This window comes from Crocodylus siamensis, chromosome 12 (assembly GCF_052110815.1).
Source record: "Crocodylus siamensis isolate JL-2025a chromosome 12, ASM5211081v1, whole genome shotgun sequence".
In the NCBI taxonomy this organism is placed as follows: domain Eukaryota; kingdom Metazoa; phylum Chordata; order Crocodylia; family Crocodylidae; genus Crocodylus; species Crocodylus siamensis.
The window spans coordinates 50,715,365-50,949,788 of NC_143406.1; the positions used below are offsets into that span (position 1 = coordinate 50,715,365).

Sequence of the window (234,424 nt, forward strand, 5' to 3'; positions counted from 1 at the left end):
TGTTAGTGATGCAAATTTAACTGCATGGATTTTAAGAAAGAATTTGATGCTTCCATGCAAATGCCAGGACTATCTGTCACTCACAGGAGGGCAGAATGAAACGGGCCAACCATGCCTGTCCTGGAGGGTGATCACCACCTGCAGCTATGAAGCACTTTTCCATTCCTACTTGTAAACATCAGCTGGATTCTATTTGAGTGAGCTTTTGGTGCTTTCTCTTGCATGGTCCTCAATGAGTGAAGGAAATGCAGATTAGATGAAAGTGCTGTAAGGTGGATACATAACTAGTTGGATTATCACGCTGGAAGTGTAGTCACCATTAGTTCCATATCTAGTTGGAAGGAGGCATTGAATGGGTTCCCTGGGATCTCCCTTGGGTCCAGAGCTGTTTGCATATCTTTGTGAACTTTTTGGAGGATGAGACTGAGTGCACAGTTAGCAAATTTGCAGATGAAACCAAGTTGGATTTCATAGACATCAGGGCTGGAAGGGACCTCAGGAGATCGAGTCCAGCCCCCTTCCCAAAGGGCAGGAAGTCAGCTGGGGTCATAGGATCCCAGCAAGATAAGCATCCAATTTACTCGTGAAGGTGGATGGAGCTGCAGACACTGCAGGGTGAGGCTAGGATCCAGAACGGGTGAGCAAAATATGGCCTGAAAGCCGGATGCAGCCTGCCAACTGATTGGACCTGGCCATGAGCAGATGCCCACCAACTGACTGTATCAGCTTGCAGCTGCCCCTGCACCACACTGCATGGGGCTGAGTCCGCTCTGCTCCTGCACCAGGACCACCAGAGAGCACCCCAGCCAAGTCACACAGCTTCTCAGCGGGACTACTCAGTTACCCTGCCTCCAGTGGCTCTTCCTCCTTCTGCCCCCGCTGTGCCACTCAGTGCAGCAGGCACCATGGGGAAGCCATGGGGATGCATGCGAGGCAGCAGATACCCAGCATGCAGGGCTCTGGCTCCAGCTCTTGGCTGTCTTCTACCCATTCCTGATTCCCAGTGTAATAAGCAGCCACCTGTGGGCAGCTGAACAGGTGGAAGGTGTCCAGGACCTGGAGCCCTGCACACTGAGGCAGGAACTGCCTGGCTACAGCTTCTCCCTGGCCTGTCTGGGTACCTGGCTCCCAGCAAGGGTCCTTACGGCTTCCCTGCACTACTGCTGCCCAGAGAGGCACAGGAGGAGCCACTGGAGGCAGGGGGAGCTAAGCAGTACCTGGCCAGCTGCGAGAGCAGCCCCGCTGGGAAGCTGTGCCGGCCACAGCTGAGGTGGTGCTGTCTGGTGGGCTTGGCCCCATGTGGAGCACTGTGGAGTGGATGGGGGTGGGATGAATTCTGCTGCACACACCCCATGCCCCCCTTCCTTCCCCACCACTGGTCAGCTCCCAGGACCCAGTACACAAGTGCTGCCCCCCCAAAACATACAAGAATAGGACTTTATTTCAAACTATTAAAATACATTACAGTAGATGTTTGCAGCCCTCAACAGCTCATCAAAACTCATTAAGTGGTCCCAGCCAAAATAATTGCCCACCCCTGATCCAGAATGATCTTGACAAGCTGGTCCAAAATGAACTGAATGAAATTCAATAAGGACAAGTGCAAAAGTCCTAAAGGTAGGATGGAGCAATCACAGGTACAAGTACAGGCTAGGAATGTGTGGTCAGGCTGCAGTGCTGCAGAGACAGACCCGGGGGCTAGAGTGAACTGTAACTTGAAAATGAGTCTTGCTCCAAACCAAACCAAACCAAGGAACCCCACATCCTGGGCTGTATTAATACCACTTAGGCGCTTAGCCAGTGACTTCCCTAGTTCAGGTGTTTAAACTGTCTTTAAACTTGGATAGAAAGCATGTACTGAATGAATATTATTTAAATACAAATTAAGGGAAGGGATTCTTGTACCCTTTACAGCACTGGTGAAGCCTTGTCTGAAATGCTCAGTTCTGAGCATCACGCTGAGAGAAATGTGAACAGATTAGATTTTCATGGACAGGCACAAAAATTATTAGAGATCTGGGAATCTTGATTTAGGAAGAAAAGCTGAAAGAAGCGGGATTATTTAGTGTAGAAAAGACTGAGAGGGATTTGATAAGTCTTCAAATACCTGAAGGGAAGTTATAAAGAGGGGTTAGTCTCTGTGGGCACAGGAGACAAGACAAAGAGAAATGGTCTTAAATTGCAGCCACAGACATTTATGCTTAATTTTAGGAAGAAGTGTTTCACTGTGAGGGTGGTTAAGCATCCGACCGGCGCTGGAACCTCCATCCTTCGCTGTCTAAGAGCAGGTTCGAGGATCACTTGAACTAGATCGGTTGAGTCAGGAGAGATCTTCCCTTGAGCAAGGGATTGGACAATGTGACCTTCAGAGTCCCTTCCAGCCCTACTTTTCTTTGGCTCTTTAATAGGCTTTAAAAAAAAATCTAGTCATTGATTTGCCAGGTACGTTGAAAAGAAGTTGATTACAGAGGGCAGGGCATACAGTGCAAGGGGGCCCAGAGTCTCTCGCAATGCTGCCGACACAGGTAAGACCTAATGTGACATTAAGTGACCAGACACCTAAGAGGACAGCTGCCCACAGTCAACCCAAAAGTCCACTGGGAAGAGTGGGATCCGCACAGGTTGGCGTTTCCTGCCAAGACTGTGGGTGCTTGGGGGCTGCAGTGCTGCGATGCCAGTGGCCAGAAGCAAGCACTTGCTGGGACGCCAGCTGAACGGCCGAGCCTGTGATGCCCACCTCCCTCTCGTGCCGCAGACATGTGCATCCCCTGGCACGGCGGCTCCAGCACCAAGCAGCGGAGCCCGAGCTGTGGCGGGCAGCCCTACGGGGGCGCAGGCTCAGCGTGACGGGGACGCCTTTCTGTCCATCTCGTGCCAGTTCGGGCGTGGCAGCAGGGCCCTGGGCCCGCTCTGCAATGCAGGACATGTATTGTACTGGGCAAGCACGGCCCCAGGTCGATACCAGACGTCGGTACCTGCTGCAACACAGGTGCGGGTGCCTGGGCCGGAGGAGAGTGTGTGGGGCAGAGACAGGCCCCGCGGAGCTCAGCGCTGCCCAGGACAGGACGGAGCAGCGGCTGGCGCCGGCCACTGCGGGACGGGCCCCGAGACAGCGCCTCCCCCAAAAGCTGGCCCGCGGCGATGGCGATCGCAAGGCTCTTTCCGGGCTGAGCCCCACAGACACGACACCCGCGCGGGCAGCGGCCCCTGCCCCGGGGCTGCCCAGACCTGAAGCAGCGGCGGCGGTGGCGGCGCAACCGGCCGGTGCAGCCTTGTCTCGGCGAGCCCCGGCCTCTCCGGCCCGCCCGCTCCCCCGGGGTCCGCTCGGCCCTTCCCTGCGGCCGCGGACTCGTCTTCGCGCGTGCCAGAGCAGGGGCTGCCTGCTCGGACGCGACACACGAGTTGCCCGAACGACGCCCGCGGCCGGGGCCGAACAGCGCCGCCGCACCCCGTACAGCACCTCCCCGCCCCGGGTCCTGAGTACCCGAGGCCGCAGGTAGCCTCCTCGGTGCCTGCAGGAAAAGGCCGGCATGGCCGCGGGCTGAGCACAGCGCGCAGCGGAGAGGACCGGAGCTGGGCCGAGCCGAACCGGGCCGCGCCGCCGACACTTGCGGGAGCCGCGCGCCTCAGGCACCATCCTGGCCATCTGCGGGTCCTACGTGCTGCGGGGGTGGCCGGCGTGGCGGACGGGTCGGGGCGAGGGTCAGAGCGCGCCGGCGCAGCGGGACGGACGGGTCGGGCGGAGGGACACGCCGCGCTGCGCCGCCGCGCTCCGCGCCGAGCAGGAGGGAGGGAAAGTCCGGAGCAGAGACAAAGGGGGGGAGCGGCCGGGAACATCCGGGTCACTCGCCGCCGCCTCAATCCGGGACACGCGCGGGTGCTGCGGCCGCTCACGGTGAGGCCCGGCCGGGAAGCGGGGGAAGGGAAGGGAATGGCCGGGCCGGGCCGGGCCGGGCCGGCCCGGGGGAAGGGCGGCCGCGCCGGCTCCTCCGGGCCACGCGGGGCGGCTCCGGCTGGGGCGGGCCGCGGTGCTGGCAGCCGGACCGCCCCCTCCCTCTCCTCGGCCCCCTCCCCGGGCCGCGCGGCCTCCCCCGGGCCTCGTCTCCCGGCGCGGGGAGGCCGCGGGCCCTGTCCCAGGCGCGGGTGGCGCTGATGCCCGGCGCGGAGGGAGCGGAGCGCTGCGCTATGCTACGCTGTGCGAGGGCCGCAGCAAACTTCCCGCCGGCCCGGCCCTGTGCGGCACGAGGGGCGGCCCCGGTGCTGCCTTGGGGCCGGGGCCGGGCCCGCGCGCAGCAGGCGGCTCCTCCGAGGTGGGGCACTTCCCCGCGGGCTAGCGGCCCGGGGACTGGGACCGGGACCCGGGTGTTGCTGGGCTGGCTGGGCTGGAAGTGTTTTCTAAGACTGGGGAGGACCTTGCACAACTGCGGCAACAGGCCCTGCAGTCTTCTGTGCTTTTTGCCTGTTCCGCTCGGGGGCAGCGAACAACCCACTTTAAGAAGGAAAACACCCTTCTTTATGTAAGGGGGAGTCGGCAGGAGTCACTACTCCAGATTTAAATAAATAGTTTGGTACCTGGAGCCACCGCGCGGTGCAAGAGTTGAAGTTAAACCGAGGCGCAAGGATTGCGGTCCTGTTTGACGGACAAGATGCGGGTTGGAGCAGAGTGGCAGTGAATGAGCACGGTGCTGCAGGGCCATTCCTGGTGAACGGGTTAATGGAGAAGCGGGAAGGATGGACTGGAATGAGCTCCTTCATCCTTGCGCTGTGCTGAGGGGCTTGGTGCATGTTCCTCCTTTCTCGAGCAGGGCTGCTCTGAGCAGCAGGTGTGGCCAGGCACTTTCCTTGGGCAGATACTACCGAAGGCCTGGCTAACTTACTCTGTGCCTTGTTTCCCCTCCAAGTGATCATGACCTGGCACAGTGGGACCAGCCTTTTTGGCAGATGTGCCACGAATTAAACCTCCCTGAGTACTGCTCCAATCTCTTTCCTCGTACCACCTGCTGCTCTGTTTTCTGCTCCCTGCCCACCCCCCATCTCTTGCGTGCCACTTGTTGGCCCTGTATGACCTAGGTCTTCTCTCTTAGTAGCAGGTGTTTGTGTCCTCTTAGAAGAATAATTAGAATAATGATTCTGCAGGATATGGCAAACTTTAGATATTTGCATTTGATTTTTTTAGGAGTGAGTGGAACCTGGGGTATAATCCATATGAGGACTCTTCACCAGCGATTAAAAGAGCTACCGAGGGCCTAGCTCATAGCAGTGTACAGAACATACCCGTGCTTCTGAACACGCTGAGGAAGAAAACAGTGTTTATATTCCTGCTCTGTCACACAGCGTGGTTAGACGTTGCTGCATGCCAGCAGGCAGGGTACCGGAGCAGAAGCATTGAAATTGTCCCTGGAGTTCTTGGTTTGCTTCTGAGTCTGGAATGAGAAAGGTTTAAAGTTTAACATAGATCTTCTGGCAGTGCCCGTAAGAAGTCCGTGGTACTTTCTGCCTGAGGATTTTGATGTGTTCACAGTTCATTTTGCATGGCTGCACATGTTGCAAGGTGTATGATCTCCCACCTCCACAGATGAATAAGCAGACACTAAAATGAAACGGCCAGCTTTGAATTGTATTACTTACAAATTACATTACTAAAAGAAAGTTAAACTGGCTGTCTGTAAAATTTGTATCTGCAACTGTCTGTCCAGAAAAAAAAATACACGAGGTGCATAAATCTGGGGAATCACAATGTTGATCATACTTTTCTCTGCTAAGGGCCTAGTATTTGGAATCCTGCAATATAAACACTTTGAGGGAATCTTTTCAAAACTCTTGAAATTGAGAGAGAACCTAGAAATGTTTCTTCAGCTAGGGGGAGCTTCAGAAAATGTGAGAGTCTGTGTAAACTGGTCCAAATCTAGGTTGAGTCCCTCGAAGTGATTTGCCGATGGTTACCCATGTAGCCTGTGGCACCTGTGGGAATAAAATGTAGTCCAAAGAGACCAGACCTGTACCTTACCCTCTAGACCAAGACCATGATTCTTCACATTGCTGCTCTGTTCGTTTACGGTTTGGTGCAGAGGAAATATGAACTTGGCTAAAATCGTGTTTGGCCAGTTCTTGGGGTGGGGGGTTCTTAAGGGGTTTTTTTCCCCATTAACATCTCTTTCTTTGTCAAATCTTTTGTTTCAAGCCTCTTTCCTGGCTAGTTGCTTGGAAAGTCATAAGCTTTAGAAAAAGGCTCTGAAAATCAATTTAATTTTGTATTTAGGTTTGTATTATAGTGTCCAATTCTTTGTTCTGTTGCAGCCCCCATTTGTATTTTTTTAATTTCAGGGATAACATTTTAGTTTCTATTGTACAGTCAGTTAACTCAGACACTATATGCAGTGAAATCCGTATCCAGGTCTTCAAGCTTGAGCTCAGATGATAGATGCAAGTTAAATTATAAAAAAACAAATTTTGAAAATAAATTCATAACATGAAAGATCTTGTGATTTTTGGATTTATATATTAATTATCATGTGACTAGTCCAATGTTATCCATTTGTATGGCTCTAGTAAGAAATTAAAATATTTCTAAGTAATTCTAAAAATGGAATTTAAGTCTAAAGTTACTCTTCTTTTTGAAAATATTCTCCTTGTCTATTAAACTAACTTGCTAAATGAAATAAGCTGGTGAAAATGTCATGCTGTCTAATTACTATGATTATTTGTTTTGAAATATATAAAAATCATAGTAATATTTAGCAGTGACCGCTTTAAAAATGTTTCCTTAATTTTCCCATTCATATTAGTGAAGCTAACTAGGTCCATTTTACATTGAGTGGAGAGTAGGTAGAAGTAGGAAATCAGATTTATTAGGTGAGAGGAAAAATATTTATGTAATAGAGTGTTACGGTCCTTTTAAAATTTTAGTTCAACTTACTCTTGAGACATAACTGTGTAAAACCATTGATGCAGATGTAGTCCTGCATATAATCTCTTTCATGATGGACACAAAAATACTTCACTGTCTGCAGATCACTTTGAGAATAGTTTAACTTGAAATCGGATGGATGTGTTAAGCTGAATCTAATGCTTCTACTGAACTATGAGGGAAACTTTATGCTGTGTAATAAGAAAGTCGCAGGCTTGTTAGTCCACAGCACGGTGCATACCTGCTAGAGCAGGCAAGAAGGCTAGATAAAGAAGTATAACATTTTACTCTAATAAAATAGAAGGTGAAGGTGCAGCATGTCACTTTTTGGAAAACAGTGTTTGTTGGTGGTTTTTTGGTATAATATGGGTCACAGACCACATGGGTTAATTAAACTTGCTCTGATATAACTGTTCATTAATCTTGTGGAATTTGCATTTGTACATCAGCAAACAAAGCTTGATCCTTAATATTTTTCTTATGAGTAGCTGTTACCTTTTTTTTTGCCTTTAAAAATTAGGGATCAAGCCATAAGCATAACTGATTTTCATGGTTTTTTAGCCGATGGTTGTAGTGTAGCCCAAAGGACCACCAATTACTTTAACAGATCTGTTGTCTCATGCTGTGATTGTCAGCGGGTAGGGAGAAACTGAGGATAAATTACTGAGTATATTATGATGGTAGGGCTTACTGCATATTTACTTTTATTCTGCTGGGGCTGACCTTGGTTCACTAAATTAAATTAATTATTTTATAATTTGACACAATGAGAATATTTTGAAAGAAGTATTAGTATCAAAGTATCTTGTGTTTATTTTTCTATTAAATCTAGTTTTGCCGCAGCCAGTCTTCATCCCTGCAGTGGCGTGGGGAGTGGCCACAGGCCATAGATTGCAGACCACTGCTAGAAACTGATTTACAGGTGCATGAGCTTTCAAGATCAAGAGCTCACTTTTTCAGGTGCTGTAGAAGAACACAGCTAGCTCTGCGCATGTCCTTTCAAGCCATCTGGTGAAATGAACTCTTGCTTATGAAAGCTTATACATCTCTGAATTGAGTAGACCACTGATTCTCAACCACGGTGCTATGGCACCCTGGAATGCCGTCAGATCCTTGCAAGGGTGCCGTGGAGTACCATGCAATGTTAGCACTATTAGGGTTGCAAACATGATGATAAACTCAGAGATTTCAAATAGGAAGCATGTTGTTAAAAACATTCTGACCTGTTGTGGTCTTGCAGTTAAAACTGAGGGAAAATGAAGAACTGACATTTTCCAAGGAGTGCACGAGTCTAAAAAGTTTGGGAACCAGCAAGTTAGACTGTAAGGTGCATGTCCACACTGCCTTTAGTCAGTATGGCTGGTTAGTGTATGCTATTGTAGACCAATCAGAGAATTATAGAAGCAGAATTGTTGGTCTGTATATTTGCCCTATCCCAGTCTCTCTGCCTGGCTTCAGTGTACCATAGCTACCGACAAATATGGTAAGGTAGCATGAACAGTCAGTTCCAATGTAAATCTGTAAATGCATATTTGTATAAAGCAGCATTAAATGCTTTGCTGCAATAAGACAAGCAAGCTAAAACATTCACACTGATTTTTACAGTACTGACCTAGGTATTTTAATTCATGTCTGTTTTATCCTTTAACCTTAAAAGGAGAGCTTTGATCCTCACACATGGAAACTTTCATATTTATAAATGGAATGAAGACATGTTGGTCTGACTCTTCAAATAGGGGGAAGGTCTTAGGAATTTTTTGTGACTGCCTGTTTGAAAAGCTCCTGAGTATGCTGGTACCCACATTACTTTTTTAAATAATTCACTTTTTCCTCCTGTTGTTGTTGCAAGATGGAAGAAAAAAGGAAAAGCATTTTGTGCAGAGTGCTTTCCTTCCCATTCTTGATCCATTTCCCTCCTCATAATGAGGATTCTTTGTTTTTGTTCTGGTCTGGAGGTTTTTGCTGCAGTTCGTAATGATGACCCTCCCTCCACATGTTCTGCTTGCTGCTCCAGTGCCGTAGGTACTGGGCACGTCTACACGAGACGCTCACCGTGCAGTAGCTGAATAATACTGTGCAGTAGCATGTCAGCACCAACACTGCTAATATGCTACTGCATAGTATTATTAGGCTACTGCACAGTAGCATTGCTATAAATGCAGTTACTGCGCATTTATTTGGTACTTGTATAATCGAGTACTAAATAACTGCACAGTAATTGCTGGACAGTAGCATTTTGTGTAGATACTCCTACTGTTCTCAACCTTTTTAGACTCGCACCCCAGAATTGCCACTTCCTTGCCCCCCACCCCCCAAAAAAAGCCAGCTCTTGGTTTTCACAACAGAAAAAGAATAGAGCAACTCTTTTGCAAAGAACTCAGAAAGACCACCACAGTATAGAGTGTTTTTGAGAGGTAGTTAGCTGTGTTAGTCTGAAGTTAAACAGAAGGCAAGATAGAGATGCACTTACAGACTGACTAAATCAGAGATTCGTAAGCTTTTGTGAGCCCAGTCTCAGTTCATTAGGTATGACAGCATCTTTTGATGCTGTTGCTTCCTGTTTGAAATCTTTGGGTTTATCTTGTGAATCATTTGCCCACCTGATAGTGCTAATACTGTGCAGCACCCTTGAAAGCATCTCAAAGTATCCCAGAGTGCCATGGCACCCAGGCTTAGAATTACTGGCCTTGACGGTCAGCAGAGATTCTGCATCCTTCTCTTTTCCATTGGACAGTACAGCCTCTAATAAGACAGGACCAAGCTTTGTCCTAAAATCAAATGAATTGAAATGATGGCAGGAGCCAACAGTGTCTCCCTGCCTGCCTCTTCCTCTTTTGGTCCACACTCAAACCTAAGTTTCTGTCTTTTTTTTTTTCCCCGCCCCCAGTGGTTGCTGTAGCCGCCTTAGTGAAACTGAAGTGATTCTAATAAGTTTTCAGGTCTGTCTTTCCTGCACACGATAATTTCTGTCTCTAGTAGGAACCTACAGGCTGACTAAATTTGACTGTCATTTTCCTGCTTGTTGGTAGGGAAGTCTTGTATCCAGCAACAGCAACACAGAGGAGAATGCTATGTTGTCCTGGTGTGTTAGAGCAGAGAAGTATAATGTTTACGATCACAAAATTTAACTCTTTATTATTCCTGAGCACTTATCGTAAGCATTGTAGTGTTGCTGCTAAGCTGCTAGTGAATTCCGTTTTAATCACGTATAACGTAATGCAAATAAGAAACACAAGATGGGGCTAGTATTTAAGAACTGACCAAAGTCAATAAACTAGGGGATTGTCAAGATGGGGATCCTCACTAGCATCGCAAAATATCGTACTGTTAAATGGCCCAGTGTAGACAAACACTTAGTACACAGTTGAAGATTAGATGCTCTATTTCTAAGATACCATGTGGTAGATGGAGACTAAAAAAGTGATCTGCCAGTCAACCGAATAGTAAAAAGCAAATGTGAGAGATGTGTGAAATGTTTCATAGCATTGCATGACTAATTTAAGGGGTTGTGTTTACCTTATCAGTGGTTATTTGTATTTTAGAGGGACTTTGAATATGTCTGGGATAGCCCTCAGCAGACTTGCACAGGAGAGGAAAGCTTGGAGAAAAGACCATCCCTTCGTAAGTACAGTAGAACTCCCTAATATCCTGCTTCTGCCACTATACTGAATTTGAATTTTTATGGTGATCACCTTTCCTAACTGAAGTGGAACTATAAAGTAGCTGCTGAAATCTGTTCCTCTATTGCATAAAGAAGTTGTAGCCAAGTTGGTGTATGTATAGTAATTACACTGTTCAGGTATGTTAAATGTATCTCTGAAGTCTCACTCTGTTTGGTTTTTTTGTTTTAATGTAGGGATTTGTTGCAGTGCCCACAAAAAATCCAGATGGCACAATGAATCTCATGAATTGGGAATGTGCTATTCCAGGAAAGAAAGGGGTAAGACTCTTACTGTCAACTTAATTGTCAGTGTGGGGGATAGGTGTTAAGCTGTTGTCAGAGATAAAAAAGCAAACAACTGTGGAGTGTGTTGTATTAAATAAAGCTTAACTGATGTTTCCTGCTTTAACTTAACTCCAACTTTTTTGGAACCACATGGCAGTTCTTCTCTTCTGATCCATGCTGCAGCAGACCTAGGGTTCACCTTGATACCTAGTCTGTGTCTGATGTAGTGAATGTTTGACACTCGTAGAAAGCAGGCAAGGAATAGTCTGTCCTTCCACATTAGGATTTCATCATCATGGTCTCTAAAGGTCAAATATTTGGCTTAACCTTAAAGCATGAAGATTAATATTTTTTTAAAACTGTTGTTATTAATTAAAACCATGAATATTTTTTGTGCTTCTTGAATAGCCAGATCCTTCTGGAATCTTGCTAAAAATTTTGACCTGTGTGTCCCATGGCGCAAGATCCTGCAGCCTGTTTATATGCTGTGAGGAAACAGAATTTCCTCTCCATCAGTGTGACATTTCTGTAATGCAGGTAGAGCAGAAACTACTGCCGCCTTCATTTAATTCCTTTGTATCCCTTTTTATACCTCAATTATGTGTAATTCCAGTCTCTTTTTTTATGAGACATTTCTCTTTCTTTTTGCTGATTTTCATCATATTTCTCTGTGCTGCCTCTGAAGCATATTTTTGGCAAGAGTTATCTATGCAGCTGTTGATCTTTCTTGCATTTTTTGACTGAGGTTACACATCAAGTAGAGGTTGTCCTGGATTTTTTGACAGTGATATACTGGTCCCTTTCCTGATTTGGTACAGTTCTTTAGAATCTTTTAAGATGTAAGGGTCATTTGCACACTGGAGAATACGAGTTTATTGCTCCAGATTTAATTGACACTGAACTTCTTTTACCATTGTGTTATCCATTTGCCATTTGTTATCTTTTCACCTGTCTTGCTTGGCTCTCTGAAGTCTTTCACTCCTCTAGTCCACATGGACCAAAGTACATGTCACTTACACAATTTGCTGTGTCACTTCTTGACCTAATTTTAGATGATGCTAAAATATATTAACAATGGATTTAGTAGAAAACCTTGCTGTTGGTATCCAAAATCTGAAGTCTCTCTCTCTCTCTCTCTCTCTCTCTCCATTCATGGATAAACTACTTGACTTTTTGTAATCAAATTAGTATTTGGTTGGTCTTGATATGAATTCTCAAACTTGAATACCTCAGTCATGTTACTTTTAGAGACCTCAACACTGGATGCTAATTTAAGTCTCACATCAGTCTGACAAAATAAGAGAGCTGTCCATAACAACAGACTAAGCACCTCCTCAGGTTTTATGTCCTAACCACTACTGTCCAAGTGTCCAAGAAATAAGGGTGTCTTGAAGCCTAGAAAAAAATCATAAATCCTATGCTTTGGTTGGAGGAAGTCAAAGAAAATGTCTTGTGCATAAAGGAGGTGTTTGCAGACCTGTGGGGTTTAAGACTGTTGAGACGAACACTTTCCCCCCAATCACAGTTGTAGCAATATCTTGTTGGGAGAGGATTATCTCTCAGGTAGATGGTGGCTTCCTTTTTTGACCAAGGGTGGACATTAAGTTAAGGTTGGGTTATGTCCTTTTTGATATCAGGGTAGTAGTAAGAAGTCATCTGGGGAACTGTAAGACTCTTTATCTGTGAAATCAGTAAAAATGTTAGATATAGCACATGAAAGGTTAGAGAATAGGACTTCTAAAGAGTAGTAGCTTATGGTTCAGGAAATTGTAGTGTTAAAAAGAAGCCAAGTAGGCAGGTACAAGAGTTAAGCAAAAGACAAAGAACTAGCAAGACTTGCACAGAACAGCCTGGCTTCTCTTTCTCTCCCCTTTTAACTAAAAGCCTTCCCTCTTTTTAAAAAATGCTTGGCATACTTTGCATGATACTGTAACCTAAATATTTCAACTGTAATTTTCTGACAGACACCATGGGAAGGAGGCTTATTTAAGCTACGGATGCTTTTCAAGGATGATTATCCTTCCTCGCCCCCCAAATGTAAGTAAAACAGCATAATTACGCATTTTTAATAGAATGGGATCAGGTCAGTTAGTGTTTCAGGGCTGTACAATGAACTATCTAGCTACTGGCTACTGATGATAGGGTGATTATTTTGTAACCCTTCAAAACAAATCTGGGCTCTCAGTGAGGCATGCTGTAATTTAAAAATGTCATAACCTATCTTTTTCTCCCCCCCAGATGCAGTCATATGTTCTTTATGATTTAATTTCTTTATTTTTTGGTGATTGGTTTCTCAAGAAAATTTGAGATGAGTTGTTTGGCTACTTGAATTCAGCATGACTGAATGCTTGTAAAAAGACCATTGTCTTTCTTTGGGTCAGTAAAAATAGCTCAGATTTGAAACTTGGTATTTCTCAGAAGAGAATTGCCTTGCCTTGGCTTTGGTTTAGCAAATGACCGAACATTGCACCAAATGCATTTTGTAGAAAGGGGCTGAAAATCACCAGGACTGGAGTTAATCAGATTCCCTGTTCATGTGTACGTAGCAAAGTAAGCATCTAATGCTTTTTTCCAAAAACTTCAAATTGAACAGATCTTTAGCACCAGTTCACGAGCCAAGTAGACTACTTAGCTTCAGAATTTTCTTTATTCTGTCTTTCGTGAAATGTTCAAAAGTCATTAAATTTTCAAAGACTGACATCGTTCCACCTGTTAACCCGCCTATGTAAAGCCATGGGGGCCAACCTTTTCAGTTGCATGCCATAATTAAACCCTGTGCCCTCCCCAGTGCCACTCTGATCTCCTTTCCCTGCCTGATCTGCTGCCTGCCCCACCCCCCAATCTGCTGCACAGCTGTGCCTGCACACAGGCTGCGCCTGACCTTTGTGTCACCCATGCTGCAGGTTGCCCACCCCTGTTGTAAAGAACCGAAACATTCAGCGAGGTTTCTTAAATGTAAACTGTATTGTAACTTTTAACTATATACTGTGAGAGAGATGGGATATTGCCATGTTGCATATTCGGGATTGTATAATAACAATTTCTGCAATTATTTAATATTTGATAACCAAACAACACTAATCCACTAACTGAGGAAATCTTGAAGGAATAGTCTTTCAAATTAATGGATTTTTCTCTGCCACTGGATTTCTAGTCTCCCAGCCAATTACTTGAACATATGTTTTTAAATTAGCATATAGTTTCTAAAACATTCGGTTGCTCCTTGGTGTCCTTAAGCAGCTTCTGAGGTAGAAGTCTTCTCTTTGATGCCAAGACTTAAGTTCTTCTGAGAGCAGTATTTCTTTAGAGCAGACCATTATATGGTACAATTTCTTTAGCCTCTTCTGAAATGTATGGTGCGTCTCAGCTCTTTAGGTAGGTTTTGTTTGCCAGAGGCATGTGGTAGGTCTCCAGCCAAGTGCTTATAACATAACAAGATGTCAGCCTTTTGATCTGCAAATGCTGACATGGGACATCCTAGAAAACTTCAGCTGGTTTGAGAGATGTGGTACTAAAAGAATTCTGTTTCAAAGTAGGAAATATTTCAAACTATTAAGAGTACCAGTGGTATGAGGGGCCCGCGTTCCTGTCGGGTCTCATTAGGGTTGACCATTTGACCAGTCAAGTATTTTAAGCATTACTTTATTATAACAGTGAAGAGAGGAATGTCTAATCTTTAGCAGGTAGATACTTCATCTAGATTTTAAAAAAAAGTAACATAATTTATTGTGAATTGAGACGATTACATTGTAAAAAATTAAGTTTTTATACCTATCAATGTTAGATAAGTATAAATGTTATTGGTATTCAAGAGTGAAGAGTTCTTCTTTTTCATAGCTTTTATCCTGAAACCCTAAATTAAGCTGAACTGTTAGGAAAAAAAAACCCAGCTGTTTTAAAAATTGATTTTTTGTCTTTTCTGTTTGCTATATTTAGTGTCTGAGTATGCAGCAGGCCAACTCTTCAAGCATTTTGCTGGTCACATTTTATAGAATCAGAGAGAGAGGACTAGAAGGGATGCCCAGAGGTCTTCTAGAGTCCAACCCCCTGCCTGAGGCAGGCTCATCCCTATCTAAACCACCCTATATGATGGTCACAGAAGCATTGGATGCAGGTGTTGCTGTGGATGTAGTCTTTCTGGACTTCAGCAAGGCCTTTGACACCGTCTCCCACCCCATCCTCATTAAAAAACTAGGCGACGGTGGCATTGATGCCTACACAGTCAGATGGATTGCAGATTGGCTGAAGGGTTGTACTCAGAGGGTAGTGGTGTATGGGTCATATTTGACCTGGGGAAAAGTGGGCAGCAGAGTCCCCCAGGGCTCGATTCTTGGGCACGCGCTGTTCAATTTCTTTATCAGTGATTTGGACGATGGGGTGAAAAGCAATCTGTTTAAATTAGCTGATGATACCAAAATGTGGGGTGAGGTGAGCACGCTAGTAGGGAGGGAAAGACTGCAGCAAGACCTGGATAGGTTACAGGGGTCGGTTAACAAAAACAGGATGCGTTTCAATACTGACAAGTGCAGGGTGCTCCAGTTGGGCAGTAGTAACCAGCAGCACACTTACAAGATGGGGAAACTCCCTTCTTGAGAACACGGAGGCAGAAAGGGATCTTGGAGTCATTATTGACTCCAAGATGAACATGGGCCGACAATCCGAGGCAACAGTTGGCAAGGTTAACCGGACCTTGTTGTGCATCCACAGGTGCATCTCAAGCAGGGCCAAGGAGGTGATCCTCCCTCTCTATGCAACACTGGTCAGGCTGCAGCTGGAGTACTGTGTCCAGTTCTGTGTGCCGCACTTCATGAGGGATGTGGACAACATGGAGAGGGTCCAGAGGAGGGCCACCCGCATGATCCGGGGGCAACAGGGCAGACTCTACAGTGAGAGCCTGCGGGACCTGAACCTGTTCAGCCTTCACAAGAGAAGGCTGAGGGGGGACCTGGTGACCGTCTGTAAACTCACTAGGGGAGACCAGAAGGGTTTGGGAGAGATCTTGTTTCCCTGAGCACCCCCCCGCATAACAAGGAATAACGGACACAAGTTGTTGGAGAGGAGGTTTAGATTAGACAGCCATAAGAACTACTTCACAGTGAGGGTGACTAGGATCTGGAACCAGCTTCCAAGGGAAGTGGTGCTGGCTCCTACCCTGGGGGTCTTTAAGAGGAGGCTTGATGCCTACCTAGCTGGGATCATTTGAGCCCAGTTTTTTCTCCTGCCCAGGCAGGGGGTCAGACTTGAAGATCTACAAGGTCCCTTCGACCCAACTTCTATGATTCTGTGATCTGAATCCACTGTCTAATGGAAGTAAAACTGTAGTCGTCCCCAACACAGCCACGAGACTTAACACCCTAATCTGCCACAGGTACAGCAGGAGGACAGTGGCCCCCACTGTCACACTGCTGCAAGTGTGACATAAAAATATGCTAGAGAAATCTAAGGAAAAGGGTCCCACACCCTGCTACAAAGGAAAGAAAACCCCCACAGTCCATACCAGTCTGACCATGGGGTAAAATTCCTTCCTGACCCCAAATATGGCAATTGATCTGACTGTAAGCAGAGGGGAAAGACCCTTTAGCCAGGAATCTCTCCAGGTTTAAGTCCCAGCAAGAGCATCAGCACATCCCAGTCAAAATCCCCAGCCTTGGCTGCAGTCAATACCCAATGTCTCTGATGGAGGCTTAAAAAACTTTCCCGATGCATGTAGCAGCAGGAGGGGAAAAAATTCCCTCAACCCTATGTGGCCATCGGCAAAGTCCAGAAGCATGGAAATTCTCATAGTAAAAAGTAGGCATAACTACCCCTACATCATCCCTGACTAATGTCTGTCCAACCTCTTTTTGAACACCTCCAGTGGTGGACTCTACAGCTTCCTTAGGCAGTCTGTTCCACTGCCCCACTGTCCTAACAGTGAAAACCGTTTTTCCTGGTACCTAATCTAAACCAAGTTGGCTACAACTTCAAGCTGGTGGTCTGTGTCCAACTCTCAGCAGCAAGAGAGAAAAGATGTTTTCCTCCTTCTTTATGGCTGACCTTCAGGTATTTGAAGGCTGCTGCCATGTCTCCTCTTAAATGCCTCTGAACTTGTCTGTTTCCTTCAACCTCTCCTTGTATGACTTGCCTACCAAGTGCTTTATCATTTTTTGTTGCCTGCGTCTGGACCCTTTCTAACTTCGCCAGATCCTTCTTTAAAAATGTACAGCCCAAAACTGCACACACTACTCTAGATGAAGCGTAACTAAAGTTGAGGCACTGTCGTGTCCTATATCTTGCATGTAATGCTTCTATTGATGTGTACCACAGTGGCATTCACATTTTGTGTAGCTGCATCTCACTGCAGACTTGTACCAAGTCTGATCTACTAAGATGCTTAGATCTTTCTCTGAAGTGCTACCATCCAGTCAGGTCTCGCCCATTCTGTATTTATATTGTTGATCGTTCTTCCCCAGGAGTACCATGTTGCTTTTGGAAATGTCTGCATTCATAGCAGCTGGCCATTAGGAGAACCCTTTTTTATGTAGCTGGCTTTGGTTCTTCCCTGACCAGAGAGCATCTCCTGCAGCCGCGTGTGGCTCAGGAGAGAGGAGTTCTAAATGGAGAATGTGTCTATGTGCAGGACCGAGGGGCAAGAAGTCCTTGCTTCTGCCCTTGCTAACAGATGACACTGATGCAATAAAAAAGATACCACCTATGCCAGTGCACTCTTGGCTTCAGAGTACATTTGACAATTTTTGACTTTGGTCAAATTGTAGTGGTCAGTTGACCAGTCAATTGACATTATTTGACTGGTCAACTGACCAACTTGTTAACCATAAATTTTATTATAGGTTAAATCTTGCTTAAAGCCATGGTGCAGTGCAGAAAAAAGTATATTCAGCGTTCGCTTATTAGTGTTTTGCTTCAAGGTAGGTTATCTGTTGCTTTGCATTTAAGCCTAGTACAGACTGTGGGGCTATTAAGGAAACAAAATTTGATTTTAGGACCAAAATTCATTCATGTTTCTTTGTGTTTTTTAAAAAATGCGGTGGGGTTGGGAGGGTGGCAGGAGGGGAGAGAGAGGCAGGTATACAACTGAACTGTGTGAAGATGTTTGAAATAACAGGGAAGATTCTCTTCCAGTGTGACGGCTGGTGCATGCAGCTACTTGTTTTGGGACCTGTTTTTTGCCTTCAAAATGTCAGTGCCTATTGATGCTAATACCTACTGTCTATCCATACCAGAACTTCTCTGTATCCTAGCCTAGACTACCTGTCCTGTTCATCTGGGACCAAAGTAGCCTGGGGTGAATTCTAATGTTTTTATCCAAGAAGTGTGGAAGGACTAATAGTAACTGCACTGCAGAAATCCAACAAATACTGTAACTGGGGTGTTTTGCAGTAGGGGATTGTGATAGGGAAAAGTGTCCACCATTAATAGATGCCAGTTTTTTAAATATTTTGACTTAAGAATTGATCCAAGAATCTTAAGTTTTTTTCACATAAAGAACTGTCATCCATCTTCTGTCTTAGGTAAATTTGAACCTCCGTTATTCCATCCAAATGTGTATCCTTCAGGCACAGTGTGCCTCTCTATCTTAGAGGAGGACAAGGATTGGAGGCCAGCAATCACAATTAAACAGGTCATAAACTTTTTCTGTTTTAAACTTCAGACATATGTACCGTTGCTTGCTTTGTCATGTTGTGAGAATTCAAGATGTGATATGGATGCTTCATCATGCTTTTTTATAAAAAGTTCTGAATTGCATGTTTCATAGTATTACTTATACAAATGACTCTTTGTACTCCATCTCTCAAACAGATCTTGTTAGGAATACAAGAACTTCTAAATGAACCAAATATTCAAGACCCAGCTCAAGCAGAGGCTTACACAATTTACTGGTTAGTACTTTTTTCACATGCATATAAATCAGCCCCTAGACGGTAATTTCTTGGTCTGTTCAATGGCCTGAATTTCTGAGGTGTTTTCTTATGCTGCAGCTTCAAGTGAAAGTTTATATTGAAGGTCCCTTATCTTGTGCTGCTGTTATAACAGCACGGTGGCCTCAGTCAGGAATCAAGTTCCCATTGTGTTGGGTGTTGCATAGATATGTCTAGAGTTACCGCTTCTAAACAGCTGACAGGCTGGGCTAAGGACAAAGCATGGCAATTAAATGAAACAATGATAGAGGCAAAAAAAAAGGAAATACAAGGTAGCAAGTCATGGATACTAGTTGTTTGTACAGTTGTAGTTTACCACCTGACAAACTGGTATTTAATGGCAGGCTCTGTGGGCATTTTAGTCTCCAGGAAAGATTTAATTAGTGAGCTTAAAACTGTTTTGATCTTGTGATAAAGGGAGCCATTGGAAGGACTTGAAACATATGTAATAAAACATATGTAATATATTTGAAGGGAAAAATAATGGAAGTAACTTTTGGGTCTGTATTTTGCACAGGCTTAAATGGTGCAAAGTCCCAGTAATCAAGGCTGGAAATGAGGAAATAAAAGGTTCAAATGAAAGCTGTGGGATTCCAAGCTAACCCTCTTCCTCCCCTCCCCCCTCCCCGATCTTGGACAGTAACAATTGAAAAGTGCCAAGTTCTGAAAACACTTGGATCTGCTGACCCTAGAGGGCAGAGTTAGTCTCATGGGGCCATCAGGATCGAGGAAGGATAAGGGTGGAGGACTGGGCTTTAAAGTTGAGAGAACCTCAGTAGATTCTTCAATATCAGTGAATGCAGGCACAGGGTGGGAGATGATCCTGCATACAGCTAGGGACAGGAGTTCGAGGCAAGAGTCTAGACTGTGCATTCCTTGATTTTTAAAGGTAAAGGAATACGAGGCAGGTTATACTTAAAAGTAAGCTGCTGGGAGATGATGCATATGGAGTAAAATTTGTTTTAAAATCATACCACCAAATGGGAATCTGAATTTTACTCATCAGCTGGAGCACATCATACCAACTTTGAGCAAAAACAAGTCCTTTGTTTGTCCCAGCTCTACCCCCAACTCACCTCCCATTCATAGTGAACTACAGAGAGCAGGTTCTAGGCAAGTACCACCACAAAAGGAAAACCGGACTCTTGTATATAAAGTCAAGCTCCTTTTGTCTGCAGTCTCTTGTTGACATTAACATAATAAGAATCAAGTTTCCAGCTAAGAACCTAGTTACAAGAGATGAAAGTAGTAGTTTCTATGTGCTTAGTTCTTAGCAAAAATAAAATAAACTCTGAGGAACTTGCATGCTCTCTTACAAGTCCCTTGTATAGAACTGGGCTATAGAAGACCTGGAGCAGGGCTTGTTAAAGCTTTTCTACAGCTGTATAAAGGCTCTTCAGCTATATCCATCCAATTTTCCCTTCCTCATAACTGCATCAGTTCCAGCAGTCGTCATCTCCAGAACAAGGGACACCTACTGAATTGCAATACCTCTTGTATGTGTAAAGCCAAAACTTGATTTTTAACTTGAGATTAAAACCCAGAACACTCAAAGTGAGGTGCATGGATGCTGGCTCACAAGTCTTCCCACATCTAGAGGGATTTCATCAGATGGAAATGTATCTTAAAAGTAGACTGACCCAAGTGTATCATATCTTCATAGGCTGCAGAGTAGCTAAAAGGATGTCTAACTTGTGTGTGCACCGTGGTGATAGTCCAGGTCACTGTTACTCTTAATGAATAATTGGGGTTGTGAGAAATTACCCAGAGAGCAAGAGGTCACATGCATTTGCAACTTGATCTGGTAAATAAATACATAGGAAGATGTGATACTGTTTAAACAGGTCTTTTCAATTGAACTGTTATATTTGTATTCAAGAAAATAAATTGTTCAGATTTGTACTGGTGGCTTACTGTCTTAACTGCTGATCTGTTGCTCTGTAAGACTAATGGAATTTTAAGCACTATTACTAGAATATTCCTGTCTTTCCTTGTTAGATGGGAGAAACTAAGTTCAAGTACACACCTATACAGACCTGCTAAGGCAAGAGATGATAGCTGGCAGGCTTCTGTGGCAGGAAAAGATTGTGAGATTTTGAGGAGAAAGCACATCATTTAACTTGCCAGTTAAATTGTTCCATGTGCAATCTAGGAAGCTTTAGAAGAAAACTATTATGACTCCAGTGTGTGAAGAGAACTTAATGAGATGTCATGTTTCCTGCCTGCCAGTTTTGCTAAGCAGGCGTGAGCTGAACATCTATCTACCAGTGTGATGCGTCCACAAAGTTGTGGTCATGTCCCACTTCTCAAAATAATCTGTTTCCTTTTTCCTGCAACAAATACACCTTTTGCCCAAATACTAGTGATCTGTCTTACCCAAACTGCCAGGTTGTAAGATTTGATGGCCCCTTCTAATCAAAGTGGATTCCAAATGACCTTTTTAAAGGAATTGTGTAGTTTTGGACACATGAGCTGTTACTCTGTAGCAGAGATCTTTCTCATTTAACCCTTTGATTGTTTAGTCATGAGCTGGCATTTATTTACTGCTGATGCAGAATGTGGTGGCAAAAAAGAAGCTCTGGAATTCTGCCGCCTACTTATTCAGGTTGGCCATTTGTCTGCCTTTCCTTTTGGAACATGTAATTAGAACTTGTATGGTCATTTGCAGAAGATTTTAAGGGCAGTTCTCATAGTTGTTCCTCTTTACCTAGAAGCAGCACCTGCTTTTGTAATAAGCTTCAGGGTGCTTGCCACGTGTACTGAACTTAGTACTTATCTGTGGTGCAAAGCATTGTCAAATAGAGGCTAGGATGAAATTCTGAGTTGTGGATGTAGGTGTCTAGTGATAAAAGCTAGTACTGACACCCTTCTGTGGAAATTCTTTACCTTTTAAACACCTTAATTTTATCTTTTTCATCAAGTTTTTCTCCTGGCCTCAAATTAACAAGGATTCTTTTAGAGAATTCTCACTGACAACCTGTCACACTTTTAGCTTCTCTCATTCCTTGGAGTCTCAGTACACCAGAGACTTTTTATGGCTGAAGCAGGATGACTGCGCCCAAAAGCTTGCAAAGAACTTTTTTCCAGCTACTCAGTTGATCTGATAAAAGATATCACATCTACCCAAAGAGCCTTGCCTGCTATGTCCTTAGACCAACCCAGCTCCAACCAAAAACCCAGCAAGGATTCTTCTTGCATGCATGGGAAAGTCAGCATTAAAAAAAGGCAACCAGATTGTGTCTTTTTTGGTAGAACTTTTTTACAGTTTCATTTTTGCATTTCCTGGTTCTGAAAAGAAACAATAATCCCATTACAAGAGGGAAGCACAGTACACCAGCACCTCCTTCTTGGCAAGGAAGCAAAGTATGTGAACTGTACCCTGACTAGTTCACTGCCATGTACTGTGTTTCCGCGAGTCCCTGCTCCTCTAAGTGTATAGGGAAACTTCTCTGTCTAATCTTCTGCCTTCAGAAATAATTTAGTCTCATACATAAGAACTCCTAGAACTCATTGTGCAGATTGACATCTGCTGTATCTGATATCTGTGTGTTCCCCCCAAAAGTAATTGCTTTCTTTTTTTACTCTCCAGCCAAAACAGAGTGGAATATGAAAAGAGGGTTCGAGCACAAGCCAAGAAGTTTGCGCCATCATAAGCACCTGTCATGCAGCATCTTAAAAGGAAGGGATTGGTTTGGCAAGAACTTGTTTACAAAATTTTTGCAAAATCTAATGTTGCTATGTACAATTAATATCCACTTAGGGGAGGGGGTTGTATGTGTGCCATTTTCCATATTCGCCACTTGTATACAGTTCTAAATTCGCTGAATTGCCCCAGTTTTTTCATACAGGGTCTCTTCCTTCAGTCTTTTGTATTTTTGATTGTTATGTAAAACTTGCTTTTATTTTAATATTGATGTCAGTATTTCAACTGCTGTAAAATTATAAACTTTTATACTTCTATAAATTCACTAGTATCTCTAGTTACTTTGCTATCTGATGCAGGCATGCTTTAAAATGTTTAGAACTATATTTAGCCTCTAGCTGGCTGTATGAAAAAATCATGCCCTCCACCCCCTTCCCTCCCCTTAATTTGTTTTTCTATCTTTCAGAAACTAGGTTGTTATTGCTTAAGAGCCTCTGAGATCCAAAGTCAGCCAGCATCTTGATTCTGCATCACTTCCTTTGTGTTTATATGGCGTTTTTGTCTGTGTTGCTGTTTAGAGTAAATAAACTGTTTATATAAAGGTTTTTGTTTCATTATCTTCATTAAAACAATTAAAAGGAGGAAGGGCTTCCTGTTAAACAGTCTCAGACAAAATTTAGTAAATACCACCCCTCTCTCCTTTTGTCCCTTTGTAGAAGCCGTTGATAACATTCCATCTCTCTCATTGTCATCTGTTGTAGAAGTTGCCCCCTTTTAACTCTATCCTGTGGAGTAAAGGTTATACAACCTTAAGTACTTTTAAATCCATTCCTGAAATCTTTTAAGAAGAGTAAGCTCCAACTAGCGTATTGTTAGCTAGATTGGTTAAAGTGGTCAGTACTGTAACTAGGTTATAAATATAACAATAGACTGATAGCAAGATGCACTACTATTATGTATATTAATCCTATAGATTCAGTTATTGATATAACCAGTTTGGAGTGAGGGTTTACAAATTGGAATGTTTTAAAACAAAATATGTAGGTATTGAACCTAAAGAATAGTAAGCTAGATTGAACTGTATATAATAAAGACTATTTTGCTGGAAGTGTTGAGGTAATTTTTAGAATCTACAGTTTTTAAATGACTGCTTTAAAAAAAAAAGAGAGAGAGAACCATTATCTGAAAGTCAATGAAGGTAACATTGGGAGAAGGGGCAAAGTTCTTGCCTATGTTTATAACTTAACTCTTATGACTAAGAGAAGAGTTTTTAAATTTAAAGAGACCCTTCTTTTCCTTGCCCCAACCAAGTCTGAAATGTAACAGCATTTATAGACTTATTTCCCACACTTCCTTTTTTGCAAAGGTAATTCTACCAAACTGGTGATGAAATGACAAAAGCTTCACTCTATCTAAAATGTAACGCCGCAGCTGGACTGGCTTTGAAATATAACTCTATTTCCCTATTACATTTATAGTCCCATTTTTACCAAGAGATAGTAGGTTTGTAAATTTTTGGGAATGTTTTTAGATTAACTGTCATAACCAAAGACAGAACTCAGCTTTCAACCTTATCTCCCTTGCTTTCATCTTTCCACTTTCTGTGAGTAGTGTGTAATATCATTTTTGGTAATTGGGTATTCATATATATCAGTTAACAAAAAGTTGAATTGATTGATCAATGCAGAATAAGTTAAGGAAATTATTTTTATCATGAATGAGGAAGAGATTTACTACCCACAGTCCCTGATCCAGTTTGCCTAAAAAAGGTATGAAATGTTGGCCCCATGGAAGTAACTGACTTTCCTTCTGCTGATTTACTAATTGAAAGTACAGTTCAGGCAAAAGAAGCTGTCAAATGTTCTGTTTGACCTTCCCTTTAACCACATAGACTAGTGTCTTATGTGCTCCTATACAAAGTGGTGGTTAGGAAGATGTTGTCTAACTTTTGGGATCTTTGAAAAATGGATCAATAAACGTATTTTCAAGTATGTACGGCTGATACTTTCTGAGGCAAAAATGCTTTCTTTACTCAGCAGCATGTTCAGTGTAGCTGTTATACTACAAAAACAATAACGTGATTGAACCAGTTTGCATACATGTAGGATGCTTCTCAAAAGGCCATTCTTGTAATTGGTGTGCTGCACTTATAGGCATACTGGATAAGTTAATAATTCTAACTGTATACATTATAACATGATGTTTATCTCAATTTCTTTGCCTTTGCTTTCATTGTAACCTGTTGGTTAAGTGCATAAACCACTTAAGTGCATATGAACTTCAGTCCTAATGTCTACTTTGTAACGTAATCTTACTCTGTCCAACTGCTTACCTGGAAAAATGGCCAAGGATATAGACAGATGTAACAAGCTGAATAATGAGCCAACAGTGTGCTCTTGTTGCCAAAAGTGTCAATGGTATTTTGGTTTGTATCAACAGGAGGGTCACTTGCAGATTAAGGGGAGTTGATTCTTTCCCTCTGTTCAGTGGTGGTGAGGCCTCATCTGGAGACTGGGTCCAGTTTTGGGCCCCATACTTCAAGAAGGATGTGGATGGATTGGAGAGAGTCCAGTGCAGTGACAAAAATGGTTAGGGGCCTGGGAAGCGGGACTTACAAGGAAAGGCTGAAAGAGGTAGGGTTATTTAATCGAGAAGAGAAGACGGAAGGGGGGGTAAGGGATTTGATAACTGTCTTCAAATACCCGAAGGACAATTAGAGAGAGGATGGTGATGGGTTTTTCCCTATGGCTGTAGGGGACAGAACTAGGAGCGATGGATTTGAACTGCAGCAGAGGAAATGCAGGCTGGAGATGGGGAGGAATTTTCTGATTTTGAGGGTGGTCAAACATTGGAACAGGCTGCCTGCAGAAACTTGTGGAATCTCCATCCTTGGAAATTTTCAAGAGCTGATTGGACAGATATGTGGCTGGGACCGTTCAGTCTGGGACAATCCTGCCTTAACCAGGGGGCCTGGACTAGATGATCTTGAGTTCCCTTCCAGCCCTACTTTCCTATGATCTTAATGTCAAAGGATACCGATACAAGCTATTGGGATGCCACTACTACATCTGCATGATCTATAATCTTACAAGTGTGGCAAATCTGCTCCAGTTTTAATTCTGCTTCTTTCAGAATAAAGGGTAGGGTGGTATAGCTAAGGGTTCTGCAGACTTAACAGGTAACAGCTGATGCACAAGCTGTGGCATGCTCTAAAATATATGTCCATACCTGAAAAGTCTTCATTTCAAGGCTGTTGTTAGTCATAGGATGTGAGAAAAAGGTAACTAATGAGGGGTTAAACCAGAGCACAGGCTGTTCCTATTCTTAATGAGCACTTACATTGAGTGCTAGTAAATACACACTCTGGGGTAAATAGTTGTTTGTTTCCCAATCCTGGAATTGTGCATTTAAGCAGGGCTCACTGCATACTGGTTAGACTAATAATACACAACTAGCATATAAAACAAGATGAATTATTCAGTTAGAATATTAGCATTAATATCTAACAAACAGTAACTGTTTAAGACCAAAGATAGGATTCTTCTAGCATAACACTTGGCTTTATTAGAAGATTTTTGTAGTGGAAGAGTGAGGTTGTAGCCATGATGGTCCAGAAATTGTGAGAGATGAGGACTTCTTAGGATATCTCCTATTGGACTAATTGTATAGTTGGGATAGAGCTAGACAATCTTTTGAATGCAAGATATTCTTCATCAGGTCTATCCCAGTTTGTTACTGACTTTCATTTTAGTATTTTAACATTTATATTTAAAGTTATGCTTCCCTTGAAATCTGTGAAAAAGTGGCTTATGTCCCCAAGAGTTTTATCTGAAGAATCCACTGATTTTAAGCATCTTCCATAACTTAATATAGGATTTTTTTCTTTTCATGTATTGCTTTAGTTGCAATTTTGTTGCTTTCTGTTGGGTTATATTGTGTAGAAAAGGAGTGATATGTGTTTCTTTCCAAGGAGTACACCAAGACTCCCCTCCCCTTGGAAGCATCTGTCAGTTTTCTTACCTTACTGCTCCAAGCAGGTGACTGAAGCAATTCTGTCAACTTGGAAAAATCTAACATTTCACAGTTCTTAACAGTTTTATGGTAGGTGACTACATCCCAACCCTTCTGGTTTTAGGTTAATCTAAATGGCCGGCTCTTGTAGCATTTAAGTCTTTTGGGACCAGATTCCTGCACTGGATCACAGGTGCTCAGGAGCTGGAGAAGGAAATAACTTGAAGGCTCTCCCAGTACATTTCAGACATGATGCACCTACTTTGTCTGGGCCTCTGGCTGTAGTGTCAGTGCCACCTAGTATTTGAAAACAGAATGACACATTCTTGCTTTTCAGGTCTTTCTGCATGCTAATGGAACATAATGGGAGTGGGAGGTTGTGGTTACAGAGAGGTTCTTGGGGCTAATCCTATTAAGAGCTTTCTGTCTGTGAGGACTGAAACCTTGTCTTGGGTTCTTTGCACTGGCTTCCCAGTGAACAGAAGTTTAAAGCATTAGAGGGGTTAAATCCTGGGTGCACCAAAGTCATCGGGACTATGATCACATCCAGTATCTCTAAGATTTCATAACAGCTAAGCTTTAAATGAGATTATATAGTGTTAATAAGATTGGTGTTAATTTTATCAAATGCTTAAAGAGCTCTTAAAATTACAAAGTTTAATTTTAGGGGGAGATTTTCAAAATGAAAAAGTTGAAAGAATTGCAGCTGCTGAGAGCAAGGCATTTTGACAAGCAGCAGTCAAATGTGAGTTGCACACCTGAAAGTAGTTTCATTTGAGTTGTGAACCATGGCATAAGCTGTGAGTGGACCAAGGGACATGGAGGTTAAAAGATTTGCTCAGGGTCACTATGCTAGCTAGTGGCAGCACCAGGAGGAAAATACTGGTGTCTTGTACCCCATCCATTAGGTGAGTGGTTTTCAAGCTGTTCTTCAGAGCCCTGGGGATCTGTGAGAAGTCATCAGGGGTTCCACAAAGAGATAGGTAATGGCAGTGTGCTGCCATTGTCAAGCCAGCCCACCTGGCTCTGTGGCAGTTCACAGTGTTCACAGAGCCAGGGGTAATGGTGCCACAGCAGGAGGAGTGACTGGAACTTTTAGGAGGTTTGAAAATCCCTGCACTAGGCTGCGCTGCTTTGGTTTACATTGGAGCAGTCCTCCTGTGCTAGTGCCCCAAGTAGCAGACTGTTGTGGGCTAGGACATGCACTTGTGCAGGCTGCACTGGGCACTCCTGAGGAATGACTATTATGAGTATCCCTGTTCAAGGTTTCTGGGGCTTGTGCTGTGGGGTAAGGTCAACAATTAGGTGGCTCCGTACTGTCCATCAGGAGGCATTTAAGCACTTACAGGTGTAGGCAACAACAGAGCTGCAATATGAAGATGGCGGTGGTGGCTGAATGGCAGATTTGGGTGCCAAAGTACTTCTGAGGATCTGCCCTGGAATAGTTCACTTTTAAATGCTTCTGGAAAATCTGAACTGAAGGGACTGCAGTTCGATTCATTCTGTGGCAGTGAGGTGAGTAGACTCCTAGCTTACTCTGCAAGCCCTTAGGTTGAAAAAAAAAGTTCTAATATCTACAAAATAGCCTTGATAAATCAGTTTCTTATTACGTTCCCTAGATGTATGTTGATAAGATGAGCTGTAGTTCAGCTTGACTGGGTAAGTGAATGCTACTGTTGGTGCTTATGGATATGGCTTTAAGAATCAAGGACAATGATGCCGTTCTTTAGTCAAATAGTTTGTGCATGCAAAAGTCTGTACATGAATAAGATCACTAGGATAAGTTATGCTATTATGGCTAATTAGTTTGAGTAGGGACACTTAAAACTGGCCAGTGCCTCGTATACCTGTGTCAAGTAACTTGTGCCCACTGTATAAAGTTGCACATTATAATGTCAGAAGGGGCCATGTAGGTCAGTCTCCTGCAGAGGTCACTAAGACTGTCCTGGATTAATTCCAGTTTGACCTAGGGCATATATACTGAAACTTCTTGAATTTTGAATTTGAAAATGAAGAGTTGCCCTTGGGTAAATTGTTCCAGTGGTTAATTATTTCATTGTTAAAAATCTGGGTCTGATGTTTAGTCTGAATTTTAATTTAATTTTCAAGCCATTGATTTGTTTCACTTCTGTCTGCTAGACAACTATCTATCATCAAATGTCTGCATCCTATGTAGGCAATTATTGAGAACAACCAAATTGCCCCTTGAACTAATTTTTGGGTTAAACAGTTTGAGCTTCTGGAGTCCCTTACTGTAAGGTAGGTTTCCAACCTGTGGATCTCTGCAAAACTTTAGTTTATCAATACCATTGGATTTTGGACTGCAGAACTGGATACAGCATTCCAGTAGTATTGTCAGTGCCAAATACAGAGTTAATATACTCCCTCCTCCAGGTTCAATTCTTATAGATCCAAGGATTATGCAAGTCCTTTGACTCTATCTCACAGGGAGCTCATGCTCTGCTGATTTATCCATCACAGCCCCAAGTCCTTTTTTTCTTTTTGAGTCACTCCTTTTTAAGATGAAGTTCCTTAGCTGTTATCAGTTATGATTTTATATCTTCCTCCAGGTCATTGAAAAGTTCAATACTGTAGAGCCAAGAACTGACCTCAGCAGGACCTCTGTAGAAACACACCCACTTTAATTTACAATTATGTTTTGAGACTTGACAGATAACCAGATTTTAATCCATTTAATCTGTTCCAGGTTGTAGAACTAGTGGTACAAAATTCAGTGTTATATAACACTAAGTCAAATAATGCACAGAGTTCTAGGTGTATTACATCGGCACTATTAGTTTTAGCAGTCAAACTTGTAATCTCATTAGAAAGAGATATTGAATTAATTTGATCAGATCTATTTTCCATAAATCTATATTCCTTCCTTTATGCTTTTTCAATTCAGTCCCATATCAGCCACCCCATTATTTTACCTAGGACTGATGTGAGGATGACAGGGTCTGTAATTATTCTGGTCATCTCATTTATCCTTTTAAAACATTGGTACAATGTTAACTTTCTTCCTGTCCTTTGGAACTTCTTTTGTGTTTCAAAAGCTATAATAGAAACTTAATGGTCCACGGAGCTTCTTGTTCATCTTTTTTAAACTCCTAAATCTAGGTTAGTAGTAGATGCTTACCACTTTCCTTCATTATAGTTAAATGAGAAGTGTCTTGTCACTTCACAGAATGATGATATAATGTGGCTTTTTCTTAAATGCTGAACAAAAATATTTATTAAATGTTTCTGCCTTTTCTGAATTACTGTTGAAGTCATCTCCCAATAATGGGACACTATCATTATTAAGGTTCTTTTATTATTGATATTTGAAAAAAATCCCTTTTCGTTGTGCTTAACTCAGTTCCTCTTTATTAAGGTGAGGTCTAATATAGATTTCATCTGTCTCAGACACAGCAGTTTTTGAGTTAGGAAATTGCACTGCATGATATTTAGAAACTCTGAGGATGCTTTACTATCGGCGGCATGAGATTTGCACCATATATTACTTTAACATACTGGTTTGTACATGCTTTTTCCTCTGATGTATGAAATAAAAATCACTAAACTGTGCATCATAGATCCTAAAGAGCTAAAAATCAAAAGGGAACTTCCTTGTAGGCGTGAGAAGCCAACACTCCTGGAGCAATAGAAGCTTTCTATCCATTCTGTCATGGTTAAGTTCCAAATGTCCCTAGTGACAGATGCAAAGCTTATTGCCACATCCTCCCAACAAGCCACAGCATCAGGAGCCATATAGCCTTCCCTCCCTCTCCTTGGCTGCACGCTGCATGCATGTGTGGGTGCTCCTGACCTGCTCCGCTGTGCCGAATGTGTGGGCAGGTTCCCCGTCCTGCTGCACCCTGCATGGTGCCCTGCCTTGCCTTTAGCTGCCTGGGTGCAGGCTTTCCCTCTGCACTGCATGGCACTGCATGGGTGTTCCAGGCCCCTGGCTCTCCCTACAGTGTGCTTCCTCACTGCCTGGGGCAGGGTCATGCAGCAGAAGCTGGAGGAGGGAGGGGAAGCCCCCAGATGCTGCTGCAGTCAGAATAATAAGGGTAGCAGCAGTAAGGTGAGAGCCAGAGGCCACATGCTAACCTCTTGTGGTCTGCCCCTTGGTCAGTCCTGGTTTATACTACAACAGAAGCCTGTATTTTCAGTGGGAGTTTCTTTCTGCCCAGATGTCACAGTGATCGTTGCTCTAGAAATACCTTTGAAACATGGGGACAATAATTGCAAAACTACCAAGAGAGGCAGCAAATGTTACAGACTTCTGATCTTTGTGGTACTCCTTTATCACAGACAATCTGTGTCTTCAATTTCAGAGACTTCTCATTTTGGAAAAAAATATCTCTGAATTAAGTATCAAACCCCCAAGGCCTGTCCTTTTTCTGTAGCTCATTTTCTGCCAGAAAGGGCCAGGGGAGGTGGGGAATTCTGCCAATGACAATCTCTCAAACCAATTTGTGCAAAAAGATATTAAAAAACAATATAGGCTGTGCAGAAATTATTTAAAATATCAATCATAAAATGCTTCAGGCTTCAAACATTCTTTCTACAGAAATAATCATAAGGTGATGTATATCTGTCTAAAATACTTAGAAAGTGCCTGAAGTTTCTAGGTACTGATTCTTCAGCATGAAATTCCTGGGATATGGGAAATGTTACACAAGTCCTGAAGGTATCAAGGTAAATGGTCTTGTGGACAGATGTTGGTAAGGCTGTCGCACATTCAGCATGTAATAATGCAAGCTGCAAAAAGCCACTCAGAGTTGCATCTAACCTTAGGTATTTATAAGCTGTCCACTTCTTATCTAAGGAATGGGAAAATCTGTAGTGACATTAGAAAGGGTTAAACAATATTACATGGTCTATATATTATGTCCTTTAGATTTGGTACAGTAATTTGAGGGGGGGGAAGAAAAAATTGTTCCAATTGTCCACCTGAGTTTCTGGCACCTTCCCCCAAAATACCTGGTCCCAGCCACTGCCATAAATAGGTTATGAACTTTAAATAGTTTACTGATCTGATCCTGTTGTTCAAGTCCTTTGCATCAGTGGCATTTCTTGGCTGGGAAAGTACTTGCCTGGTATCCTCTTTAAAGATATGCTATGGTGAACAGATTCTTCCTTCCTGGAGCCCCTGCTCTGGAGGAGGAATTCTATTATTGTTTGATGTACTGGACCTGGCTTGTCCGCAAAAGACATCTACACGTAAAACCGACCGAAACCAGGGAAAAGAAAAGAGAATGTAAGCCATGTATAGTAAGCAGTAGTTTCCAAAATGCCAGTGAGCTTGCCTATAGCAACTAAGACTTTCCATATTTTAATTATATTTATGATAGAAAATGATTGTGAATCTCATTTTTAAGGGGAGAACTTTTGTTATCTTTCTTTTTAATATGATTTTGAATTGCTAACAACAAGTTTCAGGCTGTGCTGCTAGTATTAAAGGTAAAGAAATCCAGTCTCTGTGGAAATCTGCTTCCTGAGAGATCACCTTCTATGTTCCAAATAAATAGTGCAAAATGTCAGTAATGTATTGCTTAGAAACAAGCTGCCTGTATTTAAAACGATGGTTCCTTTTTCCCGATAATTCAATTTAATTGCTTACGTCAGTTGCTCCCATTAGTTTTTCATTATAAACTGAATGTAGCAATCCTGGGCACTTCAAAAGAGCAGGGCTCATTAAGACAACCAGAAGTGACAGCCAGTGAGGGAATATGCACGAGTATCTACGTGCCATAGGCAGGAAGGGCTTGGCTTGGCTTTTCCCTCTTTCTTTCTAAGATGGAGCTTCTGTGGAAGTTTGCATATTCCTGTAATCTGCCATTTTTACCTATTTTGGACACTTGTACCTCATTTACTATTTCTGCCTCCTTTTTCATAAAGAAAGGTTGTTGGGGGGGGGTTGGTATATCTGACTTTCGGGGATTACTGAGTTACTGGCATCCCATCAGTTACATTGTTGGTACTGGTTATTTATCAAGTACTGTACCTGATTTTGTGCCAAATGTCTTGTAAGCACGTAGTTGGCTTACAATATAATCAAGCAACATGCACGCACTGGGGTTTGGAAAATCACCTAGCCCTTGAAACCAACAACAAAACCCCGCCATTGTAATTTGTTCAAATATTATCCAACTTTCGCCTGTTCTTGATGTCATTTAAAAATTATTCCTTTTTCTTTTTTATTCTTGACTATCCGCCTCGGGACTTTGCTGTTCACTCAGTCTCTGTTCAGCTGCATCAGACATCTAAATCTGCCAACAGCAAGGATGTTTGGAGTGGTGGTGCTCAGGTGGAATTCAACTGAAGCCATTAAAGTTGTAAGAAGTGACACTGAGTAAAATGAGCAGACTATTTGATAGTTATAGTGATCTGATCATATGCTAAGGACCCAAAAGCCACTGCCATATTCTTACATTTTGCTGTGCAGTCACTTCTGGTCAAATTCCTTATACTAATTTTTTAGCCCAGCATTGCCAGATTTTAAATCCACAAAGGGATTGTGGGGCATCACAGGTGAGCACTGCAAAAGCTAATTTATAGGGACCCTGTTGTCTACTAGAGCTCAAGCCTGTCATGTTCTTTTCTATAAACTGTCAAGAGAGCTAAACACCTACAACTGGGATTTACAGAAGCAAGCAAACTGAGCAGATGCTGCTGCCTGACTTAGCCAGTCTGAAATGCTGTGGGGAAGCGTGTAGATTAAACTGTCCCTCTCGGGGAGTTAGGTCAGCTAACTCCGGGCTGCACTGGGGTACCTCTCCCATGAAAACCAGCGGTGGTGCTTCTAGTGCTGCCCTTTTACTGGTTAGAGCATTGTTGGAATGTGATGGTTCCTGGCTCAGATATCCCTTTTCCTCCTTCGGAGCAGCTAAAGAGTCATGCTTACTTTCTGGCCCGTGGAACAGTTAATTATTTCATATTGAGTGGAAGAGCTTTAATATATGAAACTGAGAGATCCAGCCTAGACTAGCAAGTAGCCTAGTGGTCTTTGTGCTCTCAATAAGGTCCCTGCTCTAAACTGGGCAGAAAGGGAAGATGAACAGAATTGTTTTTGTGTGTCCCATGTGAATACTCCAACTGCTTGACTACTGGGCATAAGGGGGCTTCTTCTCATGGTTGTCTTTCATGGCAATTAGATGCATCCTGAGAGTAATCACTGGATTGTGCCCCGCTTAAAGTGTCAGGAGAATGCCCGCTTTGTGAATTCCAAAGTGGCTTTAGTGCTGAATTGTCAGCATCTCAGGATTTAGGTTTTGACAAGCATGCCCTCAGACACGTAGGTGCCTGGGAGTTTTCCGGGAAAAATACTATGTGCTGAGCTAATTTAGATGGCCTTGGTGCTAAATGGCAACCAAGCAGAATTCTTAAGGATCTGTAAATGTTGGACTTAGGCACAGGATCAGAGGGAAATAGGGATGGAAGGGACCTCTTGGGGTAATCTTGTGCAGCCAGCCCCCTGTTCATCCCTGACCATCCCTACCAAGCGTCTATCCAACTTGCTCTTGAAAATGTCCAGGGATGGCGATTCTCTAACTTCCCTAGGCAGCCTGCTCCAATGCGTGACCACCCTCAGAGTCAGAAATCTCCACCCTAAATTTCCTCTGCTACAGCTCAGGGCCATTGCTCCTGGTCCTGTCCCCTATGGTCACAGAGCAAAGCCCATCTCCATGCTTGCTATTATCACCCTTTGGGTATTTAAGTCCCTCTTTGAATTTGGCCTTTAATATCAATGAAAATCAGTCTGTGAAGGCAGAGTGAACCTGTTTGTTTTACACAACAGATTTCCCCCCGCCACCATTGCTGTGTGTGAGCTGAACCTCAGTGTTAGCCCAGATCTGCCCTGTAGCTGTGCTAATGCAGACATGTCCAGCACAGTAACTTAAACAGTCCTGTAACGTGCATGGCTGGCACCTGAAGAATAACGGCAGTGCTTTTTCTGTGCTTCTCCTTGAATAAGTACAGTTCAGTGAAAACTTTTTCTCAGATGTTTCATCACAAAATACAGATTTGACTCGGTCAAAATGTCTTGAATGTGCATCAAATTGTTGTGACATGAAAAAGAGTATTTAAAAAATAAGTTTTGTTTTAATGCATTTTAAATCAAGCATTTTTAGTTTTTCATTTTGAAGCTCACATAAATTTAATTAAAATGGCAACTGTCCCCTAAAAATTAACCAGAACCTGTGACCTGACATTGGATTTGTTTGTGGCTTGCTGGGAGAATGATAGCTGTGCATTTTTGGTTTATCTGCATTATTAAGTCTGAGTGTTCCTGTACATCTTCAGTAATTGTAAGTGAATGTTTCACTTCCCTGAATTCAGCTATATTAAGAAACAGCTGGGCAGGCCAGATTTCATCTAGGGTTAATTACATTTCAATTAAGCAAAATGTTTAGTGATGGTTCTGGATCTCTGATGTGAGTAGCTAGGGGAAGTTGGCCCAACACTGCCTGGAAGCTGCATGTAGATGATTGGGTGGAAGCTATCAGGAATCTTCTGGCCTCAAGGGAAGGTCACATCGCCTTGGATTACCTTTGAATTCAGATCAGTCTCGCTGAAGTTGCATTTATTATTCCATTACCAGTCATTTATAATTGATGCCACCGCCATCCATTTATTAAAGACAGCTAATGATAGCAGATGGCCTCGTTGTCCTTCGAGAGAGAAGGCAACATCAGAAATTGCCAGCTATTGCTTTGATGATCTGTTTTTTTCCCCCCATAATGTTGAAATTTAGGCGACTAAACGCTTTGAGTATGTTTGGAGAATGCGCAGCTCCTGCATCTGCCCTCCTCCTCCCCCCGCGCTTTCTCCTCGCCGCCTGGGCGGGTCCGGGGAAGGGGGGGGGGGTGCTGCGGCGACGTCGCTCCCCTCTCCTTTGCCAACCCAGGTTGTGGAGATGCCCAGGTGCTGCTAGGCGCTGGCACGGACGGTCCGCCGCCGCCTGAGGTGCGGGCGAGGCCGAGGGCGGCCCCGCGCAACCCCCGCGGCGCAGACCGGCAAGGAGCTGCGGGCCGGCGAGGTGAGGGCGGGGCGCGGGCGGCCTGGCTCTAGGCCTGGGTCCTGCGAGCCGAGCCGAGGGCTCCCCACTAGCGGGCCCGGCCGCCGGGCTCTGGAGCCGCGAAGGACCCGCGGGCGGAGCGTCCTCCTGCCGCCGCCGCCCCCCCGCCCCGTCTGCAGCTGAGGCGACAGGTAGGGCCGGGCCGGGCCTGGTGCGGGCGCTGCCGCAGCGCGGGGACGAGGTGTGCGAGCGGGCGGGCGGGAAGCGGCTCTGAGGGGCGGGGCGGGGCGGGGGTGTCGTGTCCGCTGTGCCCGGCCCGTGTCGGCGCCGCGGGGTCTTGCCCCGGCCCGCCGTGTTCCTGGGCCGGGCTGGGGAACGAGGCGCGCCCAAATCTGCGACCCGTAGTCCAGACACGACCCCTTGTATTACACCAGCTGGGAAATCAAAACCGCCAGGTCCTTTCCTGCAGGCGCTCGGGCTCGGAGCCCGTCCTTCGGCTCCGGGGCAACGAACCCCGGGGAGCGGTCCCCACAGGTGGGCACCAAACCCGGGCAGGGCTCGCCGCGCGCTCCCGGGAGGTGAGGGGCCCCGCGGGCCGAGTGAGGAGCGCGCCCCGGGCCGGGCACAGCCGCCGGGGCTTGCCGGGACGGCTGCAGACACCGCCCCGGTGAGGGCTTCTTTCCGTGCGGGGGCGAGCCGGGCGCCGGGCAGGAGCCGCCTCCCCAGCTGCAGCCTGCCCCTGAGGGAGAGGTTTTACATCCTTGCTTGGCGTAGGATCTGCTGGTGCCTTGGGGGCAGACGAGAGGTTTAAGGCAACCTCTTGCCCCAGCCTGCGGACACCTCTCTGTGGCTCAGGGCACCGCACACCTGGGACGCCTCAGCTTCCACCCTTGGCTCCAGACGCTCAGAGCAGCCTGGCTTTAGTACAAATGCCAGTCTAATATATTATTTATTTCTTACAAGTGAGTTTAAAAGACCGGTACTGTATTAAGGTTGCAGAGTTAAACACTCAAACATTAGAAAATGCCAGAATCAAGAGGATGTCTGTACTCTTTAATTGAAACCCATTCTGTGCCTCAGGGTTGTGATGCATGTGTTTTTATCTAGGTCTGGTTGTTTTCTTTACAGGATACCTGCCTCACTTGCTGTGTAGGACGGGTGGTGGGTTGTTGTACAGAGTAACAAATGAGGCTGTTTCTTATACAGCTGCTGCCTTGTGAAACCCAAAGATTCAAGTTGTTCAAAACTTACTGCCGCAGCCTCAAAGTTCACTAGATTCGAGGCTTCTGACAGCTGCTCTGAGTGTTTGAAGCCTTGGAAGTGATAGGGACGGTCCATTTCAGGGCTTACTACCACTGATATCATTCTGCACTTAATGAGTGTTGCTATGTTAAGTTTGGATAATGCATACTCCAGGTAAACGCATTAATTTTTTTTCAATCCCAAGGCTTTGCACTAAGCAGAATATATAATCTTTATATACAGCTAATTTGATTAAGTGACAGTAGCCTCTTATTAATTGATTACTCTAGTTGCTTTTATTTAAAAATCTGATTTTCCAATTCTGGTTTCCCAATTCCAGTGCCAGTAGGGAGACAATGTGACCCAGCTCCCCATTGCAGGCTGCATTTCACATTTCCTACAAATATTAAGATGATGGGATCCCTGTGCTTATGTTTGTTTTGTGTGTATTAGAGAGAATACAGAAAGAAAGATGTGCCGTGCATCTGCAATGCAGAGGAGACAAAACACAAACAGTCTGATACAATTCTGGGAGAAAATCTTACCTTTTTTTTTAACAAGGGGGAGTGTGGGATCTTATTTTTAGAAGAATTATTTTATTTTCCTTGGGGTAAATTCTTGTGTTTTACTGTCTCATACCAGTTTGCATGATTTGTTTAGTGCATGATGATATACAGTTAGAAGACTATTTTGAAAGCTTTACTGTTTCGAAATGAGCATCAATAGCTTATTTCAGTCGTACATTAAGAATTAACCAAGACTTTCTGTGGATTTCTGAAATAATTTCTGGAATGTAGTTAGGTAATACATATAAAAAGATAAATGTTGAATGTCTTTAGATGATTTTGTTAAGAAGCTAAACCATAAAGGATACATTTTGGGTAATACAAAAGCTTGGTTTAGGAAATTTACTACCAGGAGTGACTAGAAATAACGGTCACAGGGTGGCAGAGGGGAGATTCAGACTAGACATCAGGAGGTGCAACGTCACGGTCAGGGCTGCTAGGATCTGGAACCAACTTCCGAGAGAAGTAGTGCTGGCTTCTACCCTGGGGGTCTTTAAGAGGAGCCTAGCTGTATACCTTGCTGGCGTCGTTTAACCCCAGTACTCTTTCCTGCCAACTATGAAACTGTTATTACCTGGTGAGGTGCTGTAATGTAGCCATGTTTGAGTCCATTCATAGCATTGGATGAAGTATGTTGTTGCCTACAAAAGCTCGTGCCTCTCAAAATCAGTTAATCTCTAAAGTGCCATCCTGCCCTACCTTATATGGTGTATGGAATTACAACAAGAAGATCTTTAATTCTGATCTTTAGGGCTAGGTCTTTAGGAGCTTTTGATCTAATTTTTTTCAGAGACAATTATAGAGTACTCTATAAGCAGCAAGGGTTTTTAGTTGTAGACATGGTGATCTAAGGACATGGGCAGGCAAGGGCTGGGCTTTTGGTTGTAGCTGTGTCTACCTATAAGCAGCAAAGTATTGCTTGTGAATGTCAGTATAGCATGATGTTAATGCAGCATGAGTTTGGGTTACAGAAGAGAGCCCAAAGCTTGGTGCAGATTTTTGTTGTTTTTCCGGCTGTCTGTCCTTGAATCCTTTGGAAGATTCAAAGCTTTAAGAACCTCTGAAAATCCTAGAAAGAGCTTGGAGACTCTGGAGGTCCTAAGATAGAAACATTTAACCAAGAATGTATTCTTTTGATATCTCCTCAGAACAGGGACGGGCAATTATTTTGGGTGGAGGGCTGCTTACTGAGTTTTGGCAAGCCATTGAGGGCTGCATGACAGGCAGCCCAGGGCAGATTAATATTCACTTTTTAAAATTTTTTAGGGGCCCTGCTGGCTGGATAGAATGGCCTAGCAGGCTGCATCTGGCCCCTGGGCCGCACTTTACCCACCCCTGCCTCAGAACTACTGTACAAATTAGGCTGTCAGGTGGTGTTTTACTTTAATCTGAGGTGTCTAGTAGCTCTGTGTTAAAGTATCAGATCAGAATTCTCTGTCTTTTCTTGGCTTGAAACATAGCATGGATGATGGAAGGCAGGCTGTCAGCGGGGTCCTCTCTCTCTTTTGCTGATTCTGGTTCTGTCCCCTCTAGAGGCATGTTTTATGCATCTTTGCTAGTCTCTCAGATTCATTTTGATTCTCAGGGTCTCATATCTGGGGAATCCAGTCTCTGAACATTGTAAATCACTAAATGCAGTACTCCTCTTTTATATACTTAAACATCATCATTAATTTAGTATAAATTATTCTTGGGTAAAGTTATTCAAGATGTATCCTACATAGAATTATTATAATTATTCCTAGTTTTTCTTGGGTATAAAAATGTAGCAACACCTTCAAACACTTCTCTCTGTAAATTATAGCTGCTGTACCTTGCTGCATCCATTTGGAAACAGCAAGCTTATTGGTCCTCAAAACTATTTTTTTCCTTTCCCCCACTTCCAATATGGTGTCTGATAAATGATAGTGCCAGTAAAGACCCACGAGGCACAATATTGTTACATTTCGAACTGAGGCAGCACCTGGGAATGTCTACCTCTCTTGTTTTAGGACAGCCCTTAGCCAGTCTTTGCTTGGGGTTTGTGTCATGAACTTTGCCACTCAGAGGCTATGTAACCCTCTTTTCTTTGAGGGGAACTCTGAAAACAAAATCCCAAAACAATTTAAAATATCTCACTGAAGTGGCTGAAATTCTTCATATTAGTGACTTGTTTCATTACCATGTAAGGGTAGCCTGAGGATTTAGTGCACGGGTTTTGTTCCTCTTAACTCCATCAGATTCGATCTGCTGGCTGGGAAATTGGCTCTGTGGTCGGACACAGAGGGTAGTAATTGATGGAAGTCAATCATCATGGTGCCCTGTGACCAGTGGGGTCCCCCAAGGCTCTGTCCTTGTGCCCAGATTTTTCGACATCTTCATTAATGATGTGGACGTTTGAGTCAGAAGTGGACTGGCCAGGTTCGCCGATGACACCAAACTCTGGGGCAAAGCGTCCACACCTGAAGACAGGCGGGCGATCCAGGCTGACCTGGACAAGCTCAGCAAATGGGCGGACAAGAACCTGATGGTGTTTAACTCTGAAAAATGCAAGGTTCTCCACCTTGGGAGGCAAAACCTGCAGCACCCTTATAGGCTCGGCAGTGCTACGCTGGCTAGCACTACGGAAGAAAGAGATTTGGGGGCCATCATTGACCACAAGATGAACATGAGCCTGCAATGCGATGCTGCGGCTAGTAAAGCGAGCAAAATGCTGGCTTGCATCCATAGATGCTTCTCAAGCAAATCCCGGGGCATCATTCTCCTCTTGTACTTGGCCTTGGTGAGGCCACAGCTGGAGTACTGCATCCAGTTTTGGGCTGCACGATTCAAAAAGGATGTGGAGAAACTTGAGAGAGTCCAGAGAAGAGCCACGCTCATCTGCCAGCCTGCCACTTACTCCTTAATATCCCTGCCTACCTAGTGGGTCCTCTTTTACCATTGCTTTTTCTGGTCCCTTCCTGTTACTCCTCAGTAAGAGAGAGTGATGTATATTCCTAATCTGTAAGTGCTGGTAGACATTCTGCTTTCTGTCTTCCCTCCCTTAGATCATTGTGGTCTGTTTATTTGCCATTTTTTAAATGAGTGCAGCAGGGCCACCAAGTTCATACTACCAGCAGATGTCCAGAATAACTGACTTGAATACACAGGTAGAGGTGCAATTAATATTTCATCTTCTCAGTTTTCCTTTATGAATACCGGCTCAGATCTCAACAGCAGCAACTTGTGTGCCCTCCACTGCTCTGTGCTCAAAGCCAGCAGTTGTCACTTCATTTAAATGTTAGCACGGAGCCAGGTTCTTCTTTGTGCTTAGATACCACAGTCATCAACATCTTAGTGGCTCCTCCTGTCTGTGTGCCACGTTGTTGCTCCCGCTGCTGCCCTGTGCTGGGGTCTAAGGCTGCCTATACACATGCCTGAAGGTGGGGCTAGGGTGTTTTAATTACAGTGGTTCCCAGGCAGCCACTCTAATTAAGACACCTCACTGTCACATGTATTAAACCCCCACATATTTAAAAATGGCCATGGGACACTTTAATGAAACCTTGTTGAATGAGGTTTAGATAGGGTCCCATGGCCATTTTAAAACATGCAAGGGCTTAATACATGTGATGCTGTGGCGACTCTGCCGCATTCTAATTGGAACACTAACGAGCATATAGGCACCCTAAGATGCTCGTAGTGTGTGGTGAAATAAAGATGCCATAAGCTCTCACTTGCAACTACTGCAACCTGGAGATATTTGAGGCTGTAGCCAAGAAAATGGGAACACAGGGCCACCAGTAGTGCCATGCAGTGGTGCAACATCACTGAGGACTTGAAGTTGGAGTACAAACAGGCAAGGGAGAGAAACAGCATCCCCTGTGATAGGTTACCCACGTGTTTGTACTCTGAGAAAATTAACAGGATTTTAGGATGAGATGCCGGCAACTAGCCATGGGTTTTGTGGCAGATGCGGGAGGGGCTGGATTACCCTGAGGGCAGGGAGGCTGACCGGCAGAACCTAACTAGGATACCCAGGTCCTCTGTGAGTGGGAGTGCTGTTGGGAGCATGGTAACCAAGAGAACAGTAAGTGTGCTTATATTTTTGTTAACTGCTAGCATATGCTGAGACTTTGACAGTTGGCATTTATTTTTATTCCTGGCACTGGGTGCTGATAACATGAGTAGATGTGGGTGAATACCCTTTTTGAGTTCTCTTCCTCCTCCCCCCATGGTCTAGCCTCCTTCTGCATGCCCATGGTGGTGGCCATAAACAAAGATGAGCAAATGTGTACTCATCTCTTAGTTAAGCCACCCCTTACACTCCACACCCATGTCACAAGCTCTGGAATTCCCTACCCTCTCATCTGCTGAACCAGCTACCCTTTATTTCTGAAGTACCCAGATAAATAGGTCTCCATAATACATTAGAAAAATGATCTAAAAGAAAATGTTGTTTGTTGAGCAATGAGCCTTGATCAATGAGTAAAGTATACGTTGCTGATTTAGAGGCCTAATATAGTTCAGGGCTGTTTTGGCAGCTGTTTCGCTTGGTACCATATTTGCCAGAAGATTCCCCAGCCATGCCCATCTTCCTGGGGACAGGAAGAGTAGTGTACTGCTGGAGCACAGCTCCTTTAACTTGTCAAACCCTCATACCAGTCTACTGCAATGACACTAGCCCCCAGTGACCCTGGCTGCAGGGATGAGAGGCTACACACCATGATAACCGGGAACACTGGCAACTGAGCTCTAACCTCAGACATAACTATGTTTACCTCCTAGCTTATCCCTCTACCCAGCTGGTATTGTAACTTTTATTCTGAACCTCTTTTATTGTGAGCTTTATATGCGTTCGCTTTGTCTGTGACAGGAAGGTACGACTGGAAGGAATCTCCTGGGTTGTTGAGTACAGCCCTCTGTTCTTGCAGGCACAGAGTCATGCAATCCCTTTCCTAACTTGGCCAAAATCTATGTACAGAGCAGTTAGGCTCCCTTCCTTGCCTTCTACCTCCCATAGGAAGCTATTTCGTAACCTCGCTATCTTTAAAAACTTTCTAACTTCCAGCAAAAATGTGTTAATAGTTAGTTTATTCCCATGTACTTATCCCTATTTGTTCTTGTGCCAGGATTGTCCTTTTCCCTCCCTGGAGCTTTTCTGTGGTGTATTTGTAGATGGCAGTTGCATTCCTTCTCGGTGTGTTTGCAATGTCAGATGGCTCCATAAGGAGGGTAGGTCCAATGCCTTGTACAGTGGCAATGATCTTTCCCTCTCTCTGCTAGAAATACTTAACCTAATACAGGGCATTAGCCTTTATCGCAGCTGTGTCACACACATCATAGTCATCCCGTGATCACCTAATACTTACAGGCCCTTCTGTCCTCAGGTGCTTTTAATGGGTGAGTTATTAGCGTGTAGAAGAAATTCTTATTAGTCACTATGTGGATGAACTTGCCGACTGTACTGTTGAATATCATGCCATTTCTGCTATTCTAGTACTCTAGGTCATCCAGTTCTTCCTGCATGATAGCTTGAATCTTACTTGTATTGATGACAACTGCTCTCTTTTCATCAGCAGGTTTCATCAGCACATTCTCAGGGTCATAAAGAAAAATATGAAGCAAATCAGTCCTGAACCAATCTTTGAGGAAATCTACTAGTAACATTTATGTAGGCTGGTACTTCCTCTTGCAACATTGCCTGGTCTCTTCCCTTTAGTACGTCTTCTTATCTGTCTTACATTTCTTCTTCTCTACTAATCCTCATCTTCTCTATCTTAACTAATAATATCCCATGTGGCATAGTGGCAGATGCTGTACTCAGGTCCAGATAGGTGAGGTTCATTGCTTATTATCTTAAAAATAAATAAATAAATAAATCAGTTCTCTTATCAGAGAAATGTATAAGGTTTGTCTGCCACTATCTTCCATGCTGTACTTTGTTCTATTTTTCATTTACCTCCTGTCTCCAGTTCTTTTTCCCTTTATGATGTCTACCCGCATATTGCTGCATATTGGTCCTACTACTCTTATTCTCTTGGTATTTATATGGCTGAAAAAATGCTATTTTTTAAAATATCTTTTCATAAGATCTTGATCCAGATTGACTTCAAGTAATTCTACTTTTATCCTTGCACTTCTTGACCTCTAAAACCAGGATGTCCAACTACAAGCCTTTGAGGGGTTACTGTACTGCCTTTGAGCTTTCACTGGCTGCCAGTCTCCCCATCCCTCTGGCTATAATAGCAGCGGAAGTCTGCAGACTTCCCCTCCCTCCTCTGTGCCCAGAGGAAGAAATGGATGGGAGGGGCAGAGGGGATTTGTGGCCTCTGGGGCTTTGAAGTTGGATAGCCATATTCTAAAACATATCTTTCTTTACTGATCAGCTACTTTTTTCTCTTATTCTTCTAGGTTCTCTTCCTATTGAAAAATATGGCCATTAAGTGGAGCAGGGAATTTAATTCTTCCACTCATTGAAAAATCATTTTCTCAAATGATTTGGTTTGCAGGTTGCCTTTCTTGGTTTACACCCCTTGCTGCTTGTGTCAAAGTGGGTGCATCTACACAGGCAGTTAACTCAGTGCCAGAAACTTGGGAGCTGTTTGAGCCAGAGTACACTGCTTCTGGGCACAGTGTCTACATGTGCGCCTGGGACAGCAGCAACTTCAGCTGGGACAGAGCAGGAGGCACTGGGTGTCAGCCCCAAGTTCCAGGTGGTGGAGGGGCTGGCAAGAGCTGTGTGTCTGACCCTTGGCTGGCTGGGTTAACTGGGCACAATTTGCATCTGATTGTCACTGTCTACACGTGCATTTAATCACGATAAATGACATGAAGATGCACCAAGTAAGACAAAACTGAACATATACATATCTTAATTTGTGACGGATTCCCAGATCTGAGTTCTTCCAAAATGTTCAGCAGTTATGCAAGTTTAAAGGGAATGAGAGAATCCCAGAGGGAGCTCTGTGTGAAGTTGATGTTAAACCAAAATACCTTAAGTAGCAGGGTGACCTGCTTTGCCTTCATATACTGTATTCTTTACCCAGGGTATCTGGTCAAACAATACCCTGGAATATTAGCTGACAGATTCAGGTACCCTTACATGTTCTGCCTTCCTAGTGGTAGAAGTGATTTTCCTCTTTCCCAGTGTCATTCAGCACAACATGGACAAATACCTAGAGTATAGGGAAATTAGTATAGGGAAATATTTTGATGCAGTTTAAAATTTGAAGGGAAAGTGAACTTCTTGTTTCTTTTTGGTGGATAACTGGCTTTCTATCTAATGCCCCTATACCAGGTTAGAGAAGAATTCCTTGTTCTCCCTTTAATAATTACTACCCACTATAAAATGATCTGCTTGTGATCAGTATTCTAAAATGTCTGAGGGAACTACAGTACCTTGTAGCATATCTTACTTTCTCAAGAGACCTTTATTTGTTTGAATAGCAAAGCTGAAACTGTCAAGTCTATTGGGTTTTTTTTTAAGACTGACTTTGGCCTCTTCCTTTTTGCATTTTTACTCCCCAGAGGTGAAAATTCATCCTCCCCAGATCAATTGATTTGAGTCCAGTTTTTCTGAAGCCTAGGAATAACTGAACTTTTTGTCAAAGTCTTTATTTGTTTTTGAGTCCCAGGAATGTCATATTACATTTAGATTTAAGATAGTAGGTAGTTTGGTCTACAGTTTGGTAGGCGAATGTGAGGCATGTTATAATGATGTTATAATGATAATGAGGCATGCAGGTGTTGCCGGCACAAGGTGCCTGAGGGAGGCAACGATTGGGTTCGTTGCCCGGTGTGTGTTGCGCCAAATAAACACACTGGGGGAGAAGCAGACAGAGTTTATTTGAGCTCAAGTAAAAGGCACAGGGAGACTGTATGGTCTTAAATCCTGCGCACCTAACCCTGCAACAGCGGGATCTTTATACCCCGGTCAGGTTCACTGTCAGTGATTTTGCACCAGCTGGCTCCCCTCTTTCTCCCCTTTCCCTCCTCCTTTCTCTCTCCGAGTGGTGCCCTTGCATTCCACAGATAAGTTTTAGCTCGCCTGCTTTCCAGAAGGACAGGAGATTGCAGGCGCCAAAGAAAGGGTTACAAAGGTTGGGCAAGGGGGCGTTTTGGCTCTTCTGAGCCTGGAGCAGAAGGACTTCCTCGACACTCATGGTCTTCCATCCCTCTGAGTTACCCAGGGTTATGCCCAGTGACACCAACACAGGGGACTGCAGGCTTAGGGGCAACCAACATGGGTTCACCAGTGGCAGGTCCTGTCAGACCAACCTGGTGGCCTTTTACGATCAGATCACCAGATCATTAGACGCAGGGGTAGCAGTGGATATAATCTTCCTGGACTTCCGGAAGGCTTTTGACACTGTCTCTCACCCTGTTTTCATTAAGAAACTGGGGGGCTGTGGTGTAGACAGCCACACAGTCAAATGGGTCACCAACTGGCTGGAGGGCTGCACCCAGAGGGTGGTAGTGGATGGGTCCTTCTCAACCTGGAAGGATGTGGCCAGTGGGGCTCCGCAGGGCTCGGTCCTCGGGCCCACACTGTTCAACATCTTCATCAGTGATTTGGACAAGGGGGTAAAAAGCACCCTGTTCAAATTTGCTGATGACACTAAGATGTGGGGGGATGTGGGTACATTGGAAGGATGCAACAGGCTACAATCAGACCTAGATAGGTTACAAGGGTGGGTGGACGAGAATAGGATGGGTTTCAACACAGACAAGTGCAAGGTGATGCACCTGGGGAGGAACAACCGGCACCATACCTACAGGTTTGGGAACTCCCCTCTTGTCAGCACGGAGGCGGAAAGGGATCTGGGGGTCATCATTGACTCCAAGATGAACATGGGCCGGCAGTGTGGGGACGCAGTCAGGAAGGCCAACCGCACCTTGTCATGCATCCACAGATGCATCTCGAGCAGGTCCAAGGAGGTGATCCTCCTCTATGCGGCACTGGTCAGGCCACAGCTGGAGTACTGCATCCAGTTCTGGGCGCCACACTTCAGGAGGGATGTGGACAGCATGGAGAGGGTCCAGAGGAGGCCACTCATATGATCAGGGGACAGCAGAGCAGGCCCTATGAGGACAGGCTGAGGGACCTGAACCTGTTCAGCCTCCAAAAGAGAAGGCTGAGGGGGGGATCTTGTGGCCTGTTATAAACTAGTCAGGGGGGATCAGCAGGCATTGGGGGAGTCACTGTTTCCCCAAGCACCACCAGGAGTGACCAGGAATAACGGTCACAAGCTAGCAGAGGGTAGGTTTAGGTTAGATATCAGGAGGCGCTACTTCATGGTCAGGGCGGCTAGGGTCTGGAACCAGCTTCCAAGAGAAGTGGTGCAGGCTCCTAGCCTGGGGGTGTTTAAGAGGAGGTTAGATGAACATCTTGCTGGGGTCATTTGACCCCAGTACTCTTTCCTGCCATGGCAGGGGGTCGGACTAGATGATCTGCTCAGGTCCCTTCCGACCCTAGAAACTATGAAACTATGTGTTGTAGTTCAGCGCTACTAAAAAGTGTCATCTGTAATAGCATCGGCTTCAAATTAGCATATAGTTTTCTACCTACCTCAAAAAGCTGTGATTGTGCCCCTTGGTAAAGTGCCAAGCTTGCTTGCAGTGCTATACATGTATACATCTAATAAATACTCATTTCTTAAGGTAGTTTTGTGTAAATATGCTGGAGTCTATAGAGAAAAACAGCAGCACGGCCGGAACCAATTTGCGCTCAGTAGGTATTTTGAAGAGTGATCACTGCAGCTGGAAAAGAGACTCCTCTAGTACCAAATTCATTCTGAATAAGTGCTATCATTGATCAGTTGCTACAGTGATGTATATTGAATACAACTGGAGTTTTTCTTCTCTAACAAAATACATATTTAATAAAAATATATTTAATAAATATTTTCAGCCTCTCTAATTAATTATTTTTTCATAAATTCAGGTCTACTGAAGGAAAGTTTAAAAGATGGAACTTTTAAATGTGCTTCCAACAAAATTGTTGTTGTTATTCATATTAAGTAAATAATATTTCTTCCTGCCCTTCAGGTCAGTAGGTGGCTTACTATAGTAGATAAGCTGAGGTGGCGAAGCTTATTATCAGTTTGCCTTTTTGCTTTGCTCTGCTGCAGGCTAACAGCCATGTCGACACTGCTGGACATAAAAAGCAGCATGCTGAAGCAGGTGCAGAATCGACAGTCCTTTCATCATAAAACCACAGTGGCAACAGCCAGCATCTCTGCACAGGAGATCAGTGAAATGACAAGTGCTGTCAGGTAGGTGTGGAGGAATTGGTCACTGGAGAATATGCTGCTGCTTTTTTAAATCTGATCTGTGCCTTTAATTGAAGAAGTTGCCTACCGGCATTAAGCCCATGTTTGTATTTATGCTTTCCATTGACTGGCTACATTATGCAATTTCTAGACATGGAAAATGGTAAGTCTGTCAGTGTAGGATGTTTGAGCTGACAACTGGGAAAACTCACTCTAAGAAGGGAAAACCTACTCTAGGAAGAATTTAAAGTGACCAAATCAAAATTTCATTTGACTCTAAAGTAAATTTCTTAAGGAACTAGTGGAGTTTGTTCTTTTTACTCAAGAGGAAAAGGTCAGCATCATTTTGATACAAGCCTTATTTTTGTAAATTATTTCTTATCCGTGTATTAAAACAATGATCTTATGTGCTGTAAGGGGATATTGCACACTGCTTTTATTATTCCTTAAGATGCATACACTTTTGCTAGGAGTGTAATTGTCTTATTAATTTTCTTTTCACTATTCTTTCCCTCAGTTTGTCCATTTTAACTAATTTGTTGGATTTTCTTATAAATTGGCTTTATTTCGGGAAATCTATGTGTTTTTTAATTTTCATCTGTTACGACAAGCATAAGATAGGAAAAGCAGTATTTTGTGTTCTTAAGGAAAATGCAGGCACCTAACAGTAAATTCTGTTTGTACAATGCAATAAGTAACAACTGTCTTCCTAAAAGTAATGTATGTGAATAGTAATTGCTGTATTAGTAACTATCTCAAAATACTCCAAATTGTCTTAACAGCAAAACCAGCTGAATACCTAACCTGCTTTATTTTGTTATCTATTCATCTAAAAATGGAGACTGCAGAAAAAGGATAGTGCTGAATGAGACTAGTATGAAATATGTGTTGCAACACTGACAAGTGCAAGGTGATGCACCTGGGGAGGAACAATCAGCACCATACCTACAGGCTGGGGAACTCCCTTCTCATCAGTGCAGAGGCAGAAAAGGATCTTGGAGTAGTCATTGATGCCAAGATGAACATGGGCCAGCAGTGTGGGGAGGCAGTCAGGAAGGCCGACCGCACCTTGTCATGCATCCAGAGATGCATCTCAAGCAGGTCCAAGGAGGTGATCCTCCCCCTCTATGCGGCACTGGTCAGGCCGCAGCTGGAGTACTGTGTCCAATTCTGGGCACCGCACTTCAGGAGGGATGTGGACAGCAGGGAGAGGGTCCAGAGGAGGCCACTCTCATGATCAGGGGGCAGCAGGGCAGGCCCTACGAGGAGAGGCTACGGGACCTGAACCTATTCAGCCTCGACAAGAGAAGGCTGAGGGGGGATCTAGTGGCCTGTTACAAAGTAGTCAGGGGGGACCAGCAGGCATTGGGGGAGTCCCTGTTCCCCCGAGCGCTGCCGGGGGTGACTAGAAATAACAGTCACGAGCTGGCAGAGGGTAGATTCAGACTAGACATCCGGAGGCGCTATTTCACGGTCAGGGCGGCTAGGATCTGGAACCAACTTCCAAGCGAAGTGATGCTGGCTCCTACCCTGGGGGTCTTTAAGACAAGGCTAGACAAACACCTTGCTGAGGTCGTTTGACCCCAGTACTCTTTCCCGCCATGGCAGGGGGTCAGACTTGATGATCTGCTCAGATCCCTTCCGACTCTACTAACTATGAAACTATGAAACTGTCTTGAGTTATTACAGAAGTACAGTGAGAAAGCAATTTAGAGAGAGCATAACTAATTATTATAGCCTTATTTTTAAAATTCCTTACCGACTTGTTGTGAAGAAAAAGTCAAAAGTTCATGGAAATTCTAGCCAATTAAATATAAGACCCATCCAGCCTCTTCTTATGTTACATCCCAGGTATAAGAGCTGAAGAACCCAAAAGGCAGAAAACCAGTTGTAACATCAAGATTGAAATTTCACGTGAATAAATTGTTAGTAATTTTTCATGTAAGATTCTCGCAACAACTTTAATTTTGTCCCATGTGCAAAAAATGTTAGCACAGCACTGTTACTACTAGGATTCTTTTTGCCAAAGCCCTCCAAGTATTGACATAGCAACTCATCTGATGTGGTATCAAGCAAACTTTAATAGTAACCTGTAGACAATATTACAGGTTTTCTCCCCATAATTTTTTTAGGGGGCCACAATTGAGAGAGGGTTGAAAATCACTGCTCTATTAAAATGAGGTGCATGCTGTTAACATTTAAAAAAAAACCCTGTTGTACAGGGTCATGCAGACCCTCAGAGCTTTATTTAACTCTCACTTGTCAGTCATGGAAAGAGCCATGCAATGTAAATGTTGCTTTTTCAAGTTTTCCTTTGGTGGTTCTTATTTCTTGTGTTCTTTTTGTAATTTTGGAGCAGAGTCTCACTGGCCTGTATGGGTATGCATTGTGACAAAGGCAGGGATCCATTCTTTTGCTTGTGTGCAAGGCCAGTCAGAATTATAGAGCATAGTTTCTATATTCTTAAATGCCTCTCTCTGAATGAGACTCATGAAAGAGGGGAAGGCAGTTGAATCTTTCCTTTCCCAGCTTTGAGCAGCTAGTGAAACTTACTGGGCATGAAGGATGGAGTGCGCGACTGCTGTGATTTAGCACAAAATGTCCTGACTTGGAACCTGGCGTCTTCTGTCTGCTGATGTACTTTGTACCCTGTGACTTGCCTAATGATGATGTAAATCCAGAATGAAAGGATGATAGTTAATCATTTTTGCATGCCTTCCTCTATTTGTGATAAATTTCATTGGTACAAGCAGACCTGATGCTCTTCTTGGGTGACCCACTATTCTAAATCCTGTAGCTGGGCAGTTTCCTCTTAACCTCTTCTTTATTTGTATTTCTCTGGATTACTGGTGACTAAAGCAGTAGGCACCCCGCACAGAGCTGAAATAAGTTCAGAATTGCTCTGAAACACTGTTGTCAGGGAAACTAGGGTTCATCATGCTGTGAACCGACAAGACATCACACTGCTGCAAAGTGACTGTTCTGAGGGATGGGAGCATTTCCTTGTGTTCATATTTAAATATGAGAGCTGCACTCTTTTGAACTGAAGGTCATAGCTTCTCTGGTAGCAGCAGTATCTTTCTCTAATGTTGGTAGTAGAGTTTTGAGGGGCATTTGAGGGATTTGAATTCTTCTGGACCTTTAGCTAGCTGACTGTTTGAATGTGTTTGTGTGGTTTAGGTGCCAGGGATGGCAAGGGGAAATCCAAAAAACAGGAAATGCACAGCTAAGTAAAATGTTGCATCTCGAAAGATGGGCAGGCTTGTGAGTTCTTGCTTTCATGTCTTTTTGGCTGTCTAATGATGACAATGTGTGGAATCCCAAGATGGGGAAGATGGCAGATCTGAATCTCAGATCATTTCAAATGGACTTGGGATATTTAACCATCTAAGTGCTAAGGGAGCTAAGGCCAATGTTTGCTACAGTTGCTGTTGAAAATGTTAAATTTCTCAGACTTGCACTGAAGGGAATTAGGTTAGTTACATGTGGCAAGAAATGCAGTTTGGAAGTAAGGAGGGACTAGCTTTGATTCCAGGGCGAACTAAGTAACTTCCTTTTAGAAATCCTTACTACGTTGTGAATATTGGATAAGATTTTTATGATGAGTATATTACTCACATATTTATGATGTAGCTCCTATTGCTTCAGTTGTCTAATATCAAAAGGAGGTTAACTGCTTCTTGCATTTATCCTGAATGAAGGATGGATATTATGCTTATAAGCTGCCAGCCTGCTTTCACGTAACCACCAGTAAAATGTTCATAAAGAAACCTATACAGAGAGAATCCCTTCCACAAATTGCAAGTCAGAAACACAAGGGAGGCACAACATGGGGAATGGTCACAGTAAAGGACTAAGGCAAATTGGTCATGAGGTTATTTAGGAAAGTAATAGGTATATTTTGTTATGGAGAAGGATTAGGATTTTTTTTTTCTTTTAGGAAGGATACAGAAGATGAAGATTTTTTTGAAAGACTGAAAAGAGTCCTGAAAAAAGAATCTAGGCTGCATTCTGGACAATTTGAGGTAAGTTCTGCCTTGTTGTCTTACTGAAAATATGAGTGATTCATTAGGAAAAATGGCACTAGCTAAAAAAAACAAACAAACCTTCTTCCCAAGGTCCATACAACAATATACAATTAAGCATATTCAGGCAGCTGGACTGCTCTAACTGCCAACACTAGCCTTTGGTCAAATGTTTCAGTAAACAGCAAATTATTTCTCTGCGAGTTTGTAGGAAACACTTAGAAGGTTTCACCATATAGATACTGTTTTGCTCCAAGAAAAAGGATGGATTCTGATTTTTTTGGTGGTTGCGACCTGCACTGGATAGTTCTGTTTTCTGCTTTTTGCTTGGGTAGAAAGGAGATATAATTTGAATGAAGTACAAGTAGAGCAGATGGAGAAGAAGATTCATGCTCTTGAGAAACTGGAGAATCATTATGAAGGATTCCCTGGTTACCTTGGTCTGGTCAATCCACACTGATCCAACGTGCAGGCAACAGAATTAAGTGATGGGGGTAGAAAAGAGAATGGAGAAGAGTGGAAATGTATCAGCACCTGAAATAGAAGAACCTGAGGGGTATCTTCACAACTGGAAGTATAAAATGGCTACAAGTGCCAACTAGAAATATGAGGAGAGCAACCTGAATACAAGCAACTGAAGGAAATGATCTATGGGGTGTTATATTTAAACACCTTAGCTATTCCTCCCTAGCCCCTATACAGATGCTCTTATTCTGCACCAAGTGCCATTGGGTGGTTTAGATATTTTCTCTAAATAAAGCTAAACTGTGCAAAAGCACTCTTAGAGCAGAATGATACGGTTCACATGGAGGTAAGTGAGAAATGACAGTTTTGCTTAAATATAACACACGTTTATTTCACAATAGCTTCCCCATGCAGACAGGTCCTTTGTGGCCTTATTGATATTGATTGAGTCTTATTGTGTTTTCTTTCTCTTAGCCAGCTTTCTAACCATGGTAGAACTTTACCTTTGGCTTTCCTTAGTAGTCTCTCTGAGGGGCTTTGACAGAGGCATTTGAAAGTCCCTATCATATGATTAACTTCCTTCTGTCTTGTCTGTGGCTGTTACTGAGCAATGAATATAGGGAGTTGCCTACCTGTGAATTGTCAGGGTGACCCCATGTTTCTCTGACTCTTTCCTCTTTTGCTTACTTGGAAATTGCTTGCCTTTTTCATTTGTGCTGTTTCTCCCTCCTCTTTTGTTAAATAATTTGTTGGAAGTGACATATTATGTTAAATGTTTGTTTTTTGTAGGGTGTTTTGAACAGCAGCACTCCACCTCCTCCTGAGACTGTTAGACAAAGTCATGCCGGGGAGGAGATGAAGCCAACAAAGGAGGAGGTAATGAGAGTGGAAACATTTAAACACGGACCCCCCTTTTGTCACTTGCTTGGGATTTTTAATTTTATTTATACATAAAAGTATAAATGTATTGGTGACAGGGCATTAGGTCTCCTGTTTTTTGTTTTAGTTTAAATCCTTAATGCATGGCCCCAAAGCGTATGTTATGAAAATTAACTTATTAGACCAAAACCCCTTCCAAAGCCAAAAATGGAAAATATCATCTCAAACTATGTTCAAGTTCATTAACTTGAGGGCAGGGAAGAACTCCCATTGTCCCTAGTTTTGTGTTGTGATTTAATTAGTGACTGCTCAGCCTCTCTTTAAAAATTTACTTTAGTATTGCCCAACTGAAGGTTAACATATATTCACTTTTTGCACTTGGTAGCTCACTGCTGTCTCTAACAAATTCATTGTTAGAGAGTTGTCTAAGTAGGCTTATAAACTTTGGTGTCTGAGAGCTGCCATTGTACAGTTTCTTTCTGCTGGGATACCTGTTCTGTAGAAATGCCTGATCCAGTTAACATGGATGCATATGAATAACTAGTTATGAGTAGTCTCACTGATTTCAGCAGGAATATATTCAAGTATGTTTGCAGGGGCCTTTATTTGGTAATAAGGAGAAATGGGATGTCTGAGGTCCAATTTAAAGTTAATAAAAGTATTTTAAATCATTGTTTGCTATTACAGTGTTAGATAGTTGTGTTTGGTTTGGGTTTTTCATTAGCATTGGCTTATTCTCATTGCAAGAACCACCATTAAAGCACTCCAATATTTCATTGAACACACAACCAAAGGAAAGAGAATTAAAGAATTTAAACCTTAAACACAGAATCCTAAGATTGGAAAGGCTGTCTAGGACCATGTTGTTCAGCATCGTTCACAGACTCGAGATTAATTGCTCCAGAACTGTACTTGAGATTCCTATCCAACCTTTTCTTTAAAACTTCCAATCAAGGAGATTCAACAACTTACCTGGACAGTTTGTTTCATTTACCAACTGTTTTTGACATTTTGAATTTTGTCCTCAGGCTTGGTCTCAATATGCCTTTCTTGTAGTTTAAGCCCATGGCCTGTTATCTTGCCCTCTGGTATAAGGGAGGATGATTTTTCTCCTCCTTTTGGGCAGCATTTAAAATATTTGAAAGCTGCTGTCAGGTTCCCCCTTATTTTTCTTTTCTATGAGCAAAACATACTAAGTTCTTTTAAATTTTAATCTTACAGGTTGTTTTCAACCACTTTATCATCCTTGTTGCTTGCCTCTGGATCTGCTCCATTTTCTCTGTTCTTCTTAAAATACTGTACCTGAAATGGGAGACGGTACTCCAGCTCAGGTCTAACCAGAAGTCACAGAATCATAGATAAAATCCTGTCTTGCATACAGTGCTTTCATTAATGCTATCCAAAATTGCATTTTGTTGTGTGTTTTTGAGTTTTTTTCTTCTTTGCAGCAGCATCTCTTGCTAATTTGACTTGAGTTTGTAACCCTCAGATTCATCACGGCAATGTTACTGCACAGCTGGTTATCTCCTATTCTGCAATCTCTTAGGATTAGAGTTAACGTATGACTAGTCTGTATCAAGGGGCCTGTACCAAATCCAAAAACCAGAAGACTTGGGCCCTGTGGGGTTTGAGCTGTCTGTCTGCGAGTTAATAATCTCTGTGCTGGGTCTGTTGGAGAACCCAGGCTTGCCACTCCTTACATACTAGCTGGGAGGCTCTTTGGGAAGCATTTTGCACCAGATTTACCTGATTCCTTTCTGCTTTCAACCTTGCAAGCAAGTTTCATCATATACAACTGTTAAATATCATTCCCATCTTCCTGGGCAACAACCTTGATGGAAAGTGTCCAATCGCGTCACCTCTGTGAGCTTTTTTCTCTCTCTGATCTGCAGTCTACTTGGTCTTGCAATGGCTGGAGTGTAACAGTAAGCTCCCCAAAAGGTGGGGGAAATAATCTCATTTTTAACCCTTTAGCTGCTGAAATACCTTGGAGAGTATATACTCCATGGAAAACTGCTCAGGGTTTCTTATTGCTGGACTACAAATTACTCCTAATTTGAAAACGATACAAATATTTTTCCCCGCAGTGATTGAAGTTTGTTTGGTTTTTTTTATAAATATTGTACATACTTACTTTCTAGGTAGAAATGCTGTATGAAGAAGCTTTATACACTGTGGTTTATAGATCGGGAGTAGTATCATCAGAACATACTGCCAACGAAGATAAACTCTTTGAGTATCTGCAAAAGGTAAGGCAATATTCCTGACTCGTTCCTGTCAAAAAATAAGGGGGGGTTTCTGTCAATAAAATAAGTAAGACTTCAGGTTCACCACCTGGGCATGAGTGAGAATAATTACCCCAACATCATCTTAACATAATTGCTCATCTAATGAATGAGCGGGCACTTGAGTTTCCAGTATTGTAGAATGTGTCTATGACATTCAACATTAAATATTTAGTGACAGGTGCAGTTCTGAGAAGGTGTCCTGGAGTAATTCTGTTGACAGAGGCAGTACTCATGAAAATTAGGGCAGATATGAAGTATCAGATGCATTTTGCAAAATCCTTTTGTGAAATCAGTTTTCTTATGAACTACCATGTCGTTTGTGATATTTCTAGTCCACCTTGCCCTTTCTTGTAGTTTGACTGATTTAGTTGCTCCTTCTCTTCTATCTCCTGACTCTCAACATGCTAGTGTACAGCTTTAGGTTGCAGTTTGCCACTACCTTTTTCTTATTTTTGTTTCCCATGACTTGCCTTCGTCTCTTGTTCTTCAGTAGAAAATTCAAATGAGTGGTTGCATCTTTTGGTTTCCTACATACATTGTTTCTCTGAACTCTAGTGATTTCTCCACAGTTCAGTGGACATTTATTCATTAGAATATTCATCCATGCACCAGCTTGGCTCTTTACCTACCAATTCATTTGCACTTGTTGCCACCCCACCCCCCTTATTTGTCTGTTCACTTGCCAAAATCCTCAGAATTCATATGGCATGGACATTTAAAATAATTTTTTAGAGTCTTAGACTTGAAATATTAATTATAATTAAAAAACCCCCTAATGTTGTGTTGTTGGTGTGCACTGTTTCTCTGAATGCCGGAGACAATTTTAGTATAACTGAATAATGATGATAGTTGTTAATAATAATAATAATAATATTTAGTTCAGTAATCTTATGATAAACTCACATTTTGGATTTTACAGACCCCGTTCCTTCCAAGTGTCCATAGCAGTAGGTACAGTTTTAACCTTTCTGAGAATGAGTCTATGTCCAATGTTCCCTCTGGGGCAGCTGGAATTGTTTCAGCAGAATACTGTTCAGGATTTATTTCTGATTCTGTGAGTAGTTCTCCATGGACAGATGGAAGTGAGTGGGACATGGCATCTCACTTTTACTACCTGAAAATGTGCCACAGTTACTCAAATCCATTCAACCGGGGTTGGGGGGGAAGCCCCTTGTCTTACATGCAGGTAAGGGGGCAGGGGCAGGAGACGGTTGTCTTAAATTCAAAGTTTTCCGGTATTCAGGTAAATATAGTAATTCTGCACCACTGGTGTGTTCTAATTGATGTCAGTTCTGTGAGAAGAGAGAAAAAGAGATGCGGGCCCGTTTTCCTAGGACTCGAAAGAACACTGCTAGGTCCTAGAAATCAACCGTTGAAAACAGCTTTTTCTTGTGTTGTGCATTGTTTTGAGAGTAATTTTCTGTTGCTACCTCCAGAGAGTTCTGTAGACAAGCAACTGGGCTAAGGTTCCAGGCACATTTAAGAAAACATCTTAGCGAAAGTTACATGTGGAAGGGAGGCTAGGCTACTCTTCCATGAATTTTACAGGCTAGGCAGGAGCATAGTAAAGCCCTATTGACAGTAGTTTTTTTGAGTGAGGTATACACTTTGGAGACACAGATATGCCTCCATCCTCCATAACCAGTCACAACACTGAAAGTCTTTGGACAGAAGCAGCTTCAAATATACTAGAAATCAAACTTCCTAATAGTCTCTTCCACTGTGGGTGAAAAGTGTTCACTGCTCTTTTTGATGGTAAAGATCTGAATAAATTCATCAGTGGCTGTTGAACATGATAGGGCTGCAGACTCCAGATTAGGACTTCCAAGACCTCTAAATGCTGGAAACTGGATATAAAGGGGCTGGTGACAGATTAGTCGGGCTGGGTCTTGCATAAATACTTAACATTCACTCTTGGTTTCTCTGAGATACAGGATACTGGAATAGGTGGGCCTGTGGTCTGACCCAGTCTGGCATATTTGCAGATTTAACCAGACTGGTTAATCTGTAAATCTTAGTTTCTTTTCTTCAGGCTTGTCATTTTATATTTCACCTTCCTTTACTGCTGTGATAACTGTTACCTTAAGAAACTGCTTTTCATTGTGGCTAGTTCAGATTTCATTTCCTCATATGTACTTGTGTGTTAAGTTTAAGTCTTGTAAATGTTTAGTTGTTTAAAATTGTCTGCTGTCTTTTTGCTGTTTTTATTAACAATTGCTGTACACCAGGATCTATCATGGTAAGTAGCTTTCCATGTCTTTTAGTGTTTGTCTTTCAACGTTAAACATTATTTTAAAATTGTAATCAAATCTCATATAATGATTATGTGCTTGCTTCCTAAAATTATAAACTGATATGCTCTGAATTGCCTTTTCTGAAATACAGTGCAAGTATATTAATAAAGAGTTGGTTAATGTTAACTCTGTTGCAGAGAGGATTGGGGAAAAATGACAAAATACGGGAAGTTTTATTTTTTTTGTTTTATTTTTATTATATGACTCTGCAACCAACTAGCTATATTTGGACATTCATTAAAATTCTGGTTTTATCTAAGGATGGAAAAAGTGATTCAGAGAGTGTGATAAAACTGTATCTTCTATTTATCAAACTGAACCAAAATAAGCCTATCTGATGGTGTGGGGAAAGCTAATCTGGTTGCTTCTACATGTGTATGTGTAAAGATAGAGCTAATGCAGTTTTTTTTTCCAGTTTTGCTTATCTTTGCATTTTGTATTGCCTGGAAGCAGAAGTAGTGGTATACCATGGAGGGGAAAAAAGGCCATTTACTTGGTATTTCTCCCAACAAGAATTAAAAAAAAAAGATACTGGAGCTCTTATCAGACAGCTCATTCTTGTGAAATTTCCAGCTTGATTCTTGAATCCACACAAGTTCAAAGTTTCACATAGAACAAATTTGTGTGGGTTGCACAAACAGCTAATGGGACAATTAGGAGAAGACATGAGATGATCGTCACACCTTATTACCAGATTTTTTCTGAACAGATGCAGTGATTGATACAAGTGGCATGTAGCAACCTGCTTGAGTTCCTTGGGACTTCCTCTGACCTTCTTGTCATATTAGCAGTAAATCGGAAAATAAGTAATAAACTGCCCCTTATGTCCAGGCTATTGTAGTGGGTCCCTGGAACCCACTTCACATTCTGTGGCAGACTCGCTGCTTACTAAAACGATGGGATTTTTGTAGTATCTCACATAACAGATATATTCCCCTTCCCCTACTAAACACCTGCTTTTCAAGTTATTTCTATTCTTATTAAATAGAATAATACGATACAATTAGAGAGTGGCCCTGGAAAGCAGCAAGTAAGTTGATAGCATAAAATAACTGATTTATGTTTTATGTTTTAGGTCTTTGGAGTGAGTGTGAATGAGCATGAGGTTATCCTGCAGCGGATCAGGGAGGCAAAGGTAACAAACAAATGTTCCTTAGTCTTCTAGGAGTATGATAGGATTATTTGTGTCCGTTTAGCACAGGGTTTTCAGTTTTGATAGCTTTAATCCACAATTTTTTAATTCTGCTTTCTTATGGCAAGGGGATCTTATGGAAGATGAGATGTGGGCATGAAGAATGAATGTTATGTTCCTACCCATTTGTCTTTAGGGGCAGTTAGTACACATCTGTGCTGTAAGACAACGTCTGCTATGTGAGATTGATTACACAAGACAACAGCATTTACATACTAATTTTAGTGACCAACAACCTGCTCTCTCAGTTATCAGGAAAATTACTGTCTATAACATCCTGAAGTAAGGAAAACCAAATGAAAAGAGAGTCACAGATCCTTAGAAGCTAAAGATGGAAAATGGCCGTCATGTTATTCAAATCTCTTTTCTGATCATCATGTTTCCTGTGCACTTTAGAGAGTGCCTGATTCTCAAATTTCATCCTCCCTCTAGCTGAGTGGAGTGAGAATGGTACATGGAGTCTTATTTAGCTTCTCATTTCTTGTCCTGTAAGGCACGTAATATACATTTGGTATGATATTGATTAAAATTATGTATAGTCAGCTCTTCTGGGCTGGGAGCTGCATTTTGACCTGCCTTTTGATGTGGTGGTCCTGATTTGTGACCTGCTATTGCAGAAAATGGCTTTGGAGAGAATCTTTGGAGAAACTTGATGGGTGAGCTTTTTTGTGAAGTGTCTCTAGGTAGGCCTCTTGAGGAGAGTCCTGGATATTTAATGCCATGTCAGGAGATCAGAGCAATTGCAGAAACAGGGCTTTGGCAAGCCTTAGGGAAGTGGGTGGCCATCCTGTGGTGTATAGAAGATCAGGGAGGGAACAGGCATCACAGTGGCAGATGTGGTGAGCAGGAGAAAGTAGAGGATCAGATCAGTCTGGGAGTAATGGGTAGGGAGCAGAGCAGCAGGCCAGATAAGGGAATTGGTAAAAGTTCAGTTTATTTTTTATTTCAGTTTATTTTAGTGAAGAACTTAATTAAATTATTTTAAGTGTTACTGGCACATGGCAGAAAGATATGGTAGGGGAGAGACATTTATTCGCTTTCCTTACATTCTTCACTGAAAAGCAGCCAAGCCTCAGTTCACTTCCAGAGTGGATATGTTGGAATTGTTTAAAAAAAAAAAAAAATTCCTTGGTGTTCGTGGTTTTGAGAAGTTCCATGGTTAGTGCTTTTCTATTTCAAAATTAAGTTCTGATATTTATCATAGTGCTAATAGTAACAGTAGGTTTCATGGAGATACTGAACCCAACATCTGAGCCTCCGTATCTTTTTGCAGTCATTTAGGATGTCCATTCACCTATTATTGGGTATTGATCGTTTATTTTGCGATAATTTTGGGCAGTAGTGTATTTGTCTGCTTAAAAAAGTGGTTCTCTCTCTAAATAGAAATGTGACTAGATCGGGGTGGCCAGTCTGTAGTTCTGGAGCCACATGCGGCTCTTCGGAAGTTAATATGCATCTCCTTGAATCTTTTCACAAGCACGTGGTGACCAGCTTCCAAATGGTTAGATTCCGAGTTGGGTTCAGACCCTGTGTATATGAGGAACCTCAGCTGGAAGCTGGTCACTGTGTGCTTGTGCAAAGATTCAAGGAGAAGCATATTAACTTCTGAAAAGCTGCATGTGGTTTCAGAGCCACAGGTTGGCCACCCTTGGACTAAATAAAGGGCTAGCATTTTAATGTTTATTTTCCAAATCAAACATTTTTCCTGTATTTTGTTAGGGTCCGGGTTATGCTTTAAAAGTTACGGTTGTGGAAGCAAAGAATCTCCTAGCCAAAGATAGCAATGGTGAGTTCTAATGTTTGTTGTGATATATGTTGTCTTTCCATATTTTTCATTTGAAAATCTTTAGTTTAACAATGTTTTTATACATGTTAATCATATAGCAAATGGTGAACTCTTCATGAAAAGTTCAGTGATTTTAATTGTCTGTACTAAGCATATCAGTTCATCCTGTGGAAGGATTTGATAGAAGAAAACTGAATTGTGACTTCTATGAGGCAAGGGTTATAATTTTATCAATATGCATCGAGGGCCTCCCCCACTCCCCAATACACACGTTATTATCCCAATCTTAAGACTGTCCCAGGCCCAACTTAAAGTACTATAGCTTGTATTCACCTATAACTCCCCCAAAGGGCATTCTTTCTGCTGTGATTTGATGGGGTGCTATGGTATATCAATTTCTCTTAGGTAAGTTTCCCATCAATATATACTCTGCGGTTAAGTGAAGATAGGGGAAAGCTTAGGACTATATAAACTGACCCTAGGTTTCTGTAGATTCCTGTGTACCAGTGGAATCCTTGGTCAACCTAGAATGGTCATATGCAGGGTTTGAACTTAACTCAGAATATATGAGGACCCCCAAAATGTGGAATTCTTGATTTATCTTTTAATGGGACATTGACCTATACAGGTGTCAGAGGACTAAATTGTAGACATCCCGTGACCAAGGATTGATGGAGAAAAAGAATCTCATTAGACACACTCTTCTCTAGTGCTTGTACTGAGAGTTACATCACCCTCAACACCCTTTCTCGTGAGTAAAACAGGACCTCTTCCATGTCCTTTTTCTGACGGCAGAGCACCAAAAGGATTTCATATTTCCTTGATGTCTCACTGATGGTACTCCTGTTTCTCACCCTTTTATATTTTACACTTGTTCTGCCAGATCAACCACTGGGAAAACTGGTGGGTAGTAAGAGGTCCACACAGATGGCTGTAGCCTGCTACTGCTGTGAGTCATTCCCTTAGCCAGTGTTGTAGCAGTGCATGCTGTGAATCTAGAGGTTCTTTGGTTCATACTTACTGATAACCCATGCCAGAGAGATGGTACAGCTTCATGTGGTAGAATATTTTGGTTAAATTGTTTTAATTGGTTAAAAAATAAAACGCTCTCCATTAAAGAACCACACGTGAAGGTCAGGTTGCAAAGTCAAGCACTCAGAAATTAAGACAGGCGTGTTAAGGTTGTTCATGTAAATTTAATACTTCCTATGATTGATGATTATATCCTGCTTCATTCATTTTGTAGGTTGGCCGGTGCATAAAGTAGAGGGTTACAAGAGGAAAGAGGATTTTCTTTTGCAGTTAAAGTACTGGATTGGGGTTAGGAAAAGAGATGAGTTCTATCTCCAGCTCTGGTACAGTTTTCCTGTATAACATTGGGCAAATCTATGCATGTGCACCAGTAGATAGAGTTAAGGTTGCCCAGGTAACTTCAAATCTGTCTTTTCTAAACCTGTGAGTGCTTGATTTTTTTTTTAAATTTTTTTTTTTTAGAACAGCTTTCATAATCTTTTAATAGAGTATTGTATGGACAAAAATCTCTTTAACATCAACTAGTTATGTTCCAAATCAAGACAACCAGTGCCTCCATTACTAGTCTTTGATGTACTGATGATTGTGTTGTATGTGCCCACTCAAGTGAAGGGTTCCAGATCACTCCTGATCATTTCTGTGAAGCATATGAAGTGCTTGGACTTGCTGTCAACCTCACAAAAATCAAGCTCTTTTACCAACTCACCCCAAACCAGCCAGGTGCTGTTCCACACATTCCAATTAGAAGACAATGTTTGGAGAATGTTGAGCATTTCCCATACCTAGTTAGCCAAAGTTATACTTTTCCCAAAAAAGAAACATAGATGATGATATTCAACAGCATATAAAATATGCCGGTGCTGCCTTTTGATATCTCTGAAATTGTCTTCTATGATCATGACATCAGGACCCAAACCAACTTCTTGTCTACCAGGCTGTTGTCATCCTTATCCTGTTATATGGGGACAAAACTTGTACAACATACCAGAAACACCTGAAAACTTGGGAATGTTACTGTTAGCAACATCTTCAGAAAATCCTCCATGTCAGTTGGAAGTACAACAGAATGAGTGGCAGTGTCCTGGCTCAAGCAAACACCACCAGCATTGAAGCCATGTTTATATAGCACCAGCTCCTTTGAACAGGACATGTCATAAGGATGCCTGACAGGTCCTACACTCCCAACTCACCGCTTTAGAGGTGGGCAAGAAAAGAGATTGAAGAAGAGGCTGAAGTAGTGTGATATTAACATCAATATCTGGGAGACTCAAGTATGGAATTGTCCCAAATGGCGCGGTGATGTATGACAAGGCATTGATCATTTTGAGCAAACTTGTCTATCTGCCTCCATAGTGAAGCAAGAGGAAAAAAGGGAAAGAGCTGTGACCTGATATCACCAGGATCTACTCCTTCCTCCTGGAACTGTTTGCCATGTCTGCAGTCAAACTTATAGATCTTGGATTGGCCTCCTCAGTCATCTACAGACTCACCAGTGACTTCCCCATTTACTGAAAGACTCATCTTTGTTTTGGGAACGGATGCTGTTGTATGACTGAAAGGACAGAAACCAGTGTTTTCTGGCCACCCCCCTCTAGGTCTGGCACATTTTTTGTACTAGGAAAGGACTTAGATGGGGAGGTCATTAAAGAGCTGGAGTAGTCTTGACTGGCCTTGTGCTAGCCAAGGATTTTCATGCCAGGAACATTGTAAGCTGTATATGTGATGGGTTTCTGGACTTCTTTACACAAGTGGAGTGGTATGAAGGAGCAGTAACATGGGCTAAGAGATCTGACTCTAAAGTGGCATTAGAATCGGTGATAGTATTCCTTTCCTACCTAATGCTACATCTCCTGACTTTTCTTTAACTGTCATTATATTATAGGCTTTATATTATCTTTTTTAATTTTAATATAGGAAAGTCTCTATGTAAATGTGCTGCACCGCAGGAGTTGGCATAAAACATACATCTGACCTTTGTCTCTCATAGTACAATGAGATGATGCCAAAGCAACAAGTGACTCCTCTTCTTTGCTGTTTGGACAGGTTTCAGTGATCCTTATTGCATGCTAGGAATCCTGATAGGACAACAGTACACAAAAGAACCAGAAGAAAAGAAAGAAAGAAAATTTAGTTTCAGAAGAAAAAAGGAGAAGATGGAAAAGTGGTCTAGTGTAAAAGATGCACTCCCAGCAAAGTATATTCAGGTTACAAAAGTCAAGAACAATACCCTAAACCCAGTTTGGAATGAGAACTTTCTTTTGTAAGTATGTTTTGTAGTATGGAGGCACCTTACTCTGAATTGGGTCTTGTCCAGCTCTTAGAAGTGCCAGCTAGTTTCTCCTTAGAGAATGCAGAAATATTCCTTATAGTATACCAGTTAACATCTGTTAAGTAAGTCAGTGAAGGATCAGGAGGTCTCCCAGGCAGAGAATTTTTTTTTTTCATTCTTTTCCCCAACTTTAATGTGATGAGTCTTCATCAAGAGGAATTACTTCCCCATTTTTATTGATAAAGTCTTACTTCCTTGAGGAAGGACAGGACTTGTCAGAGAAGATGACACTGTTCTCATCCTGTCCCAAATAAATATTTTTTTCTGCAAAGCAGGTGCTCGCTCTTTCGTTTTGTCACCTGTGCATCAGTGCATTAAGCTTCCATTGTTTGATTTTACTGTCTCAGTTTTGGTGTCTAGCGAATGCTTCCTGCATTACAAGGACAGTAGAACATTTGTGTTATTTTGAACCCTTTCTGAGCAATAATGACTGTAATGTTTTGTGGCCAACTCTGCTGTTCTGTTGGTTGTTGCTTAACTTAATGTTTCAGCTGTAAAAACAAAAACATCCCCCAATTTTATAGAGGCTTTGGGGAATTATGGCTGAGATTGTAGGGTAGAGAGTGCTTTATGTCCGAGAGATGCTGAGGAGCCTTTAGGAATGCTTAAGAAATCTAGGAGGCATCGCACCATAGGCTGTGGGGTGGGCAGGCGTTATACCTGAAGGAACTGTGTCCACAGGGCCGTACAGAGAAATTGTAACAGTTGGAAAAAAATTGAAAATGGTGCTTTTTCTTTCTGTAACTGGACATGAGCTCTATTTTTTTTGCAGTGAAATAGACAGCACTTCCATGGACCAGCTGCACCTGGATATCTGGTACAGTTTTTTTGTTTGTTTGTTTTTTAGTATGGCTACATTTCTCCCCTTTCATAAGGGACACTAGTCATTTTAGTGGACATGCAAGACGGCTACTTTTGCTAGCAAGGCATAAAAATGCTTGTTTCCAAGGCAACAGTAGAGCAGCTTCCTAGGTGGGTAAAACTGACATGCACTTTCTGTTCTCTATTTCAGGGACCATGATGATGATGTGTCAGTAGCAGAAGCTTGTAAGAAACTGAATGAAGTATCTGGCTTTAAGGGAATGGGCAGGTACTGTAGAATGGAATTGAAACTCATGCTTCTATTGAGAAAAAACTTTAAAAAACATTATAGTAGGAAACTATTCTACCTTCTGTCTCATCAACAGGAGTTTTGATTCTGTATTCACCTGACTCTTGCTATGTTCTGTGGTATACAAGGAAAAAGTTCAGCCAAGTTTTCTAAGCAGTCTTCTGAGAGAGACCCCAGAGGAAAGCCGTGTGCACGAGAGAGCCCAAAGGAGAGCCATGTGTATGATTAGAGGTCAAGAGGACAGGCCTTAGGAGGAGAGGCTGAGAGGCAAGGGACTCTTCAGCCTGGAGAAGCAAAGACTCAGGGGTGACTTGGTGACAGCCTATAAGTATGTAAGGGGTGTGCATCAGGAACTGGGAGAACATCTGTTCACCAGGGCACCCCAAGGGAAGATGAGGTCTACTAGTCACAAACTGCTGGAAGACCGTTTTAGACTGGACATAAGGAGTCTCCAGAGTCTGGAGTAGACTCCCCCCAGCAGTGGTGCAAGCATCTACTCTGGATACCTTTTAAGCAATGTTTGGATGCTTATTTTGCTGTGGTGATCAGACCCCAGCTGACTTCTTGCCCCTTGGACAGGGGGCTGGACCCAATGATCTTGTGAGGTCCCTTCCAGCCCTAATGTCTATGAAATCTATGACTGTTCTCCACAGCCTGTTTTCTGAGCTCTGAATATGACTCTAAGGTTTTTTTCAACAAGACTTTATCGGCAGTAGAGTATTTGCATCACTAGAGATGAAGTGAACAACATAGGTCAGTGTTTTTTGTGTGATTTATTTGCCTGGTAAGTCCCATAGAGCAGACAGCATGTCATGTCTTCCTTTATGTCAGCTACTGATGATTAGTAATGAATCAACCAAAAGTTTAATTGTAACCATTTACTCTTTTCACTAGGTATTTTAAACAGATTGTGAAATCAGCCAGGGCCAATGGAACAGCTGGAGCTTCTGAGGACAATGCAGATGACTTCCTGGGCTGCCTTAACATCTCTGTTAATGTAAGTTAATAGCAGTTTCTGTCTGAGTTTTATATGTATAATTTCATGTGTGAAATGATGCCTGTCATTTGATCGGAATATTTAGAATCACCTGCAGAGTTTATTGAGGAATTATCATGCACGTGTGGCTGAGATAAATTAGTGAATAGAACCAGTAGCTTGCCATCCTTTTCAGTTTTATTCAATTGTGAATAAAATTTGATTGATACCTTTTAAAACAGTGTCACGGTGCGGGGCACAGGGGTGGCCGTGATCCCTCTAGCGCCCCCCTGCCGTGCCAAGTAGGTGATCCAGCACCTTCTTATCTCGCCTGCCACGTCTTTGATGATATCTGGTTCTATATGGGAGGCTGCCTTTGATCCCCTAGTACACGGTGTTATGCTGGAACTGTTCCCTGTTCTGTATGGGGTGACTTGGTGCACCCCAGCCTTAAGGGCTGTGCGTACCTCCAGCCTCCCCTTTAGCACGCCCCAAGCCTCGCAGCTGTACCGGATGTTCTCGTGTCATATGCTCACCTCCACCTGGGATCTCTTGATACGCGCACTCCTTCTCTCTGGGGTTTCCTCCATACGCGCGCCCAATATACTCGCCCCTCCCGGGCTTCTGTCCCCCTCTTGCCCTTTCCGGGCCTCTAGCCGCACGCTCGGCTTTGTCGCGCTTCTATCAGTCAGGCCCCTATCCGCACGTCCGCCCCTCTCCAGGCTTACTCTCGCGCGCCTGCCCCTCTCCGGGACTTTGTGTCAGTAGGGTGCTAGTCGCTCACCCTGGAGCCTGTTATTTTAACCTGCCCTCCGGGCTTGTTCTCGTGTGCCAGCCTCTCTCCCAGACTCTTACCGCACGCTCGCCCAGGTTTCCTGTTCCTGTATGCCTGCCCTCCCTGGGGCCTCGGCCGTGCTGCCCGTGCTTCTCGCCCTACCTGGGGCCTATGCCGCGCTGCCCGCGCTTCTCGCCCACATTCAGGGCTTCCCGTGGTTGGGGCTCAGGCGACCTTAGCCTTACCTGGCCCCCAAACCCGCCTTCTCGGGCCTAGCTCACGCGCTTCCCGCGCTTGGGGCTCAGGTGGCCTGTAGCCATGCCTGGCCCCTGACCCTTCTTCTGGGTCGTATACCCCACTGGGCAGAATACTGCCCCCTTACAGGGCCGGGGTCACAACACCCCACAACGTCGCGCCTCTCCCTGGCGCTCACCCATAGCGCCAGCTCCGGCACCAATCATTGTGCCGCCCTGGCACTGCTTGCTGTGCCCTTACTGGGCACCAGGAACCCCCGAATTATTGGAGCTCCCATGAGGCCTCCTCATACCCCTACAGCCTCACCCAGTCCTCTGGTATTCACACAAACAGCCCTACCGCAAAGCAAACTACTAGCCAACCGGCTCTAACTCAGAATAGGCCTACCGGCTATAACGTAAGGGTCCAGGCCCAAACTGGCCCTCTTGCAAAGGCATCTCCGCCAGGATTCTCTCTGCCCTCACCATGCTGCGTCCCCTTAGGTGCTCAGGCTGCACGGCTCGTCTCTGCTCTGCTGGGCTGGGCTCTTCTGCAGAGCTCCTGCACCTCAGGCTTCCAGAAAGGAACTGGCTCTGGCCTCAAGCCTGGTTGCTTATAAAGGCCAGGCCCTGCCCCCTTCTAGCCAGCTGACCCACATTAGTTGCCCCAGCAACCCTCACCTGTGCTGCCCTGTTGATTGGCAGCTATCCTTGTTACTATTACTAGTAGCGAGCACCCTAGTGCTCTGCTACACACCTTCCCCCTTAAGTTCTTAACCTTCATCATGAGCGGGGCACGCAAGTGCCCTGTGACACAAAGGATTTGTACATTTTAAGCCATGGGGGACCATTGTGACTTCTTTTCTGAATTTAGTCTTGTGTAAACTGTAGCATCTGTCTCAAAAAAGTTTCACAATCTTAATCTAAAAATTGCCAGTGATGGAGAATCGAGCACAGCCTTGAGTAAGTTATTCCAATGATTGAGTACCCTTGTTAAAAAAAGAAATTATGCATTATTTCTAGTTTAAATGTTTCTACCTTCAGATTCCAGATTGTGTCAGACTAAAAGTTGTGTCCAACTAAAAGGCACATTTTCCAGTCCTTTAATTGTTCTTGTAGCTCCCTTAAATTCTAACATTAGAAAAAAGGTCTAAATTATCCCTAGTGTAAAGCATCCTATCAGTATATCATAGTACAGCATAAGTACTGCAAAGCAGTTGTATTTTATTACAGACTATAAAGCAGTTTTATTGAATATAGTTGTGTTGTGCCACCTGATCTATTAGGTCAGAGTTTATCAGGATATTTGTTTTGGAAAGGATTAGTGGAAAACTGGAAAAGAGTAATTTAAATGCCGATGACAAAATAAATTTGGTTAATGCTTTTGTAAATGTCTTCAAGTACATTGGGGTGTGCATCAGGACCTGGAGGAACACCTCTTTACCAGAGCACCCCAAGGGATGACAAGGTCTAATGGTCACAAACTCCTCCAAAACAGTTTCAGGCTGGACATAAGGAAAATTTTCTTTACTGTCCAAGCCCTGAAGGCCTGGAACAGACTCCCACCAAAGGTGCTTCAAGCACCTACTCTGGACTCTTTTAAGAAACCTTTGGACACTTATCTTGCTGGGATCCTTTGATCCTAGCTGACTTCCTGCCCCTTAGGTAGGGGGCTGGACTCACTGATTTTGCAAGGTCCCTTCCAGCCCTAATGTCTATGAAATCTATGAAATTTAAAGATGCACATTAATAATAGAAATAAAAATCATGGTGTCATGTTATTTATGGACATTTTGAACGAAAAAGTTGTTTTCAAGATGCATGAGAAAAGCTTGGAAAAGGACTGTTCTGGAACAAACGAGTCTGCCTTGTGAACTCTGCTGTTAGTGACCGTTTTTTTTTCCACTGATGATATCTATCAGGATCATAATGGGTTCCTGTTAAATCACTTTTCTTTTTCTGTTGTCATATTTTGGTTTACAGGAGATTCCTGTTGGTGGTCTAGATAAATGGTTTAAACTGGAACCAAGATCTAGTTCATCTCGAGTGCAAGGAGATTGTCACCTCATTCTCAAATTGGTTATAACTCAGGTAAGAACTGATTTAGAAAAATGAAGAGGGAACTGTGCTTGAGTGCTAGTTTGAAATTCTTGGTGTTGTATTTTATGGCTTTAAACACACACACATACTCAAAAATAAGGACATTTAATATCATTTTTAACAGCATGGGGTCTTATTTGTAAAAGTGCTGAGTAAACTTTTCTACTGGAATTGGTGTGTCAATTTAGCATGTTGTATTACTGTAGAAATTTAGACGATGAATTTGGTAGTGATTATTTCCTGTATGGTTGGGATAAACTTGGGCAAGCTTTTGAATGCAATACGTCGTTCTTTATAGTTTCATAGTTGGTAGTGTTGGAAGGGACCTGAGCAGATCATAAAGTCTGACCCCTGCCATGGCAGGAAAGAGTACTGGGGGTCAAACGACCCTGGCAAGGTATTCATCCAGCCTCCTTTTAAAGACCCCCAGGGTAGGAGCCAGCACCACTTCGCTTGGAAGTTGGTTCCAGATCCTAGCCGCCCTGACAATGTGTGACTGGGCAGTGAATATCAAGGGCTATAGGCTGTACAGGAGGGATAGGACAGGGAGGACAGGCGGGGGTGTGGCGCTCTACATTAAGGAGGAATACACATCCTTGTCAATTAGCGAAGAATCGGAGGAGGGGCGCTCTGAAGTTCTCTGGGTTAGAATACAGGGCAGTTGAGGGGAAAGAGATTTAACGGTGGGGGTCTACTACAGACCACCCAACCAAGGGGAAGAGCTAGACCAGGAATTCTTAAGTCAGCTCACGGAGGTAGTTAGGTCAAAGGACGTGGTCATCATGGGTGACCTGAACTTTCCAGACATCTGCTGGGAAGAGCAGTCAGCCAGGTCTGACCACTCACATAGGTTCCTACCCAAAATGCAGGACCTCCATCTAACCCAGGAGGTGCACAGCCCCACCGGGGAGACGCCTGGTTGGACCTGGTGCTTGGTGACAGTGATCATCGCCTGCTGGGATTCACCATCCAGTGCAAGGTGGCAAAGGCTTGCAGCAAGGCAGCAGCCCTAGATTTCAGGAGGGCAAAGCTAAGGAGAATAGTCAGGGAAGTACTGAGGTCCCGGAGGGGAAGGGAGCCAAGTGTCCAAGAAGAGTGGTTGCTCCTTAAGGAGACGATCCTCCGAGCCCAAAAGGAGGTAATCCCAACATGGATCGAAGGGGGCAGGAGGGCGCAAAAGCCCCCATGGCTCACAAAAAGCATCCGGGAATGTCTCCTAGCTAAAAGGGAGGCGCACACCCAATGGAAGGGAGGGGCCATCACCAGGGAGGATTATACTGCGGTTGCTTGGGGCTGCAGGGGGGCAGTCAGGAAGGCCAAGGCAGAGATGGGACTTGGGACTAGCTTCCCAGATCAAGGACAACAAGAAGTCCTTTTTTAAATACACAGGGGGCAAAAAGAAGGTTCCGGGTAACGTGGTGCCCCTGCAGGACAAGCTAGGAAATTTGGCTTCACACCAGATGACAAAGCTAACATATTTAACGATTTCTTTGCCTCAATTTTCCTGAGCAGGGACTGGATCAGCCACCCCTCCCTCTGGGCCCCACTTAGACCCCAGGGGAGGTGCACCTAGGCCAAGGGTTAGTGAGGAACTAGTTAGGGAGCTTCTGGAGGGACTGGATGTATTCAAATTGGCTGGTCCGGATGATCTCCACCCTAGAGTACTGAGGGAATTGGCTGAAGTCATTGCGGGACCCCTGGCACAGCTTTACAAGCACTTGTGGTGCTCTGGTGTGGTGCCAGAGGACTGGAAGAGAGCCAGCGTGGTTGCCATCTTCAAAAAGGGGAGGAAAGAGGACCTGGGAAACTATAGGCCCAGTTAGTTTTACCTCAATCCTGCGCAAGCTTTTTGAGAGAATTATCCTGACACATATCCAGGAGGGGCCAGCAGGGGAGATTATGCTTAGGGGCAACCAACACGGGTTCATTAGAGGCAGATCCTGTCAGACCAATCTGGTGGCCTTCTATGACTAGGTCCCCAAATCCTTAGATGCAGGGGTAGCAGTGGATGTCTTCTTCCTGGACTTTCAGAAGGCCTTTGACACTGTCTCTCACCCCATTCTCATCAAGAAACTGGGGGACTGTGGTGTCGACACCCACACGGTCAGATGGGTCACCAACTGGCTGGAGGGCTGCACCGAGAGAGTGGTGGTGGATGGGTCATTTTTGACCTGGAGGGATGTGGGCAGTGGGATCCCCCAGGGCTCAGTCCTCGGGCCCGCACTGTTCAACATCTTCATCAGCGACTTGGACGAAGGGATAAATAGCACCCTGTTCAAATTTGCTGATGACACTAAGATGTGGGGAGATGTGGGCATGCTAGAAGAGAGAAATAGGCTGCAATCGGACCTAGACAGGTTACAGGGGTGGGCGGGTGAGAACAGGATGGGATTCAACACTGACAAGTGCAAGGTGCTGCACCTGATGAGGAAGAACCAGCACCATGCCTACAGGCTGGGGAACACCCTTCTCGTTAGTGCAGAGGCAGAAAAGGATCTGGGACTCATCATCGATGCCAAGATGAACATGGGCCGGCAGTGTGGGGATGCAGTCAGGAAGGCCAGCTGCACCTTGTCATGCATCCACAGATGCATCTCAAGCAGGTCCAAGAAGGTGATCCTCCCCCTCTATGCGGCACTGGTCAGGCTGCAGCTGGAGTGCTGCGTCCAGTTCTGGGTACTGCACTTCAAAAGGGATGTGGCCGGCCTGGAGAGGGCTCAGAGGAGGGCCACCCACTTGGTGAGAGGGCAGCAGGACAGGCCCTGTGAGGAGAGACTGAGGGACCTGAGCCTGTTTAGGCTCAGCAAGAGAAGGCGGAGGGGGGACCTAGTGGCTGCCTACAATCTGATCAGGGGAGATCAACAGCAAATAGGTAGAGCCCTTTTCTCTCTAGCACCACCTGGGGTGACAAAGAACAATGGTAATAAGCTGATGGAGAGTAGGTTTAGGTTAGAGATCAGAAGGCAGTATTTTACAGTTAGGGTGGCCAAAATCTGGAACCAACTTCCCAGGTCCTCGCCCCTACCTTGGGTAAATTCAAGAGGAGGTTGGATGATCACCTGTCTGGGGTCTTGTGAACCCAGCATTCATTCCTGCCTGTGGCAGGGGGTCAGGCTAGATGATCTGTTCAGGTCCCTCCTGACCCTAGCAACTATATAACTATATTGCAATACACTTGGTGTTACATGTGGTTGGTTCAATAAAAGATATCACCCACAGACATCCTAGCCTTTTAGAAAGTGAATGCTTCTTGCAGTGCGTGGTTAGTCTATTATAATGCTTGGGCCATCCTGTTCCAAGTTCGTCCAGGGCAACATTTTGGGGAAAGTGCATGCTGCCCTGAGGAGTTCTGTATGCCTTTTTTTTAATCAGGGAGACATCTCACTGGCCTCACATAATTTGTCTAATATCATTAAATAGTAATAGCTAAGGGCTGTGTTTCAGCACTGCTTGCTTGAGACATGCAAGGGAGGCACAGGCTTCAAAGAATCTGATTTGCCCCTTGCTACCTGGCCTTTCAGCCAGTCAAACCTGCAGTCACATGTGGGCCACTTTTGTCTGGCCAGTGTAGAGCAGTGCAGTTTTTATGGATGCCTAGCAAGTTTGCTGGAAAAGGTAGTTGGAGCATAAAATAATAGTGAATTTGTGCCAAATTTGGCAATGTTGAGATTTCTCTTCCTTACAGGCTTTCTTTTTGCTTCTTAACAAAGCTGTATTTAATTTAGCCAAACCAAGACTTCATCAGATGAGTATTAAAATAGGTTAAATGTGTTATTGCCGAATGATGTTTCTGTTACAGAGAGATACATTATTATGCAAGAAGACATCAAACTTAATAATGCATGAAATGCTACTGAGACAGCTGCTGCAATATGAGCATCAGCAGAGAGAGGTAAATACCCAATTGTTTAATGCTTGAAAGTCCTTTTGTTTGCATTGCTATTTGAGCACTGCTTAGAGCAGAACCTTCTGTGCTTCTTAACTAATTTCCATTTTACCTGCTATTCTTTCATTATCTAGTTATACTTAAGCTATTAAATTTTGTCAAAATATCTCCTTTATAATTTTAAAGGAATGCCAGATGGCATAACTTTTCAAAGGATTTTTCTAAGTTAACATGTTTTATACGTAGTAAATAAACTTTTGTAGGGAAAAAAGAACAACCCATCAAAATAAACCTTGCCATAATACTATATTTACCCAAATCCCTGCTGCTTGTTCCATCCCCCCACTGCCCCAGTGCCTGCATGTCCTGGCACCTGCTCCCTTCTTGGTGCCTGGCCCCCACTACTGCCTGTACTCCCTCCTGCCTCTGCCTATCTTTTCCGTGCCACTTACTGTCCGTTGCTTACTGTCTGGCTTCAGCTCTGGCTGTGGTATGGCTTTAGTTCTGTTCCCGCACAGAGCTATGGCCAGGCCATGGAACCAAAGAAACCACCTCCCTGCCCTGGGTGGGAGTGGGGCTGGAGCCCTGCCAGTGGGTAGGCAGTGGTAGGGGGAGGGGGTATGGGCAGCAGATGGGAGAGCAGAGATGGCTGAGGGTCATGCAGCAGCTATGGCTCCGACCCCAAGTCAGAGCCACAGTCAAAGCTACAACAGCTGCCTGCCCCCACCCTCTACCACCCTGCCCTTTAACCCAGATAAGGGGCTTTTTTCTCCCTGTTAAATGGGGGAAGAAAAACTTGGCTTGGATATGAGTAAATACAGTAATCAGTCATGAGGCAGGGGTCTCAGTTACTTATGGAATCTTTAGAATTAAATTTTAGAAGAACTTGCATAGCAATACTGTGTCACAAATTACTTTCCATAAAACAAGGAAAGTAATGGATAATGGGGACAAAATTTAATGATTACCAAATCCGGAAAAAAAATATAATACATTAAGTGATATCAATATGTGTAAAGGAATGTTCAAGAATGATCAAAACACAGTATTCGCTCTGTACATACAAAGATGAACTGATTGGCTCATAGCTAAAGGTGCTCTGGTGACTGTGAAGTACAAACATCCTCTCACTTTGTGTGGATTTTATTTATTCATTTATTTTTAATGAATAGGGCAAAACATTTTGGCTTGGGTGCATGCGGCACAGCTTGTGTTCTCCGTACAGCCAGGAAGTGCTAGTTTGAAGATACATTGGTTTACACATCACAATATTACTTCTTTTAAGTTCTAAGGAAAGAGAAGAGCCACTCCATGTACATAACTATCTCCTGATGGCCAATTTAAGAAGCACTTGGAGTGCCTGCATCAGAGAAGGCCACACACTTTTGTCCCTTGTAGAAACAGGTTGAATGAGATTAAGTTAATGATACCCAGGAAGGAGGAATGGGATTTTTTGGAAACCGTCTAAACTAGACGTTTTGTCTTTTGTGTACAGATGCACTGTAAGTCACTGCTTGAACTTCTTAATGGAATTTAGATTACAAAAAGTAGTATGTAAAAATCCAACCATGAGAGACCACTGTCTTTGCTGTAAAGTATTAATGAAAGCCATTTCAAGAGGTCTTGAAACTTGTTAAAGCTGCCACTCACATGGTTAAATTATTTTTACAGCCTGATTATTACAACTGGAAAGGAGAAGTGAGCAAATTTGCTTTTACTGTGATTTCTCACCATAGAACACAGATAGACCTTTCACCTTTTCAGCATGCTGTGGTGTGAGTATGGTCCATCAATCTAATTCCTCATATTTTACAAGGTTGATTCTAAGTCTGCCTTTTTCTTCCAAAATAGCTGTAAAAATGTACTTGGCTTACCATACTTACCCACATACCACAAACATCCTTCCCCCTCTAGTTTTAGGAAAACTAGCCATCCAAAATTGAGGTGTGTTTCTTAAATGGGGAAACTTATTTCCACACCAGAATGGAGGCATGGAGAGGTTGGAATGACTGCCAGGAGTTCTGCTTCTCTTGCCAAAAACTGCTGCTAATTAAGCAGTAGCTGTGAGAAGTTTAATGACACTTGAGTGGAGGACTCTGCCCCTCCTGCATGTAGTTGGGAGCATTCAGCCATGATGAGCCCATGCTGTGGTAGGTAAGATTCTTGTATAAAAAAAAAAATCATAATTCTGCCTTCTCAAAACAAGGTTTGTGCCTCATGTAGGGTCATGTGGCATGCAAGTAAATGCAGTATGTGCAGAGCTAATTCATAATTAGGGCCCGTGTAATTGGTAGTTGACTTTGTGCTTGTAGTATTCTTGTTCATGCAATAAAAATACCAAGTCAGAAATTATTTTAGTCAGTTTAACCCTTTGGGTCCTTTCCTTGGTTATTTGATTCTATTGTGAAGTTTTATAAGGGCATTAGCAGTTGAATCTCTTTATCGGGAGTGTTCAACTTTATAATCAAGAGAAAAACTCTCTCTTCCCTAATGTCATACATAATCACAGGAAAGTGGTAGTGGAAGAGACCTTGTGAGGTCATTTAGTCCGGTCCCCTGCTCAAGGCAGGATCTTCCCTGACTAAACCATCCCAGCCAAGGGTCTGTCCAGCCTGCTGTTAAAAATTTCCAAGGATGTGTATTCCACAACTTTTCTATGTAGTCTGTTCCAGTGTGTGACCACCCTCATAATCAGAAACATCCTTCTGATCTCTGACCTGCATTTCCTTCACTGCAGCTTGAGGTCCTTGTTCCCAGTCCTATCCCCTGTGGCCATAGAAAAAGCCGATCTCCACCATCTCTGTCATTGCTCTTCAGGTATTTGAAGACTGAAGAGCCCCCTTAGTCTTATTTTCAGACTAAATAACCCCAGGTCTTTCAGCCTTTCCTCGTACACTATGCTTCCCAAGCATCTAGTCATTTTTGTTGCACCTTGCTGGATTCTCTCCAGTATGTCCATATCCTTCTTGAAGTGTAGGGCCCTAAACAGTTCTCCAGGTGAGTCCTCACCAGTGCTGAATAGAGTGGAAGAATCACTTCCCTTGATCTAGAAATGACACTCCTGTTGATACAAACCAGTACACAGTTGGCCTTTTTGCAACCAGAATACACTGGTGGCTTATGGTCTACTGTAACCCCCAAGCACTTCTCTGCAGTATTGGCTAGTCATTCCCTGTCTGAGGACATGTAGCTGACTTGTAATCAGAGTGGCTTTGCACAGTGGGTGGCTCTAGTGCAAGGTGGGCTGGTGCTTCTGATCCTGCTGCTGCTGCCACTTCTCTTCTGCCTGCTTGTGGGAGAGGTGATGCCTTCTCCCCAGCTGCTGGGTGGCACAGGTAAAGCCTGCCTCCGCCCCCCCACCTCCCCCAGTTCTACTGACTGGATCCAGTGATACCATGGGCTGTATGTTGCTGATACCTGCTGTAAGGAGGTGGGGAAAAAATCTTGTTTCTTGAAATATTAAAAATTGGACTGGGCTGAACAATTCATCAGTAAACATGCAAAAGGACATTAGCAAGTAGGAGGGATATAGTTAGTATTTCCCACTTCTGGATGTTATGATTTTATCAGAGATGTGGATATAGGAGCTACAAAAGAAAAATAAATGTTGACAGGGTGAAGGAAATTGAGTTGCTAATAAATTTGTTTCTCTTTGTACAACACTAAGACAATGGCAGACATGCAGCAAACTCCATCAGAAATGGAGCATGGACTATTCTTACCTTCTTGAGCTCTTAAAACACATTGAGGAACAATGGGATCCTGCTGTTCTTCAGAGAGAGCAGGTGAGTATACCAGTTGCAGAAATTTTCCATCTGAACACAATTTAGAAAAGAGAAGTTTGTTAACATTAAGCACTAAAGAGGAAAAACGCAGAGGCTTGTCTCACCGCTGTCCTGCACCAAGCCCAATATAAGTAAAGATCGTAGGTCTACAAAATACACTTTTTTTTTTTTAAACCTAGTTTTGACCAGTGCTATTAGCTAAATGTCATTTTCCTGTAGGTTGTTTTTCCTGAGGAGGAGTGACTGATGATGAAATCACATAATTGTTTATTTTACAAAGAAATGTCATGCAGTTCTTTTCTCTGAAAACATAAGTATGTTGTTGTCTACGGAAGTTCACACCTCTCTGAACCAGTTAGTCTCTAACTCTAACCCTGCCCTACCTCCTGCCTGACTGCAGATAAACAGTTAACCACCTCTGAAAACAGAAGGAATCAAAGAAGAGGTATTGTTTGCTCATGGCTTCATGCCTTTTTTGGGAGTACTAAACTCCAAAATACTCTTAAATAGCCTTTTTCTCATGGTTGTGCTACCAGTTTTTCTTCAGTAATGTAACTAAGGATAGCACTGTAAGTGCTGACCGGGGGCAGGGGGGGACAGGGCACAGAACAATATCAGTTGCTGATGCTACTGTACCAGTGGCACCAGCAGCCAGAGGTTGCCACTGCCGCCATGCATCACCTCTGTTCTGAGCACCAGCTGCTTTGTTACATCTCTTGTCCTTCTATAACACATTCGTCCGTGCTATTTTCTCACAGTGCTTGTTTCTGCTGTTTTTCTCTCAGACACTGGGACAGTGCATTTCCATTTCTTCAGTAACTTAACTCTTTGTTGTCTGTATCAGTGCCTCAGGAAACCAACTGGGCTGGTTTTATTTTTATTTCGTTTTTACAGGAGGAGAACTTGGCTGAAAGTTTTAATAGCTTTGCTGAACACTGTCTCTTGCAGTTGAGGAAGTTAAGGGAGATATTTCCTGTTGCTAACAGCATTGCCATTGGGCGTCTGGAATTCTTACTGAGGTATGGATCTTTTTGACAACAGTTGGAACCCACGTTTACTTTAATTAGTGTTCACTAGTATACCTCGGCTTCTGAATTGTCCTGGGTTGCATTTTTCTCTTATTTCTTTCTTAGGTGTCTAAGTCAGATCTATAGCATGCAGCCTTTCCATAGTGTTTGCCCCTTTCATAATGAGCTTCATGTAGAAATTGCAACTGCTTTAAAGGTATTTTACCAAATTATTTTTTTCTCTTTCTTTAGCTTGGGGAAAATATGATTTTTTTTTTCTTAGCTGAAATATGGGACAAATCAGGATTTTAATGGGGAATTATCAGTGAATAATTTGCATTTCTGTTGGGTCCTCTTGGGGTGAAATTCAGAATTTATATCAAAGATGGGGAAATAAATATTTACTGATTGAGATACCTCAGAGTTGGTAGAGCATTATATAATGGGAAAAACAAGCCATTTGGTACAGAGCAATCTGGAGTCCTTGGTAAAAGGATACAGTCAGAGGATGTGTGTCTTGATACAATCAAATACCAGGTTGTCTGTTTAGGGACAGGACTGTAGGCCCTGTTTGCAGGAGGATTGTAATATGAATAGTAGTAGCCTTGGAGGGGTGGTCTCTGGTGATGACAAATGGAGCACAAGTTCCTGAATTACAATCACACACAGCAAAGTTAGGGATTTATCCCCTTCATCTTGAGGGTCTGATATACCTGCCACTGTCTATCCTGGTTGCTTCCAAAGCTACCATCACTCCCTCAGGACTGTCTGGAGTGAGCCTCAGTCAGTATCAGTGCAGGAATGTGGCCAACTTTCATCACCCATCAACAGTCTTCAGTCAGGACAATTTCTGCAACATATTTAAGTCTGACAGCTTCCAGCTTCTAGGTGTTATGCTGAATGTTTTGGCAGAGTCTCAGTGATCTTACTCAAAAATGAAGAGAGTTCAGTAAGGCCTCAGGGGTGCCAGAGGTCAAGGAAGGGTCTGTAGAATAGAAGCCACAAGGACTTTGTTATGGACAACTGGCACACCCCTCTGTAAATATGAGCCTGCAACCAGAAAGGATGTAGTTTCAAATGACAGGTTGCTGCAAGAAAATCTTTCAGTACCTTCAGAATCTCAGGGAATAGCACTGGCCTAAACTTAAGCAGAGAGGAATTAACAATAGCTTGTACTGCCATCAGAGACTTTGCTTAGGGCTGTGGAAATTTATCCACAAGGAAATGACAATTTTCCTCTCATCAGGAAGAACTCTATCATCTACTGAAATTGTAATTAGTTAGCATTTACTGTTACTTCTTCAGACATAAATATGGTGACAGTTACTTAAGGAGCTATGTTCTGGTTTTTGGTTACACAAGTAGAACTCCTTTGACATCCATATGATTGAAAAAGTAAACTGAAAGTAGTATTTGGTCTTCTTTTTGAGTTTGGGGTTATAGCCGGTCTCTTATACCCTGTTTCAGAAAGGTACACTGGAATGGTATGAAGAAATGCGGATCAAGGAAAGACTCAAGAGAAAGGGGAGAAAGGTAAAAAAAAAACCAACCGAACAATGCTGGAACTCTAAAAATGTCTAGGTTCTTGTCTCTGACTTTCCTCAGTCCTGCTTGAGGCCAAGAGGAGGGAGGATGTTTTGGGGACTAAAGCATTGGCCAGAAAGGCGGGGAATATGGATTCTGTTCCCCACCCTTGCAAGATCTTCCTTTCTTGACCTTGGTTAGCTCCTTTCATGTTCTACTTCTCTGCTTCCATGGGGTGTTACGAAACTTAAATCAGTAGTTCTGTACTGTAACATTAAGCTGTGGTCCATTGATGAAGCAGAACAAATATAGGCTCCCCAGCAACAGCATTAGGAAAAGGATATAGTAGACCAGGGATATGCCATGCCTCCAGGACAATCAGTGAGGTGTAGTTACTGTGCCCTGAGCAGAGGGACAGCATGACACACATCCCTCCTTGTGTACTGGGGAAACATGGCTCTGCTTCCCCTCGTCTCTCAGTGAACTTTCTGCAGTGGCTCTTGCCCTGTGAATTTTTTGTATTCTTTGCAAATTGATGAGATTCTTTGTAGTCACTGCCCATAAAATGTTACAAAAGTAGAGAATAATTTTAAGTGAATTAGGATTTTATATCTGAGTGTCTCTTGTAAAGTTATTTTGTTTTATCTCTGGTGAGGGATAAGTTAATTAAACATGCATGATCAAACCTAACTTAGCAGAATTCTCTTTTTTGTTAAAACCTCAATTATTTAATATTGGAAACTATGTAAACATGCTTATTTGTAAGATTTAGGGGTTGACAAATCTGATGATGTGTATTGGAAAAGTAAGCTAATTCAAGATTTGTAACAGTCTGGCCCCTTCATAACATGTCATGATCATGGTTAGTAAATACCTTTATTTCTTGTAACCAATCTTTATTTAGCATGTTGGAATATATGCACTTTGTTACACTCAAACATAGAGAAATGCTATTTTTACACTTTGAATTGGGGACTGAATTTATTTTCAAGGCCACTTGAAAGAAAAACCTGTAACTGACACCTATGTTTGTTTCAGAGTGAGACTGAGCACCTTCGTAGCCTAATAAAACTAGTGGATGCAGTTCACAGAGATCTACAAATGAGCCAAAGTGTCTATAATAAACTGTTTGTCAGGTAGAACCTAATTCCTTCACTTGCAGCATGTGTTTGTGAGTCTGTTTCTTTAGCTCATAAAGTTCAAGAATTAAATCTGTTTCGGTGATGCCAAGCATTTTGCCCCTTCTGAAGTTTCTATAGCAGCACAGTGTTCTTCATTCCCAGGTAATTAAGTAGAGAAGAAACCTAATTCATTTTTGGTAGATGCTCTGTGTTTGGCTCAGAGCTTCAGAAGACAGTAGCAGAAGTCTAGCAAGATACGTCAGTGCCGGGTGCAGAGGTGGGCTGGAGGGGGACTATACTGCCCACTAGAGAGCAGCGGGAAGAGCAGGGGAGGGGGAGCAGCATCTCGCCTGTCCCTGCTCTCTGTGCTTGGATGGCTGCTGCTACGGCTCTTGCCTGCCTGGCGCTATGCCTAGGCTCTGCAGGGCTGCCCCTGCTGTTGAAATGACTCCTGGGGCATAGGGAATCATACTGGGAGCCCCCTCCAAGTTGGCACCCAGGGCTGGTGCTCCCTTGCTCCACTCTAGTTATGGTATTGGTCACTAGCATTGCATAATGATAGCCTAATGCTGAATGTTTGGTTTAGGTATATGGAGACGTCAGTACTAAACAGAAATGTAGAAGGGTTTGTCCTGGTCACATGGATTAACCAGTATGAGCCTCCTGGTCTAAATATGCTGAACATTGCATAAAATAAAATGTTTTTAATTACTTCTCCAGTAGTTGTGTTTTAGCATGACTTCATTTTGGGATTCATTTTCACATTTGCTGTACTACTGGCAAACACCCTTGGCAAATAGCTGTCAGTAAAATTCTGCCTTTTCACTGATGCAGTTTTTCTCTTTCACACTCAGTTCTGTATTCAATTCTTTTATAACTGCTATGAATTCCTTTTCCTTAGTGATACAGATGAATATGGCCCATGTAGGTTCTTTCTAGGTATTCAAATAAACAAGTGTGGTAGGATGTCAAAAATACATACATGGAAATTTAATTTAAAAAATACAATCTTTTTTCGTTATAGTGTGAAGATTTGTAGGTCTATTCATGCAGCCACTGAGGCTAGTGGGAGCAGCTTTCTAAAGCTTATACTTTATGGATTTTTGTCATGATGTTTGCCTTGTTGATTTATAAGATGTTATAATTCACAGAATACCTGATTGTATCCAAATATGTGAATATATGGGGGAACGGACTAAATTTGTTTAAGAATGGCCTTTCATAGTTCTTTGGCAGGGAGTAACTGTTTTTCCCACTTTTTTGTAGTATTGTGAAGGTAGACTTGTTTCCTATTACCTATTGGCAGCTAGACAAATTGGTAAGAGTGACATGTATGTCTGCATTGTGTATGTAGCTGCAGTTCTTCTTTGGGCATCATTTCAGAGTTAGTTTTTATTTTATTTTGCATTAATTTGCAATCACCACACAGTAAGGTAGACAATTTCAAGCTTCAGCAATGTCCATAGTTGTATATTTGGCTTTGCTTTCTGTAAATCTTGGCTAAGCTTTGCAGTATTATGTGGAAAACCTGCAATAGTCCTTTTTATTTTCTGTTTCTTCTACTAAAACTTTCAAAATATAAATTAAACAATTTGGTTAAACATCCCTTTCAATGTACTGACCCTTTTCCAACAGAGCTTGAATTTCTTAACGAGAGAGGTTGGGTTTTTTTGTGTTTTCAATTCACAACAGGTAGCTGATGATGTCAGTGTTGCTATGGAAGAAGTAAATGTGAATCTGGAACAGGAGGGTTGCAAACTGAAACACTACATTGGAGAACTTGTATTTGAACTTCATATCACCTTGAATGAAATAAAACGTTTTCAAGAATGTCTCCCTTTGAAGTAAGTGAAACTGTTTCCCATCCTGTTCCTGCTTCATCTTGATGTAATTTGTATAGTAAATCAGACCATGCCATGCCAAGCAGCTGGGCCTCAGCAGCTTTGTCAGAATAAAATTTTTAGAATGCTTGGGAGAAATGTCCCTCATGGAAATTTAAGGATATTATTCGTGTCTTATGCAGAGAATAATTGATCACCATGCACTGTATAACAAACCTATTTGTATCAAATACACCTTCTGACTTTTTTCCAGACTCTATAATCCAAATTCTTTCGACCTTTCCTAATTTGCTATGTTTTCTGGCCCTGTAATCACTTATTTTGCTCTCCTGTTGGACTTTCTGCAGTTCATCCATGTCTTTCTTGAAGTGCAGTTCCCAAAATGGGACATAGTGAGGCCTTGCCTGTAGTACTGGTACTCAACAGAGGAAGAATTTCTTCTGTTTATTCACATTAATATGTTGTTAACTTTTTTTGCAACAATGTGATCCAGAGGCAGCCAGCAGCCCTCTATGCATCCATCCTACTTTATAGAGTCCTTGCATGCTAGGATCTAAGGGTGGTAGCAATAGGGTGCGGTTAAGATGGCTCCATCCTTTTTATCCTGGGCTAGACAAGGTGTACACTCCATCCCAGCAGCTGTGTCTGCTCACTAGAAAGTTCTCCCAGCAAGTGTACTAGATATGTACATACCAATACTGGAATACATATATGGACCGCGTATCTTGAAGAACATACATTACTGTGCAGGTGAATTACCTTTTTTAGAAACATTCTCTCATCTTTTTGTACAGAGACATTAAGTCTTTGACCCTATCAGGATTTCACGAGTTGTTCAAAATCCCAATCCGTATGTTGTTGAGGTCATTACATGAAAAGACATGTGAAAGAATACAAAAGGCAGTGCAAAAAGACAAGGTGAGTGTTATAAGTAATAACAACAGACTGTGTGTGCTGTTTTTCACCGTGTTGCTGTTTGTATTTTGGGTTGGTTTTTTTTCAGGTTTAAGACTGATATTCATTTACAAACTAGTCTAAAGTTTGCTTTTTGCTCCCTCCACTAACTGCTCTGGAATTGTGAGTTTAATGAGAACAAAATATGCCAGGCGGCATGTAAGAGTCTGATTTCTCACCAATACTTCTGTTGACTAAGTGGTGGTTTCAGACATGGCAGAATTTCTCTCTTGAATAAATCACAGAATGATTCTTCAAACTCAGTTACATTTTTCTCTGTGTTTTGCATGATGTTGTTGGGTATTACAGTTGTTTGTGCAGCCATCAGTGTAACCATTTTTCCAGCTCTGCATAGTCCTGGAGGCAAAGATTAAGTTTTCCCTTTGCTTTTTCTTAGCCATGTGCTTCTCTTTAAAAGGGAAAAGCAGTCAAATGCGAATAGATTTTAAGCACATAAGAAATCTTTTTATTCATTCAGGCTGAACTGCCAGGTACAGGCCAGATTCCTGCATTCTAGATCTTGTTGTTGAAATAAAAAATATTTTTTACAGAAAAAAATTATTTTCTCCCTGAGTGACAACTGTTTTGCAACCCCTTGATTTCACATAGTACTGTTTTTTGCCTCCTCAGAAGGGAAAAAAAGGGAATATTAACAGTATTGGGGAAGAGGATAAATAGTCTCTGTGTTGCCTTTGCTTACAACTCCAGTGTTTATAAATGTGCCTTTTTTTCCCCTGCCATTCCTTTAATCTGATACTTCCTGTGTTGGTGAAAGCTGCAGCATGGAGCTTGCTTGAAGCACCTCTTGTTACTTGAGCTGCATTAGACTTTTATTACTCGCAACAAAAAAGTGTATCTCTGTCTTGAGGTTCTTTGGTTTTTTAAAACAAAACTCATCATTTTAAAGGTGGGTTTTCTTTCACCTCAGACAGACTTGCAGATATAACTAAATTATTCAGCACGTAATTATTGAGTATTTTAAAATTCTTGCAATTAATAATATTCACAACAAATTATATACCCACTTGTCTTCCCATTTCCATTCAAATAATGCCATTATTCCTGTAGGACTTTGGAGTGGAAGCTGAACATTTAAGATTTGTCACATACAGTTTGTTCTTTTGCTTTTTTCTTCCCAAGGAGAAAACTGTGTCCTCAGGATAGCGTGTGTTATTTTTGTTTGTTTGAATTAGAGGAAGAAGGTCAAATGAATGACCTGTGCATTTGAGCAGAATGTGGAGGGGTTTTTGATGGCTTTCATATCCTGCAGGATCCCCTGCCTCAGATCTTCTGTGAGGAATCTATCTAGGACAAGGGTGCTCAACCCTAGCTCATGTGGCCATGTAACCTGGCCTGCAGGGATTCCCACTGCCACTGCCAGCCCACTGCCAAATTTCCAATTCCTGTGTGGCTGGGCTGGCTTTGTGCAGCAGTATTGAGCCACAGCCCAGTCCTGCTATGCAGAAATGGCCTGGCTGGGGCCTGAAGCAGCTGTGGGAGGCTGGGGTGCAAGCAGCTGCATCAGGCCCTGGCTGAGCCACCACTGTGTGCCCCACAGGCAGGATCCAGCCTGTGGGTGGACCTGGCACCATTCATCTATTTTGCTCTATGTTGGTAGAAAAGTTGAAAAGTTTCTTCACTATATGGTGACTGGAATTATTGTGGTATATAGACAGGGTACAAAACTTACTCTAACAGGGATGTCAGCCTCAAATACAGTTCATTTGAAAAAAATGTGTATTTAATTTATAATGAAGTATGATGGGCATTTTCCCAGGTGTTACGTCCACTTCTGAGTTTCCGTGCAGTTTTGCTAATAAAAATGTTAGTATATATTTTGTAGAAGAGTTTACAAAAGATACCTTATATTTGACCAGCTATGCAGTTGGGAGAGCTGTGGGACAAGCTTTCAGGCATCAAGTGCCTCAGGTCACCTGTTGTCCAATGGCTCTCCCACGTATACAGGTGGTCCAATGAAAGACAAAGCATGTGTTCATAATGATCTGAGAGAATATGCTCATCTCCTTCAGAAGGTTGTGCTTTTGGTGCATGTGCAATTCTAGTCCTTTTGCAATAGCAGCATTCACTGTGGCCATGCCTGTGCTCCTCTCACACCACCGGTTCACACTGCCTGGGCGGGTGGGGGCAGTTGCAGCTACCACTCAGTTCTCTCTTAACACACTCCAGGAACTCTGCATTTCTGCAGTATAGTTCCTAGGCTGTCAATCTTTTGTTTTAGTTTTGAATTTTGTTTCTCTTTTACTCTTTAAACTTCTTTTTGCCAGATAATACAGAAGCAAACAAAAAAAAATTATCTTTTGTTTGGGGCTTGGTCTCGAACCATCTTGGCCTGCTGTCCCCATCTATGTGGTGCTACTCCACCCATCATGGTGAGCTCCAACCTTTCCAGAACAGCCTGCTGTCCAACTTCACCATACTAGTCACTGATGGACACTCAGCGAAGGACATTCATAGAGGAAAGGCTCATCAGTAGGTCTTGAACGTACTAGATAAGGGGTCCCACATCTGAATCGGACCTTTTTAAACGTCTGAATGCTGGAAGGGGTGGTAACCCACACCCCTCTCCTCAGCATCCACTCCCTGCATTAGAGAGACAGGACACTGGTGTAGGGGGGACCTATGGTCTGACCCCAGAAATGGCAATACTTATTTTCTTATGTTCTTAATGTTTGATCTTCCTAGGAAAGGAGTGTGTTGCAGACCTTTGTTTAGGATGTCAGTTCTTCACAGGGACTCAGGAAAGCATGGAGAGAACTCCATGTAGCCCACAGTTTTTGCCTCTGAGAAATTGGAAGAGCAGTGTGGTTGTGGCTATCTGTCTCTTATTCCCTGGTCTACAATGATCTGGAACAGGGCTGTCAGACTAGTAGTCTGTGGGCCATATGTGACCCACATGGGGTTAATTTGTGGCCCCCAGGCTTCCACCTAGCTGCTATTTCCCCCATTGCTCTGGCTGCAGAAGCAGCTTGGGGCTCCAGGCTGCAACGGGGCAGGGCAGTGAAGTTCAGTGCAGCTCACGGTGTTGGGGGACCCCACAACCCAGGATGCCTAGGAGGCATGATACATCTGGGGAGATGCAGCTGGGGAGCTTAGTATGAAGGGTGCCCAGGAGGGGGTGCAGTAAGTGGGGCCATGTAGTATATGGCCCCCACTAGTGTGGCCTGTGGGTGGTGCAGCTCCTTGCCCGTTGCATGTTGGACAGCTGTGGTCTGGAAGATACAAAAGGCGCAGAGGTGACCACAGCATACTGCTGTTCAAAAAGAATGTGATGATCACTTGTTCATGTGGAGTAAACTCTGTGAGAACAGAGTATCTCAAGAACCAGTTAACATTGGTCAGGAGCTGTTCTTTAGTCTCAGCTGAAGCCTTGTTTCTTTTGTGCAGCTGGAGTCTGTGGATTCGGTTTCAAAGTACAGCAGCTCTGCAGCTGATGTAACAGTTTGTTTTTCTCTAATGAAAGAGCTCTGGCTCCAGCTTTCCTGGCCTGATGCCACAGAAGCCTTTACTTTTATAACTCAACTCGTGGATGTAAGTTACAGAGTACAAGTATGTCTTATTACTGTTGCTTTTTCATTAAAAGGCGTGATCTATGAAATAAGATTTTTTTTACTGAAAAATGACTTTAAGAGAAACCCCACACACAAATGGCAAAATTGTTTTACTAGCTTTGCTTTTGGCTGTGTAATAAATTTAGGGTTAATTTGAAAAGTAAATATTATATTCATGTTTAAAGAACTGAAATGCTGTTAATAAGGGGAATCTTCCAGCTGATCTTGGTTACGTTGCATAAAAGTACTATATTTCCCTATGAAAGTAAAGTCTATTGTGTTGGACCTCCTGTTGTTTGGATGTTGTTCATAAAATTTTTTTTTATTTCAAAAGGCCCTCAAAAGCATCAATCTTACATAAAAATATTAAGATTTCAAATATGTTTGTCAGATGACTCGGAAGATGGTTTCTTCATCAGTTTTCTTAACTGTCTGTTGGCACATGTGAATAACGTAGATGTGCTAGTGTTAGAGTTATGTTGCAACTGTGATGGTCCAGGAAATGCAAGAATTTCTGTGGGTGATATCTGTTTGCAATGCATTTTTGTCTTCAAAAGCTTGTCTAAGTCTATCCCAACCATGCAGTTGGTTCTGTAGAAGGTATTATGTACAAAAATCCTTGTCTCTTAGATGTAACTCTGATTTTTGGGGAAACTGCAAATACTTTTCCATTATTTTCCCTTCTTTTCTATTAGTAATTGAATAGGCTATAAATCATACATGCCATACTGTCATACCTGCAGGTCCGGTAGCTCAGTATTCTCCATCTCATGGTGGCAGTGCATGCTCATATGTACTGTTCCCCAGGACTGTGTGGTTGTGTAACACAATATGTTGTTATGGTGCATATGTGCAAAGATTCTTGTATCACACTGGGTGTAAACAGAAATAACCCTGCTTACATGAATGGAGTTGAAATTAGGAGAAATGTGAAGAGACTCTCTAACTCTTTTTGCTTTGTTTTGTTTTTATTTAAAAAAACATAACCTTGTTGGAGAACTAAAACTTTCTTAGGAGACCATGAATAGTTTCCATATTTGTGCTTACTGTGAATAGAAATTGCTCGTGGTCTGCTACAAGGTACTCAGCACATGGCGATGCTGAGTGGGGTTAATCTTCAGTGACCCCACTTAGATTGTAACCCACAGTAATCTGAATGTAGGTATTAATGGTTAACATTTAATCAATTTGCCATGCACACTTTGTTCACTAAATGGGTTTTGTGCTTTTTTGTGGCTGTCTGGGACTCTTTTTTCAGTGACAAAGTGGATCCTTCACTTGCTGGCTAATTTTACATTGTCTTTCATTTTATTTTTCTCCTTTAAAAATAATGGATTGCCTCTCAGTTGGTGCATCAAGGAGCTTGAAACAGCAGTTGCAATTCCTGAATATAAAGTGGTGTTAGTAATCAAATGGCAAGTTCATACAAGCTTTTTTAAAAAACAGAGCACTGAAAATTAAACTCCTGCTGTATTTCATAAATGTTTAATTGAATCTTTTTAATAGATTCCTTCTTCTTTCCACCTCATTACAGGATATCAGCAGAGCAGCTATTCAATACTCAGAACTGATCAGACGAAAAGTTGATAAAAGCCACCATTCAGAAAGTGGAGTTATGACTGAGCAGGTGCGTGAGGTGTGAGGAAATGAAAGAATGAAGCAGTGTTTTCCACACCAGTGTTTATGCAGTTTAGTTATATCTTATTCTTAAACATGTTTAAAATAAAGTTAGGCAGAAGGTAGGGCAGGGTGCACCTTAAAAATTAATGGCTCAGGGAGGTGTGAAGCATTTGAACAAAACATTCTATTTGACTTTATTTTAAAGGGGAAGTCAAAGGCATAATTGTAAAAGTTTCTCTCTATTGGGTTTCTTTAGTTTCCTTAATTAGTTTCTTTTACATATACAAAGAGTGTATGTGTACTCACATGTGTATTGCCTACTCTTCTTAAACAGGATAGTCTTTTAATAGAAATCCTTCTCTTTCATGATTATCCAATTGTGGCTTTTTGGCCATTTATTTTTTGACAGTTTAACTTTTCTTTAGTAACTCCAGTTTGCATTTACATTTTTCTATTTAACTTTTTTCCTACTTGATTTTGTTTTCAAATATGAAAAAAAAAAAAGCCCTTTTGATACACTTATAGTGCTAGCTGGGATTAGTTTCTGTTTGCTCTTAATGTAATTGGGTCATGATACAAAGAGAAACCGTAGTTACAATGATGTTCTTAGTAGTCACTTGTCATGCTGGGTTTGTAACATTTAGAAATTTTAGTGAGTGATGTTTTGTTGTGGAGTGCATGCATCTCCAAATACAAATTCCTGATAATATGTTTTCTGTTTCTAGATGCTACAAATATTATCTGCCACTCTCCTGTTTTCTGCTTGGTTAGTTGTCTGTAGCACACACCCATCAATAACTTCTGGGGACATTGATCCACATGCAGTCTGGAGCATGAAGTTTAGAGTTAATAGTAACTCTGTAACATGGAGCTTTCATGTTGAATGCTGATCCCTCCCATTTATTGTCCTATCCAGCCTAAAGTGGCCATAACCAGTAATTATAGCATTCCAATCCTGTTAATTATCCTGCTGTGTTTCAGTAATACCACTTATCCAATTTCTTCGCATCAGTCAGACTTTATAGTTCATCTTGTTTTTGTCCGGTTCCCTGTACATTGGATATAACTAGTATTACTGAAAAATGGCAGGGTGTTTCAAGTCTTCATGGAACTTGAGCATTCCACTTTCCTGTTCGTTGGTAGAGTCTGAGAGATGCATTTTTTGCATAGATTAAGCTTCCCTTGGAAAAGAAAAATAACTTTGTTTTATTAATATAACTTTCCAAATATGAACTCCATATATTTAATATGGTGTTATCTTCCTAAGTTTGTATGGTGCTATCTTCAATTTCTTTGTTTAGGTTCAGAGCTTCCCCAAGTACTAGTAGCAGCAGAATGAATATGACAAACTCATCAGCTTTGTAACTGCCTAAAAGCTGCTAAGTGGCAACCTGGAAGCTGACGAGGAGTGTGTTGGTTTTACATTACTGCGTGCTGCTGCAGACACTGGAGTTAGAGAAGGAAAGGGCAGAATCCAGGAAACGGGGTGTACAAGAGAACAGTAGAGACCCTTCTGTTCACATTTTGAAGTAGCTAAGAGTCTGGTTGATTTGGAAAAAGACACAGAGACAGCTGATACTTTCCAGCTGCTGGAGGATTTAGATAAAAGTGCCTTCAAAGTGAATGGGTTTTAAGCAGCCATAAACTAGAACAGAGGATAGAGCTTCAAATTAATGGCTGGGGCATCCTCTTAATAGCAGCCCTACTACTCTCCCCCTGACTGTCACATTGGGAGAGAGTATTTGTATTTGTTACCTGATTTTTTTTTTTTTTTTTTTTTTTATCCTGGGGCCTCACCAGTAGCCACTTCCTTGGGCTCCTGTACCTGATATCAGTCTCTCATGCCATTTTTTAGTTTGCAGGTAAGTTCCTCTTCTAGCAGGATATCTGATAATATTTCAAACGGATACTTATGTTGTACATATCAAAATACTGTGCGTCATTCATTGGGATGTTTCTGTTCTTTCCTTGTACCTGATATTTAGAGTACTGGGAACATGCCTTCAGTATAAGTCATTTCCTTTTCTTCATTCCCTAGCTCTGCACAATTTTGAATAATGTTGAACATGTTCGGAAATTCATTGGGCATATCCTAAAGGATTTAGATTGGAAATCTCTGGAATCGGTGGTGGTGGAATCCTGTAGCCCAGGACACAAACGAGTTCCCAAGGCACTTGACATTCAGTGGCAGGGTATTGACGTAGATCTGCAGAGACAGACTAAAAATACAATCGCCTACTTGACAGACAAGGTATTCCTTGGGCTTTGCCATTCTTCCACTTATCAACTCATCTTTCTATTTAGTATTAAGTTATAGATATAGTTAGTATATAAATACACAACTGTTCTAAATTTCAACAGTATTGAACTAGTGGAAAAAGCTAGTATTTTTTTGATAACTGCTAGGGTTATTCATAGTCCATCTCCAGTATGAAATTTTGACACTTTAAATTAAGGAAGGAAAGCATGAAATACACTTCACTTGTTACTTTATGAACAGTTTTTTTCTGTTTTGCAAAATTTACTGACAAGGACACAGATAAGTACATAAATAAAGCAAGCATGCAGGTCCAGGAGTAGGTATGGTATCGTGCATGCATAACAGCACAAGCAATTGGTAGTATACTAGTCGAGATGAAATACATGATTGCTTGGTGTTGCATTGTTTTCCACAAGCTTATACCCAGGTGGTACAAACATAGCCAAGCGGCGCTGCTCCTTGCCCATGGAGCAGGAGTTTTGGGGCTTCTTCCTCCCAGAAGGAAGATTTTTAAAAAGTTCTTGTCTCCTAGGCAGAGCAGAAGGATGGAGCACAATTATCAGTCTCCACATAGTATAAATGTTGCCAGGGTGCATTCTTCCTAGAGGTGGATTTCTAAGAACACTTGTCCTTGGGGAAGAGATGCAAGTCTGAGCAGAGACAGGCATTTACCTTCCCATGCTGAAACAGCACTTTGGCATTAGAAATGGACAGGGAAACGTAAGTGAGAACAGACAGAAGTTACAGATACATAAAAGAAAGTGAAACTTGTTGATTTTAACAGAAGAGGGGGAGATGAAGTTAGCAAGCCATGGCCTATCTTCCTGACCTCATAATTATGTTTTACTTGTTGCTTTCATTCATTTCATCTTTTGACTATGAGCTCTTCAAGTGTAATATACAGTATGTTTGGAAAATGCACAGAATTTATGAAGCTTCAATCCTTATGGGAGATTCTGGAGACTAAGGTAGTAATGACAAAAAATAACTGATTTTGACTTGAATAGTTCTTGCACTTTTACCTGAGCGTATTTATATGGCCATGTAAATTGTATTCTTTTGTTTTGTGAACTAGATGATAGGAGACATTAAAAAGTACATACAGCACATAAGCCTTTCTCCAGACTCTATACAAAATGATGAGGTAAGTTATGAGGCAGCTTTATTTTTATTGTTAATAAATCATTTTACTATAACATGGTTCCTGTTTTTAGTTTTCTCAATAATTAAATAATTTAAATAGCATATTAAGCGTTTTCCCCTCTCATTACTTTAACTTTCTCTTCAGTCTCTGGCGATTATTATGATTATCAGATCACACTATCAGTTGTTATCTGTCGTACTATTTTATGAGTAACTATTTCCCTTTCTTCTCCTCCTTTAGGCTGTCTCCCCGCTAATGAAATATCTTGATGACAGATTAATAATACTGAATGACTCTTTAGTACAGGAAAATCTCTATAGGTACTGTACAGCTTGGTCATCAGCTTACTTTACTCCAGTCTGAAGTGTTATAGTATTACTGTGGTTTGGGGGGTAACTGGTTTTAGAATAAGCAGTGATGTTGTATTCAACAGTTAATGGTAGAGGTGAAGTTAAATTGTTAATAAGTGAACGTCACTGTTGTTACTCATCCTTGATGATACTGGCCATACATTTTGGTAAAATGCTTAGTAATAGAGGGGCCTAATTTGGAAATAAAGGTGGAGCATTTGGGAGCCAAAACATTTAAATGCTAGTCACCTCCCTTCCAGATCTTTCCCTCTGTTCCCAGTTCCGTGCTACTATGGCTTTTTCCCCACGGGCCACAGTTAGAAACTCCCCAGTGACACTCCCTTCATTCTTGAGAAAACAAGGGTTCAAATAGGTCTGGGTCCCTCCCTGGTACAAGGCCCAGTTTCATCATGCAGCCTGCGCTAAACCTCCATCATGCCAGCTTCTCAGAGAGGCAGAAGATGTGTGCCCACTTCTCCCCACACCTTTGTGTCATCAGCGAATTTGGACAGTGTGCTTTCCACACCCACATCCAGATCGCTGATAAAGATGTTGAACAGTACAGGCCCCAGGATTGAGCCCTGGGGGATCCCACTGCCCACATCCCTCCAGGTCGAAAACGACCCGTCCACCACCACTCTCTGGGTGCGACCATCAAGCCAATTTGCCACCCATCTGACTGTTTAGGAATCAGTGCCGCAGTCGCCTAATTTTTTTTGTGAGAATGGGGTGAGAAAATGTCAAAGGCCTTCTTGAACTCCAGGTAGATGACATCCACCTCAACGCTTGCATCCAAGGGTGTTGTGACCTGGTCATAAAAGGAAACCGGGTTAGTCAGGCAGGATCTGCCTGCAATGAACCCGTGTTGGTTGCCCCTGAGCATTACCTCCCATGCTGGACCCCTGCAGATGTGCTCCTTGATAATTTTCTCAAAGGTCTTCCCAAGGACCAAAGTGAGACTAACTGACCTATAGTTACTCAGGCCCTCCTTTCTCCCCGTCTTGTAAATGAGGACCACATTGGCTCTTTTCCAGTCCTCTAGGACCTGGCCAGAGCACCATGAGCGCTCATACAGCTGTGCCAGGGGCCCTGCTATGACCCCTGCCAATTCCCTGAGTACCCTCGGATGAAGAGCATCTGGATCTGCTGATCTAAACATGTCCAGCCCCTACGAGAGTTTCCTAACTAGATCGTCCCTGACCCTAGGCGTGGTGTCATGTTCCCTGAGCCTGTCTGTAATCCTAATGGGGGAGTTGTCCTGGTCCTAGAGGCTCAGTAAAGGCATCCAGGAGGGCTTAAGGCCAAAAAAGGTGGCATACAATGAGTGGAAGCAAAGGGCTATCGTCAAGGAGGATTACACCTCCATTGCTTGTGTTTGCAGGGAGGCGGTTATGAAGGCCAAGGCAGAGATGGAACTAGGGCTGGCGACTAGAATTAAGGATAATAAAAAGCCCTTTTTCAAATACATAGGGAGTAAAGAGAAGGCACCAGGTAACGTGGGGCCCCTACAAGACAGGCTTGACAAGCTGGTGATTGCAGCAAAGGAAAAGGCTGATCTCTTCAACAAGTTCTTTGCCTCCATATTTCTGAGCAGGGACCAGGTGTGAATTACATTTTCTTCTTCTGGTCAGGTTTTCAACACAACATATGGTTCACAAGCGTTTTTTGGGGATTTGGTCAGTCACACTATTTTTTCTAATTTGGATCAATAAATACAAAGGAAAGTTGGGGGCAGCTGCAGCTGGCATGGTCTCACTTCCTAGTGGCGCACTGCACCTAGTGGCACACGGCCCAGTCCCGACTGTGGCAGAGCAGAGTGGTGCAGGGCACAGCCCTCCTTCTTCAGGCTCCCAGCAGAGGCCAGTGGGCCAGATACAGCCTGCAAGCTGTATTTTGCCCATCCGTATTCTAAACCTGCTCACCATGGGGAAAAGGGTCCCCAGAAACAGCATAGGCAAACACCTAAAATGAAAGGCATTGGTCAGCTGTATCAAAGGCTATTGAATGATTGAGCAAGATCAGCAGGGCACTGTTTCTTCTGTCACTCTCTAAGCAAAAATCATTGACCAAGGCTACAAACTCTGTGCAGTATCCGGGGCAAAAGCCAGACTGACATGGATCCAGGAATCCAGTCACATCCAGGTGTGCCTGGAACTGTTGGGAAACTATCCTTCGAGCACAAAGCGAGACGATCCCCGTGAGAGGTAAAAGAGGGAAAGGGGCCAGGAGGCTTCCCTGGCTGACCAGAGAAATCCAGGGCAGACTAAGGGCCAAAAGGGGAGCACATAAAAAGTGGAAACAGGGAGAGATCACCAAAGAGGAATATACCTCTTCTGCTCGTGCTTGTAGGGAGGCAGTTAGACAGGCCAAAGCTACCGTGGAGCTGAGGATGGCAACCCAAGTAAAAGACAATAAGAAATTGTTTTTTAGCTATATAGGGAGTAAAAGGAAGGCCCAGGGAGGAATAGGACCTCTGCTAAATGGGCAGAAACAATTGGTGACGGACAGAGGGGACAAGGCTGAACTCCTCAACGAGTTCTTCGCCTCAGTGTTCCTAAGCGAGAGGCATGACAAGTCTCTCACTGGGAGTGTAGGGAGGCAGCAGCAAGGCACCAGACTTCCATGCGTGGACCCTGAGGTGGTGCAGGGTCACTTGGAAGAACTGGATGCCTTTAAGTTGGCAGGCCCGGATGAGCTCCATCGGAGGGTACTGAAGGCACTGGCCGACATCATTGCAGAGCCACTGGCGGGAATATTTGAACGCTCGTGGCGCACGGGTCAAGTCCCGGAGGACTGGAAAAGGGCCAATGTGGTTCCCATTTTCAAGAAGGGGAGGAAGGAGGACCCGGGAAACTATAGGCCAGTTAGTCTCACCTCCATCCTTGGCAAAGTCTTTGAAAAAATTATCAAGGCTCACATTTGTGAGAGCCCGGCAGGGCAAGTTATGCGGAGGGGAAACCAGCACGGGTTCGTGGCAGGCAGATCGTGCCTGACCCATCTAGTCTCTTTTTATGACCAGGTCACAAAACGCCTCGACGCAGGAGGAGGGGTGGATGTCATATACTTGGACTTCAGGAAGGCCTTTGGTACGGTATCCCACCCCATACTGGTGAACAAGTTAAGGGGCTGTGACTTGGATGACTGCACAGTCCGGTGGGTGGAGAATTGGCTGGAGGGTCGCACCCAGAGAGTCGTGGTGGATGGGTTGGTTTCGACCTGGAAGGGTGTGGGCAGTGGGGTCCCACAGGGCTCGGTGCTTGGACCGATACTCTTTAATGTCTTCATCAGCGACTTGGATGAGGGAGTGAAATGTACTCTGTCCAAGTTTGCAGATGACACTAAGCTATGGGGCGAAGTGGACACGCCGGAGGGCAGGGAGCAGCTGCAAGCAGACCTGGACAGGTTAGACAAGTGGGCAGAAAACAACAGAATGCAGTTCAACAAGGAGAAATGCAAAGTGCTGCATCTAGGGAGGAAAAATGTCCAGCACACCTACAGCCTAGGAAATGACCTGCTGGGTGGCACGGAAGTGGAAAGGGATCTTGGAGTCCTAGTGGACTCCAAGATGAACATGAGTCGGCAGTGTGACGAAACCATCAGAAAAGCCAATGGCACTTTATCGTGCATCAGCAGATGCATGACAAATAGGTCCAAGGAGGTGATACTTCCCCTCTATCGGGCGCTGGTCAGACCGCAGCTGGAGTACTGCGTGCAATTCTGGGCGCCGCACTTCACGAAGGATGCGGATAATCTGAAGAGGGTCCAGAGAAGGGCCACTCGTATGGTTAAGGGCCTGCAGGCCAAGCCCTACGAGGAGAGACTAGAGAAACTGGACCTTTTCAGCCTCCGCAAGAGAAGGTTGAGAGGCGACCTGGTGGCTGCCTATAAGTTCATCAGGGGGGCGCAGAAGGGAATTGGTGAGTATTTATTCACCAAGGGCCCCCCGGGGGTTACAAGAAATAATGGCCACAGGAGAGCAGATTTAGATTGGATATTAGGAGGAACTTCTTCACAGTTCGAGTGGCCAAGGTCTGGAACGGGCTCCCAAGGGAGGTGGTGCTCTCCCCTACCCTGGGGGTCTTCAAGCGAAGGCTAGATGTGTATCTAGCTGGGGTAATGTAGGCCCAGCACTCTTTCCTGCTTATGCAGGGGGTTGGACTCGATGATCTATTGAGGTCCCTTCCGACCCTAGCATCTATGAATCTATGAGTCATTCAGTGACCTTCCCCAGAAAAGGAGAGTTTGAAGATGGAGCAATTAGCTGTCTGGGGAGTCAGTAAGGAGTAGATAAAGGCAAAAGCAATAAGATCTTGTGGTTGTATAATTTCAGGATCTTACAATTTGATGATTCCAAATTCTTACTATATTTTTTAAATTACTTAAAACATCTCTGTTAGACTTTCTTGGTGCTCTGTTAATATTCTTCCTTTTTTACTTAGAGGTTGTCCCTGTATCTTGTATTTATGTATAAGGTTTCAGAAGCTTGAATCAGAACAGAACATCTCATTTGTGCTTGAATTGGTCAACTTCACCATTATCAGTTAAACTAAACAGACAAGGAGATGGGATCAGAGTTTCTACAACTGTTTCTTCTTTTCTTCTCAGAGTTCTTGACGATCTCTGGGGTTTATTGCTGAAGTTAATAATTGATGCTCTGGATAGTAATAGAGGTGTTTCTGTGGAATTCTTTGGAAGATTTTATTATACACTTGAGGTAAACTAAAGAGTTTTTTTCACTGTAGGCAACCCCCGCTTAATGCTGTTTCACTTAGTGCTATTTTGCTAATCACTCTCATTTTGAATTGATACCTGATTTCACTTACTGCTCAGCAAGTTTCATTATAATGCTCGCGATCACCATCTTGAGTCATTAAAAACACTTGTGGTTGCCATCTTGAGTCATCAAATACTTTGTTTTGCTTAATGCTTGTTTTTTCAGGAACCAATTAAGAGCACCAAGCCGGGGTTGCCTGTATTATGATATTTTGGTCTTGTATAGAACGTGATAGCAGGATGAGAAGTAATGGGTTTAAACTGTAGCAAAGCAGAATCGGATCATGTCTCAGGAAACATTTTCCAAGACCAGTAGAAAAATAGAACAAACAGTTTACAAAAGTTGTGGCATCTCTTTGGAGATTTTAAAAAAGAGACTGGATAGGCATCCATCTGGAATGGTTTAGAAACAGGACATCCTGCATCTGTGCAGGAGATTGAACTAGCCGACTCTTGAGGTTGTTTTCAGCCCTGCAAATCTGTAGATAGTTTCAAATCAGAGCTGAGGAGCTGGATGGGTTATTTGAGCTTCCGTTGCAAGCAGATCCATGCTGCAGACAGGTCAGCTTGCTCTGCAGACATCCTCTGATATCTGCCACAGTTTGGGCAACCAAAGAGGCTCTGGCTAGCTTCATCTGAATTGTCTCTTAAGAGAAACCTGATTAGTTCCAGCCCTTCCTGATGCTTTTGGGTTGTTTCTTGCAGGCTCTCGTTGGGTTATTCCATGCAGAAGGACAGGGGCTGCCTCTGGAAACTCTGTGGAATAGAGATTATAAGGCAAATATATTACTATATTTCTTGCATATAGTATACTGCTGTGTATAGTACATACCTTGGTTTTGAAGGGGAGCCTAAAGTAGAAAAAAACTGCGATTCAGGTAAGCGAGTGGCAACAGCTGGGAAGCCCAGGCTGCTTCTAAGGGTGCTGCCAGCTCTGTGCGCCAGGTGGGCCCATGGACTGACCTGCCCAGTTCCAGAGCCACATATTGAGTCCAATCCTGCACACTGGCTCCAGAGCCACATGCCGGATTAGACCCAGAGCACGAAGTCTGGGACCACATGCTGGGTCTGGAGCTGCACACCAGCTCTGGAGCTGTGTACTGGGTCTGAGCCCATGTGCTGTTGTCAGGCCTGTGCACAAGCCTGGGACTGTGCACTGAGTCCAAAATTGCATGCTGGCTCCAGAGCTACATTCTAGGTCTGACCCTGGGTGCTGTTGCTGGGACTGAGCACTGAGTCTAAAACTGCATGCTGGCTCCAGAGCCACATGCCAGGACTAACCCCATGTGCTACCTCTGGGGCTGCTTGCTGAGCCCAGAACTATGCACTGAATCTGGGTTGGATCCTAGCACCCAATTCAACACGTGGGTGGAGAGGAAGGCTCCCCACAAGTCTGGAAATTTGGTGGCAAGGAGGTGGGGGAGTGGATGATGATAGCATTAATGCAACAATTAATTCTGCTCCTTCCCCCCCCACCTCCCCTTGCAAATTTGCAGACCTGTGGGGATGCCTTTTCCTCATATATAATGCTCACTCCATTTCCCCCCAGCTAGTTTTTTGGGGGAAAGGTACAGCTTATATTTGAGAAAATATGCTTTAAGATTATTTAAATTGATCTAAATCTGAGGAGAGGTTTAATTGAAAAGAAAAGAAGGAAGACAGCTGTTTAAGTGATTTTGAACTTTCACAACCTTCAGAACAATTTATCATCATGTGATACAAAGGCTCAGAGCTTATACTGGGGATTGAAGCACAAATTGTATTCCAGCAGTTTTATCAAACCTGTATAAAATTGCCAGCAGTTTAGATCAGTGTTAGAAATGACCTCCAATCGCCTCTATTTTCTGACATTTATAAACTCTGTAAGACTGTCCATAAAGTGGGTTGATCTCTCCATTCACAGAAAATTTTCACAGCAATTTAGGACTCTATCATATACCACAGAAGCTCTGTGCACATGCATGCATATGTGTAATTTTGCAAGGCAATGAAGTTTCTCAAGGGCACAGTTTACACTTAAAATTGGGATGTCATTTCACATTTAAATCAAAACAGCCCTTGAAATAACTATGCTCCCCAGCATGAGTTTGGCATACAGCTTAATGTTGATTCACGTTGAAGAGCACAACCTCTAAATAGTAGCGATAGAAGCATTGGTTCTGGCAATTACTTTCTAATTTTTGCCCTGGAAACTCTCCCTTCAAGTTCTGGCCCAGTCTAACCTTGTGTAGCTTGTGATAATCACGGATATAGCTTGAGATGATTTGAACCAGCTCTTGTATCACACTGTGACAATACCATAGGTGCTTTTCTTGACCAAAGAAAATGTGTTCTGGTAAGTTGTTATCATAGGGAGTACTCCCATCCAAAACACTGTCAATAGTAAGTTGTGGGGGAAGAGATGACTAACAATTGCACACTTGCATCCTAGAGTGAAAAGCTAAAAGCAGGGAATAAAAACGAGCTCTTCAGCTGAAACCATTTCCACAGTGGTAGCTTACATAAAGGAAGAGAGAGTTAGATGGAAGAGGACCAGCACTTCCCCACTTACCAAGGTCTTTAAAATAAGTTGCATCTTGTCCTACCTCATTCAGTCAGGGCCAAGAAAACAACCATTACCTGGGTTCCTGTAGTGTTTGAAATACTTTCTAATCAGTGATATAGCTGCAAATCTCAGAGCTCCTCTACGTGTGCAGGCAAAGGCACAATGAGATCTAATGCGCAGTCTACACAGTTGTGCCTTCTGTCATGCCATGTGTATGGCAGGAGGCATGAATATGTGGATCATGCAGTAGATCTCACTGCACCTTATTGCCAGTGTAGAAGGAGCCCGATCCTGGGCTTCCCTTGCCTCAGCAAGAAGCAAGCTCTCCCGGGTCAGCTGACAGGACTCCCAGCTGCAGGGGCACACCATATGCTCCCATGGCTTGGAGCCCCATCAGTTGACCTGGGCCCCCAGCCACATGGGCACCCCAGGGGTCCCTGCAGCTGGGAGACCACAGCTGCTGCAACCTAAGCGAAATCATTTTCCAGCTGCACGGTGCATGTTGTTCCCCTCCATGGCTGGGAGATCACAGTTGCTGCCGTCTTCCAGCTGCAGGTGTGCATGGGGTCCCCTGCGGCTGGGCGTCCTGTCAGCTGGGAGGTCCTGCCAGGCTCAGGAGTTCATGTGCTCCCCCACCAGCTGGGAACTCTTCGTTATCTGGTGGTGCTCCCAGCCATAGGGGTCCCTGGGCACACATTCAGTTAAGTGGTGTGATAGAAAACAGCTAAAAGTTATTACACATATTTTTGTGGAATAACTTGTAGCTTATTCCACTTTATCATAACATTAGTTGGTTGAACTTGTGACTGAGTGACCACTTCAGGTGTAATAAACTAGTTTATGATGCCTTAAGTGTAACGTGTAGATAGGGCCTCAGAAGTTACCTAACCCCCCTTTTCTTTCCCCTGCCCCAGTGATATCAGTTTAGCATCCTGTGATTTTGTGTTTTCTGCCTGGTAAATAACTGATTTTAGATTTTGTTCATATTCCTACAATTTCAGGTACTGGAAGAAGAACTGCGATTAAGTAAATGCACCACAAATGAACTTATTGAACATTATTACCTGGATAAGCAAAAATGGGTATAAATTAAGCTTTTAATTCAATGCTGTTCATTCTGTGCTGTCCAGTGTATTGGTATTTCATGTCTGTGATTTATAGATTATAATTGAAAGTAAAAAGTAGGAATTACTTATACCAGAACAAGTCCATATTCCATCCAGTCTGGTATTCTGCTTCCAACCATACCCAGAGTCTTATTATTTTCAAGGAAGGTATAACTTTCCTTTCCAACTGTATTATGCAATATTCTGCTTTAAGGAGATGTTCCTTTCTCACCTCGAGAACAGTTTATACCAGAAGCATGAAGGTTGATAGCTCTTGGAATTTTACACTGTCTACTACTAGTGTTGTTGTTTGCATTTGTGCATCTTGTCCTTTCTTGAATTTTCCTAAATTTTTGTTCAAATAATATTGTGCAGCAACAAATTATAACATTTTAGAAAAAAATTCTTTTTAAAGTATTCCATTTTCCAGTGTATGGATTTCTCAAATAGTCCTTTGTACTTCTGTTATGGGGCAAGGAAAATGGAAGCTAGATTGAGGTTCCTTAATTTTACCAGGAAAAAAAAAAATCTGGTAATTTGACATATATATATATTTTTTTTCCTTTTCATTTGACTTTCCCTTACTTTTTTTCCCATTAATTTTTTTCAGACTTGAATTAAGACACCTGTGTCCAGAAGCATGTCTGGCATCTCTGTCAACTATATAGTTCATTGAAAAAAAGATCACCCACCAAAAAAAAATCTTTTGCTTCTCCCAAATTTCTTGAATCATCAAGGCTACAATCAGTACTCTGACCGTTTATTGTACTAATCATAAATTCATAGGCTGCTGTCATGTAACCTCTTGATGGCAACATGCTGCCTGCTGCTTCTCACACTAAGGGCGGGAGTACATGCCACCGAATGAAGCGGATCATCTGTGCTGCAGTGTGTCCTGGCATAGGTGATCTGCTTTGTTGGGTACCCCTTGATGGTGCGGCACAAAGGGCAATGTGTTTTCTTGGGGCTTGAGGGCTCCAATCCTGCACGCCCTGGGCAGAATTGGGTTGCTGGCTTTCTCACTTCCCCAGATGTGTCCCTGGAGATTGCAGAAGCAGGTCTGGGTGAGGGGGGGAAAGTCCGGGGTTCTTTGCCTGCTCATCTGTGCCCCCCGGGGTCTCTGGGGACCTGTCTGGGTAAATGGGGAAAGCTTCACTTTGCTTGCTTATGCAGACCTGCCCCTGGAGATCACAAGGGTGACTGTGTGCGAGTGGGGTTCTCTGGAGGCAGGTCTGGGTAAGCAGGAAGAATGGGGCTTGTCCTGCTTACTCTTGGGATTTCTGGGGGTGGGTCTGGGTGAGCAGAGAGAGTTTGATTTTTCCTTCCTTAAACAGATGAGTTGCCAGATATTCCAAGGGCGGACCTGGGTAAGCAGGTGCCCAGTGGAGGCATGGGGACTGGGAATTCCCTGGATCCTGTGCCTCCCTGCCTGGACCCATATAGGCTTTTCCAGCTTACAGAGACGTGCCTCTGGAGATCAACCCCAGCTTCCTCACAAATTGACAAGTGCCCCAAGCTTGCCCAGGATGCCTCTCCATAAGCAGGGGGACCCCCATAGGTGCCCTGAAGCCCCCAGAGCACCTGCCAAGAGTGGCTGGAGAATGCAAGCAACTTAGGTTGCCTGCACTCTCTCGCCACAGCTTATCGACGCCCACTGAAATACAGAAGAAGATTTTCCTCTGATGTGGCACAAAAAAGGGAAGTGACATTTATTTGTGCCAACCCCCCCAACCCCCCTCCCCCCCCCCCCCCCAAAAAAAAAAAAAATGGCAGCCTAGATGAGATGTCAGGCAATGTCTGTTCCTACCTTAAGCGTTGTATCTACACCATGAACCTCAGGGCTCTTGGGGAAGGCACTCCCAAGTATGCCTTGCTTACCAATCGCACTTAGGCATGCTAGGTCTGGAAGTGCAGTAGTGAAGCTCTCTGTGGTGTTTGCCTCTGTGTGCTCTTGAGATTTTTGTCTCTAGAGTACTTGAGAGCAGCTGTGGGGAGTATCCCCAGAGCCCCATCAACTGTTGCATTTTCAGGTTTGGCACGTGCAGGCAGGAACAGATAGGAGGAGCATGAACTGGAGTGTCCCTCCCCAGCAGCAGTGGGGACACAGTGCTAGATATATCCCAAGAAATCCTGGTATTTTGAATCTTATCATAGTTAGTGGTCTCTCATCATCTGATACCTCCAATTTCTGTCAGCCATTATTGTGATGTGGGAGAGAACTAAGTGTCAGCAGTTCTGTTTGCAGTAGAGTAAGACACAGTTTAATTATGCTATCAAGTTTGCTATTGCTTGTTCTTTCTATTCCAGAGATCAACTGATCAAAGCAAATATGGGCGAATAAGTGTGAAATGTTATTATGAAGCTTCTGAACAGAAACTCCATGTTGAAGTGTTGCATGCTGCAGACCTCATAGCTTTGGATGCTAATGGTAATGAATCAAAAGAAAGTGAAGCTGAATTAAAATTAAGTGGTAAATACGAGGTTGCTTGAACTCTTAAGTGTATTAGCTAAAACCTGTTCCTATTTGAAGACAGCAGAAAAAAGGACCTTGCTTTCATTTTGTTGTATAGATGAAAGCCAATTGGATCTCTTAATTTCTTCTATTAGAAAACTGTCTGCTAATGAAGTAGTAATGGATGCTGGCCACAAACTATCTTCATTTTGCCTGAACTTTGCTGTGCTGCAAATTTCAACATACAAGAGATTTAGAACAGTTGTCATCAGTGTGTTGAGATGCTCACAGTAGAACAGTTTGGAGCAACTGGATAAAAGTGATGCCAAACAAGTTGAATAGAATAGTCTGCTGGAGCTGTTGATTATGTTAACTTTAGATGCTCATTAGATAAGTAGTTCTTAAATTTCTGACCCAGCCAGACATTTTTAAAGTTCCTGAACATGCTTATGTGGAGTGGTGCAGGATATTGTGACATAACGTGCACGAACAAAAGTGACACATCTGAACGCATAATGACCATCATACAGATATGTTGAGGTGGCAATTTTAGACTTTAGCTAATTACTTTTCTTATTTTCTTTTCCGTTTTCTTTCAGGTCTCAGTGACCCTTTTGTCATCATTGAGCTTTGCCCTCACCATGTTTTCCCAATGGTAAAAAGCCAAAGAACACAAGTTAAGGCCAAAACTCTGAACCCTGTGTATGATGAACTCTTCCATTTGTGAGTGTGTAAAATATTCTTTATTTCCTGCTTTAGAAGCTGCAGTTTTAGATTTGTGATTTTTTTTTAATGAATGTTGAGGAACCAGTATCACATGTGCATAGTGCTGAAGCGTGCTGCTATCCCTCAGTCTCAGACTGCAACACCACTTGCTGACCAGTCCTGGGCAGAGTGTGCCAAATTTCATTACACTTTCCTTAAACCATTTTCTTTTGAGAACATAGAACAGGAATGTAGATCCAGTGCCTGTTGCCAGATTTTGTTTTCACTTTACATCCACATGAACAGTGAAGTCAGAAGAGATGCTATAGATTATACGTTATAGACTTGTGTGCATTGAAAGTGATTAACAGAGAACACATTTTGTGGTTTTTACGTTATACTTAAATCTTTGCCCTAAGGTAATCCTGCCAAAATGTATTTGCTGTTAAATGTTCCCCTTCCTTGCAGTTCAGTTGCATATAAACAATGCAGGAGACGGGCAGCCTGCATTCTGTTTACAGTGATGGATCATGACTGGCTGTCATCAAATGATTTTGCTGGAGAAGCTGTCATGCCAATGAATCTGATCTGTGGTTTGAACGAACTTGAAGTATCTGGTGGCTTGAAAAATGTTCAGCCAACTGTTCTTAAACTGACAAGACCAAAAGCTAATAATGGTAACATATCATCGAGCTTTTTCTCTCCACTCTTCCTAATTTCCCTCCATATTCTCTATTCATGCATGCCACACAGCAGTTAAATTTTCTTATTTGCATTTGTCTCCATGCCCTTTTATCATATTATCCCCATAATAATGACTTACTGAGCCTTACTGGACTTGGAACTACACCTTATGACCCCTCCCACCCCCAGTGCTCCTTCCTGCCCCTGGCAGGGGGTCGGACTGGATGATCCGTCTAGGTCCCTTCCGACTCATTGATTCTATGACCAGCCCTTTCCCCTGCCCCGAGTTACCTACCTTGACTTGTCTGTCCTGCTTTTGGTTTAAGTTTAGGTGGCTTAAGTAAATCAACTAGGTCCCTTGAATGCTTGTTTGCACCCTTTAACTATAATTTGTTATTAAAATATAGTTCTTACTGACACATTTTCTGAATCATTTCTCTTTTGAAGTGTACCTTTAGCTAGTTTCAGAAGGCGTCAAGCTGCAGCTGTGGCCTTATGAATTTAATCCTTAATTTCCTGTTTGATCCTAGGACCAGAAAAATTACTCTAGGGGTTTATTAATTGCACATTTACCTGTCTGCTCAAGAATAAAATTCACATAACCAGCTGGCACTGATGTCTCGTGTCTGTATACTCCAGGCAACTCTATTGTAATCCCATTGCCTTCGTTTATTTGTTTAAATCATCTACTGCTGACCTTTGTCTGAACTTTTAGCTTCAAAATGTTAATTACTTGGTTCTGTGCAACTGACCTTTTGCACACTGTTTGTTCTCTAGTTAAGTCAGTACTGAAGATGTTGGAGGGACGGATGGACAAGGAAGCACAAGAGTTTGTGAAAAGGCTGAAGGAAATGGAAAAGTGCATGGGAAGTGCTGACTGAGTTACATGTATAAGTCACTGGCCCGTTGTACCAAAACATGTTCATGAAAAACGTCAGGAGTAAACAGTCATTTTTCATTTGATATCCAGAGATGTAAGTAATGTCAGACCAAGACATTCAGTGGTAGTCTTATTAATTACTGTTTGTGATGACCTTGCGATAGTTGTGACAAGTGTTTAAACATTTGTTTGTGCTTTTAGACTGCAAGTAATAGCAAATTGCACTTAATGCACCATTAGAGCTCCTGGGGGACATTATGTAACACTTTCACAACCAGTAAAGACTGAGTGATGATCTAAACATGAGAAAATGTCCACAGTTCCAAGGGTTATGCTACAAAACTACCTAGACCTAACCATTTGGTGCTTGATGGCCACTAAGGTAAAGATGATAATCTAATTCTCAAAACTGCTTTATTGATTTTAGGCCTCCAATTTCAGATGTCTTAGCAGGCCTAATTTCAGAAAATGCTAAGCACTCCTCCTTGGAAAATGTTAACGTCTTTTAGGTATTCAAAACTGAAGTCAGGAACATTGTACGATTCAAAAAAGAACAGGCTTCTGTCTGGCTAACAAGGGTATCCATCCTTGTTATTGACAAGTTTGGGAAGGGTATATTCGGTCTCTTGATCTAGGATACAAGCCAGTTGGGATGACTTGTGGAGGAATGTTATCCTATTTGTACCTATCAGGATGTTACCCTTTCTCTGCAGTTTGGTGCTGGACACACTTAGCAAAGAAATTGGACTGAAGTGAATCAGGGCTTGATTCACCCAGCAATTCCTGTATTTGTTAATATTTGTCCCTTATGAAAATTGGAACTCAAAAGGCTCCCTCCCCACCCCCAATTTTAAAGCATTTTTCCAAGACACTGCTGTGGAAATCACCAAGTAAATAAATACTCCATCAGCTATTGTGCAAATCCTTCCAAGAATTTCATTCATGCTGCACAGATGCCATCCAAAATGTTTTCACATAGCCAACTTCCTAATCTGAGATTCATGCCAGAAAAAAGGTTTTCCCAAAAAAACCCCAAAAAACCCGAGATCAAAAGGAATTTTCCAAAATGGGGCTGAGCATGAAGTTTGTTGCTCTTCAGTAATTTCCCTCTTGAAACTGTTAAGGTAAATTCCTTACTCTTTAAGGGTACAATAGTTTTGATTTTTGAGTAAAATTTGAGATCTAGACTAATAATGGAAAATATCCAGACTACAAGCAGACAAACTATGGGATCAATATGAAAATAAACAGCTTGATCCGAGCAATGAGTACCTCACACATAGGAATGTTGTCTCAAGATTTATTGGCCCTAAAAATGAGATACTAGTTGAAGCAGTTGATGTGGAGGTGAGCTCTTCCTATAAATTACTCTTGTGGACTTTGTTTATATGACTTCCTCCTTAGCTGTCAAAAGAAAATAACTTAGCACTGTCTTTGAAATTCTTGTTTCACGTGGAAATAGCTTCTTGCCAAATTCTTTGAGCTATAGATGCTACTTACTTGATTCCAGGTGCTTTGTGAAGACTGGTTCTCTTGGTCTCCTTCTTTAGGAAAATACTATTTGCACCACCCACTTGGGTTTCAGTTAGGAACCAGGAATTCTTCCTCTGCTACCAGAGGCAGTTTCCTCCTAGAGCCTGGTGGTTGCCAAGTGCCTGAAGCACCTCTTAGTGCTTCGGACAGCAGCGAGGCTGCTCCAGTTTTTTGCTGGCAACTACCCTGGAGTCAAGACAGTGCTTGTATCATTGGAACAGATGTGTGGTTTGGGGCATGTTTTGCCTCTACCCTGAAGTGTAGTGACCAGTGTGCCAGTCAGCCCACAGTCTGGGCCCTTAAATGGCAAACTCCTTTTCTCCATGGGGAAAAAAAAAGAGCTCTTAAAGAACATTTATCATTTCCTACTGAAAACACATTTTGCTTTGCTCTCCTGTTTCTTCAGTAGTGCTTTATAGTTCAGAAATAGAGGTATCCTTTTGGCGTTATGTGAAAGATATCTTTATTTGTATTTTTGTAATGTAGAATTAGTTGTAATGGTTAGTACAGTATACTAGTGCTTGTTACCTGGTCTCAGTCAAATGTCATACTGGCTTTTTCTTTAAGAATTGTTTATTTTTTTTCTCTAGTGACTGAGTTCAACTGGAACACTTGAGTGCAGAGCTAAGTAACCCTATAATTGAGACAAGTTTTGGTGATTCTAAATTCAAGGGCAGGTACTTTTTAATAAAGTATCTCTGACAAGCCTTTCCCCATCATGACTTCAGAAGGTTCCCGTGGTAGTTACAGTGTTTTCAAGGAAATACGAAAGCAAAAGTATACATTTCAAGTCTTCAGTGCAATAAAGCAGGGATGTCACTCATCTAGCCCTATGGGCTGGGTGAGTGGCCTGTGTCTGGTTCACAGGCCAATGAATAGTGTGGGACTGGCCCTGCAGGCCTCCTCTGCAGGTGCTGGATCTGGCACTTGCCCAGTCTGGTTTGAGACTGTGCTGCACATGGTGCTGCTCCGGCCAGTCTAGGGCAGGAGCTTCACGCGGCTTGCATCCCAGACCATCCTTACTAGGTGTCAGAGTCCTGGACTGCCTGAAATGTGTGCTGGAGGTGCTAGATCCAGCATGTGGGGAGAAGGGGAACACCTTGGACAGGCCCCTCATAGATGCCAAGTGCAGCACAGGTCCCAGAGTGAATACTGTGTCCTAGACTGTCCAGGGTGGGCACTGGGTGTAGCTTGCATCCAGGACCTGTCTGGCACATACTGCATGTGAATTCACTCAAGGCTTGGGCGTAGCACTGGGGATCAGATGCTAGGACTCTGCAGCCCATATCTTTGCCACCCCTAAAGTACAGTATCTGAAATGAACTTGTCAGCAGCCAGCCCCCTGGAGACCAAAGTTTAGAAACTTTTTGGCTACTAGATGCCATCAACATTTGGAAGATGGGATGGAATGCAGCCTCAGCAAGTTTGCAGATGACACCAAGCTGGAAGGTGGGGCTAGGATTCAGAGACCTCAACAAATTAGAAGATTGGACCAGAAGAAATCTCATGAGGTTCAATAAGTGGTGCAAACTCATGCATTTAGGATGGAGCAAACCCATGCTGAGGGAACTGGGCTTATTTAGTTCCCAGTGATGGCAGATGACAGAACAAAGAGCAATGGGCTCAAATTGCAGCAAGGGAGGTTGAGATTGGATATTAGGAAAAAAAACCTCTCACAATGAGGGTAGTAAAGCACTGGAACAGGCTACTCAGAGAGGTGGTGGAATCTATCCTTGGAGGTTTTCAAGACCTGGCTAGAGAAAGCCTTGGCTTGGATGAGATGCTTGGGGCTGGTCCTGCTTTGGGCAGGGGATTGGACTAGATGTGACCTCCTGTGGTCCCTTCTACTTGAATTTTCTGATTCTGTGATTGCAGTTTTGAAGGAAGGGGGTTAGACAGATACATATAGCTAAACATTTGTGTGAGGGAACAGTTCAAAACCATAAACTGGACAGCTCCACTGCTCTGCTTGCAAATTAAATCCTCTTTCTTGTCATGCTTTTGCTGATTAACTGTTAATTCTGTGAGTATGGTACAAAGTCTTGTTCAATTTAAAAAATTTCAATCCAACATACAGCACAACATACTTGTTTTATATTTGTATTTTTGCTTGTGGAGAAATATAAAGTGTTATGGTGAAATAGCTGTGTAGTACTGTGTTCATCTAAACTTCTACTGTTTGAATACTAATCAACTCCCCTTGACACAAAGAAGAGAACAATAATGGTAGATAGTTTCCACTAACTTTGGTTTACATAATGAAGCAAATGCCTCACTATGTTTCTTTCAATATAAGCTTGGCTAGAACAGCAACCAGAGCTTTAAGATAGGATCCTCTCCTGTTTTTTAAGAGATCAGGAAGCAGGACAGGGACTGCTTGTTCCATAGGCTAGCAGAAAATCCAGGACAAGCAGCATGACTAGTAAGAAATACAAGAAACACCCAATTTAATGAACCTTGAATACAAGTAGCATCAGAAGCAATGATGAGAGATTTCCCTGAGACTAAGGTGGTGTTAATGGTTTAAGGAAGAGCTTAAAAGCACTTAAAGTAAATAATATTTCACTCTATAAACCCATTGGCAGTTAAAGGAATTAAATATTTGACAATTTGAACCTCACAACAGTGGACACACACCTCCTACTTAAATCAAGTTTTTCCTTGCTGTTGTTCCTTGCCTCACAGTTTGTGTGCAGTCCTTACTCCTGCTTCTTCCCCTAAATAAGTTCAGGGTTCTAATTCCTCAACTTCCTTTTGTCTCGTAACTCCATGCCTGCCTCAGCAGATGCACGCCAAGCAAGCCACTCCTTGAACTCTGTCTGCAGTCAGTGTTCTCTACTTAGTCATACAGCCTACCTTTCCCAAATTTCAAGGTGGTTTAGAGTAACTTAATTGTAATCTCTTGCTCTGTGCATTGGAGTCCCAACATGGACCATATTTTTGGCACCTTTAAAATTATATTTCTAATGCTAAACTTTACTCATTCGAACCACCTTTAGGCAAATGATGCATCTTTAGTTCCAGCTGCGCAAGCTACAAAGCATGATTGGGTTTAGAGAGAAAAAAAACAAATGAAACCCTGCCACACTATCCCCATTTCAAACGTCCCAGAAGCAATCTCCTTGCGCGATTGCAGATCCAAGATAATACATGTCTAGCTTAAGCTTTCAGTGACTTACAGAATGCCCCTTCTACCCAAGGGCCCAATCTGAGGCCCTGACGTGAGTAAGCAGATCCTTAGCCTCATATATGAGGTTTTATACATATATAAAACCCTGCTTGTAGCACCTGATATCCATATAGTAATGGGTAGACCAGTAATAGACCCTGCTCATCCACTTAACATTTAGTTTCATCTTTCAGTTATATGCAGAGTTTCTATGCAAAAGATTTTAAAACTAATGTTTATAAATTATTTAATCCCTTAGTCTTTTTTTCACTCCTTTCCAAATAACTGGTTTATTAGCTGCTGATGGAGCAGGTTCTTCATTGTCATCATCTGTACTGTCATCACTGTCACTCTCACTATCACCCTCTTCTTCAGACTCTTCATCACTTTGTGCTTCCCTGAAAAGAAAAGACGTTTTAAAGGATATAAAAGCAAAAACATCAAGGCATGTAAATGAGTTTTGAAAGTTATTACCCTTTGGAACTGACTGGTCTGTTAGGATTTGAAAATTCTTTTCCAGAGTCAACGTCAAATGGATCTGCAAAAAAATAACAGCAGATCTTGGTAAGTATTAAAACAAGTTTTACAGCTATTGTTCTTTTCCTTCAGAGTAGAAAACTAAGTGGTCTCTTCTACTTTAAACAAGCTGTGATTCTACAGAACAAGTAAATTCAGTGAAGAACTGCCCACCTTGAAACCTTAAAAATCAGGTCCCTTTAACATACTTCAAGTTCCACACCCAAGAGATTGAAAGTGTCACTCACTAGTCATGTCCGAAAATCTTGGCCCAACGAACACTTTGTTCTTCACTTCCAGTAAAATACTTCAGATCGTCTGATCTTTACATTGTAAGTTTTTGGCAGCACAATGCCTATGTAAATCTTTTTCCTTTTTTGGGGGGGATGGGGGGGTTGCATGCATATCTCTACACAGACATCTGACTTGGTGAACAGACCTTCAGCAACTTTAAATACAATGCACAGTATGATGACATTCAGCAACACTGCACAACAAAACTTTTAGATTCTTCCTTATTGAGATCCCATGGAATAGCATAGAAATGTATGAACAGCCAGAATATTTACAAATTTCAAGAAATCATACAGAGAAGTTACTCAGAACAGAAGATTTTACCTATTTCTTCGGTTTCTCTTTTTTGAGCGCTGGCTAAAAATTCTTCCTCAACTTTCAGCACATCTTCTGGGCTATGGCAAGCTGCATATTTCTCCAAGAGATTTTTATTCAATTCAATAAATGTTTTGCCCCATTTAAATTTTCTCAGAAGAATAGTGGCTAGATCAGAGAATCCTGAAATACAAAACAAGTATAATCAGCTTCTTCAAAAAACACGAGCCCAAGCAAAAATAAATAAAAACACACAAAGTTATGGTTCCCTTTGTATCCAACCAATATGGGTTCCATGTAGAGCACCTGGCACTAGTACAATGCTTTGTGAGATATTTGCCAGCACCCCTGTCTCAAACCTGCATCTGAAAAGGAGACCACTTGAGAACTCCAGGTAAACCCATGAAAAAGGTGGTTTTCCACTAGTTTCTTATATGGAAATAAACCCCTATGTTGTTCAAGTACCACTGAATCAGGAGGTACACCTCTCCACAGCCTTCAGTATGACTAAAATCTACGGTTCAGCTACTGCCAAGGCCTCACCAGAACAGACAGTGTCTGCATACGTTGTTTTCAATCCTCTTTGTGAACCAGAACCAGTGCTGGCAAGCAACCATTCTGCAGCCCAAGGAGCTGCTATGCATCTCGGGGGTTGGGGGGGTGAGCCTTCCTGGATTGTGCCAATCCTCCTCCTGGGAGAAACCTGGGGGTTCCTGACTCGAGGGTCTTGCCCCGGTGCATAAAGTCAGACCATTTGCCATAATCAGCGTCAGGAAGGAATTTTACCCCATAGTCAGACTGGTGTGGACTGGGGGGAGAGGGGGGCACTGCCAATGCCTGGGGCCTCTGAAGCATTAACAAGCTGTAACAGCAGCAGGATGGGCTGCTGGGGGCCCATGCTTAGGCTGTGGCAGGTTTGGTTGCTGTGACTTGCATCACATCAAGATTGCCGGTAGCTTTCCTAAGTGGTTCTGGATTGTACAAGCCAACTTGGGTAGGGACGATCCTGCCTGGGGCAGGAGATAGGACTAGATGACCCCACAGTCCCTCCCACCTCTGTGTACTGTTGACACTGTGGCAAAGCCACGCAGCAGCCCGCACCCCTTACCCACGATGCAGAAGGCAGCGGCGAGCGCCTCCACACAGGACAGACAGCGTGGGCGGCCGTAGTTGACAGGGTTGGCAGCCACCAGGAAGGGCAGCAGGCGCGGGTGTGCCCCGCGCATCTTGCCGAAAGGCGTCTCAGGCAGCCGCGCCCAGGAGCAGTCGATAACCGCGACCCCGCGCTCCGCCACCACCTGCCTGCGGGCGGGACGCGTGAGACCAGGTGCCGCCGAGCCCGAGCCTGGGCCCAACCAGGGGCAGGACGTGCACTCACCTGTCGGCCGGGGACACACACTGCGCGGCCGCGGGGCTGAGCACGAGCCCCGGGAAGCGCTGTCCGAGGCGCAAGGGCCGCACCAGCCCCTTCCGCGCCAGGCGCCGGCCCGTGCAGCGCCGCGGGTCGCAGTGGCCCAGGTCCCACATGGCCACCGGGCAGGGCAGTCGCGGCGCCCCCGCCTCCGTCCCCGCCTCCTGCCGCGCGCAGCCTGCAACACACGCGCAGCGCGTCGGGCCGGGCCTGAGCGCAGGCCCGGCTCGGCCCCCGGCCCTCGACCCCCCGGTCCCGGCCAGCACCTTCCAGCGCTGCCGCCGCCTCGGCCGCGAAGGTCTCCAGCGCCCTGTTCCTGTGCCCGCGCCCCGCGCCACCCCCACGGCCCCCCGCCACCCTTCGGCTCCGGCCCATCTTCGCCCGTGCCCCGGAAGCGGCCGCCGCAGCTCAGAGCGCGCTTCCGGCTCCAGTTCCCCCGCCCCCTTGGGCTCCCACTTCCGCTTCCGGCGGCGATGGCGGTTCCGGGGCTGCTGCAGGTGGCTGCGGCGCTGGGGTTGTTGCGCGCAGGGCCTGGTGAGTGAGGTGCCCCGCCCCGGCCCCCGGTCACTCCCTGACCCCTCCCCCCCTGACTGGCCCGTGTGTTGCAGGGTCGCCGCTCGCCGCCGCCGGGAAGATGAAGGTCGTGGAGGAGCCGAACGCCTTTGGGTGCGCGTCCCGGGCCGAGAGGACGAGCTCTGGCGGCGGCGGGGCCGGCCGCGCCACAGCCGCTCTGCTCACCGGCGCCCCTTAGCTCGGGCGCGGCGTCGGGAGGGCCCGTCCCGGGAAGCGGGGCCGGGAGGCTGCGGCGCAGCCCTTGTTGGCCGGGTCGGGCCGGACTCTACGGAAGGCTCTGGTCCTAGCTGAGGCTGGGCCGGTTGCGGGGCCAGGGCCTCGCCAGCACTTGCTTTGACCCCGCGATGTAGGGCCCGCCTGATCTCAGGCACAAACCTGTGGTGATTTGGCTCTGGCCAGTCAGTGCCTGGTCATTTTAGACCCTCAGTTCCTAAGGTGATGGCCCACATACGGGGCGCTACAAACGCTTCAGAAATTAATCTCACTAGAAATAAAAGGTTTTGTTTTCTTTTTTTCCCCCCAAAGATTGAATAATCCGTTCTTACCTCAGACAAACAGGCTCCAGCCAAAGGTGGCCCCTTCCCCAATGTCAGGTGTGTGTAGACATCGCTTCTTTTCTGTGTACATATTCTGCTTTGGGTTTATGTGGATGCAAATAACTTTAGGTTGCCCTTGTCGTTATGGAAGGAAAGCTTGGCAAGACTGACGAGGTATGTTGAATATGTAAGAAATCCCCCTTAATTTCATGTCTGATATTCCGTTTTATTATGGGTATGTGATGACTCTTAAGTGGACTCTATATATGTTTTTAAAAAGACTAACCATAAAGCTTTTGCAATTTCATTTGAGCTTTTAACTTGATTAAGAGAGAACTTTTTATCTGGTTCATATCATAATCCCTTTGATTTTCTTGAATTATTGCTGTCTCAGTACTCTAACAAGGTGATGCACTATGGCCTGTATTCCTGCCCACAAATCTGCTAGGTTAGTCACACTCCTTGTTCCAGTCATGAAAATGTATCTGAACCTTATGAAAAAATATTTTTCCACCTATTTTTATCAATAATTTTGGTACCACAGGTCATGCCACCACTTCAAAATGTTTAATGCACAGTGTTTAGAATATTTTCCTCTGTGGCCTTGAGCAAATCGCTATGGGCTACACTCACAAAAGGGGGCTGGCTTGTGGGGCTTTCTTCTCCACATGCTTGTTGCAGTGAGGCTTGTTCTGGGATGCCAGATTCTTTCTGTGCACTGTGTATGGAACCTGCGCGCCCAACTCTGGGTGCATTGCTGCTGTAGTGGAATCCACAGCCCAGAGTTGAGCACGCAGGTTCCATACACAGCGCACAGAAAGGATCTGGCATCCCAGAACGAGCCTCACAGTAACAAGCCGGTGGAGAAGAAATCCACGCAAGCCAGCCAGCAGGGAATGCCACAAGCAGGGATGCATCTTAAACCTGGCTTCTCTAACACTAGCTGTCAGCAGGTGCTCCCTTCCACCTGGGATTCACAGTGTTGAGTCATTTCCTCAAGTTGGACACCTGCTCAGATCTGCAGCTGTCCTTTGTCAGGGTGACATCCAGCTCCAGGAGTGAGGTTTAGGAACCTGAGCAAGGGAACTAAGGTCTTTACGTGGTATTTGCTTGAAATGACACAGTGGGATTCATGATCCAAAGACCCTAATCTGAGTTTATATTCCTAAATTGTTGCTTTGGGGTACAAACAACTCCCAAGTGCTCTTTGGGCCAGAACGAGGCACTAAAGTACTCTACAGTAATGGGGCATAATGAGTATTTTAGTTAAATTTCTTGGGTGCTGATTTCCATACTGCTCTGCAGAATGTTATATTCACAACATGTACATTGATATCTGTGGCCATGGCAAATATCTTTGCATTTAACAAAGTCCTCATCTTTCCTATAAGTTACCTTATTTTATTTTCAGGTCCTGTACATCTCTTCAGACTTGCTGGCAAGTGTTTCAGTTTTGTAGAATCCATGTGAGTAACTGATTTCTGTTCCTGATTATATTTTAAGGTCTGGGGATGAAATAGGCCATAATATTTATATCTGAAACATTTTGTTTTTCTAGGTATAAATACGAATTTTGTCCTTTCCATAACGTTACTCAGCATGAACAGACCTTTCGGTGGAATGCATACAGTGGGATTTTAGGGTGAGAAGATCCAGAGCTTCCTATTTGTCTCAGTTCATGTTTTGTTTTCTTTATAGAACTCTTAAACAGGGCAGCATTTCTCAAATTAGCTAGAGATCTATTATCTGGGAAATGTAGCTAAAGTTTGGCAGCGAATCCAAACTTTGATTCTAATCTGAGGTGGTTAGGATGTAAAGGAGGTCATGGGTTTATGCCCAAGTACTTCACAACAGATTGTCAACTTTTTCTAGTAGCTGAATCAGTAGATTAGCGGATTTAGTAAATGAGCTCTTTACTTGGTTAAATGAGGTTTTTTCCTATTGAAACAAAATTAAAAAAAACCCTGTGAACTATGCAAGTCAAGTACCTTAAGTCAAAGGCTTTGTTTGGTTGCTGCTCTTGTCACTTCTTTACAGCTAATGACCGAAGTACCGGTTATATAATTATTACTTTGAAATTCAAAAAACCTGTGTTTTCCAGAATTTGGAAGTTTCTGTGTGATGTTAATGTATATAGAGGGTGAAACATGAGAGAGTTCTATGAAGGTAAATCTCTTAAAGATTTTCTTCCCATTTCTGGGTCATGTGTAGTATTGTATCACGTGATACTGTAAAGGATAGGAATGGTCCCACTGGAATTGTGTTTCAGTACTTTATTTAAAGATAGCTTAAGTCATTACTAATACAGCTGCACATTATGAGCATTATGTTTAAGTAAGAGATTTATTCAGTGGCCACTCTAGGTGCATATTAGGGCTATGTGAAGCTGTGGTCCCTGATTCAATACAGTAGAGAGAGAATCTGAATCGAATCAGATGACCCTTTAATCTTTCCGAATCAAATTGGAACCTTCTGAATCGATTTGGAGAGACTCGGTGATCTGGACATAGGCACAGCTTTAAATGTTTTTTCTACATACCTCTAGGTAGCAGGCATGTCATGAATGCTGCCATGCTGGGGTGCATGGAGTGTCCCATAGAAGCATGGGGGACTCCCAGTGCGCTTGGCAGCAGACCTGAAAGTGGACCAAAAACACTTCCAGGTCCATGGGGGACCGTGTGCGGGGTGTGTCCCGTTCCCCCCCGCCCCCCACCCCCAGTGGCTCTATGACTGGTGCCTCCTGGGTCTGTCGGGGTGCCTCCTGGGTCTGTGGGGGGCCCCTGGCAGACCCAGAAGTGCGTTAGAAGTACTTCCAGTCCACTTCTGGGTTTGCCACTGAACACTTGTAGGGCCCCCCCTGCACTCCTTTGGGATGCTCCATACGCCCCAGCATTGTAACGTTCACAAGCCATACTGGTACCTCTAGGTATGTAGAAAAAACATTTAAAGCTTTGTCAGTGTTCGAATTGATGATTCTCTGAATCAGCATTAAATCTTCAGATTTGGATTCGGCTGAATTGAATCAGGGACAATGATCTGAATCAACAAATCAAACCACTGTCCCTGATTTGGTCCGAATCAAATAGGGCCTGCTTTGCACACCCCTGGTGCATATATGTTTTCTTAAAACACATGTGCATGCACGCTCTCACACACATGCACACATGTTCTCCATAGCCATATGAAGACCTTCTTTCCTACTGATCTTCGACCTCACGGCAAGCTTGAGGAAACTGATAGACCTTTAAATATGTCGTAAAGTTCAACAAATTTGTGTTACGTATATTAAAACTAGATCGGAAGAGGCGGTGGGGGGGACAGGTAGCAGCTGCATCTCTAGTTGTATAGGCTGGGGCTGGGTCAGGGCTTCAGCAGCTGCCTGTTCCCTGCCACCTTGTATTAGATTCAAAGACAAGGGTCCTGTCCCGTCCCCACATGCTATATAGGGGGAGTAAAAATCTCATTTTGGAGTCAAGTTAATACGGTAATATTTGTGTAGCTCCCTAAAAATGTAAAACAGCAGGAGAGAGCTCAAAAGTTCCATTTCTTACCTTACTAAAGGGAACATGGCAAAAGAGTAAGAGTTGTGTGAATAAGAAGCCAGCACATAACTGCAATGAAGTAAAGTAAAGAGCGAGGTACACTGGATAAAGGCCAAGGAAAAGGATGTAATATGCATAACTAGCAGGGCAGTCAACCACTAAGATGCTTCTATACTAATTCATGTAGTGCAAGGAAAAAGCAGGAAGAGCACACGTGCAATTGTGGTATAATAGGGATTATTGAGACTTGGGATAGTTTGCATGAGTGGAAGATTGTTATGGAAGGGTATAACTGGTTTAGAAAAGACAGGCAAAAGTAAAACCTGTCAGTATCACTTTTTCTTTTAAAGATCATGCTGTATCTCAGTACAGATGCGAGTAAGACAGAACTGTTGAAAGTCTTTGGGTTAAAGTAAAATGGGAAAAAAGCAAGAATGATCCATTACAGCTAACCAAGCCAGAAGAAGAAGGTGGACAAGGCTTTTTTAAAACAACCATTTCCTCCCCGATAAGATAAAACTCTTGAGCTATGCTATTTTTTTTTTTCAGCATCTGGCACGAATGGGAAATTGACAACAATACGTTTGTTGGCATGTGGATGAGGGAAGGTGATTCCTGTGAGACCAAGAGCCGACAGACAAAGGTATAGTAATGAATCGTTCAGGTACAGATTGTTCAGTTATAAACATGCCATCTGTCAGACACATATGGCAAGTTTGTTTCAATTTAATTTATTAACGTCAGTAATACAGCACAGCACTGAAAATCAAGGTGGTGATTTGGACAGAGATGTTCTTGCCCTGAACTTTTCAGAGTTTAATTCACAATATAGAAAACACGAAAGACAAGGACGGTGAAGATTTAGAAGGTATCAGAAGAAAAAACTAAGCAGTCCGTTTGCAGTTGCTTCATTCTGGAAACTAAAGTTGTGTTGTCCGTGGCAGAATAAGATGTTCTGGAATTACCATCACCACTAGATGCATCCTATAACTTGTGTTATGAGTCTCTGTCTCTGCTGTATATCAGAAGAGAAAATGGGATATTAGTTGGTCTGGAACTGCCAGTCACTAGGTGATGACTAGAGAGTTAAAAAGCATGCTGAGAGAATAAGGAAATCGACAGGCTTTTACCCAGAAAGAGCAGAAGACAAGATGGCAGTCAGCATTTGTAGAGAAACAGTGAGGTAAAATGAGAAGAACAGATGGGGGGGCACAGAAATGAAGAGCAGAAGAAACCAGTCGTCAGCACACACTGTTAGGCTGTTAAAAAGTTACCTTAACACGGAGCAGTTTTTGTGGCTGGTTTGGGAAGTTACATGAGTGCATGGATGGGAAGGTGTCTGCAAGATGCAAATTGCTCTGCAGTATGCAGAAATCCTGCCTTGGGTGTCCCTTCCCTCCTGCCTATACCCCTGCTCACGTAGTCCAGTTTCCTGCTTGCAAGGTAGATCCCACTTGTGGCAGCCCTTCACCAGAAATTGCGCCTTGCAAGGAGCCCTCAGTAATAAGAGTTCTGCATCCCTTTCCTGAAGTCCACTAGAAGGTACTGTAATTATTTATTTTTGTGGTGGGTGGCCGATCAGTGGATTGAAAACAGGAATAATGGTTAATGGGGAAGTGGGGAAAGGGTGAAATGATGTGGCACAGATCACAGAAGAAATCTGATTTTAAAATTGGTAACACAACTGGGGTACCTTACTTCCAGGTTGCATAGAGGGGATACTTTGCTTCATGGTATTGCAGAATTCTCCTTGGGTTTTTGATTTTTAATAGCCACGAAACATTCACAGAAGTTTAGGGCTGGAAGGGACCTTGTGAGATCATTGTGTCCAGGCCCCCTGCTCTGGGCAGGAAAAACTGCTTGGATCAAATAACCCCAGCAAGGTGTGTGTCCAGTCTCCTTTTTAAGATCTCCAGGGTAGGTGCCTGCACCAACCCTGCTGGGAGTCTATCCCAGAGTCTGGTCACATGAACTGTGAAGAAGTTTTTCCTTGTATCACATATCATCACATTAATGATGATATTTTAAAAAACAGAATGAATTTCTGCAATTTAGAGCAAATAAGTGTGTTCTGGAACAAAATAAGGATCATAATAGTCTGGTGCTCAGTACATCACTCAGTAACAGATGCAGCTGCTGAATAATGTTGCTGTTGATAGGCTCTGAAAGGCATCCTATTTAGTTTCCCTCTGTGGAGAAGTATGGGCTGTTCCATAGAGGGTCTGCTTCTGATTGGGGGAAAAGGCTGTCACCAGCTTTAAAAAAAAACCAAATTAGAAAGGTCTGTAATGACTGTGAAGTCTGTCTTTTGCACTTGGTAAAACAATAGCAGTGCTGGACACTTGACTGTAATACTTGGTAGCATTCATCTGTAACCATAGTAGAAAAAGACTGGCTAAAATATGGTCTTGTTCAGTATGGAACTATTGTCTCTTATGTTTCTTTTTCTGCTTTTCAGGTGGTTCTTGTTTGTGGAAAGAGCAATAAATTGGCTCATGTGTCTGAGCCAAGTACTTGCGTTTACTCCTTGACATTTGAGACTCCTCTTGTTTGCCATCCTCATTCTCTTTTAGGTAGGAAAAAAGGGTCCTTGCATGTTTGTGAGGGCAGATGGACAAGGTTCTTTGGGTGAATCTGATATCGTTTATTAAACTGACTTAAATAGTTGGAAAAACATTTTTTTTTAGCAAGCTTTCAGGTTTAAAAACCCTTTGTCAGGCTGAGGAAGCCTGTGAGGCCAGATGACATTTTACCTAGACATCTTAGTTTAGATTACTAGCTTCTGATAGTAATTTGTTTCACTCTATCGGTGAGAATGAAATGTAATATAGTTTATTACATGTAGCATCTTTCAGAAGTGCCCATTATGATGTTAACAGGATAGTCTTACAGTTTATTCTTGTGCTTAAACTTTCAGGCCATTAGTAGCCTAGGTCTCCTGCTTTGTCACCTCCTTTCCAGTGTCTAGTTAGAAGAGTCAGTGTGTGCGTTTCTTAGTGTAGGAAATAGGAACAAAAAGAGACTTAGTTGAAAGGTGACTTGAAGACAGAGAAAGTCAAGCTCCGCCATGAGAGAGAGGTTGCTGAGATAATACTCAATCCGCTTAGGACTTATGTAGAATCATAGAAAAATGGGGCCAGAGGGGCCTCAGGAGGTCATATAGTCTAACCCCCTTCTCAAGGCAGGGTCATTATTACAGTCTAAACCATTCCAGACAAGTATCTGTCTAACCTGCTTTTCAGACTCTCCATGTGTGGAGATTCCACAGCCTTTCTAGGTAATAAGTTCCAATGCTTAACCATGCTGATAGTTAGAAAGTCCAGCCTAAATTTCCCTTGTTGCAATTTGAGGCTATTACTTCCTGTTCTGTCCCTTATGGCCACAGAGAGGAGTCAGGTACCATCCTCTTTATAATCATTGTTCATGTAATTGAGTATCAGTTAGAGCCATATAAGATAGAGTAGAAGTTTTGGTGCAATACACTGTTGCTGGCAGTTTGACCTCAGAAGAATGCTGTTTTATCCTGTACTCTCTGGGTGGCCTTAGTGATCAGCTCTGTGAAGGGTGTGCCCAGTTGTCTAGTCTCCCAAGTGAAAAGGGTGTAATTAGGATCTAACCCAAGAGGAAAGATGCAGTCTTCTGGACACCTGGAGATGAAAGTAGGGGCTTTCACTGCTGCTGCTGGGAGCATCAGACATCTAGGCCACCTCCTGTTCTGTTTGAAGTGAATAGCAATTCCCATTGACTGAAATGGAATTGAGGCTTGTGTCCCAGCTACCGAAAGTAGGCTGTATTTAGCTTTAAGCAGTTACAGAGTACAGCAGTAGGGAAGCATTCTAATAAAGAGTAAAGGAAACTATACTTGTTCATACTCATAACAACCTTGCCTTCCACTTTCAGTTTATCCAACACTGCCTGAAGCTCTACAAATGAAGTGGGATGAAGCAGAACAGTCTCTTTATGATGAATTAATAACTGAGCAGGTCTGTGGATTCATTTTGACTCTAGTTAATGGGTTGTTACATTCAGATTAGCTGGGCAATGAACTGGTTTCTAGATATTCAGCTTTTAGGATGTATACTTTTATTTTCAAGCTCATAAAAACAGTAATAGTGTTCTGTAACTAGCTAGGGTCCATTGGTAATCACAAAATCTTATAAAAGAAAAACTCGTGGAGATAGAATGGCCAATGCAATTTACAAGTAGAGATCAGAACCAAATGGCTTTATTTAATATATATGTTTTCCTAGGGATACAAAAAAATGCTGAAAGAGATTTTGGAGGAAGCAGGACTTCTAAGAGCAACAGAAGAAAAGGAGATGGAGATACAAAATAAAAAAACTTTAAACCTGGACTTCAAAACAGTGGAGAAGTGCAACAAGGTATACAGATGTGACACTCTCAATGGTTGTTTAATTAGTTTTGCCTGTGCAATTAATCACCAACCTTCTATTCAGCTACTGGGCTCTCTGCAAAGCTCCCTAGCTGTTCTTAGGATTCATCTGAAGTCTGCTACGTCAATTGTTCATGGTAGCTAAAGTAGAATCTGAAATAGACTATTTAAGAATGAGGAAAATAGAAGTTGATCCTAGCCCACAAAGTTAGAAACAGACTGGCATAAGTGCATATCCATCCAAGATGTCAGAAGACTGGTGCCTAGGCGGTAGCTTGGATATTTAGGTTATTATAAAAAAACTTAGATATACTCTATTAGAGCAGGATCAGACTCAGTGGAAGTAGCAAGACAGAAGTAGTAGTGAAAGTACAGGACGTACCAGAGCCATGTGTTGTTGGTTCCTTTGTGCAGTACATACTGCATTTACTCAAATCCAAGATGGTTTTATTCCCCAGTCACAGTGGGGAGAAAAAAAGCACCTCATTTTGGGGCTGAAGCTGAGCTGCTACCTGTCCTGTGCATAGGGGAGATCTGCAGTATGTGGCCTGGGGGGGGAGGGGAGTGGGAGTAAGCATGGGTGCTTGTTATGAAAATTATACATTTGTTATTTATTGTGTAAAATCTAATTATTGGGGGAGGGGGTCATCTTAAAATCAGAGCTTTGGATGGAGGTAAATATGGTATGATTATCAAGTTTTGTTATGGTGAAACACAAACATTTTGATGATTTATGCCAGTTAGCCTAAATTTTCTCTCCATACCTATGCGCTCAAGTTTTTTGCAGCAGAACTTACCAAATATGTTCATGCAAGTGAAAGGCCAGGAGTAAGACTAAAGATCAGTCTGCAAAAACATAAATTGAGGGATGTGTTAAGCTTAAAAGGTCACTGTTAGGGTTATGCCCTCTCTGCAGTGTGCTGAACATCACTAAGGTGGCTTGGCAAGGTATTACAAAGCAAGAAGATATAAAGGAGGTTGAATCTCCAGCCCTGGAAATTTTCAGAAGCAGGTTAGACAGACTTTTGGCTGTGATGGTTTAGTCAGGGAAGATTGTGCTGAGAGCAGAGGGCTGGACTAGATGACATTGTGATGTTCCTTCCAGCCCTACCTTCCTATGATCCTATATGCTGACCTCCTGAATAGCATATGCATACAATTTTATCCAGTAATTCTTGGCTAAGCCTCAATAAGCTGTGGTAGAAGTAAATCATAACTACTTGGACTGCAGGCTGATTTTTACTCTTAAAACTTGGGACAGTTGGAATGAGATGCTTTGGGAAAGTTGTAGCAGAAACTTATGCTCTGTGTATCTTTTAGACATACCTTTGCTCATAAGGTAAACGGTTCACTTTTGAGACTTTTACACTAAGAACCCTGCTTCCCTCCCCCCACCAAGGGGTTCTCTCATCAGTATGTTTGAATCCTTTATATCTAAAGCTAATGAAGAAGGAGCTTATATATGTTTATGGGGGTGGGAGAAGAAACGTTCTGTTTTAAAAATATGTTTTCATTCTAGGAGTATGAACAACTTTCCAAAGAAATACAAAAGCTTAAAAATTTATTAACTCAACATGGCATTGAATATGACAGAAACTCAGGTAAGGATTTGTGCGTGTGGTTCTACTTCTTATTCTTACCTTCACATTCAGAATGTGAACATGTGCCCTCTGAGGGAGGGGTCAAATTCCATGGACAAGCTCTCCCTGTACTTCATGTTATTTTGACGAAGCAGAGCTCTGACTGTAGAAACTTCTTTTTAAAATTCTTCAGCTGGCTTATAATAGCAGCATTTACAGTGGGACTGTGCCTGTGACCTGTTCTGTTGTAGTATTACTGGTGGGTCAGTCTTTAGTGATTTATGAACGGTAGGAAAAATCAATGTCCAAAGTATTTAAAGCTAGAAGGCTCCTCTTTGTGGCTGGATGGTAGGTCCTAGCTGCGAAAAGCAGGACCAGTCTGGAGTTACTTCAGACAAGTTCCAGCCTCTTCCAGGAACCAAGCTGCCTCATCCCTCCTAAGTTAGTGCTCATTTTAAATTTAGTTACATAGGTGACAGCAGTGTTTCATTTCACTGACTGGCTTATTTGGTAAACCTCTATGGAGTGGAATTTGCATTGCAGTCCAGACTAAAATTCAGATCTTGTGCTGGATGTCTTATTGCATAAAAAGCAATACCTCTGATTTGCTGTAAACAAACCATATGAATTCAACTTATGTTATGGAATGACAGGCATTTCAATATTAATTATTGCAGCTGAGAACACAAGTGCTGAACATAGTGTGTCTAAATTGTTGACTGGAAAGCCAACTATTCTTAATGGCTCAAAGGACAATGAACACTTGCGGGGAGACACAGGAATCTGGACTGACACCCTGTGAAGAAATTTGTCTGGGAGATGAATCACATATTTGTATAGAGAATGGAGCAAATTGAATGTATATCATGCAACTGAAAGGGTTTACCAGCTGTCTGTGAGTATTTCTAACTCCATATTCCTGCACTAAAGCAAGGGGAAGAAAAGCAGCAGGTTAAGCTCTGGTGTTACTTATTGCTGTCAGCGGTCGCAGTCCTGTTTTGAAGATTGCACAAGTTATAAAACATAGTTTGCTGAAAGTAGCCTCATGCATTGGCCTGGAAGACTGATTCTGCAGTTTCAGTGTTGGGCTCATACCTTTAATCAACTACTGCACAAATTGGAATAAGAAGGTGGCGGGTAGAATATATACTTGTCTAATGTAGGGGTGAATAGTTTTAGTTCCCATCCTCGACAAATTAGAAATTAATTGTAAAGTATGTGTAGCTTGTTGGTATTTTTGTGGGAAAGACTAGATTGTTTGTACCACCTAATCTGGGAGAAGTGACAAAATGAGAAGAATGGGGTAAGGTGTAACATTTACATGCCAGAAAGTAAAATCTGTATGCTCAAGTTCCAGATAAATCATATATTTTAAAAACAGAATTACTCATAAAAAGAAATCAATCCTCTGTGAGGGATGACTTAAGACTTGTAATGATTCACGTAACAAGCATATTGGTACCCTGGCAGGCTGGTATTTGCCTGTCATATGCCTTGGCCCAATAATGACAACTGTGGCGTGGCCTATCCTCCTGCAGTCTTGCTGAGTAATACCATGTTTGTTTCATAAAATGATAACTAAAACGTGTAAGATGCTTTGCTCCTAACCTCCTCAGTCTTGCGGCATGTGGCCATGATGTGTTGTAAGAATTCAACTCAAGACCAGTCTGGCCCCAAATGCTACTTCTGGTCAAGGTTTGTTCCTGACCTTTCTGGTCATATATGGTGCACAGATTTTTTTTCTCTAAACTTTGTCATTCCTATTCTACATTTACATGGCAATAGTTCAAGAATCGAGCAAATATTAGTGATACCATTAATCTTCCCTGTGACTACAGGTAGTCCTCAGACTTGCCACACAATTGGTTTTCTGAAAACCACATCTTAAGTTGAAACGTTGTAACTCAGAACCTATTTTCCCATAGGAAACAATATTATAAATGTGGGATTGGCTCCTGAACCAAGCAAGGCTCCATACCCTATTTTCACTAAAAATAACCCAGAATTTTGTACCCAATCAATTATAGATGAGTAATATAGCTACGCTAATGCATTTATATTGTAAGTAGCATTTGCATTGATTTGGAAGGACTTATTTGAGGTCACTTTGCTGGACTTTTTGAAGGGCTCTTGGTCTTCTCAGGAGTCCTGGCTTAAGGTTTTTCTGGAGCCTTGTCTAGTTTCTTAAATAAAGTGTCCAAGGAAACTTGGGCAGATGTTCTCCAGGGAGGCAAGTGATGCAGCAAACTTGTCTGCTGGTGTGGCGTGTGAAGTCGAAACTGTGATAAAGTTGAAACAGGGTGTCAATTTATAAATGCTGGAAGTGGAGGACTGCCTGTAATTTTGACTAAATAATTATGTTGCCTTTCAGCTGAGACTAAAACTTGAGGTGAGATCTTTACACGGATATTAAATCTTGCAGTACTGTGAATAAGAATAAGCTGTTTGCCTGTGGGTCAGGACAGGGGAATGTGTTATCTCCACTCCTGGGCAGGTCAGAGGCTTCCCAGGTCCTCCATGGACCTGAGCAAGGAAGCCATGTGTAAAAACAAAACCAACACAAGAAGCTGCTGAAGAACCAGACATGTTAAATGCGTGGCATAATTCTGCATCTCAGATAAAGAACAACTGCATGAACTTTTCTAATAAAGTTGTGGATAATGCCTTTAGAAATCTGTGCAGGGGAGCGGACGTGCTGTGCACTAGCTATGCTAGTTTGCTTTGATTCCTGCCTGTGCCCTCGATGCCGCTTGGCACCAAGAGCCGGGCGTCTCTGGCCGGCAGCGCATCGGGGCGCGGGTCTAAGGGGCCCCGTCGCGGGTGGGGCGGGGCCTCGTTCCCACGCCTTGCGCCCGCCGCGGCTTTTCCTTCCGGGGCAAAGGGCTGGAGTGACGGGGTCAGGGCGAGGGCGTAAGTGTGAAGCGGATGGCGACTCGCCTGGTGCAGAGCTGGCGGTAAGGAGGGCCAGGCCGGGCCGGGCTGGGCTGTGGGGTGCGGGCGGCCGGGCCGAGCCTGCTGGCTGTCCGTCCGTCTTGTCCCCGCAGACGCTGCCCGTCGCTCCTCCTGTCCTGCCCCGCGCGACGCAGGAACCAGCGGCCGGAGCCCAAAGCCGACCCCGACCCCGACGCGCCCATCCCGTTCCGGAGCAGCTGCGCCAGCCCCCGCGCCTGGAGCGTGGTGCAGTCTACAGGCGACGGGAAGCAGCGACTTGCCTGGCAGCTGCTGGCGCTCGGGTGCGGCATCTCCGCGCTGCTGCTGTGGTCTGTGCTGCAGGAGGAGCCGGCGCCGGGCCCGGGGGAGGCGCTGGACGGCTCCGAGGACGCCCGGCCAACCCCTGAGGCGGCGGCGGCAGCGGCGGCGTCCGGCTCGAGCGCCGGGCAGCCCGGGTGATGGAGCAGGAGCGGCCTGTGCGTTCCGCCTACCCAGAACGAGCAGGGGCCGCCGGCCCGTACTCAATAAATGCCGTGCAACCCGAGAGCTGCAGCGTCTTTTGGTGTCTGGGGGGAGGGGCGGGTTTCTGGGGGCCGGGCCCGCCCCTCCCCCGGCCGCGTTAACCCTGCGCGCGCCGGCACGGGGGTGGGGAAGGAAAGCGGCGCCTGCGCAGTGGCGGCCGCGGGGAAGATGCCGTCGGTTTCGAAGGCGGCTCCGCGGGGCGGCGGCGGCGGGGCCGGGGGACCCGCGCAGACCGAGCAGCCCACGCACTACACGTAGGTAGCGGCCCAGCCCGGCGGGGCGGGGCGAGGAGCTGCGCGACTGCCTGGAGGGGGGTGGCTGGGCCGGGCCTCGCCTCAGGCCTGGTCCCGCGCGGCCTCTCCGCGGCCGCAGCGCCCCTAGCTCGGCCCTGCGGTCTGCGGCGCCCGCGGCCTGCAGCACGGCCGGACGGCAGCGGCCGCGGGCCTACAGCAGCCTGAGGCCCAGGCCCTGCCGCGGCGCCGCCCCCGTGCTCCTGAGGCGGCCTCAGCCTCGGGCCCCGCCGAGACGCGGCTGCGAACGAGGCCGAGCCCGAGGGTGTCCGGCCCCGCTGCAACCCCCGCGGCCTGGCCGGGGGTCGCCGGCCCTTTCCTCCGCGTCTCGGGACACCGCCGGCCGCCCTCCCGCGCGCTGAGGCGGGTTCGCGGCCGCGGCACTGAGCGCACTCCCGGACCCCTTGAGCAGTGTTCCGGCCCCTGAGCTGCCCCCTCTTCCCCAGCGCCCTCGTCATCGCGACTAACCAGGAGCATCAGAGACACCGAGTGGCCTGGAGCCCCCCTCACCCTTGCTTGCATCTGTCCGGCACTAACCATCCCCCGAGGCACAGCCTGATTGATAACTACCCTCGGTCCTTGAAATCCCCAGGATATTCCTGCATCTTGCAAACAAGATGTGAGTGCACATCTCAGTAACTCTGCCAAGCTCCCACATCCTCAGGAATAACATCTTTGTTCTTTCCAAGCACCTGTTCATTGCCTTCTCCCAGTAGTTCCCTTCTCTTCATTTCGGCTCTCCTCCCTTCCCGGCACCAGCCAGCAGATTGTGCCTGTGGGGAGGGAGTTGCAAGCTCTCCCTGCCCCACATCCTGTGCCCAGGATAGATTTATGTGCAATGTGTGTTCATGTTGTTGGGATACTGTGTTTTAAGGGGCATTTCTAATTCAAAACCTAATGCAGTTATTTGCTAAAGCAGCTCTAGCAGGCATATCTAATGTAGAGGGAACCTAAATTCTGATTCACATGACTTGTTTTGCAATTCTCAAAACAGCTGTATAATCAGGAAAGGTTTTCTTAAGAACCTGTGATTTTTGACCCAGTATGTAATACAAGACATGACTTAGTCCATCTGTGTAATCTAGAGTTGCATTGTGAGCTTCAGTAGGAATAACTAGTTAAAAGTTAAGTCACCTAATTGGTAGTTAAATGATAAACTATGCATAGAATATATTATTTTGCATAGGATGCATCTGTACAGTCCTTTATGGGCTGCACATATTGAATTATCAAGTGCCCTTTTAAAACTCTTACAAATGTGCCTCCAATAAGATAAACTTGTAACACAGTTTAATTTTTTTAGGTATCTAAAGGAATTTAGGACAGAGCAGTGCCCCCTATTTTTGCAGCACAAGTGTACCCAGCACAGACCATTTACCTGTTTTCATTGGCATTTCCTAAATCAGCGTCGTCGTAGACCCATACGAAGGCGTGATGGGACTTTTAACTACAGTCCAGATGTTTATTGTACAAAATATGATGAGACCACAGGCATCTGTCCAGATGGAGATGAGTAAGTGCTTTTTTTGCTGTATAGGCCTTTGCAACATTATCAGTGACTTAGAGATGAATTTCTACTTACAGGACGCCAATGCTTTTCGTTCTCTAAACCTCGTTGCAGTTTATCAACTTTGACTGACTTATTTTCCCCAAGTATAAATGGCTTGCCAGCTTTTTTTCTTGGGGGGTGAAGGGAGAATATGCTCTTAAAAAATAAAGCACATGCTGCTTCAATCATCTAGTGCATACTTCCTTACCTGTGTAGGGTTTCCATATGGACAGAGGAATCAATGTGAATGGATCCTGATGTAGGTGTAGGGCCAGAAGCACTGTTTAAAAATAATAATTGCATAAAATCAATGTCCAACATATAAGAAGTTGCTTTTTGTTAATATTATTTTCATTGCCTCTCTGGTTGTAATTGGGCATAACAAGCTGCGTACTGTCAAAAAAAAATGCATATGCACAATTTTTTAAATAAAGCATTTATCAAGAGCATATATATAGTTATAAAAAAGTTTTGTTCTTCAGATTTGGTTCTTCCCATTTTAAGAGATTTGTATATGGATGTGTATACCTTAGCTATTCATCAGTAGTGACGAAAAAGTAGTGATTAAAAAATTTAAAGCATTCCTTATTTAATTTTTTTATTATTATTTGAATTATAATATGTTTAATAAACCTGCTTAAAACAAAATTTGAATGTAATACACATATATTAATGCCCCGAGTGAATATAACCTTTTAAGGTGGTGTAAGAGTGATGTTGTAGCCATTATGTTCCAGAAATTATTTGAGGGGCAAGGATTTCTTAGGGTGATGTCTTTTATTGGACCAGCCATGTAGTTGGAATAAAGTTAAGCTTTTGAATGCCAGGCATTCTTCCTCAGGTCTGATCACAAGGAGCCAGGCACAGCATAAACTCGTAAAAGTATAGTGTTTTATTTATATAAAATATTTTTAAAAACTTAAGTAAAAAAAGCTAGATTTGTTGAATCTATTTGAGCGTTTTCTCAGAGTGACCTGCAATGTTCAGTTTAGTATGCTGACTGCAGTTAATTCCTGTCTTCAGTAAATCATTGGTAATATATATGGAAATTGATATATAAGAGAAATTGATGATCTAAAACATCAGGTTAAGTTTACTATAGATAAAATTTTTATGATGAGATGTGTATGATTAAATTCTAGTAAGGTCTTTGACACCAGTCATAAGCAGAAACTCATTTATCTAGTAAATAAACAGGTAATATTGTTCACCATTTTCTCAGGATGGTAGTAATATAAAATAAATAAAATACATAATTACCCTTAGCTAGCAGAAAAGATATTGTAAATATACTTTAAATGCAGTTGTAAATCCATATATTTAAAGAGTTAATCAACTAATAAGAAAAAACCTTTCTTGAGAATATAACCTGAACTGCAAAATAGAAAAGGTAATTGAAATCAGTTATTTCAGTCAAGTCTCCTCGCTTGATGACAATTACCTCTGATGTAAATCCGTCTGCCCTGGAATTCATTCATGGTTTCTTTATTAAAAGTTGGTTTTCTGGTCCAGTGTTTGGTATAGTGACTTTCTCCAGTCAAGTGTATTGTTGATTGAAAACTGTGGTTATGTTAGTTAATTACATACAGATAAATGCAGAATGGTTCATCTGGGGAGGAGTAACTAGTGACATGAATATAGGTTAGGAGGAGATGTCCTGGCCAGCACAATGGCTAAAAGGGACCTCGCGATTATAGTTGATCACAGGATGAGTATGAGCGGCCAATGCAACCCTGTAGTCAGGAGAGCTAATAGCACACTGGGATGCATTAGCCAATGCGTTGTGAGCAGGGCTAAGGAAGTGATACTTCCTCTCTACTCGGTGTTGATGAGACCCCAGCTGGAGTATTGTGTCCAGCTATGGGCGCTGCACTTCAGAAAAGACATGGAAAATCTTGAAAAGGTCTGAAGGACAAACTTTATGTGGAGAGACTAAGGGATCTGGTACTGTTCACCCTGAGGAAAAGACTGAGGGGGAACTTGGTGGTTGTCTGTAAGTATGCAAGGGGTGACTGTTGGGAGCTGGGAGAAAAACTGCTTACTAGGGTGCTGTCGGGATATCAACGTGTATGGACATGGACGTCTGTGTCCTGTTGATGTTCGCTTGCTGTTTTTATGCTGGACGGACTCCAGTCAGCCAGTTAGGTTGGTGCTTCTCTCAGTTCTCACCCGCCCTGACTTGATGAATTGATTGAATTGGGGAGGGTGATGACTCCCTGACCTGGACCTAACTGCTGCCTGTCAGAATGTAAAGACGGGCAAAAGGAAAAAAACAAACCTCCTTGCAAAACAAAGGAAGAAGAGGGTGGGGGGGAAAAAAAGACCTGATGTGTTTGTTTATCTATTTTTCCCCGTGATGCTGGGGTTCGTAGTGGCTGATATCCCTCCTCTTCTCATTTAGTCCACCAGTTCTCGATTGCTGAAGCTGCGATTGCGCTTTTTTTTCCTTTTGATAAGTGACATCTTGCTGGCTCAATTAACCTGCTGCTGCAGCCAATTAATGCAGAAACGGTTTTTCCGAGCTCTATAGACCCACTGGGTCTGTTGCCCCATTCCTGGAGACTTCAGTCCAGACTGGCACGTGTGCAATTGCACTCTCTGCTGACTCATTCTCTTCTTTACCTTCCTCCTTCCTGCTGGCATATAGTGTCAGAAATGGCTCCCAGAGCCTTTACTGAACCAATCCAGCTCAGCTGGCCAGCAGGTAAGGCTGAGCCTGGGCAGATCAGAAGCTCCCTGCAGAGCATGACCATGCTGCTACTGCTGAACATGCCCCTCTGGTTGGGGAGTTTCTCTGGGCAGGCATCTTTGATCTTCTCACAGGTGCCACAAGGGAGGACAAGGAGCAATGGCCATAAACTGTCAGAGGATGGTTTCAGGTTGGATGTAAGGAAGAACTTCTTTACAGTAAGGGTGACCAGAATCTGGAATAGACTTTCCAAGGAGGTGGTACAGTCCCCAGCCTTGGAAGTCTTAAAAGAGGGGACTGGCCAGACATCTTGCTGGGATCATTTGATCTCTGAGGTATTCCTGCCCAGAGCAGGGAGGTTTGACCTGATGATCTTTCAAGGTCCCTTCCAGCCATTAACTTCTATGATTCTAGATACTAGTAACTAGCAGGTCTTGAGTTATAAAAGTTTAATATAATTAGAAATAGTAGTTGATCTTAATCTGCATGGGTATATTTCACTGCCAAGCTCCACCTTGAAAATCCCAGCCAGTGTCAATAAATCCTGTTTTTCAGCTGGCAGTTTGGGGTTATTGTGGTAGAAAAGGGGGCTTTGAAAGGCAGTGTGGTGGTTTGTGAAGGTTTTGGGGAGAAATGGGCAACTGGTCATAAAAATATAAGGTCAAAATGTTTCCTTTTATTGATTTTAATTTTTAAAATACTACAGCTTTTTGTATTTTGATTTGTATTTACCATTTTTATTTGTTTTTTACTTAATTTTTAAAAAGTTCTCATGGTTGTCCATTTCATGGAAGGTATAACCTGTCAATTGATAAGAAAATAGTCTTTTTTTGCTTAGCTGCAATGTCTCTTTAAAATTAAAGTTACTTTAATAATGCTTATACATGGAAAGTTCAATAAATATTTTTTAATATTCTGATAGTTTAAAAAAATCAGTAATTAAGATGTGTCACTAGTTGGTTTAGGCAATTTAGCAAAAATATATCTTTAACTCGTGTCCTTCATTTCCTCTTGTTTTATTCTCATTTTTCAATTTAGTCATTTGGTGTCAGGTCAGATCTGCTTATATGTGAATGTCCAAGTCGGGATAGCATTTGGCCCACAGGACTGAATACTGTATTTAGATATGTCTGGGCTAACCCTTGTACCCACAGGAAGCATCTTTGGCTTCTAGATGGATTCCACAGATATTACAGTCTATCTGCATAAATTCCATGCAGGATCACACTCTAAAGGCCCTTAAAGTTGTAGGATCAAACTGTTTGGACCACGGTCACATACTCTGCAAAGGCCTAGTCCAGTGGTTCTTAACCTTTTTAGGCTTGAGGCACGCCCCTTGGTTGGTTCAAGGCACGCCTTGAAAAATGCCAGCTCTTAGCTTTCACTCTTTTAACTACAGAAAAACAGCAGAGCAGTTCTTCTGTTGCAAAGAACTTGGACCACAACAGGTCAGGATGTTTTGAACACTGGGCTTCTGTATGGCATCTCTGGGTTTATCGTGCAAATCATGTTTGCCCACCTCACAGTATTAACATTGTGTAGCATCTCAAAAGTAACTCTGGATGCCTTGGGGTACTATGACACCCTGGTTGAGAATCATTGGTTCAGAAAAAAGATTAATTTTGAAGCAGCCTTTTGAATAGCTGTTGGCTGGGAAAGATTCCGTATATCAAGGCTACAGAAAAGGGTGTTGTAGTAGTGAAGACATACAAGAACCTGAGCAGTCACCATATTTTCTCATGTACACATATTTTTGAATAAGACATGCATCTCATTTTTGAAAGACAGAATGAAATAAAAAGGATCTTTCCTTATAGAAAGGCAGCTAGGAAGTGGAACTTGCTCCTTGTTCTGCTTCTGTGGATCTTGTGCAGAGTTATGTTTACTTTTGCTTGGCAGAAACTTAAGCAGCGGACACTTTTGTCACTATATTTCCTTTCTTATAATGTGCGGTTTCCTAATTTCCAACAGCTGTTTTTTGGTAAAAAGGCATGTCTTGTATATGAGAGAGTATGGTATTTTTCTGTGTTTTTTGGATAGAAAAGGCTACATCCTAGAAATGTTATGCATACATACTCTGACAGATTTAGACACGGTCTTGATAGAATATGGTTTGAGTTCAAGATGTTGCTCAGATTACAAGCCTGAGTTTGTGAGGAGGGTGGTAAGGCCCACAGTGATCAAGAAAGGAGATCATGTAAACTGCGTAGTAACTGATAGTGGCCATTTATTACTGAGCAGACACCAAAAGGACAGGACAGAATATTCATTTGAACAGCGGGCTGGTCTGGAGTAAAGTTTATTGATCTGAAATGTCAGCAGACAAGATAGTGGTTGGATTTGAGTTTGCCAGTGAGATCATAGAGATGGAGAAGAGGAAGGATCAAAGATGGAGTGGGAGAAGAGAGAGGAATCAATAAGAGCACCCCTCTCCCCTCACAGAAGGAAGCGAGGTAGGATGGATTTGCTGAGGAGTGGTTGAGAGGAAAGAGTTAGAACTTGGGGATTGTTCATGTTTGTGTTGACATGTATGCAGAAGGCCATTGTCCCTGATCGCAGCACTTAGCAGCAATCTCTTATGACTGTCTTAGGGCATGGCCTGGTGCACAGTTATACCAGCGCAAATGGGATAGAGGGTTTTCTCCTTGGAAATCCTTGGCGCCTCCCCTAACCCCAGCCTCTGGTCCTCCACAGCTTCCTTTTTAAAGCTCTGCATTTCATTTGTTCACACATTTCTGTCATCTAAAACTTGAATTAAGTTGTATTGAAATGCAGTTTCTATTTGGGCTGAGTCAATTGTGGTGTTGTAGCAATGATGATCCAGGGAATATGTAAAGTTTTATTTTGTAATATCTTTTCATAGATTCATAGATGCTAGGGTCGGAAGGGACCTCAATAGATCATCGAGTCCGACCCCCTGCATAAGCAGGAAAGAGTGCTGGGCCTACATTACCCCAGCTAGATACACATCCAACCTTCTCTTGAATACCCCCAGGGTAGGGGAGAGCACCACCTCCCTTGGGAGCCCGTTCCAGACCTTGGCCACTCGAACTGTGAAGAAGTTCCTCCTAATATCCAATCTAAATCTGCTCTCCTGTGGCCATTATTTCTTGTAACCCCCGGGGGCGCCTTGGTGAATAAATACTCACCAATTCCCTTCTGTGCCACCCTGACGAACTTATAGGCAGCCACCAGGTCGCCTCTCAACCTTCTCTTGCGGAGGCTGAAAAGGTCGAGTTTCTCTAATCTCTCCTCGTAGGGCTTGGCCTGCAGGCCCTTAACCATACGAGTGGCCCTTCTCTGGACCCTCTCCAGGTTATCCGCATCCTTCTTGAAGTGCGGCGCCCAGAATTGCACGCAGTACTCCAGCTGCGGTCTGACCAGCGCCCGATAGAGGGGAAGTATCACCTCCTTGGACCTATTTGTCATGCATCTGCTGATGCACGATAAAGTGCCATTGGCTTTTCTGATGGTTTCGTCACACTGCCGACTCATGTTCATCTTGGAGTCCACTAGGACTCCAAGATCCCTTTCCACTTCCGTGCCACCCAGCAGGTCATTTCCTAGGCTGTAGGTGTGCTGGACATTTTTCCTCCCTAGATGCAGCACTTTGCATTTCTCCTTGTTGAACTGCATTCTGTTGTTTTCTGCCCACTTGTCTAACCTGTCCAGGTCTGCTTGCAGCTGTTCCCTGCCCTCCGGCGTGTCCACTTCGCCCCATAGCTTAGTGTCATGGACTAACTGTTGCTGGAAATGTTAACTAGCAAATTTACAGTTGCAGATGCGCTTTTGTCTCGCTCATCCTGCACACAGATTCAGGGGCACGCGCAGTTAAGTGCTTACCTGATGAGTTACTATTAGGCTGTTACCTATTTTCCTGTTAGGCCAGGGGTGGGCAAAATGCAACCCACAGGGCAGATCTGGCCTGCCAGGCACTTCCATCTGGCCCACAGCACCCACCAAATTGTACCCCTCCCAGCCCTTTCACCCACATATACACATGCCCCCAGCATACCCTATTGTGCCTCGCTCCCACCTTTGTGGGTGGAAGGGTCCAGTCCAGCCAGCACGTGGCTTCCAGGCAGGCCTGCTGCTGTAGCCACCAGGCACCTGCTTGGCTTCTCCGGCATCTTGCTCACTCCAGGCAGCAGGTAGGGAAGCGGTGGGGGCAGGGCAGAGCTGCAGCTGGGCAGGAGCATGGGGCTGGGGCTGGCAGTAGTGTGGAGCTGGTGCCCAGGAGGCACGGTGGTGGTGCAGAGCTCGGGTGGGCCGCATGTGGGTGTAGGGGGGTGTGGGGACCTCACCCCCACTCCATGTGCCCCTCCAATGGTGCACAGCCCTGGCAGGCAGTGCAGTGGTGGCATCAGCAGCAGCAGCAGGTATGGGTGCTTGTGCCCAGCACATGGCTCCAGCCAGTGCTTCACATCATGGCAAGGAGCGCCGCACATGCGCAGCCCCCACACTCATGCCATGGGTGGGAAGCTCCATGCACTGCAGCCAGCTGCCTTCCCTGCTGCAGAGAGTGCTAGAAATAGAGATGGCCTAGCAGGAGCTGTGCTCTTTGCTGTGATGTGCAGTGCTGGCTGGAGCCATGCGCCGCTGGGCACCAGTGCCCAAGCTGCTGTGGCGGGGGGGGGGTCCTCACTCTCCTTCACCCTCCCTCACACCCCAGAAATGCCATACATCCAGCCCCCACAACCTCCCAACATACTCTAGCTCCCACCCCCTCACAAACCTCCTCCAAGCACATCATATGCGTTTCCCCACAGAAATGGAGAAAAATGTGGATTGCTGATTTTAACAGAGAAACGTGTTGATTTTCCATTTCTGTAAAGAGCTTTCTGCAGGCTGGCAGACTTCCAGCCTTCAAGGGACTGTGGGGAGCCAGAGGAGGGTGGTCAGGCAGAGGCACCATGTGCATGCATGCACAAACACGTGCACATGGGTGCCAGGCAGCCTGGAGAGCAGGTAGGTCTGGTTGGGGGCAGGGGAGAGGGCATTGAGGCCCCCATAGGGAGGGAGGCGGTGGGTTGGGCAGGGCTGGGGCTGCTGCCCAGCGGGGTGATGCGTGAGGCTTGGGACCAGGCACCACAATGAGTGGCCGATGCGCGAAAGAAGGCAGAACTCTTCAACAAGATCTTTGGCTCCGTGTTCCTGTCCGCTGACAATGGGGTGCTCTCGGGTGACAGTGTAGAGAGGCCCAGGAAGGATGCGAGTCCCCTGACTGTTAGTTCAGACCTAGTTAAGGACTACCTGGAGGGCTTAGATGTGTCCAGGTCGGCGGGCCCAGATGACCTTCATCCGCGGGTGCTGAGGGAATTGGCTGGTGTCATTGCGGAGCCATTAGCATGGCTGTTTGAGGACTCCTGGTGCTCGGGCCAAGTCCCTGAGGACTGGAAAAGGGCCAAGGTGGTCCCTATTTTCAAGAAGGGCAGGAAGGAAGAGTCTGGCAACTACAGACCAGTCAGCCTCACTTCTATCCTGGGGAAGGTTTTTGAAAAAATTATCAAGGGCCACATTTGTGAGAGCCCTGCAGGGGAAGTGAGGTTGAGGGGTAACCAGCATGGGTTCATGCCAGGCCAATCCTGTCTGACTAACCTGGTCTCTTTCTATGACCAGGTAACAAAGAGCTTAGATGGGAAAGAGGGAGTCGATGTCATCTTCTTGGACTTCCAGAATGCCTTCGACACAGTGTCCCACCCAATTCTGGTGGGCAAGCTGAGGGACTGCGACATTGACGAATGCACGGTCACATGGGTGGCAAACTGGCTCCAGGGCTGCACCCAGAGGGTGGTGGTGGACGGGTTGTTGTTGACCTGGGAGGGTGTGGGCAGCAGAAACCCCCCCAGGGCTCGGTCCTTGTGCTGGTGCTGTTCAACATTTTCATTAGCGACCTGGAGGAGGGTGTGGAAAGCACCCTGTTCAGGTTCGCTGATGACACCAAGCTGTCGGGTAAAGTGAATACACTGGCAGGTAGGGACCGCATCCAGGCAGACCTGGATAGGTTAGAGAAGTGGGCGGATCTGAACAGGATGCGGTTCAACAAGGACAAGTGCAGAGTGCTGCACCTGGGGAGAGGAAACCAGCATTATGGTTATAGGTTAGGGGCTGACCCTCTCAGCAGCACAGAGGCAGAGAGGGATCTTGGAGTCAGGATTGACTCCAGGATGAACATGAGTCGCCAGTGTGACAAAGCAATAGGCAGAGCCAACCGCATCCTGTCATACATCAACAGGGGCATCGCTAGCGGGGCCAGAGAGCTCTTGCTCCCCCTCTATGCGGCACTGGTCAGGCTGCAGCTGGAGTCCTGTGTCCAGTTCTAGGCGCTGCACTTCAAGAGGGACATGGAGAACCTGGAGAGGGTCCAGAGGAGGCCACTCGTATGGTTGGGGGCCTCCGTGGCCAGCCCTACGAGGTGAGGCTGAGGGACCTGAATCTCTTCAGTCTCCACAAGAGGAGACTGAGGGGGGGGCCACAACCTTATTGGGGCCAGCAGCAGGGACTTGGGGAAAGTCTGTTCACCAGGGCCCCCCTTGGAGTCACCAGGAACAATGGCCACAAGCTGAGGGAGGATACGTTTAGGTTAGATATTAGGAAGAACTACTTCACGGTAAGGGTGGCCAGAGCCTGGAATAGGCTCCCCAGAGAGGTGGTGCTCTCACCTTCCCTGGAGACCTTCAAGAGGAGACTGGACAGGCACCTGGCTGGAGTCTTGCGTCCCCTGCCATCCCCAGTGCTCTGTCCTGCCCATGGCAGGGGGTTGGACTAGATGATCTGTCTAGGTCCCTTCTGACTCAGTGATTCTATGATTCTGTGGCCCAGTTGGGAGTGGGACAGGGCCATGGGCAGCTCATCTGGGGGATGGGGCCAGTTCCCTGCTGCTGTCTACTCCTGGGGGACCAGGAAGACCCATACCCCCAGATCCATGCCCCCCTGGAGAGCAGGTTGCCCATGGCAGGCTTGGATTCCCTGTCCTGCTGCCCTTCCCCTGGGCTTCCACAGCCCAGGGTGGGTGGGGGCCCGGTGCAGCAGTGCAGAGTGGGGCTGGGTAGAGAAGCTCTTAGTCCCAACAAGCCCTGCATTGCCCTGGCAAAGCACCCCCTGCACACTCGGCAGTATGGGGTTGTGCTCTGTGGGGTGGGCAGGGGCCTCTTCGCCGGGGCAGTGCAGAGCTCGCAGCAGCAAGGTGCCTCCCCACCCGACCCCACTCTGCCCTGCTGTGCTGGGTCCTGCCCACCAGACTGTGGAGGGCTGCAGGGTGGGGAGCCCCCTGCACAGATCTGAGGGGAATGGGTCCCCCCTGCCCTGTAGACGTGGCAGCTGGGGGCCCCCTCTGGCAGGGCTGGAGTGGGGGAGTGAAGGGCACCAGCAGGGCTGGGGGCCTGTGGCTTGGGAGCAAGGGGTCTGGACCTATGTTCTGTGAGCTAAGAGGGCAGAGGGCACTGATTTTCACTGATAACCCCAAATCAAATACCAAAATGTATAGGTATTTAGAATTTATTTTATTATAGTGATAGAGGCACTGGTAGGCTTCCATATTGCTTTAAAATTGTGAATATATTAATAAAATGTTGTGTTGAGTTGATACCTAATATATAGGCATTTCATTTTGATCATGGATTTGGGGGATTTTATCAGAGAATTTGTGACTTTTTTTTTTTTTAAAACAAAACCAGAATCCTTGCTTATAATGCTGAGCTTTTAAGCATGATGATTTAGAAATGACACATCCCTGTCCCTAATGTACTTAGTTTGCTAAGCAGTTGTGATTGTTTGTGTGCATGTCCTAGTATTCATATATAACAGTTTGGGGAATGTAATATCTAATCTAATTTGTATATGCTCGAAATGATAAAAACATAGTGGTTTTTTTTTTCCCACTAAAAATATGCCATCTGTTTCCTCCAATTCACTGTGATGATACTGAGTACAGTGCTGACATTTCTTCATGGTATTAGGTTAGCACTCAGCGTAATGATGTCTTTTCAGCCTTTACAGTATTCCAAAAGCATTACATACAAAATAGATTTGATTACCACACCTTGGAATCAGTGTGCTTTTTGTCCTGACAGGTGTTTGAGTAAGAGATTTAAAAAAAATGCAGTGTAAAACGGGCAAATATTTTATTGGTGTTCCCAGAAATGCAGCGCACGAGAACTAGTGCATCAAGCAGGTGATGTACCTGCCATTTTAATTCAAAATAGCAACCTTGTTTAAGACTCTGTCACTTTGGTTTATATTTGAATGAAATAGATTTTTAACTGCTTATAATTCTGAAATTTGGAGTGGCAAATCAGTGGCACTTGTAATGTTCTCTTCGTATATGTAACTGTATCTTATGTATTTTCTTAATGCATTATGTGGAATCAAGTGTGGATAAGAGCAAATTACCTGTTAGTAACAGTGGAAGTGCTCTTGTGTCTGAAGTGACAGGGCATTGGCTTTTCATGCTGAAGGCCCAGCTGACAAGGCTGTTGACAACTGTAGTATCTGTCTCTGGTACGTGACATATGCATTACCATGCTCTTTCCTAGCCATACATTATGTAGGTGTTTCATTTGGAATGGATAGTTTTTATTTTCTTCTGGCTTCCTTTTGCAGTTGTGCCTCTGCTACTCACAGAAGTATCAAGTAAAGTTTGTTTAGTTCCTGGCTGCTGCTGCTTTTAGTCCTTTTGATAAATAGGGCTCTGCTGTGAAACCACCCTGTGCAAAACCATCCTATTCGAAACCATCAATATTCTAATAGTCTTCCCGATATTTAGCAATTCTGGTTGGGGTAGATTACACCCTTGCTGTTCATACACAAATTATTCCCCTCAGAGCCCAGCCAGAACACTAAAGTGAGTGGCAGAAGGACTGCATACATGTTCACCATTTGCACTTCACTATTCTCCCTGGATTTTTTGTGTTAAGAAAAGCGGTGCCAGCTTCTTGACAGAAGGAAAAAGAGAGACTCTTGCAGAAGTATAACAACACACTCAAAGAATGGATGGGTTGTTTTAGCAACTAGTGCTTCAGAACACAGAACCAAGTATTTCAGAGGCAGCACATTTGGTCCTTGGATTTGGGATATGCCTTTCATTTCAGGCTGACTGAAGGAGCTGCAGCACTGAACTACAGACATATTCAGCCATCAGCTGTCAAGTAACTTCTTTTGTAGTGGTGGGAACATTGCACTCTTCCTGGGATTTCTCAAGTGCATTTTTACAACCCTTGCAGTGACACACTGACAACTGTTGTCCTCCTGCTTTGCCTGCAGCAGGTTAGGGTGCTTTTGGTGTCTTTGGGCAATATGCCTTGTAGTTGTGCAACAGGTATTGATTGTATAGTTTTAGAAATAGGTTAGACAGGGACTTTTATGGGATGGTTTTGGATAGGGATGACCCTGCCTTGAGCAGGGGGTTGAACTAGATGTGACCTCCGGAGGGCCCTTCCAGCCCTACTTTTCTATGATTTTCTAAAACAGAAAGGATGAAGCCTTTCAAGGTCCTGAGCACCTACAGCATGCATTCATTCAAGTAAATTAAAATTGTTTTAAGATTGCTGAAACTTCATTTGCTTCCTTTTTAAATGCCAGATTTGGGGACCTAACCAGTTTGAAAAAGAATAAATGGTTAATGTCTTCAAAGTGACTCATAGATTCATAGATTGTAAGGCTGGACGGGACCTTGGAAGATCTTTGGGTCCAGCCTCCTGCACCAAGCAGGAAAGATAACTGTGTGACCCCAGGAAGTTGACTGTCTAGTCTTATCTTGAACATTTCCAGGGTAAGTGATTGCACCACCTCTGGAGGGAGCTTATTCCACAGTCTGGACACCTTGGCTGTGAAGAAGTTTTTATCGTTGACATTTAATTGATGTTATCCTTTCAGTCGTATTTTAGTAAAATTGTCCTAGATTTCCTCTAAAATAGTTCAAAGCATTCCATGCCTAGAAAGTATGGGAAGAATTAGAAAAAAAGTATCATGATGTTTATAGGTACTCTATGACTTGATATGAAAAGAGCATTCTTAAGGAAGGGAAAAAAAGATAAAATGGCTTTCTACACATTTAAAAGTAGAATTGCTCTGAGCCTGCATCATTGTGGCAGATAAAAATGCTGTAGTCCAATCAGTGACAGCTTTTTTTAATAGTACTAATTATTCCATTAAGGATGTCTTGTGATTAAACATATGATGAATGCTTTTTTTTAATTTAGCAGAAAAAAGAGCAAAATTTTCTAACGTTTTTCCTTTTAAAGCCATCTACTACAAACTAAAAATGTTTATTGTTTAAAAGTACTTCCATCCAAAGAGAGCTGCAATATTACCAAAATAAAACAAAAAGCCACCAGGGAAAGCAGTGGCAAAATGTTGGATTAAGTATTTAAATGCAGTCCCATGTATTATTTTTCTTCCTTTCCTTTATGCAGTTGTCCTTATTTGCATCGAACAACAGGGGATACAGAGAGAAAATACCATCTAAGATATTACAAGACTGGAACGTGTATTCACGAAACAGATGCTCGGGGCCATTGTGTGAAGAATGGACTCCACTGTGCCTTTGCCCATGGGCCTCATGACCTTAGACCACCAGTATATGATATAAGGTATCCTTTTTAGAAAGGAATAAAAAGCTATCAGTTCTAGTTAATAGGAGACCATTATCCTGTAATGTTCTAGTTAGCCAGCATTAAATGTTCACTTTCCAAAATACAGTAAACTTTTTTCAGTCAGATGTATTAACTTTGTAGCATTACTGTAAATGTTAAATGACTCCTCATGTAACATTAAGATTATAACCTTAAACACATTAAGAAACGAATGTGGTTAGGATTTTAGAGAAATAGAAATTTATCCACAAATGAAGTATCCTGCATATAATGTAATTGTAACTATGCAAAAGACTAGAATACTTTGCTTTTTTGCCATGATGCCGTGTAAATTTTCTTATACTGCTTCTACCCACACACACACACACAAAATGGTTTCCAGCCATTTTCCAGCTTCCTAGTGTGTCACATGACATTTGGCTTACATCCAGCATCTTCCTTTGATTTATTTTTATTTTCCCCCTTATTAAAAGGTCAATCTCGCTGATGTTTTCTAAGGTGTGCGAAGGAGGCAACCAAAATGTGACATTGTACATTTAGGAGAGCAACTTAGTAACAGTTACTGTGGACTTTGAAGAGGTTTGAGACCCTGGGGAACAGGCAAGCAGAAGCAAAATCGTATCTTGTGGTAAACAGGAAGAATCTTATAAAAGCAGCTATAAGGTTCTACAGTGTTTTCCCCTCCTGCCTGCTTGGAACACCCTAGTGTGTTCCTGTGGAGATGATCCAGAGTAGGATGGAGAGTGTAGGAGAAGGAAAGACCAGAGTACTAAGAGCAGAATTGCTGTAGTGAAGATGTCAGCGGGGGGGAATCTAGATCTCAGCGAGAGCCGGGAGCAGGAAGTAAAAGGATTATGGAGTGGTGTCATCTTTCTGGACACAGTGGGCATTTCCAACGGAGCAGAAAGAGAAAAGGGACAGGTATGAAGCTTGAAAGGAATAAGCACTGGGATTAAGGTGGCGATGATAGAAGGTGCAGGAAAAGATGGTTGGGATTAAGAAAGGACCAGGATTGGAGTTGATGTAGCTGAAGGCAAGGAGAAGAATGCAGTGGAATATGGGACATAAATCTGGGAAAGTGAAAGGAGGTGGGAGGTAATTGCATATTTGAGGGCAAATTGGACTAATGGGAGATAAAAATGGGCATGGTTGGTGGAGTGCAGATATGAAGGGATAGTAATCTATTGGGTGCTTCACTCTCATTTACTTCTATGGAAGTTGGGCATCTGAACTTTTAAATAAGTCTGTCAGTGTCACCAGCAGTCTCAGGCATCTGAAAATGCAGAGTCCAGATTTCTCAAGACAGTGTTTCATTACAGTTTGTTTTTCAACTGTAGCATCATTCCAGCACAACATTTGCACACTCTACAATCCAAAAAAAAAGTTTGAAATTTCACTCTCTGGGAACTGGCATAAGTTTGTAGGATCTTCATCTTGTCCTAGTAAAACTCTTAAAACAATCTCCTTTTGAGATGGGGATAATTAGTTCTGTTGTCTGTGATCCTTGTGATGAGATTGATAGCATAAAATCAGCAAGCTCCAGACTTTCATTATGACCCACCTTATAAAGTCTTCCGTTATCGTGATGTTGTTTATTGAAATAATCCCTAGAGGTTTCAGCTGAAGTCAGGATATTATTATGCCAGGTTTTGTACAAGTAAGTAATTGGAAACTCCTAGATTTTACAAGATTTGGGCAGATAAGGACATCTTCACCCCAAATTATTGTATACAATGTTTATGAATTTTCTGCTGAATCAAACCCTCAGTTTATCTTCCCACAAATTCACATTCATTGCCAAAGAAAGTCAATTTACAAATAACAGATGTGAAGCGGGGGACGCTTGTTTACTGCATTATTAGAACAAAGGCACCAGGATGACACTTAGGACCAAATAGTTTCCTCCTGCTGCAGTTATAATAATAAATTGTTAGTAAAGACTTATGTTGTCTTTCCTCTATTTGCACTTCATGAGAATCTGACCTGATTTTTGAGAACAGGAGGAACTAATGTTCTTCTAGTGCTTGTTCACACAGATTCCAGGCTTGATATGCATGCAATGTGTGATTGGACTCTGAATAGCAATATCTGTCATGGCCATGCCTAGTCCCCTCACTTCCTCTAGGATAATGTAACCAAATGTGCAAGGGGCAGGAGATTGCAATGACTAGTTGCTTCCTTCTTACTTTGTGTGGAGCAAGATGGAACACCAGCAGTGTCTGCATTTCTGTGACATAGTGATGTAGCTTTCCTGCTTATGGGACTCCAATCTTTTTTATTTCAGTATGTAGCTTTAGATTTCCTTATTGTGTAAAACACTCCCACATGCATTGCAGAAAAGAAGAGTGAATTTGCATGAGCTCTAGTCCTGACTACCCTTTCCTCTTCAGGGGGTACCTCTGTCATCATGGCAGACTCCATGTGTCTTGAATTCAAACACTGTCCATTATGTGGTTCTGCCATAGTGATCAACAAAGTTCATTCACAGTTTGATGTCCCTGGGAGAGACCATGTTCCAGATGACTATTCTGTGTGCCATTCATCCTCCAGAAGGGCCTCCAGGAAAAGGAAATCTGAAGCTGTTCTTGCTGATGATGTCTATACAGTCTGCAGCTTCCATCTCCAAGAAGTCCAGGGAAGATCAACCTACCTCAACACCAGTCAACTGTGGTTCCTCTAGCCCCAGGGTTAATTGCCATACATTTCACTTTTCTATTGCCTTGGTATCCTCAAATGTGAAGAAAGAAACACCATAGCCAAAGGTCTAGATGTTGGCCACTATCCTTAGGCATGTTCTTAGATTTTTGCCTCAGAGTTTCTTCTAGAGGATTTGACACTGAAAAGCAAGCCAGCACAGGTGGGTTCCTGCATTTGAAAAAGGCTTGAGTGTCTCTCAAAGAAATGTTCGGCATCTTCACCACGTTATCAAGGCTCCAAGTACTCCTTCCTTGGCAATATATGTCCTGACACTGGACATTCTTGCAAACTGACCATTTACGATACCACCCAGCCTTTCCATAGGGCAGTTACTGGGCTTTCCCTCTTGATTATTGAAAAGCTGTGATCTCAAGAAATCCACCAGTCTAAACTCCTGGATCCAATATGATGTGCACCTGACTCCAGGAAAGATCTGTACCTCCAGTGGAAGAAGTTTAATCTTTCTCTTTTATCCTCCTCACAGAATACCAAGGGTTCTCCTCCTAGTCCCTTTCTCCATATGGGGTAGTACAAGGGGAGTCCAGAAGGAAGTGGTTGGAGAACTTCCCAAAGGAGCACAAAAGGGGAACTTAGGTCTTTCAAGAAGTGACATCCTGAGATCCCTGCTGGTTTGTCAGCAGGAATGGAGTCTACATGGGAAAATAGTTAAAGAAGAAAGATGTGTTCCATACTTTACGGCAACTGTGGTTCTTTGAGTTGTATAATTCACACAGATTCCAGAGCTTCTCTCCATCTAAGACTCTGTTCTGGGGTTCTGTACTGGCAAAAGAGCTGAGTGGTGGTTGCAGCCACCCCATCCCTTATGCTGCACCTGGAGGGTCTGAGGGAAGCAGGCATGGTCACAATGAATACAGCTATTCAAAAAGAATTTGATCTTATGACTATGGGGGACATGCACATCAAAAACAGAGTCTGTGTGGGCAACATAGCTCTGAGAACAGAAGCTACTGTAAGGTAAGTAACTTGTTTCTGTCATTAATCTAAAAACTTTTAATCCTTTTTCTTCAGTTTTGGCATTTGCAGCATCTTCCAATTTTATTTCATTTGAAAATTTCTTTTAATATGCAGTTGACATTCCACTTCTACCAAATGAAGGTGTTAGCTGTAAGTGTACCCAGTATCAGTCTTGTTTCTTTCTGTATGATGCTCATTCCTGTACTACCACCCATCATTATTCTTTAGTTAGCATGAATTAGGAATTACTTTCCATGACACCAGAATTTCACCTACAGTGCATAGGTTTCATTAATTTATGCAGTGGGGTAAGATATATTTTGTTCTTCATTTCAGGGAACTGCAAGCACAGGAAGCCTTGCAGAATGGACAGCTTGGAGGTGGAGAAGGCATTCCTGACTTACAGCCGGGAATTCTAGCTAGTCAAGCAATGATTGAGAAGATTCTCAGCGAGGACCCAAGGTGGCAGGGTAATGTCTGTGTGTGCACACATGCTCATGTGGATTTGTCCTTTCAGCCCTGTTTCTGTAAATAAGACGCCTTTATTTTCTATTTAGGAAATTTAAGTGTGTGGTTAAAAGAATGGCTATATATAAATAGATACTTAATAAATATTCATTAGAGGAAAAAGTCAAACAGTTAAACCAAAAGTTTCTTTGTTTGATTAATAATGCTGCTGTTTGGTCAATTGATAAATATGTTTCTGATTTAGAGGTGGTGCAAAAACTCTTATGTCATGCAATATTGATGTGACCTAATTCTTGGGGTTTTAACTCTTTAATCAGCTGGTTAAGAACACTAGTCTCTTGCTTAGCTTGACTAACAAAACCAAACAAATAATGAAATGTGACCCGTTTCAGGCTTTCACTTAGGCTACTCAAGTTGGAGACTCCACTTATCTTCTGCTTTCTCCAGAATAGGGGAACTACTATGCATTTTAATTTGTTTTTCCTTTCTTCCCTCCCTTCCTTCCACACACATTCCTCTTCAGTATAAGGGCTATAAAAAGAAGCTGGAAAATGGACAATGAGCATCCAGGAAATAAAAGGCACTCCTTTGTCTATCAAGTTTTCTATAAGGGGACTATCGAGTAAGAATAAAAGAGATGATGGTAATTCTGTCTTGGGCACTGGTAAGACCACTGTTGAGAGACTGTATTTAGTTCTAATGAACTCACTTCAAAATGGAAGTAAAAATTCTGGAAAGTTTCAGGAAACGGTTACAAAAATGATTTTAAGTTTTGAAAATTTACCATAAGGAAAGAGACTAACATCACTTGGCATATCGAGTTTAACTAAGAGAAAGAGGAGGACATGATCAGGGTTTACCTAAATTTACTATAAAGCTAAGAGGGCTTTATAAGGCCAGAAGATGAAGTGCTACAATGGGAGATCATATTCAGGTGGTTATCCTTCGTCTCCCCAAAGTTCTCCTCAGTGACACTTCATTCCAGGATATAATCCTCCATTTTGTAGGACCCACATGCTTAATTTCTAGCACAGATAAACCTTGCTTTTGGCCATTTAAAAACATATTACTTGGTGAGCTGTACCGGACCCATGCATCTTACTAGGTGACATACATTGGTCTGAATAACAGATTTGTCATCATTACTTACCACTCTATTACTCTTTGTGTTTAGTAATCATTTACCAGTAATCAATTTAATATTTCTTTCTAATAATTTATAAAGATATTGAATAGCATTGGAGAAAGAACATATTTCTGCATATCTCCACTAGACAGCCCCCGTGACAGTTGTTTTTCCCCATATCCATTCAGAAATAAAATGATTTCAGCCACAAGTGTGGGTTAGAGTTAGGGGTGCACAGATAAGGATTTTCTTGGTCAGTACCAGTAGCCAATTATTTACCAGGCTTATCAGCCAATACTGATCTGAAAAACCGATTTACAGGAGTGCGGCTAGGCAGTGTGGAGAGCAGCTCCCTGCAGGTAACTCTGTGGAGGGGAGGGGGCATTGGGGCGGAGGAAGCAGGGGGGCAGACTGAGGCCCCCACAGTGAGGGAGGGAGTGGGGCTGGGGCTGGCGGTGCTGGCCAGCCAGGGCAGTGAATGGGCCCCTGGGGCTGGGATGGGGAACAGGATGGAGCCGCAGGTGGCTCATCCAGGCCATCAGCATCTTGGCACTTGAACTAAAGTTCATTCAACTTTTTTTAAGTGCCTCCACCACCATTTTTAAGCGTGGGGATGCTTTTAAGAGCAAAGCGGAGAGCCCTGAGGCTACAGCAGGCAGCTTGCCTCTTCCCTGCACACACATCTGGGGGAGGGGGTTTCCTGCCCCCCTCATACCTCCCATGGGGGGGGTGCATGCAGCTTCCTCCCCTCTGCATACCCCCTGGAAAAGCTGCCTGCAGCTCTGTCCTGCTCCCTGATCCCAGGGTCCCATTCACTGCCCTGGCTGGGCAGCACCCCCAACCCCTGCATGTGGGTGGGGGGCCCTCAAGCTTCCCCCCCCCCCAACATGCCCTTTTCCCCTCCTATTTTCCTTCCTCTTCACAGACTTACCTGCAAGGAGCTGCTTTCCATGCTGTCCAACTGTATTCCTGGCCATGTGCATGTTGTGGCTGCGTGCATGCACGCAGCATCCAGGGCCCCTGGACATATATTTATTGGTGACATTACTGCTACTCTGGCCAAAAAAGCTGATGGCCAATAATGATAACTTTCCTTTTATCAGTGCTGATCTGATATGGCTGATATATTGGTGCACCTCTCGTTAGAGTGCTGCCAGGCTGGTCAGCAGGGAATATATTGTGAAAATAGGGTAAAGTTATGCATTAATGGTCATCAGCAGTTTCAGCAAAAAAGTATGCTTCAATTCTCATGTGCACATTCAGTACATATGCATCTCTCACAACAGTGTTTCCTTGCAACTAGTTTTTGAGATCACTCTATTGAGTTTAATATGAGCTAACACATGAGTGTAATGCATTTAATATAAGCATAACACAGACTATTTTATATAGTAATATTTTTTCCATTATGGTATCATAACGCATACTTTGTGCACCCCCCTGCTACTTCCTCAGTTTAGCACTCCAGAGTTGGGGTGTGTGTATTAAACAGAGAAGCTGATTTTTCTGTGCAGGAATAGAAGTATAGGAATGGTGTAATGACTGTTGCTTGTCCCTTCTTTCCCCATCAACAGCATGAAAGAAGGGCTGGAGTTCAGTCTTTAGTGTGGCTGTGTGACAGAGTGGGAGGTCCCCAACCAGCCACAGTGCTGGTCTCCCACTGCCTCTGGGCATGCCACCTACTTCTCTCACCTGCCACACCTTGCTGTTAAGTAATTAGTTGATAATTTGGTGGGAGGCTGACATTCCAGGGCCCTGTTGTCTAAGGGCCAAAAGCACATGCTCCTACCACCCTTAATGTGTCCCATGCCTTGCAGATGTTTCTAATAGCTGTGCTCTGCTCTGGCCTGAGTATGGGCCTAACTCAGCACATTAGGCCTCTTGCATTCTGTCCTATTACAGGCCACAAGTCTACCGCCTTTCTCTCACTGAGGCCTCTCGCTCCAGCGGCTCGCATCCAGTCTCTTTCATACTGCCCTTCCTGGGCCTCGTTCATACCACCCCTCCTTTCCCTGGAGCCATACTCACCCTGCCCTATTCCAGAGGGGTCCCTGGGCTTGATTCCCATCACTCCTTGGCCAGCAAGCATGCAGCCTTTTGGGTATCCCCCACCTCCCTCATCTGAGTGAGCTCTGGGCAGTTTGCAGAGCATTGGTCTTACTCCTCTAGGCTCTTGCTGGGTCACTCGCCCAGCTGCTCTCAATCAGGGGGTCCTAACTCACCCCCTGTTCTCAAGGCTTCTCCTCTGCCACTCTCCAATCAGCCCTATCTGTAGCCTCCGTGTTCTCAGGGCCTCCCAACTACCGCTCTCTACTTGCCTCTCTCTCCAGGGCATCCCAACTGTTCCTCTTGTGCAGGGACTCCCACTCTGCACCTCTGCCTTCACTGAGGCACATATTTCACCCCCTACTCTGGCACCTGGGGTTGAACACCCCTGTAGGCTCAGGTGCCACTCGTTAGCGTACCTGGTCCACAACTCTCACTCTCTGGAGTCTTGCACCCCATATGGGCTCAGGTGGCTGCAGCTGTGCCTAGCCCCACTACCTAATCTTTGTGGTCTTGCACACCACAGGGTTCAGGGGCCACACCTGAGCATGCCTGGCCCTCTACTGCCTCTGGCATTAAATAACCCACCTGAAGGCAGGGGCTGGGGTTAAAAGTTCATTCTTTTTTTTTTTTTTTTTTTTTCCTTCTTCTTCCCAAAACAAGGCAGTTGTTTTATTTCGGCATGGGGTGTGCAGCACAGTTACCTTTCTCAAATTTTGTAATTTTATTTAAAAAATACTTGCGTTTGTAAGCCAAGATATATTTTTCTCCTAAAACTAGGTTGGTTGGCACTGATTATAGTAGTGCAGTTTAATTCTCCACTGACTATGTCCCAGTTTAAGTTCTGCAAGATTTTCCCTAGGATTTGTCAGGCAAACCTCCCTATAGATGGCAAATACTCTGATAATCTCCATTGTTCCAAGATTAACCACCCTCCTCCCCCCCACCCAAAAAAAACCAAAAAAACCCACCAAAACCCAAACAAACAACAACAAACAGTATAAATGGTTTGAAGTGCCCCCTGGACAACTTTTTAACATTTGGGGAACAAGTCCTATACATTTAAAAGTGGTTAACTGTTGGTTTTCAACATACTTTCTTAGTTTGTTGAAGAATAGAAAACATTGTGTTATCATTGAAAGATGTCAATATATCATCTTGTTTCTTTCCAAATATAACACAGAATTACTTATCAAATACTTCTTGATTTCTTCATCACCATTGCTAATTTTACAGTCCCTAATATCAGACTCCTGCTGATATTAGGATTCTTTTTTGTTCCTGTTGTTTAAATAATTTCATTTGTTTTTTGATCCCACATTTGTTCACTTGTACCTTTTAGTTTACACGATCAGTTCTCTGTACATCCTTTTTGCTGAGCTGCATACATTGCCATTGGATTTCCTTCTTTCCTATTTTGTTTCAGGCTTACTTTTTAATGTTTCTTTCATATCCTCTCTTGACCAAGAGGAATTCTAACCAAAAATACCTTATTTTATGCTTGCTCCAGAAACATCTGCATCAAATGCAGCATTTTAATTTTTTTTTATGTTTAAGATGTTTTGTCTGTCTCTATTATGCTAACAATTGTTTTCAGCTTTAGGTGGACTTAGTCCTTATCCAATATGACTGTTCTGTGTATCCATCAAAGCACATCCAATACAAAATTGATTCTTAGCTTTGATTGGTTTTGAACACATTCATAGAAAATCTTGTGGTGAAAAGGTGGTAAACAGTGTTTAATGCTATGCAGCATTTATTGCTGTGTGACTAAAAGATTCATTCTTTCTTTATAATATTAGGGCTTTTCAAACAAATCAGTCCAAGCTAATAGTGGAAAAAAATTCAGAGTAGCCGTACCTTTGACTCTCTAGTGCAGTGGGGGCCACCCCTTTTGGCAGACATGCCACAAATTAGCCTCTTACCATCCTTGCATGCCACTCTGATCCCTTTCCCTTACCTGATCTGCTTTTCTGCTTTCTCATCTCTGTCCCATACTCCCTGACCAAGCTGCTTTTCTCCTTTCTGCCTTATGCTCCTTACCTGATCTGGCATTCTGCTTGTTATTTCCGGCCCCATCTACCATGCAGAGGCTGCCGGTGCCATTTGGGGCACTTGTGCTGCAAGTTAGACACCCCTGCTATAGTGCTTGTGAAGAACATGCCCTAGCGTGATTTCAGAGCAATCAGGATGCTGTGTCTACATAGCTTACAGTTAATTTTAGAGCCATATCTGTGGATTCTGTGACTCTATTTATACTTTTAAAACTATCTTTTAATTTGTAAAAAATGTTTTAAATAGTGAAAATGTTGAAAACTGAGCAATTGCTTTCTATCCAAAATGCAGCACTTGCCTTTTTGTATTCAGTTCAGACAGCTTCTTTCTCCATGCTGCCTGTGCACATAGCTTTTAAATCCAGTAGAATGTTGAAAAAGTGTTAAGTGTGTTTGGGGGATGAACTGAGCAGCATGGAAACCGTCTGTCGTGTATATACAACAAAAGCCAGTGTATATGTATCCATGAAGTTCAGCCAGTTCTAAATGGATTTTCACCAGACCACTGAAGATCACATCTGTGTTCCAGGGGGTATGGCTGTAAGTCATGTAACAGGTTATTCTGTTTACACAGTTGATAAGTGCCACTGCAAGACTTATTCTATACTTTAGACGCTACCAGCAGCTATGTATGTACATAGCTAGTTCTGGCATGTTTGTTTTTACTTGTAAAAGTGGTTATTTGAGGTGTTTTGAAATCTGTAATTTTTTGATGTTACCATTGTATGAAGAGCAAAAGACATGTTGTATATCTGCACCTTTTTCTAAGACATTGGTCATAGTTGAAAGAAATTACAAGTATTATACAGGGGGCTACTCCATTCTTGCACTTGAAGGTGGCAACTATTTTTGCTCAAACAAAAAAACAATTTTATTTTAGGTTAGAAAAATAATTTTGGAAAATTGCAGCTGAAAACAGGAGTCCAAGAATATCATAAGAAAGTAAAAATAGTCTTTAGAATGGAAACATTCATGAATAACCTTAAGTTATAGGCATAACCTCTGTGTGGACTAGTACTGATGTAGTTCAGAATTTGTGGGTCAAAAGGATTTTTTTTTTGTTTTGTTTTAAGTATTTGGTTCTAAAAGGGGAGATGTCGCGTATGTTGTACTATGTAGGTATACTAAAAAGCATGCAGTGAAAAAGTGGGAGATGAAGAGTAGAATGGCTCAAGCCATAGGAGGTGAAAAGGAATGTTATGAGAAGCAAATTGAAATGTTGTCCTTGGTATTTGAGTTTTTTACCGTCGCTACAGTGAATAAATGGAATCAAAGCTGGATTTAAGGGGAGAGTGATACCAAAGTGGAGAGGGAAGAAAGTTATTTTGGCTGTTGTCTTCTCAGTGGAGTAAAGGCAGATAGGACTGGAATTAGGGAAAACGAGTGAGAAATTACTGAAGTTAGGTAGGACGTAGAAGAAAACAGAATTATTTGTCAGCTTCCTTGGTAAGTGAAAAGGAAAGAGGGAGGAGATGAAAATTGTCCCATAGTTGGATCTTGAGTGTAGCAGATGATGTGAAGAGTGTCAGCACCAACATGGAAAGACAAGTGATTGCTTCTTTTAAAAAAAAAAAAAAAGCACAGAACTCAATTTTTGCAATGGCAAGCTGTGTAGACAGTATTGGAAAGGAAACAAACTCTGCAAAGAAGTAGACTTGGGCAAGGGACAGACATTCAGAAAGCCCAAGCCTGAATGGATTCAGTCTTTACAGGTTACTCTAACCCAAAGAGATTAAACCAATTTGCAAGTGGACAGACATCCACTTTTCATTTCAGAAATGCAGGCACATGCTTCCTGTGGCTCAGGCCAGAAGCCTGGTCAGGGGCTAGCTGTCCCATCCCTTCCCTTCCACAGGGAAGCTGAGCTGAAGTGGGAGCTTGGCCAGGCCCCAGTAGGCCGGAGTGTGACTGAGGAGAAGTTTAAACACCACCCACCCCTTTGGCCTGCAGGGTTCAGAGGGTAGGGGAAGAGGGATAGTGTGGCCATTCAGGGGCATAGCCTGACCCCCACAGTGGGGGAGAAGATGCTGCCTGGGTTGGCCAACTCAGCTTGGGTGTGGAGAGCGGCTGTCACTGAACTGTAGCCGCTGAGGATGGTTCTGTCTCCATGGCCATGCCCAACCCGACTGGGCAGCTGCCTTGGGCCAGCGCAGGCTGTGGAGTTGGGGCCCTCCTCAGCGGCTGCAGCTCAGTGAAAGCCGCACAGAGCCCCCTTCCCTATCCCATGGTGGGGAGGGGGAAGAGTCCTCCTCCCCCCCAGCACTGCATAGAGCCCCCCTTTCTGCCCCATGGCAGGGGGGGAAGGGGAGCTGTCCTGCCGTGGTTGCAGTCCCCTGGTGGGAACGGGGTTGGAATTAACCCCCTCCCTGCCCCTTTAGCCTTAACAGGGCCATGCTGGGATGGCTGTGGTCCCTGCCGGTGGGACAGGGAAGGGAGTGGGGAATAAACCCTCTCTTGGGAACCCTGACAGAGGCTGCTCCCCCTCCCGGTCCGCTCACTGCTCCAGTGGCAGGGGCAGGAGGCATGGCCCTATTAAGGTGAAGGGAGCAGGGAGAGGGTTGATTCTTCCCTCTGTCCATTCTACTTCTGGGGACTACAGCTGGGGGGTAGCCTCCCCCTCACCTGTAGACAGGCAGCCCACAGCTATGGTGAGGGAGGGAGGAGGAGGAGGAGGGAAGAATTAACCCCTTCCTCACCCACTTTGCCTTAGCGGGACCATGCTGGGATGTGTCTGGCCACTCCTCTGTGCCTACTGGGGCTAGAGGGCAGAGGGGCAGGGCCAGCCCTGCTCTCTGGACCAGAGAGCCCAGCCCAGGGCTGCAAATCATGCTGGGATGCTGTAGGACTCTGGTTTAACTTAAACAAGGAAGGAGTTTGGGACAGAAGTTGGACAAACCGGTTTGACCCAAATCAGTTAAGTCTGATACTACATTCAACCTGATTTACCTTAAATCAGTTTTGGCCATTTTGAAACTGGTTTATTTGCACTGAACTTTTGTTCTGGTATAGGTTTAAACCAGCTTCTGATCACTTATACCGGTTTACGTGTAACTTTTGTCCCTAGCCCTGGAGGTGAGTTGCACCTTATCACTGTTAAAGGATATTTAGAAAGATGTTGCCGAAGAGGAAGGATTAAGAATGCTTAGAGATGCTAAGGAGATGAAGACGATGAAGAAAGAGGTAGATACAAGGTAAAGACAAAGTCAGGGGAATTAAGGGAGAGCACAGAATCAAAGAAAGAAATAGTTCAGGGGAGAGTAAAATATGGCTCGAGGGCTGGATCTGGCCCGCCAGGCCATTCTACCCATACCACAGGGCCCCTAAAATATTTAGAAAATCAATATGTATGCTCCTAGCTGCCTGTCAAAGATGACAGGAGCCAGGGGCAGTAGGACCCAGAGGAAGCTGGTGGCAGGACCCAGCAGTAAGGCCTGCCCCGCCACCCCAACCAGAAACCCCTGCATAGCGGCCCTCCGCCCAAAATAATTGCCGTCCCCTGGAATAGTTGGTCATATTAAAGCAAGGGCAGGCAATTATTTCGGGTGGAGGGTCGCTTAACAAGGTTTGATGGGTTGTTGAGGGAGGGCCATATGGGTAGCCCCCTCCCCTTGCCCCATGGTCGCCGTCTTGAGACTGGAAGTCTCACCCCTAACCCCTGACTTTTTGCCACCAGAAGTCCCTCCCCTTGCCCTATGGAAATACTCCTTTTTGGGGTGGGGGAGTTGTTACCTTGGAGGCAGCAAAAACCAATCATACACTAAAAGTTAAACACCTACTATGACATACTGGAATTTTATTACAACAAATATTGTTGTTATGATTTGTGTTTTGTGTACTGTATGTAGAAGTGATTGCATAATAACTCAAAAATAAGTTCTTAGTCTCTTATAGTGTGTGTATGGTGGGGTGTGGGAGGGTGTAGGGGGAGTTTGTGAGGGGGTGTGGCTGTGTAGGTGGAATGGGGTATGTTGGGGGATTGCCTTTGTGGGGTGTGGCTGTGTGGCTCTAGAACACATTCCTCTTGCAGTCAATGCAGGCAACATCAGAGGGGGGCAGTGGGGTGCATTTGTGGAGTGTGAGGGAGCAATGGGGGGGACCCCTGCACACACTCCCCATGGTGCAGAAGTAAGTGGGGGTACTGATGCCTGGCTCTGGCTATCGCCACACATTGCAGTGAGGCGCACAGCCCTCTCTAGGCAGTTTGTATCGCTGGTGCTCCCCTCGCTTGTGCGGCAGGGGAGGGAAGCTCCAGGTGCTAGAGGGAAGTCTTGGGCACAGGAGGGAAGCCTCCCGCGCTGGAGCTGACTGCCTTCCCTGCCCCAGCCAGCTCCAGCACCTGGGGCTTCCCTCCTGTGCTGCTTGAGTTCGGGGATCACCAGCAATACAGATGGCCTGGCAGGGACTGTGCTCCTCACCCCAACGTGCAGCGCTGCCCAGAGCTGACCATAAGCGCCCCCTTCTCTGCTGCTGCTGCCTCTGCTGCCTGCCAGAACTGTGTGCCATTGGGGGGGTCCCACACCCCTCTACCCTCTCTCTCACCCACACACTGCCCAGCTGAGCTCTGAGCTGCTGCTGCCCCTTGGGTGCAGGCTCCACACTGGTGCCAGCCCTAGCCGCCATGCTTTCTGCTCCCACCCACCCGCAGCACCCCCACTTCCCTACCTGCTGCTGGGGCAGGGAGCAGGTCACACGGAAGCCTGAAACAGCAGTCCCACCTAGTCTTGTGGGGCTCACCCTTCTGTCCATGAGGGTGGGAGTGAGGCATTATATAGGGTATGTTGGGAGTGGGTATAGGTGCCTCGCTCCCACCCTTGTGAGTGGAAGGGCTGGGTGGGGCACAGTTTGTTGGTGGGCACCATCGGCCAGATGAAAGTGCCTGGTGGGCTGGATGAAGCCTGTGGGCTGTATTTTGCCCACCCCTGTATTAAAGAAAGAAAGCAATCAAAGATGACGAAGATGGAGCAGGGCCAGTGAACTTTATTCTCCAATAAAATCTTAGGGAGAGCAGTTTTAGTGGAGTAAGAAATACCAAAGCCACATTAAAGAGGAGTTGTGAGAGGATGCATAACCTCATAATGCATATTTCAGTAAAAACAATGACATGTTTCCAGAAAATAATCTTAGAAAAAATGTTAAATATTTATACTTAGGATTTCTGGATATTTCTTGGCCTATTGGAGTTCTGCTACTGCTTTGTGTGCATATTTTGACAACGTTCTTATTTAATATAAAAATGATAAAGCTTTAATCCAGCTGGGAGCGAAAAGACAAGCTTCTGGGTTTTAAGTGTACTTCATCCTGTCTGGAAAGAAACAGTCACAGTCCGTGGTAAATACGAGTTAGAACCATTGTGTTAATTTAACCTATTTATGTTAACGAATTTGACCACTTGGACAGAAATGGGAACCTATCACCTGCAGAGCAAAAAAGAAGCTAGCAAAGCGGGGATGAGAGGCAAGTTGTAACGCACCATAACACCAATGTTTCTGTTAAGTCCATGGGTTTTTGTGTTAATTCCCTTTGAAGGCAAGGACTGTGAGATCAGAGATGATGTGATTATTTTGATATAAATGTTTTTTCCATTGGTAATAGAGTTTTTTCTCCTTTACTGTTTTTGTGGATTGTGCCTGGTAATGTATATTTCCATGTAATACCTGTGAGGACATAAAGAATATTGGATGAGACAGTTCAGTTGTTGTGAAATGCCTGTGTAGAATCTGAATTGTCATGGTATTGCTGTGTTGTGATGCTGGGCCTGGGAGCAAGAAGCTGTTCAGATCACTAGCATCAGAAGTGTCAGATTCCTCTAGGCCGCAGAACCAGTCTGTAGGCTAAATGTGGTCTCCCTGGAGCCAGTACATAAGTTGGTCCAGCAGGGTGCACCATGCATTGCACACTGCCAGTGCAGCCCTGTATGCTGCGGTGTTGGCCCCACACTGGGGCTCACTGCACACGGTGCATGGAGCTGCATGTGGCACCACACAGCTCAGGGTCTGGTCTAGCCCCAGCCATCTGTGTGCACCAGTGCTAATGCACAGGGTTGGTCCGGTGGGACGCTCGATTCAGCATGTGCCCCTTGATGGCTCGGTGCCGAGCAAATCCTGGAGTGGGGTCGGTGTGTGCTGCAGGTGCCACTCAGGACCAGCACAGGGCATGCAATGTGTGTGGTGCCCTGCCAGACCAGCCTGTGCACTAGTTCCAGCATAGCCTAATCCATGCTAGCTCCAGAGCCAGTGTGAAAGGTTAGTCTAGCACAAGTGCCTCATGTAGCACATGGCCTGGACTGATGTCCTGTGCGGTGTGCAGCACTCATGGTGCCACTTCCAGTGCTGCCTGTGGTGCACAGGGTTGGTTTTGGCCCAGTTGTAGGGCTCTAGAGGAGAGCTCTGGCCCATGGGGCATGTGTTTGACAACCCCGTTCTAACTTTTAGATTGTGACTGCTTTTTTCCCAGACCTGATGAGTAGCCCTGAAGTTGAAAATGTGCTGTCTCTTTCCCAGCTGTACAGTGTGGTCCAATAAAAGATACTACCTCACCTCGCAAATCTCATCTTCTCTCATATCCCTCTTATGGCTGCAACAATATTGCTAAAAATTTCTATCATGCCTCATTGCTGCAACAAAATCAGCATCTTGACCCAATTGTTTATGAATGGCAATGCATGCAAGTATGATTTTAATACAGAAAATATATTTTATACCTAAAATCACTAGAGTTCCTATACATGCAAATTCAATGTTCACTCGTTTTAACTTTGTTTGTGTTTACAGATACTAATTTTGTTTTAGCTGGCTACAAGACAGAACAATGCACCAAACCTCCCAGACTCTGTCGCCAAGGTTATGCGTGTCCACATTTTCACAACAGCCGAGACCGAAGACGAAATCCCAGAAAATTCAAATACAGGTGCAAAAATAAATACTAAGAATAGAGAAGTTTCCTAGCTATGAGTGTCTGTCCCTCAGGGGATCTGTAGAACAGTTACTGGGGAACATATTTCTTAGGATTCCTCTAGTAGTGCAAATGAATTGCAGAAAATCAGATATTTGTAGTAGCCCTATGCAACCTTAAAGGCCTTTTGTTCACAATGATTAAATTGCCATGAATGGGAAAAATAATTAAAAACATCCAACATGCCTGTCTTCCCTGAGAATAAGTAAAGTTGCTTCTGCATCTCTTAGCTACACTTCAAAATCTTGGTTACTCTTCCTTTTACTCACTGTTAACAGAGAGGCCGGTGATAATTTTTAGCTGTATCCTAGACAGTTACTCCTGCTACTGACTTGCCTTCCTCAGCCCAGACCAGCAGAGATTCCCTATGCCTGAAGAAGGGTCCCTGGCCCTGAAAGCTTGCTGAGAACTTTTTTGCCAGCTATTCAGTTGGTCTAATAAAAGAGATCACATCCACTCAAAGAACCTTGCCTTCCTCAGCTCATACTTTCAAAAATACCCTTATTAAATTTTACTTTTAATATGAATTAGTGGCCTCATAATGTAGTTTTTCTTAGTTTCTGTTCCCTCAGTACAGCAGGACAGAATCAGTGGTACTAGCCTAGCCATCTCTTGACTGTGAATAGCCATAGAAGAGAACAGAATATTGCAATGAACTGATCATCATTATATCACAATACTGCATTTGTCTAAAAGGCTCCCAAAAATTGGGTCTGCAACTGTAGGCTTCACTTTGCTTGAGGCTTCATGGAATTGTATTTGAGTCTGCTTCTGAGGAGTGGGTACAGGTGCATTTTTTGAATTTTGCTTTTTTTCTAGGTCTACTCCTTGCCCCAGTGTAAAACATGCAGACGAGTGGGGTGAACCTTCTAAGTGTGAAAGTGGGGATAGCTGTCAATATTGCCATTCCCGGACAGAGCAACAGTTCCATCCTGAAGTAAGAACTGTAGTTGTTGGGGTTTTTTTTACTATGTAAAAAATGAATGGGTGTTATCTTAATAATGAAAAAAGACAAGTCTGGTTTATCAGATGCAAAATCAAAATAGTTGTTTCATCTGCCGCAGCAATCTTTAGGCATTAACAATTTTAAATTGATTTTTTTTTTTTTTTTTTTTTTTTTAATAACTAGCATTAGCGGCTTTGTAATGATCCAGTCAGTTGTGTGTCCCCCTTACTGTACTTTTTCTAAACTAAATACCCTCAGTTTACTAATGAGAGTGTTGTGAGAGGCAGTGTTGGAAACCTTACTGCTATGTAAGGCTTTCAGCACTGTACTCCCAAATATTTTGAGTAGTCATTAATAGGGATCCAGGTCTTCTGTTTGCCACAAAAATGTGGTAAAATGCAGATTTTCTCCTTTAAAGGAGAAAAAATGTGGGAAACAGCAGGTTTCCCCTTGCAGGGGAAGTGGCAGAATTCCAGCCTGCAAGGGACTGGGAGAAGCAGGAGGAAGGCATTGGGTGCCATGTGCATGTGCCAGGCAGCGTGGAGATCAGCTACTTGCAAGTAAGTTGGTGGGGAGGAATTGAGGCCCCTGTAGTGAAGGAGGGAGTTGGGCAGGGCTGAGGTTGGGGCTGCTGTTCAGGTAGGGCAGTACATGAGGCTTGGGGCCTGGGGCTGGAATGTGTAGCCGCAGGGCCGGGGCAGGGGGTGGGACAGAGCCGTGGGCTTTTTTGTCCATGGGGGGCGTGGGAGCAGGGGCTGGCTTTTCTGCCACTGCCTGCACTCCCAGGAGGAGGCATGTGCCCCTCAGACTTTTGCACTGGGCAGGGCGGATGTGGGCTAGTGGCTATGGCTTGGGTCTCCCTGCCCTGATGCATTCCCACCGGGGGGTACCTGTAGCCCAGTGGTCAAGACCCAGTGTGGCAGGGTGGCAAAACTTGGTGCCACCATCAGGAGCCCTATACCACCATGGAGAGGTGCCCACTGCCTGCCCAGCAGCAGTGAGGGTGGTGGCATGGTTTTGTGCCCCCTGCTGCTGCCAGGTAGGAACAGGGTGCCTTGCCATGGTGCTGCAGGGCTCCCAGCAGTGGCACTGAGCTTCCCTGCCCAGCCTTGCTCTACCCTGCTGGGCTGGGTCCTGCCTGCTGAGCTGTGGAGGCAGGGAGGGCAGCAGGGCAGGGAGCGCTGAGCTCATAGCTGCCAGCCTGCATCTGGCCCTGCCCCATGGACTCCGCTCCAGCCATGCTGCCTGTCGGGAAGGGAGAGCTGGGGTCTACTGTACTCTGCTGCCACAGCAGCTGCTGCCTCCTTTGGGCAGCAGCTGGGACTCAGATACTGCTGGCAGGGGCTGGGAGCTGCAGACTTGGGTCCCTGGCCCCAAAGGTCTGGCAGCTGGGGGCCCCCTCTGGCAGGGCTAGGAGGCCGAGGGGGCTGTGGGGTAGGAGTGTGGGGCACTGGCAGGGCCGGGGGGCTGTGGCTTGGGAGTGAGGGCAATGGCATGGGCCGGGACCCGGCCTATCAGGACTGCTCAGTGCCACAAAGCAGCTGGGCGGACAGCTGTAGCCAGATTTGTGTCCAAGTGACCAAAGTGGGCAAAGGGGAGGTCTGATTTTCCTTGATTAAAAAAACAACCAAAATCAAATGCCAGAATGTATACACATTTAGAATTTATTTTATTATAGTGATTGAAGCACTGGTAGGCTTCCAAATTGCTTTAAAATTGTAAATATATTTACAAAACTTTGTGTTCAACTGATTGTGTGTGTGTGTGTATGAGTGACATTTCATTATAATCATGGAAAATACAAAAAGGGTTGTTATAAAGAGGATGGTGATTTTTGTGTCCACGGGAGAAGGCAATTGAATATGAAGTAGCAGACTTGAATTTCAAGACAGAGATTTAGTTTACGTATTAGGAAGAACATTCTAAATATGAGGATGGCTGAGCACTGGAACAGATTATTTAGGTCAAAATAAAAAGCCCACCTCTGTGGTAAGAATCTGTGCCATTATCAGAGATACTGTTCTCTTGCTGTCCGCTGAAGTTTTTGGTTAGTGGAAAGGCACGACGTGCTCTGTTTGGCACAGTGCATACTTATGTGCCCTCAGCAGGCCCCTCTCTTTGAGACTAGTGCTGTAGATATGAAGTACATTTTAGCCAGTAGCTGTAACTGCTGCTTACTCTGTGGCTCACAGAAAGGAAAAGGTAAATGTTGAAGAAGCAGAACTGACAAATCCCTGTGGTTGGAAGTTTTCAAGTGTAGTTAGACAAACATTTGCACAGGACTGGAAGGGGCCTCCATGACCACTGAATCCAATCCCTTGCAGTTGCAGGCTCTTGTTAAGTGAAGGAATCCCTGCAAATCTTCACCTGATTCTCTTGCCTACAACTTACAATGAACAAATTCAGAAACACCCTATAAAATGCCATAGGGTAAAGTAGAGGCAACAAGGGCACTGCAACAACAGAGAGAATGTTTTAATGAATGCTCAGAAGATTTTAGGAAAAGGACCATACCCACATTACAAAGGAAGGATTTCTCTTCCCCTCCCCTCTGAGGGGAAGTCTGACTTAGAAGAAAAAATGCTTCTTGATCCTAAATCTGTGATAAATGACATTCTGGGTAGAAGAGGCAAAACTTCTAGCCAGAATCCTCTAGATTTTTGTAGAACTAACAGGGCCATCAGCACACCTAGTGAAACAGTCTCCATAACCTTTAGTGTGACCTTAAGAATTAGAGAATGTCCCTAGGCCTCAAAAGCAGCCTCAAACAAGCAAGCAAAAAAAACCCCAGTTCCCAGAATCAGCAATTTTCATGAGGTGTGCCAGAACTCCCTATCCTGTTTTATACCGTTCCTTCTATAGATGTACCCAGTTCATTCTCAAAGCGATGTAGGTTCTTTGCCCCTATCACTTTGCTTCAAAGAACCTTCCAAAACTTCACTCTTCTGATGTGTCTTGGATGGTTTCAGAAGAAGTAATCTTGCCTTGACTAGAGTGTTGGTTCTTGAGGTCCTTTCCAGCCCTATTTATCTATGAATCCAAGTTATGAGCTTTTCAGCTTATATAAAAAGTTCTTATAACTGAATCCTAAATGTATGATCTTATTCTCTGTACTATTCAGAATCCCATTTCTATCACTTTAATTCTCAAGGTCATCCTGTTCTTCCTGTGTGTGGTTTTTTGTTTTTTTTTTCCCCCCCCAATCCTTTTCTTTATACATGGAGATATATGCTGTATTGGCTATTTAAACATAGGTCAAAATTAGAAATATATAGGGGAAGTGGCTTGTCTTTATTTCATAATTCAGTTACAATATTTCCAAATAATCCCTATCTGTTGTGTGGTACCAGCCATGGTTCCAACTAAAATTAGCTGAAAGATCATAAAAGAAGCTGGGTCAAGCCCATAGTAATTATGTAAGGATGCTGTTGTAGATATTTGTTTATTATTAGAGGAAACAAAAGTACCCTGTTAAGCAACAGTAACAGTCTTGTAGTTTATCGTCCTGCAACACTTGTCTGATCTTTAGATCCGTGTATATAAACAGTAACCAATCATGATTAACTGTACAGGAATTTGCAAATTCAAGAAGACACAGGATCTTGGCTATAAATCAAATGACCATCATTCATGCATAGATATCTTAAACACTTGGTTCTAAAACAAGGACTATGCAAAATAGTATTTGATCTTTGTATACGTATTTTTATTTGCAAATTTGACCTATGCCGAAGTTTCCCTTTGAGCATTTTATAATGTCTGTATATTTGCAGTAACTGCAACCAGGTTGTACTTGGAGGCAAGAATCTTTTCTTATTTATGTTTGGAACACTTCACTAACATAGATGCTGGAAGCCACTATACCAGTGGTTCTTGACCATTTTAGATGCAGAGAACCCCTCAGAAAGTGCTAGCTCTTAGCTTTCATGCATTTCTTGACTGCAGAAAAACAATAGAGGAATTCTGCTGTTGCAAAGAGCTCAGCCCATGAGAGGTCAGAATATTTTTGATACTTTGGATTCCTGTTTGAAATCTCTGGGTTTATCTTGTGAATTGGCATTTGCACACCTAATATTGGCAGCACCCTGGAAAGGATTTCATGGCATCTCGGGTGCCATGGCACCTGCTTGAGAATCACTGAACTACAACAAAGAATGAGGGTTCATAAAGGGCAGGGGGAGGGCAAGGGGGGTTCTGAATCTGCTTCTTTGAAGTTCTAGCCCAGGGATGTTACACATTGGGCTCACGGGCTGGATCCAGCCTGTAGAGTTTTGTGTTATCCAATCCACAGGACTCCTGGAGGAGTGGGGATCACCACCAAATTCCAGGGCAAATCACCTCACTGGGTGCTTTTTGATGGTGGTGGGATGAGTGACACCTGAATTAACCCTCACAGTTCCCTGATACCTGTTGTTTTGCTGACACCACTGCTTGTCTTGCTGCTGGAGGTGGGTCTGGATCTGGTCTAGTTTGACACCCCCCATCCAAGCCTAATGTCCTAACCACTGGCCTGTCCTCATCATTATTGAAAGTCAGTGGTGCTTAGTCTTTATATATACTACTGCATTTAAACAAGAGGCTTTGATACCGAGTGACTTGAGTGTGCTTTTGGAAATTTTGTTCGTTGTCTTTGATTTGCTTTTCACTGCCTAAATGCATACAATATTTGCAATGGTACTTTTCTATAATGTCAATTCACACAGTTATGGTACTGACGAGTTGCATCATTCTTCCCCAGGTTGTATTTGTTTAAAAAGAACCTGGCTAATATTATGTGATTTGAAAGCAAACTGACAATACTGTAATGTTCTAAGATGAATTAGTAATGCTAAATGGGATTAAATTTTAGAGGTTCATATTAGAAGATTTTTTTTAATTATCCAGCTCTTTTCCTGTTATCATGCAAGTATTTCACTTTTCTCATTTTTAGATTTACAAATCAACAAAATGCAATGACATGCGCCAAACAGGTTACTGTCCACGGGGTCCATTTTGTGCATTTGCACATGTTGAAAGTGAGTATGAGAACAATTATTCAATATCAATATTAATCAAGCTACTACCATCATTTATAACTGGAGGTTTCAAAGGCATTTTTTAACAATTTTATGCATTTTAGAAACATGCTTGATCTGATGTTCTGTGATCTCATATCTGTTTTTCATCACTGAACATTACAATGGGGGTGTATTGCTTTTTGCATCAAATTTGCACCAGCAGAAATGGAAGATGCATTTGCTTTTTAGAGCTGTAGCCTGTCCTTATTGTTTCAGGCCCCATCCTGCAAATTCGGGCATACGTACTTCACTGCAAACGTCTTAGGAAACCCCTTGACTTTGCTTACGCTGTTGCTCAGAGTTAAGCAATTTTGCAAACATTTGCAGGAACAGGGACTTCAGATAGTCTTCAAAGAGATGCCAAACCACAGGATGCATCCCTACTCTTTTTTTCCTGTCTCCATCACACCGAGGTTCTTGTATCAGGAAAGAGATGCATTCTTTCAAACAGACCTCCTGCTGCTTTGAACATTTGTCCTCACAGATTCCATTCTGGGTGCCCATGATTAGATTCTTTTTTAATTTTATTATCTGTTGTGGTCATGCATATGCCCTGCTAGTTTCTTCTGACAGCCTATGGTGCAGGAGAAAATGCCAGCAGTATTCATGCTTCTCTTCCAATCTGTGACTCCTGTCTTGTGAGCTTTAGCTTTTAATATACACATTTTTATTACTGACAACTTTTTATATGGCGGCCAAAAGAATAAGTCAAATACTTAATTAGGACCTGATCTTGACCACTGTCCTTCCACCTATATAGAGGGGTCCCTCCTCCACAGTCAAGGCGGGATCCAAATGTCCAGGCTTCAGTCACTGTTCATCCTGTGACTCTGCTGTACAGATCCGTGACGGAATTTGTCAGTCTTTGACCTGTCTGGGAAAGTATGTTCTAGACCACTGTGCAGTATAACAGCAGTTCTTCAAAAAAAAACTTTTAAGAACAGGGAAGCTTACTGGAGGTTATGTTTACTCTAGAAGTCCATGCAGTCTGCGTCTCTGAGATGCTCAGGAAAGATCAGCGTATCTTGGTGCCAACCAGTTACAGTTCCACTTTGTCGCTGTTGGCCTTTCACTTCTGTGGCTTTGGTGCTGTTAAAGAGGAAGGAAGTAGCACATAGCTGAAAAAACTGAGAAGTGGATCATCATCCCTAGTTCTTACTGAGACACTCAGATCTTCTTCCCAAAGCCATTGTTCTTCATAAGCAAAAGATTTTGATTTCTTTTCCTTTTGGCAAGATGTGATCTTTTTGACATCCTTGGAACTGGACTTCCCTTAGTGCCTTTTCAGCCTGTTAGGTCGTCTTCCCTGAGAGAGCCTGACAGTGAAATAGCAGGCTGTCATTAACCATTTCTTCATTTCCTGGGAACTACATTATATCTGGCACCTTGACTTTGGGGACTATTTCCACTACCAAGAACTTTGGTGACTGGCCTTGTGGGTAGTAGCAAATGCTCCTTCTCGAGCTCCAGACAGTCCTGGTACTGGGCACTTTGGCACCAGAGTTGTTTGTAGTACTGACTGATCGTTTGATTGACCCACTGAAGGAGTCTCCACTTAGGGAGTACTTTGGGATTGTAATCTTCAGACAGCTACTGGACTCAACGAGATGTGCATCGCTCAGCACTCCAGAAAAATGTGAGGTCAATTGAAGAAGTTTATTTTTTCTCCTCCATGAAGGATATTAAGCATTCAGTTCTCTTCCCCAATCTCCTTGTGTTTGGTGTAGTGATGGGCCAGCAGGGAATGTTTGGAGGACAACCCAGAAAAGTGAAAAAGAGACACTGAGCTCTCTTTAAGAAGTAACCATTCTAGTAGCCTCCAATGAAACCTTCCCTTATTCCTCTAGGAGATGAGCCTTTCTGCCAAGGAGTCCGTGTTAGTTTACCCAAGTAAGATTTCCCTCTCCAAAGATGAGAGTGCATCCTGCTCAAGCTCAGTCTTAGGAGTGTGGGAAGTATTTCCAAGGAAAAGACAAGGTATTAGTTGATTCTGTGCAGCAATTTAAGTAATGTGTTCAGAGAGAGGCCTAAACTGGAATGCTCTTCTGAAGTTTTGATACGCTCAGATTTGGAGATTTGTTTCCGTTTACTGTCTTCCCAACAGATATAGATTTTATCTGTTGATCGGGCAGTCAGTCACCACTACCATCTTTTCAGGAGGATTTCAAAACCTTTCATGATCTCCTCAAGAGAATTAGATCATGCAGCCAGACATAATTCAAGAGAGAGAAAAATAAGTTGCTAGGTGTGTTTCATTCACTTATACCAGATTTGCAATAAGGCCTAATTAGTAAGCATTGTAATTCTCTCTGGTACAGGTGAATGAAAGACACCTAGCTTATAGTTCAATAAGGCCACGAGAACTCCAAACAGCGAAGCCCCTGCAAAAGAGGAGCGAGCCAAAGCATCTATTGATCTGAGATGTTCCAGATAACTCAGCTGTTGTACCCTGCTCTCCACATGCGTTTTCTTTTATGGGATAAGCCAGTTACCATCAGTAACAGGCTACCTGCACAGAAGCAGGAGGAACTAAAGGCCTTCACAATGGAGGGCCATATGGCCAGCCTTCTAAACTAACTACTCTCAGCATCTCAGACACAATAGCAAAAAACGTGGCAGCTCGTAAAATGCTTGTCCTAGTTTCAGTGGTGTGGCATTTCCTACCAGGTTCATAAAACTAGGAATAACCTTTGCTTTGAGTGGGGGGTGGCAGGAGTGCAGCTGCTTCTCCTCCTACCTCTTAAATGACAGGAGAGATGATAATATCTTCAGAGCTACAAAGGTAAACCTCACTGTCTCAGGAGCAGTATTCATCTGAACTTCCCCATAAGAAGCAGAGGCTTCATAGCTATTGTCTACATGCATCTTCATTGTCTGTCTTGCAGCCCGGACCTTTCTTGAAAAGGCAGTTCTTATGTACATTATACTACACTCTTTGCTTCAGGTTATCAGATATGACACTACCATTAGAGGATCTGCCTTACAGTCTTACCTGAAGACTGACTTTTTCCCATCTGCTGCTGAGGGGTCTGCTTACTAGTTTCTAAGAGTGGAGTCTGTGTAGACAAATAATTGAAGGAGAAAAAACTTAGCCTTACAGTAACTGTGGTTCTTTGAAATGTGTTGTCCATTCTGATTCCATAACCTACTTTCCATGCCTACTAATCAGAATCTTTGCTTACAGGATTTGATTTTGATAAAGGAAGTGAGTGGTGGTTGTGGCTGTCTGGGTCATATTATGTTCTTGTCCCTGGCAGCTTGTAGAGTGTGTGGACCAGAGCTGTGAACACAGCAGATGCTACTATTTAAAAAAAAAAGTGTGAACTTACTTGCACAGAAAACATGCGCACAAGAGTAGAATCATCTGAACAATGTATCTAAAAGTACAAGAATTACTGTAGCTAAGTAAGAGTCCTTTTCAGTATTCATTTATTGTCTGGGAAGAGCTATGGTACTTCAATAGTCATCAACTTTCCAGTAAAACTGGAGACCCTGTATTTCACCTAATAAGTAAACTACTAAATGTTGTCTCATGTCATCAAAAAATCTGAACTTGATTTATTTAACTCTCAAGGCTAAGTTCGATTGATGAGAACAACATGCATATTGGGAAGGGGAAGCAGGAAGAGTACAACACAGTGCAGCAGAGACAGAAATTTGGCCTTTATATTGTTTTTAGTAAGAGAAGTACCAGCAGATGGTCAGATTCTCTTCTCCTGCACACACTTTTCAGCTGTGTTGAATGAATGATTTGTGTGTGGAGTATGAGAGCTGATTGTAGAAACACTAGGTGCAGGTGAAGGGCAGAGAAGGATAATGGTAGCATAGCGAGGGGTGCTCATAATTAAATCAGGACTTTCTTCTGGTAATGTACAAGGGGAGTACAAGTTGTATGTGAAGCATGGAGCTAAATTGAGATATGCTGGGAGAAGAGGAGTACAGTTTGAAATTACATTAGGTAGGAACAGGAAACTTGGATGGCCTGTTCTTTCTGTCACCATTCTCTTATACAGCTCTCATCAGTGTGGTATCAGTGTCTCTCCTGATGGCAGCTTGTCCATATGTATTTATATAGGACGGCACGCAAACTGAGAAGAAAGAAGGAGGGTGGTGTCTGTAGTCGGGGAGCTTACGTCATGAACAAGATAAAGAATAGGCTTATCTCAGCTTTTCCTTTGTGCCCTGGCCCCTATATGCCAGTCCCCCTGCCCTTAATGAGGCCCTTATTCCCCAGAACAGGTTGTCCCTCACAGCTCAATTTGTGCACACGTGCCTGAACCTTATCTGTCATTTTGCATTAAATGATTTGGACAGGCACAGTCTCTTATACTGATTTCTTTCTTAGTATATGGTGGGGAGCATTCCTTCATCTTCTGGGGTTTTTTGTTTGTTTGTTTTTGGTGTTCTTCATAAGCAAAAGATTTTGATTTCTTTTCCTTTTGGCAAGATGTGATCTTTTTGGCATCCTTGGAACTGGACTTCCCTTAGTGCCTTTTCAGCCTGTTAGGTCTTCTTCCCTGAGAGAGCCTAGAACCTGGCATAGTTTCCTGAAGAGTCTTATTTGATGACTGGGGAAGGGAGTACCCATTTCCAAAGGATAAAGATGGTAAGGAGCAGTCAGTTGCTTCTAAAATTATTGGCTAGGGAATTAGTTAGTCAGCTGTTTCTGAAAGCAGAAGAAGGGGTAAATACATGTGCCCACCTGAATTAATGTTGTTGTTTGTTTTTTAAATGCCAAACATAAAGAGCACCGTAACAGTGTGCCATCCTCAGGGGCATTTGAACATGCCTGGAGGCATGCCAGAGTACGTTTATATTTGAATTTTCTTTTGGGAGCAGACTTCCCTTCATTCGTCTGTCACGTCTTGATGTTTCTTTGGATTCTTCAAGAGGAGGCTGCCCCAGGGCTTCCCAGAGTTGGTCTATGCTTACACACACTGGAGGTGATAAGCTTCGGCCGTAACGGCTGTTTGCATGACTCCATACCACCCCTTTATTGTGCCCCATGCCTCACAGGTGATATATGCATTTTGTGTTCCCTCTGGGGTCTAGGCCAGTGCAGCTACTGTCCCTTTTTATGAAGCTAAGCTGTCTAGCTTAGACCCGTTATGTTGGGCCTGGCTTTGAGGCTGTAGCTCCAATCAATCTTACTCTTGTCTCTGGACCCCTGGTCCTATACAGCTGTGCCTCTGGCACCAGGCTCTCTGCAAGGTTCCCTCTAAGGTGCGCGTGTGCGCAGCCATGCACACAAGTAAAAGTCTTGCCATGCACCAACTTTTTAAGGCCTCACACCCACCGGGGTAGAAGCTGGGCTGCGGCATGGGACACTTACCAAAGGTAAACTCCTCCCCAAGGTGAGGCAAGGGCGGGGGTGGTGGTCTGGCATAGGCTCCGCTGGCTCCGGGGAACTGCTGCTCTCCCCCCCATTGCCTGTGGGAGTGAAGCGGCACGTGGCGTCAGGGCTGAGGAGTGGAGCAGTTCCCTGGAGCCAGCAGAACCTGCAGAGCAGTTCTCAGGAGCTAGCAGAGACTTTGCCAGCCCCAGCCTCCATGCCTGCCTTCACCTCGAGGAGAAGCTGAGTGAGGCTCTGCCAGCTCTGGGGAACTGCTCCACAGGCCCTTGTCCCCTAGCCCCCGCTGCCTGCCTCGGGTGAGGAATGAGGAGAGCTTACTTTTGTTAAGTGTCCCACGCTGCAGCAAAAGGTGGAAGCGGGACCAAAGTGGCACGTTTACAGACCGCTACTCCTTAGAGGGAACACTGGCTCTCTGTCCCCTCTACCTGTACCCCTGTAGGGGATACTGGGGCCTCCACCTACCTTTTAGCCCCTGCTCTGCTGGCAGGCTGTGCTAGGAGACTCTGGCCTTAAAGGGACTGCTCTGTCTCCTAGTAACAAGGCTAGGTCTCCCTGGTACAGGCACCTTCTGCTAATTTTCTTGGTGTTTGGCCCAAATCAGCCCCTGGATGGAGAGCAGACAGCTGAAGGTAAAAAATCAGGGAGCTGAAGGGTAGTCTGAGATGGTGCTGAGAAAAGAAAGGATATACTTCCAAGAACTTGCTCCTATAATACCACCTGCTGTCTAAGGTATCTATTCCCACATTAAATTAGTCCAGAGCTTCTCAGTGCAATTGGTGCCCAAATTACTATTGTGACAAAAATGTCCACTTACAACTGATTCTTTAGAAGATTGTATTCCCTGACTGAACCCAGACCTGGCCACATTAACCCATGGATTTCATATCTACAGGCTTAATTAATATAATTTCTATCTAAGAATGAAGTACCACCTGGAAAAGTTTTTTTTAAATAAGAATCACAACAGTCTGGTATAGTCTCACTAGCCCCATGATAACATATGCTAGTGCTTTGCACTGGCAGTCTTTCTAAGTGCTCTGTCCTGTTGTTTAAAGACCCTGGTGGGACTGATCCACATAATTTCTTCCCAAACACCCTTAGCCTTCCATAGCATCTACATTTCCCTGGAAAAAAAATGAATGGTTAAATAAGTGGGACAGGCTTGTGTAATGTAGGAGTTGGAACTTTCTTTGGGGTAAACTAACAGAGTAGTATTTACTCTTTCAGGGAATTGGAATCTGTCACCCCTGTTCAGTATTCAGAATTTGATACAAAACTAACTTTCCTTCAATAAATCAATCCTTAACTATTTAAGCTATTTTTTGTAGCCTAGGAAGGAAGAAGTATTATTTTAAAATGTGAGAGGCACTCATATAATACTACTGTCTTTGGGTCGGTATTAGTATGCAAGCATTCTCATTGATAAGAAAGAAAGCTGGAGCAGTGGCTTAGAGGACAGCATGTGTGAAGTAATTGGTACAGTAGTCATGGTGTGAGAGATGGCTGGCTAATGCTTTCCCTGCAGGGCATAGGGGCTAGGGGCAGAAGTTACCCACAAGCTGGTTTAAGTGATCAGAAACTGGTTTAATCCTGTAACAGAACAGAAGTTCACTGCACATAAGTCAGTTTCAAAATGGCTGAAACTGGTTTAAGATAAACCTGGTTGAATGTAGTATCAGACTTAACTGATTTAGGTCAAACCAGTTTATGAAACTTCTGTCCCAGACCCCTTCCTGGTTCAAGTTAAATCAGAGTCCTCCAGCATCCCAGCATGCTTTGCAGTCCTGGGCTGTGCTGTGCTGTCTGCTTCAGAGAGCAAGGCTGGCCCTGCCCCTCTGCTTCCTAGCTGGAACAGTGAGGGCTGTCTCACTGACTACCCCCAGGCAAACCCTGGCTGGGATCTGGGGCCAGGAAGGGTTCAACTCGGTTTCCCTTGAGTACCAAGCTGCCCTGCCCTGCCCTCCTGGTTTACTGAGTGCCAGCTGTGACTATAGACTAAAAATCCCAGAGGCACCTGGAAGCAGGAAGAAATGATCAGCAACCCTGCAGAGTCCTGCTGTTGTGATTGTGGACTGCAAATCCCAAAGATCGGGGGGGGCAACAGAAGGAGGAAGGAAACACACAGCCCATGCTGGCTATGTGCCAGAGAGCTGTGCTGTAGTGTCATGTCCGTCCGTCCCCGTGTGGTCCCCCCCCGCCCCCCCTGCGTTTCTGGCTTTAGCCACTGCAGGCGTGTGGCTTCATTTCCTGGCGATCAAAATTGATTGTCTGCTCATCTGCATATTGGTTCAATCTTTGCAGGTTAGACTAACGTGCAAAGGCTGAATTAAAGGCTTTTTGACTGTACTTAGCCAGGGTGGCTGTGACTGGAATTGCTCTCGCAAAGCAGTGCAGACATGGGAGTAAGTCAGATGAGGTGATGGTAATGTCACTTGTCATTTTAGTTATTCAGTCTGAACAAAGAAGCAGGAGGAAGCTAGCAGTGCTTCCTCTTCAGAGTGTGCTGTTTAGGCCCATTGTGTGTACATCACGGGGTTCCCATTTTGCTTAATCTGAAGCCTGTCCATACAGTGCTAGGTACTGTGTTGGGTTTTTTTTGTTTGTTTGGGTTTTTTTGCTGCCTTGTGTTAATTCCCCCTGCTCTTGCACTTTAATGTTGATAATGGAAATGAGATATCCTGTTTGTTCACGCAGGACAAAAATAGGCAAATTATGATAAAGCAAACAGAATTAGGTGCACAAAATGAAATCATCTGAAAAAAGTCCTTACCTATATCTCTATCCTGAAGAAAGACATCAACATACAATACTCACTGTCATCTGCTTATTATTATGTATGGCTTGTACTCTTGTGTATGATGTTTTAACTGTTAATTGTGTTTGGCAGAAGCGAGATTCACATTTGGACCTTAGACTTACTTTATTTAGGACCCTCCAGAAATACATTGATGAACAATAATTAACAATAAATGTGAGGAATTCTTGCAAAATTGTGGTATTTCTGTAGGGATTAATAAAATGCTATTTTTTTTCAGACCTGCTTATTATTTTAATACCTGATATGTATGAATCAGGAAGATTAGAAGGTTGTTATCTGTGGCTGGTGTATTAAACCAAACATCCTTTACTAAGGTGTTATCTGACTCAAAAATCTAGGTATCCTAACCTCCTTTGTAAATGTCGTTATAAGCAGTGCCTTTTTATTTCCAAGAAAGCAGTAAACAGTGAGCATCTAAATTAAGTCAATATGTGAAATTTTCAGTAGATTAGTCCAGTTGTTTGGGACATCTCAGATAGACATGCATTTCCAGTTATCAGAAAATCCAGTCCAGGCTAAGAAAAGGAACAATCTGGCAGTTAATACTGATGTTGAAATTGACATTCTGTTGTCTTATACCTGATTAAAATGCAGGGTGGAAGTTCCAGTTTTTTTGGACATAATGTTACGTATTCACTCAGTCTGGCTGTAGACTGAAAAAACGGAGGAGGTGAGTGCAAGCAGGAACTCGCTTAACAATATTATGGCTATATTTACAACCCAGATTCCTGGAAGTGCTGTCTTTAAACCTAGAGCAGACTAGGTTTTAGATAATGGAGCAAAATCTATAATAAGACTTTAAATACCTTGGATCTTTTTTCCTTTAACAGATGTTGGAATAAGTGATGAGGAAAAACACTCAACAGAAGTATGTCTGGTATTGCATTTGTTAGGTGCCACAGATGCAGAAAAAATGAATTACATTATTGTCATGTTAACATTTATAATATTTTAAAAAACAAAGATTTTATTTCTGTGGTTCAGTGTTTCCATGTAAGACGTGCTATGTTTGGTATTGCGTATGTAATTCTTAAATTCACACCGCTAAATACCAAATCTGTGTGTAATTTGTTGGGGATTCCTTCAACAGAGGACACCATGAATGTAGTCATACTGCAAACTGGTTGTCATTCAAAGCCAGGCGCTCACCTGTTTTCAGCAGACAGCATAGGAATTGCAAATGAATGGAGCAGCAGTCTTAACTCTACAAACAGCATTACAAATAACAATGGGCAATCTGGAAATGTAAGTGTAAATAATTCTGGAAAAAGTTAATAATGATCATTGTGCAAATATATAATTGTTTATTTTATTTATCAAAGATCTATTTTGACTGTTTGCATACTACAACCAAGAAGAAACAATTTTCCTATACATTGAAAGGTAGTAGAAATCAATGAAGCCAATAGAAATCCTAGAAGCCAATAATCAAGGTTTTAAACTGGTTCTAAACAAATATTGCAATGTTTGCACTGTCTACGAGATTTAATCTTGTATTCTAGCTGTGTTTTCTCTCCTCTTTCTCTTCTGTAGATGCGATAGGATGCCTGGAGATACTCAAAAAATATGTTAATAAGGGTTACAAGTACCTTAATAAAAGTACTTTAATCAGTGTACCCTCAAACTTGTCAAACAATCTTAAAACAACATAAATTGCTACACTGATTTTTTTTTTTTTTTTTGATTTTCTTTTTTTAAAGGAAGAAGCTCTACTCCAGGCCTTTTCTCTCTGTTAAAAGGAAAACTAGATAGGAATTAGAAAGCACTGCACTATACTTAAAAAAACCTCACTGAAACAAACAAAAATCTAATCCCTCTCAAGTTTATCATCCCTGTTATTGCATGTAAGAGGCTCTCAGAAATTATAAAAATAGTTAAAATTACTTTATTCTCTCAAACTAAGTTGGACATTAAAAACGAGAAGGGATTGATTAGAACTTTTTATTCTCTACCTGTTAGTCTTGTTTGGAAATTCTGCCTTTCAGTGAGATTCATGTTGAAGTTGTTTGAAAAAGGACGTGCAGTATTTCTTTCTGGCCTTTTTTTGATGTGATACTTTCTGGCTTCAAATATAGCTTGAGAGTATTATGCAGCTCAGGGCTGTCCAGCTAATCGGCAGTGAGCACCCAGATGCACTGCAGGCTGTAGACCAGGGCGCAGGGCGCTGCATGCTATGCAGGACACTTGCCACATGGACATCCCCTCCCTCTGCTGTGTAGACAGCTTAGCTTCTATTCTGCTGTGCATCTAGCTTCACCTGCTCCTGGCTGGGCACACCACATAGGCATCTCTCCCCTCTGCTGCTGCATGCAGTACAGGCAGGCCAGCCCCCTGTCTTGCGCGCCCAAGTAAGTAGCCTGCCCCCTTCCTCCTTTACGTGCAGCACAGGCACTCCTTGCTTTGTAAGCCACTCTGGCAGCTCCCCTGTCTGCTGCTGCATGCATCATAGGCAGTCCGATAGCCCAGTCCTCTCTTGCTATACCGTCCCACCCTCAAGAGGTAGGGGCAGGAAGTGGAAGCTTGAAAGGGAGGGGGAGTTTGGAGACCCTGGTCACTGATGCACTGGAAACAGTGAGGGGAGTGGTGGCTGGGTGGTAGCCCACAAGTCACATGTTAGCCCTTTGCAGGCTGCATGTGGCCTGTGAGCCAACGACTGGACAGTCCTACTGTAGCTCACAAGTACTTGTATAGTTAGTTATTGTTAGAATTTTAATTCCCAGATTGTCAACAGTTTATAGTTATAAGGTATAAATAGGAAGCACATAAAGGGTACATATTTAAAGTATTGTTTGTTTAATAGAAAATAATCTGGTAGTGCATTTATTAAAATCCCTGAGCCTCTCTTTGATGCAAGTTATGTGGCTGCATTTTTACACTAACACTACAGGTGTCTTTGTAGCTGTCTCTGTTGTTCCTTAGTTGTCTGGTCTGAAGTCTGCTGCCACAGCCTCTCGGGGGACAATTAGGGGCCTACCCCACTCTGTCTTCAGAACTGGGTTCTATTGCTGCTTAAGGACTGAGTCCCCGTGAACTCTTTTGCTGAGTTCAATTTCTTGGTGCGGAGGCTTTCAAAAGTGACCCATTGAGAGTCACCTCCTCTTTTGGAAGTTTCTGAATTTGCTCTTACTACTAAGTGATTGTACAAGGTTACCAACACGAGTCTCATGGCTCATCTGCCCGTCTTCCATCGCATGTCCACTGGCACTACTTGTTCTGTTGTTGAAGAACTAATTTTCAGCAATTATCTCCATCCTTCCCATTTTTGTACTTATTAATTTATTACCATTTATCTCACTTTGTGCTACTTGCCACTTTCATTTTTCTCTATTGTACTTATCTCTTCTGAGTATTCAGATCTTGCTCAGTCTTCTGAGTATTCGGATCTTGCTTTGTCCCCTACTGCTCCCTCTGCTGCTTTATCCCTTTTACTTTTCTCACTTCTGCTTCCTGAGTGCTGGTGCCTCCTTTCTCTCACCACCTCCTGTCCAAATCAAAATAATCCATTTTATTTCAGGTATGTGTTCTCATCCCTTTTTTTGGGCTTGAGGCACCCCTCCATAACTTTAGGGAATTGAGTAGTACCGAATATCAAAATTAATATATATAATACACTGTTTACCAAAAATTAGTGGTGAGATTCTGGAGAACATTGAGTATTTCCTGTATCTGGGAAGCCATCTTGTAAGAAGGCTGACATCAGTAAAGAAATCCAACATCACCTCAAATGTGCAAGTTCAGCCTTTGGATGCCTGAGGAAATAGGTGTTTGACGATCGCGGCACTGGATCCAAAACCAAGCTCATGTTTTATCAAGCTGTTGTGATACTCACTTTACTGCACAGAGCTGAGAATTGGACAATGTACAGGAGACCCCTCAAATCATTGGAAAAGTTCCATCAACATTGCCTGTGGAAGATCCTTCAAATCCAGTGGGAAGATAAATGCACCAACTTTAGCATCCTCTCGCAAGCAAACGCCATGAGCATTGAGCATCCAACATCAACCTTGCTGGGCCAACTACATCATCCTGATGTCTGATTCCAGACTCCCAAAGCAAGTTTTATTTTCCCAGCTCAGTCAGGATGTGGAGGAGGAGAGCAGATAAAGTGCTTCAAGGACACCCTTAAGGCCAACCTAAAGAAAATGCAACATTGGCACTAATTTGTGGAGGACTTATTGCCCAGAATCACCCCAAATGGAGGAAGAATCTTTTGCAAGGATCTCAGTACTTTGAAGCCTCCCAATGACAAAAGGAGACAGAAGAGTGAGAGTGGCAAAAACAGTGCATCATGGACTATCCATCCCACATGAAAACATGTGCTCAAGTTGCGGTGGAGTCTTTCAATCCCAGACTTGCCTTATCAGCCAGCTTCGGACTTGCAGATAAGACCATCGTGGAAGGCAGTAATTTTTGGCCGCGAGGGATTGCCAGAGAATATTACAGGGTTTGCTTACTTGCAGAAGGGCTGGGCATGGGGAGTGGAGGATTATTCAGGCAGGGACAAGCCTGAGTCTATGTTTATCTACTTAGCTTACCTGTCCTGGCACCCTGGTTGAGAACCACTGTTAGACACTTTCTTCCTCTTGGATGCTGCTCTTCCTTGGCTACACCGCCTAAACCCTGTATAACCAGCTCGGTAGCTCAGTTTACTCTGTAGCACTTTACTTGACATTGTCATTCTTTTTTTCATAGTTTCATAGTAGGGTCGGAAGGGACCTGAGCGGATCATCATGCTCATAGCACCTGCCTTGCTGCCCCCTGATCATGCAAGTGGCCCTCCTCTGGACCCTCTCGATGCTTTTTCTCAAGCAAATCCTGGGACGTTCTCAAACAAACCCCGACGTTATTCTCCCGTCGTACTCGGCCTTGGTGAGGCCACAGCTGGAGTACTGCATCCCGTTTTGGGCTCCACAATTCAAAAAGGATGTGGAGAAGCTTGAGCGGGTGCAGAGGAGAGCCATGTGCATGATCAGAAGTCAGGAAGACAGAACTTATGATGAGAGGCTGAGAGCCAAGGGACTCTTCAGCCTAACAAAGCACAGGCTCAGGTGTGATCTGGTGGCCACGTATAAGTTTATCGGGGTGCTCATCAGGATCTAGGGGAATGTCTGTTCCCCAGAGTGCCCCAAGGGATGACAAGATCAAATGGTCACAAACTCCGCCGCAACCAATTCAGGCTGGACAAAAGGAAGAACTTCTTTACTGTCCGAGCCCCGAGGGTTTGGAATAGACTGCCACTGAAGGCGGTTCAAGCACCCACTTTGAATGTCTTCAAAACGCACTTGGATGCTTATCTTGCTGAGATCCTATGATGCCTGCTGACTTCCTCCCCCTGGGGCAGGGGGCTGGACTCAATGATCCTCCAGGGTGCCTTCCAGCTCGAATGTCTATAAAATCAAGTCCATGGGCAGGAAAGAGTACTGGGGTCAAATGACCCTGGCTAGGTGATTATCTAGCCTCCTTTTGAAGATCCCCAGGGTAAGAGTGAGCACCACCTCCCTTGGAAATTGGTTCCAGATCCTAGCTGCCCTGACCATGAAGTAGTGCCTCCTGATACCTACCTATCTACTCAGTCAACTTATGGCCATTATTCCTCATTACTCCTGGTAGTGTTTGGGGGAACAGGGACTCTCCCATGGCCTGCTGGTTCCCTTGGCGGTTTGTAGATGGCTACCAGATCCCCTCTCAGCCCCCTCTTGTGGAGGCTGAACAGGTTCAGGTCCTGTAGCCTCTACTCGTAGGGCCTGCCCTGCTGCCCTGATCATGCGAGTGGCCTCCTCTGGACCCTCTCCATGCTGTCCACATCCCTCTTGAAGTGCGGCACCCAGAACTGGACGTAGTACTCCAGCTGCAGCCTGACCAGTGTCGCACAGAGGGGGAGGATCACCTCCTTGGACCTGCTCGTGATGCAGCTGTGGATGCATGACAAGGTGCAGTTGGCCTTCCTGACCGCATCCCCCACGTTGGCGGCCCATGTTCATCTGCCCACCCCTATAACCTGTCTAGTTCTAGTTGCGGCCTGTCCCTCTCCTCCAGTGTGTCCACTTCTCCCCACATCTTAGCGTCATCCGCGAACTTGAACAAGGTGCTTTTCACGCCCTTGTCCAAGTCGCTGATGAAGATGTTGAACGGTGCAGGCCCGAGGACCGAGCCCTGCGGGACCCCACTGCCCACATCCCTCCAGATTAAAAAAGACCCGTCCACCACCACTCTCTGGGTGTGGCCCTCCAGCCAATTTGCGACCCATCTGACTGTGTAGGCATCGACACCACAGTCGCCTAATTTTTTAACGAGAAAGGGGTGAGAGACAGTGTCGAAGGCCTTCCTAAAGTCCAGAAAGACTACGTCCACCGCGACCCCTGCATCCAAGGATTTTGTGACCTGGTCCTAGAAGGCCACCAGGTTGGTCTGACGGGACCTGCCTCTAATAAACCCATGTTGGTTGCCCCTAAACATGATCTCCCCTGCTGGTCCCTCACAGATGTGCTCCTGGATAATTTTCTCAAAGAGCTTCCCCAGGACCGAGGTAAGACTAATGGACCTATAGTTTCCTGCACCCTCCTTCCTCCCTCCTTTGAAAATGGGGACAACGTTGGCCCTTTTCCAGTCCTCTGGCACCTCACCAGAGCACCACGAGTGCTCGTAAAGCTGTGCCAGGGGTCCCACAATGACCTCTGCTAGTTCCCTCAGCACTGTGGGGTGGAGAGCATGTGGACCTGCTGATTTGAACACGTCTAGCCCCACCAGAAGTTCTCTGACTAGGTCCTCACTGACCTTGGGCCTGGCAGTGTCTCCCCTGGGTCCGTCAGGGATCCCAGTTGGGGGGATGCCCTGGTCCCTGCTCAAAAAGATGGAGGTAAAGAAATTGTTAAGTAGGTTAGCTTTGTCATCTGGTGTGACCACTAGATTTCCTAGCGTATCCTGCAGAGGCCCTACTTATCCAGTACCTTCTTTTTACCCCGTGTGTGTAAAAAAAAAAAAAAAAAAAAAAAAAAAAAAAAAAAGGGACTTCTCGTTATCTTTGATCTGGGTTGCTAGTCCTAGTTCCATCTCTGCCTTAGCCTTTCTAACAGCCCCCCTATGGTCTTGAGCAATGGAGTTATAATCCTCCTTGGTGATGACCCCTCCCTTCCATTGGGTGTATGCCTCCTTTTTAGCTTTGAGATGTTCCTGGATGCTTTTGGTGAGCCGTGGGGACTTTTGAGCACTCTTGGCCCCTTTGCTCCGTGTTGGGACTGTCACCCTTTGGGCTTGGAGGATCATCTCCTTAAGGAATGACCACTCTTCCTGGACTCCCAACTCCCCTCCCCTCTGGGACCTCAGTGCCTCCCCAACTAGTCTCCTTACTTCATTGAAACCCACCCTCCTGAAGTCTAGGGCTGTTGTCTTGCTGCAGGCCTTTGACACCCTGCACTGAATGGTGAATTCCAGCGGGTGATGATCGCTTTTGCCCAAGTAGTTGAGAACCCGCAGTCCACTCAGGTTGTCGCCCGTGGCCAGGACCAGATCCAACAAGGCATTTCTCCCTACATCCACTGTTTTAAATACTACAGATTCTTCCTCCTGCATCTCAGATATTGCTTAGCCCAATCCATATTGCTGACGTTGGGTCTGGCATATCCTTCCCCTTAACATCTTCCGGTACCCTTTTCGCGTCTTTTACTTATAGCTCCTTACCTCACAGTAGCTTCCATTTACCTACTGCGTTCCACTCAAAATTCTCCATTTTCAGCTTCAGAGCTGCTCATTTTGCTTCCCTGATGTACATCCTGTGTCTCAGCTTTCCATTCCCCTGTTTTTGCTGTATAATTCTGTCAGCTAGGCATACACTGGCACATTTTAGGTGATCTTCTATTCATGATTGTTTTTTCATATAACCCCAAGACTTAGTGCACCATGTAGCCACATTCAATTCCTTCAAATATTTCCTCAAGATTACTGCTTTCAGTTAACTTTTTCCAGTGTTCTGAAATACTTTTGGAAGAACCTAATTTATTTATAACAAAATGTATCTTGTCATTTTGAGGTTTAACCCTGGTATCTCCTGTATATCCACCTCCATTAGTGGGTTATTTCTTGCTGCAGTGTGTCTCACTTAAAAGGTGGCACGTGATAGGGGCATAGCATGGTTGTGATATACCATGTGGTTCGATAATAACTTAACAATAAGTTATAACAGAGAGAGAGACTTTTTTTTCTAAGATAAGATAAAAAATTAATAAACTGCATATTAAAACTATAAGCACTTTCTTTTAGATTTTTTAATTTAAGCTTCCCTTGAAATACCATATCCTAAATGTTGAAGAATGTAGTTTCTTCATGGAAGCCCTCACACACGAATTGGGTTCTAGTTTAAACAGAGCAAACAAACAATTTAATATTCTACCTGCAGAAGCTGATCTGTTTTAAAAAAAAGACATGCCTTTGTTAGACCAGATCTGCTTACTCAGCACTGAAAGAAAAAAACAACACAAAACCAACCAGGTTGAGAAAAAGAATGGAGGAAAAACTATTTGCTGTTTAGCTAAGGAAAAGAGAAAGGTTAATTAGATTTGCACTATTTCTCCCTTTTTATATATTAGCCTAGCTAGCAGTTTTTCAGCTTGCATTTTACAATTAATTTCCTAATTATTCTTAAAAGAAAAAATTAGATGAGAGAAAAAAAGACAAAGAGAATCACATATATGAATGTTGCCAGGAGGCATCAATGCAGCATTTTCAAAAATTGTACCATTACATCCAGTAACTTTACTTGGGGCACAGGTTGGGAACCAGTTTCTTTAAATGCCCTCTGCTTTTGGACTCTGCCTCCAGAATGCCTCTTTGAGAAAATTATTGAGAGGCTGTCAGGGGAGTGTATGCTTAGAGGCAACCAACATGGGTTTATTAGAGGCAGGTCCCGTCAGACCAACCTGGTGGCCTTCTAGGACCAGATCACAAAATCCTTGGATGCAGGGGTCGCGGTGGACGTAGTCTTTCTGGACTTTAGGAAGGCCTTCGACACTGTCTCTCACCCCATTCGCGTTAAAAAATTGGGCGACTGTGGTGTCGATGCCTACACAGTCAGATGGGTCGCAAATTGGCTGGAGGGCCACACCCAGAGAGTGGTGGTGGACGGGTCTTTTTTGATCTGGAGGGATGTGGGCAGTGGGGTCCCGCAGGGCTCGGTCCTCGGGCCTGCACCGTTCAACATCTTCATCAGCGACTTGGACAAGGGCGTGAAAAGCACCTTGTTCAAGTTCGCGGATGACGCTAAGATGTGGGGAGAAGTGGGCATGCTAGAAGGGAGGGACAGGCTGCAATTGGATCTGGACAAATTACAGGTGTGGGCAGATAAGAATAAGATGGGATTCAATACTGACAAGTACAGGGTACTGCACCTATGGAGGAAGAACCAGCAGCCTACCTCCAGGCTGGGGAACTCCCTTCTAGTCAGCACAGAGGCAGAAAAGGATCCTGGAGTCATTAGAACTCCAAGATGAACATGGGCCGCCAATGTGGGGTAGCAGTCAGGAACGCTAACTGCACCTTGGCATGCATCCACAGCTACAGCACAAGCAGGTCCAAGGAGGTGATACGCCCCCTCTGTGCGACACTGGTCAGGCCGCAGCTGGAGTACTACGTCCGGTTCTGGGCGCCGCACTTCAGGAGGGATGTGGACAGCATGGAGAGGGTCCAGAGGAGGCCACTCATGATCAGGGGGCAGCAGGGCAGGCCCTACGAGGAGAGGCTGAGGAACCTGAACCTGTTCAGCCTCCATAAGAGAAGGCTGAGGGGGGATCTAGTGGCCATCTATAAACTGGCCCAGGGGACCAGCAGGCAATGGGAAAGTCTGTGTTCCCCTGAGCACTACCGGGAGTAATGAGGAATAACGGCCATAAGATGACTGAGAGTAGATTCAGGCTAGATATCAGGAGCCACTACTTCACGGTCAGGGCGGCTAGGATCTGGAACCAACTTCCAAGAGAGGTGGTACTCACTTCTACCCTGGGGGTCTTCAGAAGGAAGCTAGATGAACATCTTGCCAGGGTCCTTTGACCCCAGTACTCTTTCCTGCCCATGGCAGGGGGTCGGACTTGATGATCTGTTGAGGTCACTTCCGACCCGACCAACTATGAAACTATGTGGCTGGAGTGTTGTGGTCAGAGTTGTAACTGGCAAATACTGCTCCCTGGGCTGTGGTGGTGCATGGTGCGGGAGGAAAGGCCAGAGGTTTGTTGTTGTGGGGAGGATATCACCTCTTTTTCTCTTGCCAAGCATGGTGATGTTGAGCAGCCATTTAAACACAAGTGGCAAAAAGGAGGCTACCTGGCTCAGCAGGTGAGCCTGTGGCTGCTACTCCTATGTTGTTCACTTGTGCTGCTGCTGTGCCTTCCCTGCTTATGTTTTTGGCCCCAGGGTCCAGAAATCCTGAGTAGGTGCACAAGGGAATTCTTATTCCCATTCACATTTTGCTAATGAAAATCTATCTATTTTGGGTGCTTACAATTCAAAACGATACTCATAAGTTGGAGTTCAGAGAAGAGCTCCAAGAATGATTACAGTATTGCAAAGAATCTCTAAATGAAAGATTCCAGAGCTTAATTGATTTGGTTTATCAAAAAAGATCGTCAGGAGGGGACTTGATCAGTCTGTACATACTTACATGGGGAACAGACAAATGATGAGAGGGCTTTTTAATTTAGCAAGCAAAGGTTATATTACAAGATTTCATTACTGGAAGTTGAAGCTATACACAGGTGAACTCACAATAAGACGTATATTTTTGACACCATGAGATGATTACCCAGTGGTTTTGGTAGATTTTCTGTTACTGGAAGTGTTTTATATATATTTCCACTTCAAGTGCAATAACTATAGCTAAATTAGGGTACAATTTTTATTTATTCAGGGGAATTCTGTGGCCTGTGTTATGCAGGAAGTTGGACTAGATGATCAGAAATAAAAATGTTACCAGAAAATGACATTATTTTAGGTAAAATTCCTTCAAGAAGGAATGTACGTTGGTATGTTTATAGATGAATGTCACATGAGCAAAAGTTGTATGTAAGAAAAGGAGGTTCCCACTTCTGGTCTTCAGTCTAGTTGTAATTTATTATTTTAATCTTCTATATAATAATTGCTATGAGAGTGGATAAGAAATTCTGAATAATGCATATTTTGTCTTAGAGACTCAAGTTGTGAACCTTCAGGCTCCTACAGTCTAACACATTGCACAAAACATCATAAGTAGTTTATCTCTAGTTGCTGTTAAATGCAGCAGTACAATGCCTGGCCCTGTCATTATGGAGCCACCTCAGATTTAGCCCAGGTCACTTCTTGGCCAGACATAGCTTGAGGGTCTGTAATTGCACCTCAGGCAGCCTCCTTCCCTGCAGAGTATGTGATGATCAATTTTAAGGTTTCATTCTTCCTGACACCAACCTGATGGCTGCTTCCCTGACATTTCCAGCATAGAGTACTGTTTGTGAACTCATTGCCATCCAGACCACAAATAACGGAAATGCAGGCAAAAGTACCTACAGATAAAGGTCGCCTGCAGATGAAAGGACATGGTCCTTCATGGTAACATGAAGCTACATGTAAAGGACTCCACTTTCAGAGCTATTAGACTTGCTGCTTTTTTGTCAGTTTTGTGTAGTACAGATACTGGCAAAAATGTATTGGTGATATACTGCATTAAGACGCAGGAACGTGTCTGCATTTCATCTGTTCAGAGATGCAGCCACACTATTCAATGAGTGCTTTCTGCACAATAACCTGTTAGTCTTAGACTTTCTGGGTGCCAGAAACAACTTTGAATTCCCTAAACAGATAAGCCATTCCCAAGTACAGGTGAACACTGTTGGAATAAATGTAACCACCTCTCTTCTTCCCTGTTATGGTTGGTGGAAGTTTCCTGGCACTGTGCAGTCATTCACGCCTGTATACGTAAGATAAAGAACAGTTCCTTAAATGCTGTAAAAAAGGAATGAAAGGAAATTCTGCTCTTAGTAGTGTTATTGGGGAGGAAACGGATCATTTTGTTGTTTTTTTCCTTCGTTCCTGATGTTTATTGGTCCTTTGAAATACTCATATACCCTCTGATATTTTACAAAACTAAATGCTAGTTGCATATTTTTATGAGTAGGTCCATGAACACAGAATGTAGCATTAAGAAGGTAGGACAAGAGCATAGAGTTTACTAAGTTTTAGTAAAAACATGTCAAATAAGTGATTTGGGAGAAAACCACGAGAACAGAGAGTCTGTTCTGGGTGCAAGCAATGATGTTAAATAGAGTTTGAACTTTTCCATGGGGAGGGAAGAAATTGCTTTTACAAGTGATGTGAATTGAATTTAGTCTCAGATGCATAAAAAAGTGCCTATTTTAGCAGTAAATTACTTGTTCTATTCCATGTTAAAGTGTCCAGACTTGGCTTACAAGTTCTCTGCCAAAAGTAATGCACACTGTATAAAGCTTATTAAAAATAGAGATTGAAAAATAAAAGTATGGATAAGTGAAAATATGTATTGTACAACAAGATAATGTCCTTTTCTTGTAAACGGTGTGCACTGAACAAAGTTATCTTTGCATGCAAGTGTGTTTCAGTACATCGTGAAATTAACATATAGAGTAGGGCCCAGTAGAAACACACCTGAGTTTCTTTCTGCTGTATGATTTATTAAAGCAATTCAGGAGGAGATGCAGTTAATGTGAACAACATGGTTGTGTGTCATTTAATGTTAGTGGGTATTGCATGCATCTATTGCAGGGTCATAGTTTCAAGGCATTTTACAACTAGAAAAAGCCTTGAACTGAGATTGTAACTCTGACTGACTTCTGTGAAACAAGACCAGATCCTCAAGTATTTAATGGACTCTGTACCAGCTCTCACCTGTCGAATCTGATGTGTGTGCGCTATTGGAACCATTAATTTAATTTTTTTTTAAAGTTAAGTTATTTTTTTTCCATTTTAAATGTGTGTATACATAATGAGAGAGAATATAGTAAGAAATAACCATTAAAAATACAGTGGAGCAAAGTATGTTGGACAAACACTGTTTTCTTTCTGCAGATTTCCTGTTCCTCAAGTCCAACTGTAGCATCAAGCTCTGGTAGCAGTAGTTCTTTGTCACCTGTTGGGCCCCTTTGTAGGCAGAGACCATTAGCAAATGGTGCATTGTGTTCTGAGTCTAGCCCATCAGGTGTTTCCTCACCAACTTCTAACTATCCGAAAGCACCAGGCTTTGAACGAGAGGATCAGGTATGTAGAAGTACAAATAAAATCTGAAATAAATTAGATTTTTTAGCAGACCTGTTTGTTATATGTCTGAAATAAGTTTTGATTACTTAATATCAAGTATGTCAAGATGACTTTTCTGCTACCAGCCATGTTTTTGAGCTAAACAGCTCTTCGTAGAAGAGGTTAACATTAAAAAGGACAATTCCAGATGTAAAAGCTGAAATAATTCCTAAGCCTGTTTGCCTTTAAAAATGCAGAAAAATATCCAACTAAGAGTTCATAGGATTGAATTTTATCTTTATTCTAAATTTCATACTGCTAGAATATTCAGTAATAGCAAGGAAGGTAGATTTTTAGGGTAGAAGTCATCAGGTTGGTTACAAAGTTAAAACACAAATGTGTTAAATGTGATGACAACTGAAGTCATATGTAAAAACATATAATGCATTCAAATAATATGTGATTTATTGCACCATCAGACTTGTGTAAAAATTACCTTGTAGGCTTTAAAATATTAAACATGGGGTTTTTTTAAGATTAATTTTTAAAAAATCCTTATTAATTTTGTTTAATTCTATCCTTGCTACAAAATATTACTAAAGGTAGTGTCTTTTAGCACACACTAGTCCTCAGTATACAACCCTGAACAAGGTAATATTCTAAGTGAAAATATCTGGTAGGTCGACTTACTTCAAATGATTGAAGTGTTAGGGGAAAAATGCTGTTTCTTAAATGGAACCTTGTTGGAAATGGAACAGGAAAGGAGAAATTCATAGCGTAGAAACTGTTGGCATTGTTAACAGGGGACTTCGCTGCTGTGTGACTAGCATTTATTGATACACGGGGAAACTACTCTTTGGCATTCAAGCACATTGATTCTAAATGAAGTCTGCAATGAATACCAGGAGTTTGTCCCATTTGAGTGTATGGGATGTCTGCCATGGACCTTACCAACTCTCTTTTTGTAAAACGACAAACATGATTAATGTGCCTGTGGCTGCCCTCCCCTTCCTTACTTTTAGCCTAGCTGCAAGAACCCAACAACAAACACTACCGGTCAATTTTGTGTTTATTAAATAATGCTCATTTTGAACTGTCAGTTGTTTTGTTTCCTGTGACCATCTCCCTATTCATTCTTACTCCTAATTCCTTTACCTTAGCCCTTGTCTGAGGTTTGAAGAAGCTAAAACGCACAATTTTTTTCCTACTCTACTTTGTTAACCACTGACTCTCTAGTTCCACCCCTTAGCACACCATGTCCTCCTTGCCTCAGCTTTCACCACACTTGAGTTTTTTAATATCCATTCCTGGATTACTTCTTGAGGAAGTCCTGCGACTTCTTTGTGGTTATGGGGCTCCTTTTGAAATTACTTGTAAGCCTCATGCTTTTGTATAATGCTCATTTTATGCCACAAGGAAAATATAGCTTTCAAAATCAGCCTTGCTTCTTTTACTTCACTTAGCTTGCAGTAGCAAAAAGCTCATGATAACAATATTAATAATGGAAAAAAATATATAGGTTGCAGCCAGACTGTTTCCTATCTTAACTGAGATTAATATACAGACAAATGCAGATTAAAAACAGGCTGAATAGGAGAGAAAGGAAGGAAAACTGCTTTGGCATGGGCATGGGCATGGCCAGGTAGGCGGTAGCATGCTTGTCACTTCTGGCCAAAGCTGACACCCTTTCTTAGCCAGATAGTAATCTGCTCCTCTCCAAATATATTTAGTCCAACATTAAGGCCATGGAGGTAGGTGCAGAGTGACGCTTTCCTCTCCTGACATTAGAATTGGCTGAGGTGACAGCATATAAGAAGGCAAGGTCAAAATCAAGGTAAAGATAGCTCAGGTATAACTCCCTTTATAGGATTAAAATGGCAGAATTATGAATATCTTCTTCCAGTTGTAAAGACCAGGCTGGTGCTGGGCCCGCTCCCAGTAAGCAGTTCCATCTGCTTATTAAGATTATATTTTACCAAAGTTTTTCTTTGTTTCAGGCAAAACAGAAAAGCCTGCCAGGTGAGAGTCATCCAAAAATAAGTGAACAGGACAGTAAGCAGGTAAGGTCAATGAAACACCATTATAGATGCATTGGCCTTCCTATAGCATCAGAGTTGTGTTTATAGAAGTAATAGCAGTCTAAGATGGAAGTAGAACCCATGGGAATCTACCATGCGGAATGTCTGGTGCAAGGAAGAGAACTGAGACAGCAGTGTGCCTTGATCATGCTGCTGACTAGGTAGCTCCTGGGTTTGGGAGTTGGAAGCTGTTGTTAGAATTAAGGTAGGCCTTAACCTTGTTGATGGGGAAGAAGACAAGGAACTCCTGAGCTTCTTATACATGTGAGGCAGTGTGGGGAATGAGAAAAAGGAGCCCTCCAGCTGTGAACAAGGGGTTCAATTCTTAGGCCTCTAAATGCTGGAAGCTGTAAGGGAAGGTGGGCATGGTGGGGATCAGTCTGTGTTAATACTGTCCCCTGAGCATCTACTCTCTGCCCCTGAGAGATACAGGACACTCGGTGAGATGGACCTATGCTCTGACAGCATATGGCATCTTCTGTATTCTTATGCGTGCATGCAAAGATAAGAGAGGAGACTGAAGAGTCCTCCAGCCATGTGTGTGTAGTAGTTTCTTAGTTTCTAGGGTCAGAAGGGACCTGAACAGATCATCAAGTCTGACTCCCTGCCCTGGGCAGGAATGAGTGCTGGAATCATAATACTCCAGCCAGATATCTATCCAACTTCCTCCTGAAGGCCCCCAAGGTGGGGGAGAGCACCGCCTCCCTTGGGAGCCCGTTCCAGAGCTTGGCAGACCTAACTGTAAAGTAATGCCTCCTGATATCAAGCCTGAACCTACTCTCGGTCAATTTGTGGCCATTATTCCTTGTTGTCACAGGTAGTGCCCAGGGAAACAGAGCATCACCTATTTTCCGCTGGTCCCCGCTGGTGAGTTTATAGATGGCCACTAGATCCCCTCTCAGTCTTCTCTTGTGGAGGCTGAATAGATTTAGGCCCTTTAGTCTGTCTTCATAGGGCCTGGCCTGCTGCCCCCTGACCATGTGAGTGGCCCTTCTCTGGACCCTCTCAAGGTTAGCCACGTCCCTCTTGAAGTGCGGCGCCCAGAACTGGACGCAGTACTCCAACTGCAGTCTGACCGGTGCCACATAGAAAGGAAGGATCACCTCCCTGGACCTGGTTGTGATGCATCTGTAGAAGCACAACAAGGTGCGGTTAGCCTTACTGACCGCTTCCTCGCATTGGATGTTAAGTTGGAGTTGCGGGGGGCGGTATTTGTTGTGAGATCAGGATGGTGGGGCTCCTCACAGGCCAGGTCCAGCATGGGGGTGGCCATGGGGGTTACTGTGGAATAAAGGATTGAAGGATCTGCAGCTGAAAGCTAGATAACATGGGGAGTTTTGCATTTGAAATGCATAGGTATGTAGGGGTTTCAAGAAAGAGATACTGAGTAGTACCTTTATAAATCAATGGAATCTCCCTAAGAGCGGTGAGTAAAGTCAAAATGATCTTGTAGAACATCCCAGGTGCAGTTTACCTTCCTAAGCAATGATGGGGAATTACAGAAAATCCTCATGAGCAGCATGGATGTTTAGATTTTGTGGCCATGGAGAAAATTTTTAACACACCAAATTAATATTTAGACGGTGTGTGAGACTTAACAGTATATGTGTTTTACTATGTTTGTATGTGGAAGTATCTGTGCATGTATTGGCAGGGGAAGGGGACTGGACACTACAACCTAACGTTTGCAAGGGTTTTTTAACCTCTTATTTCTCTGATAATTTTTATACAATGATCACCTTTTTATGGACGTGTTAAAGTGGGTACCAGGCTCCAACTAGCCCAGCATGTTGTATATAACTACCTTTGCTGATGCTGAGATTTATCTAGTTTCCTAGAGCAGCTTTCACATTGTTCACATGTGTCACAACTGTGTCTAACCTCAGAAGGTTATTGCTTAAATACTTGGGAAATCTTAATTTATGGAACCCATTTAACATTTCCTAGTTCTTTCTGTTTACAGATGTATAATACTTTTGTTTACACATGATTTTACTTGCATATATTTTAAACAGAACCATCTTAGTGTTTTCTCGGTGGTTAATCCACTCGCTTCAAGTATAACCTCCAGTATAACTTCAAGTCTGGCTTCCAGTATCGGATCAGATAGTTCATCCCCTACAACTCTCTCCACCATCAGTGCCAAAGCTCTCCCATTCTACCCCGGCAGTAATACAGTGGAATCAGTTATAGGTAAGTCCAAGCATTTAATCTTTTTGTAGTTTTTCCAAGATGATTCTATTTCAAAATATTTTCATTATATGCTTATTGAATAGAGAAAGTATAGTTTTGCATATTTGCTTTATTACATGATGTTAAAATTAGTACTTCAAATAGGATTTAATTTTTCCCCCATAATGAGTGGCTTTTGTAAATACTTCCAAGGAAACAAGAGACTTGCCAAACTGGATCAGTTGAATAAGCTATGTAGTCTGGCATTGTGTCTTTAACAGCAGCCAGTATGCAAGTAAAAGGTACAAAGCTTTGATAGTCTACTTATGTGCTCTTAGGGATAGAAGGGATATATTCCAGACTTCACACTTTTAAGCATGAGGATTGGTACTCTCTTATAGTATTATTCTGACATGTCATTTCAGAGCCTGTTTTGTTTATAGAAATGTAAAGTTGTTTGTTTGGTTTTTTTTTTTTTTTTTTTTTTTTAGAGCGATTGTTTTGATTTCTGTTTGGGATCAGGATTTTTAGCCAGCAGTGCCCATTGGAGCCATGTGTGTGTCCTTCATGCCCTTTGTGCCCCATACTAGCGGTGACCAACCCCTGGCCCTCAGCACTGGGTCATCTGGACTGTCAGGATGCCCATGAGTAGCGGGGAGCCCCAAGGGCTCTGGCTCTGTATGCTAGATTGGGTGCACACAGTGCAGCATAGGACCCAATTCCAGTGCGTGGAGCTGGGCAAAGGCAGGATGAACCCCAAGGACCCTGATACTGTGTGTAGGGGCAGCACAGGGTCCAGTCGCAGCACACAGGATCTGATCCCAGTTCATGGACCAGTCTTGTGCCATTTATCTGACCTGTGGGACAGAAACAGGGAACACAGCAGCCCTCTACCAAGGGTATAAAGAGGCGAATTATCCTTTACCATACCTGGCTTTGAGATGGAACATGGGCTTTTCCATGCCTTGTCTTGCTTTGCAGCAGCGGTGGGCAGTTATTTTGGCTGGAAGGTACACTGAACAAGTTTTGGTGAGCTGCCAAGGGCCACACGTATCTTTCAGAAGATATAGTTTTAACAAATTATAGAAAAAAATCATATAAAATCAAATATCTACTATAACATTTGTATTTTATTTCAAAAATATTTTTTGGCATGATTTTATGGGGTTTTTTTGTTTTGTTTTGTTTTGTTTTTTGGAGCAGTGTATAAAGAGACAATTGCATAATAGCTCAAAATAGTCTTACTCCTTTATACTCTGTGTGTGTGTGTGTGTGTGTATGTGTGTGTGTGTGTGTGTGGAGGGCTGCCCATGCACTAAGTCCTGGAAGCCAGCCAGGGAGGGCGGGGGGAGGGTCAGGGGGCGTGCACAGCACAGTTTGTCGGGGACGAGCCCCTCCAAGGCAGCCCGCACTATGCTCGCTTCCATGCCCTATTTTGGCCTGCACACACAGCTTCAGTGGGGCTTCCACCCAGTCTGCCCTCCTGGCGTAATGAGCAGCCACCTGTGAGTGGCTAAATGTGTGGAAGGTGTCCTGGAGCTGGAACCCCATGTGCTGGGGCAGGAGACATGTAGTTGCAGCCTCCCTCCCACCTGGCTGGGTGTGTAGTGCTTGGCATGTGTTCCCACAACCACTGCCCTTCCCCACACTGCCTGCTACCTGGAACAGCACAGCAGGGGCAGGAGGAGGAGGAGGAGCTGCTGGATGCAGGGGGAGCGGAGCAGTACCTGGGCAGCTGCAGCCACACTGAGAGCAGCCCTACCAAGAAGCTGTGCGTGATGGTTGAGGCGGGTGTGGGTGGGAGTGCTGCGGGGGCAGCCTCAGGCCAGATGCAATCAGTTGCCAGGTGTCTGCCTGTGGACCGGATCCAGTCAAGTGGCAGGCCTTATTTTGCCCACTCCTGCTCCACAGATATATTTTTATTTGTGGCTGTAAATACTCAGCGTTAGTATATTGCATTGTCTGTATTTTAGATGTGCGCTGGTATGTCGGTTGCGTATCGGATGGGCACCAATAAAAGGAAAATTAACATTATTGGCAATTAGCTTTTTTTGGCTGGTGTAGCTGATAATGTCACCGGTATATGCTGTGTGCATGCATGCAGCCCGGAATGCAGCCCAGCAGCTTGGAGAGCAGCGTCTGGCCGGTAAGTCTGTGGGGGAAGAGGTGTGGGGGAGAGAAGGGGGTGTGTAGATTGAGGCTCCCATGGTGAAGGAGGGGTTGAGGCAGGGGCAGGCACTGCCCAGCCAGGGTGGTGGATGGACCCTCCCCTGCCCCGCTTCTTCCCCCTCAGAGACTTGCTGGCCGGATGCGTTTCACAGAAGTTTAGGGCTGGGCAGGACCTTGTGAGATCATTGGTCCAACCCTCCTGCCCTCCCCAGCAAAGACTGCTGGGTTCAAATAACCACAGCAAGGTGTGTGTCCAGTCCCCTTCTGAAGATCTCCATGTAGGTGCCTGCACCATCCTTGTTGGCAGTCTGTTCCAGAGTCTGGTCACACAAACGGTAAAGAAGTTGTTCTTTGTATCCAGTCTCAAGCCTCCTTCTGGGAGTTTATGACCATTGCTCCTGGTTTTCCCCTGGGGCACTTTGGTGAATAGTTGTTCACCTAGCTCCTGATGCTCTCCACTGATATTTGTAAGCTGCCACCAAATCCTCCCCAAAGTCTTGTCTTTTCAAGGCTGAACAGTCCCATATCTGTCAGCCTTTCCTCATATGGCTTACTCTTCAGGCCTTTAATCATACGAATGGCTCTTCTCTGGACTCTCTCAAGCTTTTCCACATCTTTCTTGAAGTGTGGCATCCCAAACTGGAGACAGTACTAGAGCTGCGGCCTCACCAATACAGAGTAGAGTGGGATAACTTCCTTAGTTTTGCTTGAAATGTATCGATTGGTGCATGGCAGCATATTGTTTGCTCTGCTAACTGTAGCATCACACTGGTGGCTCATATTCATTTTATGGTCAATTATGATCCCCTGGTCCTTTTTGGACATGGTGCTAGCTAACGTAGCACCACCAAGCCTGTAAGTTTGTTGTGGATTTTTTCCTTCCCAGATGGAGCACTTTGAACTTCTCGGTGTTGAACAGCATCTGGTTCTGGTCTGCCAATCTAACTAATCTGTCTAAGTCTGCCTGGATCATCAGCCTACCCTGAGGTGTGGCTGTACTTCTCCAAAGCTTAGTGTCATCGGAGAACTTTGCCAGTGTACTTTTCAATCCCACACCCAGATCATTAATGTAGACACTGAAAAGTAGTGGTCCAAGTACTGAACCCTGGGGGACTCCACTGGCTACCTTCCACCAAGTCAACAGAGATCCATCTATTAGTACTCTCTGGGTCTGACCCTGCAGCCAGTTTCCTACCCATCTGACCATTGGATTGTTGAATCTATAATCCCCTAATTTTACCTTGAGATCCTCATGGGACACCAAGTCAAAGGTTTTCCTAAAGTCCAAGTAAATGATGTTGACCTCATCTCCTGTGTCCAGGCGGTGGTGGTGAGTGACCTGGTTACAGAAGATGAGGTTAGTTGGATATGACCTACCCATGACAGAGCCATGCCAGCTGTCATTCAGAATTGTGCCTTCTAGTAACTTGTCGCATATGGAGTCCTTGAAAAAAATTTTGAGGATTTTTCCTGGGATTGAGATAAGAGTGATCAGCCTGTAGTTCCCTGGGTCCTCTCTCTTCCCCTTCTTGAAGATGGGCACAACATTGGCCCTGTTCCAATCTTCTGGGACCTCTCCTGAGTGCCACGAATTCTCATAGAGGATTGCCAGCAATCCTGCGATGGCTTTGGCTAGTTCAGTCAGCACTCTCAGATGGAGTTCATCTGGTCCTACTGACTTGTAGATATCCAGCCTCTCTAGCTATTCTTTCACCAGCTCAACATTGACTCTTGGTAGGTGATCATCCCTACTGTGACTATTCTGCATCGTGTTTGTTTGGTTTACTCCTTGGTGATCAGATGTCCAGATGCATTGAGCAGTGATCCCACATTTCCACTGGTTTTCCTCCTGTTACCTATGTACCTATAGGACAACTTCTTATTGTCCTTGATTTCAGTTGCTAACCTGAATTTGGTCAGTGCCTTTGCTTTTCTAACCTGCCCCCTGCAGGTGTGAGCCAGTCTTACGTAGTTCTCCTTGGGGCCTATTCCTAGCTTCCGTCCTTGGCTGATTTATATCAGCCAGAAGAATTGGAGAAATACGGGCATTTATGACGGGTCCTTCTTATATTTCATAAAGGTTAGGTCATGCTTGTCAATAAGTCACTTGCTAATTTGCTTCTGTAAACCACACTGCAGGTTGTGTGCAGTGAATATACAGATACTTTTCTGTAAAGTTCCCTGATTTGGCAGGTTAAAGGGCTCAGTCTTCCTTTCCTACACAGGTATGACATTCCTTTTCTGACCCAGTACCCTCCTATTATGTGTCAAATTTCACTGAGTCCAGTGTGTTTTGTAGTTGGAAGAGAAAAAGGGCATTACCCTGGCAACTGCAAAACTCTCACTGACATATATCTTGTACTTAGATCACAGCCTTTATGATGCACACAGTTCTTGAGTTCCATTTAACTGCAAGGTGGGAGGCGCCCAGGACTTGTTGAAGAGGTGTGTGAGGGAGAGGGAAAATGGGATTGTGCAAATCTCCAGGTCCTAGAGCCCCGGGCCCACTAAGCGTATGCGTACAGGCATTACACATGGAGCTAGAAAATTTCACTGTCCAGTGAAGTTGCTCTTTGAAACGGCTAACGGTTTCTGGTGGAATCACTGTTTGCTTCTGCCAGAAACTACTTGACAATGCTTACTTTTTGGGTTGGAAAAATGGAACATTTCCTGACACAAGTAGCATGCCTGCCTGTAGCTTAATTGTGTTTGTGCATCTCCAAAGGGGGGTTGGGGTTGCATGATGGAAGGTTATTCAGATCTCTTCCAGTCGAGTTGTGTGTGACAGAAGCAAGAGAGGAAGGGGGCATTAAAACTTGCCAAATCATTTTGGGGAGGTGTTTGAGAGGAACCTGCATAGCTATACAGAGACTGGCCTTAAATGTAGGGGCAAGATCTTCAGACCCTTTTCAGTCTCACCTTCAGCCTCTGCTTGCTGCTGCTGTGCGACACAGGGCAAGATGGATGGCCCTGTGGTCTGACCCAGTAAATGGAAAGTCTTCTGTTCTAAATGAGGGGTGCTCAAACCCTGATGTGTAGGTCAGATTCACCCCTGTTGCCATGTCATCCAACCTGTGGGTCTCCCCACGGATCTTTCGGGAAGCCCCATGGACTGTGGCCCTATGTTCTAGAGTGATTGTGCAGGGAGGTGTGGGGCCTGATCCTGGCAGGCAGGGGCAGCACGCGGCCCCTAGAGCCCAATCCTGGCTGAGTTAGGGGCAGTGCGGGGCTCCCAGAGCTGCCCCTGCCCAGCCAGGATCAGGCTTCAGGGACCAATGCCACCTCTGCCTAGCTCGGATTGGACTCTGGCCAGGTGAAGGCAGCATGGTGCCCTGGTGTCCCATTGTGGTGCACAGCCGTGGTGCAGGGCACAGTCTGGCCCACGGACCAGCCCCATGCCATTCCTCTGGTGGTGGGGCCAGAATTGTGGGCACCACTGTTCTGCATTATCCTTCTGGTTTACTGAGTCCCAGCACTTCCTGTTGCGGACAACCATGCTACCTAGCTCCTTAGACGGACCTGGGATTTTTGAAAGGCGGGGTGCAGGAACAACAGCAAGCGCTGTAGAGGTGGCTGAACCCCATGCTCCCAAACTTGCCCTCACCACGGGGGTGCGGAGACCATACCATGGGAGCAGCGTCTGGGGACTTGAAAAGAGTCCCTGGCTGCTGCTTCCACAGCGTGGTCTGAAAGAGGAAAGCGACTGTGCCATTGCAGCCCCTCAGGATTTGCCCCTGCAGTGCCTTTCTGTTTCGTACACTGGGTGGAAGTCAAAATGATTAGCTGCTTGCATACACGTCCTTTGCTGCCGTTAGTGTAGTTGAGGAATGACATAAACAATAAACAAATATACTTTACTCCCCCCCCCCCCCAATATTTTGAATAGTTCCCCCAATACTGTGTTTAATTGCTGGGGAGTGTTTGTACCAGGAAAGTTAACAACCCATGATGATACAAGGGCTTTGTTAGAAGTGAGTATATCTGGGCAGCAGGGGGGAGGGGGGCACAAAATATCCTCTCAGTTATTTTTCTTTTCTGTTCAACTTAAACCTGTTATAACTTTGAAAGCATTATTCATATGATTTTTAAATGTTGGTTTCATGAATCTGTCATGGTCTGTTAGGATTAGTGTAGCATATTTATTGGCAGATTCTGAGGCTTAATCACGTGACCAGGGAGTTGCCGTGATTAGCTAGTGTTTTTGAAGGAGTCTGTTTAAACTGGTGTGTATGAAATCAGGCGACTGCAGTGAGTCAGCACTTAGTGAAATGGTAAGTTAGACATTTGATTTCCATCAATGGGGAAATGGGCAAAGAACTTTAATAATGGTAGATATTTTCAGTATTTTCTTTTAAAATGTATAGTTTCTTTTTTTCAGAAACTTGTCTATGATCTTTGTGGTACAATAAATAAATTCTTTTCAACTGTTCTTAAATATCTGGGGGGGTTGTATTCACGTTATAGATTTCTCATTTATCTATAATTTTTATAAATGTAATATAATTTAACATGTTTTATAGTCTGGGTTTTAGTTGACATATTCCAGTAAGTCCTATTGTATGAATGTAAGAGTTGAAATATTTAAGTTGTTGTAACATATTATTAGTGTAACAGTAAGTACACACCACAATGGAATAGATTAGTTTTTAGTATAATTTTAAAAAATCACAAGCTACACAAGTATTGCAAAGCAAAATGGCAAATGAATTTTCTCACTATGATGTGCTTATGTCCCAGTTTAATTAGATAGTCGAGATTACCACCATGCCAACAGTATATGCATTAATAAAAATATAAACAACAGTTCATAGTAGGTTCAGTTATTGATAGAATCAGTAAAAGTAGATTAACATGATCTTTTTATATACATTATTTTTGCTTACAGTGATTCCATATTTAGTGTATTTTTAAAGTGAGGATTTAATAAACTAAATTTTTGTTGCCACGCATGATGAATTCTGTGTGCTCTGCGTGTGTGTAGGTTGGTGGATTTGGAAAATGAGAATAAATTGCTGCATTTCTTTTTTTTTTTAATTTTAATTTGGATAAAACAAACTCAGAAGGCAATAGGATTATCTTTGTTGTTTTATTTTTCTCTGCTTTCCCAGGCTGCCTATTTAAAAAGCCCACCCACTTGAGAGATGATTATTGTATGTCTAAAAATATGCATTGTAAGGAAAAGTTCTGGGATCTGTGGTTGAATAATAGAATAATCAGTGTACTGAAGGAAATATTTTCAGCAAAATGATCAAACTATTGTGAAATCATACAAGTTAGAAATATAAAAGACCCCTTGGATCAATGCAGGAATAATCCACGATCATCTTCTGGCATTGTAATGCTGTGTAATGTTTAAAAAAAAAAAAAATCAAATGATGGCCTTTCCATCAAACCTTTAGGATAACATTTTGGAACCCAGTATGTATCACTGTCGGGAAACTTTTCCTAAAGATTCTTAATGGAAAAGAAGGTTCCCAGTAGAATTTCTGTTTGGCAGAAAAATATTCTTCTTTGTGATAATTATGAATGTTTGAGTGGTGGTATAACTCATTTCTATTAGAAGGAGCAATGAATTAAAAGAGCTAATGGCTTTATATGAAGAACTAGTAAAGGTCTGTTTCTAAGACTGAATAATCGGGAAAGCATAATCAAAGTAGGTCAAAAGCAAGTAAGATCTATCAGGAGCTGGCCCACTTAGTGTCTGGTGAAGCACATGAATAACACTCATGCCACTTGATAGTTTTAAAAAGAGTCTCTGAGCAACTGGAAGGAGGAGTAGTGCTCAGGGGTAGGTGACCAGAAAGAGGAGGAGGAGACTAAGCAGCATGAGAGGTGGATGCTCAATGTTTGTTAACTAGAAGTTTCAGCTTGGGGAGTTTGGAAAAACAAGGTATGTAGGAGCACTACAAACTCTTTTACTGTTAAATTTTTTTTCTTGTTCTTGTATGATCCAGCTCTATTCCGAGACTACAGAATTAGCCAGGGGATTACAAATAGCACACTGAAGAGGATGGCTTCCTTTGTTGTATCACCTGCCAGACTTTTAGACTGAAATAAACCCCCCATGGTGTAGATCAATCCAGCTAAATCTAAACTAACCATGTTCCTTGGATTTTACTTTATGTAGCAATAACGTGCACACACCTTTCAGTTCAAATATATGAGGTGTAGTTGCTCTTAAGATTGTTTAGGTCAGTTTGGCATATATACTAGGAAATCCTTTTCCCCTCCCTTTATATTTGGGGGTGGAGCATGTGTGGCATGTGAACCCATTTAACTCTTTCCAGCCAGAATAGCTCACCCCTTTTTTCCTCTCTGTCCATTCCAGCGTCCAACCAATAACTGTACTATAAATGTGCATATTTTATGTATTTTCTAGTCATAAACTTTATCAAAACCTTTATTGAAAACCCAGCTAAAATTACCAGTTTTCCTTTGTCCACTCTTTGGTTGACATGCTCAAAGAATTTCTGCAGTTTACAGAGCTAAATTTTTCTTCTGTCAAAAGCCAAAGATTTTTCCTTACTATGTACCTATACAGTGTCTAGGAGGGGACCCTAATCTAGATGCTGGGGGACTCCGTACATGAATAATGCAAATAAATAAAAATAATTTCAATAACGCATTGTAGATTCAGCAAACATTACAGCTTTATCTATGATACAGGTGCATTGTTATTAATCTGATATTCTGTTTAACAGGTTCTGCTTTAGATCTGCATTTTAGTGATGTAAATGTAGCATCCTTAGATAAAGAATTAGAAGACCAAGAAAATAACGATCTTGGATTAACAAGTAAGAAGTGTGGTTTAAAAATATAATTAATTATCATCTACTAATTTAAAGTATTTTTCCTTCTTATCTAACAAAGCTTAACCCTTTAAAAGAATCATTTTTAGGAGCCCTTGACTATGCTCTCACTGATTGGTTTTGGGGTAAAGGATGTGCCACGACCATCCCTTCTGGATGAATGTTGTGAGGGCCTCATTAAGTAGGTGTTTTGAGCATGCATGCCCAAGTAGGGCTTGCAGGCAAGACTTCTTTCCAGAAAAGCCTGGTTGGGTTATATTAACAGGCTGTAAAGATAAAGTAGGAGTCCAGCTAATAAGTGCTGCCTGGTGTTAGGCATCTCTGTACATGGCCAGTAGTAAACAAGTAGGTGCTTGGGGAACTGTGGGCATATGCATTTTTAAAAGGCAGCTGAGAGGAGGTCTTAGGATCTATACTTTGGACTTAAGTCTCAAACTGCATTTAGATACCTAAATTGTGTGGATCTCTCCTGCAGTGATTAGCCACTTAGTTGATTCTGGGAAAGGAAAGGTAAGACTAGTGTAGGAGAAGAGATAAACAGAGAGTTGCACAAGGACCTTATAAAGTGTGTATGTGTAACATTGGATCATTGTGCTCAACAAGGGGTCAAAAACCATGCAGATTTTTATAAGTTGGATGCAAAACAGGTTGGATCATCATGCTTGAACAGTAGTCATCCATGACTCAGTGTCTGGTTGGGAAGAGAGCGAGCTTCCCAAGGTTCTGTCCTGTGTATTGTGTATTTCTTCTATTAATCATTTGGATGATGGAGTGACAAATTTATGAATGAAACCAAGTTGGATGGAGTTGTAGATACTGCAAAAGGTAGGGCTAGGATCCAGAAGGACTTGGATAAACCATAGAAATATTCCAAAATCAATCTGATGAAATTCAAAATGAACAAGTGCAAAGTCTTCTGTACCTGAGCCAGAATAATTGCATGCACAGATGCAGACTGAGGAGAGACTGCCTAGGCTGTGCTATTGCTGAGTGGGGCCTGGTGGGTTATAGTGGACTATAAAATGAAAATCAGCCAACAGTGTGTTCTTGTTGCAAATAAAGCCAACAGTATGCTGGGTTGTATTAACAGGAGTGTCACCTGCAGATCAAGAGAAATGATTCTCCTTCTCTGTTTGAAGATGGTGAGGCCTCACCTGGAGTATTATGTCCAGTCTTAGACCCCAGACTTCAAGGAAGATGGGGACAGATTGTGAAGAGCCCAGCAGAAATAAACCAAAATGATTAGAGGCTTGGGAAGCATTATTTATGAGGAAAGACTGAAAGAGCTAGGATTATTAAATCTGGAGAAGAAAAGATTCAGGGGGTGGGGGTTGATAACAGTCTTCAGATACCTGAAGGGTGATTGTAAGAGGGTGGAGATGGATTTTTCTATTTGCTGTAAGAGATGAGACTAGAAGCAATGGCCTCAAACTGCAGCAGAGCCAATTTGGATTGGAGATTAGGAAGAACTTTCTGACTATAAAGTTGCTAAATTTTAGAACTGGCTGCCTAGAAAAATTGTGTGACCTTCATCCCTGGAAATTTTCAAGTGTAGGTTAGATACTTATCTGTGATGGTTTATTCAGGCATGCCTTGAGCATAGGGCTGGATTAGTAGATGATCTTGTGAACTTCCTTCAAACCTTATTTTCATAGTCCTAAAATCTTCAATAAAGTAATGTATTGGGGGATTCCCAACTTAATCCTTTCAGCTGTATCCTTATACTGTATGCACCTGTCAACAGTTATCTCCAACCTTCTTTAGTTCTTTGGCAGGGGGGATACAGGGTCAGAAGGGAGGGGCCATAAAAGGATTTACTTTAACTTTATAAATAGTTAAGTATCACAGAATCACTTATGTTGTTGTTTACACAAACTAAAAATGTGCTAGTAGGTGGTTAGCAGGCAGTAAATAAAAAGAGTTTAAGTAGTCAGTGTACAAGTGCGGATGTTAAAATGCAATGACATTAGAATGATAGAGCAAGGAAGATTAGTTTCTGTTAGTTAATTCCGTATGTGTGGATTAGATTTTTAACACTGATTTTTTTTTTTTTTTTTTTTTTTTTTTAACACATTTTCTATTAACATGTTTGCCATTGTCTGTTCCGTTAACTGTTCTTTAACAGATATCTTCAGTAGTTTTTTGTGTAGTTGTCCAGTCGCATTCTGCTTCTGATAGCTATGCACAGGAGGCTCGTCTTGGGTTGGCAGTGCCCTCTGGGACCATGTTTGTACCTTCCATGTCCCCTGGTGCTCTATGTTCATAATCATAAAGGATAGAGAGGCTACAACCATTCCTGTTACTTACTGCTTGGGAATGCAAACAAGAACACATTTGGTAATTGCATCTATATGCATGTGCAATGTATTGGATAGTTGTCAGTGAGTTAATTACCTTTAGGCTATTGTCATAAAACAAGCACCGTTCTGTATTAGATTTGAAGATGTCTGAATCTACAGCACCTATAATATCAAGACCTCCCTGGACATCACGGAGTCCAAGTCTCCAAGACTCTTCCTCTTGCAAAGGAGCTGACCCTATTATCAACAGCGGGCACTAAGTGCCTTTAAATTCCTTGGTGAAATATGTATGGTGCCTTGGTGTGTTATAGTTTCATAGTTAGTAGGGTCAGAAGGACCTGAGCAGATCATTAAGTCCGACCCCCTGCCACGGCAGGAAAGAGTACTGGGGTCAAACGACCCCGGCAAGGTGATTGTCTAGCCTTGTCTTAAAGACCCCAAGGGTAGGAGCCAGCACCACTTCGCTTGGAAGTTGGTTCCAGATCGTAGCCGCCCTGACAGTGAAGTCGCACCTCCTGATGTCTAGTCTGAATTTACCCTCTGCCAGCTTGTAACCGTTATTTCTAGTCACTCCTGGCAGTGCTCGGGGAAACGGGGACTCCCCCAATGCCTGCTGGTCCCCCCCCGACTAGTTTGTAACAGGCGACTAGATCCCCCCTCGGCCTCCTCTTGCTGAGGCTAAACAGGTTCAGGTCTCATAGCCTCTCCTTGTAGGGCCTGCCTTGCTGTCCCCTGACCATGCGAGTGGCTCTCCTCTGGACCCTCTCCATGCTGTCCACATCCCTCTTGAAGTGCAGTGCCCAGAATTGGATGCAGTACTCCAGCTGCGGCCTGACCAGTGCCACATAGAGGGGGAGGATCACCTCCTTGGACCTGGTTGAGATGCATCTATGGATGCATGCCAAGGTGCGGTTGGCCTTCCTGACCGCGTCCCCACACTGCCGGCCCATGTTCATCCTGGTATCAGTGATGACTCCAAGATCCTTTTCTGCCTCTGCACTGACGAGAAGAGAGCTCCCCAGCCTGTAGGTCTGCTGCTGGTTCTTCCTCCCCAGGTGCATCACTTTGCACTTGTCAGTGTTGAATCCCATCCTATTCCCGTCCACCTACCTCTGTAACCTGTCTAGGTCTGATTGCAGCCTATTCCTCCCTTCTAGCGTGCCCACATCCCCCCACATCTTAGTGTCATCAGCAGATTTGAACAGGGTGCTTTTTACCCCGTCGTCCAAGTCACTGATGAAGATGTTGAACAGTGTGAGCCTGAGGACCGAGCCCTAGGGGACCCGACTGCCCTCATCCCTCCCGGTCAAAAGTGACCTGTCCACCACCACTCTCTGGGTGCGGCCCTCCAGCCAGTTGGTGATGTGTTTGACTGTGTAGGTGTTGACACCGCAGTCCTCCAGTTTCTTAATGAGAACAGGGTGAGAGACTGTGTCAAAAGCCTTCCGAAAGTCTGGAAAGACTATGTCCACTGCTACCCCTGCATCTAAGGGTTTGGTGACCTGGTCATAGAAGGCCACCAGGTTGGTCTGACAGGACCCGCCTTTAATGAACCTGTGTTGGTTGCCCCTAAGCATAACCTCCCCCGCTGGTCCCTTATGGACATGTGCCAGAATAATTCTCTCAAAAAGCTTGCCCAGGATTGAGGTAAGACTAACTGGCCTATAGTTTCCTGAGTCCTCCTTCCTCTTTTTGAAAATGGGAACCACGTTGGCCCTCTTATGCATGACTCAGTTCAGAAACAAAGTAGAAGTCCCAAGAAAGGTCCTTTGTAGCGCTTCCTCCTTAGTACTGGAAGACAAGAAATCTGCTATGGACCAGTCTACCGCTTTGAGTGCCCCACTAAGCTGCCAGCCCATTCTGGACTATAGAGTACATAGGGGTTGAGAAAAATCCCACTTGAGTCCTTCATACTTTTAGCCCAGCTCTTAAGTAGATCCATCCTGGGATCTCAAAGTGGATGTGTCTATAGCTGAGCAGAATAAGAAGTTTGACAGATCCTGTTGGAATTGGATGGCCAGTCCTTGCTCTCTGCTAGTTGTTTTTTCCGATTGCATGGCCCCCACTCTTTTATATGCACCAACCCTTATGGCAGGGGCTGAGCCCTGTCACAGCATGGCCTAGGCAATTCTGGTACTCTGCCCTCATGAACTTGTTAACACAGCCTCTAATCATACTCCCTATAAACAAGTTTGCCTTCAAATGGGCAGAGTCTTGCAAATGGATGAACACATTTTATGCATAAGCCACTGTTTTTTTTATCCATCTAATTTCTGTGTACTAAATGGCTGACAGTGACTGACAGTCGTGTGCTTATTAATAGTTAAGAACATCCTGGCTAGCAGCATAAAGAAGGGGTTGGCAACCTACCAACTGCGGGCTGCATTTGGCCCATGGCAGCATAGAGAATCAGCGGCACCCTCCAGCCGTGGCAGCAGAGGTGGCCCCCCCAGAGTCCTATTACCTGGTGTGTTCAGTTTATTCTCTGTGCTGCATTAGGATGGCATCCACAGTATCCCAGCATCTGCCTTTTTCTTCCGTTCTCTTCCCAACATATGCTGATTGCCAAGGGGTACAGCCCATGGCAGGGACTGGGTAGCAAGCAGTGGCCTGCAGTGGCAGAAAGTTGCCAACCTGTGGCATAAAGGATTCTACCAGAATAATCCTTATTAGGCACAAGGGGGATGTCTTTACACATGCTCTGGGGGTGGGGGAGAGTGGGAACTTTTAACTAAAGCCCATTGAACCACTAAAGCTCTTGGACCCATTCTAAGTAAAATGTTCCCACCGCCATTTTGAAGCACAGGGATGCTGAATAGATGAGATGTGGAGGCTGTTGGAGTGTGTTAATTAGTATGCTCGAGCAGACTGTTGATTGAGTCTGTTCCAATGCGTTGCAAATTGCAGTGCGTTGGAGCAGCATCCCTGCAACAGGCACCTACAAGGTCCTCAGTCTAGTTACTGATCTTTGGAAGGTCGTGTGTTGGCCATTCAGACTACCTGCTTGCCTTCAAATATTCAGGCCTTTGCATCAACTCTATAATAATGTGCACGCAGCAGATATGCCTGATCAGCTTCCTCTGGGAGATCGTTATATTTTCTCCTGGTGGGCAGTAACTAAATTTCTTACAGGGCTTATTTATGTCTTTCCACCAATTATTTGGCAGGCATATATCCCAGACAACAGTTTACCATACACAGTGGTAATAGGTTTAATGTGACCTCTGTTAACCATGTTTTGAATTTGTAACTTTTATTATTTTCCAAAAGATTGATTCTCATTAGTTAGTAACAAAACACGTTCTCAAAAACAATCAGCTGTAAACTTGGCATTTTTGCTAACTAGGAAAATGGAGTATATGTATGCTAGTTTATTGACACAATTGTATAGGTTGAAATATGAATCTTTTAGATTCTTACTTTTATTAATCTAAACGTATTAAATAGTATATTTCTTTTACTAGATGATGATTAATTTTTGCTTGGTTTTGGTCAAACCCTATGTGGCTAGAAACTGGAAAACAGTTAAATGCAGCAACCTTTATAAAGATCTTTTTTTCTTAATTAATAAAACAAAATTTATTTGATGCAGGAGAAAATAAAGTTTATTTAAACTTTTTACATTTCAAAACGTATTTCTTAAATAACAGCATGGTGAGGATTTTTATGATATCTTGTGTTGGGCCAATTGTATAGTTGGGAGACAAGTTAGACAAGCTTTTGGGCATAAATGTCCTGCAGCAGGTCTCAGAGAGAAACAGACACAGACTAAGGTAAATAACAGGAAAAAAAGTACTTTCTCTGACATGGGCATTGAACTGACTGTTTTGGTTACCATGTCCTGCACTAATTTAGAGACTGCAGATTCCATTCTCTTTGGTCTAGCTTTTATTTATAAATTTTTGGGTTGGAGGGGGGGTTATTTTCTGTTTTATGTTTTAATTTCCATTTATGTTCTCAACTTTAAGTGAATTAGTCATTAAACCGAACTATATACAATGATCCAAATAAAATACTCATTCTGCCATTGGAAAACTCTGTTTACACAAGTAAGAGAATTGATCAACCTTTTTCAATGGGGATGGGAGTTAGGAAGTCAACCATGTGTTACTTCATAACATTTTTTTTCTTTTTTTATGTAGGTCAAAGATTACTGGGAAGTTCAGCTCCTGTCAATATTCCAGGTTCTCTTGCTCGTTCCTCATCTTTACATTCATCATCTTCCCTTTCAACCTCTCCACTCAGTTCTCTTTCACAGTCGTTGTCTCAGTCTTTTATTTCATCCACTATGGCTCCTCACCAACAGCAGCCTCAGCCTTTGAAATCAGAACATAGTGTGTTAGGCACCTCAGCCTCTTCTCATAACTCTTTAGGTAAGTTATTTTAAGAGCTAATCCTTTACTTTTCAAATGGCTGAAAGGCACTCTAAAAATGAGTGGACAGAAGAAGCACAGCATTAAGTGCTGCAAGTCAGCTTGGCCTGTATAACAAATAACTGGATGAAACCAGGGATAACTTTGAAGTACTTCAAGTTAAATTTGGCCTTCCCCTGCAAACATAGCTGGAAGTTGGTCAGCCCCAAAGCATTCCATGGTGCCTTGCTTTGCCAGTCTGCTTCCTGAAGTAGCCCCTCTATTGCACACAACTTTTGAGAGGGGAAGGGAAAACATGAAGAGATTATTAGCAGAAAGAAGAAACAATTCTGGGAGAGGGTACGTGGTACGCAAGCAGTGGGCAGCCCATCCAACAATTGAACTGGAAAAAGTAAGAATCACCCTGGTGCCTTGAGAGCCAATCAAGGGTGCCACAACGTTAGTGTTGTTAGGTATGCAAGCATGATTCACATGATAGATGTGTGAGATTTAAAATAGGATTCCATAGTATCAAAGACATTCTGCCCTGTTGCAGTCCTCCTGAGTTCTTTGCCACAGGAGAATTGCTCTAGTATTTTTCTGTAGTCAAAAAACAAGTAAGAACTAAGAGCTGATCGTTTTATGTAATGCTACATATCTTTGTTACAAATCTTGAAACCAATATAAACAATTAGTAGTTAACTAATTTTTCAGGTGTGGGGTTTTTTTGGGGGGTTTTGGGTTTTTTTTGGAGATGTACAGTGTATTTATTTTTTGTGCTTGGCAGGTTTAAATGGTGTTACAGGTAGCATTTGGGATTTTGTAACTGGGAGCTTCTCTCCTAGTCCCTCTCCTGTCTTGAGCAGTGGTACCACACCCTCAGCAAGCTCAAGCACCAGTGGAAATGAGTTAACTAGAGTTAGACAGGAACTGGATGATGCCAAAAGAAAAATAAAACAATGGAAAGATTCTTGGCGGCAAGTAAAGCAGGTATGTTAATATTAAATTGAGTTTCATTTCCTGAATAATTTTTAATTAAAATGTGTATTGCTTTGTTCTTTCTCTTTAAATCTTCACCTTTGGAAAGGAAAGATTTTATTTCATTCTGCCAGATTAATCAATCCTGAATTCTGGCCTTTCATCTTCAAATTAGCTTGGGAGAATTACGCTATAGCAGGCAGCTCACTTCCCTCAAGTCATTCTGCCTTTGTAAGCAAATGGCTTCAGGGAGCATATTTGACAGTGGCCTGTAGTATTGTTTCAGTAAATGGCAACAAGTCTCAAGAGGGCAGAAAGCCTGGCCACAACTCTTCCATGGCTGATGATGTGGAGCAGATTAGACATGTAATCCAGTTTCCCCAGCATTCAGGAACTAGTGTTGTTATCTGCTTGACTCCTACAAAAGCACAATTGGGAGTAGAGTATAGTGATACGTTTTTAGGTGCTCTCTCCTTTCTCCTAACATCACTACAGAGGACAAAGATGTTTTAGTGCTTTCTGCTTTAGGGGAATAGCCAGCAGAGTAGCTTTACTACCGTTTGCGTTTTCAGTTCTTGCTATCAAATGAGGGTTGTTTGATTAATTTTTTTTCATGTATACATACTCCCTCATGAGTGTTCCTAGTGATTTATAGACAATTGGAGATGAAATCCTTATTTAGACAAAAATCAAAAGGAGATGAAAAAGGGTGAGAGGCATGGAGAGAATGAAGAAAACCATAAGCTCATGTGGTAGCTGAAGATCTATATTTTATGCATCTTGAGGACCTTTTATATTTAGGCCTCTATTATTAATTTACAAAATATTGTATCATGTTCCATAAATCTTTCTGTAATAGGCATGTGATGCGTGGCAAAAAGAGGCCCAAGAGGCCAAGGAACGTGCTAATGTGGCAGACACGGAAAAACAGCTAGCTGTTCGGAAAAAAGAAGAAGTGGAAAATAAGTTTAAAAACCTTCAGGAACAGTTTGTGTGTCTATCCGCTCCATTGCCTCATCTGAAAAGCTATGGAGATATAGAAACAATACCCTTACCAAAGCTTCATTCTTTACAAAGTCAGCTCCATTTGGATTTAGAAACAATAGATGAGGTGAGTTTTATCCACACTGTGGATAGTGTTAATTCCTTGTTAATTCTGTTAAATCAGCGGTTGTGTATATATAGATGTATATGTAGATATGACTATATTTTTGTTTAACAATGGACAGTTTAACACCATTATATAGAGTGTTTATAGAGCATTTAATTTCACTGAAAGAATACCAAGTTCGGGTAAGTTGAGGCTTGAAATACGAATTTCCCCAACTCAAATGATTCTTCACAGATTTCTAGTTTTAAACCAGCTTCAGTGCAGTGGACAACAGTTTGGCAATTAAAGAGCTGTAAATATTTATCCTTGCATTACTGCCAAAATGAGATGCTGCACGTTTGGATTTTCTTTATTGAGCAATTCTTTTTTTCCAGGTAATTTTTCAGAACCATTCAAAGAAGTGTGTTGTATGCCGAGAACATAACCGTAGCGTTGTCCTGCAGCCATGCCAACATTATGTCCTGTGTGAACACTGTGCAGCTAAACAACAAGAATGTCCTTGCTGCAAGACGACAAAAAATAAATGGTGACACTGTGTCATGGTACTTATGTAATGTTAATGAATTAAATATTTTATGTTCTAGTATTTTATATAAAAATTGTATATGTAGTTATTAATTCATTTACTAGTGCTAGACTGATCTCCATTTTGACTTCTTAAGAGGTGTTCTTTCCTGTTGCCCCAATATAGGAAAAGAGGTTTGGCTGCCTTTTCTATGATGAGGTTCTAAAGTTCCATATTTATTCCTTTCCTCACTTGGCCTTTTCAATTTTTACTTGCATTCCTGTTGCACAGGCTACTCAGGTTCAGTTCTTCAAACATAATCATGTCTTAAGGGTCCTTACCCACAATGCCTGAATGAGGGATTTATGCCTCTACTCTGCATCAGAATTTATGAAAGTTACCGTGTAAATACAGTGCTTGATAATAAGAGGACCCACCCTTCACCTTGTGTCTATGGTGTGCTATATAGTCCAGTGCCAGTATTTTGGAGTCAGTCTAACACTACTGTTTACTTGGCTATTTGAAGAAATTTGATTACCGTAAAAGCACTTTGTTAACTTTTTTTTAAAGAGGTTATGTTATAAATTGCTTTAAGCTGCTTTCTAGGTTTTATGTTTGTTTTTTAATATGCGATGAAATGAAGCTTTTTATGTGTACTGTGAATTTAAAATATTTCATATCAGTTTTATTGTTAAATCATAGTGTGGTAAATATGGAGTTGGATTTCATACTTTGACTTTATTACTTATTAAATGAACAATTAAATAAAAATGGGAATTGCCTAGAATTTTTCAATTTTCAAGTTGACTTACAGCAAAAACTAATTGTGTTTATAAGTATACCAGCAGAGAAGGTAACACTGAAAGGCACATAGGCTTACATATTCAGATACATTTCTAATTTTATTAAACAAATCCATTTTCTCAAATGCTTGTGCATTTTGCATTACCCAGTTTGGATGTTTGTAGTCTGAAGAGAAGTATGCCTATAACTCCTAGCTGGTGTGGTACCCATTAGGAACTGGTCATTTTTTTTCAGATACCTATCCCTTGCATCCACTAAAATTGCAAAAGACATGAAGGAAATGCCTCGTGTAAACAATTTCTATAAATAAAATGATCACCTTTGTATAATAATAGAATTTCAGTATAAAACCTTGCAAAGGACAAAAATATCGTAATTTGTTTTTAAAGGAAGGGCGTGCGTGTGTGTGTAATGTACGTACACCCTCCCCCCAGCTTAACTGCAGAATTCTTGGAATATTTAATCAGGCAATGGTGCTCTTATACAATTATTTTTTAAGGTTGTTCATGTTTAACAATGATGGTTAGGAGTATGCAATTCAGGAGAAGTTAGTTACTGTATGTTACACTGTCTCTTGTTATGTAACATTCTTTTACAGAAGAGTTAGCCTGTGTTTTTTCTTGTTAAGTGCAGGTGTGACACAAGTACAACTTAAATGGAAATGACCTACTACTGTGTTACATAATGTATATACCACGATCTTATAGTATTCAATGCAAGAAGTTCATTTATATAAACAGCAAAGAACTTAATTTTTGAAGGTTAGTTGTGTTGCAATAAAAACGAGTATACACCAAACATTTTCTTGCATCATGTCTTAGATATCTGTATCAGTGTTAAAGAATACAGGCCCCAATTCCAGGCTCCGTGAAATCACTGCATCTCGACTAAGATCCCTAGATGTTGGGCAGACCCTTGGCTAGCAAAAACAAACACTTAATATCATTCAGTATACAGAATCATCATCTCATGATTACTGATATATCAATCTGTGAGAACATGGAGAATGTTTGAAAGCAAGAAAGGGAGCAGCTAAAACTCCAAATGAATGAACTTTTTTTTAACAGAAACACTTAATAGAAAATTTAGAAATATGAAGGCAAATGTAGCACACTTTTACAGGATTTAAATAGGGTTTAAACTTGGGCATAATAGTGTAGCTTGATGCATTTTTCATTCAATTATTAAAAAAAAAAAAAAAAAAAATCCTACCAAAATTGTTTATGAGATGAGCATAACATTACAATATAATTTCATTTTTCCAAAGCATATTTTCTCTTTTGAAAGATTTTTCTTTAAAATAGAAGTGGAATTAGCTTATATTTTAAATTAAACGGTACTTCAATCACTAAGCTTTGCTGTGTGTATTAATGTACTTCTACACTTGTGTAATCTTTGCCAAAGATTTCTTTTGAATATTAATAACATTTTGGCTAAAGCAAAGTAAGTAGATAAGACATTTTTAAGTGACCAAATTAGGAAGTGATGTGTAAAATTTTTGTAAATGTTTTTAAAACATGCAGTTGATTTCAGTGAATGTTATACTAAATCCATGTAGAATATGGAACCATGTTGTGCAGCTGTTCTTACAGAAGTAACTAAAATTCTTAGTGAAGATTTTCTTTTTAATATTTTAATGAAATCCTGCCTAATGAAACATGGCCTCCTGCATCACTGTTAAGTTCTTTATTTAAAACATGTAGACGTACAGTTTTGTGTTACCTTTGTTATATGTATAGATATATAGGTATGTAGAGTTATATAGATATTAGAGCTGTGTGAAGCTTTGGTCTCTGATTTGATTTGGCAGAGATTCAGCCTGATTTGGTGGCCAAATCTCAGAATCCAAATCGAACTGGAGAACCCTTTTAATCTCTCCAAATTGAATTGGAACCTTCCAAATAGATTTGGAAAGATTCAGTGATTCGGACATAGGCACAGCTTTAAATGTTTCTTCTACATACCTCAAGGCAGCAGGCCAGTCATGAATGCTGCAGTGCTGGGGTGGATGGGATGGACTGTCCCACAGAAGTGCCAGGGCTCCCCAGTACGCTCAGCAGCAGACCCAGAAGCGCTTCCGGTCCACTTTTGGGTCTGCTGGGGGGCGTGGGCGGGGCTGTCGTTGTCATCCTCGCGCGTTTTCCCCCCCCCCCCCAGCTCGGGGACTGGTGTCTCCTGGGTCTGGGGGGAACACCTGGGGTCTCTGCAGGTGATTGAGGGGGGAGCTGTATGCTCTCTGGCAGGCCTGGAAGCGTACCAGAAGTATTTCCAGTCCACTTCCGAGTTTGCCACCAAACATGTGCCAGGGTCCCCCCGGACTGTTGTGGGAGGCTCCATGCGCCCCAGCATCGCGGTGTTCACAAGCCGCACTGGTACCTCGAGGTATGTAAAAAAACAAACAAACAAAAAAAACAAAACAAAAAACTGAAAACCCCCCAAAAAAACATTTAAAGCTGCATGGATATCCGAATCTCTCATTCTCCGACTCAGCATCAAATCTTCAGGCTGAATCGAAGCTCAGGGACAGTGATCCGATCGATACCTCTATATCTAGATAGATGTTTGTATAATTACCCATTATCCTGAAGCCTTTTCTCTGTTTTATTTTTCTTTGGTCTTTTCTTTTTCATATATATTTAAAAAAAGTCTTTAGCAGATGCCACCAAACAAGAGTTACCAGCAAGGGCAAAACAAATTGTCACAGTATCATTCAGAGTTTTTGCAGATGCTGCCTTTTAAGGATGGAATCAGCCAATTATTAAGTAATGTATAGTTACCAATGAGGAACAAATTGCACGTTTCCCCTCAGCTTCTGTTGAATTGAATTTTGGATGCATTAAAATTTGAATCTTTTGTCAAGGGGGAGGGCGGGAGACCAAAGAAAAGTTTCTGTGATTTTAAATTCTCAGACTGAGCGTCTTATTTTTAGTTGTTATTAAATACCCTTAGGTAATTACACACACCAGCTTGAACATTCACATGAAAATGCTATAATAAAGTTTTGAAGGAACACTTTTTTTTTTGCAAGGAATTTATCAGGAAGATTTTCTTTGTTTGTTTGTTTGTTTGATCTCTTTTGAGCGAATGAACTCCAATAAGGAATAATCGCATCCATTTTACAGTGACAGTTTTAAATGCAGGAGAATGAAGTATGTGCTGTTTAAATTGGTGATTGTTGGAAAAAATATTAAAAGGGAAATCTTTACATCTGATTTTTTTTCTTGTCCTGGTGACATACTATCTGGAAACTAAATGCACTAAATGTATTTTAGCAAAAATACAGCATAATTTGTTGGAATAACAAATACTATATAAAATACACTAACTTGTTAGGTTTGTTTTTGTATTTGAAGAAAATGTGACCAATTTTCATGTAAGTATGTGGAAAAGTACAAATTTTTATGTGAATGCCATTATGTTCTCACATGTATGACAATTTTATCCTGGGGAATAACAGATTAAAATTACAGTTTCTCAGGGTTTAACATTTAAGAACTGTAATCTTAACAGAATATTTGCTGATTTCAGATAGATCCCAAAATGCATGTTACTGGTTTGTTAAAATTAGTCTTTTTCAATAGCAAATTATTAAAACATATCTGTTTTGTTATGTATTGCCATGCAGAATATCCTAGTATTAAATATAAGTAGAAATATTATTACTGTCACAATATATTTGTGTAACTGTGGTCAACGTAAGACCTTAACTGAATATGAAATTTTCACTTGTATTAATTTATGGAAGCATTAATGTTCTGAGTGTATAGGCAGAAATGATATTGTGAATTGAATTGTTCTTAATACAGAAGGTATTATTTATAATGCATAATCATATACTTGTAGTGAGTTGTTTAAAATTGTTAACACTTGTTAAAACTTTTTTACACTATAGCATTTATGCAATGGTTTACAGAATTCATGGAATTATTTTTATTATCAATATGAAAATAAAATTTTTGATCTTTATTTTTGTCTTCATAGACTGCTGACATTGAGGCCATCTGATTTACTCTCTATATATAAAAATAGAACTTTGGATTTTAATTTGTAAACATATAATAGAAAAGGTTTTCCTTGCTAATTTGCTTTTAGACTAATCCTCTGGAATCAGATTTACGCATCTCTAACATAATTGGGTTTCTTTAAAGTAGGTTCTTTAGTGGGTTTTGTTTACTTTCTTGTGCTGCGGGGAACTGGGAGACCGGGTCCCCTTTTGACCGTGCGGGCTCGTTGCGTGGCAAGATTTCTGTGGAGTTTCCCCTTTTTGAAGGGAAAAAGAAAAACCTGTTGTGCAGTAAGAAGTGCAACGAATCACTTCAAGTCTAGTGGACAGTTGGGGAATGTTGCTGTAAATGAAGTAAAATATTCAGCTGAGGGGATTGAAATTACAGTGTTAAGCGTTGTGTGCTTGCTTTGGGAAATTGAATTTGGTGGGGGTGGGGGTGGGGGGGGGGAGAGAGAGAGAGAGAGAGAAAGACCTACTACTGTCTACAGGAGAGGAGATGGAGATAGGTATGCATGTATTCCGATGTTTGCGTCCCGAGCTATATTAACGAATGCAGCTTATACATATATAACGGGGACATTGTGCAGAGCGAGGGTCAGAAATACACTTCTCCGCGCAGCCTCCCGTGCTCCGACCTGGGCGCACGGAGGGGAAATCCCTGCTGAGTGCTGCCCTCCTGTGGCCACGCCGGGCACGGCAGCGCGGGGGTATCGCCGGGAAGAAACCAGCCCCTTGCTGCCGCGTTGTGGCTCGCTCGGGGCCCTGCAGCCCGGCTTTAAGGCGGAGGAAATAAAGGCGGCTCCGCGCTGCCCTCCCGGGGCTTGGAGCCCGGAACAAAGCCGGCTCCGCGCCGCCCTCCCTGCGCTTCAACCTGCGCGTTGCACTGGGTTTTCAAGGCAAAGAGAAGAAAATCTTTCCCTGTGCTTCAATGGGGGCTTTGCAGCCGAATGGTGAGGGCAGCGAGTGGAAAAAAGCTGGTGGGGTCCACGCACCTGTAGCTCAGGCAGGCGGGTAATAAGGAAAGAGACAGAAGAAACAAGGCCTCGCTCGCTCGGGGCGTTACCGGAGCAGTGCTCACGGCCAGCGCCAGGCGGGGTTCGCGCTGCTCGGGACTATTTGATGTCCTCGACTGTAGCGCGGCAATGCCGCCAGTCCCTTTGGGCCGCCTGCGGATGGCGGCCGGGGGTGAACGTAGCGTCCGCACCCCCGATGGGGTGTGGGAGGAACCTGCAGTCCAAACCACCCCCAAAAGGGTGAGGCCTGCTGGTAGTCGATGTCGCTGTAGCGAAGGGCGACCAGCACCAGAAGACATCAATTAAAACAGTTCGGGACGGGGATCCTTCTAGGCGTCCGGCGCTCGCTGTCTCCTGGCGGTTAAAAGGCTAAAAGCTAAAAGCGTAAAAAAGCTAGAAGCCTAAAACCGCCGCGGGGCGGACCCACGATTTCCCGGACGTTTATCCCAGCCCGGGGAGCGCAGCAGGCCCAGGATCGGAGTCGCGCGTTCCCATTGGCCATAATAAGGCAGGAGGCGATTGGGTGGAGTTGTCACTTGGGCGGAATCAGCCGGCCCGCCCTTCTTTGCTCTGATTGGCCTTTGCCGGTGTAGGCGGGTCCAGGGGCACGCCCTCCTTGTTCGCATTCTGATTGGCTGCCAGGGAATAGTCTGCACTCTCCTGAGTGCTGATTGGTTTGACTTGGATGCTTAGCGGCCCTCTTTAGCTGTTCGTCTTTCGGGTCGCGGGTCAGCTGTACGCAGAGCCCAAGTCCCGCCGCTGACCCGGGTACCCGGGCGGTTCCGGAGCGCTGCGGCAGGCTGGTCTGACGGCCACAGCGGGTCGTGCGGGAGATTGCGTTCCCCACCCTGCGGGGCCTGTCGGGCTCTCTTCTGAGGTTGGGGTTGAAGCTTGAAGCTGAGTCTGTCCCAGTGCCCCTTTTCTCTCCTACTCTCGCCTACGTAGGCTCCCTGTCTTCTCGACATGCTGGGTGGTGGTCTAAGGGGGTGCACAGGGGCCCCCAAGAAGAACTGTTTGCTTCTAGGCTGGTGCTGAAACTTCCCTAGAGAGCACTTGGTAAAGCACCACCTTTCTCTTTTTTTAAGAGAAATGGATATGAAAAGCCTCTTGTTCAGAAAGCACCACAAGACATCAGTTCAATTCTGCGGGAGAGTTTGGGATCTTTGGTGCAAAATAATGTAATATTGAGAACGAGATTCACCTGACGGTTTTATTTACTGTGTACTTCCTTCGAAAAACCTGAAACTGTACAGAGATGTCTCCAATAAGAATGTGTTTGTATATGATCCTGTTACTACCTCTCACTCGGTCTCTATAGATGACGATAGTGATATAGATGTTTATGTATTCTCCCGCAGCAGCCGGGATTTCAAGCCAGAAAAAAATAAAAACCTCCCCTATGCTGCTCCCTTGCTTTTGAACCTGGGCTTTGCAGCCAAGACAGGAGGGCAGAGAGAGAGAAAAAAAAAAAAACCCGGCTCCGGCTGCGCACCGGTTGCTCAGGCAGCGGGGAGATAAAGGCAGCGATAGAAGGAGAACAGAGGCCTCCTTCGTGCGCGGCGGAACTCGGGCAGTGCCCGCGGCGGACACACGATTCAGTGACATGGATTCAGGGCCGAGGAGCGCAGCAAGACCGGGATTGGAGGCTCGTGTTCCCCTCGGCCAAAGTGAGGTGTGAGGCGATTGGGTGGAGTGACCGCTTGGGCGGGGTCACGACCACTCCACCCTTCTTCGTTCTGATTGGCCTGTGCCGGGGGAGGCGGGACCAGGAGCCTTACCTTGGTCACATTCTGATTGGCTGTCAGGAATTGGTGGGTGGTGCGCGGGCTTCTGTGCGCCCATTGGTCCGACTGCGATCCTCAGCAGCCCCGGTCAGCTGCCCGCATGCACTCGAGGGGTCTGCGGTGCCCGGAGCCCACGTCCTGCTGCTGGCCCAGACCGCGCGGTCTGCGAGAGCTGTGACAGGCTGTTGTGGCGACCACGTTCGGGAGATCGCGCTCCCCACGGCAGGAGCGCCCGGAGCGGCTGTGGTAGCAGCCACGTGTGAGCGGGGCTCGGGGCGGAGCAGGCCGAGGCGCCCCGGAAGCCGCAGCGCCGCTGCCGATTTGTGCGCGGTGCCGCCGGCCGGCCGCTCCTGCTGCCGCTTGCCCCGCGCCTGCCCCGTGTCGGCGCTCCGCCCCCCGGGGCGCCCGGCCCAGCCCAGCCCAGCCTGGCCTTGTGCCACGGCGGGGGCGCGGGGGGTTCCGCGTCCGGGGTGACGGGGGTGTTTGGGGGGCGTCGTCTGCACCCGGGCCGGGCCGGGGAGCGGAGCTGTACGGGCAGGTGCGTAGGCTCGTTGCAAACCCCCCATTTTGTGTGGTGATTTGGAGGCTTTGTATGGAAACGTTTGTGGGAATGTGGTGACAGCGGGAGAATTCTGCGGAGGTATGGGAACTTTATTGTTGCAATGTGTGGGATTATGGGGGTTTGTTCCTATGTTTGCTTGAAAACTGAATATTCTGTGTGGTGATAAAGGACCTTTTTTGAAAAATATTGTGATTGTGTGTGGAAAACTCATGATTTGGGAACTGTTTGTGAAAAAGTGTGTGGAAATATGGTGACTTTGTATAAAGAAAATGGGGTTGATATTTTAGGGCCATTTGGGAAATGTTTTATGTGACTGGTGTGTTGTGGGGCCAATGGAATATAGTGTGGTGGTTGGGTAAGTATTGAAATGTTACGTTGCGTGGGGATTTGGAAATCTGTTTTGACGGCATGTGCTGGTTTCTGTGTGGAAAACTGCCCATTTTGTGTTATGATATGAGACTTCTTGATGGAAATGTGCTGCTCTGGGCTCGTGGGGTCATCTTATCCACTGCGGTGCGGTACATGGTGCGTGCATTTTCACTCACGTGAAACTGTCTAATGCGGATCTGCCCTTTCTTGCAGGCTGTTCCTCATTTCCCCCATCCTTGGAGCCAGCGTATCAGCAAGGAGCCACAGCCAGAAAGAATTGGGGCTTGGGGCAGAAGGGCCCCCGGGACCTGTCGTGTCTGCAAAGGTCGCTCCGGGCCCTCAGACGGGTGGGTGTGCTGGGCCTGCGGAGGTCCCTTGGAAACGGCCAAGGCACCGTGGGCAACAGGTGAGTATGTGATTCTGCTCTGACACGCTCACTGGACACTCAGCTTCTGCCTGGACGCACATCATCCACGTACCCTGCTCCAACGGTAACACTTCCAGTGACGGCAGCTCTTGCCTCTAACTGCTGGTAGCACCTTCCAAAAAACAATGACCTGCACGTTGGCTTGCAGGATAGTGGGGGCCCAGACCCCTCAGATTTTGTATTCTCCTTCCCTGTGTCTAGACCAGGTGTTGAGCACTTTGATCTCTGCAAGCTTCAGCACTTGTTAGCCACATAGGCCCTGTTCCTTTAGAGAGTTGTTGGGGAGGGGGGAGACTGCTTCTTTGCCCCCTGCTCTTTGCTTCTGTCAGCTATAAGCTGTTTATCTGGTTTTGTTTCCCAGGAGACAAAGGGCAAAAAATTCTGCTCTGTCAGCAGGGATCTGGGTTTTCCTCTTCCCACAGAAAAGTGAGACCTCTGTACGTCCCTGCAGAAATGGGTCACCTGCTGGGATGCAGAGGCCCTGGGGAAGGGCAGCAGGTTGGGAGCTGGCAGCTTGCCACCCACTACGCACAGATCGGGGGGGCATGGGTCCCTCCGTCCCTCAGACATGCACGCGGCAGCATGGAGCTGGCGCCTCCCACCTGAGCCCACAGCAGGCAGGCAGTGGATGGGGGGGTGCTGGGCTTTGCTCCACTGAAGGAGCTGCTGCCTCCTGCCAGGGGCTGGGAGCTGTGGGCTTGGGCCATGTAGCCCTGCCAGTGGGGGCCTCCCGCTGACAGGGCTGGGGAGGTGAGGGCTTGCGGAGGAGTGAGGGGCCTTTCACTTTAATCATGGATTTTGGAGGTTTTATCAGAGAATTAGTGGGGGGCGTTATTTATCGGAAAATGAGCAATTTTGTATTGGGGAAAACCAGGCTCTCTGGTCATTAGAACAGTGTGTGTTTGGTGGGTACCCACGGTGTTATCTGGCATTGGCCGCACACACACATTCCCTGGGCGCTGCTCTGAGGAAGGATCCTGGTGTCAGCCTTGTGCCTGCCGTGGGCAGTGGGAGCGCTCCAACAGCAGCCCGGCTCCAGCGCTGTTGCGCGCTCCGGGCACAAGCGGCAGCTCTGAGCCCATGTGTTCGGGTAGTCTCCGAGGGGGCCAGGGTGGAGCTGATCAAGCCTCTGTGCATGGCCCTCGTGGCTGCCAGGCCAGCACTTGCCCAGCAGAAACAGCGGTGCTGCTGATGGGGTCTCCCGTGGGCACGTGCAGGGCAGGGCACGGAGCGGCGTGCAGCGTGGTCGGGTGTTCTGTGTGTGGTCCTGTAGCCTGGCCGCTTCCTCGGGCGTTGGCGTTGGAGCTGGTGCTGCTGAGATGCTGCTCTGCACCACCTGCCCTGGCCCTTCTACTCACCCCATGCATGAACTGTCACCGCTCTCCTGGGGGGGTCAGTGCAGCAGGGCCGCGTGGTGCGGCCGTGGCCAGGGCAGTGGCGGTGTGGGCAGGAAGGACCCCAGTGCCAAATGGACCTGGGGGGAGGGAGGGGGGGAGCGGGTGTTTTGGTAGTGTTGCGGGGTGTGTTTTAGCAAATAGAAACCTAGGGTTCTGGATTAGCCTAGGGATTAACATGACACCTCATTGAATGAGCGATAGAAAGGCTTTATTTACTACAAGTATTCATAGTCAAGTTAAGTGAGCCCTATCCAAAACAAAGTCCAGTAATTAGTTATAAGGTGATTGATTTCTCACCAAACAGGTGTCTAAGAGGTGGTATTTTTCTTTAGCTTCTCAGGTAGGCTGGGCACAGCAGCAGTTGGTGTCAAAGATTTTCTCACTGTTGAAGCACATGCTGTTAGTTTCCCTGGCTTTGTTATACCGTTAGTTCATCATCTTCAAAGTCGTCTTTTAGTTGTAGAAATCAAGGGAGTCCCCAGCAGTGATTGCCAGGAACATCCCGTTAATCAGCATGCCCATTCTTGGTTGTCAGAAAGTTCCAATTGGAATGAATGACCTTCCTCAGCGATGAGAGGTTATCCATTTCTACAAAGTTTGGAACGCATCTAGAAACTGATTAACCACCTGGAAAAACACTAGTGTCCCTGGAAAACGAGGTAAATCATGAGAAAATAACAGAAACCAAACTAAATAGGGAGGAGATACCTGTTCCAAATGGCGAATGTTTCTTCCTGCACATAAACACAAGTTAATTGCAGAAGAAATATTTGCCATACTAATTTATCAAAGATAGACATTTCACAGAGATGCATACCAGACAGCTGGGAGTCCGCTTGAAATGATTATGAATCTAGTAAGATAAGCTGGAAGGGAGACCTCATTATTTCTCCTCAGATGGCCTAGCCATGGACTCGCAGCCTTTTGCGCTGTGCAGTCGGCATCAGTATTTCACAGTCCAGGTTTTGTGAGAAGGTCCCAGGCTGGCACGCGTTTCAGAGTCATCAGGGGCTGTGTGGAAAGGTGCCTGCGTGCAATGACGTGGAGCCATGTGGGCTTGAGGCAGTTTGTGTGTAGAAAACTGGCCGTTTTGTGTGGTGAGCTAGGAACCTTTTTTTTTTCTGGCTGTCTGGTGATTTTTTTGGTAGGGTTGTGTTCATTTTGTGTGGTGATTTGCAGGTGTTTTTGTGGAAATGTTTTGGGAAAGATGGTGGTAGTGGGAGAATTCTGTGGGGATTTGGGACCTTTATTTGGAAATGTGTAGAAATGTGATTTTGGGGGGGGACTTAATTGTGTGTGTGGTACAGGGCCTTAACTTGAAAATATAGGGTTTTCTGTGCAACACTGGTTACTTAGGAGCTGTTTGTGGAAATATGGTGGTTTTGTGTATGGAAAATGGGGTAGTAATTTTAGGCTGATTTAGGAACTTTTTGGTGTGACTGGTGTGTTGCCAGAGCTGTGGAAAACTGTGTGGGGATCGGTTAAGTGTATGGAAATACGGTTACGTTGTGTGAAGGGAATTCTCTGGGGATTTGGAAACCTTTTTTGTGGGCACCTGTTTGGGCTCGTGGCGGTTTGTGTGTGGAAAACCGGCCATTTTGTGTGGTGAGTTGGGAACGTTTTTTTTTGGTAGTGCCATGATGTTTTTAGTGGGAACTTGGTCATTTTGTGTGGTGATTTGGTGGTGTTTTTGTGGAAATGTTTGGGGATGTATTGTGACGTTGGGAGAGTCCTGTGGGGATTTGGGACCTTTACCTGGAAATGGGATTATTTTTGTGGATCACATGCAGACCTTTTTTTCTTGGAAATACTGTGATTTTTGTGGGGGGAAAACTGATGATTTGGGAACTGTTGGTGATTTTTGTGTGTGGAAAATGGTGTAGTACTAGGGTGATTAATGAAGTTTTTTCATTTATGTGCCACTGGTGTGGTCTGGGACGAGTGGAATGTTTTGTGGTGATTGGGTAGGTGTGTGGAAATACGGCTTGGTTGTGTGACAGAAATTGTGTGGGGATTGGGACCTCTTTTTGGAGGGCATGTGGCAGTTTTTCTGTAGAAAACAGGCCATTTTGTGTGGTGACTTCAGAAGCTGCTTTTTTTTTTTTTTCCACATGTGACTATTTGGGTGAGAAGTTTGTCATTTTGTAGTTATTTGGAGATGTGCTTGCAGCAAGGTTTGGGGTAATATGGTACTGGGAGAATTTTGTGGGGCTTTGGGAGCTTGTTTGTAGAGATGTTTGGGTTGTTTTTTGGCCTTTTTTTTATGAAAGACCTGATTGTGTGTGGTGATGAAAGATTTTTTGTGGAAGTATGGTGATATTGTGTGGAAAGCTGGTGATTTGGTAGTTCTTTGTGGAAATATATGGTGCTTTTGTAGGTGAAAAATGGTGTGGTAATATTAGGGTGAATTATGAACTCTTGTGTGCAACTGCTGTGTTGTGGGATGTGTGGAATATCTTGTGGTGATTGGGTAAGTGTGGAAATATGCTTGTGTTGTGTGAGGGAAATGGTGTGGGGATTTGGAAGCCTTTTTGAGGGCATGTGGTGGTTTCTGTGTGGAAAACTGTTCTGTGGTGATTTGAATACCCTCTCTTTGTTTTTTCCTGGAAGTGTGGGGATATTTTTGGTGGCTAGTTGGTGATTTTGTGGTAATTTGGAGATGTGTTTGTGGCAAGATTTGGGAAAATATGGTACTGGGAGAATTTTGTGGGAATTTGGGAGCTTGTTTGTGGAAATGTTTGGGGGGTTTTTGTGAAAGACCTGATTGTGTGTGGCGAGGAAGGAATTTACGTGGAAGTGTGGTGATTTTGTGTGGAAAACTGATGATTTGGGAGCTGTTTGTGGAAATGTGAATTACTAGAAAATGGTGTGGTAATTTTAGACTTTTAGGAACTTGTTTGTGCAAAATGTGTAGAAATGTGGTTGTTGTTGTGGAATTTGGGACTTTTTTTGGAGATATAGAGGTTTTGTCTGGAAAACAGGTGATTGAGGAAATGCTTGTGGAAATGTCTCTGGAAATATGGTGAATTTTTTTGTAGAAAAATGGCTTGGTAATTTTAGGGTGATTTGGGAACTGTTCTGTGCGATTACTGTTTTGTGGGAACCTGTGCAGAAATCTGTGGTGATTGGGTAAGCATATGGAAATATGCTTATGTCATATGAAGGAGGATGCATGGTGATTTTGAAACTTTTTTTGTAGGAATATGTGTTTTTAAAAAAAAAATGTGATTTGTGTGGTGAATTGGGAACCCTTAGTGGAAATGGGCTGGGTTGGCCCATGGTGGTCATCTGATGCATGACGGTGCAGCGAACGGCGCGTGTGTTTTCACCTATGTGGAACTGTCTAACGTGGGTCTGCCCTTGCTCGCAGGCAACTTCTCATCCCCCTGTCCTTGGAGCCAGCAACTTGCATCAGCCCGCAACGAGCTGCAAGATGACGGAAGCGGGGCTTGGGGCAGAAGGGCCCCCAGGAGCTCTTGTGTCTGCAAGGGTCACTCTGGGCACTCAGGTGGGTGTGCGGCGCCTGTGGGGGTCCCTGGGAAACAGCCAAAGCACCATGGGTGACAGGTAAGTACATGATTCTGCTTTGACACGCTCAGCAGACAGAACGCACCAGCAATTGCCTCAGCTTCTGCCTGGATCCATGTCGTTCATGTGCCCTGCTCCAGTGGTAATGCCTCCAGTGATTGAGGCTCTTGCCTCTAACTGCTGGTAGCACCCTCCAAAAGCAGTGGCCTGCTCCTTGGCTCACAGGATCCCGGGGGCCCAGATCCCACAGGCTTTGTATTCTCCCTCCCTGTGCCTGGGTGAGGTGTTGAGCACTTTGATCTCTGCAGGTTTCACCTTTTGTTAGCCACCCAGCCCCTGTGACCCTGTCCTACCTGACATCCCTTGTCAGCCTCTCCTAGTCTCATTCTTCCTCTGAAGGCCTCCCATGAAATCCCTTGTTCTGTCCCAATCTGCCATAGGCCTGCACCCCTGTTTCCTGGCTTCCTTCAGACAGTTGCAGGAGAGTGGGGAATAAGCTTCTTTGCCCACCCAGCTCCTTGCTTCTCAGCTTGAAGCTGTTTAGCTGTTTCAGTTCCCCTTTTTCCCTCTACCTTTCCTTGTGTTGCTACTGTCTCGTGTATATGCTGGAGATTCGTGTAAGCCAAGCACAGCCTGGTATGTGGGCCTGTGGGCCAGATAGGCAGTTCTGGGGAGCTGCAGCGGGCTGGTTGGCACTGCCCACTCTGAATAGCTAGCAGCTGTGCGCCCTATGCCTTCTCCCCACCACTGCCAACCCCTTCTTGCTGCAGCCATCTGGAGTCCCCACCTGGGCTGCCCTGCAGCTCCTCACAGCCGCCTCTGGGCTGCCCAGCAGGGCAGCAGTGGCAGCTTAGCAGAGTTGCAGGGCAGTTTGGACGTTGGCTTTGAGCAGCTGCAGCAAGAAGGTTCTGGCAGCTAAGAAGTGTGCGGGGCCACTGTTCCCTTGTGCCGAGTAGCAGCTTCTGCTTGGCTGCCGCTGGTATTGCTCCTGCTGCTTACAATGGGTAGACGAATGTGGAGCACGTGTGGGGCAGGCCAGGGATGGGGCTGTGCTTGTGGGTCCTGGGTAGTCTGGACATGGTCCTGTCCGCCAAGTCCAAAGCAGGAGCAGGGCGGATGGGGGCAGAGCTGTGTCAGAGCTAGAAAGACTGTCCAGCTGCAGCCCTGCTATGCAGGTGGGGGGCGGCAGGTTGCGCCACGGGCTGGACAACACCCGTGTCAGGTAGGACTGAGGGCCCGCCCTGGGCCAAACAAAGTCCTTCCATGGGCCACATCCAGACTCTGGTCTATATTTGCCCACTTCTGGCAAAAGCAGATGCACGTGTTACACCTAGGATGTCTCTGGAGAAATAGAAGATGAGGCAAAGCAAGTTCCTCCATAAAATGTACACCGGATTATTGGGACATTAGTAATCGGGGACCTTTGGCCAGAGCAGCTACATACAGCGAAGAGTACATAGACTTAGTACCAGGGGGCCAGTGCCAGGGCCCCTCGCAATCTGGCCTTTAGGTTTGAGGCCAGTTCCAGAATCCCACATCTTTGCCTTTGGGGATTTTGTAGACTTCTGGTTGAAATTTCTGTATTCCAGCCCAGTTCTCTGAGAGAAGGATCTCTTGGCTCATTTTGTAGACAGCAGGGCAACCCAGTTGGGGCCTGGGACCTTTGTTCATACCTGAAGTCACCTCGTTAGCATTGGATGTCATCATTGAACTATACATCTCAGCTGCCCTGAAACTTTTCTGACCTGCTACTCTTGATGTGATAGACTGAACTGTTTCTGGGTTCAGAGAATATGGAAGGAGAGGTAATGTCGTGTAATGTAGTGTAGCAAAAAAGAGGCGAGGGTTCTTCAGGACTCGGTAAGAGTCTTCCCCATGGACTAAGACAGACCCTTGGTACTTTAGCAGTCACAGAATACGGCTTTGCATTGCGGGGCCTCATTTGACCCTCAGGTACAGTAAAAGTTGCATTAACCAGCATTCACTATCCAGAATCCACTATTGATCAGAGTTCCTGGCTGGCCGCAGGAGGCGATAGGGAAAACTTGCATGTGGTGGCTGCCACCGCCACCTGCCACCCTGTACTGCTGCTGCCACCATCTCCCCTCCCCTCCGCTCTTGAGGAGTTTTAAAAAAGGATGAAAAACCGTGTCTCAGATAGCTGGAAATTTTAGATACCTGCTGGCTCCCCCCCATTCTCCACTCATGCCGGTTAACAGAGCTTTTGCTGTATAATCATTTCAGATAAAAATTTCCAGATATTGCTTCTGAGAGTGTGAATGGGGGAGAAATATGATTTTAATTTTCTTTTTTTTCTTTTCTTTTTTTTTTTTTTACCTTTTAGATACTAGCAGTGAGTTTAACCCAGGACTTTCTTGGCTGACCTCAGCATATTCAGTGCCACCTTTGTAGCCATTGCTGCTCGGCACTGGAAAGACACTTGCAGGTTAGAAGCTGGCTTTCCTTTATACAGTTTCACCTGTGTACGATGGAACCCTTTACGTAGAGGGTTTTTTACTCAGTGATGCAGGCTATTGAGAACCGAGTGTACCGTTCAGTGTTTTGAGAGACAAGACTACAGCGCTTTTATGGTTGGGACAATTTGGCCAGCTTAGAGCCAGAATTCTTGGGAAGTAGCATTTTTTTTAACTTATTACTAGGCATGCTGGTTTTCTTTCATTTAAAAAAAGAAAATCATAAATTCTCTGATTAAATCCCCACCCAAACCTAAACCCTCCTTTTTCTGTTATTGCAATGAAACACGTGTGTGTGTGTGTGTGTGTGTATAATATGTATGTATCAGTTGCGTAATTGGCTTTAAGGTGTTTAATTGTTTGCTTCTGTTGGCTTTAAGGTGTTTCTGTTTCAGTTTTCCTTTTCTCCCCTCCTCTGTGCTCCCTGTGTCTTGCGCATGTGCAGGACGTTGGTGTAAGGCAGGGACCGGCAGCTCTTTGGGCCTGTGGGCCACAGAGGTGGTACCAGGGAGGTGTAGCGGGCAGCGCTGCCGATCCTGAATATCCTGGATCCTGTGTGCCCTACGGCTCCTCCCCCTACTGCCAACAGTGCGCAGCCTAAGCCTTGACCCCAGCCTGCCCTGCACCTGCTCTGGACTCTCCCTGGCCAAAGCTGACTGGATGGAATGTGTGTGCATAACCCTGGCCCGCTGCGCACCACCTCCAGACAGCCTGTGCACACTGAGCAGCGGCAGCAGCTGTTGCTTGGCATGAGGGAAACATGGCTCCTCTTCATCACCGTGACCAGTCCCTTGTTCCTGCAGCTGTGCAGGTCTACATGTGGGCTGCCTTGGGGCTTCTCTCTGCTGCCATCGCTGCTGCTTTCAGGCCATGCAGCAGGGCTATGGCGGTCTTGCAAAGGAGTCAAAGGGCAGTCCAGCCTCAGGCTCATAGCGGTTGCAGCCAGAAGGACCTGGTAGCTGTGAAGGGTGCAGGGCCGCTTGTTCCTCACGCTGAGCACGAGCTTGCGTTTGCCTGCAGCAGCTATGGCTGCTGCTCAGTGTGGGTGTGCATGTTTGGGGTTTGGCTGTGTGCATGGGATCTGGCTGGGCTGGAGCTCATCCCCTCTGCCAGGCCTGGTCCTGAGCGGGCACTGGCTGGATGGAGTCAGAGCTGTGCATGTGGGTCCCTGCCAGTAGCTTGGGTTTGGGGCAGTGGCGGAAGCAACGGGAAGCACCCGTCCTTGCCTAGAAAGCCAGTCCAGGCACACCCTGCCGCATGCCCAGAGGCAGCGGGATGCACCAGAGGCCAGGCTAAGCCCCTCCCTGGGCCTCATCTGCCCATGCTACTTACAGTGTTTCATACTGAACAGCTTTTGGGAACAGAGCAGCTGGAGGGAGGAGTACCATTGTAAAACTGTCTGTCTCCCTGCATCGCTTTGTGGCATTGAGCAGCTGTAACACGCCGGTGCCCTGCCCATGGCATTGCCCCTCTCTCCCAAGCTACACCCCCTTCAAGGCCAGTGCCCTTCACTCCCCTTTTGTGTGCTGATGCTGAAACCTGTCTATAGAGCACCTTGCAAAGCACCAAATTTTCATTTTTTTAAAGAGAAAAAGAAATGGAAAAAACCTATTATTGTTCAGGAAGCAGCGCAGGACATTAATTCAACTTCAGGGGAGTTTGAGATGTTTGGTATACAGATTCTCGCCTGTGCCAGCTGGGAAGATGCAGGAGGGAGGAGGAGGCTAACAGCAGGTTGTCTCCACTTTGCAGAGGTCTTTTAAAGCTTTCCTCTGTTCATGTCTAATGTTTACGTATGGTTTTTGCTTGGTTTTTTAAACGGATATTCCGATAAGCATCAAGCAGATTTGTGTCCCTGGAGGTTTGGGAATGGTGAAGCCATTTTCCTCTGGACTTGGGAGATGCCAATGAGCTGGGGCCTGTGTCCCTGGGAAAAATACAACTCTGGAAGGGAAGAGCAGTGCTGCTCTCTTTCCCTACCCACCTGGGAATGCTCCTTGCCCTGTGTTAAGTTTCTTCTACTCTGCTGTCTAGACCTATTTTAATTTACAAAGGTTCACCAAACCAAAAGTCAGTTGGTGTTTTAAGCTGCTTTTTCCCACCTTTCCAGGAAGCAGTTACTTATCTTTGGTCTCATCTAGTATTAAAGGCTGGAGAAACAGAATCTGATTGCATTTTCTCAGGCCATTGCTTGTGCTGTCAATGCGAGCTTATTACTAGTTAACTGTTGGAAAGGGTATCTTCATCTAACACAGGAGGTATATGGTCCCACTAGGGGAAACCCCTTACTAGACTTGGCGCTGGCTACAGGGGATGGCCTGGTAGGGGATCGACTGACACAAGGTCACCTAGGGGACAGTGGCCATCCACTGATTGGATTCCCTATGTGGCATAGGGTGGAAAAGATAACCGGTAGGGCAGGAGTCCTAGAGCTCAGTGTGGTCAGGAGATTAGTTAGTGAGGCACTGAAGAACTGGAGCATTAGTGAGATGGGAGTCCAGGAAGGGCAGTTGTTCCTAAAGGGAGCGATCCTACAGGTGTAGAAGGAGATGATCCTGTTGCACAGAAAAGGGGCCAATTAACCTTCTTGGCTGAACAGGGAAATGCAGGAAAGCCTAGGGGCAAAAAAAGAGGCATATAGACTGTGGCAGCGTGTGGGATCTACCAAGGTAGAGTATACCTACTTGAGCCTTTCTAACTGCCTCTCTGCAAGTGTGGGCCAAGCAGACATGGAACAAAAATTAAAAACAACTAAAAAGTCTTTCTTCAGGTGTATAGGGAGTACAAAGAAGGTGCAGGGTAGCATAGGAACCCTACAGGACAAACTGGGGCAAGTAGTGATAGATTGCGGGGGTGGGGGGCAAGGCAGAGCTCTTCAGTGAGTGTTTTTTGCTTCTGTATTCCTGAACATGGATCAGACGGATCTCTCAGGTGGATGCTAGACTGGCGTAAAAGGGACACCGGCCCACCAAGTGTTTGTGCCAGCTCAGCGCAGAGGCACTCGGAAGTGTTTTAAGTCGTGATCTTCATCCAAGGGTACCGAAGGATTTGGCAGCCGTCATAGGAGAGCCCCTGGCATGGCTGTTTGAGCACTCGTGGCCTTCAGTTCAGGTCCCAGAGGCCTGGAAAAGGGCCCATGTGGTCCCTATCTTTAAGAAGGGAAAGGAGGATCCGGGTAACTAGACAGCAGTTAGTCTCACTTCTCTTCTTGGGGAAAACCTTTGAAAACATTAAGATCACATTTGTGGGGGTCGTGGAGGGGGGCGGGGCATGCTGAAGGGCAGTGAGCACATATTCATAACAGGTAGATCCTGCCCGACTAATAACCTTGTTTCTTTTTATGACCAGGTCACGAAATACTTAGCTGCATGAGTCGAGGTAGATGTCATCTTCTTGGATTTTGAAAAGGCTTTCAATATGGTATCTCATTCTGATGTAATGAATAAACTGAGCCACTGTCACGTAGATGATTACGCGATCAGGTGGGTGGCAAAATGGCATGGGGTTGACCCAGAGAATGGCAGCGGATGGGTTGGTATCGACCTGGAAAGATGCGGGCAGTGGAGTCTGACAAGGCTCGGTCCTTCGACCTGTGCTGTTTAACATCTTCATTGCCCATGTGGATGGGGGCGTGGAAAGCACTCTCTCCAAATATGTAGATGATACCCAATTTATGGGATAAAGTTAGCTCGCTAAAGCAGAGGTCTTCAAACTGTGGTCCGTGGACCAGCAGTGGTCCACGAGCTCCATGTAGGTGGTCCTCAGAAAGGTTGCAGAACAACTGAGAATCTCTGCATTAATTATTTTTTTTCTAGTGATGGAGATTAAGTGGTCCACTGAGACCCTCAGTAATTTTCAAGCAGTCTGTGAAAAACAAAATTTGAAAGCCAGTGCACTAGAGGGTAGGGACCAAATCTGTGGGGATCTGGACGGGTTGGAAAAGTGGGCAGACCAGAATAGGATGCAGTTCAACAAAGATAAGTGCCGAGCGCTGCACCTAGGGAGACAGAATCGCCAGCACGTGTACAGGCTGAGGGAGGGCTCTCTCAGCAGCTGAGTAGCAGAAAGGGATCTCGGAGTCACGGTTGACACCGACACGATCGCGAGTCGTCAACATGACAAAGCGCTGGGTAAAGCTAACCGCACTTTATCATGCATTTGCAGGTGCGTGACAAACAGGTCCAGGGAGGTGATGCGTACCCTCTATGCGACATTGGTCAAGCTGCGGTTGGAGTACTCTGTCCGGTTTTGGACGCCACACTTCAAGAGGCATGTGGACAACCTTGAGAGGGTTCAGAGGCAGGCAGAAATATATCTATTATAGAAAATAACATGCAATATATTTAGTTAAATCAATTGCCACACTGCTACCTAAAGATAAAGCTATGATATTCCATATATGGATCACTGATGTATGTGTATGGTCTGTTAGCTCCTTTTAGGCTTTATAATTTGTTTAATTGTTTGATGGTTTCTTTTACTTGCTGCCCAAGTTAGTCATCACAACTGCAAAGGTTCATGCTGCGGTTACTCGGAACAAAGCCTCGGCCCTTGTGCTTAGCAGCACATGTGCAACTCAGCCTAGGCACCTTGAAAATGGCCGACGCTGGCAGCAGGGTCATCTTACCGCTATCTGTGTTGGGGTTAACAATGTGAGCATTTTACCTTGCATGAACGTGTCTGATGTGCGTGTGCCCTTTCTCACAGGCTAGTCCTTGTGCTCCGGTCCTTGGAACCAGCTTATTGGTGAGGAGGTGCGGTGTGACATTTGGCACCGAAAGGCCTGGGGTAGAAGCACCCCCGACAGCTGTGACGTCTGCAATGGGTCCCTGCACAGGCTGCTGAGAAATGGGCATTTGGGGCCCACACCGGTCTCTCAGAAATATCCGAGGCAGCCCTGGCAGTGGCTACCTGCGCGTTCCTGCCTTGGACGCAGTCAGGGAACACAACGTGCCTGCAGTTGCTTCGGGTTTTGACTGGATGCACGTTGTTCGCTTGCACGTGTCCAAAGCTAGCACCTCCAGCAGCTGCAGCTCTTGCTTCCCAACTACTAGGAGAGCCGTGCAAAAGCAATGGCCTGCTTCTGGGCTAGGCTGATACCAGTGGCTGAGACCCAGAGATGTGCTGTTGTACCTCCCTCTGCCTGGATTAGGTCTTGAGCACTTGGACCTCTGCCAGCTTCAACACCCCTCATGTTCCTGTGGCCAGCACCCCAGTGCTCATGACCCTAATGTTTTTGTCAGCCTCTGTGTCACCCTTCCCCTGAATGCCTCCCATGAAACCCCTTGTCCCATCCCAGTCTGCAGTTTGGCTCCACCAGTATTTCCCAGCTGCACGTGGAGCGTTGCAAGGGAGGAGGGGAAGAGAGTTTTATGCCTGCGTACTCTTTACTTGTTTCAGCTTGAACCTGTTTATCTGTCTCGGGGCCTTTTTCCCCCTCTCTCCTCCTCAGTCTCTGTTTCTGCTGCATAGCCACACTGCCTCCTGTGTATGTGGCGAGGTGATGTAAAGGGGTGCACAGTTGCCCTCAAGAAGGAACAACCTTTTTATGGAGTTGAGCTGAAACTTGCTGTACAGAGCGCCTTGCAAAGTGCCTCCAGGTCTGCAGCGGGAGAAGGTGTATGGGGTAAGGCACAGAGGTGAGGGAATGGCTCTGTTTTGCCCTCTGTGAGGTTCCTGGGAAACACTGGGGGCGGGGGGGGAAGCAGAGTTCACGTAAGTCACAATCCTTTTTCTTCTGTGGCCGTGGGATGTGGGTGCAGGTTTCCCCCTGGGTGACATGACACTGCCTGTGCAGGCTGAGTCACCTGAGCGCAGAGCCGGGGGCTGGGGGGGGTGGTACTTTCCGGTATTGTTGGGTTTGAACTACAAAGGAGCAGGGACTAGGATGCGCAAGTGCCAGAGTTGTGTTCCAGACCGGGTGAGGGCTACACGCAGGTCTGTGGCAGCGTCCTAGTGCAGGGCAGGGCACTGGGGTCCCTGTGCTTCTGGCTAATGGGGGAGGAGCCTGGTGCTGTGGGATACTTTGGTGCCCCTGGCTCCTAGCCTGCAGCCTCCGCTTCTCTTGCAGTGCCCTTGCTCCTGACCCATAGCCTTGTCCCCACAGAAAAGTTCAGTCCCAAATGTGATGCACGTGGGTGAATGGGTGATCCAGGGCTAGGTGGGGGGGGGGCGCCATGTGTCACCTGAGTGCACAGTGGCATGGGGTTGTGTCCCTCCCTGGTGCTGTGTGGGCTGGGGATGTGGTCCCACTGTTCCCTAAAGCAATGGCCTGCATGTCCTGGGTTGTGGAGGCCCCAAGTAGGGAGGGAGCCCGAGTCTGCAGTGGGCAGCCTGCCCCTGCCATGCACACAGGATTGTGGGCATGGGTTCCTATTGCCCCTCGGGGCTGTGCACAGCTGGGACCCCTCCCCACCACAACCAACCTGAGCCAGCAGAAGGCAGGCAGTGGGTGCGAGGAGGTGGGCTTTGGTCTGCTGCAGCAGCCGCTGCCTCCTGCCAGGGGCAGGGGCCACGGACAAGGGTCCCTGGCCCCATCGTGCTGGCAGCTGGGGGCCCCCTCTGGTAGCGCTGGGGGGCCAGGAGGTTGAGGGGGGGGGGTTGAGGGGCCTTTCATCGTAATCCTGCGTTTTGGTGTTTGGTATTTGCGAATCAGTGGGGTTATTTATCAGAGATTTTGCATGATTTTTATCGGGGAGAAACAGGATGGCTCGTCATTAGAGCAGCATGTGGGATCCAGGGCCTGCAGCTTATAAGGCGGGGGGTGGACACGGGTCCCGGGCACTGCACCGAGGCGGGAACCTGGGGTCCGAGCCAGGCGCGGGGTGCGGGGGGCAGCTCCCTAGCAGCAGCAGCCCGGCTCCAGCGCTGTTGCGCGCTCTGGCCACGAGGGGCAGCTCTGAGCCGGCCGTGTGGGGCCGTCTCCAAGGCTGGCTCGGGGCAGGGGAGACCGGGGCTGCTGGGCGGGGCCCTCGGGGCTGTCAGGTAGCCGCTTACCCGGCGGAGGCATCGGTGCTGCAGGCGGGATCGCCTATGGCCACGTGTGGCGCAGGGCAGGGAGGCGCGGGCGGGCGGGCGGCGCTGTTCTGTGCGTGGTGCCGTAGCTCGAGCCGGTGCCGGCGGGACGCTGCTCGGCCTGCGCCGGACGGAGTCGGCGTCGCTGGTCGCCCGGGGCGTCTGGTGCGCGCCGCCTCCCCGGCCTTGTTGCGCCGCGAGGAGGGTGGCCCGACCCCGGAGGAGGGGGCTCTCAGTAGTGTTGTGCAGGGTGGGAACGTGCCTGCGAGCCGTGACGTGGAGCTGTGTGAGCACCCGGTGGTTTTTAAGCAGAAAACTGCCCGTTTTGTGTGGTGACTCGGGAAACTTCGTGGCAGCGTGGTGATTTTTTTGTGGGAAGTTGGTCATTTAGTGTGGCGATGGGGAGGCGTTTTGTGGAAATGTTTGTGGAGAAATATGGAGGTATTGGGGGAAGTGTATGAGGAGCTGGGACCTTTATTTGGAAATTGTGGAAATGTGATTGTTAGGGGGAAATTGGTCCATTGGGTGCGGTGACTTTTTTGGAAATGTGGCTGTTTTGTGTGGGAAAGTGATGGCTTGGGAACTGTTCATGGAAATGTGTGTGGAAATCTGGTGATTCTGTGTGTGGAAATGGTGTGGTGATCTGGGAACTGTTTGTGCGACCTGTGGAAAATTGTGTGGGGATTGGTTCAGCGTATGGAAACATGGCTGTGTTGTGCGAGGGAAATGGTCTGGGGATGTGGACACCTTTGTGGGCGCGCGGTGTTTTGTGTGTGGAAAACGGGCCATCTTTTGTGGTGAGTTGGGGGTGTTTTTGTGGAAATGTTTGGGGATATTTTGTGACATTGGGAGAGTTCTGGGGGGATTTGGAAATATGTGGAAATGTTAATTTTTTTGGGGGGGGAGAAAGTGGTGTTTGTGTGTGGTACTAAAGGACCTTGTTTCTTGGCAAAGTGGTGATTTTTGTGTGGAAAACTGGTGATTTAGGAACTCTGTGGAGATGTGGAAAATGGTGTGGTAGTTTTAGAGTGATTTGGGAACTGTTTGTGCAACTGGTGTTTGTGGGAGCTGTGGAAAATGGTGTGCATGGGAATATCGTTATGTTGTGTGGGGGAACCGGTGTGGGGATTTGGAAACCTTTTGTGAGGGCAGGTGGTGGCTTGTGTGTGGAAAACAGTTTGTTCTGTGGTGATTTGAGAACCCCTTTTTATCTGGAAGTGGTGATGTGTTTGGTGGGAGGTTAGTCATTTTGTAGTAAGTTGGTGATGTGTTTGGGGAAATATGGTGGTATTGGGAGAATTATGTGGAGATTTGGGAGCTTATTTGTGGAAATGTGCTTTTTTTGTGGAAGACGTGATGGTGCGTGGTGATCAAGGATTTGTTTTGGAAATGTGATTTTTGTGTGGAAAACTGGTGATTTGGCAGCTGTGGAAATATATGGTGATTTTTGTGTGTGGAAAAGGGTGTGGTAACATTAGGGTGATTTAGGAACTTTGTTGTGCAACTGGTGTGTTGTGGGATGTGTGGAATAGTTTGTGGTGATTGGGTAAGTGTGTGGGCATATGCTTGTGTTGTGTCGTGTGAGGGGGTTGCACAGCTTTTTTTGTGGGCATGTGTGTGACTGTGTTTGGACATGTGGTGGTTTCCACGTGGAAAACTGGCGGTTTTGTGTGCTGAGTTGATCACCTTTTTTTTTTCTGGCAGTGGTGGGTTTTTTTCGGTATGAGGTTTGTCATTTTGTGTGGTGATACACAAGTTTTTTTGTGGAAAGGTTTGGGGAAATGTGGTGACATTGGAAGAGTTCTGTGGTGCTTTGGGAACTTTTTTTTCCTGGAAATGTGATTTTTTTTTTGTTGTTGTTGTGGAAAGTAGGACCTTGTGGTGTATAGGACCTTTCTTTGGAAATGTGTGGAAATATGGTGATTTTCATTTTTAGAAAATGGCCTGGAGCTTTAGGGTGATTTGGGAACTATTGTGTGGCAACTGGGTAAGCGTATGGAAATATGGTTATGTTGTATGAGGGAAAATGCAGGGTGATTTGGAAACCGTCTTTTGTAGGAATGTGTGTAGAAAAGGGTGATGTGTGTGTGTGTGTGTGTGTGTGTGTGTGTGTGTGTGCACGCACACGTGGTGATTTGATAACTGTGAATGTGCTGGGTTGGCCCATGGGGGTCATTTCATCCACTGCGGTGCAGTTAATGGTGTGTGCCTTCTCACTCTAATGACACTGGCTAAGGTGGGTCTGCCCTTTCTTTCCACCTGCTCCTCATGCACTTGTTTGCGGAAGCAGTGTCAGCGAGAAGCTGCAGCGTGACAGAAGTGGGACTTGAAAATATCCAAGGCACCACGGGTAACAGGCGAGTGCGAGTTTCTGCCTTGAACATACTTGGTGGGCAGAACACACCCGCAGTTGCTCAGGCTTCTGCCTGGAGGTGCATCTGCATGTCCTGCTCCTGTGGTAACACCTCCAGTGACTGCAGCTCTTATAGATTCATAGACGCTAGGGTCGGAAGGGACCTCAATAGATCATCGAGTCCGACCCCCTGCATAAGCAGGAAAGAGTGCTGGGCCTACATTACCCCAGCTAGATACACATCTAACCTTCGGTTGAAGACCCCCAGGGTAGGGGAGAGCACCACCTCCCTTGGGAGCCCGTTCCAGACCTTGGCCACTCGAACTGTGAAGAAGTTCCTCCTAATATCCAATCTAAATCTGCTCTCTTCTAGCTTGTGGCCATTATTTCTTGTAACCCCCGGGGGGGCCTTGGTGAATAAATACTCACCAATTCCCTTCTGCGCCCCCCTGATGAACTTATAGGCAGCTACCAGGTCGCCTCTCTACCTTCTCTTGTGGAGGCTGAAAAGGTCCAGTTTCTCTAGTCTCTCCTCATAGGGCTTGGCCTGCAGGCCCTTAACCATACGAGTGGCCCTTCTCTGGACCCTCTCCAGGTTATCCGCATCCTTCGTGAAGTGCGGCGCCCAGAATTGCACGCAGTACTCCAGCTGCGGTCTGACCAGCGCCCGATAGAGGGGAAGTATCACCTCCTTGGACCTATTTGTCATGCATCTGCTGATGCACGATAAAGTGCCATTGGCTTTTCTGATGGTTTCGTCACACTGCCGACTCATGTTCATCTTGGAGTCCACTAGGACTCCAAGATCCCTTTCCACCTCCGTGCCACCCAGCAGGTCATTTCCTAGGCTGTAGGTGTGCTGGACATTTTTCCTCCCTAGATGCAGCACTTTGCATTTCTCC

The 234,424-nt window shown here is 44.3% G+C and overlaps 6 protein-coding genes and 1 long non-coding RNA gene across 14 annotated transcripts; 6 read left to right on the forward strand and 1 right to left on the reverse strand.

Moving 5' to 3' along the window:
- The first annotated feature begins 3,761 nt into the window (after positions 1 to 3,761).
- Positions 3,762 to 23,017, forward strand: UBE2I (ubiquitin conjugating enzyme E2 I). 3 transcript variants are annotated; one of them, XM_090023638.1, is made up of 7 exons: positions 3,762 to 3,895; positions 10,450 to 10,528; positions 10,764 to 10,847; positions 12,818 to 12,890; positions 18,365 to 18,474; positions 18,654 to 18,733; positions 22,362 to 23,017. In XM_090023638.1, exons 2-7 carry the CDS (start codon positions 10,463 to 10,465, stop codon positions 22,423 to 22,425), a joined length of 477 nt encoding a protein of 158 aa, XP_089879764.1. In that variant the 5' UTR covers positions 3,762 to 3,895; positions 10,450 to 10,462; the 3' UTR covers positions 22,426 to 23,017. The 3 variants fall into 3 exon arrangements, with proteins under 3 accessions (XP_089879764.1, XP_089879763.1, XP_089879765.1); XM_090023637.1 differs by lacking the exon at positions 3,762 to 3,895 and adding an exon at positions 3,951 to 4,310; XM_090023639.1 differs by lacking the exon at positions 3,762 to 3,895 and adding an exon at positions 5,414 to 5,437.
- A 12,745-nt stretch (positions 23,018 to 35,762) lies between these two features.
- On the forward strand, positions 35,763 to 108,843 carry BAIAP3 (BAI1 associated protein 3). The gene is made up of 34 exons (XM_090023305.1): positions 35,763 to 35,970; positions 47,336 to 47,479; positions 51,417 to 51,501; positions 52,756 to 52,842; positions 54,987 to 55,094; positions 58,503 to 58,562; positions 60,339 to 60,405; positions 63,481 to 63,697; positions 64,539 to 64,583; positions 64,779 to 64,856; positions 65,772 to 65,874; positions 68,845 to 68,952; positions 72,761 to 72,853; positions 74,519 to 74,622; positions 76,515 to 76,632; positions 77,527 to 77,651; positions 77,766 to 77,856; positions 79,107 to 79,172; positions 80,202 to 80,299; positions 81,551 to 81,602; positions 81,977 to 82,128; positions 82,920 to 83,043; positions 86,485 to 86,628; positions 88,183 to 88,275; positions 90,307 to 90,519; positions 91,604 to 91,672; positions 91,913 to 91,992; positions 96,628 to 96,736; positions 97,501 to 97,572; positions 100,342 to 100,422; positions 102,754 to 102,874; positions 103,498 to 103,621; positions 104,072 to 104,280; positions 105,065 to 108,843. Exons 2-34 carry the CDS (start codon positions 47,346 to 47,348, stop codon positions 105,166 to 105,168), a joined length of 3,534 nt encoding a protein of 1,177 aa, XP_089879431.1. The 5' UTR covers positions 35,763 to 35,970; positions 47,336 to 47,345; the 3' UTR covers positions 105,169 to 108,843.
- Positions 108,844 to 109,130: 287 nt separating this feature from the next.
- Positions 109,131 to 112,824, reverse strand: TSR3 (TSR3 ribosome maturation factor). Its single transcript, XM_090023312.1, has 6 exons — positions 112,672 to 112,824; positions 112,373 to 112,583; positions 112,103 to 112,296; positions 111,004 to 111,177; positions 110,344 to 110,407; positions 109,131 to 110,267 (listed from the first exon to the last, which is right to left on the reverse strand). Exons 1-6 carry the CDS (start codon positions 112,778 to 112,780, stop codon positions 110,117 to 110,119), a joined length of 903 nt encoding a protein of 300 aa, XP_089879438.1. The 5' UTR covers positions 112,781 to 112,824; the 3' UTR covers positions 109,131 to 110,116.
- GNPTG (N-acetylglucosamine-1-phosphate transferase subunit gamma) lies at positions 112,811 to 125,704 on the forward strand. 2 transcript variants are annotated; one of them, XM_090023310.1, is made up of 11 exons: positions 112,811 to 112,939; positions 113,014 to 113,071; positions 113,504 to 113,571; positions 114,926 to 114,980; positions 115,073 to 115,156; positions 117,606 to 117,699; positions 119,515 to 119,629; positions 120,957 to 121,039; positions 121,307 to 121,438; positions 122,969 to 123,050; positions 123,707 to 125,704. In XM_090023310.1, exons 1-11 carry the CDS (start codon positions 112,879 to 112,881, stop codon positions 123,829 to 123,831), a joined length of 957 nt encoding a protein of 318 aa, XP_089879436.1. In that variant the 5' UTR covers positions 112,811 to 112,878; the 3' UTR covers positions 123,832 to 125,704. The 2 variants fall into 2 exon arrangements, with proteins under 2 accessions (XP_089879436.1, XP_089879437.1); XM_090023311.1 differs by having other exon boundaries at positions 112,864 to 112,939; positions 113,014 to 113,413.
- A 136-nt stretch (positions 125,705 to 125,840) lies between these two features.
- UQCC4 (ubiquinol-cytochrome c reductase complex assembly factor 4) lies at positions 125,841 to 126,502 on the forward strand. The gene is made up of 2 exons (XM_090023313.1): positions 125,841 to 125,983; positions 126,074 to 126,502. The coding sequence occupies exons 1-2, from the start codon at positions 125,955 to 125,957 to the stop codon at positions 126,417 to 126,419; spliced, it is 375 nt and encodes a 124-aa protein (XP_089879439.1). The 5' UTR covers positions 125,841 to 125,954; the 3' UTR covers positions 126,420 to 126,502.
- A 91-nt stretch (positions 126,503 to 126,593) lies between these two features.
- UNKL (unk like zinc finger) lies at positions 126,594 to 212,555 on the forward strand. Of its 3 annotated transcripts, XM_090023306.1 has the most exons (16): positions 126,594 to 126,736; positions 128,076 to 128,285; positions 141,423 to 141,599; positions 145,611 to 145,744; positions 157,739 to 157,874; positions 158,739 to 158,856; positions 163,796 to 163,880; positions 173,184 to 173,338; positions 185,150 to 185,338; positions 187,315 to 187,377; positions 189,411 to 189,588; positions 198,438 to 198,530; positions 204,988 to 205,218; positions 205,985 to 206,187; positions 207,035 to 207,286; positions 207,661 to 212,555. In XM_090023306.1, exons 1-16 carry the CDS (start codon positions 126,651 to 126,653, stop codon positions 207,814 to 207,816), a joined length of 2,466 nt encoding a protein of 821 aa, XP_089879432.1. In that variant the 5' UTR covers positions 126,594 to 126,650; the 3' UTR covers positions 207,817 to 212,555. The 3 variants fall into 3 exon arrangements, with proteins under 3 accessions (XP_089879432.1, XP_089879435.1, XP_089879434.1); XM_090023308.1 differs by lacking the exon at positions 128,076 to 128,285 and having other exon boundaries at positions 126,619 to 126,736; XM_090023309.1 differs by lacking the exons at positions 185,150 to 185,338; positions 187,315 to 187,377.
- A 3,340-nt stretch (positions 212,556 to 215,895) lies between these two features.
- Positions 215,896 to 229,708, forward strand: LOC149855207 (uncharacterized). Of its 3 annotated transcripts, none has more exons than XR_016438762.1 (7): positions 215,896 to 215,936; positions 216,543 to 216,735; positions 221,524 to 221,661; positions 224,026 to 224,127; positions 227,504 to 227,637; positions 228,320 to 228,454; positions 228,863 to 229,708. It is a non-coding gene; the product is annotated as an uncharacterized LOC149855207 (long non-coding RNA). The 3 variants fall into 3 exon arrangements; XR_016438760.1 differs by having other exon boundaries at positions 215,903 to 216,038; XR_016438761.1 differs by lacking the exon at positions 224,026 to 224,127 and having other exon boundaries at positions 215,903 to 216,038.
- The last annotated feature ends 4,716 nt before the right edge of the window (positions 229,709 to 234,424 follow it).

What these genes read in the sequence shown, in the direction of transcription:
- BAIAP3 (XM_090023305.1), top strand. Translation starts at nt 47,346, where the DNA reads ATGTCGACACTGCTGGACATAAAAAGCAGCATGCTGAAGCAGGTGCAG. An exon ending in TATAATAAACTGTTTGTCAG is followed by an intron (nt 80,300 to 81,550) that starts GTAGAACCTAAT and finishes ACTTTTTTGTAG; the next exon opens with TATTGTGAAGGTAGACTTGT. An exon ending in AAGACCAAAAGCTAATAATG is followed by an intron (nt 104,281 to 105,064) that starts GTAACATATCAT and finishes TTTGTTCTCTAG; the next exon opens with TTAAGTCAGTACTGAAGATG.
- GNPTG (XM_090023310.1), top strand. Translation starts at nt 112,879, where the DNA reads ATGGCGGTTCCGGGGCTGCTGCAGGTGGCTGCGGCGCTGGGGTTGTTG. An exon ending in GTTGTTGCGCGCAGGGCCTG is followed by an intron (nt 112,940 to 113,013) that starts GTGAGTGAGGTG and finishes CGTGTGTTGCAG; the next exon opens with GGTCGCCGCTCGCCGCCGCC. An exon ending in CAGTGGAGAAGTGCAACAAG is followed by an intron (nt 121,439 to 122,968) that starts GTATACAGATGT and finishes TTTTCATTCTAG; the next exon opens with GAGTATGAACAACTTTCCAA.
- UBE2I (XM_090023637.1), top strand. Translation starts at nt 4,153, where the DNA reads ATGCCCGGCGCGGAGGGAGCGGAGCGCTGCGCTATGCTACGCTGTGCG. An exon ending in TCCTTCCTCGCCCCCCAAAT is followed by an intron (nt 12,891 to 18,364) that starts GTAAGTAAAACA and finishes CTTCTGTCTTAG; the next exon opens with GTAAATTTGAACCTCCGTTA. An exon ending in CAGCAATCACAATTAAACAG is followed by an intron (nt 18,475 to 18,653) that starts GTCATAAACTTT and finishes TCTCTCAAACAG; the next exon opens with ATCTTGTTAGGAATACAAGA.
- TSR3 (XM_090023312.1), bottom strand. Translation starts at nt 112,780, where the DNA reads ATGGGCCGGAGCCGAAGGGTGGCGGGGGGCCGTGGGGGTGGCGCGGGG. An exon ending in TGTGTGTCCCCGGCCGACAG is followed by an intron (nt 112,297 to 112,372) that starts GTGAGTGCACGT and finishes TCCCGCCCGCAG; the next exon opens with GCAGGTGGTGGCGGAGCGCG. An exon ending in CGCTGCCTTCTGCATCGTGG is followed by an intron (nt 111,178 to 112,102) that starts GTAAGGGGTGCG and finishes TTTGTATTTCAG; the next exon opens with GATTCTCTGATCTAGCCACT.
- UQCC4 (XM_090023313.1), top strand. Translation starts at nt 125,955, where the DNA reads ATGGCGACTCGCCTGGTGCAGAGCTGGCG. An exon ending in CGCCTGGTGCAGAGCTGGCG is followed by an intron (nt 125,984 to 126,073) that starts GTAAGGAGGGCC and finishes TTGTCCCCGCAG; the next exon opens with ACGCTGCCCGTCGCTCCTCC.
- UNKL (XM_090023306.1), top strand. Translation starts at nt 126,651, where the DNA reads ATGCCGTCGGTTTCGAAGGCGGCTCCGCGGGGCGGCGGCGGCGGGGCC. An exon ending in CCACCAGTATATGATATAAG is followed by an intron (nt 141,600 to 145,610) that starts GTATCCTTTTTA and finishes TCTTCATTTCAG; the next exon opens with GGAACTGCAAGCACAGGAAG. An exon ending in CTCTTCTCATAACTCTTTAG is followed by an intron (nt 205,219 to 205,984) that starts GTAAGTTATTTT and finishes TGTGCTTGGCAG; the next exon opens with GTTTAAATGGTGTTACAGGT.